The sequence below is a fragment of the Calypte anna genome, chromosome 1 (assembly GCF_003957555.1).
Source record: "Calypte anna isolate BGI_N300 chromosome 1, bCalAnn1_v1.p, whole genome shotgun sequence".
Taxonomy (NCBI): domain Eukaryota; kingdom Metazoa; phylum Chordata; class Aves; order Apodiformes; family Trochilidae; genus Calypte; species Calypte anna.
This window is the reverse complement of record NC_044244.1, coordinates 128,524,128-128,812,485: the sequence shown is the minus strand read 5'-3', so window position 1 is coordinate 128,812,485 and position 288,358 is coordinate 128,524,128.

Genomic DNA, 288,358 nt, shown 5'->3' with positions numbered 1-288,358 from the left:
ATGCAGTAGTAACAAAAAGAGGTCTAAATAAAATCTTCATACATTTGGGTGTGGGTGGAAAGAGCAATGAAGGAAGAAGAAAAGGCTGAGGTACTTAATGCCTTCCTTGTCTCAGTATATAATAGTAAGAGCAGTTTTTCTGTGGATACCCAGCTCCCTGAGCTGGTAAACAGGGAGCAGAATGAAGCCTTCATAATCCAAGAGGAAATATGTGGTGGCCTGCTGCATCACTTAGACCCACGGATTTATAGGATTTGATGGAATCCACACAAGGGTACTGAGGCAGCAGGCAGAAGATGCTTTCCACCAACTGCTGTCAGCAGTCTTGGATAACCAAGGAGGTCCCAGTTCACTGGAGACAGCAAATATGATGCCCAGCTATAAGCAGTTACAGAAAGAGGATCCAGAAATACATCACCATATTTATATAATTAAAAAAAAAAAAAAAAAAAAAAAAGGAAAAAAACACTTTCTGAACTGCATAGCAATTCAATATTAACATGCAACTTTTTTATACCTTTCTCGCCTGGTTTTAGCCAAGAAACCCCAATAACTGAGTAATCAGAACCTCAGCCTATAAATTCTGCAGTGTGTCTGTTACATTTTGAAGTGTCAGATATTGTTGGACCCATGAAATAGAACCAGACATCTGTGATTACACAATTGAATAACATCATGATATGCAGACACTTGTGTTGTAAACTTAAATTTATGTATCTCAGTCTGAAGATAAACACCAATTAAAAAATTGGCAGTGTTAGCAATAATATAAGCCAGATGAGTGCATGCAACCACTATTAAAGAGACCTATTCTATGATTAATTTCTGAAACTGCAGAAAATTTTATTCTGGCTATATCAATCTGTTCTTATACTATAATGTTTAAAACTTCTAAATTTATCTTTTAATCCCTTCTTCTTCAGCAGCAGTTTTCTTAATACCTATTGCCTTCTCTCATTTTATGTCACTAACTCAACTTTACCTATTCTAAAAGTTTTAATGTTTTATCTTGTTATATTTTATAGGTAGAAGATTGTTGTTTTTTTTATTTTGATCCATTAGAATTTAGAAAGTAAGGGTTAAATAATATAGAGCAAAAGTTATTATTAATTCCATTAGCAAAATTAACAGTTAACACTGAAAAATATTGATCTACTAGGTGACCTACACTAGACCTACACTGCCTTTCATGGTATTTAGCATATCAAAAATTTTATCATTTTATAGTATTTTTCCTAGTTCCTCTACTTGTTATCTGCTTTCATATTTGTTGTTTGGAAGGCTGTATTCTTTGTTGAATACTTTCTTAAGGGGATAATATGAACCACATCAAGGAATTAATTCAGATGAAAATAACCAAGTGGATTTGTCAGCCCCTTCCTTGACCCCTCCCGGTTCCCTGATTTAAACCAAAGTACAGCTTAACAAAAAATTGCATCAACACAACTGCTCGATTTGGTAGAGTGGTAGCTTTGGCTGTTGAAGCTTTCAGTAAGCCTGAGAAAATACCTGTGGAAAAACAACTTAAGTGGAGATGACAAAACATTTTTAACCTAAAGGAAAATTAACAGGAAAAATGACCAGCCACCCTCATATCCAGAACACAGTTTGATGGGCAGTCCCCTTTTAACACTGAGCTATGGGGGCAAAATATTTTCTTTTGCTTTGTTTCTTCAAGGTGTCAAGGTTACTATCTGATTACTTTTATCTATACTACCCAAGGAACAAACTGTTAGATGCTATGCTTTAATGGAAACATATAATACTTAAATGACATAGGTAATGTGTGAATGACAATTTTAACCATCATACAGGATAAACAAAAAGGGATAACACAATGTAAACCAAAACGATGTAAGAATAACACACAATAACACAGAATATTTTTTTTACTGAAAGAATGATAGGCTTTCACAGTGGTCTTGCTGAGCAAGAAGATAATTTAAAGTTTCTGAGGTCACTTAGGGAAAGGAAAGACTACCTACTTTGCAGTTTGGCTTTTCTGAAGATCCCATACCAAATCCTGAGTCCTACAGAGTGAAAAATTTGGCAGCTGTCAGACCTTTGATGCTTCATAAAGCATTGATAGGACCTCACACCAACCTGTAAGTGCAGCCATCAGGTTTATGGAGAGGTGGGAAATGAATCAACCAACCTGAAACACAGTTTTCAGTTATAGGTTTGACCATAGGTCAGTGCACAAATACTGTCAGAGCATAATGTTTTCCTAAACAGCACAGAATCTTCTTTAAGGATACTTTTTATTATAGATAATCATTTAAGAGGAGCTAGACTGTAAAGGGCTGCTGTAAATTAAAAGTATAGTTGCAACAATCACTGCATAAACACCAAAATCAACGTCAAAATTCTTATATGAAGATAAAAAAACATTACATGTGCATATAAATAAGATAAAAATATAAATAGGATATAAATAAGATGGAAACCACATCTCATTTTTTAAATATGTGACAGATGCAAACACTACATATAATATGTATTTTGTGCAAATTCTTATGTCTATATTTAAAAAATCATCAAATTCAGTCCTTTGATATCAGCACACTAATATCCCTCTTGAAAGGCCATTCCTTCCAACACTGACTGGTAAATGCAAATAATGAGATTAAATTAAATGTCTTGAGGCAGGCAGAGATCCACATTGGGCCATTCTGGTCGTGCTAAATGTCCCTTATGGCATTCAACTATCTTTGTGTTTGAAATACAGTGTTTCAGTCTGCAAGGTAGAACCAAAAACAGTTCAGACATTTTCTTACAATCATAATGGTGACAAGGGGAGAAAGTAAACGGATATCAGTAAACATTGTACACAACATTTGGTATAGTCTAAACTGAAACACCAAAGTGACTGCTGAAGTTTTGTATAAGCACCCTTGCTGAGAAGGAATCTGGGGCTTAGTAGAAATTGTGGAAGGCTCTTAAGATAGAGAACTGCTGCCTAGAATACAGAATCCTGAGAAAATCCATAGTATCATATTGATTTTGTAGCATCAGGCACACATCAGAAATGCCTTGAGGAATGCCATTCTATAAACTGAACACTTTCTGTAAGAAAAATGGCCATTAAGAAATAAATATTAAATCAGTCAGAATAATGAGGAATAGGAAATAATTATGGGAAAATAATCAATATTAAAATGTATGTAACTAATTTTTTTCTAGTTTAAATATTTGCAATAAATTTTGTGACTACCTGAAGGTAAGAATGATAAATCCTAAGAAATGTAGGAACAACTTCCCCATTGACTCACTGTAATGTTTTCTCAGCGGTATTGAAGTATTTCTTTAGGTTTCTTGGGGCTATACACTACTGTACCTCATTGCCTTTAACATTTTGCTTGCTTGTCAAAAACAATGTTTGAAATGTAGCTCCTTAGACTAGCAGGAGAAACTGGATGTGTGTTTGCCATGAGCTGGTATTTCAGCTATGTTGGACACCTTTTCTTAGCAGAGAAAAGAACATGCAAAATTTGGCACTTGACTTTCCTGACTTCTGGAAGTAATTCTGATTATTGCAATTTGTGGGTTCCTGGGATCAAACTGGATTCCATAACTATTTTTTTTTAATACTGACAGCATATCAGGGTAATATGTTCTGACCTGAATTCTCTCTACAGGAGAAAACTAGGTAAAACAAACAAATAAACACAGTATTTTTTCTCTCCTTTCCCCTTTTAATTATCTGTCCAAATCAGTCATACTGGAAAATAATTTGTATGCAAGGCTATGTGTTTTCAAATTCTTTTAAAAATCCTCTTTAAAGAAAATATCCAAAGCCAAAATAACCACAATCAGCATCCCAACCCCCCCACCTCTCCCCAAAGATGTTCTTTTTAATTTCTTTTAATTAAAGAAAAAAAGAAAAAAAAAACAAAAACAAAAAACCCACTTCTTCAAACCTACATTCTGTCAAGGGTAGCTTTGTTTTTACTGGTAATAAAATAAAATAACTACACTGAAATCTTACCTTGGTTTAGTCAGTAAATAAATAATCAAGGATATTACCCTGAAATTCAGTTGCTTTTATAATTATATTAACTGTATATACAGAAATTGTCTTCAGCTTTCAAGATCTCTAAGTAGAAGACTATAACAGAGGTAATTCTATTATTGATACCAATATGAACTTTCTACATATTCTGCCTGTGGCATCTCTGTTATCACTAATTTAATAACATCTGAGTGTTTGCCTATTCTTACATGAATATGATATACTTTTACTTCCTTATTTTACGTAAGGCTGTTATTATTTTATTTTTATATTTCCTTCTTTCTTTCTTCTCTTTGGGATTTTTGAGAAGCAGCAGTAATGCAACTCACACAGTAGAGTCTGTCTTAACAAGAGAAAAGAACTTGAACTTGCTTACATTTCTAACTCTGTGCTTAAAAAAAATGGTAGGTAAAGGAATCACCAGATAATAGATGATAAATTTAAAATATAACAGTCAGCAATATCAAAGAGGGAACTTGTGCTCTTAGTCCTGGGCATGGCAAAAACGGTGTTCATCAGTGGGGTTCTCAAGCACTGTAACACTCTGGAGGGACATCTTCCCCTTTGTGCAGATACATTTTCTTTTGTAAGTAGCAAATCAGTTGTTTATAAACCTATCTGAAAGACAGCAGTTCAGAGTAGCTGATATCAAAAGACAAGATGCAGGACCTGAATCCCAGAAACCTGTGGATTTAATATCTTTGTAGCAGTATTTTCCTATTAATAATGTGTTCACGAATCCAAATTTGTTAATGATTTAACCACTTCAGCTCACCATGCTTCATACCAACCACAAAAAAGACACATCCCACATATGATAAAGTGGGTTTTGTAATAACTTGAGCCTTTCCGAAGTGTTATGTGAAGATCTTATGGGGTTGTTTCCTTGTGCTTAGTAATGAAACCTTGTCTTGAAGCCTTAAATTGAAACTGAGGAATTTGAATGAGCACGGATTCTTAGGAGAAGTAGGAGTGTAAAGGAAACATTATTATCACCTTTCAGCCTCTCCAGCTGATGTTCAGCCAATCACTTCAGCTTCTGTCATCCAGGAAGCCAGAAGAGAAGTTGGCACAGGGTGAAGGAGGCAGCACTCAGAATTCATGTGCCATTTCAATGGCCATGCAGGAGCACTTTCAAGGCCCTCAGTATTAAACTGTGTTGGTTCAGCTTTGGTCACACAAAAACTGTGGTAAGCACTTGGTTAATCTTTCCTTATATAGATTTTAATCTTACTATATTTTCAAAAATTATATATTTTTTTATACTAAATAATTTTATAAAATATTTTCTTACCAGATACTGATCAAAAGTATGGTTTCTGTTGATTCTAGGCTCTCCTTGAATTCAGCCTGTTTCCACCAGTTAACCTGATTTCCTTTTTTTGTTTGGTTGTTTTTTTTCCTCTGGCATGATCAGAAAACTAATAAAGATGTAGGCTTCCTTCTTTATGAGATTTTTTTAAAAAACAATCATTCTTAATGAGATTTTTTGGGTGGGTTTTTTTTGTGTTGTTCCGATGTATTTTTCTCAGTAACCCCTCAATGTCAATTTATAGGCCTTTCATTAAGCAATTCAGCTGAGTATTGTGAATTTCAGATTTATTATTAGACCAGTTGTTGTCCTAATTTCAAAATGCTTATCTCTGGAAACCATTTTTTTTCTTGTCAAATTTCTTCAGATAACAAGATCTATTTCCTGGTGAAGGAATAATTGTCAAAGAAGGACACTGAAGCCACTTTTTCCCCCTGTAAACAAAGGTTGATAATAACTGACTTCTTTTCCAGGTCTTGTATTTTATTACCCTTCTGGCTCATCACTCTCCCCTGATACTTTCTTTTCTTGGTGCAGTCCTTAGCAATTTTGTATAATAATTATTTTCCTTTGCTGCTACAGGGACTTTCTTTGTGTGAGGCTTATGTGTTCAACAGTACTTTAATCCTTCGAAATGTTGAAAAACTTATTCAAAGGCAAAAGAGGGGAGAGAAAAGCACAGGAATAGAAAAGTATAAATCTATTCTCTCCTGATATTGTTTCTTCTTCTACGGAAGATAATGGAGATGAAGGAGTGATGAGTTCTGTCTCTATTGTTAGTAAATTTTTTATGTCATCTTCAGCTTTTGATGCTTTTTGCTTAGGGTTATGATAAAGGGATGGGAGGGATGAGGTCACATCTGATCTGCTGCTGGAACTGGCAGCAGAACAAAAAGTAGCTGCTCCCTGCTACTTTTATTCTACTTTGTTCTTTAATACCAGGATCAAATTCATCCCTGTTGGAAGAAAGGGTGCACTGGAAGAGGGTGTAATAGCTTCTAATTGAGCCCCTAACTGACCAGGACATGACTGTGCTTAGGATTACACAGAAGTGTAATAGAAGATGGTTGCTATCTCAAAGATATTTATAGTCCCAACTCTAAGACACAACATGCAGGAAATGAGCAAAATCTATGATGTCATTTTCAGGTAATTTGTTTTGTGTATAGTGTCAGGGTGTAACGAAGCATCACTAGTGATCAGTACATGCTGCACTCCAAACTCCAGAAGGAATTCAACATCATCACTGGTGTGTTTAGATAGCATTCTCTTTGGTAGAAAATTGATGATTGTGGTGAACTCACTGTGACAGCAGAATTGCTTCCTTGTATTTTATCAGCCCACTAGCCCCAGCCTAGCTTTGCCCCTGACATCACCCTCCACTACTGGGTAAATGTATATGATCCAGTATTGTGTACCTCAGTAAAGTGGGAAAGACAGGAAGGCAAATGGTCTGTGGAAGAAGCAGATGGACCTGACATCCTTTCTCCTGTGTGGAGTCAGAGTTTATGCTACTTCTGTCAGGCATAGCTATGGACTGGGAAGGGCCAAATGTGGGGAACACAGTTTCCTGTTGTTTGATTGTGTACTAACTTTAATTCTGCAAGCCACATTGTGTCTCAGCTAATTAGCCAGTTAATTAATAATTTTTAATGTTGCAGGGACTGGTGAGACAATTTTGACCCAAAGTTAGCTCATCAGCATGAGGCTATACTTTGGGTATTTAGTCCTACCCTGCTGACAGCTTAGTTATCTTTGTATGACATTTCATCACACAGGGTACACATATGCTCCAGTTCCCTCTTTGCATATAAGGAGTGAATTTTTTTTCTGATTTTCTTTCATGAAAGTGTCACATTTGCTGCTTTCAACTAAGATAGTTCAGATCATTTGGGATTGTTTTATACTGATATATTTTTCTGGCAGTGACAAATTCTCTGTGACAATGAGGTTTGTGTTCTGCATTTTTCACTGACTATTAAATGTTGACATTCACCCTGGATCACAGTATAAATGGAACAACATGAAGCTGCATCTACATTATTATTATTTTAATTTGGGAATGTAGTTTTGTTTTGGCATAAATCCACCTGCGGCTTCCATAGGCTCGAATTGCAGAGGGATTTTTGTGCAAGCTAAGTATATTCTTTTTTAGACGTGTCATTTTTTAACCAGGACAAGAGGAAATTAAATGTGATTCTTTTTCATTTGCATCCCAAGGGTGCTCTAACCCCCAGTAGGGACATACATATTTTCATTCCCTCTGGTCAGGTATTTGTACACATTAATAAGATCCCCTGAGTCTTCTCTTCTCCAGTCTGAGCAGCATCAGCTCTCTCAGCTTCTCCTCCTATGCCAGTTCTTTAATCATCCTTGTAGCCTTTAGCTGGACTCACTTCAGTCAATGTTCTGCTTGTACTGAGGTGCCCAGCTCTGGAGCCAGCAGCACAGAGGTGTCTCCCTGGGACAGAGCAGAGGGGAAGGATCACTTTCCTCCACCTGTTGGGATGCTGCCAACCACAGCCCAGGAGTCTGTTGGCTGACATTGCCAGGAAGGCACCTTGGGGACTCCTGTTCAGATTGTCCACCAGGAGCCCCAGGACCTTCTCTGCAGAGCTACTTTCCAGCCATAAGTATCCAGCCTGTTCTGGAGCAAGAGCTTATTCCTCCCCAGGGGCAGGGCACTACATTTCATTTCACAATCAGTATTAAATCATTACTAGTTTCTGTATAAAATTCCCTGTATCTGGTGATATTTTCAAATAATCTACAAACCAATCATTCTTATATTTCTTCATTTTATTTTCCTCTTTATTTAGATTACAGGCCCTTTCTTTATTCATAATGCTGCAAACACTAAAATTCACTATACCGATAACTCAATATATGTTTTCAGTTCAATGTTTCCTAAAGAGAAATTATCAATACCTATTGGTTTAACTGTACATTTCCTACATGGAAATAGCAAATACTTTTTGTAATGTGGATAAATAAATCCTCTAGATATAAAAAGTAACATTTTTTTTCTCTGTAAACCTTTTGCAGATCATACTATATGTTTTTACACTCATTTTAGAGTACTGCTTCTTAGGATCTATGGTTATCCCTTAAAATATACAGGATGTCTTTCTCATTTTCAACCTTTCTTTCATACTCTCTTTAAAATAATATACACACCTAGCTGTTTCAGTATGCAGTTTACAAGCCTGGCACCCCGAGGAAGTAGATTATCACTTGGTTCAAACACATATTCAGCTTTTCCTTTTCTTCTTAGTTCAAGTGTGGGTGTTCTACAGTCTTCATTCCTCCCAGTTTTTGTCATCCTTCCTGAGAGCTATCTAGGGCTGCTCTTTTATTCCTAAGGGAAAGGTGGAATTGCTGGCAACAGTTTTTCTTTTCTTATCTTGACCTGGTGGCTGAGTGGTTTCTGTGATGTTGCCTGATGCCTTTCATCCCCACTCCTGCTGCGTGAGCAATGCTGAGCCTCAGCAGCAACGTCTCTCCCCAGTCAGTTGCTTCTGTTCTTTCAGCAGACTGAGGATAATTACTTCACTGAGATACTGTCAGCTCTGACTGAAGTCAGGGGAGCTAATAGAATCTCACATAGCTAATAGAAGCACAGCTTTGTTTCATGTGAGGTTAAATAAGATGAAGCTGGTTCAGTTTGATATCCATTTCAAACCACATTCCTACAACCAAATTTCTGATACTGAATTCTCATCTTATTTGGAGTGTGTGTTTGCCTGACATTTTTACAGTTGGATGTACAAAATTATTTAGCCATATCTCTATTGGCTTTTTATATTTTTTGGAGAACACTGCCAGAATTGTTTATAATTGTTTCATTCCTTTTTTGGTTTTCACTTTTTTTGACTGATCATGAAAAACTAGCATATATACCATTACATTCTTCTTCACAGAATAAAATAAATACAGAAGCAGATAAGTAATAATCTCCTATTAAATAACAAAATAAACCCAAGTGAAATAATGTCCTGGTTTGGGCCAGGATAAAGGTGATTTTCTGTCTTGTACTTTTGCTTTTAGCTGAGTCTCTTTAAGTAGTTGCACTTGCTGAAATTAACAGCAAGTTTCTCAGACAGTGTGTGCTTCTAGGACTGATAACACTTGATGTTTATAGTTACTGCTAGAGACTGCTATGCAGAGCCAAGGACACTGCTCAGCTCTGATGAGAACATTTTACCGTCCAGGAGGATAAAGAGGTCTCACCTGAGCCCTCCTTTGGGGAGGAACAGACAAGATAGATGCCAGAATTGACCAAACAGAGTATTCCATCCCATATATGTCACACTCAGTATAAATTTGAGGCATCACGAGGGTCAAGCTATGACTTCCAGATTTCCTGAATTCCTACTTCTCTTCCTTCACCCGGCATCCTGGAAGGATCCTGTCCATTCGTCTGCCTGTGGTCCTGATCCGTGCCAGCCCATATCTGTGTGTTCCTACCTCCAGTTCCCGACTGCTGCCGACTCCAGGAGTCCAGCCTTTACTTTCCCAGGGCTGCCCTGCAGCCTCGGTGGTGACGTGAGAGTTATTGGGGGAGAGGGGGGAGGAATGTGGTATCCATTTTCCTGTATATTTGTATATATTTAGTAATTTCTCCTATTTATCATTGCTGTTTCATTAAAGTTGTCTAGTTTAGTTTCCAACCCATAAGTCTCTCTCCCTTATTCTCTCTCCTTTCTTTATCAAGGAGGAGAGAGACATTAATAGAGAGCGTCTGTTATTCGGTTTAATTGCCGGGCCAGTGTTAAACCGTGACAAATAAAAACTATGTATTTGTTTTTCATAAACCCCATCATGTCATACTCAGACATAAAGATTGACAAGTAAAAAACAACAACAACAATGGAACAATCACAAAAACAAATGCAAAGTTCATTATTCTGGTTTTTTCTGTTTCCAGAATATCTGTTACCCTCTTTGTAGGAAATTATTGGTTTTTTCATAGTATTTTCCATTTGTATTGAAGTAATGGATGCTCTTGATAACTTTTTAATCTAGTCATTAAATTAATTAAAAGTTAAAATATCACTATAGATATATAATATTATTTATATATGTATTAATATGGATATATATGTAAAACAACTATTGTATAAACTGGCATACATAGGAGTATATGTACATATGTTTGCTAATACACACACATACACAGATTAAACAGGAAAATTCATTAAAATCCAGAGTTAAACATCTATCAATGCAAGTAAAAATGGTTAAGGAATTGATCGGTGATCTACGGTATACATTATGTTCTTATTAATCTTTTCTATCTGTAAACAGATTTCAAGGTATGTTGACATATATAGAAGAAAAAAAATCAAAACCAAGAATTATTTGCTAGAAGTAAAGTACTTTGTGCAGATCATAATCCAGAAGCAAATATAATCAGACCTCCTAAAGCATCCTCTCCTGTACCAAAGCATAACTTCTATTTCCTCTTGAAAGCATTAATGTGTGATTCTGCTTTGCTCCTGTCACCAAAAATAATCTCTGGATGTCTGCTCAGATTCATTAACTATGAAATTAGCAAGTGCTTCAGCCTTTCTAACCAACACGTACTGATGGACACAGAAGAACATCACTGTAAAAGATTTGCAAAAGCACAAAATATTTCCTTAGTGTTAATGTCTTAGATAACTCATTTCATTTGTCTTCTTAATTCTTCCTTTTGCTTTTAATTAGAAATAATTACAAGTATTTTTACTTTGCTCTGTGTAGGAATTATTTAAGAAAAATTCTCAGCCAATTGTCTACCAGATACCTCTGGGAACCATCCCTAGCAGTGGATTTTCACAATTAAATAATTTATTTCATTATGTGAAAGAAAAAATTTTCTTTCTCATTTCATTCTGCTTTTCAAACTGCTAAGTTTCATGATGATCTTATATGACAGATTTCTTTTCATAATATGTGTAACCCTGGCAAAATATCTGTCTAACACAGACTAATGGCAAATCATACATTACCACTAAAAGCTCAGATGTTTGATAATGAACCAAATACATATAGCCATAAAGCTGTGAAGGATCAAAATGTACTTAGAATAGGTGATTTTAAAGTTTTTGTTTTGTTTTGCAGCATATATATGACATGACATTACGTTCTCTGCTGCTTTGACTAATTTGTTGTGTAGATATTTATACTCCTGGGCTAGTTTTCACAAGTTGTTTTCAAGCACCACTTTGCTACTGTCTGTTAGTCACTAATTTTATTAAAATGCAAGAGACATTACCACAAAGGTTTCAAGTTTATATCTGTGCCACACTGTTGCATGAGTGTCATCAGTAGTTCGTCAATATCTTTCGAGCCTTTGCTCTTCTAGAAAAGTAACTAGAAAAGTACCTACTGGCCCAATTATTCTTTTTCATGAAAATTAAGGGATGAACAACACAAAATACCCATAATTTCATTTCTTTTTAATACAAGAAGGCATTTATGACATTTATTCACGTTTTCTTCATTTTATTTATTTTCATTTTATTTATTCACAGGATGTGCATGCTTCTTAACTCATACATAGTTTTTGGTTTAGTAGCCATATAAGGAGCAGCTAAAGACACTTGGTCCGTTCAGCCTGGAGAAGGGGAGACAAAGGAAACTTCTTGCAGCTTACTGCTTCCTCACTAGGAAAGGAGGAGGAGTAGGCTCTGACCTCTTCTATCTGGAAACTCATGACTTGAAGGAATGGTAGGAAGATGTCCTGTGGTTAGGTTAGATATTAAGAAAAAGTTTTTCACCCAGAGGGTGGTTGAGCAGTGAAACAGGCTCCCCCAGCTATGGCACCAAGCCTGCCTGAGTTCAAGAAGTGTTTGGATGATGCTCTCAGGCATATGGTATGGTTCTTGGGGTGGTCTACACAGAGACAGGAGTTGGACTTGATGATCCTGATGCATCCCTTATGTCTCAGCAGATTATATGATTCTATGATTATCAAAACCTCCTCATTTAAATAAATCCTGCCAGGGGTTTAGATCACCCGATTATATAGATGTAATTCCCTTTCCTATATTTTTAACTGCTGGTGGCATTTTAGGCACTGTAGTGTCTTCCTGGCTTCTATGTGTTCCTCAAAAAGAAAATGGTTTTCTCCCAGGTTTGTGTAATAACTGCTCCTCTAAAATTATACTATAGCCTTAGACTCTTAGATTTTGGCAGCTGATTCATGCCCAGAAGTCTGAAAAAAATTAGTTTAGGATTTCAGTAGAAGGAACAGAGATAAACAGGGCATATTATGGCATGATTCATGAACTTTTTTTGAAATCTGTTTTATGAGAATCCACAGAAGTTCATTTTTCTCCACTGACTGTAAGTCAGTAACAAGCTAATATGTAGAAATCAGCTATAGACAATAAAAGTTAGGCAAGATTACTTTTTCAAGGGCACTTCATGATCTCTATCTGGCAGTACCTACAAGTATTCTGTACCACATTTTTACACCCCAACAAACACCAAACACTTCAGTAAGTATAAAGGCAATTTTTTTTTTTTTCCCCTTGGTAGTTCTGAAAATTACAGAAGACTCTTACTTCTGTGTTATTTTGACTGTGTACCCCTCTGACTAGTTTAACAAACTGGATATTTTTTCACAAGGTACACATCTTTGGTGGACTCATAATCAAATCAACAGATGATTCTCAAACTTAAAAACGCACAAAGCTTCTGAAGTAAATGGGCTGTCTGTAACATTGACCTGTCTACAATTTGTCAGAGAAAAATAATGATATCAAAACCTGTGGTGAATCTTCTTTAAGAAATCTCATTTATTCCCAGGTTACACAGGGAGCAACCAGAGAGCATCTGTGAATAAAAAGATGTGTTCTGTAATAAACACATCATAGTTAGTTATAGTCTTACAAGAGGCAATGAAGAGCCTGCCCTACATCCATGCCTGGTTTATCTGAAGTCCAGTTTAAAGCAATTGAAAAATACAGGAGCAGAGAAGGTAGCCAATATTTCTTCTTTTCTTTATTTCTTGATATAGTTTTTAAGAAGCATCTGAGTGCTAACTTGTAATTTGCTTTTGCCAGAACCATTCAGCCTATCTTCCTCAATCAAATTTATCTAACTAGTTTCAAACAATTGAACAGACCAATTTCTAAAAAAAGCCAATGACAGCTGTAAATACTGCTACACTAATTTAATACAATACCCTGTTTACCCAGATCTCAGTTCAGTTTTCTTGTCTGAATGAATATAATTAAATTCACACTTCTCATCCCAGGTGACTGACATCCACCTGGGGGATGAAGAAGGAAAGGTAGAGCAACCCTAACATATAATCGGTGTGTGAAAAAAAACATAAATTAATCTTCAGGAGGACTGCCACATAGTCCAGTCAGCAACTCAGTATCACATACCTGAAGAGCTGAGGTCTCCTAACTCTTCTATGTACAAGTACAAGCAATCCCTCAGCACTTGTATTGTAAGAGCAGGGCTGGTACAGTATGCCCAAACGTAAATGCATCTGGGTACATTTTTAAATGTACAAGAGTCTGACCTTCTAACACAATAAAAGGCAGCATCCAGAGCTATTTCCCAGAGCTATTTTACTTAACACCATGGCATGAAATAGCAAGCAGTTCTATGTGATATATGCTGGGAACACCAAGTAGCTGTTGAAGGAATATTAATTTCATTTACTTATTGTTCAAAGATAATTCTGTAATTTAATGCTTTATAATTTGTACTATATTGTCTTCAAGAATATATTCTTTAGAGAAATTATTCCACAGATGTATTTGGGAATCTGAGTCTTCTCCATAAATGAGTTCTTTAAGTACAAAAGTGGAGTGTAATGTTCACACTTTTTTTCTTGAGAACTTAAATTTTTCAATGCTACACAACCTTTTAGTAGCAGAGAGGAAGATACCCTGTTCCACAAGAGATGATAGCATAGCTACAGATTCTTTCTTCCAGTGGTTTCTAGATACTCACAAAGTATTTCCATGGTGTTTATGAAAGGTCAATTAAAAAGAAGGAGTTCAAATATGTAATACATCATTGCATGCACATCATTTTTATTGGGAACTCATAAACCCATTGTGAGATTTCACTCAGCAGAATTTTCTTTGCCTCAAGCAACAACTGGCAAATGAAATGTTGGACATAGACTCCTGACAATCATAGTGACTGAAAAAGTCAGGTGAGGGGTCTTGCAAAGATAAGGCCTGCAGTAAGCTGAAAGCCAGAGTTATGTGGTAGATGACTTGCTGAACATCATTGGGCTTAGATAAGGGCCAGTCCAGACAAAAGCTCAGTGCCTTACAATGGAGGTGAGATAAGAAACATTCCTGGACTTTGAATCAGCCACAAAACTTCTGGGTATGTGAGGAAGGCTGATGTGTTCATTCATCTCTGCTGGCACTGGAATTCTGCCCTGTCTGTTTAACAGCAGATATATAGAGTTTTAGTATTAGTTTAATATATCTGTAGACACAGTGTACTAAATGAAGGAGGATGACTACAGGTAATCATAACTTCATTGATTCTAAATGTACTTGCATATATGTGAAGCTTGGGTGAGCATGCAGAATTGAATGGCTACCTAAACTTTACACGAATAACAGCAAGTACAGATTCTGATGCTATGGAATTCAAGTAACTCAGGATTAATTTGAATACAAAAACTGAAATATAAACCCAGCTTCTTTTAAAGTCTGGATTTAGAGTTGAGGTAGCCACAAGTGTCCTTGACACCTGAGCCATGACAATCAAAGACATAAAATCAAAATCTCTTGCTAATCATGATCAGCATACCAGCAAGGCATTCATTTCTGTTCTGTCATAAACACACATACAGACACACACATCTGTCATGTAGAAACTGTACTGGCACCAATCAAAACCTTTAGGCCAGAAATGACCAACTGCAGGAAGTCTGAGCAGAGGACTTCAAAATGTACAAGTGTCTAAATACTGTTTGACTGTTTGGTCTTTACACAGAGCAGTGTGTGTGGATATTTGTGGGTATGTGTCCCATTAGCACTGTATATAGTAAAGGCAATTTAACATTAATTCATACTAACTAAAGGGTTTTAAAAATATAAATCTTTAAATCTTATAGTAAGAATACATTGAAGTTAGATTTTCATTTAAAATACTGTAAAACCAAAAATATTTCCTTTTTTGCATGTGTTGAAATTTCACACCTAAGAAAAATAATCTACAAACCACACTCAAAGCAACCTCTTTTGCATACATATTGTACACAAGAAAAAATTCCATAACTTAACCTCTCAAGTAAATTATTAGTTCTCAGAACCAAAAAGTACATTAAAGTTTCAAGTACCATAAGACAGAAGTTTCCTATAAGCCTAAAAAATTACTATCAAGTGTTCTGTTGACTCTTCTTGTCAACAGAAAACCTAGTGTTTTTCAGACAGCCTAGGGGATTTATAATAGAAAAGATACCTACTGAGGCAGATGAAAAAAAAATTAAAAAATCCATTTTCATTCAATGTGAATAGTTTAGTTATGAGGTTCTTCCAGAGGATTAATGGGACAACGGATCTCAGGCCCTCTTTGTCAGGTGAGGAGTTCTTCAGCACTACGGAGCAGCAATTTCTTTTTTTGAGCTATACATATACTTTGTAACACCTCTGAAGATGCTACATTCACCCTCCATCTGCATCTTTTACAGCCAAGAGGAAATCCTTTGGATTTTTTTTTCAGGTGTCAAGATGATGAAGTGCCATTCAGCATTCATCTCACACAGATGGAGACTTAATCCAGAACTAAAAAGTTTTTTCATGTCCTGTAAATACTTAGGACTACAAATTCTGAAAACTTGTCTAAAACAGTGAAGGCAATATCTTGTCACATTTTTTGTTACTATGTCTTAAGTGTAGTGTAACTTCTTCACTGTGAAGCCAGCACAAATACTTAAAGGTCAAATTAATTAAATACTCTAGAGGAAGTTCTAATGGACTGCTATTGGTAATAGACATCTAGCCTAAATTGTGTGATAAAAAGCTTTATTTTTCCTAGACAAGTCTATTGTAACACAAATCCTGAGAAAAATACAACATATGACATCTCTTCTTTCATGTATTATCATAGAATAATTCAGTCTGAAAAAACACCAGAAAGTCTTTAGTACACTCAAAATAGAACTATTTTTAGAGCTGGATCAAGTTTCTCAGGTCTTTGTTAAGCTTAGTCTTAAAAACCTCTGGGGATGGAGAAAGCACAATCTTTTGAGGGCTGGGATGTTCCAGTGATATATTATCTTCATAGTGCTGTATTTTCCCCTTTATCTCAAGTGCAATTATCTGGTTTAATGTGTGACTTGTCTCATTCTTTCACTGTAAATAGCAGTAAAGAGACTTATTGACCCCTTCAGAGATGCTAAGAAACTGCTCTTTGATGGTCTGAAAGCCATCTCTTCTTCGGGTTGAATAACCCCAGCTCCCTGATCCTCTCTTCTAAAAGTTTATCAGCACTAATCAGCACAAATCTAAAGTTTATAAGCACTCAGTGTTGCATTGGTGGGCTTGGAATGGGCTATTGCATTTCAGATTCATGTGATATGCAAAAGCAAATAATCACTTGCATTGTTGCACTGTGCTCCTGTTGAAAATATTTAGGATCCTGTTGGTTTTCTTTGGTGCCAAGCCAAGCTGCTGAAACCTTGACCTCAAGTTCCTTTTCAGCAGAGCTGGTCCCTAGTCAGTCAGTCCTCAGCCTGATCCATTACAAGGAGTGAGTTCATCCCCAATAAAGAACTTCACATATTTTCTCATTGAATTTTCTAAAGTGTTTGCTGCCTCATTCCTCTAATTTTCCTCTGTGCCTCTGAAAATCAATCCTGATTTTTAGCATATAGGCAGTTTCTTCCAGTTTGGTGTTGTACACAAGCTTAATTAACATACACTGTGTTTCATCTTTCGGGTCACTGATAAAATAACAGAAATCACATGATAGTCTTCTGAGGAACTCCAGTTCTGAGGAACTAGAGATTTTCAAGTGTTGCTAAAGTCAATTACATCTATGGCTCTCACAGATCCATTCATTTAATCATGGAAGGCAGAATGGTCAGGTGTGATTTAGTCTTGGCACAGCCACACTAGCTCTTCCAAATCACCTTGTGCTTCATGTGATCAAAAATGTTCTCCAATAGGACTCTTTCCAAAACTTTCTCAGGGTCTGAAGCGAGGCTGACCAGCCTGTAGTTGCCCAGACCTTCTTGTCCCTGTTTGAAGATGAGTATGAAATTTGTCTACCTACAGTCATCAGTAATCTGCCCTGGCAGCTGTGACCTTTCAAAGACTTTTAGTGTTAGCAGCCATCTCCCAATGTACTGTCAGATTTTATGTATACATACATGTATACTGTTCTCAAGGAAAATAATTCAGCTATCTTTTTGTAACTGTTCACCACTATGATTTTTCAACATTTCAATCAAGAAGTGAAGATATCTCGCTAGAGATCTTGCTAATGTTTGTAACTGAGAATTACTTTTCAGATCATTTTATGTAAGTATGGCCCTCTGAACTACACCTCACGATCATTTACTGAGAAAAATTTAGGAGAAACTGAAGGTATTGCATGTCGCAAAATAGCAGTCTCTAAAACTATTTCTCTTAAATCTACAACTGACTTTATCCTAATGTCAATATGCAACATCAGACTGAATTTTGTCTGAATCTGATGGTAGGGGACTTTTCCCTTGAATATAGTGTTCCCACAAAAAAAGGTAGGAGCTAATATCTGCTGCAGATATTGCAGATATTGGGGGTTTTTGTTTGTTTGTTTGGGCTTTTGTTTGTTTGGGCTTTGGGTTTTTTTTGTTGGTTTGTTTGTGTTTTGTTTGTTCTGGTTTTTGTTCGTACATTTGTTTCTTTCTTTTTTTGCAGAGGTTCAATCTTTTAATCTATTCTTAACCACACTTTAGGAAGTTAACTGTTTCTAAGAGCTTATGCGAACAAAAAAGCTATGATTGGCTAATGAAGTTAGTGGCAGAACTGTAAGACAGCCACACTTTTCTTCCACCTTTCCTATTTTCTACTGGGAGTCAATACCTCCTCTTATGGAGCTAAATAAAAAAAAGGAAAAACCACTCTGAAGTTCCATGAATACAGAACGTAGTTGTGCATGTACAAGTCAAGTAAAACAGTAATGTAAAATGAAAATTAGGGCAAATGTTGATTATTCGATAATTGTATTGATTACATTAGGGATCAAAGATTCTTATTTTCCATATATTTTAAAATGGAAGTACAGAACTGTCCTGAAAAGGTAAAAATTGTATGTAAGAAGACAGTTGTCTACATGACATGAGAAAAGACTATAAAACATAACATTATATTAATAACAGAACTAATAAACCTGTACTAGATGCCTTAAATATTTATGATAAAAGATAAAACATGTAAAGAAAATCATGCTTTCCTTGTTCTCAGTGTCTCAGTATAAAGAGGTTTGTATCAATAAGTATTGAAATGGTAGACACACAGGGACGGGTGCATTTACTTGAAATCTTAAGAAATGTTGTAGCCATTAACAGTCTGTAGTGCACGAGCCATCTCAGATTAGAAAAAGAATAGAGTTGCCTTTTCAGTTTTTTCTGGTTCAGTGCTTCAAAAACACAGCTATTCCAAGCATATTTGCAAGCCTAGCTCTGTAGATAGCTCATGCCCCTTCTGTCTGTGATACTTTCTGTTCTGTATAAATCTGCTCATATTCTAATGGCTAGAACAAGTCTCTGGTTGTTGGAAACTCCTGAAGAGCAATGCTACCATATGTTTTCAAGTTTCTGTATTAAAGATACACTCCATTGTGGCTAAAATGCATATGGATATACATTAAAAATATAGTTTTTTAAATTTTCTCTTACTACGTTTTGAAAAAGGGTAGGAAAAAATCTCTGCAGAATTCCATTTCTTATGTTGCTAACTTCAGGTATAGACTGACTTAGAAACAATTTTACAGCTTATAAATACCTGAGATACACATTTTAGAATAAATATATTAAACTGGTACCTTTACATGTGCGTATGTGTATAATATATACATATTTATATGTATGCACAAACATATGCATTTTGCCTCTTCCATTTTCTCCTTTTTAGCACTCTAGTCAGATGAAAAAGCATACATGTTCTATATAATTTCTTTATAACTGAATATCATGAATTACTAGTTGTTTACTACTGGTCTGGAAGGATTTACTCTGATCTGAGGAACTGAACAAGGGGTCTGACACCAACTAAACTCTCTGCAAACTCTACTGAGCAAAAGCTAGATTCAATTACAATTTCTTCATGAAGGCAGAGCAAAGCAAGAAAGAAACTTATGTTAAGGTGTTTCTGACTAATGTGGCTAATGTCTTCCTTGTGGTGCCTATCAAGTATGCATGGAGAGAGTAAAATAAAATCATTCCTTGGGCAACTTGAATTGCTTTTTGTTACTCTGGCTAATCAATCCACACTGCTGAAGGGAGTCAAGGAAAATGGGTTTATAATCAAATAACCTTGTTCCTTATAAATAAAAGTGTTAATTACCATTTTAATTGTGGACTTGTGTACTCTGAGAGACATGTTATATTGTTCCTAGTAGCATAACACTGTTTTATTTTGAAGTTACCAATAAGTTAAGATAACATTTAATGACTTACTCTTCTCAATACACTCACTGGTAAATGAAAAAATGAACAAAATATATGGCGTGCTCAGAGCAAAACACATTCTCTCCTCTTATGGAACAGAAAGCTTATATATTTCACACACATTCCATGAGTTCTGAGCAAATGCTCCAGCCTTTAGGTAAAACTCACTGCATTTCTTCTTTACCTGACAGTTCTATATTTTTCCAGAGAGGATCTCATTCATCTCTCAAAGACTTCCTCTCAGACGGCTCATTCCCATAAACACAATCAAAAGACATTCAGTGCAATGCACCTATGTCTTAAGTTTTACATGGCTTTCCAGGTGAGGTTCCCCAGTGAAACTATTACAGTAGGACTCCTTAGCACAAATTAACCCCAAAGGGTGCTTTTGTTTGTTTTGTTTGGGGGTTGTTTGGTTGTTTTTTCCTTTTTATTTTTTTTTTGTTTTGTTTGGGTTTTTTTTCAGCTCCCCCTCCATGGTTTCTGAGATTTTAGAATAGAAATTCAAATGGTATAGACAAAAAAGGCAGAATTGCTTCTCACAGTAACTCAGGTCATAATGCTGAAAGGTTATTGTAGTAATTTACAGTAAAATATCTAATTATATGGAAGTAAAAAAAATGTTATTAACAAAGAAAACATTTCTGGATTCATTTGCCCCAGTAGGCTTTGGTGTATAAGTCAGATTATTTTCTCCATTAACTGGTCTTAGCCTGAGAGCTGGCATATATTTCATGTAATGCAGCAGCTTGCCCTTCATCCACCCAATCCTGCATCCAATCACAAATATATTATACTACCGTTAAATTAATCTATACAACTCATGAATGATGAAGATAAAGAAAGGTAAACCTAACCCTCCTGTGACTGCAGTGAACTTTACTATATTGACTCCATACTAACAACTATGGAATAAATTTGTGAAAGTAAAGTAATTGGAATTTGCAGAGACTCTTAGACCACTAAATGGTTCAGTAACCTTGGCATTAATTTATAAATTGCCTTTGCTTTCAAAATGCTATATGCTGAAGAAAGGCTATTCAAATAGCTTAGGGAATACAGCTGCTTTCACTACCACTCTTTATCTAAAAAGCTCTGACCTTGATGTCTTAAAGAGCTGCCACTAAATGTTAATGTTAATAAAGATTTATTTGAAAAAGGACAACAAGGATAAACGCTGTTATTGAATTGTGAGCCAACAGATGCGTTAATTTATTTTATCAGAAAATAAATTTCCACTAGACCATAACCTTTTCATAAAGCCCTTTTAGACTGTATAATAAGAAATTAATTTTTTTAGAATGTTAAAATAAAAGATATCTTAGTGTTACTTACATGTTACAGACAGAGATTAAAAAAAAAAAAAAAAAAGAAACATGTATGTAAAAGCACTGATTACAATAAAGAAGATTTTGGAAATCATACCAAGGAAGTATTGAGTACATGTGAGGTCAACTGCATATACAGCATCTCTGGAAATCTCTGTCTACCAGTGGAAAAAAAAAAAAAAAAAGAATGCAATTTATGGAATAACAGTAGGATGGAAAGGCTGGAAAAAACCTCTGCAAGACATCTGGAAAGACTCATCTGAAACAGTTAAATTCAGTGTCAGGCTGGGGACAGAATGGCTGAAGAGCAGCCAGGCAGAAAGGGACCTGGGAGTCTGGATTGACAGGAAGCTGAACATGAGCCAGCAGTGTGCCCAGGTGGCCAAGAAGGACAATGGCATCCTGGCCTGTATCTGGAACAGCGTCGCCAGCAGGTCCAAGGAAGTGATTCTGCCCCTGTACTCAGTGCTGGTGAGGCCACACCTCGAGTACTGTGTCCAGTTCTGGGCCCCTCAGTTCAGGAAGGATATTGAGGTCCTGGAGCAGGTCCAAAGGAGGGCAACCAGGCTGGTGAAGGGACTCGAGCACAGACCCTATGAGGAGAGGCTGAGGGAGCTGGGGGTGTTCAGCCTGGAGAAGAGGAGGCTCAGGGGAGACCTCATCGCTGTCTACAACTCCCTGAAAGGAGGGTGTAGCCAGGTGGGGGTTGGTCTCTTTTGCCAGACGACTTTCAACAAGACAAGAGGGCATGGTCTTAAGTTGTGCCAGGGGAAGTTTAGGTTAGATATTAGAAAGAATTTCTTTACGGAGAGGGTGATCCGGCATTGGAATGGGCTGCCCAGGGAAGTAGTGGATTCTCCGTCCCTGGAGCTATTTAAAAAGAGACTGGATGTGGCACTCAGTGCCATGGTCTAGCAACCACAACGGTGGTAAAAGGGTTGGACTCGATCTCTGAGGTCCCTTCCAACCCAGCCAATTCTATGATTCTATGATTCTATAAGGCCTTGTCCATTCAAGATTTATAAGATTTACAAGGTCCTTTTGACCAGGACATCCCTGGACTTTCCTATCTTTCTATGAAAAAATAATTATCTGTATCTTTTCTCTCTGTGTCCCTCATTCTAATGAACTTTGGCTTAATTACCTTAGTTTTCATTTTCTGCCAATGTATTTACGAATGACCTTCCTGCAGTCTCTCACATTCCCTCCTAAGCCTAACTCCATCTCTGCAAGCCTGACTTAAGTCTCTGTGTTCCTTTCAGGTGGAACATCTCAGATTCTACCTTACATACACTTCTTTTTTAACATCTGATCATATACTGGTTGCCAAATACCAACTTCACTCTCTTTTTTTGGAAGGACCTCCAGTATTTCCATGATACTGATTTGTCCTCTAATTTTAATCTGTCCCTAAAAGCAATTTTCTCCTTCTTGGAAGTTACATCTGAAGAAAAATGGTTTTTTAGAGGAGAGGAATAAGCAACTGAGAATAAAAAAAAAAAAATTCCAAACAGTTTCACTTGACAAATTCAAATATAAGAATTTTATTTGATTTTCAAACTGGTTGATTTTGATTGGGATTAAAACAGTACTGTTATACACTGAGGCACGAATTTCTACTTACAAATAATCTCATAACAAAAGAGGTTGGTGAGTACACACTGAAATAATGACAGTCTTCTGATATACATGACTGGAGAATAACTTATATAAACATCCTCATAATGAAAGACTGGAACTCTGATATATCACTCCAGTTTTACTTTTAATTCCCTTTCATTTCTCTCCTCAGGAAAGACGGAGTTTACCAGCAGGAGGACTATGAATGTTTTCTAATCAGCAATTAAGCAATCTCAGTTATGATTCTGTGTTAACATTGCTATAGGTTCCCAAACAGTATGTCATCCTTCTCCAAGTGCAGTATTTTTTTTTCAGTCATGACTGTTGAAACCAGGCAAACCTCACATTTCTAAAAGACAAAAGTGCTTTTTTTTGGTTATAAACATTGCACAGGCTACTGATGCTTTAGGGTGCTTCCTACCCTCAATTAAACTCTATGCTTTGGGGGTACTGCCTTCGTTTGTATTTAAATTACAATTAATTTATAAAGAAGATAAATTATCTTATATATATTTTTAACAGTATCACTGACATGTAAAATACAAATTATCTTCAGTAAAATATAATTTAGGGTAACAAATAAATCTGTTTACAAATATATTTACCATGCAAGTACAAGAACAATACAAAATTAGTTAAAAATGCAAACATCTTTGCAAATCATACTTCAATACAACAGGGAAAGTAGAAAATATTATTTATAATGTGTTTTATGATTTTTACATTCATGTTAATGGATAGATTTTCAGTGTATTTGAAGCAATTGTTTCTACCTTTTAATCTTCAGTTGCAACCCAAAGAATTTGGTGCTAATTTCTAATTAGCTACTAATTAATTATTTTTTTAGGAAATACTCCCATTTTATTTTTCCTACCTTCTCTAAAACATTAAATTATATCATTCAATTAATAAGAATAAAAATGTATGGGAAAAAAAAGAGAAGAGAAAAATTAAATGTTCAGATTTCTCATGTAAATACATAGATAGCAAATATATCTGTGAAAATATTTCTTGGGTTTTTTTTATTTTTTTTCTTAATGAAATATCTTACCAGCTTTATACAACAGTCTTTTTTGAGTCTGCAATAACTTTAAACTCTCCCTTATATATAGGGAAGAAAGGAAAATATTTCCAAAAAAATTAATTAAATTAGCTTTAATTTTAAAAATGTTGTCAAATTATTTGGTAAAAAGATTGATCAAACTGCAATTTTTAAAATGTTAAGTAGCTATTCTTTCATGTTTATTAAACATTTTTTTGTGGACTGGCAGATTCAGTCACATCATCTCATTCCCAAAAGGAGGTAAAAAGAGTTTCGATGTCTTGTAATGACATATATAGAAAACCACAAAGCTTACACTTTTACATCTCTGATTTATTTCTATCATTTTTTATTTTTATTTTACTAATACATGACCACAAACTTCTTTGGAGAGGGGAAAGTGTTTAATCAGCTTAAACAGAGCTCAATCTGATTATTTGTCTTCAGTATTAATGGTGGAATAAAAGAACAGTGCAAGACAGGGTGAGAAATGGGTACAAAGAACTCTGTACAGGTGCAAAGAAATCTGCCTGCTGTATGTCAAGATAACCATATATCCAGAACTGAAACAGAAAATACACAATCCAAGATGGAAAATATAACCAATATATTAACGTATAAATGGAAGTTAGGTTTGCAAAATATACTGAATAATTCTTTTTGCTTGCTCATCCCTGCTTAGCTTGTTTCTGGCACCATAAAAAGGAATAAGTAAAAAAGATAACAGAAGATGCCATAAAACAAAATAATGAAATACATGGGCTTATTTTGTTTGACACAATGCCTGTCTTTGAATATGTAACAAGCTGCTTCAAGCGAAAAGGGAATGGTCTTTTTTCTGTGTAACAAGATGAGCAGGAAAAGAAGTAGTTTAACTGGTATCAAGGAAGATCCCAGTTATACACTAGAAAAACTAATAAATTTAATACTTAAAACCCGAGTACCTCATTAGAGTTTATTCCCTTAAAAAAGATGTCGTATCTCCCAGAGGTCTTGAAGCACAAGTCAACTCAGCTCTAAGTGTGGGGCCCTGAGTGTGTTCTGACTCTGGGACCACACTGGATCTCAGCCATTCCATCACCACTGTTTTCCTGGGTAATTACAGGATTCTGGGCTGGCCCTAGTCATCATCTTCATTCTAGCCCTGCTACTTTGCTGAGTGCTGCAGAACAGAGCTCTCTGCTCCAGACATGGCCTTGATAGCCCCGTGCCCACCTGCTGCTCCTGGCTCCCTCCTGTGCTACAGCCCAAAGTCAGGAGTCAGATTGCAGAACCACAAAAGTTGAGAACTCTTCCTGTGGATTTGCAAATGTTCCATCAGTAAATACAATTTTTTTTTTTTTTTTTTTTTTATGTTACTGATTGTAAAAGAGGACTTGGAATCTCTCAGGTAGATGGAGATTTTTCAAGTGTCAAATAGCTGTCAGTGTTTTAGTTTCTAAAGATCACAGGCTGAGAATTAAATGATCTGGATGTTTACTTCAGCTGTCATCAGAAAAAGCTAAAGTTGTCACTCCTGATTATTCTACTTTGTGAAGAAGCAGAAACAAATATTCACAAAGAACTTACAAAGATATTAATTCTGGTACAGCATCCATTAATAATGTATGCATTTCAACATATATAAAATGTGTATAATACATTGCCCTTCCCTGCTAGCTATTTAGATCAAAATCCCTGTTATTCAGTGTCCAAGCTTTCTGCCTTATAAAGTCTTATACTTATGAACAGTCTTACATGTGCATGCAGCCAGACAGGCTTCATTACCATGTCAGCTATTTGAATCCAAACCAAACCACTGGCTAAGACCTTCTTCATATGTCGTATAATTTATAAGAGATAGATAGTCTGTAAGTTTATATTTGTTCAAAATCTTTGCATGAGTATGAAGCAACACCTTCATAAATAAAGTTTGGCATATGACATTTCACATAGCCTATAAATAAGTTAAAGAGAAAAGGCAAATAAAGTAAATGTAAAATAAATTGATATCATTGATCTGGTCTTTAGCACTAAATTGTTCAAGTTTGCTGGATGCTGGATGCAAAGTAAATTAAAAAGCTTAGATAGAGTGAATAAGCATGACTGCACTATGATTGGTCTTAAGCTGTAAGGCAGCTATGATAAATATCTTGAGTTTCCAGTCTCAGTTCCTTTATTTGCCTGACCATGAAAGATTAAATGTAAGAGGATTTTTTTCCACTTCGATTATCTTTCTGTGGAGATTTTTTCAGGTCTTAAAAAAGAGTACAATGTTCTACCTGCAAGTATTGTCACTTGATAGTGAGAATCATAACCCATTTCTGGGCAAAATTATAGAATAATTTCCTAAGGGGAGGAGAGGAAGACCAAGTTCTTGAGGTGTTTGAAACCAAAACATGCGGGACTAAGTTCTGCAAAATATACTGAATGTTAAGTGAAAACCTCCATTGCCAAGGAGATAAGGTAACTCATAATTTTTTCACTAAAGTATCAAATTTAATTGTAGTATTTAATTGTAGTATTCCTCCCTAATTATACTTTTGCTTTAGTTCTGTGAATAGGACAAAAGTTCCCAGAAGTATCATCTCATCATACTTTTCTGTACATGCTTCATTTGTGAAGATATAGGACATTTTATTTTAAACACTTGTGGAGGAATTTACATTCCTTCTACATCATTATTTTATGTTTTCTGAAATTGAATGGGAAACTATACTTCATTCAGATGAGAACACATGTGTACCTCTACTGCAGTCTTTGAGGAGGAATTTTTTTTTCTAATTCATGATAAAATCTATCTATAACTCAATAACAGGTATGGCATATACAGTTATTTTTTAATTATTTCTGCTCATTTATTCTCTGTGACCTATGAAATGTTCTCCGTTTCAGTGACTTGATGCTGTATTTTTTTTCATCATAAACACTATAAAGGTTGGAATTTTAATATTGTCAGACAAAGTCTCATGACTGAAATTTTTTTTGTATTTTATTTTAAGAGGCACGTCTTCTCTTGAAGCAACAGTCTGAGTTTTTTAAAAAGTACCAAAGCTTTTATTCATCTTAAAACAGGGAAGAGGGTCTTTTTGGTCCTTGTTTATATATTTGCTTTGTATTATTTACAATTATTTCTTACTTCAGTTTTACATGGCTTCTGTATTTTAATAATGCTAAAATATCCATAACTTCACCTCAAAAGAAAACTATAAAGAGTAGGGGTATCACTTATTTCAGACAAGCAACATAAGCAATTTAGGTTTTCAAAGGATTTGATTAGTTGTATCAGGTTACGTAGCATGAAATACAAATGTGCATAAGGAAGTAAAATAAAGACATATTAAGAAGTAACAAACTGGAACTGGTCCAACCCATGGAAAGTTTTCCTTTAAAATTATATTTCTATTTTCTTATTAATAATTTTTCTTTATTTCATTAATGAAAAATGAAAATCCACTTATGTTGATTTTAATTGTGATTGTCCCTCAGTCATCAGGGGGAAAAACATTAAAGGAATGCATGACCTCATGGAATACAAAGTGAGAACCAGGGGTATTTTTGGTAGTAGCTTTCTTGCAAAGCTGTCATTGATTGATTATCTTTTTGTATATCTCGTGGCAAAAATCAATGCTTTCCTTTAAGTAAAACAGCCTTGGAGAAAGAGAATGCATGTTTTGAATATTTTAAAAGTCCATGCAGCTGAAGGACACTACCACAAATGACAATTTATTGCTAATTTCCTGATCTATGATACAAAGTGTTATGGTTGTGAAAGTAAATGTCATTTTAAATTATTATTGCTATTATATGTGTATAGAGCAGTATATGTACACGTTTTTGTGAAGACATTTTTCATTGTTTTGAAAACAATTGGTCTGTGATTGGTCTATGAAGTTATGTTACTGTCTTGTGAAGCTCTGAAATATGTCCTGCTATGAAGAAGACTGATGACCTCCCTGTCTAGCACTGAACTACTTTTTTATTGAATTAGCTGTTCTATAGCTTGATTTCTTTGGATTTTTGCATGGTATAGATTTTAATATAATGATATTTTTATGAAACTTGAAAAAACATCAAAGGAACATTGATACATATTGCAAAATATGGTAGAGTCATAAGCATGTCAGATTTTCAGAAAATAAACAGTAATTAGAACATGCAGATTAATTAAGTGGCATGAAAAATTACTACATGCAATTAAAATTAAAAACAATGGAAGTTAGATGAATTAATAATTTTTAACCTCCTCATTGCATATCGAAAACCATTAACTTGCCGTTATATTTATCCTTGTGTATATATATATATATATATGTATGTATCTGAGAGCCAACTGAAACTAGAAACAAAGTATGATCTTAACAATTTGTTTGTATATCAAGGGTAGAAGATTTCAAGGATGCAGTTCTGGATCCTTAAAGAAACAGAAAACTCTGTTAAAGAAACAGGAAAAAGAATAAAGCTATCACTAGCCCTGCAGTAGCATAATTCACACTTTGTTGACATCAGACCTTACTTTCTGTTACATCATTTGATTTCTGACAGTATGGTATGTTAAACTACTGCATTATATTTTCTTTATATTATATTTTTACACCTTGACATCAGTGTTCCATCATCTTTGCTGGGAAGATTAAGGGGTTTTCTTACCCAGTCTTACATTTTTTTCAGGGTTATTTTTATACATTTCAACTCTTCTTAGTAGATATATCTGACTGGGTCACAGTAATTGTAATGAAAACAAATACAAATTTTATGCCATTGAGTCTAATTTGTAATAGAAGTAAGTATCTAAATAGTTATATTTATATATTTTATTCACATATTTAGCTTAGTTCATTTTAGGTCACTTTACAGTCTTCTTAGGTTCAGATTCCTAAAGTGTTTTAGAATCATTCACAATTTTTCTGAAAATCAACAGAATGGCTCTTACAGCTCTAAATTACAATTATTTTTTTTCTACAAATATTAGCAACCAAACAAGGGATAAGGACAATCTCCATCCTTTGTTGGAAGTCTCAGGAAACAAAGTTACAAGGGAGAAAGGAAAAGGAAAAGGCTGAGATGTTTAATGACTTCTTTTCCTCAGTCTTTAGTAGCAGACCAGTAGTTTGCTGGCTACCCAGTTCCCTGAATTGGAAGACAGAGTTAAGGAGCAGAATGAAGCCCCCAGAGGACCCAAGAGGACCATTTTTTTTAGAATAGAGCCATCTATTGCTAATACTATGTTAGCAATTGCAGTTACAATAACATGTTCAAAATCTTGATGCTATCAGTGTTGATCTTTTATCTTTCAGTCACTACATTGTTCCACAGAACAATTATGATTTATTAGAAAACCTAGATAACAACAGAAAGAGAGCCAAGGAGCATTTCCATGGATGTTGGATGGGGCAGTAACATAACCATCAAGAATGAGGAAAAAGCTGAGGAGCCTTTCTCTGTGCAGTTTTTAATATCCAGACCAGTTATCCTTAGGGTACTCAGCCTCCTGAGCTGCAAGACACCGCCCATAATCCAGGAAGAAGCAGAAAATTACCCTCTAGGGCACCTTGGACACTAACAAGTCTATGAGGTCAGATACACCTGAGTGTATGAATGAGCAGGTGGAGGAGCCTGCCAAGCCACTCTCCATCATTTATCAACAGTCCTGGTAAACAGAGGAGGTCCCAGACAACAGGAGACTTGCCAATGTGATGACCACCTACAAGAAGGGCCAGAAGGAAGATCCATGGAACTACAGCCTATCAGCCTGACCTCAGTGCTGGGGAAGGTTATGGAGTGGTTCACCTTGAGTGTGCATCTATGGAATACAGAGGACAACCAGGGGATCAAGCCCACCCAGGATAGTTCCATGAAAGACTTGGCTAACTTCATCTCCTTCTATGACCAGGTGACCTGCCAAGTGGAAGAGAGAAAGACTATTGATACTATCTACCAGGACTTTAGGAAAGCTTTTGACACTGACTTCCATAGTGCTCTTCAGCAGAAGCTGGCAGCTCATGGCTTGGATGGACATACTCTTTACGGGATTAAAAAACAGAGAGTTGCAGTGAACTGAGTTAAATCCAGTTGACAGCCAGTCACAAGTGGTGTTTGGGCCAGTGGTGTTGGATGAGAGGATCAAGTGCCTCCTCGCAAGTTTACAGAGGACAACAGATTGGGCAGAGGTGTTGATCTGCTTGAGGGTTGGGAAGGCTCTGCAGCAGGATCTGGACAGGATGGGTCAATGGGTTTAGGCCAGTTGTATGAAGTTTAACAAGGTCAAGTTCTGAGTCCTGCTCTTGGGTCACAACAACCCTAAGCAGAGCTATAAGAAAGGGCAACAGTGGCTGTAGAGGTGTCCAGCAGAGAAGGACCTGGGGGTGCTGGTTGACAGCTGTTTGAACATGAGTTAGCAATGTGCCCGGGTGGCCAAGAAGTCCAACAACAACATCCTGGCCTGTATCAGAAATAGCGTGGTCAGCAGAAGGGAAGTGATTGTCCCTCTGTAGCCTGTGCTGGCGAGGTTGGAATTTGAATCCTCTATTCAGTTTTGGGCCCCTCACTACCAAAATGAGTTGCTGGAGTGTTTCCAAAAAAAGGAAAATAAAGCTGGTGAAGGGTCTGGAAAACAAGTCTTATGAAGAGTGGCTGAAGGAATTGGGATTGTTTAGTCTAGAGAAAAGGAGACTGAATAAGAGACCTTATCTCACTAATCACCTGACAGAAGGTTGTAGTGAGGTGGGTGTTGGTCTCCTCTCCCAAGTAAGTGGTAATAGGACCAGAGGAAATGGTCTCAAGTTGTACCAGGGGAGGATTAGATTGATTGTTAGGAAAAATCTTCTCACCAAAAGGTTTGGTGGAGATTTGGATGCACTGGAACAATTTGCCCAAGGAAGTGGTTGAGTCACTATCCCTGGAGGTGCAGACTTGGGACTTCAGGACATGGTTTAGTTGGCCTAGCGGTGCTGGGTTCACAATTGGACTTCATGATCATAGAGGTTTTTCGAACCTTAATGATTCTACGATTTTATAATTTTTTTGATTTAGCCAGATCTCTTTAATATGCATTTTATAACAATCACAAAGTCTTTTCACTTGCATGTCAATATCACAGTTTAATGTTAGGCCAGCAATTAAAAGAATGACATATTTTGAGTGAATTTCCTTGAGCATGTCACCTATACACCAGCAACTGGTATAGAAGACAAAACTACATCAGGCCTCCAGTTCATGGTTTTAACCTAAGCAGATGTCATGGCTCCTACCTCAAATGAAAAGGGACATTTGTAATTATGCAACCAAATTTCACCTATAAATCTGGGCAGTAACCGGTTTTGTTGCTTAGTGCATGTCGTTACAGACAGCAAAAACATTAGAGCTGTCTTAGATTTGAATTAATGATACAGGTTTGCATTAAATTATCGTTAGATTTAATTTTGATGAGTTCTTAAGTCTCTGAATTGTCTGTACACCTGGAAGACCTGAAAGAGAAGCTGAGTGTTAATTTGCCACTGAAACTTAACTAATATGTCTTAACTTTCAAGAGCTTTATCATATTGTACTTACTGACTATTCAGTTCAGAGATTTTAAGTGGCTAATGCACAGCTTGAAGAGCAATCATATATTCCTAGGCTCTATCATGTAGAGATACTTGGAATTCCATTGACAAATACAGATATACACCCTATAACATATGTATAGCTAATCTGGTCATCTAGAATGTGTTTATTTTAAAAAGGAGAGAAATAAATACTTCTAGAACATAATTAATTCCATTCAGATGTCATAACCTGAAACAGATACAGAATGTGCTGTAAAGAAATTTTGTCCCTCCATTAACTCAGGTTACAGGCATCTCTACCTTTTACAGTAGCCTAAGTTACCCAAGCAGTTGAATTGTGCTGGCAGATGCAATCCTACAACTTCATTGCTTTCGATGCATAGCTTACACAACACTGTGAAACTCTAAAACCGTGAAAACAGAGGCCTCTCCTTTAGGTAACTGAATTGTTCCCTTGAATAAGAGTCAAATTCTGATTAAGACAAGTTCAGATATCTGCAATGTAGATACCAATGTGTGAGCTACATATGTTAAGTTCTCATTATAAAATGGAAGATCTCTTCAGTTGCCTGTGCTTAGATCTCTAGTTCTATATGCAATGCCCTGCAATATGCAAGTTATCATCAGGTGCCACTTAGAAGTGGTTTGCATTTCCCATATGTCTCACATTATAGATTATATCCCCTGAGGACATCCTATCTCTCTGAAACATCTCAGATGGCAGCAGCACAGGACTTGCTGCTTGAGAGCACCTTGCTGTTCATCTGCTCTGGGGGTGGTTTTGCCCCATGGAAAACCCCAGGGTTCCTCAAGGAAAACCCTCCCACACCTTCCACATCTGCCTCACCAGAGCCTGAGAGTTTCACCCACCTTGGTGATATCTGTGTGTATGGTAAAATAGAAAATTAATCGAGTCCATGAAAGAGCACACATTTGCTTGAGGTGTTTTCTCCTTTTATAAAAAGAGAGGGTGATGACAGTCTCAACTGGGTGCTAAAGACAGTCTGTGTACCTGTAAAAATTACTTCAGGACAGCACAGAGTACGGTGCAGCACATGATAAACAAAAAGTAAGCACACAAAATAAAATACTGTTCCATATAGAATCACAGAATCATCAAGGCTGGAAAAGACCTACAGGATCATCGAGTCCAACTGTCCACCCTACAACCCTTAGCCACTAAACCACCTTCTGTAGCTTCTTGAAGTTTATACATGGATTTCAATAGGTTTTTTTAATTATCTCAAAAAGAAGTTAGCCATTTGCATATAGTTATTATGGTAGACGATAGACTGAATTGATGAATGATGTGAGTACTCAGGGATGTCTCAATTTGGCAAATAAAATTATTAATTCTAAAAACTGAAAACTTTCCGAAACATCTCTTGATGACCTAAATAAGCAATTCCAGATAATATTCCAGTTGCTACTTAAAACAGCAGTAGCTCCTCATCTCAGCCACAACAGAAGTCCTTGTCTTCAGTATTCAGATGTACTCACGGTGGGTATCTGGAAGGGAGTTTAATTGAATTAATTTTAAAATTCATGTTCTTTCAAAGCATTTGGTTCCCAGTTTCAGTAATAGTTTCCTGTGATCTTCTCCCTCTCAAATGGGAACTTACCAAGACCATTTTATCTGGATATTAAATTAAGTAGCCAAATAAGAATTTAATCTCTAATTAATAAGAAAGTTGCTATGTGCTAATTTAGTTACAATATATTTTTATATAAATACTAGGAGGTTATTTTGCTAAGTAGGCTACTTCTTGCTAATTTTCCAGTGTGGACACCTTTTTTCACATCACCAACTTCACAAATAGCCTTGAGAGAGCTTAATTTCCTGTATCAGATTTGTCAAAAACCAGTTCCTTTCTACTTCATTGTCCTCATGATTGCTTTTAGACAAATACATGTAACTCTCTGAATGAAATAATAAGAGGCTGTTTCATGTTTTTTTCTCTAACCTTATGGGGGTTTTTAAGCATTCATATGGTATTCTATGTTTTAACATCTTTAAAACCTAAGAATAGTGTTCTCAACTCTTTTTGCATTAATATAGCATCAGATTAGAATATGCTCACTAAGAACACTTTGATTCTGTAGTTCAAATAAAATAATTAGAAAAAAATATGAGGAGTTAACAATAGCCAGATAACTGCTGCAACAGAAACTGAAAAATAAGTAACTTACTTAAATATCATTTATTCAGTGTTTGTTTTTCTTTTTTACAACTGGCCTAGCTTAGCTGTTACCAATGTAAATAATTCCTCTAATAAATTTTATTAAGAGCAGAGTTTGTCCTCACTAAGAGCAGAATTAGCAGAAAAAGATGGAAAAATTAAAAATAATGAAAGTAAAATTGTTAGGGCGTATGGGTTAAATCAAAGGACAATTAAAGTATATCTCTTCACATTTTCTTCACCATGTAACTTCAGCTGAATTCCTAAATATTCTCAATTTACTTTGATACCTACATAAGGTCTGATATCTTTAAACTTTAATGATGTAGTTAGGCTAATACAAAATGATATGTTATCATTTAAACCTTTTTGTATTAATTTCTTATTTTCTGAATTAAGGTGGAAGTTTGTTTCTCTGTGCTGCTTAATGAGGTCATCTATCTGAAAATCAGTTGTCTAGCATAATTATGTCCCTTTCTTTGATTTTATGATGTGTGTCTTAGAGTCAAATTAAGCTCCTGGAAAATCTTTCTCTCTCAAAGAAAGATAGTTGATTAGCCGATACTATTTGTCAAAATTAAAAAAAGATCAAAATCAGGTAGCATTCAACACACAGCTGTAGTGATAGAGGGTAAGAAATTAAATATTAATCAATAATTACAGATTGTAAGATTTCTAAAATGAGATAAAGAAAATAATGTATATATATTTCTGGTATGACAGAGTTTTGGGAGATGTGAAAAGGTATGCATAACCCTTCAGCCTATTACATTTCTTCATGCTGATAAAACAAACCCCTTGTTCCGTTTGATAATTTCTTTCAAGGCATTAGGAATAGTTATCAGCAACTGACAAGAAAACAATCATTCTTGACAATTTCCAAGATATATGTATTGCTTTACCAGATCTGAATATTGACATGTTCTGTAATTACCTCCTCCTTCAGAAAAGTCTTGTGGTGGCGTGGTGGGTTTACCCTGTCTGGATACCATGTTCTCACCAAAGCCATTCTGTCACTCCCCCTCTTCTACTGGGCAGAGAGACAATCTAATAAAAGGCTCCTGGGTCAAGATAAGGACAGAGTGAGGTGTCTCACCAATTACTGTCAGACTCCACCTGGGGAAATTAATTTATTACCAGTCATATTGGAGAAGGTTAATGAGAAATAAAATCAAATCTTTAAACACCTTCCCCTCAGCCCTTTCCTTCTTTGGAATCTTAACTTCAGTCATGATTTTCTCTACCCTCTCTCTGGCAGAAGCACAAGTGGATAGGGAATGGTGGTTCTGGTCAGTTCATCACATGCTGTCTCTGCCTCTCCTTCCTCCTCATCAGGAGGACACCTCACACTCTTCCTCTGCTCCAGAATGGGGGGCCTTCCACAGGAGACAGTTCTCCTTTAATTTTTCCACTGCCAGTCTTTCCCACAGGCTAGAGTTTCTCATTAACTGCTCCAGCATGGGTTCCTTCCATGGGATGCAGTCCTTTAGGAGCAGACTGGTCCCTCAGATTCCCCAAGGAGTCACAAGTCCTGCCAGAGAACCTTCTCCATAGTGTGCTTTTCTCCCCACAGGTCCTGCAAAGAGTCTGCTCCAGCACTGTCTTTCTACAGGGTTACAGCCTCCTTCAGGGATTCACCTGATCCAGAGTGGGCTGCAGGTGGATATCTGCTCCACCATGGACTTCCGAGAGCTACAGCAAACATCCTGCCTCACCATGGGCCTCTCCAGGGGCTACAGGAGAATCTCTGTTCTAGCTCCTGAAGCACTTCACTGACTTTGGTGTCTGCAGAGCTGTTCTTCTCACATGTTCTCTCTCTGTCACCTGGCTGATGTTGCACAGGTTTTTTCCCCCCTTTTTAAATAAGTTATCTGAGGTGCTGTTACCATCACTGGTGGACTCAGCCTTAGCCAGCAGTGGGTGCACCTTGTAGCCAGCTGGAATTAGCTCTGTTGGACAGAGGCAGCTTCTCAAAGCCACCTCTGTAGTCCCCTCTGCTACGAAAACCTTGCACACAAACCCAGTACAGATGGACTACAGCCCTAATAATAAACATAATTGTTTGGGAACAAACTAGACAAGATTTCAGAAGGCTACAGACAATCAGGAAAGATGATGTAATTGCCTTGATATTTAAATGGTTAAAGTAATTAATTATCTTCCTTATTAAAGAAATGGATCTTATTCCTATGTTGAAGTTTGCAGGTAAATTAATTCATAAGCTTGGATTTCCCTGGGAAAGTTTGGTAACTCTGCATTCACTGAGGGTGAAAACCATCAGTGATAGTTTCACTGATACCATCAGACATAAAAAAATAAGAAAAGAAGAAAAAAGTGGTTAATGGGAGACTTTTTTTCCTCATGCTGCCTGTAAGAGTATTTTTGGGACACCTACAAATCACTGACCCAGACATAATGCACCTAGAGCAGAATATTATTTAAGGTTTTAGAAATTTCACCTTCAAATTCATCAGCAGGAGAAAGGTGAGCAGGAACATGAAATGAACATTTTAATCTCTTTCCTCACTTTTGGATCTGGACTATTGTAATAGGGAAACTGATAGCTAAAGTTCTTGCACCTGGGAACATATAACCCAGGAATGGAGCTCCTTTTTTATATTAATTTTGCAATATAAAATACTTTTTTTATTTATATTGATATTTATTGTAGCTTTATTGCAGCACTGAACTGAACTTGAAATAAAGGCATTCTGAGCCTGAACACTGATAGTCTGAATATGCAAGTGTAAAAGCAAACTTACAGTTAAGATTTTGAAAGCAATTTTAATACCAATTAAATTCAAAATTAGTACCTTTAATAATGAAAGTTTGTAGCTATTTAGTTGCTGATCATTTTGCCATTTTTAATTTCAGTTTTAAGAGATAAAGATCTGAATACACACGGAAAATTGCAAATAAGGTTTGCCTGATTATGTGGATAAAGGACAAAATCCTCTTCTTTAACTAAAGTCTGAATTTCATCAGACATGGGCAATTACAAGGATCCTCTGTGTTATGGGAAAGACAAGATTAAGATGTTCATACGAATCTCACTGTCTCTCATTTCCTTCAAGGAAAGAGCTTCCATCTCTTTAGGTTGCAAAGATAGCTTTGATAAACATATTCTGAACTTTCTGAGTCTGCAGATTCAGAGTCATCTCCCTCCATGTGAAGGTCCCTTTATTACCAGAATGTCATTTTGAAGTTCAACTCTAACAGTAAATTACTTTCCCATGTTTCAAAACAGGAAACAAATTATTGTAAATGGCATGAGCAGAATTTAAATTAGTGGATGAGAGGATTCAAAATCCTACTTTGTGCCTGGAGAAATGAAACCTCATATCAAATGTTTTATTTTCTATTGCTGTCCTTTTGCATTAATTTTAGTAGTGCATGTTCCATCTCAGAATACCAGATAATTCTTGAACATAAAGTGAGATATGGCTTTGTTTAAGGATTTCAGAAACTAATTTGTATAGATTGAAAATGCATAAAATAATAAATGAGATAAAATAACAAGGCAAAATTATAGAAATTTTTTTTATCGGGAAAATGGATTTTAAATGATGTTTGAAATAGAGATATTTTTTCCTACTCTTTATTCACTTTGGATATCATTAATATTTTCTTGTTTCCTTCAGGGGTTTTACTGCAGTACAGAAAAATATACTCCAAGAAAAAACCCACACTATATGAATCTCAAATATGTTTAATTCTATTGTCCACATTTTATATAGCTGAGTTTTGCTGCCTGTTAAACAGAGTACAGCTGTGTACTTATTTCTAACTCCTGGATGGACACAGTGAATCCTGGAGTTCTTTTCATGTGTGTAGGAAAATACAATGCCTGTCTTCTGAGGAATGCCACCTATTCTCTCCTCTGCAACAAACTGATTGCCCTTCATGACACGTAAATGAACCCTGACTCAACACACTTTCTACCTTCTTTCTACTTATTAGATCCCATATAAATACTTCCCTTTAAAAGCTACACAAAATTAGAAAAGCGCTGAGATATCTTTGTCTTCAGCTTATTCAGAAACAATATTAATTTTGACAGGAGTATGTAGCGGGAGGAGCCATTCTTGCTCCTGAAGCTCGACGAGCTGCTGGTCTCTTCCAGGACTCCAGCCACCACACAGCGCTTCCAGGGTAGAAGTATAGCAGGAAGAGCCTTTCTTGCTCCAGAGGCTCGACGAGCTGCTGGCCTCTCCATGCCTCACACCAGAGTGAGCTGAGGTGTCTTCTGTGGGTGTGTGTCCCACCTTTATTGGCCCCCTGGTCTTGCTCATGCCCAATAGGGGCCTGTCCTAATCAGGCACAGGTGGACTCACACCCACTCTTTGGCAACTTAAGGCACCTGGTTGACAATGTCTCTCTACAGGAGTAAAAATCTTATTTAAAAATGTTGTGGAGTTTTTAGGATGAGGAATAAAGGCCAGATAAATTGAGGTAGTTAGTATAAAAAAATGCCAGCTCTCCTTAAAAATACATATATTTATATATTATTTGAGTCTATGCATTGCATCATAGTCTTTCCTGGATATAAAGTAGTTGGAATGTGGAATGACTGGTACATTTTGAGTACTATTTCCCTTTTTGAGAGTGTATGGCCATATCACTTTGTGGGCTGGAGGAAAAGCATCACTTTAGTATGAAAGAAAATTAATAGAAATGGAGGCTATGAAAATAAGCTTTAAAACTGAAAAAAAACCCAAAACTTACAGCTTTATGAAGTGCTAGACAGTTATTGTATAGCTTCAATATACATAACAATCAAGAAACTATCTAGGAACAATCTTTAAGACATATATGTCAGTCTTGGCAGTTTCCTTCCTCCCTGAATCCTGATAGGCATCTTTGCCTTCAGCCTTGCTGTAATATTCATTTGGCAAAATACCAAAGGCTTAATTCATACACCCATTCATAATATTGTCAAAATGTATTAATTTTTTAAAATGCATCCTACCAAAGCCACAAAAGTAATTAACGTCTGAAAGAAAGAAATGTCCAGAAATCTTAAGCCAAAAAGTTGCTTTTTAATTCTGTGTTAAAGGTTTGTTCACCTGATCTGTTGCTGAGAGAGGCAGACATGAGGTAACTCCACCACACAAAGAATGGAATTTTATTTTAACTGATATGCTAAGCCACTTAGCAGGACATTTATTTTGGAGTTAGCCATATATGTGCAGAATTCTTATTACAGAGCAGGTACTTTGTTTTCTGGTTCATAAAACAGTTCAGTTGTGTCAATCTGAAAAAGACAGACATCTCCAGATTCAGAACTACTGTAAGTAAATATATGTGATTTAAAAATCTGCAATAGCACTGGCCTTACCAGATCTCCCCAAAGAGCTGAGAGTGATTAAAAAAGTTAGCAATAACAGATAGTGACAATGATTTTGCAATTATCTTGCATTATTATATTGGGGAAGGTTACTTAGACATCCCAAATTTGAGTCTAATGAGTATAATCGCAGTCTTTCACTCAAAATTAATATAAAACCAGCTGAACCTTATTAGGAAATAATTAGCTGAAACAGCAGGTCACATGCTGGGCTGGTGTAAGAGCAGAATTATCTCCAAGATACCTAATAACTGATGCATAACAGAAGGCACTGATGGTTCTTTTTGTGTGAAAGACAAGGATGATGAAGAAGATCACAGGTTGGGCACTACAGCTAGAGGGCATGTAACTGACTGGAAAAAGACAGAAGAGATTTGTAGATGAAATGAGGGATAAGTTTATAGTTGAAATAATACACAAAAATTTCAGGTTTTTTCACTCTTTTTAAAATTAGTTAATTCACATACACTGAATAACTATGGTTATGTAAATACTTAATTTGCTAGTTTTGTCTTTCTTCTATTTGTTTCTTTTGTTTTCTTTATGAAGTATATTCATGGAGTTAGAGTTTTTGGCCAGCTGCATCAATAAATCCTTAAAAGCATTGGTTCCTTACATAGTGAAAATAGATGTAGAATATAAATGCTAAATAATTATAGTATTAAGACTAGATTACAAATCACAATATGTTTGAAAGTCTTGTATACTTAAAAGTTAAGGACTGGGAAAAGATATGATTTAATTTTTCTTTGTTTGTTTTACTGGATGCTGGTAATCCCAATTTTAGTATTTAATCTGTTGTTATAAAGGCAGAATTCCATATTGGGATAGTACATCCATATTATGCTTCTGCAGACTGCTCTGACAAAAGATCATACTATTTCCTCCTTTTAAATTTTTAAGAATTGTACCCCCAAAACACAAACACACAAATTATCAGGGAACCATTGTTGTGTTCTTAGGATATTTGCTTTGTATACCAGCGAATATAAAGGCTTTTAATAACATTCAGCTATATTACAAGAGACTTCTGTCTCTCAAAGGAAAATAAGGTCATAAAAATCATAAGAACTTCAATGTTTTGTCCATCTTCTGTGACGAACATTTACTAGAAATTCTTACTAATTTCTTATTCTTTCTATGTTTACTTAGTGAGCTTATGATTATTTGATTCTTTTTATATCAAATGATGTCATGCAAACACAAAATCTGGTCATCACTTCTGTCTTTTTAAAAACCTTTAGAGATAAGCAAAAAGAAATGATTTTACACTCTGGTTACTACACATACTAACGTGGCAGCTGCCTTAGATAACATTCTTCTGGAGAGGCTGTCTGCAGACTTGCTGTGTTCCCTGGAAAGATGATGTACTTCATTCTGGGTTGATTAACAGTTAGAGGATCACTGGGCTTTTAGAGCTAATGGCTTTGGAAGAACAATGAACACTCCTGGCTTTATGCTGCTAGCAAATGTCATTCAGATTGCTGTGACTATCTGCATGTACACTTGCCTGAACAGATACATGGGTTCTTTCAATCACTGTCTTTCAGGCCAGTAAGCTGAGCTGCCATGCAGGCAGGACATAAGCTCCACAGCATAACATTTCTGTTCATGAAAAGGGTTAGATTGCAGCTACATTCAGTAAACTTATTTTCAAAAAAAGTAGTCCCATTTTAGTTGAATTTTAAATAGAACAAACTATTTTCTGGCATGTTGCAAAGTACCTTTATCTAAGATATCATTTTTGAGACATATAAGAATCATTAAAGAAAGTACTTTATTTTTATTATTAACAAATTGTTTTTAATTAATAGCAATGCTTACAGACATCTTTAAAGCAGCTAGGGAAATTGTCATGTTTCAAATGCAATTACGCCTTGGGATATATTAAAACAAATCGTCGTCACTGTCACAGATTTCTCTAAAACACGAGTGGGAAACAGCTGTCTGGGAAAAAACAATCGTAATAATATTTTCCTTTTCATTGAGAGAATCAGATTTCTGTTTGAAAAATAAGACAGGAACGTGTATGCAAGGTGCTTAAAAATTCAAATATGGAAGCTAACTGTTCTCAGAACCTTGTTTAAGTCCAAACAGGAAACACATTTTAAGTATAATGAAATGAACTATTATTTAAATCTTAAAAGTGTAATTAAAAAATCATTACTAGTCTAGATCTGAATACTGCAGAAGAGAGGTGAATAATAATACGTATAATATATCCTTTCAGAGATTTCAATAGTAGCAATCACACAATAAAAACCATAATATATGTATTTATAGTTGTGTTTCCTTTACTTGAATTTCTGCTCACCTTTCCATTGGACTTTTAAGTAGAGGAAAACATGATGCTTTTGTGATTCTTCATCAGAAAATATATCACATCAATTTACATGATTTCTTCTACACTTTAAGATTAACTTGGTGTGATTTTTACATATTTGCTAACAGATTTCTACATCTTTGCTTATCTTCATTGGCCTGAAGCTCCACATTACATATGGTGGGTTTTTTGTATATGTTGTATTCAATTTCTTTACTACTTTTGTTACCTTTAAACAGTTTATTTCGCCTTCATCAGTATTTCTTTGAATGACACTTTATGAATTGTTTTTGTGCCTGGGCTTTTGAGTGGTTATGAGCAGGGATTGCTCATAATTTTCATTTGAATCCTTATAGGAAAATAATAATTTTTTCAGAACTACTTCTATTTGGTGAATTTTACTGTAGGAAACAACAGGGTCTTAGACTTCTCCATATGATTCTGATCAGAAACTCTCAAGAAAACGGGTACTTTTTTTTCCCAGAGGGAGGAAGAACTTATTAAGCAAATAACTCACCATAGATGAAAACTGAAAAATCATTAGGAATTTTGATTATTCCAAAATGGAAAGCTGATAAAATAATACAAAAACATAATTTCTATTTAAGGCACTCAGCTACCTTTACAAATTACATAGATGCAAGTTACTCCACTGCTGAAAAACACAGTTTGACATCTGAGGTATTACTTCTGAGATACGGTAACTTTACACACCTATGCTACTGTCAGGTAAAGAAAAAATTCTAGGGTTATGGAAAGGAGGAGAGTTCTGAATTTAATTTTTTCATCACTGATTTAAGAAGTCCAAAGACAAAGACTATTTGTTCACATGCAGTGTGAACAGCGATTGCTAGTCTGTCACATATGATTAATAAGATAGTAATGCAGCACTAATTAGATTAATTTTTGCAGGGAAATGACAACAGAGCCTGACAATAGTAAAGAAGTATATATAACAAGCTTGTGAGTAAGTGAATATATTTGACAATTTACTAACATTAAATAATCTGTCAGAAGATTTTTTGATAAGTTTTACTCCAGAATTTACCCATCAATGACAGGATGGGTGAGAGCCTGCTCAGGGATTCAAGTTCACAGATATTTTTTTTAAAGCTAAAAACATTGCATACAGCTTTGAGATTTTGTAGTGCACAAGGTAAATAAAAAAGAAGTATCAGTCAATAAATTTCATCTTCACTGATTTCTTTTTATTTCCAGTATGTCCCCATCTCTTGATAAGTCAGTCCATTGTCAACCTTTCTAGAGTACAGTGTCAAAGCATGACCTGGCACAGTACAAGCATCCAGAGTCAAGCTACAGGCTGCCACACAAAACACTGTAAGACTTGTGCCTTGCCTTTTAGGCAGAGAGTGAATGTTTTAAAGCATTAATTTGAGAGAAGAGTATATTCAAAGACAATTACACCTGAATTTGTTCAGATAAATGTAACTGCATAGCAAGGTTTACTTTAAGATTGCCTCTTTGGTATTTGCTGTCCTTTGTATTTTGGATGTTGGAATAAGGGAAATGCAGACTCTTAGATATCTCTCCAGTCATTTTATATGTTTCTATAAAGATAAAAGGAGATAGAATTTATAAAGATAAAAGCACATAAATTTATAATAGAATTTCATTGAAGGTGTGTGTTCAATTTTCCATATTTGAAATTGACAGCAAGCATCTATATAACTCTAGTGATAAACACCTTTGCAATTCATTCACCTACTGCATTTTTTTCCAAAAGAACATTAGATAATAGTGAAATTACTGGATTTGATTTACATAATATGATACTGAGATGAGTACAAATGAAGTTTACCTCAGAGAAGATTATTCAAATTACAGAAGAGGTTACTCTGCAAATCTCTGACAAGAGTTTCAAAGGCTGTGAGTAAGATAGCTGGTGCCTTACTAAAGCTGCCTTATGGCATTTATGGTAACTAATACTAGTGATCTCATTGACGTTTCTCCAACTTAGAATGTTAACAATACAGAAAAAGGAAGACAGTTGGGCAAGTCTATGAAAATACTGAATAAAAGGAGATGAGGTCTACACTGAAAAGAACATCATACAAACAGACAAAAATTAATAGAAAGAAAGAATAAAGGTATCAAAGGAACTAGAAGTCTTTCCAAGTCTCAACAAACCAAACATTCCACTGCAAAATGTAAAAATGCAAAGGTTATGTACTGGCATGAAGTTTGAGTGGATCAGTCACAGAATCACAAAATTACATGGTTGGAAAGAACTTCTAAGATAAACATGTCACACCATCAACATTCTCCCCCCACCCCCAATAAGATAAATAAAATATATTTATCAATATCTGTATAACCATGCCCACTAGAGCATATCCTGAAGTGCCTCATCTACATGTTTTTTAAATACCTCCAAGGATGGTGACTCCACGTCCTCCCTGGGCAATCTGTTCCAACACCTAGCTAGTCTTTCAGTAAATAAATTCTTCTTAATATCGTCTAAATCTCCCCTCCTTTCAGGCAGTTGCAGAAAACAATAAGGTCTCCCCTCAGCCTCCTCCAAATTAAACATTTCTTATTTCCTCAACTTCTTCTTATAGGACTTGTTCTCCAGACCCTTACCAGCTTGGTTGCCCTTCTCTGAACTCACTCCAGCAACTCAATGTCTGTCTTGTAGTGAGGGGCCCAGAACTGAACACAGGACTCAAGGTGTGGCCTCACCAGGGCTGAGTACAGGGGCATAATCACTTCCCTTCTCCTGATGGCCACACAATTCCTGATACAAGCCAGGATGCTCTTGGCCTTCTTGGGCACCTGTGCACACTGCTGGCTCATGTTCAGCTGGATATCAACAAGCACCCCCAGGTCCTTTCCTGCTTGACAGCTTTCCAGCCACTCCTCCTCAAGTCTGTAATGTTGCATGGGGTTGTTGTGACCAAATTGAAGGACCTGGCACTTGGTCTTGTTACACCTCATATTAATGTCCCCTCGATGTATTACAGTACAGCACTAGTAATTTTTCTTTCTTCCTGGAATGTTAATGTAACTCATTCCTAATAGGACTGGCCTCAGTTCACTGAAAGAAAAGCTTTGGGCTAAGTAGTAAATGGTAAAACAGATGAATACAGTGAACTGTAATATGATTTAATAGCCAGTGTTAGTAGTATACAAGTATGTGGAAATATGGTTTCTGAGGCAAAGACAGAAGCCACACATTTCTATTCTGACATTAATTAAAATTATTCATTTTATTGAAATCAATCTTGTATACTTGTTTCTATTTGTCAGAAGAAAATATTGTCATAATTAGTATTTGATCAGTTTCCAAATTTAGATTAGTTGCCTGCAACAGTTTAAAGCTGGACCAGCAATTAAATGAATGACAGGCACGCTCTTTTATTCTTTTCCCTGTCCTGGATAGAGATAGGAAATAGAATAAGGGGGAGAGACTTAGGGCTTGGAAACTAAACTACACAGCTTTAATGTAATGATGAAAAAAATTACTAAGTATATATAAATACACACAAAAGAGATATGTTCTTCCTCTCTTTCTTTCAATAATGTGCACATCACCACTGAGACTGCTTGGTAACTTTCTTTCCCATCCCTTCCCTTCGCTTCCCTCCTTATTTCAGTTCAGCCCTTCTTCACCTGTTCCTGTTTGCTTCAGAATCCTGGGAGGGTTCTCTCTGTTCATCTGTTTATTGTCCTGATCCATGCCATCCTGAATCTGTGTGTTCCTGCCTCCAGGTCTTGACTGCTGTTGACCCCAGGAGCCCAGCCTGGACTTTTCCAGGGCTGCCCTGCAGCCTTGGTGGTGACGTGAGTGTTACTGGAGAAAAGGCAGGAGGAAAGTGGTATCGTTTTTCTGTATATTTGTATATATTCAATGATTTTCCTTTTTATCATTACTGTTTCATTAAAGCTGTGTAGTTTAGTTTCCAACCCATAAGTCTCTCTCCCTTATTCTCTCTTCTTTCTTTGTCAGGGAAGGGAGGGGGATCAATAGAGAGTATCTGTCATTTGGTTAATTGCTGGCCCAGCATTAAACCATGACACATCTTCATAAATTTTTGCAGCGTAGGAACAGCATACTGTCTTTTAAAATAATTATATATTTGCTAGCACAATGGTAAGAGTAAAGCCTCACAAAATTAGCTAAGACACCACAGAAACTTTGCTGGCTATTTTTGTGACTGTGGTGAGAAAACAAATGACACACTTCTTGCAAGAATAGGAGGCAAAACTACCAAACAATAGGCATAAATTCAACAGTGACAGGTGGACTGCCTGAACGAAATGGAACTTAAATATATTGGCTGGAAAGGCTGTTCCTGATAAATTATATATTTCTTGATTGTAATCTAATTCCTGAAGTTAATGATCAAGCTTCAGCAAAATAAATCAAAAGAGAATAAGGCAACAAAGGGGAATGTTATGACAGAAACTGATTTTTAATGTATTTTAATTGTTATATTATTGTAGTTCTTCTAATGAATGCTACCTCTCAAAAATTCAAATACATTTGAGTTCAGGATATTTAAAGAAGGCAGCTCATATCTGAGGAGTTACTACATGGGATACTTTGTTCAAATTGTTTGAAGGGGCAACCTCTTTTGAACAGATCACCCACAAAACAAATTCTCATTTGTAACTCTCTTTGCCTAGTTCTATCACACTTTTTTTCCTTCGTTTTACTTTTAAAGTTGGTATTTCTTTATGTTCTCATCAGAATTTAAAGTCATCTGGCTCTTTGTCGGTACTGCTACAAGATGTACTGCTATGGAGGCACACTGCAGTCTCATTGAATGTCATGAAACTAAAAGTTTCTGCAACATTCCATTAGATTTACAACTCCTGCTCTCATCCTTCTATCACACCACACACCTCTAAGCAGAACAGGCAATTCATAATAATGGACTCTCTGTACTATTATATGAATAATAATATATATTATTATATAATGTAATCTCTTGTGCTATTACATCCACAAATTTCTTAAATATTGTTTAGATTAGGAGCCGGGTGATCCTCTTAGATAAGTATTCCTCTATGATCCAGAAGTGTGTTCTAGTCACATCCCAGCCCCACAGCATGGGAAGACACAAGCGAATTTCAGATCTATTCTTTTTCTCCTATTCTTATCCTCAGCTGCACGTTGTAATCTGTATCAATAGCAAAGCCCCATTTGTGTGTTGAAAGGAGGGATATGGGAATCTGTGTTAGCAGGCTATCTTTTGAAAGGTAGGGCATGTTTTCTACTTCCTCTCTATATATCCAAAAATCTCATGGCAGGTGGGAAACAATTACAGATATTAATAAGAAACACTTTTTGGATGCCCATGAAACCAGGTAGTGACAGCAAACTGAGCTTTCATATCTGCAGACACCTGGAAAGAGCTGGTTTCAAGGGACTATATGTCTTTTATTAAGAAATTATTTAAAAGTTAGGAAGCTGCATTAGTCAATAGTTAAAAAATTAAACAGTGAATTGAAATACCTATGTGGCTATAGATCTCTATTTTAGGTATCCCTAAATTAGTATCGAACAATGTAGTTTAACTTCTTGGCAGTGTTAAATATCACAACAAAGCACTGCACCAAATGCCGCTCCAACCTTCAGGATTAATTTCTAGTTCTTCTAACTGCGTGATTCTCCTGATTAACAAATATACCAAAAGAAAAAATAATATTCACCTGTAGTGTAGATGTCTGTCAAAGATCTGAAAAAAAAAAAAAAATCTTATAATTATCTACAGTCATTGGAAGGATTGGGCAATTTATATTAAAAATGACATATAATTGTTCAGAAAAAGGTGTTGAATATCAAACCAAACAAAAAATGCAAAAAACCCCCAGATTGATGAGTGACTGAAACACTATTTGGCAATACAAATAATGTGCAATGCAATTGTCTTGCGATTACACTTATGGATAATGCAAAGACAGGACTTTGTTCTATTTGAATGAGCCCAGAATAGACTCAAATAGTTCTAAGTAAGATAATAATGTACTCTGTAGAACCATGTTTAAATAAAAGACAGAGAATGTCCAAACTTCCCACTGATTCCCATACAGGAAACAACTTCCTCCCTTGTTTGCGTTTTTTTTCGAGTAAGGAGCTGATAATTGTTATAGGCCTTTGATAACAATCTTACAAGAGGCATCTGATAAATCAAGAAAACTCTAAAAGAATTATATAAATTAATAACTAATAAAATTAATAAAAACTAATAAATTCTAAAGTTTAAATAAGTTTTAAGTATAAATTACATAATTAATAACTAATAATAATATTATTTGTGATAATAATAATTTAATAGTTTAATAATTAATAAAAGAACTTGTTATGGTCCGTCACTACTTCCAGTGTGTCCACAGAACTCTATAAATTTTTCTGTGTGGGAAAAGCTGCGAGCTGTAACTGCAATACTGCATGTAAATGATGTAACTGAGCATAGCAATACTTTGGCTAAATTTGGATTGCTTTTTGGAAGCTGTTTAATATGCAACTAAGGTAATGAATGCAACAGAAACCAAGCTACATCCCTAGGCTTTTTCTTTCAAAGAATTATCAAAAACATCATGACATGGTCTGTAACATTATGGCAGTGTAGATTAGATCATGATTAAGTTTGTTAAAATAGAACATTTTATATTCAAAGTAGAGACAAAAAACCCATGCAACTATTTAGTGACTTCAGGCCCTGAAAATAATTCTGCTATTCAGTAAACTGATTTGTTCATCTGTGTTTAAAAACACAGACCAAATATAATTAGAAATATAAATGGAATTTCCCATTATTAAGTAAATTGTTACAGTATGTAATTATATTACATTCTACAAAGATTCAGTTTGGAGCATCCAAGTTTTCCCATTTTGAACTTCTGCAAAAACAAAACACTTCTCAGTAGATTTCTACTCAATTTTACTATTAAATAAAACTATCACTTATCATAATTTTAGATTTTTCTAAGCTTTTTGCATGAGTTAGAATAAATTTGCAGTAGCAACTCACTGTCTTTTAATGGTCCTTATACATGACAGAGAATTATGAATCCTTGTGAACACAATATGTAGTTAAATGGAGAAGGTTTTTACTATAGTTGATACTCTTTGAAGTAGTACATGATACGTATGTAGCATGAAATATATTCAGTACTTTTTTTTTTTTTTTGTTAAGCTGTAATAGTTCTACAATATGGCACAAATTATGTTTGAATTCTCTGAAACAACATTTTGCTTATATATAAATGTGTTTGTATGCACATAAAGCTCACAAGGAAAGAGCTCTAAGGTAAATTTATAATTCTGCTACCATTAATAGTACCCTTCAGATGGAAACATCTAATTAGTGCTCAGCCAGTTCTCTTTGGGACCTATTTCTTTTGATCTTTTATAAAAACCTCTTTTCATTCCAGTTCCCATTTCTGTATCCTCCCTGGGTTATTTTCCACATCAAAGCAGGTCTTTCTTGCCTCTATGGACTTCTCAGTTTTGATCTTTCTAGAGCCATCATGAGAGAGAGAAAGTAGAAAAAATAATAGTAATTCCACACTTTGTCAACCTCTACTGTGTACAGTATTGTTTACTAAAGCTTCACAGAAAGCAGCATTAATTGAACTTCCAAAATTTTGGCTTATCTCAAGTTGTGCTGCCAAGACAATTGTTATGAGAAGAAATAGTAAATAACTCATTATGAATCTACCAGTTCCCTTCCATATTTAACCAACCATTAGTTGTTCATTAAATGTTGTTCATTTCAGTGCCATGAGAAGGTATTTTCACCTCTAATGCTTTAATAAATAAACTCAGTTCTTACTTAATAGTTGACAAATATTGAATTGCTGTGATTTGTTTAACTGATTGTTTTTTATGTACTGTAATTTTAGAGAAGTGAAACAAATAAAATTTTCTACATATTTAGGAAGACATTTGGAAAGGAACAAAAATAGATGTAATACTCTCATTACCAGTAGTTTATCTGAGATTTAGAGTGAGCCAATTTAATTTATGATGAGTGTGAAATGAGAGAACCCACACTCCAGGTCTAACCTTACAGAAAAAGTTATTCTGTCATGTTTATACTTGTTTTTTGTGACTGTTCAGTTTTTCTCCAAGTCATCAATACTGCCCACTCAGAAGGAAAAATTGTTAGCTCTGATGACTTTCTGGTGTCTTTCATTTCTTATAGCACTTCTTATAGGCTGCAGTTTCCAATATGACCCATAGGTGTCTTTTGTTAATTTTTATTTTTATACAATAAACTCACTTAAAGCAAATGAAGATAGAGGAGAATGTAATGAGAAACAAGATTAGGATGTATAGCATTTGATAAAGAGACAGAATTTAGTAGAAATAAGAAAGAAAATATGAGATGCTACTGTGGTACTCCTGTTTTTCTGAGTTCACACCTCCAATTTAACACACAGTATTCAGAAGAAACTACCTTTATGTGGAAATGACAATAATATGCCTACTCCATCACAATAAACATGTTTTGTGTTCTGTTTATCAGTAATTCAAAAACGTCATGTTTCTATTTTCAATATATATATCTTGACAGAAATTCTCAGTATTCAGCAGATGTCTATCTACTTTTACAGATTTTATTCATTTGTTTTAATTAGAAATATTTGGACAAAATTAAAATCTTCACTATAGAGCAGTCATAACAGATTTGCCTAACTTAGCAAATTGAGAAGGACTAATATATTTTTATGCTTTCTATTTAACTAAGCTGAGAATGACCTGTAGTCACTATCTCTACATCCTTATAAAAAAATTATCTTTGTTTTGATGACATGTTCCCAGATATAAAATCAGAAATAGCATAAAAAAGACAAAGGAATTGAAGTAGAGTAAGAAATTACATAAGCTTGAGAATCTGTTACAGTTACCAACATACAGCCACTGTAGCAAAAACGTAAAGGCAAAACCAAAAATATTTGGATGCCTACAGTAATTGTTTTAAACTTGTAAAAGATCAATGCTTAAGCCACTTAAGAAGTAATCTCAACTTCAGAAGTCGAAAACAAAAGTAATCCTAAATGATAATAAACATCAAGACAAATTTTCTTAGACATATTATTCCCTGTCTTTATACTTTAATCAAAAATTGAAGACAAAACCCTTCCATAAAAATAGTAAACAAATATGTGCACACAGTCCACCCACCCCCAAGGGCTGTCATAAAGAATTAAATAGTATTCTTCTCACAGAATAAAAAGAAAAAAAAAAACAACTTATGGGAAGTTAAGTGGAAACATCTGATTAAGCGCTGCATGAATGTTTCTTTTGAGAAAACAAAATCAAATTCACTCGTTTAGAATCAATTTTATTGCATCAATGTAAATTTAGCCTTTCTCTCTAAATGGATATGCAGACAACATCAGCGTATTCTCTGTAGATATGCTACTTGAAAATATTTTTTTACTGATTTAGAGGCAAAGCTGCATTAAAACATCCCTCTATTAAAGATGACCATTTATCCATTACTGTTTGAATGTGATAACAAAAATAATTATATAGAATCATATTGGTTGGAAAAGACACTTCGGATCATCAAGTCCAACTGTTAAACTGGCACAATGACAAGTCCACCACTAAACCATGTCCCTAAGCACAACATCTACAAGTCTTTTAAATACCTCCAGCAGTGGTGACTTCACCACTTTCTTGGCCATTTGGTTTCAGTGTCTGACAACCCTTTCAGTAAAGAAATTTTTCATGATATCTAATATAAACCTCACCTGACACAACTTGAGGCCATTTTCTCTTGTACTATTGCCAGGTACTTGGGAGAAGCAACCCACCTAGAGACAGATAAGGTCTCCCATAAGCCTCCTTCTCCTCAGATTGAACAACCTCAGTTCTCCCAACTGTTCCTCATAACACTTGCTCTCTAGACCCTTCAACAGTTTTGCTGCTGTTCTCTGAAGATGCTCCAGCACTTCCTTACCCTTCTTGTAGTGAGGGGCCCAAAACTGAGCACAGTATTCAGAGGGCAACCTCACCAGTGCTATGACTACACAGGGACAATCACTTCCCTAGTCCTGTTGGTCACCTTATTTCTGATACAAACCACGATGCTTTTGGTGTTGTTATTGATATCAGCAAGGACTTACTGAAATGATTTAGTAGATAATTTTGTTAGATTAATTTTAATTTCAGCTGCTGTGAAATATTGTACTACAAACACTACGGAATTATTCAAATTGTCTTGTTTGGTTATATTTCAGTCCTGGTGAGAATGTAGTTATGTGTACTCTACTGGATTGTCAGTGTTTAAAATATATTCACTTGATACATTATAAATTAGTATGTGATACTTAAGTGTCTGACACAAGTAAGAGCATGATGGAGTAACCTCTGGTACAAACTACAGTTTTCTGAAGACAGTATTTTACAGAAGTACAGAAAATACAGGTCTTGGTCTTATCAGCAGTACTGCAGAAGTGTTACTTGCTCCCCCTGCTCCACTATATATATTTTTTTAAAAGATGTAAATCAATTAACCATTAGTTAGGGAAAAAAATGTTACCACAATTGAGCATGTCTGTAATTTATGTTACCCATGAGGCAGGGTTAACAGTGTATTCCCCTGTCAATGTAAGCCTTTTAGGAGTGCATATCACACCATTATAAGAAGCACTCTGGAAATTATTTTAAGAACATTGTTGCAAATTAATTTACAATCATGTAAAAATTAATAATGACCTTTACATGAATTTTTTAAATATAGTTATTAATTTTCCTTTTATCAAAAATAATTTCTGGTTCCATAACAGCACATCTTGTCAAAATCATATAATGATAGAAATATTATGATGAAAAGGAAACTCATACTGGACATCAAATAAACTTTTGTTCAAACATCTGCTTTGTCAGAATCAGACCAAGTCTAGACTTCTTGCAGTCATAGTGGAAGGTTTCCCTGGATTTTGACCATAATTCCCATACTGTGATTAAAAAAAATTTCATAATAAGTGGTACAGATATAACAACCCAAAAAATATGTCCTTGGTCCTTCACAACTACATAGAGTACAACTTGAATTGGCCTTTGTGAACACATCCCTGCACAACCAGGCAGTGTCCCCAAACCCTTTCCAGGATTTTTTGTTGGCTTATGATAAATGTTGGAACACATTAAATGTTTTACATTACTCTTAATCCCACATAGGATTCTGGAAGGTTCTGCATGAACCCTACTCTTAAATGAGATAAATGGGAAACACTGTGCTGGGTTAAGTTTTGGTGGCTGCCTGGTGCCCACTGAGTCCCTGTCACTTCACCCTCCTGAGCAGGATAAGGGGGGAAAATAAGATAAAAGAATTTGTGGGTTCACACGGAATAGGGAAATCACTCATCATTTACCATCCAAGAGAAAACAGATATCACAGATATCACCTGGAGAAAGTAATTTAACTTGTAGTCAGTTAATAATGAAGTATAGTGAGAAATATACTAAAAAAAAAGAAAAATACCTGTTCTCTGCCCTCACCTTCTTTCCATGTTTATGTTCTTCTCCACCACCTTGAGCAACACAGGAGGGATTGGAAATGGGTTCTGCTCTCTGATTATAACACTTCACCACTGCTACACCTTCCTTCTCACACTGTTCCCTGCTACAAGGGACACATTCCTTCATTAACTTCTCCAACATACATCCTGTTCATGGGATGCAGCACTAGTCCAGAAAGGATCCTTTCCATAGGGTTCAACCCTTGAAGAACTGACTGCTCCACTTTGGGTCCCCATGGGCCACAGTTCATGCCAGAAAATCTGCTCCTGCATGGGTTTTCCACGGGCTGCAGTGTGGATGTCTGCACCAGTGTGGTCTTCCATGAATTGCAGGCAGACAACCTGCCTCACCATGGGCATCTCCCTGGACTACAGGGGAATTTTTGCTCTGGTATAGGGAGAACCTTGTTTCCCCCATCTTTCTTCACTCACCTGGGTACCTTCAGGACTGTTCTTGGATTTTCTAGCTCCTCTCTCTCACACCTTCTTTCTTAGATATGTTATAAAAAAAGATGCCACTAGAATTGGTGATGGGCACAGCCTTGGCCAGTGGCATGTCCCATTTGGAGATGTATGAAACTGGCTGTGCCCAATGTGAGGGTAGCTTCTGATGTCTTCTCACAGAGGAAGACATCTCTGCTGTCCTCTGCTACCAAAACTTTGCCATATAAGTCTAGTACAAGATTGAAGTAGATGTTCTGGACTGATGAAGATTAATGAGTATTCTGGATAAGAAGAAGATGAGTAACAGAGTATTAAGAAGAAAAGCTGTTTAGAAGTGACTTAACACTATCTGCATTTCTCACAGTTCAGATCCTCATTAAACATAAGGAACTGTAAAAAGATCTGCATAGCTTGGCTTAGTTCTGCATCACTGAGCTAATTTCTATGATTTACTGAGTCATGTGCTGTGCTAAGAAATCTAGGATGGGTCACTTAGAAAGTTTTACTTTGCTTCCCTTGTAAGACTCTCCCAGCTTTGTACACATGATACCTAAGGAGTGGAGTGCTCTTAATTATCCCCATGGTTCATGGTTTGGTATGAATTTACTTGAGAAGTAAATGTTATTCAGAATTATAGTTTCAAAGATATATGATAAAGAGCAAATACTATTAATAACTAGTAAAGCCCAGTTATTCCAGTGTTGTAGAGTATTTCTTAATCAAATACTTACTACACTAAATTTAGTATATACATTTTTAGAAATTGGTTAGTTATCACAGCTTTAATAGAAGAGCAAAAAAGTACTTTTGGAAAATGTGATTAATTAGAGAAAAAAAAGAAAGAGATACTTTGTATAATATTTCACATTAAACTGGGGAGGGGAAAAAGAAGGGAAAAATAAAAGAAAAAACAATAATCAATGAAATACTGGCTACAGAGGTGAAGGATATGAATAGTAGAAAATTATTAATATACATTTTTAATGATTTCCTAAAGCAAAATATTCAGTGATGATTTACAGCTAGGCTTTCAAGAAAGGGAAAAGTTTACAAGGTCACTTAAAACAAGGGACCTGTATTCAGACTGGTATAAGTGCACAAAAGGCTTACAAAATAGTGAAGATAATGGACAGTTTATCTTGTTGGAAGAAATAAAAGCTTTGGTTCATTAAACCTGGAAAATTAAGGTCTAAGTTTAACATGACTGTTCAATCTAAATATATTGGGGTGATAGAAAAGCAGAAATTATAAACACTAGGAAGATATGTGAGATACTTAAACTGCTAGTAATAAGTACAAATTGATATCAACTGGGCACGAATAAACTTAGAATAGAAATTACCTTCTTTACTATTAGAATTGTTATGAACATTTTCTAATGGTTGGGAACATGTTCAACTATTGTTCATAAAGGGCATGGTATGATATGCTTGCCCATGAAAGCAGAGGACTACAGTTAACAATTTAGGAATCCTTTCCCAGTTCTACATCCCAACTACCTGACACAAGAGCAGCTCACAGTACCCTAACACCACTCCTATCCATAGAATATAGGCAAAAGTAGGGACATCACACCCTTGCCAAAATACATCTCTCTGGAGCCAGTAAATACTATCCCAGACACACTAAATAATTAATAATATTTCTCCCTAAATTATTTGTCTTTAAACTGATTAAGACTGATAGTGCATAGAGCTTTTCTGTGCATCTTCGACAGCCAAACTATTGTGTTACACATAAGGTAAGTTTCTTTTAAGTTGGTATAGAAAGTTTTTCTTCCAAAGCTCTGTAAAGTAACTACTTTTCACAAGTTAAAAAATTCAGCCAATACAATAAAACAAAATCATAGTCTATGTGCAAATTTGAAGTAAAGTTAAAATCACATATTGGTCATCTCATAAATGTGTTGTGGATAACCCATAAAATTGCTTCCAAGACTGGAAAAGAGATTTGCAGCTTATGGGTCAAAGATTCATTCTCAAATTGGACATACATTCATAAAAATTATATGAAATTTAAGGGGTCAAATTTATGGGTTCTGTACCTAGGATGGAGTAACACCATGCATAAGTCTAAACTGGGAGAGGAATAGTTGGAGGTCAGCCCTGCAGAAAGGGATCTGGGTGTGCTGGCTGACCAGCACAAGATCTATGTGAGCTGGTGATGTGCCCTGGAAGCCAAAAGGGCCAATCCCATCCTGGTGTGCAGCAAACACAGCATGGCCAGCTGGAAGAAAGAGGTGATTACCCTTGTGTATTCAGCATTGGTGCAGCTTCACCTTGAACACTGGGCCCTACCATTTAAGAAGGATGTGAAGGTCCTTGAATGTGGACAGAGGAGGGCAACTAACTTGGTGAAAGGGCTGGAAGGAAAAAAGGTTTATGAGTAGAAATTAAGGACTCTGGGTTTGTCTAGTTAGGAGAGAAAGAGTCTGAGGGGTAACCTCATTGTTCTCTAGAGCTTCCTGAGGAGGAGAAGTGGAAAGGGAGATGCTGAGCTCCGCTCTGTTATACAGTAATAGAACATGTGGGAATGGTTCAAAGCTGCATCAGGAGATGTTCAGACTGGACATTAAGAATCTTATCTGTAGCAAGACGAACCTCTCTTAGGGAACGGCGCTTCAAGGTCCAACCACGTGTTCAGCAGAGACTCATGAGCAATGCTCTAAGCCTATGGCTCTCAGAGTTGACTAGCCCAGATCAGTGCTGTTGCTGCAAGAGCAACTGACCTCTCTGCTGGCTAGCCCAGGACTGAGCTGAGCCTGTGCCTAATTAGGGTGGGCCCCCACTGCGCATGAGCAGGACCAGGGGGCCAATAAAAGGTGAGGCCTAAGACACAGGCTCGGCTCAGTCCTGGGCTAGCCAGCAGAGAGGTCAGTTGCTCTTGCAGCAACAGCACCGATCCGAGCTAGTCAACTCTGAGAGCCATAGGCTTAGAGCATTGCTCATGAGTCTCTGCTGGAACACCTGGCTGAACCTTGAAGCACCGTTCCCTAAGAGAGGTTCGTCTTGCTACACTTATATTTACTGAGAAGTTGACCAAACACTGCAACAGCTTTCCTAAAGAGGTGGTTGTCAGCATTTAAGAGGCATTTGGACAATGTCCTTAACTACTTGTTTAAATTTTTTATCAGCTCTGAGTTAATCAGACAATTGGAGTAGATGATTGTTGTAAGTGCTTTCCAACTGATATTGTCTAGTCTAGTTTAGTCTCATCTAGACCAAATCAGTTTAGTATTATCTAAATTAAAGGAAATTTATAATGAAAACAACCCCTTCAATTTGTTTATTTTAAAATCATATCAAAGCAAAGTAATGCAGTCATGTTGAAATTGAATGTTGTTTAGTGTTGTTTAGTGTCAGGATCTTATCCATTAAAAATAAACCTCCCAAGTGTGTTCATGTAAATAAATGACTCTGATGCAGCTGGAATATGGAATTTTGCTCTGTTATGTTCCAGCCTACACATCTGGCCAACAGACTGCAGCTCTTGAAAGACTGGTGCAAATTCTTTAATTTTTTCCCTCCCCTACTCTTAGACTAACAAGAAAATTAGAGGGAGTAATTGTCTGTTTATGGTATATGAAGACAAATAATACAGCTTATCCTTAGCCAAAAATATATTTTTCTAATTTTTAGGAGTATGCAAACAACTTTCATAATGCTAACAATAACTAAATTGCTCATAAAATTTTAAATAATTTCATGTTTCTCCTTGATTCCAGTTGAAAATCTGGTTTTCTTAGTTGTCATGTAGCAAACAAAGAAAACAATTCATCAAAGCATAGAGAGTGTAAGACAATATCACAGCAGTAGAAGAAAATACGGATGCCAGGAGGAAAACTGTTTGAACAAATTCAGGCATTTTCAGCTTTTTTTCCAAAGCTCAGAGGACATTGATAGAAATATGATTCTTCTGAAGTATTTCAGTTCATGGAGTTGTATCATACTGACCCATATACAGTTGTTTTTTTCACATATTTCAGCACGTTTAATTTGGTATTAAAATTTCAGTTCCATATTTGCATTTTGCTGACTTTTATAAGACAACTGGAGTTAACAGTGTTAGCTCCATATATATGGTGTATAAGTTACTCACTTTAATGAAAAAAAAAAAAAAATGTACCTATCTAACATGAGTCACAGATATCTCTGCTGAGATGTTTAAGAAATTAAAATCTCCTCACCATCCTGTTAAGAGTGTGACTGTCAGGGCTCATTTAGACTGCAGTACTACAATTAGAGTTTCTGCATATGACTTGCCTTTATAAAAAAAAAGTTAAACTCTTTTTCTTTTCAAGATCTGCTCTTTCCAAGTAGCACATTTTATTGCAGTCAGCCAATGGGCGATCGTAAATCTTTTCAGTAAGTAAAAACACCTCCTTCTGCCTGAGATGACTCATATTCAGGTTCTCCACTTGCCTGGAACATATCCACTTGAATCATGTAATCTACCCAGGAAGTCCAGTGATACTGGACCATTTCTCTCTGACAACCATTTGTGCCTGATATATTGTTAATGGTCAGACATTATGAATGGATAAGTTTCAGACATCAGTTTCCAACTTCATCATCTTATTAGGGCCTTTTTGTGAAATATTTGTCATATCCTAGTGATATTTCTGGAAGTTTGTAATTAATTTTAAATTACATAATTTATCATGCCTGAAAATGCTGGAGTAAAATTTAAAAATAAGCTAATTTTTGTTCTTCAGTAAACTGATTTTGGCTGGGACTGAGTTACTTCATTGCCGCTTCTATGGTGCTATATTTTGGATTTGTGAAAGGGATTATAACACACTGATTATAGCACACTGATATTTAGTTATTTAACTATTTAGTTCTGACACAGTATCAAGGCTTTTCTTTCTTCTCAAGCTGCCTAGTAGGCTGGGGGTGCATAAGAAGCTAGGAGGGGACAAATCTGGGACAGCTGACTTCAACAGACCAAGGAGATATCTCACACTATTATATTTGATGGTGCAAGGTTTTCCTTGGGATGGCTGAACACCTCAGTGCCAATGGGAAATGGTGAATTAATTTCTTGTTTTGCTTTTGTTAATTTATCAAATTGCCTTCATTTCAACCCAAGAGTTTTTTTAGCTTTTAATCTTTGAATTCCCCCCCTCATCCCTCTGTGTGATGAAGGGATAGCTGTGAGAGGCTGAGCTGCCTACTGTGGCTAAAACACATTAGGTAGCTGTGTTTCTTAATGTTCAGTAAAGAGGGTTATTGTACAAAGCCCAGCATGACTTTTCTTTTTTTTTTTTTTTTTTTTTTTGGGGGGGTGGGACAATTATCAAGGGAAGCAAAAAATTGTAACTCTAGAAACACATGGTCACATGATGAGAGGTAGTTACTGAAACCTAATATAATACTGAGTATATTTTAAATGTAAATCTTGATTGTGTTAAATAGTGGTGCCAGCTGTTTCAGACTGCAAACTGCACTTATTGCTGTACCTTGGGTATCAGCAGGTGCTTTTTGCTCTGCTAGTACTGAATTATATTCAAAATAGACATTTCACCTAGGAGTAGCAATATATAAGAAAAAGGAAGAACTTGAAGTACGAAGTACGAAGGGTGCTGATGGAAATTTTTATTTTTTCTGTATGAAAAAAAGAAATTGGAGTTCAATTCCTTTCCAGTTCACCCTTCCCTGACCTGACATCTTCTACTGCACATTTACCTGTTCATATTTTTTCATGTAAATATTAATAAATACCTTTACCTCTAATCAGATGTATAATTCTACATATAATTCATTATTTTTTTCTCAAGGTATAGTGAAAAAATACATAGTAGCTACTCAGAGGCAGAGTGGAATGTGAATAATGATATAGAAGGGGAAAAAAAAAAAGTAAAAAAACCAACACATATGAAAACCCCACTAAATTTTCTCTTTGAAGCAGTTATTTGTCATTCTAAGTTAGCAATTCAGGGAGATTCCAAACAACAGCATTAAGATTTGATTTTTTTTTTTTTTTTCCCTATGAGGTATTACACCTGGTAATAACACTCTTGTATAGCTTACTCTTTTTATTAGGAGTCATGAAGAATTCACTAGAATATAACTAGGGATATCAGAAAAAGAAACTTCTGTCACAATGCGTGTTACTGAACAGTAATGCATTTGTCAGTCAGGGATAAAGTTTCATATATTTTATGTCTTCAAGAAAGAAATAGAAACTTCTTTAATATAATAAATAATTATATATTTATCTCTCAAATGGAATGTTTAAGTTGTTTTTTTTTTCCCAGAGATGGCTTTACTATTTCACAGCTATTTCTCTGGGGATGCATGGGGGAAAGAAATCCCAGAACACAAACACAGCCTCCTTTTACTTCTCAGTTATTGTTTAAACAGCTTGCTTGGTGACCAAATGATGGACCATGGTGCTCAGTATAAAATGACTCCCAAGAGAGCCCTCTGATGGCTTCTCTGGCTGGTGTGCTAGTAGGATTAAGGCCTGTCTCCCACTGCTCTTCCTGCTGCTCCTTGTTTCCTCACTGGAGGGAAACATCATTCACCAGGAGAGGTTGCCTTCTGCCTTCCCAAGTAGGACCAGCTTGGTTGGTCTGAAGCTCTTGCGAACTGTCACCGAGACCCTGGACTTGGGCACCTATATCTGCTGCCCAGTGTGGGACTTTTCTGATTGGGAATTAATTGCCAACTGAGGAGGGCAAACTCCATATTTACATATTTGTATATATATATTTAATTTATTATTACTACCTTATTAAGCTTACTCAAGTTTATTTTGGTTTGGTTTTTTTTTTTTTTTTCCATCCTTACAGTCTCTCTCCATTATTCCTTTCTTCATCTTGCCCTGGGATCTTCCCCTGGGAGGGTAGTGGGGAATACCAGAAAACATCTGTCACTGTCCAGCTACCATCTAAAATGGTGACAGATTTATTAGTGCCCAACATGTCACAGTTTAGACCCAACTGGTATCAAGCAGGCCTCCATTAACTCATCCCCTACCCTCACTGTGGGACAGGGAGCAGAAAATCCACCTTAAGGCTCATTAATTGAAAGAAGGATAGGGAGGTTTTCATTCCCCAGTTAAACTTACAAGCAAAACCAGACAGGTTCAACTTGGAAAGAGAAAAACTAATTTAATCTACAAGGAAAAAGATAAAGCATGCCTAGATCTTAACACCTTCCTCCTCTCCCTTCTTCCTGGGTCCGGATCACTTTACTCCTGCCTCCCTTTTATCAGCACAGGAGGATGCAGAGTAGGGCTTTAGGGTCAGTTCACCACATGTTGGTTCTGCTGCTCCTTCTTCCTCAGAGAAAAGACAGACTTCCCATGCTCCAGTGCAGGGTCCTTCTCATGGGAGTCTTTCACAGCCCCCTCTGACCAGGGGACCCCTCCATTCCTCCCACCAAGCACAGTCCCTCAGGAACAGACTGTTCCAGCACCGGCTATGGTCTGTTTTGGGAAAAGAGTCATCTCCTCTGGAATGAGGTCCTTCATGGCTGCAGATCCGCATCTGCCCCTCCCCTGCAATCCTGCACAGGCTGCTGCTTCATGTCTACCCACCTGTGATACTTCAGGGGCTACAAATCCATGTTTACACTACCATGGTCCTTCAAGGACTGCTCCACCATGCTTATTCAGGGACTGCTTCACCATGCTCCCCCATAGGCTCCAGGGGCACAGCTGCCACCTCACCTCAGGCTGTGGAGAAATCTTTGCTCAGGCACCTTTCCCCCTCCTTCACTGCTTCACAGATCTTGATGTCTTTTCTCTGGCACTGCTCTCTCACCTCCTCCTCTTCTCTGCTCTGCAGGTCATATTTTAATGTGTGTTTTTTTCATTTTTATTTTTCCTTTCTTGAATATATTCTTTGCAGAGACACATCCAGCTTCCCATATGTGCTTAGCACTGGCCAGAGAAGGGGCCAGAACTGGAGCTGAGGGAGCTTCCTGGAACTTCTAGCAGGAGCCACACCTGTATCCCTCCCCACTTCCAAAACACCACTTCACTAATTCAAGATTGATATATATCCACATCTTTGTGAACTAAAATACATCGCCATGAATCATATTAAATACCTTTAAAGTAGATGGAAAAAGGCCTAGGAATTACCATTTTCAACTTGTAACTAAAACAGTATAATATGTAGGAAATAAAAAAAACCCATAATATCAAAACAAAAAACATAATATGTAGGAAAAAAACCCATATTTTTTGCAACTTATTTTCAATGCCACCTTTCAAATATGTGTACTTATTTTGTATTCTTTTTCTTATTCTTTTAAATCTTGGCTGGTTTTATCTCTACTTGTGTTTCATTTTAATAGCTAGATTGCTGAATAACCTTTCTGTCTAACCAGTTTTCCTTTATATTATAGATATGATCTAATGAAATTCTTACTATTGAAGTTTACATGTTTTTTGTTTCCTCCTACATGAACACTTGAAAAAAAATTTCTAATATTTTAATGCATTTTTAAACGATCTTTGTTTTTCATGTTCTTATGGCAGTTTTTTTCTTTTCTTTTTCATCCTACATTGTGAATAAATTTAGTATAAGAACTGAAAATGAACACTTTTATAAAATAATATTACCATAGCAGCAAAAAGTAATTTCAGTTTATAACCTACAGCAAAAATAAAAGGAGTTATGGGGGATTCTTATGAACTACAAAGAAGGTAATCAGACAAAACCAATCTGCATCAGTAATGGAAGACATACATAAATTCAAATCTACGATTGTGAAGAAACCATCCTATAATTTTCCAGAAAGCTAGAAGCTGATTGACATAATAGTGAAGGTGCTGCAGATCTTACAGACACTGGTCATCATTACTTTGCTTTTCAAATACCATCTATGTTCATTTGGAACTTTAAACTTCTGTTAAATTATTAGTTTTCCCTGTGACATGGCACTAAGAAAGGTTGCTGCTTTTAGAATCCCCAAAAGAATATTTATCTCAAAACAGGCACCCTGGCAAAATGGACACTGTGCTAGGTTGGAAGCCTCATTCGACAGCCATCTGGACTCTCTTCTCATAAGGAGAGACCCCCATTTGGGTAACCCTGATAAATGGGGCCCTATTCTTGCAGTAGCAGCCCTTCCTTTAGTGAGTATCTCAATAAGCTGAACACTGTCCTTGCAAGGTGAGCCCTGTTTGATGCCCCCCCTGACAGGCAGGACACTGTCCCTACTCGATAAGGGACAGGGGCAGGCAACCTGCACCCTGCGGAAGCAGAGTGACATCTTGTGTGTGCCCCAGGTAAAGACACTGGAGAGGGCACATGCACAGAAATAAGGGTTATTGCTGTGTCATCCCATCTGCAGGGGCCCAAGTGAACACCTGGCTGTGCGAGATATGCCAAAGCCACCCCTGAAAAGGTGAGGTCAGGCAGCATAAAAGAGGCTTGCTCAAAATGTTAGATGTGTTCACGCCATCCAAGGACCTGAGCTTCCTACCAAGATCGTTACTGGATCCAAGGGTGGTGATATCTTCTCTCTCTCTTCTATATCTTTCTCTCTCTCTCTCTCTCTGTGTCTCTAACCTCTGTATTTCTGACCTTATCTCGGCACATGAGGGTCACATAGTTTCTAACTTTTTTACATTTTACTCCCCGTTGCTTTAAGTTTTGTTAGTTGTAACCTGTTCTTTTGACAGCTTCCTTAAGATTTGTAATTAATTGCTTTGAAAATACCATCATTTTTAATTCTGATAGTTGTAATCTGACATGCTTTATGATCTTACTCACTTTTAAGGAAAGTTATGTCTTTATACAAACCTGCTGGGTAATAATCTTATTCCTGAATACCATGCAGAGAATTCCTGAACTTAATCTCACCAAATGGGTTGTTAAAAGAGATTAATTAGAGGAGGAGAAGGATTGGACCCAGCTGCAAGCAAGGGCAAGGTTTTACCCTTAGAAAGCAAGGGGGTCCAGACTGAATCTCTCTGGGTTGACGCTCACTCTGGGGAATCCTACCCACGCCCATCTCCTGTGGGACATGATATTCGGTTTGGACTTTGTGAGACATGACATTCGGTTTGGACTTTGTGAGACATGACAGTGCCGCACCCACCTTGTGGGGTGTGACACTGCTAAATAAGAGTTGTTAGAATTTAAAGACAGCTTTTAAGGAAGATTTAATGAAAACACTCGATTTCCATTACTTCCATTCTAGTGGGCTGGAGTTGTGTGTGTGTGTTGTCTTTGCTTAGTTTGCTTATTTTCCATCTTCTATTTGATAATAGCAGGTTATCTGAAATAGAGAATCACAATAAATAGTAGTTTAAAAAAATCTCTGGGATCAAACTGGCTGATTACCAACAACGTATTAATATAACCCCACCTAATCATTAACCTCCATTTTCTAATAAGCATCTGAATTAAATGATCTGATCATCTCCTGATTCTTGTCTCCATAATATTTAGTTTACAATCTGTCTCTTTTTCTCAAAATTTAAATAAATAGTCACACGGATTGATTTCTACCAGCAATGTTAATCTTGTTTAATAGTCAAAGTTAGTTAAGACGTGTAATTTTAACTACATAAAAATAAATACACAACAGTCTAATTATAAGATGAAGAGCTGAGATATCTGTCTTAAAGATTCTTTCCTTATGGGAACATGTTTCTGTGATTTTCTAAAAATATAAAAATGGAAAAATATTAAATTTGCATGTAGTGATTAATTATAACAGAAGCTGGACATTCTCTCTTCTCTCTAACTCTTAGGACTCCTTTAAATAATAATAATAAAATTATTCCTCTGACCTTGTTACTTTCTAAGACTTATCTCAGATTTTTCTTTTGCTGCTGCAACATGTTCTCAATTTCCAATATAAGCTTTAAACAAAAACATATCCAAAAATATACTGACCATCCATTCTCTGCCAGTTTTACATCCTTTCTCCCTTTCATCTTCAGAACCACTTATATCTTTACCCTAATTTCTCTGTACTGAAACTCTTTCATATGCTTTCTCATCTGATATCCCTTTTCGGGCTGTCATCCATCTCAGCTTGTCTGACATTGCTTTCTGGATGGTTCACTGTCATCTCAGTGTGAATATGCTAGGGACAGAAGTGCCTATTACCTAATCTGTCTTTTTTCTATTTATCTTATTCCTGGAAATAATAGAATCTCTTTCTATTCTAGCTTCCTTGCATTAGGTCAAACATAGCAACTGCTTAATTTAAGTATGAAAAAAAAATCTCAAGAGAAAAATCAAAATATTTTTCTATATGTTGACATTTTCTAATGCTCAGTATACTCTTTTAGACATGTTCAGGCATTCCAAAATGAAGATGACTAATTTTAATTTTACCTTCATTTCCTGGAATCTCTTACTTGTCTCTCACTTCCATAGGTAGCTTCTTATTCTTATCTTCAAAGTCCTTCAGTTAAATTGAATTTTGATATTAAGATTTTCTTTCCCGTTTTATTATTTTCTATTGTAAACAAAACAAATTATTATTCTTAGCCTGCTTTTCCAGATCGAGTGAATCCAGAGTATTATTCTGGGCTTTCTCGTTAGCAGTTGAAAAGTATATGACTAGTCTTCCAACATACTACCAAGAAATAAAATTTAAACTATTATTTTGTATTGGTCCTTTTTACCTGATATTAATGCAGTCTAATTTTTTTTCTACTTAATTTTTTTTCTTTTTTTAATGAGCACAAAAAGAATGGTATAAATGTAAGAAGACGTTTTCTGTCAGATTCATAGTACTGAAACAGTGATCAGTAATTGGAATGCAGAGTAGTTTCTGCTGTGAGGAAAATAATACGGATTTTCTAGTTTTCTTTTTATTGTCTTATTTCCTTTTTCTTAAAAAAAATAAAATGTTTAGGGACAATTGACTAAATAATGGTTGACTACAGATCTGATTCCCTTCAGATAAACTCACTGTGGATGAATAAAGTGAAAATATTGCTATCAGAATCAAATATATATAGAATCAATACACAGCTGCTGAAACAACCCATACAATAGTATTTTGTTAAATATGAGAAGTGGGTTGATTATAGTATATTGCACCAAAATGTTTTGAGTCCTGAAAGCACTGTGAAGGTTGTACTTCTACATGAAGAGAATAATTTACAAGCCCACTTTGGGCAGCCTTTGAAAGTTAAAAAATTAACATGGTTGACAGTAATTGGATACACGCTGTGAACACAGTAGATGAAGATGGTAGATGTATCCCATGAATAAAAAGCAGATTAACAATATTAATTCAACTAAGTCTTGATGTATTTTAAAATCTGATTTGCGGACACAAGACACCTGTATGAAGCACACATAAAATCTCATACGACACCATCTGTTTCCTTTGAAGAGTTTTTTCTTCATTTGTTAATGATATATTTCACTGTTAAAGTATATCAAATAATATAATCACAGAACCATAATATAATTTTGTTATGGCAAGAGTAATTGTGGTAAGTGGATTGAAATAAGAGTTATGTTTATATCGTGGTGTTCTCATCTTACTTGCTATCAAGTTAACCACATGAAAATAACACATTCTCAGCATTGACAAGTTTGACATATTTCTTATGGTACTCTTAAAATTTAGTAGTATACGTTTATACATTTTTGAAAATTAGTTCTTGACAAGCTAAGCACTTGTTTCATTTTACGGTCAGTTACAATACTTTGTGTGACAGCTTTAAAGCTTTCAGGAGCTAGGGTGTGAGGTAACAGGTTTGTATATTATTAACTTTGCTTTTGTAAACAGTGTGATTTTACCATACTGCCCAACATGGAAGGAAATAAAGAACTACAAGTTTCTAATGAAGAAGAATAAATATTTCCAATATTAGTTACACTTCATAAAAAAGCAACATCTTCCAGCTATGACTTTTAGCAAAATAAAATTACATTATAAAAACTACTTAGACATAATTAAGTTCCCAGAGTTCATTTTAAAACTTGAAATAATTCTGAAATACAATATTATGTTACTCATAGAGGTTATGTTTTTAATAAGCTTAATTTGATATGTTTCTAGAGATGCAATATCCAAGCATATTTTACAAATCAATATTTAAAAAAAAACAAACCAACAAGCCTCACAAACGAAAGAAAATTAATTTCTTGCACTAAAAAAAAAAAATTGCCGAGGTTTTGTCAGAGGAATATGTATGATTATGGTATTCCAGCGGTGAAAATGTCTGTGAAGTCTTGTAAATGTTTTTCTATATGCTTCTTATGAAATCAAAGACTCCCTCTTTAGATCAATGCACAATATAAAGCACAGTCAAATAACAAGAAAAAATTCATTTTTCTTCTAATTGTTGTTGTTATTATTATTTACTGACCACCATAATATTTTATTTTAATATTAAAAGCAAGCAAAAGTTATGTAAAAAAAAAGTGTGTCAAAAATGTTACCAAAATAGTTCTAAAGGATGGTGTTTTTTTCATGAACTATAGAATGTTTCTTATTTTGTCCAAGATCAATATTCTCATGAAGTTATAATTAATTTGTCTCTGAGGGCTTTCACGTACTTCAATGATAGATCTCTTCTAACTGTAGAATATTTCTACTGTTCTGTGTGTTATTGAAAACCAATTACAGGGATTCAGTTGATTTTTTAAAGCTCTGATATGTGAATTATTTTGCTAATAAGAATGTAATAAGATAAAATGTCACAGAAGATTACAGTAGATCACAGAGAATGCCTAGTGAGGTGTTTGTTTTAGGGGACTTTTCAGTTGATTTTCTTTTTTTTCTATAGAGGAAATGAATAGTTTCATTTTTTTCCCCAGGAACTGAAAAGAGTGTAATCTAAGACAAAGGGTGCCTCAACAACAACAACAACAAAAATTAAAAAAAGACACATGAACAATACAGCAGCTCATGCAGACTTCAAGGTGAGTTACTTGCCTCTTAATCAGCAGGTGTTCTGCTATTGACATCCACACAGATAGGAGTCCACTCCTTTACACAGTAAGATTTTGATGTGTGAGACAGTTTACTTCTCAAGAAATATATGGAACTCTCTATATAGAACTTTCTTGTATTCTTTGTTCTCCAACTTCTAAAACAATTCATGATGGGAGCTGCAGAAGTGCTAGCAAGAAGCTATATGTAGGTCTTATTTGAACTGTGAATTCTACTTCCTGGAGATGCTGTTACATTGCTTTGGTTGGGTTTCATTTGTTTGTTTTCAAGGGTATTGCTGGATTTAAGATATTTGTGTGTTGCAGAAATGTTATTTTCTTCTTATATATTTAACTTACAAAAATATTATAATAATTCAGTCAGTTACACATTTCTTCAAAGCAGTATGGATTGTTATACTACTGCAAAATTATCATTAAATGAACTTACTCTTAAACCCTTGGAACTCAACAAAAAATTGATTCTTGATACCTTCATTTTCAGGTTGATTTCAGACTACTGAATGATGAAAAGAGAGAATCAAAGTTATAATTGTAAGTTCTATCAACAAAATTTTTAATGTTACAGAAGACCACTAATTGTAGTTATACCTGACCAGCTGTCAGTATTTGTCTAATCTGACAAAGCTGCAAAACTCAGTTAAAAATAGTTACATTTAATATAAAAATATATTTAGTTAGTAAGCTTCATAAAGAAGACATTGTTTTAAAGACAGATACACAAACAGCTTAAAAGAGCTTACCTTAAAAAAAAGAGCTATTTAGACATCTCTAAAAAAAAAAAAACAAAAAAAACCCCCAAACCAAACCAAACTAACAACAACAAAAAAGAGTTCTTCTAACATGTATCATTTCCTTGAAAAAAGAAAAGTGTACAAAACTACCAAATCCACAATTTTTTTTTTCATTCAATGTCTATTTGCTTGTAGGATCATGAAAAACACCTATATTTAGAGACTGAGTTCAGAGGAAACTTTTAATGGAATTGAAGGTCACAACGGATGATTTAATAGATTTATTGTCAGTGGAAAGAGAGCTCAATGTAACATCAAAACAAAACAGCAGTACAAGTGAAAACAGAAATAATTATAACATACATGATTTAGGATCCTATTCCTGTGCTACATTTCAATTTTGCAGTTAGGCAGCCCTTGGATAGTACTTACTCCCTAAGGCTAGTCTGACAATCCTAAAAAGAAATCAATTCAAAAGTAAATGATAGCTTAAACAAAAAATTTAAAATTGAATAAAAGTGTATAATTGTATTATACTAATTCAAAGCTACATTTGTCACACAAAAAAGTCTTCACAAATTCATCTAAACTATAATCCTGCTAAGTTTAAGATAAATGTATATAATTATTTTCTCACTTTGAAATAATGCTTTAGTTACAAAATTTAAGTATGACAAATTTGAAAAGTTTTGCTTTGAGCAACATTAATTCCCATTGGTTTCTAAGTAATTTCTTTAAAATAGTCATCCAAAACTAATTTAGAAAAAAATGAAGACTCAGGCTGGCCCTTGAACAGGCTATAAATATCTCAATATATTTGGAATCTGGGCAGAGCCAGGTTCCAAAACTTAGCAGATAAGCATACATGTTTTCAGAGCAAACTATCAGGCAACATCTCAACTATGGTCAGACATAAATTCCATCAAAGTGAGTGAGATTAAAACACATACTTAATATGTGTGTTGTAATAATAGATTTTAGTATTAATTAATTTTAGAAAAGACATTCTATATGCTGAAATGCTTCAAAATAAAACTTTAACTTCATAATATAGTTATAATCACTGAACAAAATTATTTTGCTCCTCTTAAATAAATTTTCTTGATTATAGCTCATCTAGTTTAGGAATTATGATTTATTATATTGATTCTGGAATTCCATGACTCCCTTGTTTTTACTATGGAGTAGAATTGTCTGAGACTGATCTTGGCTGCTTCCAGGGTATGAGCAGACTAAAATATTTTGAACAAAAGCTTTGAAGGGACAGCAGGTCCTTTAGGTATTTATTGGAGAGAAAGAAACAGGAGTTCCATGACAGACTTAGGACAGGTAAGAGCCTCAGGTTTTTCACCTTACATATAGCCTGGCAATTCTTCTTATATCACCGTTTCCCTATTGCTTGGTTGGAAGGGATTTCAGGGAAAGCTTCCATGGAGGGTAAAGGAGTGCTGAGAGTTTTTCAAGAAACTCTCCTAGATAAGCAAAATTGGTTTGTCTCCTCTAAAGGCAAGGGAAGTAGACAGAACAAGTGACACCCATGGCTTAACTGAGTTTATCAGTCTGCTCAGAACTAAAAGGAAAAATTACCAGAAGTCAAAAAGTGGAACATGACCAGTTGAAAGTTGTAAGAATATTACCAGGGTATGCAGAGAAAGAGTTAGGAGAGTAAAGGCTCGGCTTGACCTAAATTTGGCCAGGCCTCAGGCCATAGCAACAAAAGTCCAGGTTGTTGAAGACACCAGCCCAGTGTCAGTGAAGGCAGAGCTGGTGTATCAACAGTTATAGGTGCTTGACCTGTACAAATCAATGAGTCCGAATGCCATCCTCCCTAGGATGCTGAAAGAACTGACCCATGTCATTGCAAAGCCACTGTCCATAATATCTGAGAAGTGATTTAGACTGGGAGATGTCCCTGAAGACTGGAGGAAGGCTAACATCATCCCCATCTTTAAGAAATGTTCCAAGGAGGACCCAGGCAATTATAGATCCCATTCCTCAGTCCTTGAGAATTTCATAGATTGAATCCTCCTGGGGACTATCACAAAACAATTGAAACAAGTGATTGGGAGAAGTCAATATAGATTTATCAGGGGCAACTTTTGCTTAACAAACGTAATCGCCTTCTATGACAACATAACCTGCACAGCTGATGCAGGGCAAGTGGTGGACATTATCTACCTGGACTTTTTTAAAGCTTTTGATACAATTCCCAACAGCTTCTTCCTGGACATACTGAGTTGCTATTGCCTTGACAAGTGGTTTATATGATCGATGGTGAACTGTTTGACTAGAGGGTGGCAGTAAATAGTTCCTCCTCAAGCCAGCAACTGGCTACAAGCAGAGGCCCCATGGTATTGATATTGGGCCTGATGCTGTTTAGTGTCTCCACAAGTAACCTGGATGTTGGGATCAGGTGCATCCTGATGAAGTTCACTGACAAAGCCAAGATTAGTGGAGAGGTTGACACTCTAGAAGCCATACTCCATGATGAGCTAGACAGACTGAAGGAGTGAGATAACAGGAACCTTATGAAGTTCAATGTGGAGAAGTGTACAGTCTTACACCTGGGAACATATAATCCATGAGTACAGTTCAGACTGGGATCCACTTGGCTAGAGAGCAGCCTGGTGGAAAGGCACATGGGGGTCTTGGTGGACAACAGGCTCAACATGAGCAAACAGTGTGCTGCAGCAACAAAGAAAGCCATCAGGATCCTGGGCTGCATCAACAAGGGCATCACCATCCATAAAGAAGTCATCATTCCACTCTACTCAGCACTTGTCAGACCACACTGGAGTATAGTGTTCAGTTTGGTCCCTACTCTTCAAAAAGTATGTGTAGAGGCAGAAGAGGGTCACAGAACCACAGAATGTCTTTGGTTGGAAGAGACCTTCAAGATCATCTAGTCCAGCCTTGAGGGTTGTCTAGAGAAGGGCTGCAAGGATGATCAGGAGGCTGGAGAACATGCCATATAAGCAGAGGCTGAGAAAACTGTGTTTGTTCAGCCTTGAGAAGAGAAGGCTTAGAGGAGACCTTATTACCATGTTCCGGTACTTAAAAGATGGGTACAAAGAATATGGGGACTCCCTATTTATTTCTAAGGAGTCACATAGATAACACAAGTTGCTCCTGGAGAGATTCCTGTTGGACACAAGAGGTAAATTTTTCACAATGAACAGTCAAACATTGGAATGATTTCCCAGGTGAAGTGGTAGTTTGGAAATTTTTAAGTCTTAGCTCAACAAGGTGCTGAGAGATCTTGTATAAAAAATAATATTACCAGGAATGGTTGGACCAGATGACCCTTGAGGTCCCTTCCAACCTAACATTTGATAATTCTATGGTTTTAGCTGCAGACCTACTCAGAGTGTGGGCTCATTCCAGGAAAAGGAGGCTGCACTAGTGACAGGACTGTGCCAGGTGACTTTTCAACCTCTTGACAACACATGCAGCACTTGAGGGAGTGAAAAGAGGTGCAAATAGCTTCCCATTAGCATCTAGTCCAAGGATCTTATTTTGTTTTGACAGAAAAATTTTCAACCTGTCATGTATTCCCAGATTAATAAGAGAATGAAATTTGAAGCCTGGAATTTTCTTTTTATCTTAGTTCTTTATGTTCATATGGTACTCAGGGTTTGAGAGGTTTTATAACTTTGCATTCAACAATATTTTTGAAATACTAAGAATCTTCCTTTGGCTAAGTTTTAAATGTTATGTAATATTCTTGTCGCTAGATTTGACTATCTCTATATTTAAACTGCTGCTACTAGTACAGTGTTATTCCATTAGCATTACTTTCTCCAATAATCTTTTTGCAGAATTTGGAAGAAAGGCCTGAAGATGCTTGTAGTAAGAAATTTACATTAAGTCATACTTCACTGTTCTAAAACATGGTAGTGGTCTAAGCTTTGAAAAAAAGATGCAGTGCCAATGAATGGTTCGAGTAACTTTAGTTACCAGTTCAAGGGCCTAGCCTGAATAGGCCAAAAAGATAATTCAAGAGGAACTTCACAGAAGCATGTGTCAAAGATCAAAAAAAAAATCAACCAACCAAAAAAAAAAAAAAGCCCAAACAACCCAACATTAAAGGAAGTAAAAAAAAGAGAAGCACCTTATACACCGAAAAAGAAAAAACTTAAAAGACCAAGTTTAGAGTTCTTCCAGTATCAAAAAAATTAGATCATTGGTCCCACTTCCTGTTGTTTTCCACCCAGTTCATCGCACCCTTCAGATAGGTATTTGTTTGTGTAGGGAAACAAATTTCCAGTCAAATTTTTGGGTTTTACATTATTTTTTGTATATATATATATGTATATGTGTGTGTGTGTGTGTGTTTGTGTATATATGCCTATATTATTAGTCATGTCAAGATCTTTTCAAAGATAGTTTAAAGTCTTAGTAAGAAAAGAAACTCTGAGGAAAAGGTGAAAAAGATAGCTGGAGAGAAACAAAGGAAAGAAAGATCAATTTTAAGAGGAGTTCCATGACTTTCTTGTTTTGAATAGAACCCTTTATTAACACCATAGAACTAAGATGGCAAAGTGTAGCGGGAAGAGCCTTTCTTGCTCCTGAGGCTCGACGAGCTGCTGGCCTCTCCATTGCCTCACGCAGGAGTGAGCTTTCTCTCTGTGGGTGTGTCCCACCTTTATTGGCCCCCTGGTAATAGGGGGCCTGTCCTAACCAGGCACAGGTGGACTCACATCCACTCTTTGGCAACTCAAGGCACCTGGTTTATCTTGTTTTTCTACAGCAAAGTAGTTAAGAATATGAAGTATAAAGATACAGATGATTAAAAAACAAATCCAAGAAGATGTCTTTTAAGATTAAAGGCTTATGTTCTAAAAAACTTCAAAGGGAGTACAAATTACTAAGAGATACAAAAAAAAGACATGCCTGTATTAGGAAGGTGGGGAGAATGTAGATGAACAGGGAGTGAATCTGTGCCTTCACATGACTATTGAAGAAGAAGGTTTTGAGAGAACATTCAATAACTCATTAAAATGCTCAGGCTATAAAAAGGCCACCATTGAAACAAAGGGGTTTTTTTTCAGGGTCTCAGAATTCTGTGGAGAAGATGGGAAGGACAAGAACCCCAAATATTATTTGAGATATAGAATTTCCTGTCCTAATTTCTCACGTCATCCTCATATGTGATTGTTTATGAGGATGGGAAAGAGGAATGTATGTATCCTTTTTTCCTCCATAACACCAAATGGGAGAGACTTTTCCATAATGACATTATTGTCATTGGATGAACTTCCTTATGGTCATCTCCACTGGAACCACTGAAAAATAGTTCTTAAATTGGTAGACAATAGCTATCAGGATATAGACAATCAAGCAAATTATTTTCTGCCAGACCTGAAAATGGGTTAAGAGTAATAAAAAATAAATAAATCTTTAGAGTGATGGAATGAATGGAGAGATTTAATGATAGAGAAACTATGCGAGAAGTTACCTGTATTTTCATTAAGAATATTATAGTCAGGAGAGAGAAGACCTATTTAAAAAAAAATAAATATTCTGCCTAGAATTCAGCATAGTTGGAGCCAGAAGTGACCATCCCCCTATTCATCAAATGATATCAAGGTTTTCATGTCTAAAAAATGTATGTGTGTGAAATTACTGAAGTACAAATGGCCATCCCTGTACATTTTTATCCTGATGCATGTTTTTTTACAAATTTGATTGTTTCTGTTCTAGCTGTTCCCTTTACTTCTTTAGTCTTTGAAGTTTTGCCTGGATTGAGCTAACTTTACACCAGATGCATGATTTTTTTCTTTTTTTTGAGACTCGATGTTGTAAATTTTATTTATTTTTTTTTTTAAACCATAAGTTACCAGGGGAAATGGATATTAGCCACACCAGGGGAGGTTTAGGCTAGATGTTAGGAAACATTTTTTCACTGAGAGGGCTGTCAGGCATTGCAATGGCCTGCCGAGGACAGTGGTGGAGTTACCATCCCTGGAGGCATTTAAAAGGTGTTTGGACCTGGTCCTTAGGTACATGGTTTAGTAGTTAGATTATGGCATTGGTCAGAGTTTGGACTGGATGATCTTGGAGGTCTCTTCCAACCTGAACATTCTGTAAAAAGAGAATTAGAGAATTCTGTAAAAAAATAAGCATATTTTGGCAACATCTATAGTTATGTCTGCTTTGCTACTCTCAGGATTCACTTTATTTATCCACAGATTGACTTTCCAAGCAACAAGGATAAGGCGAGAAAAGGTATATATGGGTTTCTGTTTGTCCTGGTTTGGGCCAGGATAAAGGTGGTTTTCTGTTTCTGTACTTTTGCTTTTAGCTAAGTCCCTTGTAAGTAGTCTCTCTGAAATTAACAGCAAGTTTCTCAGATAGTGTGTGCTTCTATGATTGATAACACTTGATGTTTATAGTTCCAGCCAGAGACTGGTATGCAGAGCCAAGGACACTGCTTTCCTCAGCTCTGAGGAAAACGTTTTACTGTCCAGGAGGATAAAGAGGTCCCACCTGAACCCTCCTTTAGGGAGGAACGGACAAGATAGATGCCAGAATTGACCAAACAGAGTATTCCATCCCATATACGTCACACTCAGTATAAATTTGAGGCATCACGTGGGCCGAGCCAGATCTTTTCCTGCTTCCCTTCCTTCACCCGGCATCCTGGAAGGATCCTGTCCGTTCATCTGCCTGTGGTCCTGGTCCGTGCCAGCCCATATCTGTGTGTTCCTGCCTCCGGTTCCCGACTGCTGCCGACTCCAGGAGTCCAGCCTGGATTTTCCCAGGGCTGCCCTACAGCCTCGGTGGTGACGTGAGAGTTATTGGGGGAAAGGGGGGAGGAATGTGGTTTCCATTTTCCTGTATATTTGTATATATTTAGTAATTTTTCCCTATTTACCATTACTGTTTCATTAAAGTTGTGTAGTTTAGTTTCCAACTCATAAGTCTCTCTCCCTTATTCTCTCTCCTTTCTTCATCGAGGGGAGAGAGAGATTAAAGAGAGCGTCTGTTATTCGGTTTAATTGCCGGGCCAGTGTTAAACCGTGACAGATTTATTGGCGCCCAACGTGGGGCTCGAGCTAATTGGCTCGAGTCCAGTTTAAATTTTGACTAAATTGCCTGAACAGTTTGAATTCCAACTCCAGTGAAAGAATGGCTTTCCTGAGCTGGAATCAGACCTTGTTCTTTGAAAATTTCACAGGGTTGGAGATTAAACCAATCGTGCCATATCTTTGGTATTTAGGGTATGTGATGTGTATTTTCGCAGCTGGAGTTGCTGCTACTATGTGGGTTTTCTTTCGTAAGAGTTGCTTAAGAACCATCATTGCAATATTGTTCTCAATACTGATGTATATCATCGTGCATGGTGTAGTGGTGTTTCATAGAAGGATTAAGAACTTTGTTGGTAATTACATTTTCAGCCTGCTTTTGAGGAAATACACCACCCTTGGGCTGAGTTCAGTGGATTCTTGTCCAAATGGCATTATGATTGTTATAGTTTTGTGTCTCCTGATTCTTGTAGGCATTGTTGTTCAGGTGTCTGTGAATATTTTCATGTGCTATCATATGTTGGTAAGGAATAAGACAATTACAACTAGGGGAACGAGCACACCTCGTAAAGAGAGCACCCCCACTCCTGCCTCTGCAGCCGCTTCTCGCCCCCCCTCACGCAAGGGCACAACTCAGATAAAGCCGGCCAGCATTGCCAGCTTATCGGCTACAGCTCCAGTTGCTGTCTCTACTCCCACAGACAGTGCTGCTGCTCAGAAAGCAAGCCCTGCTGCTGCTACTGCTGCAGATGCCTCAGCCTCTCCCCCTCAGCACACACAGTTACTTGTTAACCCTGTAACTAAGAGAAAAGGAAAACAATGGAAATCAGAAGCGAGCCTTAACCCTTCCAAGTCTGAACGAGATGACCAGGTGATAGAGGAAACAGAGGAAACAGGGGATACTGCCTCTCCTCGTACAGCATTCCCTAGAGCAGAGTCAGATGAGGACTCAGACTCAGAATCTGCTCAGCCCTATTCCATGAGAGACTTGCGTACTCTGAGAAAAGACTACAGCCGTTTTACAGGTGAACCACTCCTCTCTTGGTTATTCCGATGCTGGAATGATGGGGCTGCTACCATAACATTAACTCAGAAGGAAGCTAGGCAGTTGGGCCCTGTAGCCAAAGATGCAGCTATTGATCGGGCATTTGGGGAAAAGGCTGGAACTACTAGCCTGTGGAAACGACTCTTGTCAGCTGTCAGGGAGAGATATCCCTATAAAGAGTCAATAGATTGCCCACAGGTCAAAGCAGCCACACTTGGGAAAGCTATCAGGTATCTGGAAGAATTGGCTGTACGAGAAGTGATCTATAATGATGATGGCATTGAAGACCCTTATCACGTACCATGTCCTAAACCTATGTTGCAAAGGTTTGTGCATGCTGCACCATCACCTTTTAACCATACTCTATCAGTACTGCTATGGGTTCCTGTAGAAGTGGATACAGCTGTGGGTGATGTGATTAAAACTGCACGAGAGTGTGAAGAGGCTGTCACAGCCCCTCATCGGGCCTGGGTCTCAGCTATCAAGAGAGCATCTGAGAAACTGCATTCACCCCTTTTTCCTCAGACAGACGGAGGACGCCCCATTGCCACTATTAAGAGGAGACGCCCTCCTATGAGACAGAATCAAGGGAAACAGAATTTCGCAAGAGGAATTCTATGGGCACTCCTGTGTGAGTGTGGAGAGGACATGAAAAAGTGGGACAAGAAACCTACTGCTGACCTACAGGACCGAGTGATTAAATTGATGAGTAAGCCGAAGGCAAAAGGAGGTCCTTCTAAAAAGATGGCTGCTCAAGTGTCCAGTGTGGAATTACCCAACCCAAAAATGCTGGTGACTCAAGATCCATGCACATCAGGTGTGAGTACTGGGGATGCAAGCTCCAGTAATGCACATACTGACAATGCTGTATGTGCTCAAGCTTAGAGGTGCCCTGCCTCCAGCCAGGTGGAGGAGAGGGACAACCGAATCTATTGGATTGTGTGGATTCGATGGCCTGGCACATTAGAGCCACAAAAGTATAAAGCCTTGGTGGACACTGGTGCACAGTGCACCCTAATGCCATCGAATCAGAAAGGCACAGACTCCGTCACTATTTCTGGAGTGACGGGGGGATCTAAAGAACTGACTATTGTGAAGGCTGATGTGAGCCTCACTGGAATAAAGTGGCATAAACACCCAATAGTGACTGGTCCAGATGCTCCGTGCATCCTTGGCATAGACTACCTCAAGGGAGGTGATTTTGAGGACCCGAAAGGGTACCGCTGGTCCTTTGGTACTGCAGCTATTAAGACTGAGAATGCAGAATGGCTGCATACTTTGTTTGGCCTTTCAGATAAATCCTTTGTAGTGGGATTGCTGAGGACTACAAACCAGCGTCTGCCAACTGCTACTTCAGTAGTGCATCGTAGACAATATCATGTCAACAGAGATGCTGTGGTCCCCATTCACAAGCTGATCCGGCAATTAGAGAGCCAAGGGGTGATCAGCAAGACTCATTCACCCTTCAACAGTCCTGTATGGCCAGTGAAAAAGCCAAATGGAGAGTGGAGGCTGACAGTGGACTATCGTGCCCTGAATGAGGTTACACCACCACTAAGTGCTGCTGTGCCGGACATACTAGAACTTCAGTACGAGCTGGAGTCAAAGGCAGCCAGGTGGTATGCTACTATTGATATTGCTAATGCATTTTTTGCTATTCCTATAGCACCAGAATGCAGAGCACAGTTTGCCTTCACCTGGAGAGGTGTCCAGTACACTTGGAATCGACTGCCCCAGGGGTGGAAACACAGTCCTACCATCTGCCATGGACTGATCCATGATACCTTGGAAAAGGGTGGAGCTCCAGAACATCTACAATACATCGATGACATCATTGTATGGGGTGACTCAGCAAAGGAAGTCTACGAGAAAGGTAAGAAGATAATTGAAATCCTCCTAGAGGCTGGTTTTGCTATTAAAAGGAGCAAGGTTAAGGGACCTGCACAAGAGATACAGTTTCTGGGAGTTAAGTGGCAAGATGGACGTCGCCACATCCCAATGGACGTGATTAACAAAATAACTGCTATGGCCCCACCAACTACCAAAAAGGAAACTCAGTCCTTCTTAGGAACGATTGGTTTCTGGAGAATGCATATTCCTTTTTATAATCAGGTTGTGAAACCTCTCTACGAGGTTACCCGGAAGAAGAAAGACTTTAAATGGGGCTCAGAACAACAAGCTGCTTTTGAGAATATTAAACAGGAGATTGTACAGGCAATGGCCCTTGGACCAATTCGAACAGGGCCAGACATCAAAAATGTGCTTTACACCGGAGATGGAGGTGATGGTCCTACGTGGAGCCTCTGGCAGAAAGCTCCAGGAGAGACTCGAGGCCGACCTCTAGGATTTTGGGGTCGAAACTACAAAGGCTCCGAAGCCAACTACACAGCTGCTGAAAAAAGAGATATTGGCTGCATACGAAGGAGTTAGAGCTGCTTCAGAAGTGATTGGTACTGAAGCACAGCTCCTCCTAGTGCCACGATTACCTGTACTGGGTTTTATGTACACAGGTAGAGAATCTTCCCATCATGCTACCGATGCTACCTGGAGTAAATGGATTGCTTTACTTTCACAGAGAGCTAGGATAGGAAGACTTAATCGTCCAGGAATTGTAGAAGCAATAACACATTGGCCAGAAGGCAAACACTTTGGAATGCCACCAGGAAAAGTGGTAAAACGGGCTGAAGAAGCCCCACCATATGACCAACTACCAGAGAGTGAGAAACAATATGCTCTTTTCACTGATGGATCCTGTCGTCTGGTAGGAGGCCATCGAAGGTGGAAAGCTGCCGTATGGAATCCTACACGACTAGTTGCAAAAACAGATGAAGGAGATGGTGAATCAAGTCAATTTGCAGAAGTAAAAGCCATCCAATTGGCTTTGGACATTGCTGAACAAGAAAAGTGGCCAAGACTTTATCTCTATACTGACTCATGGATGGTAGCAAATGCCTTATGGGGTTGGTTAAAGCAGTGGAAGCAAAACAACTGGCAACGTAGAGATAAACCTATCTGGGCTGCTGAACTTTGGAAAGACATTGCTACTAGGTTAGAGAAACTTGATGTAAAAGTGCGTCACGTAGATGCCCACGTACCTTCATATCGAGCTACTGAGGAACATCGAAACAACCAACGAGCAGATGAGGCTGCTCAAGTGTTCCAAATAGATCTGGACTGGGACCATAAAGGTGAACTGTTTTTGGCCAAATGGGCCCACAATGCTTCAGGTCATCAAGGCAGGGATGGAACATATCGATGTGCTCGTGACCGAGGGGTGGATTTATCTTTGGACTCTATTTCGCAGGTTATCCACGATTGTGACATATGTGCTGCAATTAAGCAAGCTAAAAGGTTGAAACCTCTATGGTATGAAGGGAGATGGTCAAAATATAGGTATGGGGAGGCCTGGCAAGTCGACTACATCACATTGCCTCGAACTCGCCAGGGTAAGCGCTATGTGCTTACAATGGTGGAGGCAAGTACAGGATGGCTGGAAACATATCCTGTGCCTCATGCCACAGCCCGGAACACCATTCTGGGCCTAGAGAAACAAGTCTTGTGGAGACATGGTACACCAGAAAGAATTGAGTCAGATAATGGAACTCATTTCAAAAATAGTCTCATAAATAACTGGGCCAAAGAACATGGTATTGAGTGGATATACCATATTCCCTATCATGCACCAGCCTCAGGTAAAATTGAAAGGTACAATGGTCTGTTAAAAACTACCTTAAAAGCAATGGGTGGTGGAACTTTCAAAAATTGGGACAAGCACTTGGCAAAAGCCACCTGGTTAGTTAATACCAGGGGTTCCATCAATCGAGCTGGTCCTGCTCAGTCAGATCTTCTACACACAGTAGATGGGGACAAAGTGCCTGTGGTGCATGAGAAGAATCTGCTAGGGAAAACAGTTTGGATTTATCCTGCCTCGGGCAAAGGTAAACCCATTTGTGGGGTTGTTTTCGCTCAAGGGCCTGGACACACTTGGTGGGTGATGATGAAAGATGGAGAAGTACAATGTGTACCACAAGGGAATCTAACACTAGGTGAGAATTCCTAATTTCTGCTTGTCTAGTTTAATCAGTAATGCATGGACTCTTTGGGAGTCATGAACTTGTATCCCACCATAACTACTGTTATGTGAACTGTTGCATAAACTAACAGTGTTCTATGAGTGTTTTTCAGGATGATTTTGTGGTGATGAAGCCAGAACTAGGTTCATCGGCTGGCATCCAGTAACTTCCTTGAAATTACCATCAATTACCTTGAATTACCATCTCCCTTATTCTCTCTCCTTTCTTCATCGAGGGGAGAGAGAGATTAAAGAGAGCGTCTGTTATTCGGTTTAATTGCCGGGCCAGTGTTAAACCGTGACACTGTTTGTCCTCAAATCAGCAAAAAAATTTAGCATTTAAAAATTGAATAACGTTAATTAAGAATTATAATAGCTATCTTCTAGTCAGTATTAAAACCCTTTTTCTCTCTCTTTTTTCTTTTTTTTAAATTTTTTCTTTTTTTTCTTTTTTTTCTTTTTTTTTCCTAAAGAATCTAAATTTATAAGCTTTACTGCAACATACTATTAGTTCCTTGTTCCCATATTTGTCATAATGGACAAAGCTCACTCTCTTGTTTATTTTTTATGTCCTGTTTTCTTATGTTGAACAAATAGCTAGATCAAATAACTGTATGATTTGTACATTAGCTTAGGAGTCGGGCTGAAAACAAACAAGTAGCTGATTAGGTGGAATTTCATTCAGATCAAGTGCAAAAGATGCAGATGTTTTTTTGGAGAATGGGATCCTTGGTTTTCTGTACATCAGAGATGAATATTGCCAACTAATGACATTAAGTGGAGATTATTCTGTTGACCCATTTGCTTTTACAAGTGATAAATAATTTTACATGTTCTGTTAGTTGAATCTCAGGTGGAATTATTCTGTTGCTTGCTATATTTAACTGCTTAATAATATTTAATAATAATTAATAGTACACTTAAAGTCCATGTTATAGTCAAATAGACACTTTGTGAACCAAATTTATTTTAGAAAGAAAATTAAAATCTGCGTTCATTTTTAGTATTACATATACATAGGAAGCCTTTTATATGCATAAAGAGAAATAAGTATACAAGGAATTGTCAACAGGTGTAGTCATTTGAAATAAGGCTGAAAAACAAGGCTTGGAAGATAATAAAGAAAAAGCAGTAGAGAAAATTCCTGTCTAAAAGTTCAGACACAATCAAGCAATAAAGCTTGCAACACTGCATGAGCACCTGAAGTTGGGGATCAAAATTGAAGTATTAAATTGCTGAAACCCCAAGAATCTTGTGTCATTTTCTTAAGTGATGGATTTGTAACTATTTAAAAGATAAATCTGCCAGAATCTGTGTGTCATTTGATGCAGGTTTCCCATTGAAGTGCAAGGTTTAAAACTAGCCCAGACATGCAACTTCAAAGAACACATTTCTTAAATGATCATTGGAATTGCTGTGAAACCTTAAAGTGTGCAATATTTGAGATGAGAAGAGCCAGCTGTGCAAAAGATGGAAACTGGAAAAAGTAACAAACAATTTTTTTTCACGCAATGAGTCATAAGCAAATAGCAGAAGCTTGGAGAAAGAATTGAAAGAAATAATGGGGTAATGTCTGTTCACATGTTGTGTTTTGGTAATGAACGTGTTAAAAAGGTAGAAACAAATAAAATGAAGAAAAAAAAGAAAAAAAAAAGAGTTCTCGATGGATAGAATTTCCTTTAGTAAATACTAAACACTTTTTCTTCTGTTATGATATAAATAGGTGCCATTTTGAAGCAATTTCATAGCAATCAAAATGGAATCAGAAACTAACAAAACTGAACTTGTTGCTGTGTTGGCAGCACTGCTGTGTTCTCATTTCACTTAACACTATCAGTAGAGCAAGCTTGTGGGCTCAAATGCTGCACTTTGGGTTCTTATCTACTGTAAAGGGAAAATAGAGAACAATATTTATTGTGAAATACTGTAGTACACATTTTTAAATGGTGATCAGATTGGAGTCTTGAAAAATAGGCAAAAAAAGGAAATTGTCACATCTAACAGTCATCTTAATAGCAGAGTGAGACAAACCTGGAGGGGCATTTGCACATCAGCATTCACACACTGTTTTTTTCAAAGGCAGGTTCATGTTGCATTTTTCAGGATCACTTAAGACATTTATTTGTAAAGAAATCTTTGTGTGTCTGTGTGACTAAGTACAGAATAAAATTTAAACTAAAATTGATCTTTGACTTGCTGCAGTTCTCATGTAGAGTTGTCCAGAACATTTTCCTTTATGATAAATGAAAATGAAATCATTGAATCAGAGACTGATAAAATCATAGAATTTAAGGGATTGGAAAGGACCTCCAAAATCATACAGTCCAACCCTACTTACTGTAGACAAGACACTTGCCTCTGTGGTTCTCACTGAAATAAAAACCAAAACAAAACCATATACATCTAGAGAAAATTGGTGTACTCAACAGAGTCAGAACTTCCCATTTTGGAGATGGATACATAGCCTCCGAAACTGATTAACCACATTTTGAATAAAATAGCTTTATAATCCCATAGATAGCATCTTGGAGGTCCATGATAACTCTGTGCCCAATTTAGAAAGAATCCAGGGGCAAACTGAATGTCTCTCACCTATATTAGTTTTAATTTAAGAGAGAAACCAGTTCCTTTAGATGTGATTATACCAACAAATTCTTATGCAGATCACCTATACTGCATTTGCAAAAGAATAATTTGTTCCAGTGTTATGTTTTTTTCCACTTTTTCCCCATTATGAATGGTTTTAATTCACGTCTGCATATTTCTGGAAGCCACTAGTGTCATCCACAGAAAAAAATTAATTTTAATTAAATGTGTTTTGGAATTATTTTGCTGCACTTTTTAAAATGTGTGTATTGTTTGTTTGTTGTTGTTTTAATTTTTTCTCTACTTTAATCTGCAGACCTTTTAAATATGAGGGAGGAGGAGAAAAGTAGCATTTAGTGGAAAAAGTAATGAAATAGTGTTTTGTCTAGCCTGGACAATTTGATTAGAAAAACCTTTTTTTTTTTTTTTCCTAAAGGAGCAGAAAAGTGGCAGTCTTGTGCTATTTAATTTGTTTTTTTCTCCTACAAAAAGATGTACCGTTTTAACAGAACTTACATTTCAGCTATGTTGTTGATGTTACTGGTGTTTATCTTGCAGTGCAGGAGTAGATTTTACCTTAGGGGTGATCATATATATATAAGGCTTCTCATGACCAAACACTGACATAAGAAAGCTGAATTCAGATGGCTATTTTCTGGCAGTCAAATTAAAGGTGAGTCATCATGAACTTTCAGACCACCTAACACACACTTGAAGTAAAATCTATTTTGTTATTGTCCTTTGGTGTTTTAGAGCTCTTTATCCCAGATAAAGAAATCTCACTGAGGGCTTAGCATTACACAAAAGGAGTCTCTATATTCTGATGTAATAAGAATCAGTTTTGTTGTGACACTTGATAAAAGCTGTTAAAATAGGTAGTTTTCATCAATGTGTTTGATGAAATTTGTTAGTAAACCTGTTCACTTCAGAATTTTTCAAAACTCCTCGCTACCATTTGGATTATAACTGGACTAAAAGAGGAAGAAGAAGTCTAACTAATGCTTTTTTAATTTTTTTTAAGGAGATACAGTAAATCAGAAAGTAAATTACATGTTTTAATTAACATCAAGATGTATTGCAGACAGACAACCAGAGCTGGTGTTCATGAAGGTTCTTTGTAGCATTAACAAACCCTTAATCAGGTCACCATCACATGTGCACCTCTCAGAGTGAAAAAACCCCACAGGAAACAGGCAAAGGACAAAAACAGCCAACAGGCTCAACGTCACAATCTCTACACTCAACATGGTAATCAATATAAAAACTGAAACTTGCCAAACATCTCCTCCTGGTTCCGTAGTCTGTTTAAATGTAAATAAGCAAGTGGAAAATTCATTTAAAGGTAACTGGTGAACCTAAAGTTTAACAGATTTGTCTTGTCTGGTTAAATAGCCTGAGAATAATGATGAATTAACTGATCTTATGTCTGCACAGCTGTCTATATTATTTATTTATTTTTCTCAATAGTAGATGATGATAGTAAAATGACCTAAATAGAGTCAAGAATAACACGTATTTAACTAAATAAATAAATGTAGCTCTTTTTAAGACCTTGAGAAAGAAACTTCAGAAATGTTCTTAAACTATTTTTATGAGTATGAGTTTAATGTGGCCTCTGAATAATACTTTATTCTATGGCAGATGGAAATATTTGCTATATTTCTAAAACAGGTTGCCCTCTACTGTAAGAAACTTGAGGTGCAGGATGGTCTTTGTGTTTGCCAAACATTATGATACATGATGTGAGGCATCAGTGTGGTATCATAATAGAATATTTTTCTCATCTTTAAACTGAGCTTGAAATTTCTTAGTGACTCTGTTAGCCATAAAAATTTGATCATATTCATTGCATATTTACTTTATATTTTCTTAGAAGTGAAAGACTGTGAGGTATTAGAGCTGATAGTGAAACAGTGTTTATGAAGGAGCATTTATTTTCAGGACAATAGCTTTTTTTATACTGAACATTCTTGTCATTTGCCCATGGTATATGGCACTTCACAGTATTCAAGATAAGGTACCAAGAGCTAATGGGTAGAAATTTTATATAAACACAGTTAAACAGCATGATTAGACATAATTACATTGTGCAACTGAGTCCTGTGGCTCAGACTTGTTAGTATAATAGTATTTAATGACACTTCTGAATATGTTCAGATAGATTGCTACTTTACAAAGAGGTAGCATTCCATTAAGCAATAGTATCATTTTCCCAAATGTCACTAGGGAATGTTGCTGCACCCACACAATCTAAAGGCAAATATTTGTTGAGAACAAGAAAAAAACAACATTGAAATATATTTTCACTTAATTGTAGAAAACTATTTACATGAAAAAAACTTATTCTGAAAACTCTTCTTCTGTGTTAGAATAAGAGGTAGGTGATTTTTTTTTTTTTTTTTTTTTGAGTAAGCACTATAACTAGCCCCCAGTATTGTTAAAAGGTGTATTAGGCTGTGAAATTAATGAACTAAGCCCTGGCTACTGTGCAGACACTTCCTGGAAAAAAATAGCTAATTGGACAATTAAATTTGAACTTTTACCTCCAACTGATGGGAATTATTCTGTCCATAAGAACTGATGTCTTAAAGAATTTTTCCTCAACATTAATTGTTTCATGACCCAGTGATATAACTATGATATCAGTCTTGAGTGCCACATTTGTAAAGAATAACCAACATGGTTGGGTAACTCTTTAGTGCTTTAGTGCTTTTTAGCTTAAGGACTGCATTTTTATTAAAATAAGATCACAGAAATTTCACAAAAAAAATAATTACTTGTAACATAAAATGTTATTGTGAATTCAAAATAAAGAAACAGCTTCTTTTTTTTTGGTTCCTCAAAAGCTATGCATGTTATGAACCTGTTATGATTAAGTTGCAAATTTTGGAATATCATATCTCCTGGGTAATGCATAATAATGGAATATTATTTTTATGTCATTTCAGTTTCCAAAGGTGCTTCCTAACCTGGTGACCTTAAGCAAAGGCATGATTTCTTGTGATATATTCATACATAGTGTCATAAAATATAATTAATATTTTCTATGTCATAATATTTTCACATTTAGTATGTTCTTGTAGTAGCACTTCCATATGTTGTTCTTCTACACGTTTGGCTTTTGTCTGTCTATAATCTATAACTTCCTTTATTTTCTTTAGAGAATTAAGCGCTGAGTCTAAGACCACTGTTATTATACAGTTATTCAAAAGCCCTCCTGTCACCAGCATCAGGTGGCACCTGCCCCTTCAGCCTGTGGCTTCCTAACAGATTTATTAAACTAGGGGCCACACTGAAACTGAAGACTATTCAACGTAGCTTGAAATTGGAACTGGGCATAGACAAGGAATTCATTTCACAAGCAAAATGGAAAAGAATTGTCCACTTAATTTGCTGTGATTAGAAGTGACATTTCTGTTTCTTTTCTAAACTTAGATATCTCAGAGAGAGAGTACAGGAAAAAAATGCCTTAGTAACACTACTTGTATCACAGATAATTGATTACTGTGTGTGGTGGGGCTTCAGGGGTTTGTTTGTTTGTTTGTTGTTGGTGTTTTTCTTTCTTTCTTTTTTTTTTTTTTTTTTGAATGACAGGCTTTTAAAATCTCTGTTCCAGCAATAGTAACATAAATTTTGAGAGAGGGCTACTGTCTATTTAAATCTGAACTCCTGATTAATCAAACTTTAAAGTGCCCTGAGGTTATAGTTGTGCACTGTAGGAAGGCAGGGTCTTAACATGTACTGAAATGTGTATGTGCATCCATGATTTCAAATGTAAGCAGACTTGACACATGTGAAGTCTTTTCTCATATTTTAGAATATGCTGGTGTCTTTGGGCAGTCAGTCTGTACTCTGCCCTATTAGAATACACAGAGTGAAAATGCACAGCATACACTGAGGATGTGGGTTTAAACTATAATGTAACTTTTATTTATGTCAGAAGGCAATACCCCTTATTAGATTGGTCACTTTGGATTCCTGGTCTTTGCCAAACATAAATAAGTCTACTCATTAAGTTCCCTTTTAGGTCTGTGAAATGAAAATATCTCTGAGAAAAGGTACATCATACAATTTTGAGATGAATACCTAAAGCAGCTGCTATGAGTAGGTGGTGTAAACAGTGGTTTGGGTTTTTTTTACTAGATCACAAGACTAGACAATTGGATAAAAGTAAATATACATTCACACAAAGCATTAGAATTGAACTTGTTTCTTCCTAAACAATGTGGTTGCACACTAGTACTGCCTCTGTAGGATAGCATATGGCCAGAATTAAGACCGATGGGTTTGGAGATTGGCTTTTGGGTTTTTTTTTGGTAAGAGAGAACACTTGAAACGTAGCAATACTTACCTCAAGGCTAACATAAGTTTTTATTCAATTAATATTTAGAATAGGTTGGAGAAAAAAAAATTATACACGTATTTGTATACATGTGCACATGTACATTCATCTGAAGGAAAAATTAACATATATTTTTCATATGTAAATTAATAAATAACACAATTATCTGTTACAGGATAGAAATTTGAAAAATTAATATTTTTAATTCCACTTGTCATATTTGTGAAGTAAAAGAAAATTGTCTCTAATATATAAATAAAATAATACTTGTGCCAGCTTATCCTGAATGTTGAAAATTTTTAACTCTGAATTTTTATTTAAGGTGTTTAGTGTATTATTTTTATTATAAGGTGTTCACGTAAATATTTTGGCACTATGTTATTTGAATAATTGTATCAAAATGCAATTTCATCTTCTTTCAATTATCTGTCTTAGTGGTCATGTTACTTGGACTACCTATTTGTCTGGGAAGTACATTCTGCTTATTTAGTATAGACTATTGTTTCTATGTAGACAAGCTCTCTCAAAAAACTATGAGTTCACATGATAGCTGCAGTTTTAGGAAAAAGCTTTTGTAAAGATCTGAAGTTCAAGGTCAGCCTTATGTTGTTGCAATAAAGAAATTCTTGGCCTGTGAGAATAAAAAAATAAACAAATGATGGGAAAGAAATATATCAATGTGGAGACAAGGAGGAGATCTTCATTTGGATGTGGAAGTATTTACATATGTGTGAATGTAGGAATGCAGAGAAATTTAGATTACAGATCAGGACAACAGGTATTTTCTGCTTTTACCTTACAATTTTATTTGTCTTTCTCCATTTTGTAATGACTTTCACTGTGCTAGAAACTGAAGAGAAGATCAGAAAAAACACCAACCCAAATTTCTCCAGCATGTGGTCATGTCCAGTGGAATCCTGAAACTAAGTCTTGGACTCAATCTTGTGGCAAAAATAAACAGTAGTCTGACTGCTCTGCATGATCATGGGCTTTTGCAGTTGAAGGGGACTTAATCTTTCTCTGAAGTCCCACAAGGTCAATTCATTTAACAAGGTTCCACTCATTTAACTTTCTATGCTTCTAGTAATTTTAGCATAGACTTTTCTTCTATACATATACATAAGACAACATTGTGATGACAATATTGGTAGATCATTTCCAAAAGTTTTGATATGCAGAAGAATAAATATGAATTATATAGGAAAGAAACAAAGGCCATGGGAAGCTGAAATTGTGTTTGCTACTAGCACTTTTTCTGAGCAACCACTAGGACCACTAGTTATCTGTATATTTTAAGCATGTACCTATGTTAAAAAAAATCAACCTTGTCCGACAACATGGATAAGATTATTATTAAAGGCCTATCGAAATCACTGACCTTAATTTACTGCATATGTGTAAATTGCATTTGAGATGATAATCCATTTTTTCTTTAAACCTCAACCTGAATAGATATTTAGTAGACTAAGATTATGAAAATTCCTGTTTCTCTGTGTTTAGAAAAGTAGGACCCTGAAGTGACTTACATTAACAATGAAGATGGCTTCAACTAAGCCAAACAAAGCTCATCTTCAGTGTCTGTAGTTTCACATTAGTCTCAAATTAGATTTAACCCATTTTTAAATGTCAGCTATATATGTTATATGTTATGCATTCTAATATATGTTGTTTTTACATATGTATGTATATATAAACATATACATAGCTTTAAATTAGGGTTATTAAATATGGTAACAAAACAGAATTTTTCCTTACTTTGTTTTTTCACTCAGAACTTAAGCAGAATGTTCTGCTCTGTGCTCAGAGTGTTTATTGTTTCAGAAGTAATTAAATCACTACTATTTTAAACTGCAAGGCACTGATATACAATGTCAAATTAGATAAGAATTTGCATTACTTTGAGGGCTGTTTCCTGCTGCGATATCTGAAAAATTCAAATCAGTTTAATCTAAAACCTTAAATGTGCTTTTTTCTTTCCAGAGCTTCAGCATGGCTATGAATTAAGGAAAGAAAGTATGTTGAAATCTTTATTGTTAACTTCAAAATTAGTGTTTGTACAATATAACTTTTAGAACCCTCATTATTTTACAACAATAATGTGTGTTTAATCTTTTTTGATAGAACAGAGAGAACAACTCTCTATACAAACTCTTTCACTTTAAACACCTTCTATCCACTTGATAGGCTGTTGACGTATGGAATTTTCTACCAAGATTTTCAGATTTTTTCTGATTTTCTTGAAAACTATACCAGACATTAGCAGGCTTAAACACTTAGCAAGAAGAAGCTGACTATTAAATTTACAGTAAATTTTAAGAAACATTTCCCATGACAATGCAGTTCATTTCCTAGGAACAAAAATATTTATTCTCTGGAAATACAATCATAATTATTTGGACTAAGGTAGCTGGCTATTCATGTTGCTTACTGCTTGAAGCAAAGCATTATTTCAGTCGCAAGCTGACAGAAAAGGAAACTAACTTTACAGACCTGGAGGAAAAAACTGGGTAATTTTTTTAAAGCTCAGGAAGGATGCAAAGAGTAAAATATATTTTTAACTGAAGGTTTCAAGCTGGGGAGATGGGGGGAAGAAAGACAAAATTGTTGGGGTTTTTTTTGTTTGTTTTGTTTTGTTTTGTTTTTTTGTTCCTGTAAACTAGAAAGAAATTACATAAATCTGTTGCAGTAATAGGCTAAAAATTCATAGTGTGTTTCTAAATTTTTGACAGGTTTGGTTGTTTTTCTGTTTTCTTTTTTTTTTTTTTTTTCCTTCCATGCTTTCTAAAGGTCTTTTCATAGTGTATAGAAACTGTGATAAAAATCTGACTCTGTTTTGAATCTTAATATCATAACAGAAATAGTTTATGGATAAATCAACTATGCATGTCTATTCTGCAGTAGACAGGCTAAAACCAAAGCCAAAGTATTACCTAAAATTATTCTAAAGACAAAACCTTTTCAAGATGGAAAATGAAAGAGGGAAAGAAAGAGGACAGTATATTGTTTTTCCAGAACTGTGCAGCAGAGCTGACATAATGCTATAGAAAAACAGCAAAATTGCCTTGTATCTCTAATCATGTAAGCTTGCCATTCAGTGAATTATTTTGAAACAACACCATAAAATAAATAGTAGAATATTTTTGATTGCTTTCAAGTATTTGTTTATATTTTGTCCAAAGCTACTATTATACACCAATTACTGCTACTGAAATGCATATGGGGTTGTTCAAAGATTTCTCTGCAGGCAGAATAAAAAGATTTAGTGCACCTGTGGTTTAAACTGAAATAATCATTCAGGGGTTAGTTTTCACTGTGATTGTTTTCTCGAGAGAACTGAAGGGATAAATTAATCTGAATGAAAACAGTTCTCAAATATCAAGCATAATTTTCTACACTGCCATGATTAGATACCTTTGGAGGTACTGCATTAATGCAGATATACCCACAAAGAGACAATGTGAAGAGTTATATTTCAGTGTAAATTACCCAGGAAAGAGAATGTCTAACATTGATAATAATAAAAAAGGTATGAGGAGAAGCAGCATATTTACTCTGACTGTAAAGGAGTTTGTTCTATTCTTTTTCTTTTTTTTTTTTAAATAATTTTATTTTAAAGACAACACATGAAGATAATGACTTTCTGAAACACATTGCTTGACTGGAGAAGTGAATCATCAGGAATTTTTTCTTAGAAATATATTTTGAATGTTTATTCTTTATTATATCCCTGCAAGTTATATATAGAAACAATTAGACCTGTATGTTACTGATGATATTGCATTGGTCAGAAAAGATATGTGCTGCTGATAGGGCACTGCCAGTCATCACAAAAAGCTCTTGGCTTTTCTGATTTCTACTGCTGTCACTTTAAAGTGAAGCTTAGCAACAAAATCTCATAGCACCTAATTTAATTGTTTACAAAAGTCTTTAAATAATTAAATTGTGCAAAATATTTGCATAGGACATTTATTATAGGGCTTTATGAGTGCTGTGCATTGTCCCATACTGAGAGAGTGCGAGCAAGTACCAGTTTCCTGCAAGGAATACAGAAGCCTTGTCCAGGAATCCAGGGACAAAGATAGGAAAGCTAAAGCCCAGAGGGAACTGGATCTGGTCAGGTATGTCAGAGACAAGAAGGGCTTCTGTTTTATCATCAGACTACAGAAAGGGGCAACTCTACATCACTGACTGTCCAACAGGCACTTCTACAGCGCTCAGTCTCCACTAGGGCAACTCCATGTGGATCTACAGGTAGTGAGTGATTCTTCAGCACTGTGAATAGAACCTTGTTGATTGCCATTGACCAGAACGTCAGCAGGAGGCTCTGCTTATAGAGCTCTGATTTTTTGCAAGGAAACTGTGTGTATGCAAGAGAATTAAATGTATGAGTCACACAGTTTGTAAAATGTGCTAGCTGATAAATCTCATGGTTTCATTGTGCTCAGCTGTCAAGTGTATCCATATTGATTTGCCAGAAGTGATCATCAATGCAGTACAGAAAACTCCTGGATTGCTTATGTCCTGCTGCATTTTCCCTCCAGCAGATAGTAGGGATGTTGAAGTTCTGTCTTTATTCACACACATTATAGTCCATACTACTCACTGCTGCTGCCTATCTCACGATGCTGATTATCTCTCAATAATCACTGATTGTATTGGGTATTTTTAAGATGCCATTCCTTCTATTACTGGAATACTTGAACAGTTTGCAGGATATAAAATATTTACCTTCACATACTTATATTGGAGAGGAACTGAAGCATAGTGAATTTAAACCCACAATAAAGTATATCAGTTTCTTTTCACTAATAATATAGCAAGCTTAGGACATTTCCAGGTCTCTTGTTTGTCTAGTACCTATCCTTAATCACCTTTCAATTTCATCCTATTTGATTAGAATTAATCTAAATTTATCTCAACTGAGCACTGATGCATGTTAGCTTTATGATGGAGTGATTTCAAATATCTCAAAAGTAATTTATCTCTCTGATTATCAGTTCGTTCTTTCTTTAACTTCATAAATAAATATACAACAGCTGATACCAGCTAAGAATCTACAAGAGAAAGTACAAAAAGAAATGTAACAGGATATATCTGGATGATCTGGTAAATTATTTTCATAAGGGTCATATACAGTGACACTTTCAAGGAAAGCACAGCTTTGAGATCAAGATTTTATTATTCTTACACAATTTGAGAATTCACAAAGCTCATCAGGTTTAATAAAAACAAACATTTCCTAAGCAATTTTCCGCACTGTGAAATTATCAGAATAATGTAGATTTTAAATTAGTGGATAATTTATATCATTATACGCTTAGACTTCTTTTATAATCTTGATGGTCCCTGGCTGTGCTCACTGGAGGTATAATTGATGGGTGTATACATGCTAGGCCTGCCATCTGAGTTACTGGTCAGGAAGAAGACTGCTGTAAGTCAATTCCTTTGACAAATCAGAAGGCTGGTACACCATGAGGTGCTTTCTCCACACAGTGCCTGATATCCTTTGCCAAACACCCCTCCGCCAGGTCATTCTGGAAAGAAACATTACTAAAGCCAAACTTAAGATACTGCCATGATCTTTCCCCAGGGAAATTCCCAGTTCTCTGTTTTTCCCTCTTCATTCTGTGCACAGACATATAGCTGCTGGTCTGTTATTTCGCAACTTCCATGTGACTGACCACATTTAATTCTCTACGATCAAATAATGTGAATTTTACTTCCTAGGTTTTCCTCTACTTTAGCTAAAAATAAAATAACATATTGTTGATTGTTTGGCTTTTCATTTAGTTTGGGTTCTTTGTCTGGAGTCTTTGGTTTTGTTTTGTCTTGTTTTTTTTTTTTCATTTTGTCTTCCTCTGCAGTATATTCAACAAAATTTGTACGAAATTCATGCTGTGAAACAAAAGAGCAAGTACTGAAGAGTGTGAGGCAATTCAGAAAGTAAGAAAATCAGGAAAGAAACAGACTGATTTTTTCTTCAGACTGAGACAGGGTGTCCTTGCTGACGCTCACTTTCAATTTGCCGACGCTCACTCAGTTCTGCCAGTTCTACCTATTTCAGAAATAACTAAAGGTTTTAGTGGTGCTTCATCTTACTTTTTTGAGTGAAGATCAACAGCCTTTCTGGCTATATAGAATTTTTGGAGAATAATCACTGTTCATCTGGAGTCCTCTTTTTGTGATATACTGAGCATGTAATGGGAAAATAATTTAAGCAAGCCAAGTAAGTCAAGACTCTGGTATAATACCATGATAGAATACTATTTCTGATTTTGTCAGTATTGACAGCTCATCATGTGCTCATCATGTACTCATCATCTGAACTCAGTATCAATTGTTAAAAAACAAACAAACAAACAAACAACATTTTAGCATGTCAGGAACAGTTGTAACAATTTCTGTAGATAGTGGCCAGTGCTATTAATCACCAAGATCAATGCTGATCCTAAACTGAGGACTCTGCTATTTTTTAGCAGCCATGCAGATACAGCTTTTAGGTGAAAGCCAAAGTTAGTAGTATGAATGAAAACACAACAAATTACCTTTGACTTCCAAGCTGGGTTGTCTGGTTTTTGTTTGGTTTTTTTTTTTTTTTCCTGTGTAATATTGGGTGTTGGGGTGGTGGTGTTCTTTGCACATTTTTAAAAATATATTTGGAACTGTTGGCCAAAAGATTAACTCCTCTGTGCATGCAGTAGTTATTTGAGTAGGAAGATCAGCAGTTTTTAAAGAATCTCTTTCCCTTTGTTACTTTGTTTATAGATTTATAAGCATTCACTAAATTTCTTAGAGTATTACTTGGACATGGACTTATCTTACTTATGCTACATTCTAAGTCCTTCACTTTTGGTGAACATTTCATATTCAGAGAGCACTGATGTGCCTTGACTTCCAGACAAGCAAGGGCACAGTGGAGTTCTCCCTCATCAGACTGCACAGCTGCACTGGTAGTGATTGCCAGATCCCTAGTAACTTCTCTGCAAATAAAGCAGTCTCTGAGCACTTTAAATTTGTTGCTTAACATGGCAGTAGCTCTGTACTTGAAAGTCATTTCTGCAGTTGTCAACCCTGGATGGGACTGCTGTTTTTTCAATATTTGAAACTTTTTCTGTTCTCTGTATTATTTTTAGATATGTGTGAGATGTACAGCTTCTTGGATTAATGGTGCTCTTCTCTATCATTCATACGTACTAACTTGTTGCTTTTTGTAAAACTTCCCCTTTCATATAAAGCAAGATATATATGATTCTGAAAGATGAACTTCTGTTATTTTTAGGTTTACATCAGGACTGGATTATGTGTAGATCTTAAACTAGATCTGCTTCCTTCTTTCTATTTCTGTTATTATTTACTTATTGTGAAGTCTCTTAAACACAGGAGGTTCCCTCTCAACATCAGAACTCTGAGGGTGACTGAGCACTAAGTTTCCCTGAGAAGTGAAATCTCCATCCTTGGATATATTCACAAGCCTTGTGGAAATGGCCCTGGAAAAGTGATTTGTGGTAGCTGTGCTAGAGCAAAGAGGTTGAACAAGATGATCTCCAGAAGTCCCTTCGAATCTCAATACTTCTCTGGTTCCATGAATGACTGGAAAACCTAAACTCATACTCTTAATAAAAAATATATGGTGTTAAAATCTTCTTTCATGATAATGCTTGTACTCTATCAATGTCTAGATTCCTGTTTGGATTAACATACATTGAACAGATGTTGCATGCATACTCAGGAAATTCATCATTTTCAGGCTACTTATCTATTGCACAAACCAACTGTAAAAGTGCTGTAAGTGTGCTCTACAGTTCTTACACCTTTACTCAAATGCTTAACAAAAGGAGCAGACCCATTCCATGTTGGCTTTAGAGTTGATACAAGCTTGTGCTGTTCCTGGTTTTGGGATTGTTGTGATGTCATATGTATGCAATACTAGTCAAATGTGCACATATCCTTAAATTTCTCTCAGATTAAAATTTGAAATAGTTTTACATATCTGGAGAGATCCATGTACTGGTGATTCTACTGAAGAATATCTCTGAGACTACACAATACAAGGGATATATTGACTTCTAAAGAGAGTTGGTGGAGATAAGAATAGAAGCTTACACAAAAGTTTCTCACCATTTTTTAGAAATTCTTTGGGAAAAAAAAAAAGAAACCAGTGAATATTAGAAAATGGGATATTAATGGACAGAAGAACAAGTACTACAATTTATGAGAGACCTAAAAATTAGGTGAAGATGATCAATATAGGAATTTTTTTAAAAAGTGAGATATGCATTCTGTATTACTAATGAGACTGCTCTGTCAAACATACAAAAATCAAGCCTATAGATTAATTTCCTGGTTTTAGCAATTATATTTCAATAAAGGTGCTGCATTTCTGCTTGTAAATCCTATTTAGAATAAACAGAAAATTATGTTGTTATCCTTTATTGATTCTAATCATTGACATAATGGAAACTATATCCATAGAATATATTAATGGTGTTTCTATAGAAACAACAGTACCAAATTGAGTGTCTGTACCCAACAGTTTCTTTAAATCAGCTTAAATATAGTACTTCAGATGACTGCATGTTATTGCATTATTGTCAGAGCTGAAAAAAAGTATTTTTCAAGTTATCTCAGTTGCATCCTGTGAAGGCATTTTTTACAATGCAGTTTTTATTTCTTGAAGGTTACAAAAAAAGTTTCAACATGTAACTAGAAGTTTAAAACAAAAATAAATAAAATAAAATGAAGAAAATACTGGTCATATCTAGGCACATTAGTAAAATAAACTGAGTAAATCAGTATTGATGTTATAAATCTGGTCAGATAGATAATTTAATAAAGAGAAAATATATGTTGGATGGTTTGGCATAATAATTCCTAAACTAATAAGCTTGTTGTTCCACAAGGCTTTTTGGGTTTCTTTTGTTTGTTTGTTTGTTTAATGGGGTCTTCTGTGGGTTTGTTTGTTGGATATTTTTTTTTTTTTTTTTTTTGGGGATTTAAATACAGGACAATGAACATCACTATTGACTACTAATAACTAAAAAATGAAATCCCAAATTAACTTTCTGGAGTTTTGTTGTTGGAATTTCATGTGGCTTAGATGGTGGGTATCAGATAAATTCCTTCTTTGATGTTTACTGGGAGCTGATAAACAAGAAAGGAGAGAAACATTAACTTCTCAGCAACAGTAAATATGTCCCTCAGTATATGGAAACCTGAGACTGAAATTCATTGTTTAAACCACATACACATACTAATCTTCCCTTGGAGTTCAAGCGATGGCCTTTTATTTTGAAATAAGATAGAGGGAGAGATTGAAGTTTATAATCTTCTGATTAGAATATTCTTCCAACAAATGAGAGACCTTGTAAAGCTAAATTTCCGTCAGATCGTGACATGACCTCTTTTCAGTTGTACCTTATTTTTGCTCTGATGCTCAGATCACCTGTGGAGACCATGGAAAAATGTCTTAGACTAAGGAAGGTACATCACTTATCTCTCTTGAGACTGGCATAAATACACAGATCACAGTTGCACACTTGTGTAATTACCATGACAGCGCTATTACTGTACTGTACTGTATCCATTCTGATTTCATCATTGCAGTGTATATCATTGATTAAATCAAAACTCCATGAGGAGACCATGCAAATGTTTCATTTGTGAAGGACTGAGTATCAATAGAAGAAGAACTTGGGCTCCTGAAATAAATATCATCTAATAAAATATAAAAACCTTACATCAGAAATAGGTTTCTAAAACTTTAAAACTGAATGATGATTGTGAAGATTGTTGCTTAGAAAGCACTGGTTAAACTGTATTTAAATGACACTATATATTTTAGTTTTTCTTCAATATATTTACATTTTAGACATATTGTTAGTATCTCTATATATCAATCAGTAAAGATATGTGAAGTTGTCATCTTAATAAAATATTGGCAGAAGACAGCTTTTTAGTTTGTGAATCCTACTTATGGCTACTCTTTCCATCTTACTTTCTCCTTAGTCCTTTATTAATTTTCTGTCCTTCATCATGTAATATAAATGTAGTAACTTTTCAAATTATTTGAGTGTATAGTAGTTGCAAAGGGTGAATGTGTGTGTGTCTATCTAGTTACTTCTCATTTTCAGTAGGGGCAACAAATTGATCATTTTGGGTCAGTTTTGACCCTTGAACTGCCTTTCCAACACCTCCTGTTCATGACTGGAAACATTAGACAGTAAAAATAACAACAGTGATACACTAGCACCTATAACACATTTGTTTTATTATTCTGTTCCAGGAACAGCAGCCTAGAAAACTATTACTGCAAAAAAAAAAAAAGTATTCCCCTTTGACACACATTTGTTTACCAGTTGCGATTTTTAAAATCTGTAGAAATAAAAATCATTAAAATTTGATAATTAACAGGAAGAAAGGAAAAAAAAGTTGCATCCTGGTAATACAATTCAGATTTTTTTTCTAAATAATTTCTAAATTTAGAAGAATTTAAACAATTAAGTTATATCAGAACCTCTTCTACCCTTCATATAACAGCAAACTATATTGTATTAAAAATTTTCGTTTGGTCTTAGAGGGTTTAGAGTAAGAAGGGTTCATCTTATAAGGAAGTATTTTATTTCTTAAGTTCTTTATTTCTTACCTCCTAGGTCTAGAAGAAATACTGTAACTAAAATTATTTTCTAATTTTCATAAATGCATATCTTTATACAATACTTGCTATTAAGAAAACTACTATAATCTCATTTCTGCTAAGAAACACAAATTGTACACACATATAAAAAGGAAAAAAAAAAAAGAAACATTTGACGGCTCTATTCCATTTGGATTAAACTTAAACTTTTTGTTGTCAAAACCTTGCTTCCTGAAACTTACTATTAATTTGAATTGATTTTCTTTTTTAGGCCTTTTGTACAATTCCAATTCAAGGTGAAATTTAATTTAATTTTAATTTCAAGTCTGAGTTTTGCATAAGAATGACTGATTTGACTTTGGTGACTGCATTATTCTTTTCTGGAAGGCGGAATTGGTGGACAAAATAGTGCATAGTTTTGTGATCCCCTATTCTAGTTTCAGGCTTGCTGAGGATTCTGCACAAAATCCTGGGCAATCTTGTCCCTTGCTTCAGAGGTTTTGTTTCAGTAGAATATAAAAATGAAAAAAAACCTGAAACTACATCTCACTTAAAAAATATATCAGGGGATAGTTAGTAAGTAGCAACTTGTCAGCTGCATAGCATATACATATTCTCTCTAAAAGTTATCACCCTATTAAAGCAGAGGTGGAAAGCCAAAGAAGTCATCAATTGAAGCACTTTCTACTGTCAACAATTACCCTTGCAGAGGTAATGCTCCTGTGAATTGTCTTCAACAATTAGCTAAGTAGTGATTCCCTCTAAAATCATGAGGAACTGGATTTTGAAGACTATTTTTCCTAAGACTTCCTCTCCAACAAACTCTGTATTATTTTTGTTTCAGAGTTTGATTTTTGACATGCAGTAGAACAGCTATTTAAGAAAAGAGATTCTGAAATACTCTATACAAGAAATGGTGTTTTTTATGTACTGTATTTTTTGTAGGAAATATATTTTTTAATTTTCTTGTGCTCCAAGCAAAATCCAAAACACGATTAGTTGTTAGCAGTGTGTTCTTTAGAGTTTTAGGTTTTGCCAAATTAAGTTGAGAATCTGAATTCAAACACTCAGGAACCTTTAAAAATTTAAGTAATTGATTTCTTTTATATGCTAATAGTTTTGATGTGGCCAGAGAAACATTTCAAAATGTAGTCAGAATGAAAACAAATAATCCATCTTTGTGGAGAAAGAGTGTCTCAATGAGTGTCCATGTTTCCTGTCCCTATCTCAACATTTATTAATATTCATATCATAAAAAGTAGGAAAAAAGAAGCATCAATTAGAAAGTAAAAAAGCATCAATTTATGAGTGATTTTCATAAGGCTCTAAAGCTGATCAGTAATTGAGAAAGATGGTAAAGATTTTGGTTAAAATATGAAAACAAATAGAGTTCAGAAAGATTGATGAAAAATGTCCTTTGGAGGTTTTCTTGTTATTACTGTTGCTCTCTATTGGGAATGTAAGATTACCATTTCTTGTTTGTTTTTTTAATTTCTTTTCTTTTTTCTACCAAAAAAAAGTCTTCCAGAAAACCTGCTTTCAGACTAGAAAGAGCAATGTTTTCCTCTGTGTTTGTGTGTGTTTCTTTTCTCTTTTTCAGAAAGTGATAAAAACTTTCTCCCTATATCTGAAATAATGTCTTTTGAAGAAGTCAGCAAAATCAATACACCTTTGCAATGTTCCAGGTCTTGGTGAAATGTATATTTTGATGAAAATGTTCCATCCAGTTCTAGCATGAATATCCTTGATCAGTGGTAGTAGTTTCTCAGAAAGCTACCTCTGTAACTTGAGAGTGGTTATTGGTGCTTGGAGTAACTTTACTCAAAATCTAAGTTGGTATTTATTTGTGTGACTCTTCTTGCATTTTTTTTTATGGCTTAAATATGGATAGAGACTAACACTTTTACTAATTTCAATTAATTGCCAAAACAATGATGCACCAACAGCCTCTAAAGAGATTAAATAAATATTCTTTGCTCCTAGTCTATGAGCCTTAATTATCATTATCTCTCTCTCCTGATGCTTTATGCACTAACAGAAATTTTGCTCCATCTCACAACATGGGACTGTGCCTCATTCCAGTCAGCGACTCAGAGACTTCTGATTTTATAGCCATTCTTCTTTATGTCTGGAGGAGTTAGAGCTTTTTCAGAATTTATCCTAATATGTAGCAATTGCTTCCCAAATTTTTTTTTTTTTTTTTTTTTTTAATCTAGTGAAAGTTTCTCTCTTGGGAGAGGCATAAAGATGAAATATCAGATCACAGGTGCCAGGTACATCATGTGGCATGCATAAATATCATGAGGATACAAGGCACAGAACACTGCGTAGATGAGATTCTGATTCCTGAACTGACTTAAATAAAATCTTAAAAATTGCTTTATATTTGCTTATGTTTCAAAGGATATTTTTTCTTCACTAGGAAAAAAGCTAGAAGATATTTTTAGAATCAAAATGAATATCAGTCCTGACATTTCTAGGTCTTCTACAGCACGAGCCCGAAGGCTGTCACTAGTGTAGTTATTTCACCCAAGCAGCTTTGTTCATGGGTATAGTGCTCTAATAGCATCTTCGGTGCACTCTGACAGCTCCCTACAACCCAGTATGCTTTATCCATCCCATATCCTTCTTCCGCTATCTGAAAGTTCACAAGCACATAAAAAAAAAAATTTCTTTCTTCTTTTTCAGATGTAGACGTTAAAAAATGGTGTTAATACCTTTTATACAGTTTTCAGAAATGGATACCTATCCCTCAAAAGCAGACAAAATATTCCTCTGGCGTACTTCTCTTTCTCCAGTTCACTTTCCCACCCTGATCATCACCATTTTGTAAAGATGGATTTTAAGATTGTGGAATATTTCTTCTTTATTAATAAAGTTATATGGAAAGTTACAAAGAAAATGTTATGGAAGCTCAGTAGAGCTTTATGCAAGGCTGTAAATCAGACATATGGATATATCTAGCCATCTCTGCCATCACCATGATGTTTACAAGCAGACACATTCAGAGGGAGTAACATAGGGAAATATACCCCAAGGTTTTATAGACAAAATTGTTTGATTTTTTTATTTATGGACATCAAACACCTGAAGGGTTTTTATGTGAGGGCTTTTTATGGAGGTTTTGTGGTTTGGTTTGGGTTTTTTTTTTTGTGTGGTTTTTTTTGGGTTGTTTTTTATCCTGCTGAAGACATGACAAGTCAAAAATTATTGGGAGGTTGGTTTTGGTTTTCTTTTTTTTACTTTTTTTCCCCAGATTTATCACTAGCTTTAATACAGATAGATATAGCATGAAAGCTAAAGAGTGTCTCCTGAGGAATAACAAGTATGTTAACAGCTAAGTACAAATCAAAGCTTTTTTTGAAGTCCAGAGCATTAAACACATTTAAACAATAACCTTGAGCTTCCTGTTTACACTGAACAAACTTTGTATGTAACACTATTACAAGGCCAGAAAAAGCACTTGAAATACACAATTACTGCTTTCTCATCCATAAACAGTGTATTTCTAGGAAAATTATCAAAGCTGTATGGTCTGTTGGCCACATAAGGGCTTTTGGGCAGCTTGTGGAACCAGCTCAACTGAGGAGACATGGTTCTGTTTCTGGCATGACTAATGCATCTGGGAAATATGCCAAGCATCAGGCTCTTGAGGCAGGAGGGAAGAAGAAGAGAAAGGTAGAAAAAGCCTGGAGGGGGAAGATCTAAGCAAATGAATGCTACTGAGCCAGCAGGCTTCACTGGAACATCATTTGACATTTGCAGGGCTGAAATGTTAGGAAGCCTGCAGCAATACTGAAGCCCTGATGCTCTAAGGGACATCACTACTGGAAAGCAAGCAAGGGACCCAATGGGAGCAAGGTTGAAACATGGACATGAAAATGAGCTGGTGTAACACATCAGTCCTTATGTTGCACAGGGATGTAAAGCAGTACAGAGATGGAAGTGCTTGTGAGGGACATTTATTTTTCTTGTAAAGAAAATACAAGGGGTTTCAGCTTGCATAAAAATAAGTGGGTAGCATTTTGTGATGGGAAACAAAATACAAAAAAACTTAGCCAGCCACCTGCTCTGTGAATTTCGTTTAGAAGCATCAATTAATGCAGAGGAACAGCTGCCAGCAGTTGGCGCTCTAAGATTGGCCCCTTTGAGTTACATTAACCCGGCAAAATAAGGTCACCTGTGTTGCTAGAAAAGATGCGATGCAATTTCTCAGTCTAAATTACCTTTGTGCATATCAGATACTATTCTCCTCTTCAACTGAATGATAATTTATAGCAAGCTGCCAGCCTCAATGTCAAAAGGGTTAGGTTGGTGTTTGCCTGATTTGAACAATCATTTTCTTTATCTCTCTTTTTTCTTCCCTCTTCTGTATCTGCGCCTGAAATGCCACCTACCTTGGGAAAAGAGATCCTTATTTATAGCTCTGCAAAGATATTAAGGCTATGAAACTGAGTGAGTTTAAGGTTCATGGCCAAAAAGGCTGACAAAGCTCTCTCACTGTTTCCTTCCTGTAGAGGAGGGGGTGAAAAAATAAGAAAGGGGAAAATAACAAAGAAACAAAAAAGCAAATGGAATAAAACCAAACCCAAACGTTAATCTTATCTTTTGTTTTAGAAGATGATAAAAAATGCAATACTGAGCATTGACAGTAATTGTCTGTCTCTAGTGTACAGCATGAAAAATGAATTATATGATCTTGTGACAATTGGCTTTCTACATGGCTGGAAGGTAGCATTAAATGCTGTAGGATTTCAGAGAAACTGAACAGTTGCTCAGCTGCAATGCAGGTAATTTGAATGAATTATCCCTCTTTCAATATGCAGCAAGCAGGCATGCTCCTTCGTATGAAGTGGTCAAGGTTATAATGCTGTGTGCAGTGTATCATTTCATAATCCAAATCTGCGTTACAGTACACTGACTGAATTTAATTTGCACTGCGCAGATTTTTAGGAGTTTACACAGACTATGTTTACCAGGATACTCTGTGCCTCCCTTAGAAAAACATTTCCACACTCTATATAGCAGGTTTCTCTCCCTGTTCAGCCAGCCCATGTTGTCTCTTATCTTGAAATGTCTGGCTAAGATATGCATGTTGCTCTGCATACACATAGAACTAAACATGATGAATAAAATTGAGGGTTTGTTTATGCTTGCACAAACGTGCAAGATGATATTTTTCCATAATTTTTTTTACATTTTCATCTTATGGGACAGTAAGCTTCACATCATATAACTTTCCACAAATAATGCTATAAATAAAGGATCTTTAAAGGTCATCTGGTCTAAGCCCCCTGCAGTGATTAGGGACATCTTCAACTGGATCAGGTTGATCAGAATCCTGTCCAGCCTGATCTTGAATATTTCCAGGGATGGGGCATCTACTGCCTCTCTGGGCAACCTTTTCCAGTGCAGATACTTTTGTTGTCTTTAACCTCACAGTTTCATTAGGCTCATAGCTATACCAATGCTGTGTGAAAAAATGAGCTACTAAAGAAAATTTTTTTGCAACTTGTATTCGGTTTTGTATTGCTAACACTTCAAAATCCCTCTGAGAACTGACCTTCAATATAAGCAACTGCTCTGCATTAATTTATTTCATTTTCAAAAAGGGTAGGCTATCCCCTAAAACTTACCTTTTTAGCATAACATACATATAAAGATACCTCATCTAACACTCTCTTTGTTAGGCTAATCAATGAGCTAGTATGAGAACCTTCCTGACTACCTCTGAACACTCTTCTGATTTAAAATATTGCTGCCAATAGGCACTGACCAGAAAGTATTTTAAATAGCTTTTAAATGGGGAAAATACCTTTTTCTTCTTAAATTTATGTCTGTTTGCTTGAAATTCTATATGTCAGTCTGAACTCTCTTAGTCCAGTATTACAGTGAGTAATGTGAAAAGTCAAACCCAGTTCCATCAGTCACATCAAGAGATGAATTTGTCACAGAAATTAATGAAACAGTAGGACAGAACAATTACAGAGAAGAAAATAATGAATGCTGATCTGCCATGAGAAGGCAGGCTATAACAAAAATAGACTTTGTATTGCCACTGGCAACGAATACTGCAATGTTCATTGTGAAGAGAATTTTACTGATGATGGAACCAAACTGAACAGTCATCTCTCTGCAGATCCTTGAAAGTACTTTAGCAACTTTATTGGAAGGGGCTGCACTCCTAAAAAGGGGGATAAAATGTGTCTATGAGCAGAACTCTAAAGAAGCAGAGTCTTTAAATTACTGTTTTCCTCACCACCATTGCTTTAATCTTGACTAATTGTAGCATGGGTGGCAATACCAGAGAGTGGACTCTTTAATATTATTTCTATAATAACTTCTATTCCAGGTCACAGTATATCTGCATAACATGAGATGCTATTTTTGAGTGAGATGTCTTGCTCACATTAGTATACCACATGGAAGCAGTGATAGTAGTCATGTGACCCCTTTTTTGGGTTGTGTTTTTTGTTTTTTTTAATAAGTAATCAGGATGTAGTCCTTGTCTTCAGAGTTTTAATGAAACCATGCTGCATCCCAGATATTTGGGATTGCCCCAACCCCGGTGCAGGACCTTGCTCTTGACCCTACTGAACTTCATCAGGTTGGCTTGTGTCCACCTCTTGAGCCTGTCAAGGTCCTTCTATATGGCACACCTTCTATCCAGCATGACAACAGCACCACACCACTTGGTCTTGCCAGCAAATTTGCTGAGGGTACACTCAGTTCCACTACCCATGTCTCCAACAAAGATATTAAACAGCATCAAGCCATACCAAGCAGATCCCTGAAGAGGTCAAAGTTTTCTCTCCTGAATTCCAGCTTGCTATGCACCCTCTTTGTTGCCCTAAGGATCCTAAATTACATCATTTTGTGGTCATTACACCCAGGGCATTGAACTTCATGCTGTCCACCATCCCATTCTTGTTGGTGAGAACAAGGTCCAGCATAGCACCTTTTCTTATTGGTTCCTCTACCATTTGGAGAAGTAAATTTTCAGGATACTACAGAAACTTCCTGCATTGCTGAATCCTTGCTGTGCTGTCCCTCCAATAGCTATGGGGTGGTTGAAATCCCTCATGAGGACCAGGTTCAGTGACCACAGAGCTGCTCTTCTTTGCCTGTAGAGAGCCTCATCTGTTCAGTCTTCCAGGACATGTGGCCTATAGCAGGACCCCACTATGATATCTATGATATCTATGATATCTGGCTTCCCTTTAACCCTGACCCATTAGGTCTCAGACCAGAACCCAAAGGTCTCCTCATTCATCCCCAGGTAGAACTTCCAGATGGTTATTGGCAGAGGGAGCAACATCCCCTGCTCTTCTACCTCAGCTGCCTTTCCTAAAGTACTTAAAACCATCCATTCCCACACTGTAGTCATACGAGTCATACCACCACTTCTCATTGATTCCAAACAGAAACTGTGGATTCCAGACAGAAAGAGACCTGGGAGTCTGGATTGACAGGAAGCTGAACATGAGCCAGCAGTGTGCCCAGGTGGCCAAGAAGGCCAATGGCATCCTGGCCTGTATCAGGAACAGCGTGACCAGCAGGTCCAGGGAAGGGATTCTGCCCCTGTACTCAGCACTGGTGAGGCCATAGCTTGAGTTCTGTGTCCACGTCTGGGCCCCTCAGTTCAGGAAGGAGATTGAGGTGCTGGAGCAGGTCCAGAGAAGAGCAAGGAGGCTGTGAAGGGATTCAGCACAAGTCCTGTGAGGAAGGGCTGAGGAAGCTGGGGGTGTTCAGTCTGGAGAAGAGGAGGCTCAGGGGAGACCTCATCACTCTCTACGACTCTCTGAAAGGAGGGGGTTGCCAGGGGGGAGTAGGTCTCTTCTCCCAGGCACCCATCAATAAGACAAGAAGGCATGGACTTAAGCTCTGCCAGGGGAGGTTTAGGTTGATATTAGAAAGAATTTCTTTACGGAGAAGGTGATGAGACATTGGAACGGGCTGCCCAGGGAAGTAGTGGATTTTCCGTCCCTGGAGATATTTAAAAAGAGACTGGATATGGCACTCAGTGCCATGGTCTGGGAACCGCAGTGGTAGTGAATCAAGGGTTGGACTTGATCTCAGAGGTCCCTTCCAACCCAGCTGATTCTATGATTCTATGATTCTATGATTCAATAGCATAGTAGCCCTACAGGTGTGCACATCTCTAACTCCTCTTGTTTATTCCCAATGCTACATGCATTTACATTTATCTAAATAAACATTGAGTTCCTTTTAGAAACTCATTGCATTCTTAGCTTCCACATCTTCCTGCAGCAACATGTCATGATATCTAGTCCAGCACATTTTGTACCATCATGTTTTACTTTGGCTTTTAAGTGCTACCTCCCAGGCTTTCAGAGGAAACAAATCACACATATTACAAAGTGGATAAGTATCTTTGATCTGCACGAAAAATCTGCCTGATTTGTGTGTTTTCTTTTTGGTAAGTGTTTACATTGTGATAATTTATACATGCTGCTGTTGGTGTTAGAATATTAAGTGTCACCAAGTAGCGAGATGAGACATGTTACCTGCTTGTCAGTTAAAAGGAGAGTTCAGAACAACTGAGGAAAGTGTGCATATGTACAGCCAGATCTATACTTGTGACCTTGCTGGAGCAGTTAAATATATCCCCAACAGATATTACTGACCTTCAGTTAGAATTTAATGGTACCTAAGTTCTCACACTAAAAGGTGATTTGTTAAAATCAAATTTCTTTTCAAAGAGAGGGGTATCAGTACCAAAATCCTGAAATACTGTTTTGATCATATGCCAGCTCACCAAAGAAATTTGGAGTCTTTTTGGTAGGTAGCATGTCATTAAAGATTATGCGTTTCCTGCTCTGAGGCACTGCATAAGAAAGTAAGGAAGTACAGAATGTTAAAAGGCTTATAAGATAAATTTCAAGGGTTTGGCAGGACAGACAAAAGGTCCCTGTTTCTCACTCTTACGTCTTTTAGAAAATTGCCATAGCAGATTATCTTCAGATATTATTTATAGTGGTATCAAATACAGATATTTGGTTTTCTCCAAAAGATGTCTCAGAAGCAAAATAGCTGTAAATGTCTATGAGAGTGCACTATTTCAGATCAAGAGGGATTTTTTTAAGCATATATTGCCTCTGCTGTCTAAAGAGGGAAAGCGCAACAAACTGACCAGTTGTACAGATTATTATGTTTTATTCTCTCCCTTGAATTTACTAAATAGATTACAGGTGTCAGGTAAAACCTGTATTTCCTAATTTTAATGAGAACTTAATCACATTATATACTTGAGCAATTTTAAATCAGTATATAGAACATAGTGATAGCTGTAAGGACCCTGAGAACACATCCCTAGACCTCCCAGTCTACAGATTCAGCTGTCTGGGTTCACAGACAGCTCTGATGTTGTGCGACTGCATAGCTTTGGATGAGGCAGCTGTTGGAAAATGATAATCTGTGACAAAGAGCTTTTAAAGGAGCCTTGCTGAGGGCCCCTCACTTTTCTTTGTGAGCTGTCCTTAAGCTCAGACTCCTACCTCATGCCTTGCTGAGCTGTGTTACAAGTATGTCTATGTTTGGGAACATATCTTGTTTATAATGATAAGCCTGATACTGATCCCACAGATGGGGTGGTTCATCCACAAACCAGAACATTATAAACACCATTACAATCTTCCCAAGATTTCTCTTGTTTAGTCACACAGCACACATGCTAACATTAAACTCACTGCAACAAGAAGTACCTAAAGGAACTAAACATTGAAGCAGAAAGCGTACTCTGCCTGACTGTACAGATTCCCAGGAGCTATTTGCACTCCCTGCTACATGAACTGTAGATGTCCTTGCACAAACTTTGCAAGCAATGGCATTCCAGGGGACATTATCTTTAAAAACATGTATAAATTGAATACCTGCCTAGTGCCTCTCTTCTGTTATCAAGAAATGTGTTTGTCTTCAATTTCAGCCCATTACATTTGTGTTTTGCTTCAATATTTTATAGTGATAAGAACCAATAAGGATCCTAAAATTGCTTCACTCTCATTGTGAAACTTTAGCAAACTGCAGTGGCGACTACAGTCTATTGTGGTAGGAAGGATACTGCAATACAGAGAGAATTAACTTTTGATGAAACAAGTGTATAGAAATTGTAGTTGCTCACCTTTTAGTTGTGATTCAGGGTTACTTCTACAAAAGTGTTTCAATAATTGAAATGTATTATATATTTTTATTTTTATAATAAAAATTGTTTACATAACAATTTTTTCATAACAAAAATTTATATCTTGAAAATTTAATACTTGCTCAGATTTTTTTTTCTAAATACTTAAGACAAGTCTGAACTAACTTTGAAACATGTATATTTAAAAATTTTTAATCTGAAGACAATATGGAACTTCTGATAGGAGAGTAGAATCAGTTTAATGGCTTCTCAGTAATATTTTTATATACCTCATTTATATAACACTGTGCATTAGATTCAATAAAAACTCAGTAATCCAGTAAATATGCTAGGGCCTCCATTACTATTTGTTAATTTTCCTGTCATTCAAAACATGATGTATTATACAATGGTCATTCAACAAAATCTAAAATTATTATTCATTTCAATCTCCTTAATATTTAGAATGCTTTCAGAGAATCTACAAATGGAACTAATTCCAGACTACTTATTACCAATTCACTTTTGACATTATATCCATGCATTTTTTTCCTCATTTATTTCAGAAGTCAAAACATGGATGTTCGTTAGATTTTTCTCACCTGTAAGGGGAATTGAAAACTGTCAATATTGGAAATTAATATTAATCTGCAAAATACTACATACAATGATTTATCTTCTTTAAGCTTTATTTCCATCCTTGACTATTTCATGTGGAGTTTATGTTTTTAATCTCTATGAACAATTAAAAAAACTATTTGAAGAAAATAAAGAAAAATCAAGTACTGTCATATTTTCTCATTGCGTTATCCATCATATGACTTGATCTATCATACATTCTATCATGTGAAATAAATGTTGTTTACAGGATATTTCTAAGTGTTGAACTGAAGGATTTCTTCTTCTCTCCTCTCCCTCCATTGTTCAGTAGAACTACTACATACCCTTGTGCTTTACACAGGGCTATATAGAAATAAAGCTATGGAATGCTATGGAAGATCAGATTCCATGTTCAAATAATTTTTTAGAATCTACCTCTATCTTAGCATAAGCATAATTAACATCTACCCTACACTTAACAGAGGAGGTAATGTTGGTCCAAAAGGGAACCAGTGTACATCCCAAAATAAGTTTTGGTAAATTGCATTGTTCAAATGTCATGTGTATGATTGGTTGCACCAATAAGTTTCTGAAATTATGCAAAAGAAATTATTTTTAAAGTACTCCTATTGGTCTAATATTTATATTATATGGAATACATAACCTTTCTACTTAGAAAACAGGGAAGTGAAAAACAAATGTAAATTATTAAGAACCCACCACACACACAAAGAAAAAAAAATGAATATTTTTTCTACTCTTCCACATCATGGAATACATACAAATCTTTCATGTTTACAAAAGCCTTTGAATTTTTGTTTCACAAAGTTACTGATCAATATAATGTAAAAATGCTAGTGTATACTTTTTTGCTTTAAATTGGAAGTTGTTGAAATAAGACAGTACTGTCTTCACTGGTCCATGAATTAGACAATGAGCTTACTTTTATGCTTAATGAGTACAAGAAATATTATTTTGAAGTCCTTGATCTGTGACAAAATATTTTACATTTTCCCAATGAAGCATACACCTTGTCATTCATGAAAAATATAGTTAGTGTTTGCAATAACACTAATCACACTACCTTGGAAGATCTTTCTATATGTTTGCTAATAACTTGTTGTATCTTTTTCAAAGCAGCTACTTCCATAACTATTACGGAATACTTGTTTCATCCTTGTATACTTTTTAATCAGCAATACAAAGATACATCAAATTATCAGTATGAAAATGCTTTACTGATACTGCTTATCATGTATCTGTCCTGGTTTTCCTGGGACAGAATTCTAAAATCAATTTTTTGTTTATATAAACTTTAGTTTTGAGAGAGTCCAATTTTGTGAAAAGAGACAAGAGGCTCTGGTTTGCAGTTTTCCATGGTGACCAGGGTCATGGCTAGTTTTAAACAATGCAGCTGTAGTGACCTAGGAGGGGAGAAGTTAACCAAAGCATTCTGTACCAGAAATGTCACCCTCACTATAAATTGGGAAATTTGTGGAGGGAGGTGTTTGGGGTATTCTATCATAATTCACTTCCTGAGAAAAGAATTTTCTTCCTGCCTGTCTCATTGGTTGTCCCAAACCTGAGACCTGCTCCTCCACTTGCTGTGACCATTGTGTTCCCACTGGAGCTGTCATGTCTTTGGTTTGGCCCCCAGGTCTAGGCAGCCATGCTCACTTTGTGAGATGTGACAGTGATGCACCTGCCTTGTGGCTTATGATACTAACCCTCAAAGATGTGATGGGAGACAGTGTCAAGAGCCTTGCTGAAGTCAGGGTAGCCAACATCCACTGCTCTCTCTGCATCTACCCATTCAGTCACACCATCCTAGAAGGTTCTCAGATTAGTCAAACATGATTTCACCTTGCTGAATGCATGCTGGTTACTCCTGATAACCTTCTTTTTTACCATGTATTTAGAGATGGCAATTTATAAATTAACCTGATTATTCAAGTAGGCTCCAATTTATATATCCTCATAATTTTTTCTTACAAAAATATTGTTCTCTGTTTTGCAACAGTCCCATCTAGGAGACTGTTGCACATGGAGGAGTTAGTATTCCATACAGCAAGCTGTCCTGAGTGCAGAGATGTTCTATGTTGTTTCATACTGCATGTTCCACTTGGTCTTCAAGAATGCTGTACTCATTACTTTATGTGGAATGAACTTATCTGGACAATCATATCAAAAGATCTTGGATGCAGCAATTTGCTGCCATCTGCAGTGACACCACTGTTATGTCCTCAGCTTTATCTTAAAGTGAGGTAACATGATTAACTTCTACGCCACAATGTTTTTAAGAAAATCTTTAAAACCCTTCAAAGACCAAAATGCTAGTGACCCACAACAATGAAACTGTGCATAAAATATTCTGTGGCCTGACTGGAGATGTATCCAGTTTTATACTGTCTTGACAAAGAACCAGTGCACCTCTTTATGTGCATCCTGTATGAACTAAAGGTTCATTGTTTGAGAAGTTCTAGTAGCAAAAAATCTAGCCTGAGTGCCAGACCTTTCCCAAAACAGAATGCTATCAGTAGAATAACTTTTTCTTCTGTTAACAAATTCATTTGTGAAGTAAACATATCCATTCACTATTTTGTGGAAGTTCTGGTTTTCTATGGTCTTAAGAAGAAACAAATTCAGATTCTGTATCTCAGCACAAGACACAGACCAATTGGAAGCAGATCCAGAGGAAGGCCACAAAAATGATCAGAGGGATGGAACATCTCTATTATCAGGACAGATTGAGGGAGTTTTGGCTTTTCAGCCTGCAGAAAAGAAGGGTCTAGGGAGACCTTACTGTAGCCTTTCAGTGCTTAATGGTGGCTTACAAGAAAGTCAGGGTCAGACTTTTAATAACACGTGTAGCAACAGTAGAAGGCCAATGGTTTAAACCAAAAAAGTGTAGATTCAGACTAGATATAAGGGAGAATTTTTTTTTTATAATGGGGTTGGTGAGACGCTGGAAGAGGTTGCCCAAGGATGTGGTAATGCCTCATCCCTGGAAACATTCAAGATCAGGCTGGACAGGGCTCTTAGCAACCTTATCTCCTTGAAGACTTTCCTGCTTGTTACAGGGGGAGTTAGACTGACTGACCTTTGAAGGTCCCTTCCAAGCCAAACAATTCTATGATTCTATGATTGAATCTTAATGGAGTTAAAATTATAAAGAAAGAGGATAGTATTGATATATTACATCCTTTCAAATACTGAGAACCCAAACTTCACAGTATTGAAAGGTTGACAGTAAAGGTGTAGTGCACTTGTGGAAAGGTACCTGACATTTTGATTTTTTTTTGAGTTGATATTTCTTTGATATTTCTTACTTATCATTTTGATTGCCAAGTAGAAAGGATGTTTACCTGAGAAATTGTTGCTGCACTGTTAAATGAATGATAGGGACACACAGGTGGCTTAGCAGCCAATAACCTACCTGCAGGCTTATCAAGGAGATGGCTGAGTGTGTTCTGGAGCTAAAGGGTGTGACCAGCAGAGCACAGGCCTGAGCCTGCTCAGATTACCTGTTAGGTGGACCACTATCTCCTCCATGGACACCTGTCAGCCAGTCAGTATTACTACATCCATGCACGTTGAATGAAACTAAAAAAAAAATTCTCACCATTCAACTATCTTTTTCCACTTGGATGCTCATTAAATAGTCTATTCAAAATGGAGATCTTTCAAACTATAACACAAAAATCAATGAGAGATGGGGTATTCCTTCTTTATATTTTGATTTCCCACATTTTCATTTAGATCAATTTTTTTTTCCTGTAGAAACAGAAGTTTTGTGGAAGGGGCATACTATATTTATATCAGCTCTGTTGAGAATGTATTTCATACTGACTTCATACAAAGATGTTTGCTCAGCAAACCTGCTCTTTTGCTTTTTAGAACTAGAAGAGGAATTTAGGAAAATAATTATTGATATGCAAGCTTGAAACATCAAATGTGCATAAAATATTTCAAATTCTTGATTCTTAAAATAATTTCAAATAGCATGTAAACTATTACTGAAGCAAAATTAGATTCAAAGTGGCACAGTGATCTAGCTGTTCAACTGCCACCAACATTAATAAGAATCATACAGCTCAAGTCCCTGTTCACCACTTGGGAAGTTTACTGTTGTGTGTCTCCATTAATCACATCACAGAATAAACATCCCATATCAGCTGTTTTTTATTAAAATTACATAGCTCTATTTAAATATTTTATCCTTATCTATCAATCACTGTACAGATATCCTCCCTCAAGCAATTATTTGCTGTGAAATTTTGTATTTATTCATATTAGCTATGCCCTTATTCTTAGTGGGAAGCCCAAGGTAAAATTATAATGTCACCTGGGACAGTAGAGGTAACTGTAGCTTTTTTATGATTTATTAGTTTTATAGTAATAACCATCTGCAGTCTACTTCTTCAGTTTTGAATATCATATAATCAAGCAAAGTTAGATTTTGCTTTTTTTTTTTTTTTTTTGTGTTTGATAAAGTTTGCAAGAAGGATTTTGAGCATCTCTGTTCCATGGAAAGTCAGGACACTTGAGACAGAAGAATGTGTTCATAATGAAGTGGAGAGAAAGGTCTTCAAGTACCCCTGTGGCACATGAATTTTTCTAACATTTTTACCTCTTATAAAGACAGCAAGAAAACAGGGGATCTGCCTGAGTCTTTTAATGGAAATGTGAAAGACAATGAGATCCCATTATTCCTTCAGTTATTGAAGACACTTGAGATGGGCAGGCAGTAGTAAATATCTTCCGTAAAAGATTTCACAGAAACAAACACGACAGAAACTATCTTTCTTCCCTTTCTTTCTTACATTTCTCACTCTTTCTGATTGTTCTAGTTTAAGTGACGATGGAAACAATCATCTTTCTAGCAATTTTACTTTTCAGTTGAGTCTCTTCTAAGTAACTGTACTTGCTGAAATTAACAGCATGTTTTTTAGTCAGTGTCAGCTTCAAGGACTCATAATGCTGGATGTTTATACTTACTGCTGGAGAATGCTATGTAGAATCAAGGCCACTACTTGGTCATCACGTTCTCTGGAAACAAAAGACAGTAAAAGAGGGCACACATGCTTCCTTCTTTTAGGGAGAAACACAGCACACAGGTGACCAAAACTGACCAAAGTATTCCATCCTATATGCATCATATATGGTATAAATTTTTGGCACCATGCGGGTCAAGATGTCTTCATCCACAGCCACCATCCAGGGAGGACTCCATCAATTCTTCTGCCTTTGATCCTGATCTGTGTGTTCCTGAATGCATATGTTCTGGCATCCAGCTCTTGTGTGACACTGACTCCAGGAGCCCAACTGGGGACTTCTCTAGGGCTGCCCTGCAGCCTTAATGGTGACCTAAGTGTTGGTAGGGGGAGCATGACAGTGGTTTTGTATATATATGTATATATATACATATAAGATGTATATATATACATATAGTTTTGGATTTGTTTGTTTTTGTTTTGGTTTTTTTTTGCATCACTAGTGTTTAATTAAAGCTGTGCAGTTTAGATTACAGCACATAAGCTTCTCTCCCTTATTCTCTTCACTTTCCCTTTCTGAGAAGGGAGAGGAGTTAATAGAGAGCACCTGTCATTTGTTTAATTTCCAGACCAGCATTAAACTGTAATATTGCTGAAAAAGCACAGCAACAAAATCTACCCTAAATCAATAAGCATAAACCATAATTTTTTCTTAGTGAAAACCCTGTTCATCAGTTGAATTTTTCATCACCACTAGTAACCACCATTAATTTAGCGTCTTGCAATGCATTTATCTCTTTCTCAGTTTCTAGCACAAGAAACTGTATTTTCCTTAATCACTAAAAATCATGTCTTGATATACAGCAGTACAGATTAAGTATATCTTTTAGACAATTTTGGAGATTTTTACTATTAACCCCTATATTTTGTTACTCATTTTTGACATCTGTATACAAATTCTTCAAACAAGCTTTGCCAAAATTGGCATTGCAAATGATTGGTCAATGGAGGCCAGGTTACTCCTGGAACTTAAAAATATATAGCACTCTGTTTAGAAAAGGCTTTTAAATACTGTTGAGATGGATATGGCTTCTTATTGAAAAATGTTTCAATCACAGTTCATATATTATTTATTGAATAAAACATATTTCTGTAAATTAAATAAATACAGTGTTTACAGCAATTCAGAAGGGGAAAGGCTCTGTGCTGGAAATAGCTGTACTGATTTGTCTTAGTGTTAGCTCAGATGCCAGTGATACTGATTTTAGGTGTATACCTCTGTGGATGGGATACTTGGATCAATATTGTATTGGTTCTGAGCACTTTTTCAACCAAAAAAAAAAAAAAAAAAAAAAAGCAACATCAACCCACGTATCAAAATGAGTTAAAACATTTATCAGTATCTCCTGTTATTGGCTGTCAAGAACTTGCTCTGGAAGGACTTTTGTACGTTACAGCCATATGCATATTTTGCTGGGCTTAAATATTTTTAAGTAAAATTCAGTTCAATTTCATGAAAAAGTTTATATTCTGGGACCTCTGAATCAATGTTTGCCCTTCAGATAACTTGCACCTGCAACAGACACATCCTAAATTATAATTTTCCCATTTCTTAGGAGACACGTTTCCAGAAACATGTGTAAGTGAATTATTACCTACATGTATACTCACATGGGAAACAGAGTGGAGAGCTAAGACTGTGGAAGAAACTCTTAAACAGCAGAATTTTTTTTTATTCCTGTTTTTTTTTCCTATAACTAACACATCACATCAGTAAAAATACTGCTTTTGTGGTAGCACTACTAATTTCTATATATACCTAATATTTCTCACCATGAAATAAGTATCAAAAATTTTCACGCTCTACTATAATAAAGAGGTTCCTGTAAAGAAATGCTGTAAAGATGTCTTAAGACAAATATTAAATATGCAGCTGAAGCAAAAAAATTGAGTAATTGTCATCGTTAGTCTAGAAAGTCCTAAAGAACATAAAGTTTTGAAAGTAATTTTTTTTTTTTGCGATCTTTACCAAATGAGTCGGTAAAAAAAACAAGCACATAGCATTCATTAGATTTCTGTACAGAAACATTTTATTATTTAAAACAATATTATATTTACATAGGACTTCAATAATATTCAAATTCATAGTATGAGTCATTGCTATAATAAATAAAATTTAGAAAAACCTGGACACCACACAGAGAATCTAGGATGGTTTCAGGTTTACAGCAGACTCCTGGCTTCAGAACTTCATTACAGGTATGTCTTTGTTAACAAGATGCTCTTAGTAAAATGTGTGTGAACGTTCTGAAAAATATTGCTGTTCAGAAGGGATTATAAAGCCAATATGAGATTAATTTTCTTTAAACATTTTCTGGAAAGGAAATACTAATCCTATTTCATAGTTCTCTAGCCGCATTGTTTAAATGTTCAGTAAGAAAACTGAACATCGGTTACTCCAACATGTAGAAAATAGAATCACATGAATCATCTCATAAAGAGTAACCCACCAGTTGCCAGGATTACTTAAAGCTGAAAGACAATATTAAGAAATGATGGTCAGTATAAAATAGAAAAATCATTGGTTACATGTCTAGAGTTAGATTCCATAAAGAAGCTACTTAGCCTCTATGCAAATATGCAGAGAATAATAGGATAATAAGTTGACCTGTCTGGTTCCTTGCATATGTAGGTCAGGTGTTCACTGCCTGGAGAAATTACCTACTAGGTGATTCAGGTTGCACAGAGCATTAGCTCATCTGCAGGCTGGTCATATATCACTGTCATACAGTGAAGAGAAGGAAGTAAAATGTGACAAAAAATGAGTAAAGGAATTACAAAGAAGGACAAAGAGAAGACTTATATTTTAATTAACCATCAGTCTTTCGGTGCAGAAATCTTATCAGTGTTGGTCATAAGACTAGTTTCTAAGCTCAATATTGCTTCCAAAATAAGAGTTCTTTGATGTGATATGTTAAACTACAAACACATGTTAACTAGGCTAATAGTATAATAAGAAAGCAATAAGAATCTTCATAAGAGAGGTGCTCCATCCCTCTCATCATTTTTGTGGCCATCTTCTGGACTCACTTGAACTGGTTCATATCTTTCCTGTGTTGAAGGCTGTACAATTAGAAACAATACTTCAGGTGCTGTCTCACCCAAGAGTACAGGGGCAAATTCACCTTTCTCAACCTTTAGGCAAAACTTCTTTCCATGCAGCCCACTATATGTCTGGCTTTCTGGGCTGTGACCACACATGGCCAATTCATGTCTGGCTTTTCAGGCACCAGCATGCCCAAGTTCTTCATTTCTCAGCCTGTATTGATACCAGGGATTGGCAACAACCTAGGTGCATGTTCTTGTACTTGGACTTGTTAAACGTCATAATTTTCACACAAGAACATTTCTCAAACTTGTCCAGGTCCCTCTGGCTATCATCTCATCCCTCAAGCATGTCAGCCACTTCACTCAACTTGTTGTGGGTGCACTCGATCCCACCATGTATGTCCCTCATGAAGATATGAAATACCATTGGTTCTAGTACAGACCCTTGAGGGACACCAATCATCACTGATCTACATCTGGATATTTTGCTGTCAACACCTATCCTTTGGATGTGATCATCCAAACAATTCCTCATCCACCAAACTGTCAACCTGACAAATCTGTATTTCCCCAATTTAGAGAGAAGGATGTTGTGGGGGGTGAATGTCAAAGGCCTTACAGGAATCCAGATAGATGACATCTGTAGCTCTTCCCTTATCCACTCATATACCCACTCTATCCTTTAAGGTCATGGCATTGACAGGCAGGACTTGCCCTTGGTGAAACCACACTGGCTGTCCCAAATCACATCCTTGTCCTCTATGTGCTTTAGCATAGCATGTAGGAGGGTGTGTTCCATTATCTTCACAGGCAGTCTTGAGGCTGATGGGCCAGTAATTTCCATAGTCCTTCAATTTAATCTTTTTAAAAATGGGTGCAATGTTTCCCTTTTTCCAGTCACCAGGGACTTCATCTGACTGACATGACACAGAGAAATATCTTGTTATTTTTCCAGCAGTTGAAGTCCCCCAGAAGGACAAGAGTTTGTGAGTGTGATGTAGCTGGGGTAAGCTGGAGTAAGAAGGTTTTGTCGCCTTCATTAAGTGGGCTGCAGTAAACACCAACCATGTGATATCAAAGAGGATTTAGAGAATTCAGAGGTGCTTGAGACTGGAAATGGAGAGACATTAGACTAATCTTGGACCATAATCAATCATAATAAGAAAACAAATCTGAAGCATATTCATTTTTTAAGGAAGCTACACCTGAGAAGGAAAGATTTGTACAGAATTTTAATTACAGATGAGTTTCTATAATGCAAAAGCAGGAAAAAAGCCTCTTAAGTACTGATCTCTGTATGTCAAAAAAAAAAACCCAAAAAAAACAGAACCAGAAAAACAGCTTTACATATTGTGTTGCATTGCAGTCAGGCCTGCAGTATTTGATTTAATACTGTTGTAGAGAAACTTTCTATGGCTGAAGATACTGTACTGTGTCCATCACAAGCATCAGTTGCTTTTCCAATCCTCCTCAGTCTTCAAATGAATGCAGCAATAACACTTGTTTCCTGAGTCGCCATTCCATTGCTTTGAAACAAGAAGTAAGTCTAGGTATCACATGAAGCAAAGGGAATGGCTCTTATTTATATGTGCTTCCCTGAAGTGAAAACAAAACAAAGCAAAACAAAAATTGATTGTCTATTTGTTTCCTCACAGATTACATTCTTGTCCCTTCAACAAGGAATTAATTTCATACACAAAACTGCAACACAATTGCTCAGAGCTTTCACTTGCTATTAATGGTCAGTTTCTAGTATGGATTTTTTGCAAATGTATCTTGTCAAACAAGAGCTATTATCTCTTTTTTTTAAAAAAAAAAAAAGTATCTGTATAACATGAATATTAAATACCACTGGGCAGTATTGTCATGCTATTACTTGCCATTAATAGTTTAATATTATAAGCTTAGACAGTAGGAAGGTTTCAAAAAGAATATTTGTTCTTAAATACAATCAAAATGTAAAATTAATATGGAGAAATATAGGGTGAAAAATATCCATACAGGTAACAATAATCTCAGAGTACTATCAGTAACTAACTAAATCTGATTAAGTGTACAATGTTCATACAAAAAAAGAAAATAATAATCCAGGATCTCTGAAATAAAATCCTATATGCGATATGCAGTAGACAATAAACTAGACAGAATTATGCTGAAAGTTATGTCTGATTTTAGACACTATGAAAAATGGAGAAAGTTCATTTGTCAGCACCAAGAATGATAGGAGTTTAGAGGAAAAAAAAAACAACAAACAAAAAACCCACCAGAAGCTCTCAAATAAAAAACAAAAAGAGAAATGCTACAACAAACTTGACAGTTACATAAAAATAAAAATTGACATGAGATCTAACACCTTTCTTTTATTAACAATACATATTTTTTTGTTTTTTTTACTCTTGTATTCTTTTCCTATACCATCAGTTTTGGTCATCACAAAAAATAAGCCAGGTGATACTTAAACCAAGCTCATTATGACGAGCCTTTTACAGAAGAGATGGCTATGCAGACATAATGACCAAATTGACCTGAATTCTAGGGGCAGTTCTATTCAATATATCTGTCAGTATATTCAGGAGTTGAATGCATCATTAGCACATTCCCTGATGATACCAAACTAGGATGTGCTATTGACACTCAAGGAATAGGATTTGAAGGGAGATCAAGACAGACTGGAGCATTGGCATACGATTAATGGGGTGAAATTTAACAACTTCAAATGCCAGATTCTGTACCTAGGATACAGTGATGCCAGACATAAGTATAAACGGAGAAAAGAGTGGCCTGGAGATCAGCCCTGCAGAAAGCAACCTGAGGGAGCTGGTGGGCAGCAAGCTCAGTGTGAGCCAGCTGTGTGCTCGGGCAGCTGAGGGCAAAGCCCATTGCTGGGGGCATCACACACAGCATAACCAGCTAGCCAAAAAAAGGAGAATATCCCTCTGTATTCAGTGTTGGTGGAGCTTCACCTCGAGCACTGTGTGTAGTTCTGGGCATTTAAGTTCCTTGAGGATGGCAACAAAGCTGGTAAAAGTCAGAAAGAATGTCCGATGAGGAATACCTAAAGAATTTAGGCTTGTCTAGTTTGGGCAAAAGGAGTCTGAGGAGCCACCTCATTGCTCTCTACAGCTTCCTGAGGAGGGGAAGTGAAGAGGGAAGTTCTGAGCTCTTCTCCCTGGGATCCAGGAATATGACTTGTGGGAATGGCTCAAAGAGGCATCAGAGGAGACTTGGTCTCAACGTTAAAAAGCATTTCTTTATTAAGAGGCTGAACAAATACTGGAATTGGCTCCCAAAGGAGGTGTTTAATACTCTGTGCCTGTCAGTGTTCAAGAGACACTTGGTAATACACTTAATAAAATGCTTTAACTTTTTAGACACTTATGTTTTATGGTTTTATATAGGACTCAGAAGTTTTTCAGATCAGTAATCATACTAATTATCATGCTAATTCATTTATACAGCTTATGGATTGAACAATCAGATCTGATTTGTAGCAAGCCAGCTTAATGCACAGGCAGAGAATACATTCACTCCCACTTCTTGTGAACTGTTCTTTTGATAGGGTTGCACAGCTCTTAGCATAACTTCTCATTCACTGCAGTATGGCATTAGTACTTTCATTCAAGTATAGTGCTAGTACTTAAAAATTATTCACACATTAAATGAAAATATATTTACACATTAAATATAAATGTTACCCATTAATTTACTATTATTAATAATATACAGAAAGGGAAAGGATGAATGGGCAAGTGTTGATGTTATCTAAATCAAGCAACATCTTTGGCAATGTCTGGCAAAGGGTCTGGAAAAATAGAAGTTGTTATATACAGTAAAGTAGTTGTTGGTGAAGACCTAATGTTTGTACTATATACATTAAAGGATATTATGTTTTTCATTTTAGACATGGTCCAATCTTGTGTATGCACTGAGCAACCGTTTGAAGCTGAAGTATTCCTGAATTGCACCTTCCAGATTATTAAAAGGAGCTCAGTTCATGCCCCCTGGGATGTTTCACAATGTATATCAAAACATACTGAACACACAGTCTTTACGCCAGATAAAATTGTATTTTCTTGTAATTTTGATCTTAATTCCTTGTCTATATTCTTTGTAAAGGAATCCTGGACATGGTTTACATTATAAGCCTCACCATATATATATAATGCAACCAGTTTGAGAGCCTTACTTTACAGTGCTTCCAATGGGATCACTCCTTTTCATTTAACCAGCTTTATGGGTTGAATGAATTACAATGGTTTATTTCAGGGAAAATGACACTGCGCTGAAAGGAGACTTAGGAAGGAGTTAATAGTGGAGAAAAATGCAGGAAAACTGGTCTTTAAACTAATGAATCACCCTGGGAGAAAACTTTTCTTAAAAAGAAAGGGAAGAGATTAGCATTCTTTCCAGCCTCCGTTGGTGCCTCCCCACTGGAGGTCACTGTTCCTTCTCGCTGATCTCACTGCTTTGCTTCTCTTTTTGCTTCTTTTTGCTTCCGCCACAGCTGTTCACTGCTGGCTCATTTCCTTTTTCCTCTGAATTTTTATAGTAAAAAATTCCTTCTTCTCATCAATTGTCAGAGGTTGCAAATTGGTAACTGCGGGTCTTCCCTTTGTATTCTAGTGTTCCCAGAAGTCTTTACTTCTTCTATTTAATACCAAGTTGCACTACATGTCTGGCAGCTCTCTACTAGGAGCCATTCTGATTAGCATTTTGTCTTTTTCTTTCTGTCTGAGGAGGGGGTTTCCTTGATAAGATTAGTCTTGATACATTTTAAAGATTGTGAACAGGGGAAAGGCATTGCTGGTGTGAAGGGAGGGGGTTGCTGATAGGAATAAGTTTGATACATCTTAAATAGTGTAAACAGAGAACAGTGGTGCCACAGTTTTGCTGATTCTAGAGACAATTTTCTAAATTTTCAATGTATTACTGTCTCCACAATATTACATTTCACCCCGTGGCTCTTGAGTCAGCATCCATTTGTGTGGTTATTTTATATTTTGCGTTGTGTTGCGCTTTTCGGACTCTGTCCTTTTTTTGGAAGGTTGGTTCCATCTCTGACGTTTCCACTAAGAGAGTAACTGGTTACCTTCCCCTTTCTTGCAATGTTATCCGCCTGAAGGTGCAGAGAGTTCCATTGGGCCATGCCCTCCCCCAGCTTTCCCACTACATGTCCAAGTTCTTTCCTGGCTCAAAAGTCAATAAATTTAATGTATGTGGGGGGGAAGAGTCCATTTTACCACACATTTACCTCACTAACTATCTCTCTACCTGATACAAATCCAGAGTTTGCTGTCATATCATACATTTCTAGTTGACCTGAAAACAATCCAGATTTCATGTTTCTGTCCTCCTTCTCTACACCTGAGTTCTGTGCTTGGAAAAATAAAGATAGATGTTTCAACATTGAAAATAAACTTTACTCCAGAAGGCTCAGGATACACATGATTTGGAGGTGTACAAGGTTATTGGGATACTTCAGAAATTTTTATAAATATTTGAATTTAAAAGTGAGAAGAATTCTGGACTCATACAGTATAAAATGATTTAAAATTACCAGAGCACTCTTCCTTATTTGGGAGACTGGGTGTTTCTCAAATCAGAATGTAGGTTTTGGTTTTTTGTTTGGGTTTGTTTGGGGTTTTTTTTAATGCATAATGAGCTACGAATGGCAGCTTAAATGTCTGGTTACTCAAGGCTTGAAGCAGTGTAGATCAAATGTCAGGGGTCGGAAAAAACTAACTGAATTAATTCAAGTATCACAATAAACTATTAACCTGCTTTGTCTGCCAACTCTTGCTACTATGATATATATGCGAGGTCTTCGGTCTCACTTAGCTTTTCACTTTTCTGACCCTGTAATGACATAGAAGTGCTAAAGGTTTTAACATCTCAATTTTTTTTCTGGTCTTGCTTTTTTTTTCCATAGTTATCAGAAGCTCTTTTTGCATAAGGACCAATATATTTGTTATTTTGAAACTACCTGCCACAGTATATTGCAAAGAGTGAAAGACAGAAGTCAAAGTTTCATGGTCTCCTGATACTGACACTGTTCCTGCCAAAGGACACTAGAAATCCATTTCTCTTCCAATTCACCTGTCTTTCTCATTCTACCTCCACTAGAAGTGGCAAAATGAAGTAAAAAAAATAAGTAAAAGATAATAATATAAAAAATTTAATATTTCTGGTTTACACATAGACACAGCCATGAGCACTTTCACAGACTATCTAAGGAAGATAGACAAAATATAGGATTGTAGAATATTTTTTTCCTCATTTTTTGTGGGGTTATATTTTTTCTTTTTTTTTCTTCTTTTCTTTTTTTCTTTACTCCTTTTTTTCTCTTTTTCTTTTTTCTTTTTATCTTTTTATCTTTTTCTCTTTTTCGCTTTTTCTCTTTTGCTTTTGTTTCCTTTCTCTTTTATTTGGTCTATGTTTTTCTTAAATCTGGGTTCTATTTGTAGTTTCTGGAGATTCCTAGGACTTCTGCAGCCAATAGTTACTGCTAGTTATTTCATGAATAGATATCCTGATTAAAAAGAGATGTATGCAGAGATGTGGAACAGACAAATGAGCAGGGAATATCATGCTTCTGCTCATCTGCTTTGTGGAGCAGCTGTTTAGCTGATACTCAGGAGTGCATCTAACATAGACATCAGCTGACACAAGGGCAGGAGATGTGAAGGTGGCCTAAAAGTTGTTCTCCAGATGGCTTGGAACTCCAACCAAGGTTGTGATGTGTTGTGGCTATTTCTCCATCTTTTACCAGCTGGAGAAACTATTTATTGCAAATTGGAGTCCTTGACTCAGAAGGAGATGCAGAGGGTGGGCACTGCCACCCAGGACTGGGGCTGCAGGGGTGCTGCCTGCACCTGCTCTGGGGTGACAGTAAGATGTACAGGAGGAAGAAGTGAGAAGCCTATGTAGCACCAGGACACAGAATAGGAGACTGACAGTATTTTTGCAGGCATCTTGAAGAGGCAAAAGCTTTGAGTCACATGATGCAAAGAAGGAGGAACAGCTAAAAGCTATGCTTAATGTTAGACCAAGACTAAAAACATAGGGAACTGGATGCTTGCAACGACAAATAAAAAATTCTCCACCACCCTCAACATCTGTGCAATGATCTGATTACCAAGGAGGGAAACCAGCCCAATTAAGGAAGGGTAGCTTGGCACAGGCTGACCATTAGCACTGAAATAAAGCCATGGGTGATAATGACTTTATGCAAGTGATGGGGGCACCAGTGCTTCACCTAGGCAGAAAATTTTTTTCTTCTTGCAGAGGGGTAAATTCAGGATGCAGCTTGCTGAAACTTATCTGGCCTTTGGAGCCAACCTTGCTGTTCATCCACATAAACAGGAAGACCTGGAAGAAGTCAAAAGTGTCTTCACAGTCCTGGCAGCAAAAGTGATGAGTGGGACATCCCAGGAGATCTTGATCCTATGAGTGAACAAGAAAGGCTTGATTGAAAGACAGTGAATCCTAGAAGTTACCAACTGGCTGTGGCTGATGCTACAGGCAGAACTTTTGACTATTTCACCATGCTCCTCTGTATGAGGAAAAAGAACTGCTAAAAAGATACAGGGCTTGGTTAACAAAGAAGGGCAAGAGCACCTTTCCCAGCAAGTTGCTAACCTTGTGAAGAAAGTTTCAAACTATGTATGTCAGGGGATGGTGATAACAGATTGCAGATAAGTTAGGGAACAGGTGGTAAGTCCTTGGGGCAGTGTGATGGAAATAAAAGTCATAAAACATGCATGTGATCGTAAAACCTGAAACAAAAGTCTTGTACACAATCCACTAGCTGACAGAGCTTCATACACAGATGGAAGAATCCACAATTTTCTACAAAGGAGAAGGTGGAATTTCTTCTTGCATCTAAACCTGCAAAGATGTTTGTGTCTACTTTGTAGAGTATGTGAGAGACTGGCTGAAGTCTTGTGGACCAAGGTCAGGGCCATAAGGATTCTGTCGTGGCAGTCTGTTACAGGCCATCCAACTAGAATATAAGCAAACCAGAGGCCTCTGACATCTATACACTGCAAGTACACTAGGCAGTGTATAATCCTGCCATTTTGCCACTGCTAGACTGAGAAGTGTTTCCATAAAAATGTATGCAATCAAACGTCTTATGGAATGAATTGTCCCTAAGTTACAGAGCTCATACTAGTCTTCGTGTTAACAAGAAGTTCTTCTCTTCTCCATTGATATCATTGTATCAGAGTACCTATGTAAAAAATAAAAGGATTGTGATAATTAAAAAAATTTATAAAAAATATGCAGTATGTTATGTGTCATAGTTACACAACATTGGATACCCTAATGTGTGTGCCATTAAACACATCTTCAGCAATAACACTTGCTGAAATAATTTTACCAAGCAGATTCATTGAGCTTTGAGTAATGGGATGATGAAGAGAATGAAGAGAAAGAAATTTATTTTAGTATTCACATGGAAATAACAGACTTTTCTGTCAATACTGTTCCGCTCAAGGTCAGGTTGTTTTTTTTTTTCATTCTATTGTCCATGTCTCCAAGCTATTATTTTTGATAGTAGTAAAATTTAAGATCAAAAAGGACTAAAGGTCACTTGATCATTTCAAAGGTCAAGGTTATATGTGCATGGAGATACTGCAGTAAAGCAGTTCTCTACTTACCTAGGGAAAGCTGTCATGTGAAGACCTGAGAGATGATAAGTGAATTAATCCACAGATACAAATGTTCAAAAAATTGCATTCTGCAGTTCACTCATCTTAAAAAGATTCCTACCTTGCCTATATAACGATGTGAGAATTATCCCACTGGTGTCAGTTAAATAATGCTATAATGTTTATGGTATAATAAAGGCTAGAGTCCTTGATCATTAGCAAAATAGTGACATTATGCTTAGAGTTATCACTTTTATGGTACAAAACACAATACCAGATGTGTTTTTATGGCTTTTTTTTTTTTTTTTTAATTCAGATTAGATTTTTAAAATGTAAAAATACCACTTTGATCTAGAGTATTGTGATTGAATTATTATTAGAGAAATTGAAAGAAAATAAGAACTACCAGTCAATGAGATTTCTGTTTCATTTCACTGAAAAATTGTTTGCAGGAGTTACATCCTGCATATTAAAATATCGTTAGTTCCACTGAATTTGTTTGTATATTAACTTTTGCATAATATGAAATGTTAATCATTTTATCAGAACTGCAATCTGAGATTTTATTAATGCTTTGAATGTTGTGTTATTATTTTTCTATTTTCGGAGAATATAGTCTTTCTCATAATATCTAGAGTAGTATTTGGCTTTTTTCCCCTCTTCATCCTGTTGGCAGTGTAGCTAAGATGTTCTGTTAGCTCTATATCCTCCACCATTTCAGTTTCACCCTCAGTTTAGAAGAGAATCTTACCTTCCAAGGTTATTTCTTGAGAATTTGGCTGCCAGAATGAAGTTTTTTTTCCCACTAATTCTCTATGTATTTTTTATATGAATATAACAAAATAAAGAAATGGGAGGGTATGATTAACAGAACTACATTTTCATGTAACAGTTATTGCAGATTTATAGCAAGAATTTCCAAATTGGAATTTTTTGCCTCTGATCCAATGGGACAATAGACATTCATTCCCTTTAGTCTTTCTTACCCTGCTCTTGTGCTTGGTATTATTGTCCTTTGAAAACAGAGGTAAAAGTCACTTAGGTTTCAGTCTGTATTTAGGCTATTTTAAATCTTATTATTCTCCTTTCTTATTTTGTTTTGTGTTGCTTACTCTTCCTCTTTGATAATGTCTATGTATGACTATTAGCAACTTTTACCAAGATCTCATTCTTGAATGTTAAAATAGCTTCATTAGCTATTATCATTGCTCACAGAGCATCTACTTAATTATTTCTGAGATTCAAACTATTATTCCAACTTTTATTACATCAATCTATGAAAGTGACAGAAATTTTTCTCTTATTTATGTTTTTTTGGAGGGAATGTAATTTTCTAATTATGGAATTTTGTAATTATGTAATTTTGGAGGGAACCCTCGTTTATGCTTGTGATTTTAAAAAAAACCCAACTTGTTAACATTTCCATTTTTTCTGAGGTCTTCCATTCATCAAAATGAAAGTAAACAAACAGAAAATGCATCACATCTCAATAATCCCATGACAATCTGATGAATTTATCTGTTAATTACCATACACAGAAAAAATATTAAGCCTTTCATTATCAATAGTATTGTTATGTAGAATGTATTTTAAAATTCGAAAAGTCCTCTATTACTTTTTGAAAAAAAATATTTTTATTTCTCTGTGTAAGCAGCAATTTCTAAATTCTCTCATTTGGGAATAAAACGGATTTTCAGCCCTACTTGCAAAAAATATTTTTTAACATCTTACCTTTCCTTAGTATTTCAGCCAAGGAAGTTCTGTTTCATTTTTATTGTATTTTGGTTCTCTAGCATATAACTATTCCCCTTTACTTGAAACCTCCCCAGAATGATGTCAACTTCTGTTTTTACCATTCCAGCACAAAACTTCACAGTTTGTATTCTGTTACAGATATTCTATTTTATTTTTTCTCTTCTAGGAATATGTAGTTTACCATTCTGCAGTAGCTGCTCTAGCTTCCTGATTTATTTTTCCAGTTTCTAGCATCACAGTTATTTTCCTCTGACCTCATTTAATTTTTTGAGGCATCTTTCTTTTGCTAGCAGTATCTTTTAAGCAGTGATATAACTGATATTAAAAGTTGATGAATTAAATTTGTCTGAATTCTTTTGGCTTGACTGATCCAATTAAAAATGATCCGGATCGCAATTTAATATATTTCTCATTTTAAAAGGTGTTATAGCATTAAGTATTCTAAAATTTGAATATATTCTTGAAAATGAAACCATTCTAAGTTGTCACTTTATCTTTAATAATGAACAGGACTATTACTCTTCATTCTCTATGATTAAATGTTAACTTTTTGCATAACTCCCCAAATCACTAAAATAAGACATTTAAAATCCCAAACCATACTAAATATCCTCTTTATTCATAAAAATATACTCGAACCAAATAAATTAATTTTGAATACCTTATCAGATTAAATATCATAGAAAGATGATTCTCTCTGTGTTAATTTTAGTTTGTACATACTGAGCTTTACTGGCAGAAATCCTCAAATGTTCTAGGTAGCAGCCAAGACCTGGTGATGTACTGAGAAGAGGAGGAAGTTGAAGAGCCCTTTTAGCTCCCTCTCTCTCCTTCACTACTAATGAATGAAAGATTTAAGACTCCCTTAAGATTTGCATCACTTGCAGGTGCTAATAAACTCTGACATAACAATGTTATCAGAAGCATCATCTATTTCTGAATTTAAAGGACTGCAGCATAAAGTCCTAAATTGTGGCCTTTATTCAGAAATATATACAAGGGTTCTGACTACCTCTAAACTGTAATAATATTCAGATATTTTGGATTTAAACTGTTGCTTCAGAATACCTTTGTATTTCCATGAGAATAGATAATATGCAATGTGTGCCCACTCCAGGAAGAAATGGGAGAGCTGGTCATCCAAGATATAGAGAATGCTGAGGTACTCAATGACTACCTTGTTTCAGTAACGATGTTAGTCACACCCTCCATGTTACAGAAGCCAAAGCTAGGAACTGGGAAAAGTTCTTACCTGGGTTCGGATAAAATGTCATGGGCCCTGATAGGTTGCACCCAGGAGTGTCAAGAGAGGTGGCTGATGCTATTGCCCTACCACTTTCCATCATTTTTGAAAGATCATGGCTAACAGAAGAGGTGCCTGAGGACTGGAGGAAAGCCAATGTCACCCCAGTCTTCAAAAAGTACAAGAAGGAAGATCCTGGCAATTACAGACCAGTCAGCCTTACCTCCATCCCAGGAAAAATCACTTTCTGTGATTCTGTGAAAATCTTATCACTGTAGATGAAGAGCAGGTTCGAGACCACCTGAAGAACATGAAGATGAACAAGTACATGGGACATGGTGGAAAATTCTGGAAAATTGTCAGATGAAGTTGCAAAGCCACTGTCCATCATACCTGAAAAGCCATAGCAGTCTGGTGAAGTTCCCACTGATGGGAAAAGGGAAAACATAACTCTGATTTTCAAAATTGGGAAGAAAGAAGACCCAGGGAACTGTAAACCAGTCAGTCTCACCTCTGTGCCTGGCAAGATTATGAAGCAGATCCTCCTGAAGGCTCTGCTGAGGCATGTGTGTAACAAAGGGCTGATGGGTGACAGGCAGCATAACTTCATGAAGGGCAAGTCCTGCCTGAGTAATTTGGTGGGCTTTTACGATGGGGTTACAGCAGACAAAATAGAGCAACTGATATCGTCTACCTGAAGTCCAAAGCATTCAACACTGTCCCACATGGCATCCTGATCTCTAAACTAGAACAATATGGATTTTATTGATGGGCCACTTGTAGAATAAGGAACTGGCTGGATGGTCTCATCCGAAGAGTTGTGATCAATGTCTCCGTGTCCAAATGGAGACGTGTGATGAGTGGTGTACCTCAAGGGTCAGTACTTGGACCAGTGCTGTTTAACATCTTTGTTGATGAACAAAGTAGAACTGAGCGCACCCTAAGCAAATTTGCTGATACACCAAACTGTGTGGTGAAGTCAACATGCTAGAGTGGAAGGGATGCCAGCTGGAGGGACCTTGATAGTCTCAAGAAGTGAACTCATGTAAACTGTATGAAGTTCAACAAGGCCAAGTGCAAGTTACTGCTCCTGGGTCAAGGCAATCCCATCCATGAATACAGGTTGGAAGGAGAAAGGATTGCATAAGAGAAGGACTTGGGGGTAGTGGTGGACCAGAAGCTTAACATGAGATGTCAGTGTCATCTTGCAGCCCAGAAACCCAACCATGTCCTGGACTGCATCAAAAGAAACATAGACAGCTGGTCAAGAGAGGTTATGCTCCCACTCTACTCTGCTCTTGTGATATCCCACCTGGAGTACTGTGTACAATTCTGGAAGGCCTCAACATAAGAAGGGCATTGATCTCCTTGAGAATGTCCAGAGGAGAGCAAGGCCTTTGACACCATCTCCCACAGCATACTCCTGAAGAAGCTGTCAGCCCAGAGCTTGGATAGGGGCACTCTGCGCTGGGTTAGGAACTGGCTGGAGGGCCGGGCCCAGAGAGTGGTGCTGAACAGTGCTGCATCCAGTTGGTGGCCGGTCACTAGCGGTGTCCCCCAGGGATCAGTGTTGGGCCCAGTTCTGTTCAATATCTTTATTGATGAGGGGATTGAGTCCATCATCAGCAAATTTGCAGATGACACTAAGATGGGGGGAAGTGTCGATCAGCTGGAAGGCAGGAGGGCTCTGCAGAGGGACCTGGACAGACTGGAGAGTTGGGATGATTCCAACGGGATGAGGTTCAACAAGGCCAATTGCTGGGTCCTGCACTTTGGCCACAACAACCCCATGGGGAGCTCCAGGCTGGGGACAGAGTGGTTGTCAAGCAGCCAGACAGAGAGGGACCTTGGAGTTTGGATTGAACATGAGTCAACAGTGTACCCAGGTAACCAAGAAGGCCAATGGCATCCTGGCCTGTATCAGGAACAGCGTGGCCATCAGGTCCAAGGAAGTGATTCTGCCCCTGTACTAAGTGCTGGTGAGGCCACAGCTTGAGTCCTGTGTCCAGTTCTGGGCCCCTCAGTTTAGGAAGGATATCGAGGTCCTGGAGCAGGTCCAAAGGAGGGCAACTAGGCTGGTGAAGGGACTCGAGCACAGATCCTATGAGGAGGGGCTGAGGGAGCTGGAGCTGTTCAGCCTGGAGAAGAGGAGGCTCAGGGGAGACCTCATCACTCTCTACAACTACCTAAAAGGAGGTTGTAGCCAGGTGGGGGTTGGTCTCTTTTCCCAGGCAACTCTCAGCAAAACAAGAGGGCACGGTCTTAAACTGTACCGGGGGAGGTTTAGGTTGGACATTAGAAAGAATTTCTTTACGGAGAGGGTGATCAGACATCTTTTTGCTCAGGTGTGTTGCGAGAGGACAAAGGGCAATGGTTTCAAACTTGAAGAGAGGAGAGTCAGGATAGACATTAGGGAAAAAAATCTTTCTGTGAAGGTGATGAGACACTGGCACAGGTTGCCCAGGGAAGTTGTGGCTGCCCCCTCCCTGAAAGTGTTCAAGGCCAGGTTGGATGCATCTTGGAACATCCTGATCTAATAGGAGGTGTCTCTGTCCATAGCAGGAGGGTTAGAACTACGTGATCTTTAAGGTCCCTTCCAACCCTAGCCATGATTCTATGATTCTATGAGTTAAGTCATTAAAAGTATTTTAGATACCATTTATACATTGCTGTTGTTAGAAAAAATGATGAAATATAAATAGCAAAATGCATTATCTAAGGATTCGATTCAAATGTGTTTCACTGCGGTTAAGACGTATGGAAAGTGAGAAGTAGGTGAGCATAATATGAAACAATGAGACCCCACCCAGAGTCCTTTGTCCAGTTCTAGATCCCACAACATAAGAAGGACATGGAGCTTTTGGATCAAGTCCAGGGGAGGGACATGAAGATAATCAGAGGGCTAAAACACCTTTTCTATGCTGAAAAAATTTGGAGTTATTATGGAGAAGACTCCAGGGAGACATTTTAGCAGCCTTCTTAAATCTGAAGGGGGCCTATAATAAAGCTGCAGAGGGACTTTTTACAAGGGCATGTACTGATAGGACAAGAAACAGTTTCACAGTGGAAGTTTGGGTTTAGGTTGGAAATTAGGAAGACAATCTTCACTGTGAGTGTGGTAAGATATGGTATCCTGTTGCCCAGAAATATTCAAGACCTGGTTGGATGGGGCTTTGAACAACCTGTTCTAGTGTGAGGTACCCCCCACCCATGCAAGAGGAATGGAACTAGGTGATCTTTAAGGTCCCTTCCAATACAAACCATTCCATGATTCTGTGGAAGCAATAGACAGAATAAAAGTAATAAAAAAAGAAAAAGTGTTAAATTTGTCTGTAGAAAAAAGTTTCATAAAAATACAGTGTTAAAAACTGGACACAGTACTTCCAGCTAGGTTTCATGAGAATGGAGTAGAAGGGGAGAATTACCTCCCTTGACCCGCAGGTCACACTTCTAAGGATGTGGCCCTAAAGTTTATTCTAAGCTGTGAATGTGTGGTTTGTTTGTAGGTATGTATATGCAGGAAATATGACTTTATAAAAAGTTTGTGTCAATATCAGTTCCCCATTTTCTTCAGCAGCTAAGGAGCACAGTCTGCTTAATACTTATCTATAAAACATAGTCCTCTGATACTTCATATCGGAATTTCTTTTCCATCATTGCTCTTTTCAAAAGCCTTCTTCTACCAGAGACTGCTATTGAAAGTTTTATTTCTATAAACTGCAAGCTTCCCAATTAGTGGTGCTGGTCAAATTCCTCTTGAACTCATCTTCATGAAATAGAAGTAGTAAATAAATGAAAAAATCTAGGGTTAGGGTTTATATATCAAAATCTTCATGCAATTGAATTAAGGGTGCTATCCATTTTTCCAGTCTCATGAAATCATAAATGTCTAAATTTTGAGGAAGTACTTTCCTTATTCTCAGGTCATCTAATTATTATTCTACGGTTTAGAAAAGATCTTTTATGTGTAGGGTTTTTTACACTCTAAAAAATACAATTAATTTATCTAGCTTTGAAATGTAGATACCTTTTTTCTTTTTGTTGTTTTATGATTTCTTCCAGAACGCCAAGTTTAGTATATTCAATTGATTCATTGTAGAAAGTACCAGAGAAGATGAGTTTTACATGTGTGTAATGCTTTGCAGAGATCAGTAATATTCAGAGTTGATCTTATTCAACAAAATCAGAATATTGTCTATTTATTCAGACTAAATAATTTATGAGGGAATCAATTTAAAGTATTCATAAAAAATGGTTTCAGTAAGGTAACAGATTTTCTGCAATTGTCCTAATTTTACTGGATTATTGTAGAGCACTTCTCCCTCTCTGCTTCATGACCAATGACTGACTTTCTGACTTCATGTCTTGTAATGCATATGATATCAATTCATTCTTCTAATGATCTGAGCACCTTTTAAAATCCTTATGTTCTTGCATTATTGCCTTGCTGCTCAAAGCAGTGAAACACTTGTTTTGTTCCAGTTGAATGTCTAAAGTGTTTCACATGACATTTACATTTAATGAAATGTAGTATTACTTAAATTACAAGCAAAGAACATTAGAAAATACAAATGCAAATCTAAACTCCCAACAAATGCAGATAACATTCATCTAAGTACTTAGCAACACATACAAAATAGCATTTATGCCCAAAGACTTCAAGTAACATAGAACTGAGGTAATGAAATTGAAGAGAAGTATGAAAAATCTTGCTTCACTGATTTTGGTACTTGAGCTTTACCTAAACCATTCAGTTTATGTACTCTCTGAATGCCAGAATGCTGCATTTTTAAGTTATTTTTCTAGATTAACCTCCTCCTCCCAGAACAGTAATTTGGTTATTCTTTTTCAATTTTTTTAAATTTTAATTCGGTTAATCTGAATTTCAGTTATTTTGGTTTACTTACCATTCTTCATACAGCATAACAGGAGCTATTGCTTGATATCAGTAGTTATGGATGGTTAACCAAGAATCACAAAATAGGTTAAAGAACCATCTACTCAGTTTTCATACATCCAGATACAATTAGACTGGAGAAACAAATATTTAGGACACTACAAAAACTAAAGCACAAGACATACTAATTCTATTACTAATAGTAATCAAGATTTACCTGTTGCAATTTAATGTTTTTTTTGTTTTTTTTTTAACCTGTGACTAATTATGTTCGATAATAACCGAGAAGTTTTTGTTTAGAGTTTTTATTTTAGACTTAAAAAATAGCTAAAAATCAGAATTAAAAAATCAGCTCTACTGATTAGCGATGTAGGATTTGATAAATAACCAGAAATATCCCAATGTTTTTTCTTTATTTTTGGATAATCCTTAATACAAATGTACAAGCCTGTTAGAGATGAGTTCACCATACTTTCACTGGAGAATTTTAGCTCCTGTGCTCAAAGGCATGCATGCCTGCACCAGTTCTGCCCTCACAGGCCTTCCCCTACTGAGTTCTGAGTGCATATCTGACAGATGCTCTTGCCCTCTCAGAAGGAAGGCTACTTCAGTATTGCTGCTGGTTCTTCAACCTGGTCTCAGCACTTTACTCTGCTTTAATGGCAGGGATCAGCCCACTCTATCTCATCTGCCTTTGTGGTCCCTCTCCTGTAATGCTGCAGTCTCTAACCAGTGCTTTATTGACATCATGGAGTACTCTGTGACTCAATGTATAATTTCATTATGGCATACATCACTATGAGATGTTAGGGAAGCCAATAATTTAAATTGGTTTTAAAAGCTTTTAGGCAAATTCATAGGGGAACAGGACACTGAGAGTTCTAAAGTGTAAAGATGCAGACTCTAGAAGGAAATGTCTTAAACCATAGATGACTGAGAGAGTAGGTGGTTTCACCATATATTTCTTGTGCTCTTAATTACCATTTTCCCACAAACATGCTGTAGGTCCTGATTAAAGATAAAGACCTGAACTAGAAAAACACCTGTTCTTATCAAAAAGGCATACTGATATTGAACTTGCAATATCAGATAGGGCTGATCTTTTTCAAAGCAGTGGTGGTTGCAAAGTACTATTTAAATTCCTGCATCTTCTTTTTTCTTCTCGTTTGTATACTTCAAACCAAGCAAAGTTTATGACTCACATTCACTTTATAATACCATAAGCTCCACTGGGGAAAAAAAAAACAAAACCAAAACAACAACAAACAACAAACAAAACCCCAAAACCAAAAATAAACCCCCTAAAAACAAACAAACAAAAAAACCAAAATAAAAGCCAAAAAGCACAAAAAAGCCCAACAACTAAAAGCAGTTTAGGAAGATAATAAGTTGGCCCTTTACTTTTTTTTTTTGAGATGGCTGAATTGTACACTGAATTATATAGTTAATATACAGTAATGAAACACTAAATGATAGAATCAATCCAAACTTTAAAAAAAAAAAAAAAAAAAAGATTGTACACTTACCTGGTCCTACAGTAAATATTGTGCTCTACAATTGAGCAGGTCCCTTCTTCACTGTCTATGTTTCTAAATAAGTGGCCTAAGGCAACTGCTGTCTCTTTTGTGCTGCTCATCATAGCACAGCAACACATCACATCATGCTGACAAGAAGGGAACAGTATCCAAAGAAGAATTAATCCTCATGTGGCATAGAGTGCTCACAGATCTATTTTCTAAGAAGTGAAGATGGAGTACCCGCTTTCTTATCCCTGTCTAACTGCTTAGCTTCTGAAAAGAGTAACTGAAAGTGTAGTGAATAGCTGTCATTTAGGAATAGCCACCTCCTGATGGTATACTGAAACTCAGTTGGGGTATATATGGGATTGTAAGATCCTGAAAGCACTGTCGGGTTCTCTAATTACAGGTATTATGCAGCAGAAATCTTGTGTTCCACACATCCAGTATGTAAGTCACATCAGTAGCAAGACACTGGTTTTCATTCATTTCCATCATAAACCAGGCAAACAATTTCCAAGTATGCGTACATGGCACAAAAAACTTCAGGACTCTCTGAGCATTACATACCAATGAAAAACTGAAAACTGCTATGTATCAAGCAGTGCTGAGCCATTACTCATTTTATAATTTTCTTTTAGGATATAGCTCAATATGAATGAAAATGAGGTCTTAACTACAAAATTGTCACTCATGCTGCCTGAGACATGTTTTGTTGAAACTATTCATGTAAGTGTGTACTGTGTTCCAATAAATCATGTACTAGCAATTGGTGTGAGGATCACATTTTTTTTTACTTAGTGCTCTTATGATGTAACCCTGTTGTGTCATAGCTAAATGACAAAAGTAAGGATGATTATAGACTTGTAAACAGGAGACATATCCCAACAAATTAATTTCAGCTGCACTATTTTTTAACCAGGTACATTAACACTACCACCTTGGCAGGTCAGACTCCTAATAACTGAAATTGTACAGTCAGAATTTCATGGGGCATTATACACACTTTGGGGAAATAAGAAAATAAGAAAAAATCACTTTACATACCTAAAAAGCCTTAGCAACCTCAGTCTCCAAGTAATTACATTAGTTTCCTTTGGGAATGGGTGAAAAATCATCTTGAAACATCGTCAAGTCTGAAGGTAGGAGTAATAATGAAAGAAATTTAGTTTCTAAATGAAGTTTATTGTTTCTAGAACTTGCTTTAATTTAGCACTGTGTACCAAGACGCTTGTTCTGAAATTGAAGTAGAAATATTTGGAATGGTGTTTTGCACTGGGGATGGGTGAGGTGGGAGTGAGCCAGTGCGGGGCTTTTTCTGGATGTCAGTAAGAAAGGCCTAAAACCAAACAGCTTAATAAGACAACTACTATAAGAAGTCAGAATAAGAAAGTGAGTAAATCTTATATATCATCTGGATACCGGGCATCTGTGTTTGTGCACCATCAGACAGATCCTGGTTGGATTTTCCTCCATTCATGTGCAGAGCAGAGCAGATCTTGACCATGGAGAGATTTCCTTTTTGATCCTTTGAGCAACTCTCTATTTTACTCTAAAGAAAACTCTATTCCTAAAGGATGATCTCATGGGAAAGTGTTAAGGCACCGTTAGACAAAGGCAAGGGCATGCAGGTGGGGTAATTGCTGGTGCCAAGTGGAAGCTTTCTGCAGGCTCCTCTGGTACAGTGAGCTGGCTGAGCTTATCACAGCACAGAATTGAAGGCCACTCTGGATGTGCAGCAGGGAGTTTATGCCATCTCAGGTTAGTTATGATGTGGGGCAGTAGCACCTAAACATGCAACAGGCTTCCAGTGAGGACCACTATATTCCAGTCCTTGCTACAATTTACCTTTTCCAAAGGCATTTTAAGTTTCATGTTTAGTTACATATTGATTTCTGAAAACCTAGGTAGACATGGCCTGTCTGCATTGCCACTCAAGTGGCATGTTCAGACTTTTAAAATGGCATGCTAAAATTGTATTTAATTTAATGATCAATTTTTAAATAAATGAACAGAACTTTATTATGAATACATTATGAATTTTATTAAATATTGTCTGGTTTAGGTCATCAGAAAATTTTATGATTTAATTGAAATATACAGGATATCTGGAACCTGGTTATTCATCCTTGTAAAAAGACCCTATACAAAACATCTAGTAATAAAAGCAAACATTTTGGCTAGATGCAGTATATAACAGACAAACTATAAAAACTTGGGTTTTCTTTTAATATTTCAAGCCTGTACAGATTTTTACAATCGGAACTTTTTCCCCTCTAATTTATAGCAAATTTCTTTGCTTTTTTTTCATTTGTTATATGTTGACTGGGGTAAACCAGACAATCCATCAATAAAGAATTAAATTGCCTGCGAAATCCCACAGTTAAATCAGTTCCACTGTTTTATCTTAATTAATTTTCCTCCACCATGAATAACTTCTTAAGGTTCATGTGATTTTGTAACTCAGTCCAGGAGATCGCTGACAATTTTAGTCTAAGTTCAGCTCAGAACTCTCAGTTGCAGTTCTCCTGGATTTATGACTGGAGGTTAGCACCATAACCTAATACTGCACTTCAGGCAATGAAGAATAGTCTGGCATGGATGCTTACAAAACACAGGGTAAATAATACATAAAGAAGCATAATAAAGCATAAAGAAATAGCAGTATCTCAAAAGTTTCTGCAACCTTTTTTCACAAACAGAGCTCTGCAGAGTGGTGCTCCAATGTAAAGGCAGCACAGAGCCAGAACCAGCTGAGCAAACAAAGGAAGATGAGTCAGGTTGTTGAGAGAATGGCAGAATGGAGAGAGTCAGAAAAAGTCAGATCTTGTTTCTTCCTATTAATCTCTATCTATCAGAAAATAATTACAGTTGAAATATTTAATTGTTCTTTAAGAATTTATTACTCTCATTGCTGTTTTAAAATATTGTCATATCTGTCAATTATCTGTCATCAATAGGACCATATGAGAGGCCTGGAATGAACAGAATTTATTTGGATCTAACACTGTCTGGTCTGGTAGAGCAAAGGCAAACTCAACTTAAGTACAAGCCTTTTTAGAGACTACAATAGTAACCTGATTCATGCAATTGATAAACATGACTGTCTACCAGACAGTAAGATGAAGAGATAGAGGCATCATTCAAACATGAGACACAAAAAATTAATGATAACATAAAGTGTTCTCAATCACACATATTTCAAATTGCAGTACTGAACATCACTTTTTAAAACTGTTTTGAAAGTGTGTTTGTTTAACAGTACTTTTAGACAATGGTTTTGGATGTTTTATGTTTGCATTTGTTTAACATCACTTTCAAAAACTGTTTTTTTGTTGCATTTTTTTAATATGACTTTTACAAAATATCTCATCATTGATTAAATTCACTTTATCTCATCATTAACTTTTTGTTTTACAAATGGTAATAAGACATGATAGTTTCCTCGTTATTGGAGAAATGGGAGAATTTTTGGATGACAGCAGAGAAGAATGTCCTACAGGTTAGTAGAATTCACAATGCATGGCACTCTTCCCAAACGCCATCCTCTTCACAATCCTGATTCTGATATTAACCCTGTCTCTGATTTGAATGTTCTTATTTAAAACCTGGGGGACCTACAGACAGGAGCGATCATCAGGTGTGTGCAAAGAACCCTAATGCTAGCCACAACACTGTGGTGCAAAAGAGTAGTTTATTTCCCTGTAATGAATTAATCTCTGTATTATGGGAAGACCAGGCTGGCAGAAAGTATGTAGGCTTTGGGAATGAAATTCAAGAGGTGTGAAAGAGATTAACAGTGAGAGCGAAAAAAATAATCAGAGAGCTGTTCTACTGTTCCTAGTAGTATAAAAGAAAATTTAGGATAGAGTTTCTGTTTTAGTTTCTCTGGAAGAAAATCACGGAACCATCTGTTGACTCTGAGATCAAGGTTTATCTTTGGCTATAAAGTACTTAGCTGCAGAATGTAACAATTCATAATCTGAATTTAAACAACAGAATTAGTTTCTTTAAAGTTTGTTTTATCAAAACCAGAAAGACCTAACCTAGCCTAACCAATCAAATTCAGGGGCTAATTAAAAGTCTTCACTCTACTTTTAAACTAAATCCTGAATGGGATTTCAGGTTTTCTGCTCCTCAAGTAAGGAAGATAAAAGGCAAGTTCCCTTTTCTGTCCAAGAGGCTTCAAAACCATATCTGTCAAGAACATCTGAGCCCATTTTATCCATCCCATCACATTTCTCCACAATGATATTCAAAGCTACAGGCTGTAGACATGTAAATCCAAGTGTCTAACTAACAATTCCTGTTGTACACAGTAGAACAGTAATATTATAGTCAATCCTGTCTCAACAGCTATTAATTTATTCAAACGTAGGCACTTTCTTCAAGATGAGGTTAAGAGTTCTGCTATGCTACGTCTTGCTTTTTGTTGGCTACAACATAATGTACTGGATACCGCTCTCATTTAGATATCTAAACTCAGATCTCCACACTTTGTTGTTGAAATCTGCACTTATTGTGAAAAAAATCTGGTTTTGTAGAAACTAATAAAATATGGTCTGTTCTAGGGAGAGATTTTTAAGTATGAGGATTGAGCACACTACTCTCAAAAAGGGTAAACAGTCTTAATTGCTTTAAGAACAATTTTTTAACACTGAAATTGAAAATAAAATCAGGTGTGTGTACCTTATGTAATCAGACATTGTGAGGACTGGGTTATCATTCTGTTCATTGTCTCTGCTACCTCTTACACTTAATCTGTCTTTAGTCTATTTCTGGAAAACTAACCCAGTTTCTACAAAATGGATGAAGGTTATCTCTGTTTTATTCTGAAATAGCTAAAAGTCCCCATAGGGAAAGGAATGTAGGGCAGAAAAAAATCGTTCTGGTATTTATAAGAAACTACCACTCTGTCACAGTCACATAAAAGCTGGGATTCAGTTGTTCCATCTCCAACTATGCTTTGACAAGAAATTACATAATTTCTTTCTTGGTTGCTCTCTTAAATGTCTAAATAGCTTTTGAAGTACAGAAATTATTCGTAAGAATAGGTAAATATGACATTTCCATGTTAAGGAAATAAATTATGTTTGAAAAGACATTAAAATGTTTTTCTAATTCCATACAGTAACTCCTGGAGAGGTTTCATCTTAGCATAAAGTATGGTAACATTCGTCTACCTCCATTTGCATCTTCTTTAAAAATAAATTATATAATCTTTAATAGATGATAGACAGATGACATGATAAATTTCAGGACCCATTAATGAGTCAGAACAAGCTTAATGAGTTTAATCTTCTGTATTTCCTTTCTGCATGTGGAGACCAGGGATGCAATTTGTTTAATTAGAGAAGACACTTTGCAGGGGAATGTGTCTCTGATGTCATTCTGTTGAGGAGGTGTGTGACTATTCTAGGCTTGTTTGTGTCTCTTTTAGCAATAATAATAATAATAATTAAAAAAACAAAACAAAACAAAAAAACCCCAAAACTTTGCATACTAAAATAGAAATTTTTTTAAGCCTCTAGAAATAATTGGAGAGCCATTTAACCTAACTTGATAAAGAGTTGAAATCAAACAGAAACAAGGACATGGCTTGTATTCTGTAGAATTTCCCTGACATTCTCATGAACCATTTTAATTTCCTTTATAGTGTTATCTCTGTCTTATTATCAAATTTAGTTTCTGCATAAAGTCTGAGAATGAAAACGATAAAACATTAGTTCAGACTGAAATCAAACTGTGTATGTAACAGATTTTTCAGCCTCATTGAGGAACATTCCTACTGGGAGAAAAAAACAGAAATTACCATTCTTTTTTCTCTCTGATGACATTCTTACTCTTTCTCCACTCCCAAGGTTTACTTTGAGCATGTAATTTAGAGAAATTCAGAATAATCTAATGAAAGATATGTGTTTGATAGCATGAGATCTCTTTGGCCTAATCCAGGTAGTGTGTGAATTACTTCACAGAATGATCAAAAACCCCTCCCCCCCAAACCTCCAATACCAACCTTCCCAAGCCTCCACTAAATTCAGAGAATTTTCTTATTAATTCAACTTTATCAAGTTATTCTCTCCATTACAAAGGTTTTTATTACTATTGGTTTTATAGCCTCCTTATTTTCAGAGTATATTTTTGGAATAATAAAAAACTGCAGAAAATGCTTCCTTCTTACAATGTGTATAATTATTTTATTAAATACAACTAGTATACACATGTTATTGACAGTAAAAATATGTATACATTTCAAGTTTAGAGAGGAGTATATATATATGTATATGTATATGATTATATGTATAAATATATATAAATTGTTATATAATTTATTTATATAATTTATATAAATTCATATAATTTTTATATATTTATATAATTTATATAATATTATAAATTATTGTATATAAATTATATATGTATAAATATATACATATACATACAAATATACTCCCCTCTAAACTTGAAATGTATATCACATAAAAAAAGAACATTCACTGAATATTCTACAACACTGAGAGAAAGAGCTGGGAAGGCTCTCATAGTAAATATTAAACAATCTGCTAAGACATTTTCACCTTCCATTTCCTTGAAGAAAACCACTGTGTACATCCATAGTCACAATGGGGATGCACTATCAAAAGCCCTGTCTAAGGAGAGAATTAACTTCTCCATGTGATTTCTTATCCTCAGAAGGAACAGAAAGATTACACAGAAAGGCAAGAGTCCCTTGTTTGTGTATTTTAGTTTGAAGATTCTGTCTACACAGTTTTTTTAAATCAAAGCATGCCAGATAAGACTTTAGTTGACAGGTCCAAAGGACCAAAACTGACAACATAAATGTAAAAACACACTGAATGTGAGTAGTTGTGCCATGCTTTATATTATGATGATTAAAATAACAAAGTCAAGTTCAGTTTCTCAAATCACTTTAATTAAATTACATCTTAAAACATCGAGTGTTTCTCTGAAGCATGGATCATGTTTCATTAGTTGCTTTCTTTTGCAGTTTATTTATAGTACATACAGATTTATTAACACTCTAATAAATACTATTTCTGACTGGTATCTGTTGGGCACACCTGAATTGCACAATGTCTTCTGCCTGCTTCCTATTTTATAACTCAGTTTGTTCAGACATACAGACATCTCCTCATACTACTACTATAGCAATACCTTCTTTTATTTATTAATAAATAAACCAAAATTATTTGTCCTTTAAATTCAGAATCCTTTTTCGTTTAATTTAGGTATTTTTTAATGTTTGGGGTTTCTGTTTTTTTTTAAATCTTAGTCTTTCAATGTTGAATTCTAACATTTATCCTCAGTAGCAAAAGCTATTACTGGATTCCCTTTTTTAAGGCTAAATTTTCCATAACACATACATTTGATTTCAGAGAGCAGTGTAGTCTAACCTCCAGAAAAAAAATCTGTAATTACATTTCATTTCAGTGTTGAAGACATTTTTCTGTTTAATTCTGCTTTGCCTTCAGGCTGATTGACCACAGGTGTAAGATAAATTCTGAGTTACAAAGGTTTCCCATGGTCCAGATGCTGAAAATGCAGAACATCAGTCTAGTACTAAGTATGCTCAGTAAGGAGGAGATATTTTATTACTGTATCATCCCTCAAAGAGAACTAAATCTATCATAATATTCACTGGACTAATCAGACCATTCAAAGAAAATTACTCCACATTTTTTTGTTTTTGCTTTATTTTAACTTTACATCTTCCAATGAGACCTTGTCTAGTCAATGCAGTACCAAACTCTAACATGGTTAGAGTTGTCAATAAATATTTCTCTTTTTTTTCCATTACTCTGGGGCAGTTTATGTGATTTTTTAAAGACTGAACGCACTAAATCATTTATACAGTATGGCACTGTTTATTGTTTTACACATATGACGCACAAAGAAAGGAAACACAGTACTGAAGTACTGAAGAAGTATATACAATATATCACTAAGTATAACACTTTCTTTGTAAAAAGTACCATACTAAAATAGTGGCTTCTTCTTTTCATCTTCTGCAACATCTGCTTTCAGTTAAAACACCTGAGGTGAAAAAAGGCCTACTTTATAATGCAGATCTACATAGCATTTCACTAGAGATTTTTGCTTTTCCTTCTGTGTTATATACACTAATGCACACATGCAAACAAGAAAACCTATCCGACATAATTCTTCAGCATCATATAATGTCATATATAGTGTAATAACAGATAAGCTTTAAGCTCTAGTGAAAGAAGTAGTGATCAATAAAATAGTTTCACTATTATAGAAAATATATTAAAGAACTGTAATGCATATAAAAATATTGTCACATGCAGAGCACAAATAAAAGCACCCATAATAAAACATATTCTCAGTGAAGCAACAACATTGTAAAATTAAACTTGACTCTGTATGACCAAGGTGTATACAGAAAAAATTGAGAATATCCATAAAAAAACAACCTTTCATGGTAGGATAAACTTCATTTCACATAATCTTTAACTTTGTTAGGATGAGAAGTTGAAATGCTGGCCTCATAGGATAATTCAGTTTTTTCAACTACGGTTATTTAAATTTTAAGGTCACTGTAAATTTTGTCTATTGCTTATGCACATTAAAAATGTGTTAAAGTTGAAAGTTCAATCATAGCTTTAAAAGCTTTTTCCATGACTTTCAGACCACTGAAATGAAATTATATGAATGAAAAATGCCTCATCAGTTCACTTCATGGTACCTACTGGTAAGATAACGCTGAAGACAACTGCTAACTATTATTTCGTGAATTTTGCGTCTGTATGTGAATCTTTTAGACTACTAAACTATCAGATGATGCTAGACACAATTTAAAACTAAATATAAAGGGAAATGAACTATATCATCATACTCCTTTCTCAAAATGCCAATTACTTTCAATTAGGCAAGCATTTATGTTTCTCACAGACAAGTGCATTTGCAGGTCTATGAGTCCCTTCAGCCAAGCAAGGATGCTGACCTACAATACAAAAAATGACTGCCTGTTTAATCCACAAAATTCATCTAGCTACCAGGGAAGGTCTTGCCTCCTAATAGAATATAGTATTAAACAGAATCCAGTCCAGAAACAGGGAAGACTAGTGTCTTTATAATTAGATTAAGACAAAATGATGTGCTAATAGGACGGACCCTACTTCATATTCCTAACAATGTGGTTTATAAATAAAATATTAAGCAGGATATGAATAAACACTGTTTCATTCTTTTTATAATTACATAATGTATGTATAAATATTCATACGTGTTATTCTGTCAGGGTCTAAAATTATTTTCAAAGTAACAGAAGCTGAAATGGAAAGAGTGAGAAAACGCTCACCAAGAAGGGTGATGATACAGCAACAACATGAATACCAGGACCATCAGGAATGGAGGGGGGGGCAAAAAATTGGAGCCAAACTGCTACTGTCCAAATGAGTTCGAGACTCAGTCCAAGTAACCATGCTAATACTTTATTGGTTGATATGATGTTTTCTCTCATGAAGGAGGAGGTATGTTTACTACCGTTTTTTTCATTCAGTTGTCTAAAATCATAGAACTGGAGACTTCAACTAAGCAACTGCATGTGTTAAATAGCATAAGCTAAGTAGATAAAAAAGTGCCCATAATGTTGTTATCATCAAGACTGAGTACTTCATGCCAAAGATATAGGGGCGATTTAGGAAGAAAAATGAGCTACTGGGCTTGAAATCAACAGAGCTATCCCACGGCATGACTGAGTAGCTCTATTCCTGGATGAGTATTTCTCACCAAATTATTGTACTACTACAGATACTTATAGGACCTTTTGAGAAAAAGAATGTTGCTTCTGGTATTTTCTTCACATTTCTTTTGATCATTTTCTTTAACTGTGGTCTAGCCATAACAATTTATTCAGCATTTAATCTGAATGAGTACTGAGATTGTAAACAGCTCTAGTAAACAATTGGATTTCTCTTATCAGTTCACATTTTCACTTGTTTTTCAAGCAATCTCTCTTGAGAGACAGGATGGGGCAGAGGCATTGCTATTTTTCCTTTCTTTTAACATCAGCTGTGTTTATGGACTCACATTTTCCAAGAAGTTCTCAACATGAAAATGGTGGAATTGACTTGTTCTTCCACATAGTTTTCCATTTAAAAATATGGTGTTCTTTCAAAACAATATTCCTGCATAACATCAGAGAGGAACCTGGGCATGTTGATTGACAACCAGCTGAATATGAGAGAGCAAGGTGCCCAGATGGCCAGGAGGGCCAATGACATCCTGGCCTGTATCAGGAACAGTGTGGCCAGGAGGACCAAGGAAGTGATCTTAACTCTGTACTCGCACTGATGAGAGCTCATCCTGAGTGCTGAGTTCAGTTTTGGGCTCCTCACTACAGAAAGGACATTGAGCTACTAGAATGTATCAAAAGAAGGGCTACTAAGCTGCTGAAGGGTTTGGAGCACAACTCTTATGAGGAGTTGCTGAGGGAGCTGGGGCTGCTCAGCCTGGAGAAGAGGACACCGAGGGCAGAACTTATTGCTCTCTACAACTACCTTAAAAGAGGTTGTAAAGAGGTGGAGACTGGTCTGTTCAATGAAGTTATAAGTAATAGAACAACAGGTAATGGGCACAAGTTGTTCCAGGGGAAGTTTAAATTGGATATTAGGAAGAATTTCTTCACTGAAAGGTTTAGCAGACATTGGAACGGGCTGCCCAGGGTAGTAACCAACCCTGGAGGTACTGAAGAGTCATACAGATACAGTTCTATAGGGATACAGCTTTGTTACAGTCTTGTCAGTGTTAAGTTATGGAACTGGTGATCTTGAAGGTCTTTTCCAATGAAAATACTTCTGTAATTATGTAATATATATGTTAGCTGTTTTTCAAAATATGTTGAAGACCCTAAACTCCTTTGAACTCCAGGAAAATCTGGATTCTTAAAGCTTCTGAAAATCATAGAATACATCATAAATTTACAACTTTAGCTACAGCAAAATAAATCATATTTTTCTGGCAGTAATTTCCTAACAAGGTAGATTGTTTCTTACAAAAATTGCCCACTCAAAGAAGGATGTTTAAAAAAATTATCCTCTATGTCCTATATAACCCTATTTCTGCACTTTGATTTGAATGTGGAAGAGGGTATGATGATAGAAAGGAGACCGTGTGTTGAACATGTGGTAAAACACCTGCAGAGTTAGCCAACAGAGATGAGGAATATGTTGCAAAGGGCTTCACTGGGTGGTGAATAAATAAAATAATAAATAAAACCTGATAGGGAATGTTTGAGTTTAAAAAGTCAGAACTGACTATGGCATGGTATTAGAGAAAGACAGATTATATGTGTGTGCAATATTATGTAGGTGAATGAATCATACAAATGTATACACAGTATGCTAGGATGTAGAATCTGGCATCAGAGTTTGAGAAATGCTGGCTTAGGTGGTTTCCATTTCTGTTACAAATCTAACTTACTGCCAAACCAATTTGACAATCAGAATGCAATCCATGTGTACAAATCCTCAGAGCAGCAAAAATATGATACAGAATGCTTTAAATATTTCCTAATTTTTGATTTCTTTACTACATATTACAACATTGTTTTGACTTTTAATCTCCTTAAGGTAGGAAAAACTATGAGGGGGAAAAAGTTATGTTGGTAAAAAGAATCTTAAAGATCTTTTGTGCAGCTCGTCTATGTATGCAGTGGCAAAGAAGATTTAAACAACATATTGCTAGTATAAGTCATATTTTAGCTGCAAAAACATATGTGGATCATTCCTCTCATTATTTTAAATTTTTTGAGTGATTTGAGGGTGAAGTTCTCAGTTACATCTGAATTCTAGGAATGAAGGACAAAATCAAGAGTGAGCAGCTTAAAGACAAATCTAAAGGATAACAAGTGTAATACTTCGTGCTTCCTATTCACTTTTTACCTAGACTGACTTCTTAACATAAGAGAAGTAGGTTTTTTTAGCTTCTTTCTTGAGATTTTTTCATGTTTTTCTGATGCAGCACCTAAAAATCTCTTGCCACCTTCTGCATATCAGATCTTATTTCTGTTTCTTCTGTCTCTGATTTTACACCGGTTTTCACTTTATGAAGGAAAAGAAAAAAAATCCATATTTCAATAGAGAGTAAGTTTTTGAGAGTGCATAAATACAATGTATACACATATTTTAGTACATTATCATATTAAACTCCACATGTAATGTTTTTCTTTAGCAATGTTAATTTTAATAACTGTTCCATAAAATTGCACCCATTTTGAACAGGTACTAACAACTTACTATATGTTTATAATATAGCACTCTTAAAATTATTAGCATGGATTTTATTGAAGTGTGAATTATATATAAAAATAGTCCTTTTACATATTATTTAGCAAAAACTAATAAATAAATAAAACCCTTCACAAAGTAATGACTCTCTTGTAGATAACAAGCTTCTAACTTGAGAACACAGGAGTTTAATCTACAGTCTGTAGGAACTACTCTATTCAGGAGGAGAAAAAACCTGAGAGATGAAGAGAGAAAGAAAACTCGTGTTGTATTTCTTTGAAAAATAATATTAAAAACAGTGTACTTTCATCCTATTAAGAAAACAACCCTGCAGAAACATCAGCCATTAAATCATCATAATTTTTTTCCCTGATTTTTTTCCTGATCATAAGGTTTGAATCTTTACAGAAGGAAGAAGAAAAAGAATCTTGTAACTTTGAATCATGAAAATAGTCATGTCACCTGAGAGCCTACTGAGAAACAGATAATGAGCATAATATACTCACAATTCTACCTCTTTTTGTGAACTGATTATTCTGACATCATAAATGCTGTTTAAGCAAGTTTGTTATATGTTTCTCAGTCCCTTCTACTTTCTTAGTGTGTCTAAGGCTGAAGCCACCAAGCTGTCATCTTGTGTTCACTGAGTTCTCACTGTTACCTATTCTCCCCATGCACAGCCCCTCAGGAAGAAAAAATTATGTAATTGAATTGATTTTTCTCTTTGAAGGCCTGTCCAGGTGTTAATTCACAGGAGCTATTAAAAGGAAGTGATCTATAAATAGATTATTTCCCTCATTTGAATACAAGTTTCAATTACATGGAATATGGCTTTTTCCTGTAACCTGATATTTACATTGTTTTATTGTGTTGTGATTAATCTTTAGAACAGAAAATCTCCATAAATTATTGTTATGTTACAGTAAGGGATGTGTTACAATGTCATCTTGTATCAGGTGCAATGAAATAATGGTCAAAACATTCTCATTTATTTCTTTTTTCTATTAGAATAGAAACAAGCACATAGTTTACTGAGATGAGTTACTCTACAAAGCTTTCATTCAAAGTAAATATTATTGCTATTATTTTTAATCTTCTGATTTTTCAGTGATCATAATAATTCAGTTCATAAATGCAGAAAAAAATGAAGGTATTTAACTATATAGATGAAGAAGTATAGCAAAAGTTAGCTGCTTTTTGGAGAAGGCATGGTTCTAATTAGAGAAGTGAAAAAGGCCTAGGACAAGATCAATAAATAAGAACACTTCATTTTTTTGTGACTGGAGAAATTCAAGAGTCTTTATGTGTACATAAATCCTCAGAAGATAATTTATTCCCAGAGGATAAAACTTACAGATGCATGTATGCAATATCTGAATTTTATATGACTGCTTTTCCTTTTAAAATGCTGGAGGGAAGGGGGGAAGGGGAGGTGACCTAAAAAAAAGGGATTGCTCCTTTTGTTTGAATACATTTAGGGCATCTCTGTCATCTGTTTTTCAAAATATTCAGAATATGAGCTGATCTTGTAAAATAAGCAGAGAAAAGAACCCATCTTGATGTATTTCAGCAAGTATATGATGAACTAGATGGTTTTTGTTGCAAGCATTTTACAAATTTCTGAAGAGATGTTTTTCCTCCATATCTCAAATGACACATACATCCTACAAAGCTATCAACTTTGTATAGTTTTTTATTTTTCTATGTTAAAACAGGGAGAAAAGACATGCTTGATTTGCACAGGAGGCTGCAAAATGAATGTGCAAGGACATTTTGCAATATCTAACAAATACTTAGTTTTCCTCAGTATATATTCTGGAAGATATTCAAGCCTTCAATATAATTGATTCAAATCTACAGTCCATTCAAACTGAGTGGGTTTTGATCATATATGAAAGGCTGAATTTCAGAAGAACTCTCAGACCATCCGAGAAAATATCTTTTGTCTTTAGAAGTCTAAATTGGAGATCAAGAGAGAAAATTCTTAACTGCTGTCACAGAGTTTGGTGAAAAAAATAATGTCACACAAATGTTTAGATTACATTTAATTAAATCTGATCTGGCTTTAATTACTGAATTGCCAATTTTCACCTGCAGGGGATATGCTTAAGACACTGTACAGGATTACAATGGAATTACCCTTTACACTAAGGTATGAAATAACCAAATTTTGGGGGTAATATAAAGTTTGAATTTAAAATGAATCTAGAATGTAATCTCCTACAAACACAACTGGGCACAAAATAGAGCAATGGATATATTTAGGAAGTGTAGGCATGTTTGTATATGAAAATAACAACTGCATCCCTACTGACAGATAAGGGTATCACTAAATACATGTTTGCAAAGGTGGAAGTAGATACTAAAATAGGGGACATCACATGTGAAAAATCTAAGTTACACAAACTTAAAGAAAAACTGTACTCAAGAACTGTATTAAAATATATTAAACAAATTGAACTTCTGCATACCAAAATACCATCTCATACTGAACAAAGGAGTTATCCATTTCTCTGGGAAGTGTAGGCTGTTATCTTGAAAGTACTGAAATAAACGAGGTGACAAAAACCAGCATGCATGTTAATACACTCAACACAAAGCTAAACTGTAGCCCAAAGCATTATCAATGGCAAAGATGAAGTAAAGATTAGTAATTCTGACATCACTGGAAGAAATAAGTAATCATCCAACCATTCTCAGTAAATAAATAGATATGCAAATATATTCAGAAGATGATCCCAAATTTTTACATATGAACCTGGAAATTGAGATAGAAATGAAAGGTAAAATGAATTTTGAAAATTAAATACATAAGTCATGGGTAAAGAAAAAATAAACTCATAACCAGGCATTCTGGTTTTCTGTGACACTGCAATCTGATAGTGATGAAAAGATTAAAATATTTAGGAACAGAATTCAGGAGAAAATCCTTCATAAGCTATAATCTCCTGGTTTTAATCTAGTAAAAGGAAATGGACACAAATCCAGTGAAACTCATCAAACGTTTCCACAATACTGCTTGAAGTGTCAGCTAATAGAAGTTCTTAGGTTACATGTAAGAATTTCTATCATAATGTATGAACATTATGTTACTATTGCCTTGCACTTTAAACCTATCCTTGTAGGGGGCACTGATGTTATACACTATAATGCATTCAAGTCGAACAACAAAATAGGTCAGATTTGATGCCAGCTGTCTAATCTATCACAATTATCTAATTTTAAAACCTCTTGGCACAAAGTGAGGGAAAATAACTTTTCTATTTACCATTAATTTTCCCATTGAGCATAGCCTGTTGATAAAGAAAGCAAACAAAGCCCATTGTAAATGGATAATAACCTGGCACCATTGATCTTGTTCTGAAGGTTAATTAATCATACACTTGCCTTCAAGAAGCTGTTATATTACAAAGAATCTTATTTCTTGCTGATTTTATCAGCCAGGTACTTTTCCCCTTACTATTTCAAAAGCTTCTTAGACGCTCAGGTTAAGACTATATAAAAAACTATAGATCAGTTCAAATATTTATCATTGCATATCCTGTATTATTTATAGCACTGAGCAAAGCAGCAGTAATAGGCTAGTACTTATGCACAAATTCCTTCTTATAGTATAATGCTCTGGAAAGGATTTGAAGGTCTGCTATAGCAGAAGAATGACTCTCATTTCACTGCCAATAAATCAGCAGAATGAGAATTAATAAATGCTATCAATAATTATGTGCCAGAACTTTCTTCTGAAGAAAGTTCTTACCTAGAAAACACTCACAGTGTATTGACTCAAGTTACTTGTAATCATGCATTGGATTTTGTTCTTCTTAAAAAAGTACATTTATGGTTGCATTAGATTGATGTGTATATTGTTTCCTCAAAGAGAAACAAGAACTTTGGCCTAATTTAGAACTGTGATACTGGCATATGCAACCAATGCAAACATACTACAGGTTGCAATTCCCAGACATTCAGATCAGTTAAAAACATGTCACTTTTCAATATTCTTACTTTATCAATATTATAAAAATATATTTAATTAGTATCAATTTCCAAACCCATTTCTTCATCCTGTCTTCTTTCTAGATTTTATTTTGCCCCCTGAATATAGCAGGGGGATATGGCTTTAAAAATTCTGTATGACACAAAATCCTTTGAATCATATTCTACTGAAATGACTTGGGAGAATGGTATAAACAAGTCTTCTACAGTCATATGCCTACAGATTCACCCAGTGACTTTCTTGGACTATATATATATCACATATTGTCTTTTGTCACCTCTCTAGAATACTGTAGGTTTCTATTTTTATTTGCAAGAACAACAGAGGCAATCATCTTTTTATTTTTTTTTTTGTAAAAAAATGCTGATAGTTGCCATTTCTGTTAAAGCCATTTACCTCAGTGCCTCTAATCCTTTCAGTATGATTTAGATGTAATAACACGGTGTCAATCTACCTAGAACATTCCTGTCCTTTATATCATATGGTGATAAGGATACCAACCCTTCTAGATGGTGTTTATTCAGCTTGCAGCCTCTTTCAGATTTAAAAGCATCATCAATAGCAAATAGCCCTTAAATGGCCTCAGATACATTTGCAACATGGTTTTTTTTCAGCATTGGTGCATTCAATTTAATTTATGACCTTTTATGTTGAAAAACTGGGTTCATATTCTTCTAAATGTTTAGGCAATAATGGGAGGAGAAACCAGTCTCAAGATCCTGTGCCACTATAAAATGCATTTACTAGTAAGAAATTAGAGGACATTTAATGCTTTTTTTGTCCTGCCAGAATTCATTTTAAAGAAAGAGAGAAAAGTCAGTCAACCTTATTACAAAAGAACCCTTTATATATTAACTATATATATTACGATATGTATTGAACATTAAATTTGATGTAGGTCTGGACAGGCTTCTTTTTCACATTAGAAATACAGAAGTATACTTACATACTCAGGAATAATCTAGGTCCTGTAGTGTCTAAAATGAGAATAACTGAGAAAAAATAGTCGCATATTATTTGCTGCTTAATGAGCAATGCGTAGACTAATTTTCTTATCATCCTTGTAAACCAGATATAGCTGTGATACCTTTCATCTTGCCAATTGGCTGAAATCAGGGTAGACACTTTTTTTATCCCAGTGTCATATTTCTACTGCTTTCACATTTGGAGCTTTTTTTTTATGAAGAGGAATATTTCATAAATTCTTCTCTTGTGTCCTGGTTAATTTTTTTTCCAATATTAGTGAAAATATTCTTGTCTTCTAAAAGAAAAAAAGATATCAATTAAAAAAAATTCATCTCTCTACATTACAGACTGTGTTGGAGATTTTCTCCTGTACATTGCATTACAACACTGCTGCCCAAAATCATTACTGCCCAACTTGACTTTACAGGAAATAGGGCTTTATTGAGGGGGTGGAGACTTAGAAAACAAACTATGCAGAATTTATGAGGAAAAATATTGTTTCAGACATTCATGTGTACCCTTGCAGCATCATAGTCTGGGACAACAACTAAGCAGGTCCTGGGTCCCTCAAGGGGTCCTTGGGCCCAGGCAAGGGGTGGGTGGGAGGGAGGAGGAGCTGGACTGAAGAGCTGGCAGGCAGACCAAGGGCACACACTTGTCTTCTACCATCCTGCAATGCTTCCACAACCACTGTGGCCAATTTTCTAACAAGCTGACTCACTGAGGTTAGAGCATCACATATCTAGCATAAGTAAAAGTTTCAGAATTTTATTCTGCGACCTGTAACTGGCAATGGCAATACTGTTCTTTTGGGGTCACCAAAATGTACCAGTAGATACTAGGTGACCATCTTCCCACTCAATGAAGAAATACACAAAAATGCTATATGAATACCAGTAGGGTCATTCTTGGTTTAGCACAGGACTAATGGTTTCTTAGGTCTTTAAGGTGGCTGAGGCCAGAAGCCCCTGCAGAGCATTTTCTTTTGTAGTAAAGGTATATGTGTAGTAATGTGAAAATAATATCATATGTCCATTTACAGATTCCCAGGTAATTGCCTGCATGGCATCAAACAACTCTGTCTTGTAATAGTGTGACAGAACTATGATTTTTCTTCAGTGAAAAAATGAAACTTGCAGTTCCTGAAGGTAGGTCTGAAGTACAATTACCACACTCTCTGCTGTGGTCGAGCTCATTTTTGGAAGCCAGAAAAGTAATGAGTTCATATAACATCATGCCTCTCTACTTACACATATATCTACTGTGAATGAGTATACCCTGTGTTTCATAAATTTCATGAGGCTAGTAATAATCATGTACATGTTACTCCACAATATAACGTTAAATTTCCTTTGTAATTAAAGGAGACAAGAAAGTGGGTAACTGGAGAAAATTATCATCTGTGGATGATCCCAAAAATTCATCTGAATGTCTTCTTGCAAATGATTATTTTAGACAGTACAGCTCAAGATTATTGCAGACAGTAAAAGGCAAGAGAAACAAAAATATGTTACCTTTCTTTTAAGTTCAGGTACTATTCATACTCACACTGAATCTTGACCAGTAGCCCTCCTCCAGTCTTAGGAAAAACTGAATATAAAAACCAAAAAATCTTTCAGTACCTTTGAGTTATACTTACCTGAAGAAATTTCAGAGTTTAATCACGAAAAATATGCCAGTGCATAAGCTATATATAAAAGCTTTATTCCAAACTGTGTCCAAAGATTTAACATAGCAGAATTTATAAATGAAAATGACAATAATTATTCATTTGAACAAATGTTCTCTTATGCCTCCCTAATATGGTATAAATTATACACTGTGAAATGCCTGTTAATTCACCTTCAAGGTATAATGATAAAATGAGATTTATCAACTTGACAGTAAACTAATTTCAAATTGATTTATGGAAGCTTAGTACATTATGAAATGTTTGTACTATATAACCACTTTATCAAGGAAGGCAATGAAGCTTACTTTCTAGCATTTGCACCAGGACACAGGAACTGTTCATGTGATCAAAAATTAGTACTTACCTTGTATATCTTTATTCTCAGAATGCAATTCTGACCTAGTTACTGGAGAAGATGCAGATATAGTAAGAGATTGTCACAGTTTAACACTGGCCCAGCAATTAAACCGAATAACAGGCGCTCTCTATTAATGTCTCTCTCCTCCTTGATAAAGAAGGGAGAGAGAATAAGGGAGAGAGACTTATGGGTTGGAAACTAAATAACACAACTTTAATGAAACAGTAATAATAAATAGGAAAAATTACTAAATATATACAAATATACAGGAAAATGGATACCACATTTGTCCCCCCTCTCCCCCAGTAACTCTCACATCACCACCGAGGCTGCAGGGCAGCCCTGGGAAAGTCCAGGCTGGACTCCTGGAGTCGGCAGCAGTCGGGAACTGGAGGCAGGAACACACAGATATGGGCTGGCACGGATCAGGACCACAGGCAGATGAACGGACGGAATCCTTCCAGGATGCCGGGTGAAGGAAGGGAAGCAGGAAAGGCAGGAAATCCAGAAATCTGGCTTGGCCCTCGTGATCCCTCAAATTTATACTGAATGTGATGTATATGGGATGGAATACTCTGTTTGGTCAATTCTGGCATCTATCTTGTCTGTTCCTCCCCAAAGGTGGGACCTCTTTATCCTCCTGGACGGTAAAATGTTTTGCTCAGAGCTCAGAGCTGTCCTTGGCTCTGCATACCAGTCTCTAGCAGTAACTATAAACATCGAGTGTTATCAATACTAGAAGCACACACTGTCTGAGAAACTTGCTGTTAATTTCAGCAAGTGCAACTAGTTAAAGAGACTCAGCTAAAAGCAAAAGTACATGACAGAAAATCACCTTTATCCTGGCCCAAACCAGGATCATCCCTTAATTTTAATCTTGCTTTAATATCAGCCACAGTTTATCCACAAAGACCAAGTCCAGTTTAGAACTTATTTTAAATTAAATTAATTTAGGGGGGGGGAAAGGGTCCTTTTGCAGTAGGATATTACTGACAATATCCCTATCTGCTACAGGATTCTTCACTTTCTTTGTCTCCTTAGCAAACCGGATGTAGCTGCCACCAGAGGGACTGAGTTAGTTAGTGATTAAAAAAACTATCTTCACTGTTCAAGCTTTCCACCTGCTTTTCTGTACCTAGCTCATCACTCCAGAGATGGACATCTCTTTCCTCCTAAAACACGGTGAGAAGGTAGTAGTCTGTCAAGTCTAGTAAAGCTATTCAGATGTGATGTGGTGAAAAGTAGTGAAGGGGTAGATCTTTAATATGCTTTCACTCCTGGTGCTAATACTAATTCAACTGAATTCACTTACTGTAAGAGATTTCATGTATAATATAACTTAGTACATATAGTATGCTTCTGTTAAATGTGCTGTCACCATTCATTATGGAACTAGATTAGTGACCAAGTAAGACACCTAGTTAATTTTGAGTACTGCAAAAAATAATTTTTTTCCACTAGTATGATGCCTTTTTCTTTTATTTTTTTCTGTTTGTTTTTTAGGGGGGTTGGTGTTTGTTGGTTTGTTGTTTTTTTTTTGTGGTTTTGTTTTTTTGTTGTTTTATTTTATTATATTTCACCTTGTGTTCCTTTACTCTGAAGGTGAAATTGCAACATTCAGCACACTATTCAATTAAATAGTACCAAGCAGAATGCTGACTAACACCTTGTTTACTTAAAGTAACCGGACTGAAAACAGATAACTGACTTATTTTGCTGAAATAATGGTTTGTGACACAATTCAAGCCTTTTCCATAGAAAGCTGGCACTTTATGAGGAAAAATAGTCATATTTTTCAACGAGTGTTAATTTTCATTAAGGGCTACCTAGCATTTGTCCCAATGGATTTTGCACTCATTAGTTGTGTATCCCATTAGCCACATACTTTTCTTCTTTTTTTGATAAATTGCAGTATCATTTTTCTTCATGTCTTTTCTAAGAGAAATTAAAGAATCATATATGATATAATTTATTTATGTTTCTATAGATACATATATAATATTTTACCTAGGAAAGTACCTGTGAATACTCAGACTTTAGGCTTTTAGTCACAAGTACACTTTAGTTCATTTTAGGGTTTTATCATTTATTACAAGACTGAAAAGACTCAGTCTTTGTTATACTTTTGTTTGTATCCTTTATTCAACTTTATTTTCACAGGGGTCTTGTTATTGTTACTAGCAAGAGTTTCATGTCACTTTACATCTAAATGTGTTTTGTAACAATATTTTAGTTCAATGCACAGATGAATATATACTGTGAATTTTACTGAGATTTTACTGTATTAGTGTGATATAAACATGAAGTCATATAGCAGCATACTGAAGATGAAAAGCAGATTCAAGAAGTAAAGGTACAAAATACGTCCATAAAAAATGTCCAATACACTATGGAAGCAGATAAATACCTTCCAGGACTGCTTTCAAACCTATTTAAACAATCAGCGATAACCCTCCCAACATTTCAACAGGCTGTGTCCCCTTCAGTGATGTTATAGTCATGAAACTATGAGGAGAATTGACTGTGAGTCATCAGCAAAACAGAAAATATTCAAATAAAAGTGTTCATATTAGAGAGAAACTACCTTACAGAATTAAAAATCTCTAAAGAAATTGTTCACTAAATAACTGTCCACTCATAATTAATTATGATGTGACTGGAAAAATAAAATCAATGCTGTATTTGAAAAAGAAGAACAAAAAAAAGAAAATAAAAAAGTTACATACAGACAGATTGGTTTTAAGATTTTTCACTGGTCTTGTCCAGCCTATACATTTGAATTCGTTTTCTGTACAAACCTGGTTACTGTGTGCAACACACACAAAAAATGAGACAAATTATTTTTCACCTGTGATTGAAGCAAAGCACAAGTGGGGAATTCAACTGAACCAAAATACAGTTACATCTTCCGATGTGGCTTGAACAAGATAGGAATCAGACTTGCCAACTGGCTATGCAAATTTAGTATTTTTTAAAAGCACAGTATCTACCAATCTCTATTAAAATGCATTTTTTTTTCATTATTATTATTTATTTTAAGGAAAACTAATAAATTTTGCAAATATACAGCAAATATTTTGAACACCACTTATTTAGATTAGTTGGGCGCCAATTATTCTGTCACAGTTTAGCAGTTTGGGCAGACTACAAACCTAGGACAGAATTCCTTTATATTCCCTGCCCCCCCACAAATGGAAGATAAAAGGGGAGTAAAGATGCGAGATTTTAAGCTGGAAACTGAAAACATTTGCATACAGATTTTACTAACACAAGGGAGAGGTAATGACATAAAGGGTAAAGTAACAAAAAATACAAATATATGCAAATATATATGTTTATGTATATATGCACATATTTGTGCAAAAAAATAAAACCCAAAAGCCCTCCTTCTTTAGTTCCTCATGTTTAAAGGGTGACACCACCTCTTATTTAGATTAGTAATACATGTAAAAAAGTAGAATTAGCCATCATATTGGTAGAGGACACAAGATGTCGGAACTAAAGTGGGATATGGCATATGTAGGATGAGATATATGAAGTGCCCTGAAAAATCTCTGCCAAACTGCATAAAAGATAGCAGGCTACAGGCATTTGCATTTTTTGGCAGCGGAAGACAGGTAAGAACTTGCTGAAAAGGAGAAACCTAGTTTTAAGACTCCTTAATAAGATCTACATGTAGAAGAGATCTCTTATCGCCCATAACCTTCAGCTGGTGGTAAAATTACAAAAGTTCAAAAATATTCACATGACAAAGTAGAGGTGTCTACTTGGTAATAGACTGGATAGCTCTCTAAACCCACTGACTCAATTGACTAGAGCCTTTACTTGTAGACAACTAAATTTTGAAATCCTACAATAGAACTGAAGCCTACCTCAGCTAATAAATAAATCTGTGTTTTAGCAAAGGTTAGACAACCTGCAATAACAAATGTTTTGTAGAGTTCAGTGTCTGTTTCCCACCTCAAAACACTTGAGCATCTCTATGATGAATGTCCTATTTCATCCATTACTAAAGGCTATGCAAGCCCTGGTGCCCTCTAAGGGCACCAACAGCCCTGAATGTTCTTGTTCTGGTTCCTGGGGCTCCCGAACCCTTCTCTTGGCCCCATGTCATCCCCCAGGGCCATCAGCCCCTACCCCAGTGACACCACATCCCTTCCCTTCTGAATATAGATTTCAATTGTTTATAGATTTTGCCCATTAATATGAGGTATAATATTCAGTATTCTTATGTTTAACCAATATATGGTGTCCTACCAGAATGTCTTCACCTCCCAGCATCCAGCAGGTCTCATGAGACAAATGCTACTTTCTTAATATGAAGAAGAAATCTCTGATCTTTACATGGTCTAATGGAAAAGACATGCAAAAGATGCCTTTGGTCAGTGATAGCAGGATGTATTAAATAGGTTCATAAGCAGAACATAAAAATTATGTAGAAGTTTTTTATTACTGTTATATGAAAAAAAGATTTGAGTCCTGGTATTTTTTCTTTATATGGCTGTTTAATAAAAGAATATCTTGTTCTAAAGTAAATTTTAGATCAAGTTAAAGTTGCCTTAAAATATAACATTCATATGTTTTTTAGATTTGGACAATATCATAAAAATTTGCTATTTACTGCATTGGCATAAAATGTGGCTTTTATTATGTTATGCCAAATTCATTAAAATATTTATGATGAAAAAACCCATAAACCTGTGCTTACACTACATGCTATATTTTAATTATTTATAAGAAAAAAAAATCAAATTAAGATATATATATATTCACAAATAAATTATATTGTTAGCTGCAAGAAAAACATTAGCATATTCTTCTAACACAGTTTAACTGAATTTAATGATAGATATTTTTTAGAAGTTTTAAATAAAAATAATGCATAATATAGCAGAAATTATCATAAGAAGGCATTAATCACAAAATTTTGAAAAAAAACTGATATAGATTCAGTATTTTTAATAGAGTTATGTTACCATTTTCCTTCTGTGTTTGCACATATCCAGTAGAGGAAAAAATGTCATTATACATAGTTAGAATGGTAGTTATTAAATTACAGTAGAATTATGTCTTCATTATAAACCTTCTTGTAAAGGAGATTCTTGGCATGAAGTCTACATTATTTATATTAATTCTTTAAATAGATGTATATGTAGTATATATAATTCAAATTTGAACATCTGTCCATGTTTTGCTTAGATAATCCAGTCTACAAATTACACAATTATTTTACTATTCAGAACTGATTTCAGATCACAGTCTGTTATGAAGATGATATAAATGGGGATACAGAACATTAGCTATGAATATGCTATAAGAAGGCAGAGCAGTACCGAAACCAGTGAAAAACACATGAAGGAAAGACCAGCCTTTCATAAAGCAATAGGAGTACTTCTGTAATTATGATGAAATTGAATAAAAAGACAATATTTTTAAAAAATATACTGACATTAAAAATCAGATATAGGAGAGGTAAGACATTCCTGTTACAAAGAAATACAGTGGTAAGAAATATATTCATATATTTAAAGTCATTATAATCATACACAGTAAAATCTACTGTGAGTACAAAGTACAAAGACAGAACTACAAAGCAAAGATAGAAAAAGCCCTGGAAACACATACCATTCTCTTGTTATTTTCAAGAATTCTTTTAAATTAGTGATTTTTTAAATATTTAGTATTACCTTTCTCTATTTTTTTTCATTAGTAATTATTAACAATATTTCTGTTGGTGTAATGCATTGTGATAGGAATCTTCTGAACAAAAATATTTGTATTGGAAATAGGGTTTTGAATAGAAAATCTGTGTTTTCATGACTATGAATTTACAATAGCAATGTATTATACAAAGCTAGAGTACTTAAAAAGCTTAACATCAAGTGAAAGGTTTATACTGTTCAGGGCTTTTTGGTTGGTTGGATTGGTTTTTGGTTTGGTTATGTTTGTGTTTTGGTTTTTGTTTTTTGATTTTTATTTTTATTTTTTTTTTAATTTAATTTAAGTGCCATACCTAAATACTTACAAAGAATATATAAGTATAGAAAATGTAATATCTGGAACATGGTAAAGAGAAATTAGATTAGATGAGATTTCTCTTTTATCTGGATTGAAGTCAACATTCTTGTGAAGATGGCGGATCCTTAAGGCATTGCATATGGTTTTGAGTGCAGTTCATACCTACATGTTTTAAAATTATTTATACTCAAATCCTACTGCTGTAATCACACTACAGTAATATATTCTTATGTTGAGAACTTGCAATTATACCAAGTTTCCTGAAATAGCAAGTTATCCATGACTGGCTCCATGAATTTCTCTATTATAAGCTGCAGCAAACATTTTTTATTTGCTTTTTAACCATATTCCACATTTATTAAATTTTCTTTGCATGCACATTGGATATACACTGTAGCTCTAAAACCACCCAGCAGTGGTACATATTGTATGCATTATGAATGTTTTTTATAGTCTCCATAATTGCACAGTTCAGAAGAACAAAGAGAGGAAACTTACAAGAGTAGTAAAAGAGTAACTTGCTTCTACTTTTGCTTGTGATTATCCATGTTGATTAACTGATTAACGGGGACATATAAAATGAGGAACACAGAGAACTGGATGTGTGGATAAATGCTCTTTAAGACATAACTGAAATCTATTGTACAGTGGCTTTTTTCAGTTAAGCCTCTGACTGTGGAAAGGTCTGTTTCCCTGAGCTCACATGACAATCTTCGAAGTTTCTTGCTTTCTGTGTATTGATTTTTCAATGGACTTGTCATTTCAAGTGATCAGTTCATGAAACATGAAGTAAAGATTCTCTCCCTGTTTACCTACTTTGACTCCTGCCAAAGCACCGATGTCCTCTGCAAAGAACCAAAAGCTGTGCTAGTAAATAATGACATTACAGAAAGAAAACAGAGAAAGAGGCTTCCAAGCTAAATCATCTTGAAGCAATATCTCTAAATGAGAAGAGAAAAAGTAATAGTCCTTCTTTTCAATTTTGTTTTCCATTGTTGCATTTTGGTCATTTTATGTGTCTATTCCTAAGTCTTGCTCTCAGCACTGATGCTAGATTTCTAACAGAAATCCATAACAGACCAGAGAATAAGCAGCTGACTGGTTGGTTAAGCAACACATTCTGAACTGGCAGCAGAGTTAACCCTGATGAAAACGCTAATAGAAAAATTAACTGTGAAAAATGTGTTACCATGTTCTGTTCAATGCCTGCATCATCCAGCTTGGAATTGGTAAACTGCAATGATTTGAAGAGTTGCGTTTTGCTGCTAGGTTGTATAAGGCCTAGTGGATAGAAAGTTGAAACTGAGACAGTTCAACTGAAGTCAAGATGTTGTTAAGTATAATAAATTAAATGGCTCTGGGTTTCATGTTAATATTTTCTGTAGAATTCATCACATTACTGCCCTGGTTTCTGGAGCTTTCCAGTATCCATATTAGGCACCAGACATGGTACAGGTTGAATGTTTGCCTTGGTGATGCCCGTGTTCTCCCACCTTTTCTTTTTAACAGCTCTTAATATTTATTGAACAATAACTACGATTGTATATGATTTTGATAATTTCCACATGTGTATATTTCATTGCCGTTCCTGTTGGAAGAAACATAGTTTCAAAGTCCATCCACCAAGGGTCAGGTGCAAGCACAAGGTTTTATTGGACAAATAACAGACGGAAAGTGATATAACCCCATGAAGATATGGTAAATACATCGTGAGGCAAAAGAGTGAGAAAAGGGAGGGGAGTGTGGTTGAGGGAATTAAAAAGAATGAGATAGGAAGAGAAGGACATCACCACCCATGGAACCAGCGGCATCTGGCAATCTTTCTTCTTCTGGATGGCCATACAATTTCAGACAGGGTAAAGGTCTGATGCAGGGTGGCAGGTCAGTGGTAGGCAACAGCAAATGAACACTTTGGTATTCTTTATACACACTGGGTTTCCCACCACTCTTGAGGGTGATTCAGGATCCAGGAATTTCAGGAGGGGCCTCTCAGGCTGTTGTTGGCCATCCCTTGATTTTTAGAGCTCCTTGGCTCCTTGGCCTGCCAACTCCACCTGGGCAAGAACCTCCACCAACCTTTTCAGTCAGTGTGAACTTATGTCCTAATATTTCATTTGCTACATTGTCATTTGAGGCAAGGAAAATTCAAAATTCCACTAAGTTGAACTTCACAATTGCATACTCAAGGATTCCTGTGTGACCATTTAATGCAGAATATTAAAACAATTTTCAGATTTTCAGAGCAGAGACCAAGATTCATTGCACTTCTCCATTAGTCCTTGTAGAAGGTGCATTTATTGGTGAGATATTGTGACCTCTCTTCCACTGTTTTATCCCAGGCATTTTCTTTTTTTTTTTTTTTTCATTTAATGATTCATGATCAACAGCACAGTTTTAAAAGTTTGGATATAGTCTAAATCTTCTATAAACTTCACTGAGATGTACAAAAACCCCACTCTAACTGAAAGAAAAAATATAGTCTGATTTTTAATCAATGCTCTATATAATTTCACTGAATATAATTGTATCTATTTCCTCCATAAGTCTAACCAAAATTAACCTGATCCTTTTTCTTGTATTGCATTCAGTGATGTTTATACATACCGGATGTAGTTCAATTCAAACACATTTGAAGGATTTAAATAGAAACTGGTTTGGGGATTTAAACATCTGTGAATTATGACAAAGTTTAAAACTTTGATCAAGGAGGATTTGATCAAAGAGGAAGGCAATATCTAAGTGCTAAGCATGCTTTATTGTTCAAAATGAAACTAAGTTGGCTGACTGATTCTGAGCATTTGGTAAAACTTGGTGTACAGAAGCACTCTACGAAATACTCTGAAGGACCGAGATTAGGATTTGTTCTGTCTAACAGTGGACACTGTAGTGCATCCAAATCTCTAAGTAATTTTCATCCTTTTTTTCATAATAAAAGATAATAAATAGGCACTGTCGCAAGGTGGCTGATTTGAGATTGGCACTTTAAGATGAGACCAGCTGAATTCTAGAAATGTCTTCTTCTTTCCTCTAACATTACAGATATCAAATGATTGTCATGCTTAAAATCTGATTAATTTGATACTTAAATGTCCTGTCAGCCTTTATACTTTTAAATTCCCACCATTTTCTAATATTTTCACTAACTAGAACAAGTATTATCTGTTATCTTGCAGGTTTTGAATACACAAATAAGAAAATTCCTGAAATTAATTTTGACTTGGTTTTGTTTCTGAGTTAGAATATGTGGTCTGGCCCTGGAGATTTTAAGAACCCAGACACATAAAACCTTCAGTAGCTTGAGCTGAGCTTTGAAATCAGCCCTGGTTTGAGCAGGAGATTGGAGTCAGTGACCTTCAAAGATCCCTCCAACCAAAGCCTTTCTGTGGTTCAAAGAACATTAACATCAGCTCTAGTAAAACTCTCTCAGGGGTGTTGGATTAATAAAGCAAAAAGGCCGAAATAGAGGATACGACTTTTGCTGCATAATTATGTTTCATAAAGTAGAATATTTATGTAGCTTTTCTTGAGTCTCCTGAACACCCGAAACTGATATAACTGTGATTTTAAATACGGAATGTGGCACAGAATGAAATTATATATATGTTAATTAAGCTAGTTATGTTTAAGAGCTTTCTCCAGTGTGTTGATTGTAATTTGAAATGCAAAAGTCTCATCTTTGTTATTTTCTGCAATCCCTCATGGAAAAAAAGTGAAGATTTTTATGTTTTGTTTTGGGTTTTTTGGGTTGTTTGGTTGTTTTTTTCTTTTTTTAATGGCAGAAGGGGAAGGACTTGGTCGAAGATAGCAGGATTGGTGAAATTTCCTTTTTGATAATGTAGTATTAAAATTTCTAAATATTATATAATAAAGTGGGTTTTTTCTTAATCTTTGGAAAAGTTTCCAATGAATATTTAATGTTCTCTCTTATTTCTGAAATATTAAGATGCCAATCATAATATAAAATTATTTTTATTTTGAAAGAGATTATAAATAATTTAAACCATAAAATAAATAATTTTCATTTGTATTTACAAAATTTTGACACCTTGTTTCTGATTTTTTTTTCATATTTTTTTACAGAAAGTGTTACAATTTTTTTAATGGATAGTGTTGCTTAACATTTTAAACTAGCTTAAGACAGCAGTAAATTGCATTGCAGTGATGAGAGGCTTTTCATCCTGATGAAGTATTATCATCTCTTTAAAGCATAGATATTCTGATCCCTTCAATCACTACTTCCTATCAAATATTAATAAGTAGAAAATAGGACTTGATTCCGTCTATCTAAATATAGGTATTGAATATCATCCAGGGAAAGACAAGAATTGGGAAATGCTGGTAAATTTGCCAATAGCAGTACTGTGCTGGACAGCTTCAGTGAAGCAGAAAGCAAAAGAAATGGTGGAAAGGGTATTTGACAATTGATTGCAGATAAACTTGACTGAAAAATAATTTTAATTTCAATCTGTATAATTTTTTTCATTCCATCTCTGAAAGACAATAGGGGATCAGGAGAAGGGGTAGTGGGAAAAGGACCTAGATACATAAATATCTACATTTGATCATCAAAATCTTTGTCAATCCAAGAACTACGATTTTGACCTTTTTTGTGTAATGTTGCAAGTAAATTCAGCACAACAAAATTTCTCATCAGATAAGAATATTCAATAAGGTTATGCAACTCTAGTTCCTAATGAACAGACACTGGTGATTACCAAATAAACTCTTGGAACTCTTGCCATATGGAAGTTATCTTCAGTGTTTGCAATGACTTCACCCAGCTGTCACTGCAAAGTGGCCAGCAGTAGTATTACCCTCTTTTCAATCTGTCAGAAAACTTCAAAGGCAAGACACCAACAGCATGGATTACTGTTTTTCTGTATTACATCCCATATAGATAACAAACTGTTGCAGACAGTCACATATAAAGCCTTATAAACTCTAAGAAGTCTCATCTATCTATCTGTTCATTTTTATACTTAATCATTAATGTCGAAAGGAATAACACTGAATGAATACATAAAACTTCTTTGCACAAACACCAAAATTATTTGGCTAATCTTTGAATGGCAACACGTTATATCCTGATGTAGCAACTTTGCTACAAAAAGAGAGCTCTCATATCATGAAAGGCTAATGAAATTCATTGAATAAGGGGTATTTCATTGACACAACCAAGAGAATAGATTTTCAGTATCAGCAAACTCTCTCTAGGTTAATACAGTGGACAAACATGTTTTTTAATCCCTGGCTTTAGAAGCAGTTCAAGGCTGTTTGTCTACATTGACAAAATTTAATTTTCTGGCAAGTTCAGGATAGGTTCACATTATAGAGATCAAAGTGAGAGAGTTAAGAAAGGTAAGGATGCAATAATCTAGGAAGAGTAGATAGGGGTGGTCTGGAGGAAAATAAAGTTGTAGCTAGCAAGCAGTCATTGGCTGTCTACACTGTAGTTTGCTGCTATAGTCTGTTGCTTACTTTCCTTCCCACTATGAGCTGCTTTGAGCCTTGATCTGGAAGGCATATCTATAATAAAAGAAGATACTGTTGTAATGGAAAAATCATCAGAAGTCAGAAGAGAAGGTGGTTGGAAAAAGAAAAGAAGCTACAAGAAAATCTCTGGAAATATGGAAAATAACAGGACTATAGAACTGTTAAAATACTTGGTACCTGCCTATTTCAATTTTTTTATGCTCTATCATTAGGCAAGAATATAAGAAATAGGGGCACTGTGGAAGCATATTTTCCAAGAGCTGCCTAATACTGGGACCTCACTGCTTGCTCTGCAAAGGTCTGCAGGTGGACACCTGGGCTCTGGCCTTAGGCTTGGCTACCTGTACAGCCAGGAGTGTTTGGGCAGAACATGCAGAATTTCTGGGCACGAATACTAATAGAGTGGGTAGATAACAAAATTGTAGATAGAGTTGTGAAGAATGAATGAGTTTCACAGATGGTTAAGGGAAATTACATGAAAGACAGCCAGACTTCACAGACATTTGGAGAAGAGGATTAAGGATCTTGGAGAACAGTGTCTTGCAGAGAGAGCAGTGCCTTCGTAAATATATCAGTAATACAATACATGGCTGAGACAATTTAGCTAATGGTATAAGAATTGCCAAATATGGGGACAGACTTGGCAAAACTGGGAATATTAGGAAAAGAAGCAAGAAGCCAGGGGGGTATTTTCTGGGAAGACGCAGAGGTGGAGAAACAAGAGAGGTCAATGGTGAAAAAAAATCCCCCTTCTCCTTCCCCTTTCCCTTCCTTTTCCCTCTCTTTTTCCCTGCCATTTCCCCTTTTCCTTCCTCTTCCCCTTTCCTTTTGTTTTATAGTTTTGTTTTATAGAAAAGCACTTCTTAAGGACAGCTTTCACACATATTAAAGTTGATACACTGAGTCCTTTCCTCACATTTCTGTTTCATTGTTCCTGTTATGGCTGGCTTGTCTCACAGGTCCAAAGTTTAAGAGAAATATTCTTCTTTCAAGGACATCTGATGTTTACTTTGTTCACAACAAGAGTTTAATGATGTAAAATGACAACTGCCCGTGTGGGAAGGGGAAAAGATATATATTGTAAGCTTGAAAGGGAGCATGTTTATACACAATGTTAAAAGTAGTTTAAGCCTAACTCCATGAAGTAAAATGTCAAGCCATACTTCTACTTTGTTTTACACATTCACATTTGTCTGTGGCAGAAAATAAACTGTGACTCTCACTTCAGAGGGCAGTATGTTCCAAGGCAAAGTCTCTACACAAAAATCAAACAGTTTCTTTAACTGAAGCATACATACGCACAAATACAGATATATTCACATAGGTAGTCCTAGAAACTAACACCATGTTTTAAACAGAAATAAAGGAAAAATACATTATAAAATTGTTCATAATCTGCAGATCAAAGTATTCAGCAAAAGTCTAGGAGAGTTCCCTGCTCACTTATATAAAATAGCAAATAAGATTTTCTTATGTGGAGTAGGTTGCAGTGATCAGCAAAGTCAAGTTTGAAGGAGACCAGCTGTGGTATTTTAGGCAAGTAATGTTGTACTGCCATTTCTAATATCAGGCTAGTAACACAATTTTCAGGAACTCAGGAATAGTTTGTCAGGCTTGTTCCACTTGAAATTTCTTGATGCTCATGTAGTTTTATTTCATTTGGTTTACCTGCAACAGATTTTTTGTTTTTTCTTCTCTTAATGACTAGACAGCTATGGCTATGATTTGGTTTACTTTTTTTTATATTTTTATAGAAAAAGTATAATTTTTATACAGAGAGCAGCAACAAGTAGTTGTTCTGTGCAAATAAGCTATTTATTACTGTTAAGACACTGTGCAGAGGGAAACAGGTGTAGCTTGATAGAAGAGAATTCGATAAGCAGAGAAACAGAATGAAGCATAGAAAAGGTCAACAGGGGCAAAGGTCAGTAAGGTCAATAAGGGACACTGGAGGTGGTTGATTAAAGACATGCAAATGTAGAAGCTGGACAAAAAAGTCTGAAAGTAACCAGGTGTGTTGGTGCAGACCCCACCACTCACAGAGCCACATTGCAATGCCACCACCAGCCATGATTGCTATTGCTTTAGTCACAAGACAAGGTTGGTTTTGTTTCAATAGCAAGTGCAGTGGACTGAGACAGTCTGGAGCTTTCTCACCTTTTCTAATGTAGCACTGAGTTCAGACAGTTGGGTACCTTCTAGGTCTAGTATAAATAGAGCAATTCAGGGAAATCAGGCACCTGGAACTCTGTTGTATGGAAAACATATCCAAAACCCTTCTGTTTGAATCACAAGCCCACTCTGAAAGTTCCCAAAGATGACCATATTCAAAGTGTGGCCATCATGGAAATATACTGAGCAAAGTCAAGCAATTTATGACCCTATAAATATTGATTCTGAAATGAGGCTCTTTGGAACTCTCCTAGATTGCAGCAAATTGCTACCCAATGTCTCATGGAGGAAGTTGGTCTACTTGGTGGAAAAGAGAAAGTCGTGTCCTACTTCTCATACATGTGGAGAATAGATCAAATTATATTAATTTACTTTAATCTGACATTTTGGATGAATCAGTAGTATATTTCATTGCAACTTCTTTAGTGCAGTTCAATCCTTATCCAAATCACTCTAGCCCAATCCTGATACATTCTCTCCTATTCCTGTATAAACAATTTCTTCTAAACCCTGTGTAAGTCACTTCAATCCTGTTCCACCCCCTACATGATTCTTCCATGTAGTAATATATTGAAATTCTGTTAAGCCATGCCTGTATAAATCTATATTAAATCACTTTTTCCTGATATCTTAGGAAAGACCATAAGAGCTCCACTCCCATCTGTAACACAAAGACACAAAGAACAAAGTATAAAATGCATCATAGGTATTTTGTTTGTGCATACAGTGAAGTTGCAGACCAATGAGGAGAGAGTAATGTAGGACTTTTTCAGAAAACAGACCACAGCAAATCCAAAAAAAAGGAGAAAGGAACAGAGAGAAAAAAAATACACTCAAGAGGAAATGTATCAACATTGCTGTATTTGCTGTATTTGCAGAAAATGGAGAACCTGGAGTACAGGTGTCCTGCTGTCACTATTATCTATACTGAGACCTGAGCCGCCCAAGGTCCTTGCTTGCTTGAAGAAGATTAATGCTGTCAATGTCATAGTAGAAAGGGGTATTGAAAGAGGTGATCATTGTGTTATCAGTACAATTTTCATTAACGTTTTTGTACTTGTATAATAATATATAATTCTTAATTTTACTTTTTTTTTCTTACAATATGGAAATCTGGAAAAAGAAAGATTTATGGATCAGATCCTTAAAATTTACACGATACTAAAAGTCAGATATTTGGCTTTGCATATAATTTGGGGGGGGCTCATAGCACTAATTTATGCATAATCCAACTGGATTAGCACATACTGTTATTTTGCATTTAACTTGCATGTTACACAAAGTGAGCAGATAGCTAGTATTATCCTGAAGAGAATAATAGTAATGTCCTTTCCACAGATGGATAGACATTTCATAATGCCTTCACCTATGATATGAATCAGGAAGTTTTAGGAAAAAAAGCAATAAACAGTGTTTTTGAAATAGCTATACATGCCTGAATGCTCTCAGTCAAGCATTCCCATTTATTGTGTCAGCTTTAGCCATCATATTTTATATGCAAAATAAATAAAGATTGATAATCACAATACATAAATAAAGCCCACATTATGTAGTCAGAATGCCTTTAAAAATTGTTTAGGTTCCAGGCAGTGTCCCTGAGAATACTTTGTTAAGGACTGAGTTGTATTACTTGTTTCTTTGACTAAGTGTTCTTCAAAACATAATTGATGCAAGAGGAAAGGCTGCCTTTAACTTAAGCAGGTTTAAATTTGAGTCCAAAACTAAAAATTGTTCTAATCATCAACACATAATTATACTTGAGTTTTAGTGGAGTAGCCTAGAAGTCCAGAAACTACCCCCTCCAGAGGCTGCCTATAGGTCATGTGCTGTATCAGTCAGACCCATGCAGATTTCTCTATACCTTTATTAGCAAAAGATAATAATGTTTAGGTGGGTATAGAATTCACAACTATCTGGTTTCCTAGAAGCCATATAGAGACAAGAAAGTGTCCCCTTTTTTTGTTTTCCAAAGTTGCTTACACTTTATCATATTTTAAATTAAATATAGCAACATTTGGATGAGAAGTAGTGATGGACTGGATGTGAGTCAAAAATAATCACACAATTATTTAAAGTGGTACTCCTTCCTATTAAAATAATTGAATCTTTTTATTGATCAAATTCTTAGCGCTGTATCAATGTATTGGATCAAACTCCTAATACTCAGCAACTTATGATTTTGTACTTCAGGCCAGTCAATTCAATTAAAAAGCTTCCACTATGTATGATTAAAAGTCCTCTATAGACATTGACTATACTTATTGGCTGGAGCTAACATTATGTGCACATTGTCAAATATAGAACAGATATTTTTTTGTTTTACTGCTCCATTTATTGATGTGCAATGTGTTTCAGTTGTTGAGTATTTTAAAACTTCTGTACTCACTTAAAAGAGGTAATCCTGTGCTCTCCACCAGGAGTGATGTGTGAAAAACTGTCTGGTGTCCAGCTGACACTGCATGAAAGTGAGATATCCAGCATCTAAAGGAATGTAAAATTTACTCACTCTCTATATTCTTTTTCTTCTGTCTTGTTTAAACAGCTATTTTATTATGCTGTTTGTTGTCAGACTTTTTCTTACTGAGATCCAAAAGGAACCATGCACCATCTCTCTCTTCCCTCACCCTGGTGAAGGACACTTTATTGAATTTTAAGATATTTGTGTTTACTCAACACAATGGAAGATATTGGAAAAGTGATGTTATCACATACTGAGGCATCTCTCATATATTTAAATTTTCTGTTATGTATGTGCTTGTATAGGAGAGAGCTGGATGACATCCATAATAGTGTCACTGAATGCTTTCTTAAGAATAAAAAATGAGACAACTAGGAAGAAGCAACATTTTACACTCATTTAGGTCAGAAATAGGACCATACAGTTTTGAACTGTAATAGGACATTTTTCTGGTAGTACAAGAAAGGTAACTGCATATACATCAAATGAGTGTATTACAACACTTCAGAAGTTAAAGTTCATCTCTGCAATTAAATCAATTCTGGTAAAAAACCAGCAGCTACACAGAAAGGTCATGCATGAGTGCAGAGAGGCTGCAATCCAAAGCATCTAAAATAAACAACAAATGAACTGCCTAAGAGCTTGCAAATCTAGTCCTGCTGAGAAAGTAAAGATATTTCAACAATGAATTTTTAAATAAACTTGAAAAAAGAAGATAAATTACATTTGCAGATTGTTTGCATTAAAGATATCTAGTGGAAATCTTGTTTGTTAGTGACAAAAGTTCTATTATATTTTTCATTCTACTTTTTTTTTAACAGTCTCCAAGCGTTATTGAAGCTAGAAATGGATCTTAATGTATTCAGGAAAACAAAGAACAAGTTTTATGGAAGACAGCACCTTAAATCAGAAAAGATGAGATGAAAGATTACAGTTTAAATAAATGCACAAGGTAAAAATGGGGACGCGATTGAGGTGTTTAACAATGAATATATTAAAGCAAGTCACTGTAAAACATTTTTCCACATTACAGTGTCCAAAATCAAAATGGTTTTTAAATGGACACAATTTTCATCAAATGATAAGTTTTTTTATTCCTTGAAGGACTTGCACCAACCTTTCTGAGGGTAAAAAAAGGAACATATTTTTCCACTTTTTTTGAAAATGAAGAATCCTTAAAAACGTTTATGTGGTCAAGAAAACCAGTAAAAATTTGTATAAGAATTAATAGGAATGGATTCTTGGGAAAATAGTATGAATCAAAAACCATATAGCCTAATTTTCAGCTGACATTTTGCAGAAGATTAACCTTTATGCAGAAGCGTATCTAGAATATAAATAATGCAAGAGCAATTTTGTGCATAAAAACAAAAAAAAAAAAAAAAAAAAAGAAAAAGAAAAAGAAAAAAAGAATAAAGGAAAAAGGAAAAAAAGAAAAAAAGAGAAGGAATCTAGTATCCCATAAAAACAGAATTTGAAATTCCATGTTTAATTTCAGAACAAATCTGCACAAGCATATGGTTAAAAGGGAAAAGTCAGCACTTGAGTTAGATGTTTGAAGATGACCCCCTTTATGTCACCTAAATATTTTTTATGAAAAGCTGAATTTGTTGATGGTGGGGAGTGGGTATGTATTTTCAATATAGGAACCAGCAGAGAAAAGATGTTCTGTGATTTAAGGGAATCTGTCAACTGTGTTGGAACACATTAGTAATCTGGCAACACTCCATTACCTGTCAGCTAATTCAGCACTTTAGAATTTAGAGCTTTTTTTACTGTAGTTTATTTTGTCCTTAAATCATTTCTCTCAATGAAACATACTGAAATGAACTATCTGTATTTTATAGAGATCAATTTTTGTCCCCAGAGTATGATCACAGAATCATAGAATCATAGAATGATTTGGGTTGGAAGAGACCTTAAATGTCATCTAGTTCAAATCCCTCTGCCATGGGCAGGAAAACCTCCCACTAGACCTGATTGGTCAAAGTCCCATCCAACATGGCAACGTGGCCTTGAACACTTCCAGGGAAGGGGTAACCATGACCTTGTCCTATTACTATATTTCCTTATAAAAAGTAAGATTTACGAGTAAAGATTTCCTATAGGACTTTCAGGTATTGGAAGACAGCTACCAGATCTCTCTGGAGTTTTCTCCAGGTTGCCCAACCCCCAGTTGTCTCAGGCCGAGAGGCTCCTAGGAGAGGTGCTCCAGCCCTCTGATCCTCTTTGTGCCCTTTCTCTGGACCTCCAACACCTCCATGCCATTCTTGTGACTCCAGAACTGGAAACAGTACTCCAATTGGAGTCTGACAAGAACAAGTAAAAGGGGGAGAATCACCTCCCTTGACTTGCTGGCAATTCTTTTGACACAGACCAGGATATGGTTTGCATTCTGGGTTGCAAGTGCACATTACAGGCTCATGTTGAGCTTCTCATCAACCAATACCTCCAAGACTTTTATCTTAAGACTTTTCTCAGTTTATTCCCTACCCATGAACCTGCACCAGAATGATGAGAATGACATCCATGAGATTTCAACCATATTTGTTTTACAGCTATCTCTCATATTTTTACGGTAAAGGAATTCTGCTTATGATGATCAGTTATATTTTTTATTATTATTATTATTGATAGCTTTCTGAAATACTTGTCATACTTTCTTGTCCTTCTTAAGATTCATATAACTTGGTTTATTTTCATTGTAGGACTAGAAATGTGATCAGGTGGTCTTAAAGTTCCAGGAAAAATGAACAAGCAAACAACAGTGCAGTCCTCATGACAAGGAAATATAAGTGTATAAATCTCTTCCTTTCTTCAGTCCTTTTACTATTTTAAGAAAAGTAATTAGGAAGAATGTTGGATAATTTAAAATTGCTCCCACTGAGCGTGTTTCAGTTTCTTTACTAGAAAAATGAATGTATCCAATTCAACGTATATTTGAAATGTATTTTTTTCACTCTCTTGAGTGTAATATCCAGCTCAGGATCTAGATCCTGAGGTTTACAAGAAGTTCAGTGATTTTTATGTAATATTTAGCTATGGAAAAATGAACTGGATGAGCATATTCTAGTACAAACACTTTCCAATGAACTAAATGGATGACACATAGGCAAATTGATGCTTCTAGCTCAAAAATTCTTTCAAACATTTACACTGGCTTTAATTCTACATATTTTGTCATGAATCATGCCAAGAAAACAAACCAATCCTCATATCAAAATGTATCCAATATAACACTACTATAATAACATGATTCTCTGCATTATGTGGGCAAAATATGTTTATTGCTCTTTGCGTTAGACTCAGGACTGAGTTTTTAACACAAATTTTATTATTGTTGAATTGCCTTTGAATTAGACTTCTTTAAGGACAACTAGTGCAAAATGGATCTGATTAGAGAGAGGTGAAAAAGGATTGTTGAAAGTGTTTTCAAGGAAATTTTTGTACATAGACTTGAAAGGCATTTTATGGGTAGAGAAAGGAAGAAAAACCTGATGTATAATGCATCAGCAGAGGAGTTTGTGGGTGAAGCAGTTCTAATCTTGCCTACAGATGCACAATAATTTTCACTTTAATGTCTTTTCTGTGTTGTCCCTATTTCATATTTGCTCCCTAATTATTTATTCTGACACATGTAACAGTTGAAACAGAGGAAGCAATGGTCTGTAAAGATACAGAATGTAGTTTTATTAATTTTAAATTATAATGAACATAATTTATCAGAAATACTTGAGTGAAGTCCTCAAATTAAGGTGCCATCTGCAAGATGTTAGCTGAGCCTCATATTAAACAGTATTCATGGTTGACCATCCTATTATGGGCCTCCTGTGTGCTACTGCCTGTAAGACTTCGACTCTCATTGAGTCCTAGTCACAAGCCACAGCAATATGATTTCCTTTACTAATTAAATCTAGTCTATCTATAGTTATCCCAAAACCTAAATTTCAGCCTACAGAATGCTATCAAGAAGGTAATATCTAAATGAAGTGGTTCTCCTGTAAATAGTATTGTAGAGCCAAAAATAATTTCAGTCCTCAAAACCACCAATGGTCTGGGAAAAAATACAGTGAAACAAAGGAATTAGACTTGTAGTTGGTAACTTTACTGCTATGAGAATTCTACAATCTACAAAGTATTTTGTAAGAAAGTGGGTGAGGTTAGCTAGTTCTGATTTCCTTTCACCATTTTTGATGGTGGAAAAGGGATGAACAACCATCATTTGCCATCTTTCCTTATGTTTTTTATTCTCTGCCTTTTTTCCCCCTCACATTTATCTTTACAAAAAGAAAGTATTTCCATGTTCATTTGGGATTTACAGATTAAAAGAGGAAAGGCAAGAAAAGTGATAAAAAACTAAGTTTTGGAAAACTGCTCTCCTTTGAAAATCAAAATAACTTAGACACATTACAGTTTTTTAAAAACATGTGTTCATATTTTCCTGTGATCAAAATCATCCAGAATTAAGTATTCAAATCCTATTTAAAACCTTTCAGATTTCTGACTCCAAACCCCCTATTTGCAAAAACAAAAAAGGTAACATTGTCATTGTAGTGGTATATTCAGCAGCATCATCATGTTAAGAGAAAAATAGGCCAGCATTATAATTATCACTTCCATGAGCACTGAACACTGAAAGACATTTTTAAAAATAGTACACATAGGTCATTTATTAAATCTTTCTTAGCAGAAAAGAAATAAACGTCAAATTAGATGATATGATGATCATTGGTATTACTGGTAGATAACATGAGGAAAAGACCTTGTGAATGTAAAATCATTTGGTACAAGGAAAAAAAAATTCCATCATATTTCCTTAGATTGCATTATCAGCTCATATAGCTAAATACCACTCTTTAGAAGATTTAACTGATAGCTCCTGGTATTCTAGAGACTTATAAAAAACATCCATTAGTGCTAAAAATTGGATATTGGAAAAGACATGGATAATGAGGCTGAAATAATCTGAAAATACTCAGGTAAATTTTATGCATTTGGGTATATTAGTGTCTGCACTGAATCCAGTAACTAAAGTCAGACCTTTACATCTTGAGATTCTTGAGATACTTAAGAATAACTTAAGTTATTAAATTTCAGATTCTTCTGGCTACTATTAAATAACATTTGGTTAAAGACACCTCGGTTAATTAAAAAAATGCATTTATCTTCCTAGCCATATTATTTTATAAGAAATAAAAAGTTTACCCTTTACTTTTATCAGTAAATAAATGGCAGCCACTCAGTCACATGAGTTGTTGGCAAAGATTGTGTTGTGAAACCAGAAATAGCAAATGTTTTTCCTGTTTTCATTCACATCATTACATAGTCAGATTAGTGGTTAAATACTGCTCGTTTTCCTTTCCCTAAGTGGGTTTGGAAAGCCAAGCCTGTAATTTAGTAACAGCTGCAAGGAATTAGCCCAAAACAATCTCCTACAGACGTAGACAATTCATATTATAAAACAAACAAAAACAAGCCATTCACACAATCAAGAGCCCCAGCCCCTGTTTATTGAAACTGCTTATTCCATTTTTTTTTTTTAATGTTCTTCATCTGGGTGATGAAAACTGTGAAGAATGTTGCCATAAAAAATAATCTATAAGTTTTTATAATGCATATAAGCATATTATAACTATATCTTTTGGTGGGGGAGGAGGGAGTGGGGGGAGCTTAATTTAAGACATGATTCTTGCAATGGTATGTGAAAATTGTATTCTTCTTTGATGCCAAAATCTTCTTTGGTCAAATCTTGCTCTAGTCTTACTCTTCATTGATATATTATTAAGAAAAATTGAAATACATAATGTTAAATAAAACAATTTCCAAAGTTAAAGTATTAAAAATCTGATCTTTTATTGGCTTTGCGGATTTTGTAGTTTGTTCAAATTTTCTCAGAAGCATACTTTTAAATTTAATGTTATTTAAAAACAACACACCTGAACATCTCTTTTTAAAAAATTTAACTGAATTGCAGGTCATGGTTTTCCCCAGTGTTCTGTCTAGGAGGAATGAAGCTACAAAATATTTTTTTTTCCTTTTAACAATAAAACCGAAGTAGAGTCTTAATGAAATAAGTTCAGTTTCAAGTCTCTAATAACAATTAACACCAGAAGAAATATGAGAAACTTCAGTTCAGTATGAAGAAATAAAAATTTAAAGATAATTGTATATGTTTCTGATTTCTATACCTCACATAAGCTTCAGCTTATGGTTCATATGGATTTCACAAGAATTGGGTTGTATCTTAATAAGTTCAGTCTGTATCTTAGAAAAATGAAGGAGAAAAAAGAAAAAAAAATGAAGGAACATAGCAAAGCAGAAAACAACAGGAAAAAAAAGAACACAAGGAGCTATGCAGGGATACAAAGTCCCTACATTTTCTATAAAGTCCCTACATTTCCCATAAAATTTTATAAAGTCCCCACATTTCCCATAAAATTTTCTAACAGAGGAATAATGAGGGCCAGGCAGGATGTTTCCAGGAAAAAGGTGGCTAGGCAGGGTATTGTTAGGCAGGATACCTCTGATTTGTTGAAAGTGAAAATAAGAGGTGATGCTGATAAGCTTAGAGAAAAGCCAGACTGGGTGCTTTTGGTTTGCTGCATCAGCATTTCTTGCCTAATTGCAAAAATTCAAGTCCCAGGTTTAAAAGTACACCATGAAGAAGACTTTGAGCCTTCCTCCCAGTCACCCTCACGCACAACCACCAGGAGACAGTGTGCATGCAGAGATGGGTGGAATCTTATGTAGTGCTTCCAGTTGCCAGTAGTCTTTTGAGGCAAAGCCTGAGTGGGACATCCCAACCAGCTTTTGTACTAGGCAGAGCTGACCAAAGTAGTAGCAGTTCAGGGTGCTTAAGTGCTCAGCAGCAACAGTTTCTTGGGGTGCAAGAAGTGCATACTGTGCACTCTTGCTGCATAAAGATCATATTTTTGGGATGAATTAATCAGACATAATTATAGTGATGAGATTCATTAGAACACCTCAGTTAAGATCTGTAAACATAGGTATTTACGTGTGAGATGTAAACTCCCATAATACTCAAAAGGGGTCTAGTAAATAAATATACTCTAGATACTTATGGAGGAAAAAAAAATCTGCTGTCAACACAGCGGATCTTCATGACAGGCTTCTGTTCAACTGGCCATAAACAAGCATTTAATGTCAACTGCAATGTAAGACATAGGACAAAATGGAGAGCAGACAGGATTCCTGGGATCATCCAGATGGGCCCACATATCTGACTGCAACCAAGAAAAACAGGCCCAAGTTTCCCATCTATATGTAGTCATTAAGTATAAATGTTGGAGTTATACTTACTGTTCCTTCTATAGGAATGCCTCAGATAGAGACCAGAGTTTCTTCTCAATTGTCAGCAAAGAAAACAGAGAGTATTGTTTGAATTTTAGTTTTCTTTGTTTCATTGTTGCTTTCACATGCTGCCTTGTTTAACTTGTTTCTTTGTTGTGGTATAGAATTTTAATTTCACTTTCATACAAGAAAATAAAAGCCTCAAGAAAAATGTACATGGCATAATGCTCAGAGTGTGAATATTCTGTTTCTGGAGAGACTTACAAGTATCCAAGAAGGCAGGAAAAAAACTCCAAACAAAAACCAAACAAAAAAACCCCAACCAACAAAAAAAATATTAATTTAATCACAGGTCCTTAAAGAAGAATTTCGCAAACCATGTTGCGTGCCTCCTTTTGTCTACTATCAAGTGAATTTCAAAACTTACACATCCATTTTGCTTAGCATAATTATCAAAATTTTCATATTATGAGTAGAAGCAATAAACCCACTACTTTGTCTGCCGCCCCTGACCATCTGGTAGTTTTTATGCTTTACCCACCCATGACCCACAGTTTTTGGAAACTTGATCATAAAGCCATGTGTTTCTCCTTGATTAGAGTGTGTTTTGGTTTTATTGATGGCAGCTTGTTTATTGACTGCACTGATGAAATCTTATTTTCCAAAAGATGTTTACTGTTGAGGTTGGTATTGCCTGGTCGTATGACCTTCAGATGCAGAAATCCATCTGAACATATTGCTACTAAATTAAGCAGGTTAAATAAGATGTTCATGTAAATGAAGACAATGAAAAATCAAATGGGATATTAGTCTTAATACTGTTCCGTTTTTGTATTTTTCAATAAGCCTTTAAATTAAAAATGCACTGTACAGTCCAGATTTATATATTTATATATATTTATATATTTCTTTTTCTTATCACTGGAACTATTTTCACAAGGACAAGACTATTCTTATTTTAAAAGTCATAATAAACATCACACATCAGACAAAAGTAGAACAACCCTGTTCATAAAACACAGAGATATTTTTAAACAATATTGATTTCCTTAGAGGCAAACTGAAGCACATAGTTTCACTGCCTTTGTCTGGACTAAATTGTGTCACAGTGCATCATGGTGAACCTCAAGAACATGGTGCCCCAGTAATGCTGGATGAAAGACACTCTGGAGTGTCCCAGGGCTCTCTTTGCCTATGTGAGTTGTGTCTATTCACAGAAAATGGGAGGCAGGGAAGGCTGGTGTGCATTCAACTCTGACTAACATAGTATAAGGTTACTGCAAATCTGAGACCTCAAAAAAGCTCCTGTTTCTTATAAAGAATTGATTAATACTGTATTTTGTGGACAATACCAGTGACACAGGTAAAAATTTACAAAAGGGTGATGCTAAGTGCAAAGATGAGTCTTCAGATTTGGGTTTGCACTCTAAAATCAAAATAAGGTTAGTGATGTTACATTCAAAATGAAATTGTCTGCTTCTTTGAAAGCTCTGGGTTTTCCCTTTGTGTCTCTGGGCTGTAAATAGAGTTCAAAATGGAAAGAAATATCTATATCTATTGAGTGGTCTGAAGCTTCAGGTTTCTAATCACACAATTGTCCTGATTGGAAAAGACTTCTAAGATTTCTGCATTCAATCATCAACATCCTCCCCCCACCCCCCAAAAAACAAAACAAAACAAAAAGAAAACCAAAAAAAACAAACCAAATATATATAAATATATACATATACATATATATAAAAAACACCATGCCTACTAGACCCTGGCCTTTAATGCCTCATCTACATGTTTTTTAAGTACCTTCTGGATACGGCCTTCATCACTTCCCTGGACATCCTGACTACTCTTAGTAAAGAACATCTTCCTCTAGTCTAAACTTCCCCTGGCAGAATTTCAGGCCATTACTTCTAGTCCTATCATTATTTACTTGAGAGGAGAGGCCAACATCCACCTTCCTACAACCTCCTTTCAGGTATTTGTAGAGAGCAATAAGGTCTCCCGTAAGCCTACTTTTCTCCAAACATTCCCAGTTCCCTCAACCTCTCCTCATAGGTCTTGTTCTCCAGATCCTTCACCAGCTTTGTTGCCCTTCTCTGAACTAACTCCAGCAACTCAATTACTTTCTTCTGGTGAGGGGACCAAAATTGAACACAGCACTCAAGGTGTGTCCTCATCAGTGCCAAGTACAAGGTCATGACCACTCCCCTACTCCTGATGACCACACTATTCTTGACACAGGCCAGGCTGTTGTTGGCCTTCTTGGCCACCTGGGAACACTGCTGGCTCATACTCAGTCAGGTATCAACCAGCACCCCAGGTCCTTTTCTTCCTGGCAGTTTTCCAGGCACTCTTCCCCAAACCGGTAGCATTGTATAGGTTTTTGTGACCAAAATGCAGGACCTGGCACTTGACCTTATTAAATCTCGTATGATTGACCACTGATCCTGCCTGTCCAGGTCTCTATGCAGAGCCTTCCTATCCTCAAGGAGATCAACATTTCCATTAAACTTAGTGTATTCTTCAAACTTATTGAGGAAAACTGTTTACCATAAAAGGCTTTTAAAATAAAGTTTGACAACCAGTCCCTAATAAAAAACACTCAGATGTGAATTTTATTACACTCTCTAATGGCCTAAGGTACTTATTAACACTGTAAAGAGGCAAGACAATGTCAAACTATTGTGTTGGAAGAAGTTCTTTTCTGTCTCAAAGTACATTATTTGCTGCTGGTTTTTTGCTTGAAAACACAACCCAGGTAAACAAGAACATTTATTTCTTCAGTGCATAGGCAAATATTTTTCCTTTTTCATAAAGATTGACAAGAGAGAATGTACTGAGATCCCCTATTATCACTGCAAGTTCCAAGTGGATAGGAAGAAATGTGTATTGTTTGCCTTTCTTGCTCCCTTCATTTCCCTGATGCAAAAATCTTTTTTGCAAATCATTATAAACTAGGAGAAAGGGAGAATGAGTCTTTCCTATGCACTATCTTCATTTTATCAGTCTCCTTCAGTCCTACAAGCAGATACTAATGCATCCCAAATGACTGTGAATACAGAACTGTGACCAAAAGAAAAAGAGAAAGCATATACAATTTTTAACCCTACTTTGCTGTAATTAATGTCCAGAGAGAGAAAGTATTTTGTGGATTAAATATTATGACCATGAACTCTGGGCCCAATTAGCACCCCTGAGCTTCTAGTTTTAAACTACAATGACTTCCCTAAGCCTTCAGAGAGCACACCACTGAATCCCAATGCACCATTGGCCTAGGACCTGCCCATACTACTTCTCTCCCATAGAGCCATGGGCAACTTTGGGCCTGAACAAAAATGTAATAGGTTCACTGGTTTGAATCTGGTTTTCAAGTATTATTATTATACAGTTTCAAAGGTATTGTAGATAAGATTTATTTTAACACTTTTATGTTTATCTCTTGGCATTACTAAGCATATTTTCATATGCATCCATGTGCAGTGGACCAAACACAAATACATATGTTCAGATGAAACTGAGGATTCTTCCCCTAAGAAAAAGAAAAATCTATCGTGTATAGGTTTAGTGGAGGCTATGCTCCAGTGGATAGATTTCATTCCTCTTCCAGCACCATTCAGTATCAATAATGTTTAATCAGAGTGTAAATTATGTGGGACAAACATAATATTTCAATTTTGATGTAGCAGAAAACTAAACCCTAATTTCAGAGACAATACAAGATACTTTGCCGTATACATAAGGATTGATGAACTCAGTAACTTCTTTCCTCCTTCTTCCGTTACAACAAGCTGTTTTGCACTTCAGATTCTGTATTTTTTATTGGAATCTCTGTATGCCTATTAAATATGCATATGAAATTTAAAAAAAATAAAAATCTTGACTTCTTTTAGGCAGCATATACATTTTTGCCTTAGAAATTAGTCTAAATGTATTCTCAATAAATGTCCCATATATTAAAAACCTTTATGTGTTTTCTTGCAAAACCTACCCATTAAGCTTTGCTACCTGTTACAAACCATAGTTAGTACAACTAGCTATTTGGAAATGTATTTCTTCCTATGAAAATCACAGTGTGACTTCAGTCTTTGAATATAGTCACTAGGTTCTGTTCCTGTAGTTTGTCATATGTCATATCCACTTTCATTTCTAACCCAGATCTCTACAGAATATTTTACTAATTTTACTAATTTACAAAATTTCAATAGATATTGCACGTGTGTAAATGCATAACATACCAGTTCTTTTTGAGTTGTGAGGCAACTTACTATAACATTAACAGAAATAAACATTTTCCAACTTCCATACCAACTATGATTCACACACTAATTTGGAGAAGGACAACGTGGATCCATGGTATTAAGTAGCTAGTATTAACTGGGACCCAATAAAACCTTGTAGTTCAATAATATTCTTTAACAGGTAGACACCAAGATGCCCCACAAAGCAGAGTAGTATTGTTAAATCTTGTTTTACTGATATTGAGATTTATTAAGCCTTTTTATGAAGATATTAGAGAGCTGGTTGTGCTCTAGTGCACATCCATTTACACATATAGATCAGATTTTCTTACATACTCATTTCTTTTGGAAAGTAGTGTTATTTCTTTTCAGTTCAGAATTAGTAATGTTCTACTTTTCTATTTAATTCTGATTTTAATCATATTTTTATCTTTTGCAAATTTTCTATTTTGGTTGCGTATGTTTGTGGTTAGACATACATACTATGCATCTATATAAGTATGAATACTTCAGAATATAATAGATAATTAGGGTAAGCATAATTATTTTATTTCCCCCTCCTTTATTTCTATTTATTTACACTGTCTATGCGACTTCTCACCATAAGATGGTGTGTAATCTTTTAATGTAATGAAGATAATATTAAAAAGCATAGTTTATCTACTAACCTTATTATAAAATATAATTATTATTTCTGTGATCCTCTCACATTTCTTTTTCTTATCTCTCCTTTATTTTCTTACCTCAAGTTATATTCTTCCTTAGATCATTCATCTTCTTCAATATAAGATATTTTTTCTGTCCAAATCATGCATATGCCATGAGACTGAATTAGATAATGAAGCACTTGAGAGTTAATTAAATATCCCACATAGGTGAAAAATATTAAGATTATGGAGGTGATAAATAATAGACTTGTCCTTCAACATCTCATAAGCCAAAACTTTGAATATCATGAATAAAATGAAGTGTTTATAAATTCACATCAATTTTTAGTATTGGCTTCCTTAGATGACCTAAATTTGAGTTCATTTCCACTTTCATAGTATCTCCAAATTCCATTTGCTGCTTCACATAGTAGGCTTTAAATTTTGCTAATAACTCCTTCCATTTATGCTTAATCAAAGCAGGACTATACTAACTGTGGTATTATTCTCAGTAAATATCCAGCTTTCTGTAAGTATTCTCCTGGTAGTGCTAAATCCTCAGTATATAATGCTGAATTTTAAATATATGAATAATCAAACAGCTGGCTCTTGCTGAAATGAAAGACCTGCAGCAACCTAAGTTATAACTCACAATGTGCTGTAAAGTTGCCTGCTGCTACATGCATGTCTCCAGCTTTGTGAGGGGAATGAGAACAGAACAACTGACCTTTTGTTTAAAGCAGGAATCAAAAAGTTACTCATTTGTATTCTACAGATTAATTTTAAACCTGGACACTTTGAATTTCATTTATAATTAATTGCTCTTAAATGCTATTACTGTATATACTGTATAGAAGTAAAAAAAAAAAAAAAAAAAAAAGAAACAAAACAACCAACCAAAACAAAAAACCAAGTAATAGGATTTTTGAAAGTGCTCAGTACTGCACTTACATGCTCACATTGCATAAAACTGTAAAAATGCAAAAATGCTAAGACTGGGGTAAATAGAAAAAATCAGTAGTTCTGTAAACTAGTGCTACTTTCAAGACCTGTGAATGGGAAAAAAAAAAAGAATTTTTAAGTGATTTTTAGGTTTACAAAATTCCATCCTTGTTATGTTGTTTTCTTTACTATTGGATAAATACAAGATGCGACCAATGTTGACACTGAATGGAAGAAAACCAACCAAACAAAAAAACCCAAAACTGCCCCTGTACTCAGCCCTGGTAAGGCCACACCTCGAGTACTGTGTCCAGTTCTGGGCCCCCCAGTTCAGGAAGGATATCGAGGTCCTGGAGCAGGTCCAAAGGAGGGCAACCAGGCTGGTGAAGGGACTCGAGCACAGATCCTATGAGGAGAGGCTGAGAGAGCTGGGGCTGTTCAGCCCGGAGAAGAGGAGGCTCAGGGGAGACCTCATCACTCTCTACAACTCCCTGAAAGGAGGTTGTAACCGGGTGGACGTTGGTCTCTTTTGCCAGACGACTTTCAACAAGACAAGAGGGCACGTTCTTAAGTTGTGCCAGGGGAAATTTAGGTTAGATATTAGAAAGAATTTCTTTACGGAAAGAGTGATCCAGCATTGGAATGGGCTGCCCAGGGAAGTAGTGGATTCTCCATCCCTGGAGATATTTAAAAAGAGACTGGATGTGGCACTCAGTGCCATGGTCTAGCAACCGTAACGGTGGTAAAAGGGTTGGACTCGATGATCTCTGAGGTCCCTTCCAACCCAGCCAATTCTATGATTCTATGATTCTATGAAAAAACCCAAGGCCTATAGGCCTCTATTGTCTTTACTGCTAGAGATCTGATTCTACAGGGGATACAGGGCCATTAAGTCATGTTGCAGTATACATATGTATGTCTATTCAGTACATATATGTCACATTCTATATGTATTCTCACGGCAGAGAGAATCTATTGAAGAATATTTTAAAACATCTTAATGGAGGAATTTTGCAGCTAAGTATATGTAGTAGACAACAAGTAGAAATCCAAGAATTCTAATTAAGAGTAAGTCTGGGATATATATATATATATCTGAAATGCAGTGAAAATAAGCCTAAAGTTTTATCTAAAACAAAACATAACAGGAAAAACAAATCAAAGCTTAGTGGATCACACTTATAAGATAAGATGGTGAAACCAAAGTGACCATGAGATTGCTTATCTTATACATCTTATAGCTAGCTGAGTTGTTATTACAATCAAGACTATGTTAAGCTGACTTGTTATTAAAATCAAGACTATGTTAAACTATGCTAAATTCCAAGATTGTTAATATTCCATTAAATGTCATTCAAGTCAGTCTTTGCTTTCAAAAAAGGCTTAGCTCCAATGAGCTTTCTTTTTTTTTTTTAAATTAAGGTTCTGACTATTTATATTTAACATAGGTTTTTCTCTGATATGCTGGACAAAAGCTCTCTTTACTGAAAACTTGCAAAACTTCTCAAATAAAATCTGTTTATGTTGATTATACACATTTGAAACCCCTAATTATTTCCTTTGAAGTTCCATATTTCTTCTCTTCTGATTTTGTCTAGCAAGTTGTCAAAATTTACAACAAGTAATACATTGTGAAAGGACATTTAGAACCCTAAAGTAGGTTACCTTTGTGTGCAGTATCCCCATACCTGTGTCACGTCTTCAGACTGTCATGGGTCGATACAGCAACAGAAAAATTATATTCTTCAGGATAATTTCTAGGTTATGGCTAACCACTGTTATTGAGATGTTAATTCATTATGGAGATATAAACACACCTGAAATACACAGATTAAATTTTCAAGAACAGGAAGCACTAGTTTACATTAGATTATAAAAAATAATATTTTCTGTGTTTAAATATATTCCATTTTAAGGCTGCTACTTATCTTTTGATTGCATTTTTTTCCCTAATATAATTATTGTACATTTCCAGCCTCAAATATTGGCAGTTAGTCAAATGGCTATTTTGTGTTATGGTGCCTCATTCATTGGCCTTAAATCTACAAAGAAACTATAAACAGAACGGCATTTAAAGCCCTTCACTTACTCAGAGGTGAATTTTCAACATCCCTCTGAGAAGGAACAGTAAATTTGATTCATTAAGTTAATTACATACTTATTTAAAGCATTTTACAAAATGGATTCTAAAATCCACACAAGGTCATAACAAGGCTTTTAGTTTAGTCATTGTTTTTGAGTTACAAAGGCCCCAAAGCTTTGAAAAACAGTTTCTCTGTGTCATGTAAACATCCATACTTTCACAAACAATTTATTCACTATTTCCATTTCATAATAACCCCAAGCTAGTTTTTCACCCATGGTTTTTATATAAAACAATTCCATGTAGTGCATATTTTATTTTTGGAATAAAAAAGCTGTTTATGTCTTCATCACTTCTGAAGCCACGCATGAAAATAGCTCTTAAAAATTTACTCTTTTATGGTGGTTAATCTGCTTCAGTTGCCACTTCAAGAACAGCAGAATTTCAACAGTGATAAAAAGAAGCTCAGCAGTCTTATTATTCCACAGATATTTTTGCAAGCTTGTTTCCTTTGAGTACTTTAGCACTGTAGTAAGTACACATTCAGTGACCAAAAGGCAGAAATTACTAATATGTAAGGACTATTATTTTCCATGTCCTTGCAGCATTTTTTCAGGAATTTTAGTTATTCTGTGATTACATCATGCCTCAGTAGGATAGGGTGCAGATCTACTAGTAACTACAGCTGAAAACCAGGTGAAAAATAAGGACTTAACAAAAGGGAGGTAAAATGCTTTAGCTTCCATAGTCTCAGGAGTCCAGTAAAGGGAGGAAGAGCTGCACACCAGATACTGGAAGTTACTGCACATCAACTGGTGTTGGGTGGCTTAGCCAGAAATTATCCTGGTAATAAGGTAACCTATACTGTATGGTGTCAAAAAAGATGAAACCTCTTGATTGTACTTCTGTCTTTATAGTTTGTGCCTTACAAAATGTCTTTCCACTCATTCAGGAATAGCAGAGAGGGAGGCAGAAACATCCTTTGCATACAGAGAGCAATATCAAGGATAAATTTCAGCCTAGCCTCAGCCTTGGAAGTGTTGCTCAGTCCAGAAGGTCCTTAAATATCCTCTTTACCTGGTCATTTCTAAAATGCCAAGAATTTGGTCTCATATTTCCTCTGGCCTTAATGCACTGATGTTCCCCTAACATTCCTAATCTCCCTCATTTGTACCTGTGCAGAGGGTTGTTACAGATGAAGTATCTGGGATAGGGTCATATTGTGTTGCAGACAACCAGGCTGGGGCTTTCATGAAAGAAAAAATTAAAAATAAGGAAAATATTCTTCACCATGAGGGTAGTAGAAAAATGGAACAGGTTGCCCTAGGGAGGTAGCTGAGGTCTCATACCTGGAGATATTCAAGTCGAAATTGATGAGGCTCTGAGTAACTTGATTTAGTTGAGGGTGTCCCTGCTTACTGCAGGGGGGTTGGGTTAGATGAGCATTAGAGGTCCCTTCCAACCCAGATTATTCTATGATTTTATGATTCTTTGGTATGACAGAGGGCTTTTTCTTTCAGGTTTCAGACAATATACATTCATAATATGGCTTTTTTTCATAAGAAAAGAAAAATGTTTTAAAAGATATAAGAATTCTGTTTAAACTGAGATAACTGACATAATTATTATTAACTCTCTTTTCTTTTTGACTATACCTTGCCACCCTCATTTTTTTTGCCAAAAAATAAACTCAACTTCTGTCATGCAAATTTTCTCCTCTCCACTTCATCTTGAATTTGATTCTAGGCATCTGGACCATTGTAACACTGTATTCAAAATAATTCTGATATGATTTCTGGAAAGCACAATGCTGTTGTTGACTGAATCAAGAAAAGTGACTCACAAGTAACGAAATAAATACATGTGTGACTTTTCTCTTTAGACAGTGTAAAATATCTTGTACTGTCAATAAGCTTACAGTTAACAGTATAGGCCTATAACTAACACCATTTGCTGAGATTTTTTTTTCTTTTTTTTCAGAGGGGAGGCAAGAGGGAAAATAAAGATGTGGAGAAATAAAAACTGTGTTTAAACCAATGCATATAATGTTATATGATCATTTCTACCCCACGTATTAAACCTACAAAGGTAGTGAATATTGTATGAGATTTTGAACAATTGCTTTTGCAATTATGTATCTGCGAGATTCATTTTCTACCTCCAGTTATATAAGTACTGGTTCATGAAAGCTCATGCAATCTGTGACAGGCAACAAGGACAATTTTAGGTTATAGATGAGATTCCTGTATAAGGTGGTGTCAAGCTGACATGGCATGCTGTTCTGCCACACAGCTGGGACAGTGATGATTCTCTACAGCAATCTTTTGTTAGCTACTCTATGATGAAATTATGCTCAAATTGCAAAAATAACAGTATAACCATCAAAAGAAGCTTCTCTCATCTCTATCTTTGAATCCATTATTACTCAAAAAAGTTGCTTGCCACTGCACTTAACCACAAGTCAGGATCTCTCAAGAACTACATGTATCAGTCTTTCATACCTCAGAAATACTTTTCAGCACATAGATTGGCATAAATATGTTTCCAGCTGTAGAACTACTTCATAAGGAAATGTATTTTTAGATTCATCATTACCATCTACAGCTTCATGTCAAGGAGAAGAGGAAAATGCTTCTCTCTGATATGCAGTGATAGGCCAAGTGAAAACGGTTCAAAGCTGTACCAGGGGAGCTTCAGACTGGACATTATAAAGCACTTATTTAGAGATATGCACTTATTAGAGACGTTGTTGATGCTCCAAGCCTGTCAGTGCTTAAAAGACATTTGGGCAATGTTACAACTTTTGTTCAGCCCTGAATTGGTCAGGCAGTTGGACTAGATGAATAGTGTAAGTCCCTTGTAATTGAAAAATACTCTCCTCTCCTCTCCTCTCCTCTCCTCTCCTCTCCTCTCCTCTCCTCTCCTCTCTCCTCTCCTCTCCTCTCCTCTCCTCTCCTCTCCTCTCCTCTCCTCTCCTCTCCTCTCCTCTCCTCTCCTCTCCTCTCCTCTCCTCTCCTCTCCTCTCCTCTCCTCTCCTCTCCTCTCCTCTCCTCTCCTCTCCTCTCCTCTCCTCTCCTCTCCTCTCCTCTCCTCTCCTCTCCTCTCCTCTCCTCTCCTCTCCTCTCCTCTCCTCTCCTCTCCTCTCCTCTCTTTTCTCTTCCATTTTTCTATTATCGAGTCCACCATACAAATTATCAAGTCAAACCAATTGAATGAGCATTTTAAAATCAGATACAAGTGATAATTAGATTATTTAATAAGACTTGCCAATGAAAAATAATATCAAACCATACTATGAGATCAAACTATACTTTCATTCCAGCATGAAAGTAAACAGGTATAACAATACAGTGTGTTAGAAAAGTAGCTAAGCAAACACTGCTAAAGAACAACTCAGTTAAATAAAGGAAGGGGAAATTTTCATATTTAACCACACAAGAATAGACAGATTTTTATGAGGAAAATAATGATGAATAAATATTTAGAAGTAAGAAATGTGTATATTAATCCAGAAGAGATGTATTAAAGTACAGCTCTGCCACTTTATTGCAGATAATGGTTCATACGTAGGAGTAGATTTTGTCCCTGTACCAAATAAGATGAACTATTAATATGAAATTAATGGAAGCCATCTGTGGGAAAATTACAACCAATGCCATTATACCTGGTTTGTTTCTGATGAAAGATGATTCCATTTACAATCTCAAAACAACTGACACCAGTGTGTCTACAAAAATTTGCCTTGTGTATGTACATTACATCTTCTTTCTAAACTTTTTTTTTTTTTTCTGCTGTCCTTTCTTTTTCTGTTCATTACTTTTCTCTAAAACTCCATCACTTTCTTCTGATCTACAGAAACATGGATTCCAGGATAATGACCTCTTTATTTTAATTTTTTAACTTCCTTTGTCCAATTTCTGGCAGCTTTTTTAAGACCATCATCTTGAATAATCGATTTCTGTGACCTCTGTCAGAAGGGTTGAATTTCCATCTGCTCAGAGAAATCTTCACCTTGAGGAAATGAAGAGGTGATTTCTTCCCCCAAAAGTGTGACAGGGGTAAGTGGCAGAAAAAAGGCAGGAGGAAGTAAACCCAAGGAGTGGGAGGGGTTCAGGTTATCTCTAATGAAATTTTTAAAAATCTAGTTTCTATCTTGCTACTGACTGTCCTGCTAGAATTTAGATAACATAGGCTGTTGATTAGCAACTGCAAACCCTGTTAAAAGCAATAAACTTCTCATGATTAAGGTGCTCTGTCTTTTCAAATAATAACATATGTTCAGAAATGGAGAACAATATGGAAATATTTTCCTTTATTATAATACTGATTACAAGTATTATTATAGCTTATTATGACAAATATTAGTGTTGTTGGTCTTTTGTCCAAAACATTAACAAAAAAAATGACAGAAACCCTGTAAGTCTGTTGCAGTTTTTCCACTTAAAATGAGAAACTGCTCAACTCGTCATCTTCATTTAATCCTGAAACCAGATGTCATATACCAGTGAAATAGGCACTTTTGTCATAGAGAGAGTAATTTTATTATTCTTTTTTCTTACTAATTCTCAAATGCAGGCCAAAGGATCTATAGAATAAATTCTGTGCAGATAGTTACAGTCTACAGTGCTCTTAACCATATTGTTACTGTGTATTTAATACCTGAGGACCATTACAAGGCTACAGAATTTGAAGTAATTTAATCTAAGATTTATATTGAGCCAGAATTAGGAGGATTTAAGCCACAGGGCTTACTTTTCCAGCAGTCAGCGAAAAAATTAAGGTGTTTTGTTTTGGTTTTTTTTCCCATCAGTTCTGTAGCATACAGTTTGAATAGAGAAGACTGGGATGAAGAACCGAAAGAGAGGTCACAAAAATTCAGTCTCTGTAAGTGGGTTAAATATTAGCTAATGTTGTGACGTGCCTGCAAAACCTTGCTTTATTAAAGATCTATCTTAGTTTCAAATGCATTGAGTCTAAATTTACAAATCAATGTGCAAAACACATTGTATATGAGAACAAATATCTTAAATTCATCTAACAATAGGTAGAATTTTCTTATACACTCTTCTGTCACCTTTCATCAGATTTTATAAAAAATTTATGTTCCTGTATGTGAGTATGCAATACTGTAAAGATAAAGCCCAATATGCTCCTGTTTCCTTGTCTCTGGTTTTTGTGGTCACTATATTGTTTCTAAGAGCAGTGGTGAAATTTTAATATAAATTGTATTTTCTTGCAAGATATTAATGTAACTTATGTAGCTGAAGAGTCATTATGCTGCTTATTATTATGTGCATGCTAATGTTGTTTTCTATCAAGTTATAGTTGATTTTTATTAAACAACAGAGAAAGGTCACTCTAAAGGTTAGACCAGATTTTCTATGACAGTATTTAAGCTGCAATGAAACTTTCCATAATGTCTTGAGAGACTGCAAAATATATTGCTATATTTTCTTTTATTAAGTGTTCCTTCAAGTGATCTCATTGTAAAGAAAGTATCTTAGCCTTCAATACATATCCAGACAGATATGTTTCTCCACGTACTGAAGAGAGCTATAAAATGGCATGATAAAAAAACAACTAGGACACAGGTTGACTATGGCAACCTTGGGAGTATAAATAGCTCACAAGTAGTTAAAGAAATTCAGACCTGAGACATGGAAAAAACTCCGTTCAGTTTACATGAATATATATAGAGAGAATATATATTTGCCTATCTGTATAAGACATGGGACTTTTTACCCATAACAATAGTTTGAATATAGAATTACAAGAGAAAAGCTTCTAGTCTATTATGCAAACTGGGATTCAGGAAAAGTTGCATGAGTCTGGATATGGAAATCATTAACTGAGATGAAGAACCTAAGCATGTAGCTCTTATGATTACTGCAGATATTTTTAATACATGAAGGAAAGTCGTAATTTTTAATATTGAGCACAAATTATGCTTTAAGGTCCCATACAATTGTTTACAATTGTTTTTGTAACAACCTTAACCAAAGGTTTTTTGCACAAGACCTAACACTATACAAAGGTTATCTGTTACTGTTCTTGTTCTGATTGTCTCTTTATGTAATAATAGCTTTGAAACTGAAAGAAATTCTACACAGCATGATAATCTTTATCCTAAAACAAAAGGAAACAATGGAATCCAATTTAATTGACATAGATTCTACCCTCTGGATAGATTACTAAGTGTGTTTTTGTACAGTACCTAAACCAAAAGACTACCATTTTCATTAGAATTACTGAATGCATACTTTGTATTCAGATTTACTCTACAAGTAAATCACAGTTATTATTCCAAGTACAATCCAAACACATCTATTTCAAATGATAAGATTTACTGTTAATACAGTGCATCTCTATTAAATCAAGAACTTCTTCTAGAGAGAAAGCAAACATTAATTGTAATTTCAACTGCAAGATGTACAGATTTCTACATATCATTTTTGTGGCATCCTTTCATTGACCAGATTCTTTCAAGCAATTAAATTTTTTTTTTTTTGCCAACACTTTATAGGCTTCAGGCTTAAAGTGTTTCTTAGGTGTAGCCCTCAGGATTCCTTATCTCTTGTTTCAAAAAACTTAGTAGAAATTAAAATGATTTTTTATCTTCTTTATGAATGAATGATTCCATTTCTGTTTCAACCTTAAATCCTCGTTAGGATGGAAAGTTTTGTATTGTTTTAGTCATTATTTACTTCTTATTTATCTGATATATTTGATTCATTTTAGACTGTAAACTGCAAAACACAATCTACATTCCTCCACTCCTATTTCTCTGAGTTCTTTTCTCTGACTCTGACCTCTGTTACTTCAAAAACAGGAGTTTTACTAATCAGCTGTGAATGTGTACCCTTTTACAAGAAGGACACCGTCCTTCCTATACCCGCAATTGCAATCAATCAGCTGGTTTTGCTCATTAACTTCAAACACTGACATTGACTTCAAAGACATTTATTCAAAGGGTTTAGTTTTCATACTGGCATAGAGAGAGAACAAGTGCATATATAATTGGTTGAAGTGAAGTACTTTATGTGTAAGTAATATTCTTCCCCCCATTTTTCACTTCTTTTTTTTTTTTTTTTTTTTTTGAAGCACAGACAAGAACTTGCCTTTTTTTGGAAAGTGCTTTCAGGCAATGTCATGTATTTTTTACATTTTCTTGAGTATATATATATATATGTATATTCAGGATTTAGTGGAGTATCAAGATGATTGGTTTAATTATTTATTGTTTCAACAATTTGTACTTAAAAAGTGTCACATTGTAATGAATCTATGACTGTGTAAATTCCTCTTTCACAGTCAATCTCCTGTAGGACTGGACATTGTGACATTGAGACTGCATGTGTATCATATATGCTGCATAGAACAAGCAGAGATTGTACGCTGAAAATACCAATTGCCAGCAACAGCTTTAGGGTCAGAGTCAACTAATCACCTCTTCAGCTCCCAGCTAATAGAAAATCTGATTCAAACTAGCAGAATGAAGAGGATGGAACTTAAGTTGCATGCAAAACAATCTAGTATTACTCGGGGAAAAAAGGCTTTAAAATTGTCTGGTTTTCTCTGTATCATCATTGTCTAGTTCCGGCCAAAATAGTATAGTTCTCAAACTCCAGATGTATGGAAAAGACCTGTTATGCAATTAAACCGTCTTGTTACACATGTGTATCCTGGAAAACAGGAAGTCTGTCTGCCTATAATTAATCTATTTGCATGTGTTCAGATGCCCCCAAACCTGCATCTTCACGGACAGCTAAATCATACAGGTTACTTGCTTCACAAAAGCACCTATAGAAAATATAAGTTCTTTTCAAAGTGTCTTTGTTTGTGCCAGGATAAAGGTGATTTTCTGTCTTGTAATTTTGTTTTCAACTAAGTAAGTAGCTGCACTTGCTAAAATTAACAGCAAGTTTCTCAGTCAGTGTTTGCTTCTAGGACTGGCAACACTCGATGTTTATAGTTACTGCTATAAATAATTTTCTCAGGAATAAATTCAAACATTTAAATAAAATTAACTAATCAGGATATAATAAATAGTCTTTTTCTTATAAATAACAAGCTTCAAGTATGTTGGGATTTTTCAGAGGGGGGGCTGGCAATAAACTCTTCAGCATCTTGAAAAGTTCAAAAAAATGTTGATATTATGTAACTTAATAATGTAATATGCATAAGGTGGTCCTTTCCTTTTTCTGCAAGGCAACTTTCCACAGATTTTGCCTCATCAAAAGACTGAACAAGACTCAGGGAGACATACCTAGACTCTTGTCCTCTTCCCTAAAGTGGGAATATGTCAAGATAGAACAAAGACAATGGAGAGATCATCCAGTGTGTTCCAGCTTGTGTTAGGAGCTTGTAGAACAGCCAAAAAATTAGTGAAGCCAACAGGTGGCATTTTTGGGAAGTGTCCACCTGGGCTTGGCTCCTGCACTGCATTTTCTAACTGGCAAGGCAGACATTCTGGCTCAATGTGATTATCACTCTGAGTATTAATGTATTGGCTCTGATTTGCAGAGCTGGACTAGTCATGGCTGCCAAGACTCCCTGTGAATAGGAAATTGAGCCAGATTCTTCAACATCAAAGTCAATGAAATCGTCATTACTTTTGTCCATTCAAAAAGTGAGTCTCAGTCAGGAGAATTTTTCAGAGAATGTAAAAACAAATTATATGTACAATCTTTTAAAAAAAATTAATTAACAGAGTTTAAAAAATTATCAAAAATAAATACAGACATGTGGGTGTGTATGCCAGATAAAAGAAGATGGGTAGGATCAGGCCGGAAGCTTTTTTAAAAACTATGAAATTGAGAAACTGAAATATACTTGAATCCTGTCTGATAGGACAGCAAAATCCAGAACTTTAAAAACAAGATACACATACAGGGATTTTTAGCAGGGGATCCTTGAAAATATACTACTTATTGCCAGCCAAACTCATCTCATGATCTTTTCAAAGCAAACTAGTTCTAGGCAGCATAAGAAGATCAGTGCTGTAAATCAGAGGTCCCACACTGAAGCTAAGAAATCTGTCAACTCATTCACGCCTGTGTCAGAGTCCAATACTCACTGGACAGAGTCCTTCAGATAGTCTACAAAAGAAGGGCTTGATGCTTTAATACTAAATTTACCCATCTGAAGACATTGGGCATTACATGGGATATTGATTTAGCTGAGCATGCACCAGTGTACTTTAGTCACAATGCAAGGTCAACACAGCAATTGCAATCTGCAGTTGGATCACATTACAAACATGATTCCCATCAGTTCCTGTTCACTCACAGTCATGATGCCGGGCACATTCAGTCATCAGGAAGGAGAACATGTGTTGAGGCCAGCTCATCCCTGTTGATGTTTTCAAAGTTTAGGCTATAGGTTGCTTAGTTTATCTACTCTATATTGGACTGTCACAAATACAGTTCCCCCATGCTGGTCTGTCTGGCTCAGAAAGACACTCGGATCTTTTTGCAGGGAAAGCCATTTACAGTCACTTGATTGTCTCAATTGTTTGTCTAAAACACAGGCCACCCTCTGGTTTCTTCTGTGGTAAGTTCATCTTTCTTTAAACAGCTGTAGTGAATCCCTGTACTCTTCTTCCCTGAGCATCACAAGCACATTGCCTGTGTCTAATGTTTCTGGTCCTTCTTCCATTGTAGGTTTGTTATGACAGGTCACACACAAAATATTGCTTTCAAAATAAATGAAGGAAACTGTTGATAAATCAAATTTTTTTTTTCAAAGAAACAGATGAATAATATCAAAAAGTGTGGTAATTCCACGAGTTACGACACCTTACCAGGTACGTCACTCCCAGCATACTTTTCTTGACCTCACAAACTTTTAAGACAGTGATTGCCCATTTTATCTATTTGAGTCAAGAAGAGAGCTGACACCAGAAGTGATTAGGGGTGGCACAGCATATCAATAGTCTTGTGATGGTGTGCAATTAAGGATATGTTTCAGCATGCAGTGAGATATCAAGGAGTATGCCTGAATCATGACAGCCTTAATGGATCTGCTACATTGCTACTATTGCCCAGAGAAATATTATCATACTAAAAGTCAGTTAAAAAGAAATGGCCTAAAAAATTACTTTAGGCCACATAGTGTCACTAGGAATAACTTTCCGGTTTGATTAAAAAAACCTACTATAGGTACCCTCTTGATTCATATTAAAAGGACATGCAATATTTTTTTAATCTAGAGGAAGCTTCGCATTAACAAAACTGCTTAAACCCTGGTGAGTAAATGGAAAATATTTAAGCCTGTATTTATTTTTTTCATTTTCTTCCTTCATTTTGACTTGCTTTCAGCTTTCAGATCATATTGCTAGTATGATGGGAAATAAAATAGCACAGAGAAGTTTATTTTTATTTGTTTTTCAAATCAAATTTGTCCCTAGAAGGTTTAGTCAAATATAAAATGGACAAATATGGAGATACCTTAAGCTTCCACAGTGTCTCTGACTTAAGCTGAATTATTTTGATTTTAAATTGGAATTATAAATGGAAAGACAGTCAGACCTAGAGATCTTACAGATTACAGGCAGTAGGTGCAGTTCAGTTTTATAATTTTCTCCCTCTTTTTTGTTAATGTATAAAACATGTTTACAAGTTTGCTTACAGTACAAATCTGCACCTAACACATTTATTTTTGACAAAAAATGAAATATTTGATAGAACAACTTTGAGGCTTCTGATATTATCTAATCTCTATTAGTATAAGTGGTGTTAGAGATTCAATAAATTCTTTAATTAAAAAAAAACACAACAGATTTAATGTTTTTCAATCTCTAAAAATTAGAGCTAATCAAATTTCTGTTCAAGTGAAAGGAGGAATAGTCACCTGGGGGTCGATATTCTTGTGGGTTTTTTTAAATTTTTTTTCAGTCACTAATTTATATACAATAATTTAAAAAGTCTATGCTTTGTTTTAGAATTCTTTTCTGTTATCTATCCTGAACAACATGCAGTCAAATGTATAAGCTCAGTATAGAACAGAAACAGAAAAGATTAGTCTGGTATTTTTAAAGAGATGACAGGTTACATAAATTCCATAATTTTCATGATTTGTCTTGAAATTGTAAGTCACTGTTGTTCTTTCATCGTGCATTAACAGTCCCACATGGAAAGGGTAACAGACCTAGTGATGGATCCTATCTGCTTCTTTCTTCCCCATGCTCATTGACTGGATGAGACAGCTCAAGTGGATGCTGTGGAGTAAAACAATGATTTCCATGGATGCAGGGAGACGTGATGGCACAGGCAGGGGTGGCAGTGGACAGGGGGCATCCCTCAGGGCAGCAAGGCTGGGGGCCTCAGGGAACTCCCTGGGACCCAAGAAAAGCTGTGCTACTGGGGCTGTGAGCATCGAAGTGAGAGAAATAACCTGCCCTCAATGGAGACAGCAACATCTGTACATTGAATATTTTTCATTATTACTATTATATCTTTTCTTGCTTGATCTAATTGCTTGGATATTTTTCTATGTAAAGAGTCTTGTGTCTCATTCTTACCCCAGTAAAACCTGTGGGGAGACACCCTGGCACACCCACCTGAAAGCTCTGGCCACCTCAGGTTCCTGTCACAACCCAAAGCTATTGGGTGTAAACCCACATTAAAAAATGACTTCCTGTTACTGTAGCCTGGAAGACTGTGGTATGACTACCTGTAAGCAGTAGCCCTATTGCATTTTATTTCAGCCACAGTGATCTATAATGCCCTTCATGGACTTCCATGGTATATATATTTTTTGGTAACTAGTGTAACTTAGTCTTCTTTGTCACCTATTTGCCACTTCATTTTACTGTTGACAACAGTGGCAAAATGATAAAATCTGTCTTAGCACATCCAAAGTTTTTCTAAGATAAATACACTAGATAAGGTATGTGCTAAATCTTGTATGTTTATGCAATGTCATTATAGATTTGACCTTCTTAAAACACATCAGCATTTTCCTGTCAACTTCTGAAATATAGTTATAGGATGCTCTGGAGATTGCCACAGGCTTTATCTGTAGTCGCAATAGAAATACCCATTTTGGCTAATGAATCCCTATTTTCTAGTTCAAGAATCTTTTTTACATATTTGAACAAGGAAAGTCATGTTTAACTGTTGATTGCTGTGCTTTAACTTTTAATTACAGTATTGCAAAGGATACTTACACCCTGTTCTAATAAAAATTTATGCTCTTTGAAATCCCATAGTCAGGGATTTTGTTCTTAAATCTCACGTGTACCATACAGAGCTTTCTACAACTTGAGTAGTGTAGTTCTTAAATGATGGAGTCATAAAAGGGATATTTTATACACTATAGGGCAATCTTTTTCATGAAGTTCTGATCCAGGACAATCCCAGTTAAATCATACACCAGAAATAATAAAAAATCATATGGAGTAAGTAAAAAGAGATTATTTTCTAAATTATAGTGAAATTTTCCACTGTTGGAACTTCAGGCCAAGGAAAACACACAGGATGGGAAATAAATAAATATTTTGTTTTTCTTACACTAAATATAATCTCGAGAGCTATGTACCTCTTATTCCATACAGTTAAAAAGAAGAATATGACTAAAAGAACCAACAAAAACAAAAAAAAAGGTGTTTGGGGGGTTTTGACTCGAAGAGACTCACACCTCATGCTAGTAAGAGTCTCTCACTTTGCATATAATGAAAAGATTTAATTAGAAAAAACATAGGACATAAGCAAGACTTTAGAAGTTTCTTCTCTTACACCATAGCCAATCTAAGACCTCCAGTTCAGGCAGGATAACAAGTTTAAGGTTTATGTGATATCATTTTGGTCAATCAGCATGTTGTATATAGCCCTGGGGCTGTATACAAATTATAGAAACGTGAAGAGAGGAGACAATACATTTATTTATTATAAGTCATTATAGGGTTGTAGCTATTGATACCCTGAAAATATATTATTATGAGTGTGTCTAAAGGCTAAGTAAAACATGATTTATTGTCCAAGTTGCAAAGCGTACATTGGGAAATAAAAATCCTGAGAACGGAGATTTCTGGGCTTCAGACCAATACATTTACCAGTTTCAATTGACTGGTGAATTTATGTTCCAGTGGTCATCTGTATGTCTAATAAGCCTTTGGTTTTGAGGGCCAGTCCTTAAAGAAGACCAGTTTGGTTTCCCTCTGAAGGATAGGGGGAGAGACTGTAATTCCTCGAACATCAAAGGATTGTGTTCACAAGAAAGATTCGAAGGGCTGCAGGTAGAAAAGAAGAGGCAAAGTCACAGTAAAGTGATGAAAATTCATGCTGATAGATTAAGAAAATGATGAAAGCTGGGCATCTGTGCCTTTGGATACTGTGGTATGAATTCCCTTCCTCAGAACTCCCTAGTAGATGAGTGTGAGGAATTTGCTGCCATTCAGAATATGAAAGCTGAATTAAATGGATCCTGAAAGCACTAACGTGTTCTAAAGGAGAATTCCAATACTGTGAAGAAATTACGCTAGTCTACCTCAAAACACTGAGAAACTTTGATTTCAAAATAAATTAATAGAAAGGCCTCCAATGTCTGTTTTTGAAGATGCAGTAAGCAAAGAAATGTAGATAAGACTTTCACTTACTGAATTTTGAAGTTCTTTTATACTCATATATATTTAAAAATAATTTTCAGTAAAAATTTTCAGTGTGCTTGGACTGTTGACAATTTGTTTACAACAATGAAGAAATCTGTTTCAGATAAGCTCTGTAATTCAGAGAGTTAGTGAATAAATAAGGAAAATGTATTTACTTCATCATGTGCAGAGGCCAAAAGTTCAACATGAAACCAAATGGAAGCATAGCAGATAAAATAACAGTAAAGCACCCATACTCACTTATATTATAGGATTTATAACTGAAACTAAAAATGTATCAATGTATCTATTTAAAAAAGAAAGTAAAAATATTGCATGATGGCTACATCATTAAGAAGGAAGAAGGAACTACCATGAAATCAAAACACCTTAAAATATTATAGTTAAATTAAAGTTAAATAGTTAATAGTTAAATTATAGTTAAACAAACTTCAGGACTGTTTACGCTAGTCAGAAACATGGTTTATTTTTTTATTTAGGAAAAAAATTGCTCAAAAATCAAGTGTAAGTGTATCATCATGTAAGACTATACAGAGAGCATGGAAAAACTTATTAATTAATAGCTTAGAGACATGGCTATTACATTTTGAGAGATTATGTCCAGGTTTTTACCTTGTGCTTTTGATAATGATGTCTTTCAGGGTTGTGAAGTAACCGTTATTAAGATTTAAATCAGACAGCATTTTTTTATGTTTCACTTCACAAAAAAATAAAGCATGTTTCTTTTCAGAGTATTTCAGAGCATTTATTTTTACTATTATTTTATATTTTGCTTCTTATAAAAAAAAACAAATTCATATTATACATAAATAAATGATGTTTGAAACATGGCAGAAATGAATTTGTTTCTTTTTCTTGTAGAAAATAGCTAATTCAGGTAGTTGTTGTGGACCTTGTCTCTCCTTGCTTTTTGACCAACAATAACTTCTTTCTCTCCTCTAACAATAATTTTTAAAAAGAGAACAATATAGAAGTTCAGAAAAGTACTTTATGTATCTAGAGGAAGCCTAACTTACTTCTTTTCATCCTAAAAAATACGTTTTGTCTAATTGTCTAATCTAACTGTTTCTTAAATATGATTTTTCAAAAATTATTTTAATCTTCTAGATGTAAAAGGATAGATGATGTTTTAGATGGTGAGTTAATAAATCCAAGAAATAGAGAGATGTAAAACATTGATACAGATGTTCCACTGGGATGCATGCTACACAATATTCTTTGGATTCCTTGCAGATAGGGTGGAAGTCAAATTACACCGAAGAAACCCATTTCTCTTCTGCAGTTTGCCTTAAAAAACTAGCATATGTTAGATGCCTTTGCATTTGATTAACCCTGCCTCAGTCTCAAGTACTCGTGTTGAACCTTTAGTAGACAGGAATATAGTTTAACAGAAAGAATGTTGGGGTTGTAAAACGCCCTGTTCTTTGGCTTTCTCCTGTCTCATAAACTAATACTAAGATTATTGAAATCTAGATTTTTCCTTTAAAGGAAGAAATATAAGCAAAGATGTAAATGTAGAGGCCTTTGCATTAGACATATGTCTCCTCCTCCCCTTCTAGGTTTGCACTGTAGGAACAGTTGGGTTCTACACTACAGCAGAGAAGGAAGTTTCATTAATTCAGTGTTAATTACACCAAAATAAGAACATTCTTACATCTCATATTGTATGAGCCTGCTGACATTTTTTGAAAGAATACTCTTAAAATTATCTGTAATGTTTCTGTACAAGTTCTGAGGTAATGCTGCCTAGTGCAACCCAAGTATTACCCCTTTTAGGATTAAAAAAGCCAAACAAGAAACTAAAGTTTTAATGCCATCATATTATTTGTGTTACTGATTGAATATTCTTGTTGGCATATGAAGGTCTGTCTGTTTTACTGAGATCTCTGGAGAAAAATATAAAATTAACACTGCACATTGTAGTATTTTACCAGTACATGACATCCAAGCTAGTAGCAAGCTAGGATATTGGCTTCAGAGGACCTGAAAGCATCATACATATCAAAGAAAGGTAAACTCACCAAATAAATGCCCAGAGGTAAGAATTTCATGCCTGTGGCACAATCTAGGTGAATAGTAGGGAAACGGAACTGTCCTCAGAGACAAATACAGCCAACAAATCGGATGATTACTGCATGGTAATTATATCCAAATAGTTAGAATATTTCATCTTTTGTTCATCTTGCTTTTGATTTTCAGTCAGACCCTGAGGTTTATTTATTTCAGCATTAGGTCTTTTGACCTGACAGGATTAGTGTTATGTTTTAGCCCATTTTAAATTTGGCTCCATCAAGAATAATGTTTACCTAGAAAGACAAACATCAGATCTTCCCCCTTTCTTCTCCCACCTTATGTGGAGAGCATGGCATCATGTGATATTAATATCCCTTTGATAAATTTTAGGTCAACTGTCCTGGTTGTATTTTATTTTATGTATATGTATTTTGTATTTTATCCTCACTGGTGTATTTTATTTTATTTTATTTTATTTTATTTTATTTTATTTTATTTTATTTTATTTTATTTTAATAATACATCCTGACATCAGGGAAAATAAAGAGTTCGTACTTTTGAAAAAAAATCCTTGATTTTTTTTTTACTGCAAAGTTCAACAAGAGCAAAATTTATGGTTTAATGACAGATAGTCATCATGCTGTGTAGCTAGCATTATGTAGCTTTACTATTCCTCAGGAAGTCTTCCCTCATTAAGCAAGATATTAAACTCTAAATAAAATCTTAATTTTCAAATCTGCTTGAGAAAACTCATTAAATTTTTGAAGATTTCTTATGTAAAACCAAACTACATCAGCACTGTTCAAGTATAGAGAGTAAATGAGACTTGGCATGATGTTTATCTGTCAGCCAAAGTTCACCAGGATGGTTACCAGACCTGAAATGCAAGATATGCTTTCTGTCTTATTCTCAATATGATTCTGTTGATGCTCAACTAGTGAGAAAGGCAAATGGGTGTAGAGTAAGATATTGCCACTGGAACACTGAATAAGAGTACATGACTGGAAGTAGAAGAAGCTGGAGAAACATCTTAAAGACATTTAAGTGTTGTCATGACACTTCAACATATCTGAAATTAATTGAGCATACTAATGAGGCAACTATATATGGTTTGGTTAGCACACAGAAGAATGCAGAGAGATGATAATTTGTGCTGCCAACTTTATGTCCTTTCTGTCATGCTTTCAGCAGGCTGTAACTTATTTCATCAACTACAAGAACATAAGTTTGATAAGGTATTTCCTAGGTGAATTTAGCCACTGCACGTACTCCAAATGCTGACAATGATTTCTCAGTTTGAACTACCAGGTAACTGCACCATTTCCTAAGTGCTAGAATAAGATGTAAGATTTTCTTAACAATGTAAAGAAGATCTGTGGTTATTCATAATTTTCTCTTCGGTCCACAGAGAAATAGTACATAATCATCACCACAAAGAATCTGAAATTGGAAGGAGACCATGTGAGGACCGTAGAAATGGTGAAAGACAGACTTATAAGAGAAAATGGCATAATTGTGAGTTCTAGATTTAATATTAATGTGAAACATTGATCTATATACAATGCATACAGTAGGATACAGACACAGTAAACGTGTTCATCTTTTACCTTGGTTAAAAATAAGAACCTTGACTGCTATAGCAGAAAAACTGGGCATGTTGTTAAGTTCATGTGGTGCAACGATAGAAAGACTTACTGAATAGCTACTCTAAAACAAGTGTCAGACTCTGGAGATTAACATCACTTTATTATTCAATTATTGAACAGTTATTGTCAAAATATCTAGATGTTGATTTACCTGTTTGTGCTATAGTATTTTGTGTTGCCTTTTGCAGAGTTCACTTAAGTAGCTTGTCTTGTTTAGCAAACACACTCTGAACTTTGGTAACTATATTGAAGTTGTAAAATCACGAAGTAACTCAGGAACTACTGGGAAAAAGAACTATTTTAATGGCAAGATTCTGGTAATATATTTTTTTTCTTCTTTAAAGACTTATAAAAAATTAACAGAATTAATTTGTGTCTAGTTAAAATATAGCAAAAATATTTTCCTTTTCTTACTGAAAAAGAAGAAAGCATTTTTTAAAAATTCTTTAATAATTTATTTATTTAGAAAAGAATAGTTATAAATTTTGTTTAAAAAATAAAGACAGTATTTAACAAACTCTAAAAAAAATAATCTACAAAAAAAATCACCTTGCTTGTATTAAAAAAACAAAAGAAAAACCCCAACAAACAAAAAACACAGAAACTACTGCATTACTCGATTAAGGAAAATTGGTTCAAAAACTAGGTTAATTTTATTGTAAAATGTATTTATGACACAAAGCAAAAGAAGTACCCATCTGATAATTAACTGATTTCTCAGTGACTTAGTATAATTGCTAGTGCAGTGAATTGCAACAGGTGAGAGATAATAACCAGTTCTACATGTTCTTTAGAGCCGTATCATCTAAATTTGATTTTTTCAGGACCTACCATCTGTTCTGAACAGATCACCATGAATATGGACAGAAGTTTGGCTATGAAGTTTCTCAAACCATTGTTCTGCAAAACCAGAGTACAAACTAAAATGAGGTTTAGCAAAGTGTGATAATATTTTCATTCTGTTTATAAGCACAGAAGAAATTGACTCAATTTCTTAATAAATCTGAAAATTTTGCTTCCTGTTTGAAAGTTTTCTGAATGTATTTTTTAATAATACTTTACTTGCTATGATGATCTTAGTATCTAAGAAAGGGTAGGTTAAAAAAAAAAACACAAATTAGACCTGCAAATAACTTAAATTCTAAATTTTTCTCTCCTTATCATATGGAATTTTCCAAAGAATTTAAATACTAGACATATTCCACAGATTTTGTTTGTTTGATTTTTAAAATGATGCAAATGATACTTTTTAACATAAAAAACGAGTGAAACATTATTAACTGTGTATTGATCCAGCTGTGAGATACATGAGAATATAACCTCTAAAAAAAAAAAGGACATTTCGAGTACTGAGATGGGCCTGAGATGGTCAAAGATATCTGAGGAGATGTCTGAAGTGTCCTTCAGAGCTCTTTGGGAAAATTTCTATCTCTTACCTGAAGAGTTCTGTACCTATCTAGAGAGAATATTCAGAGGCTCTGAAGTGCTGGGAATCACAGTCTTTTGACTCTAAAATGTTGAAGGATATTTTCTCCAATACCAAACCCTTTATTCTGGCAATGGCTGATCCTTATTTTCTCTATGACTGACCTCATCCCATGGAAATCAGGGCAATGAGGAGGAAGTACTGCTGTAAAGAAGTGGTTTTAAATTTTCAATGAAGACAGTGTCATCTATCACTGAGAGATGAAAAAATTGTCCCAGGGTCTTAATGGTCTATTTGGGTGTTACCTGGAGCTTTATAGTACACTATAGCCTTTCCTTTAAAGAGAAGAAGAGGACATGCAGTAGGAAGAGCAATGGAGGCTTTCTTGAATCTTACCTCATCATCAAGTAAGAAATGGATGTTTTTTAAGGCCCAGTAAATACTTAAGCAAACCACAGTATTTCTGGTTTAGCATTCAACTGTTGTGAATTGAAAAACTCAGGCCAAAATCCACTGAGCCATTTAAATGATTTTCCATAATTAAGTAGTCACTAACTTTAATTAGATTAGAACTAAGTGAACTTTAAGTAATATAGATTTACAAGTGTTCCACGTTTTGGGGTTTTTTGACATTCCATATATTTTCCATCCTTTAATTCTTAAACTAGTAGCAACAAAATAGGCTCTTTTCCCTTGTTCGTAGCTGATTCTGTTCCAGTTTAAACTATACACAAAAACTGGGATACAATTCTATTCTTTTCATAAGAATATTCAATGTTTTCAATCTAAAAATGCATTTAGAATAAATAAGTGAAATTAATTTCATTGAATAATCTGACATTAAATTAAGTCAATTCTGAGTGTCAGATTCCATAATCTTGCCTGCTTGTTATGGTAACATTATTAATGATTTTGTAACATTTGGCTAAGAACTGTGATTTAGCAATTAATAATTCCTTGGGAGCTCCTCACAATCATATCAGAGCTGCATCACAATACTCCACAGCAATATCACAAAAACTGTAGGCAACACTTAAAAATTGGGAAGATTGATATTTAAAAGTCCAGAAAAACTTCTAAAAGCAGTATTTTAAAACATGCTAACACAGGCATTCACTATCTAATACTGTATTGGCAAACTAATAAAAGGCAAAGGAGTAATCTTTCACTCATGTCCTAGTTTCTGGCTTGAAACCAGTAATTGTTTTACTAGAAGAGAAGGGCAAGAATTGTTTATTTCTGTCTCACAAAACCACAGAACTCTGCTTGAGACGTATATTCAAGATGAACCTCTGGAAAACTGAAACATCAGGAACCTCGAACAAGAATAGTAAAAAACTGTAAAAAGAAGGGATTTATTTTAATATTGTTTATATACCAAGTAAGCAATCAGGTTCAGATGAGACCCTTAAAAACATATTTTAGCTTAATATTTTAAACAGGCAATTTGTACATCTCTTAGAAAGAAGTTGCTCTATTAAAAAAATTAACACTTCCACAATGAAAATCTTCCCATTAAAAAAGATTTTGATCCTCACATTAGCTCCTTGGTAAGGAGAAACAGTCTCTGCTTGCTGTGTTCCCAAACTTTCATTCCTGTCAGAATAACTAATGCAGACTTAGTGCCTTTGTTTATTAGGGTCTTATTTTAATTAATGAGCCAGGTCTCAAAAGGCATATCTACCCCCATTTTTTTAACAAATGTGTAGCTTTTGGATATGATATCTCTGCAATTAACTTGTTATTCATTGCTGTGCTATTTGACAATAGCACTTATATGCAATCTATCATTGACAAAACTGTAGATGGTAACTCTGAGAAAGCAAGACATCATTAGTCTTTTTGCTGCAAGGATGAAAGAAAAGGGGAGAGAAGTAATTAATTATATTGGGCGCTATATTCTCTTCACAGCAGCTATAACAGGTTAACTGGTCTGCTGCCAGATTAATGAACATCTAGGATGAAAGTAGATGGTGTTGATGACAGCAACACAATAATGTAGCTTTAGATTATTTTGCACACAGTATCTACTGAACTCCATTTTTTTTACTGAAAGCATTGGATACCTCATATGGGGAAAAATATGTTATTTTGAGAAGTTACAAAACCTTTTTTTGGGGGAATTTCTTCATTAAATTAGATTATGCGGTTTTCTATCACAGTGATTTTCTTATGACCCACAGACCTCTATCAGCATCAGTGAAGAAGTCAGTCATTAAAAAGTATGTCTTTTGAGTGCTGGAGCCATATAGTAGTTTTATTACTAGTTTCTAGGAAAAACTATGCATCCGTAGAAAGGGTTAGCCATCATGTGTGTCCCAAAATTATTAGGAAAGGAAGAAAAATATTATAATGTAAATTACTATTATTATTATTGTTGTTGTTATTTTTATTCATTTTTAGACAATACGAAACACTGGATTGTGGGGAAAAAAAGATGCATTTTATATATGATGTTATTTCATCTGTACTGATGAAAATTCCCAATTAGTAACATATTTTCAGATCACAAATTCTCTTTGCTCTTATCTTATCCATTCATACACATACACACTCAGACATGTTAAAGTAAATAACCACGAAACATACACTATACTTTCAGCTTAGCTTACGTCAACATGGTAGGTAGACCTGGAATGCTACTTGTCCTCAGTGGCGTACACTGAATCTTTTTAGTATTTTACATCAGTTGGTTGGATGTTAAATGTTATGTATTTGGTCACTCCCAAAGGACAGAATAAAGATAGAAGACAGGAACTGATAGACCTTCTTTCTTTAATGTTTAAAAAAATAATAATATTTCCTAGCAAAAAAAGTACTCTTGGGTGGGGTCAAGGAAATTAAAAGGTCTTGATATTTGCATGCATGTATGCATCAGGTACATGCCATTTTACCCTTCAGAGTACCAATCAGTCAAGAGATGCCTTGAGTATGAAAATCTTCCTGAGGTTAGATTTAAATGTAAACCAGTCATTTATCCTTTCTTTGTAGTTCGAGAGATTTTGCACTAAAAATTACTAATAGAGTATAATAGTCTCAGAGTAACTGCTTTAAATCCACTGCTGCATGTTTTTGATTAGCAGTTTAGTGTACATAATGTTTCTGTTTGTACATTCAGTTTGGCATTGCTGCTTAGCATTTTAGTCATCTTCTGTTTTGATAATATCTCCTACATCTATGCCATCAAGAAAATTAGCATCTTACTGTCAATCTCAAGTCAGTAGCACAAAAATACCAGGAAAGATGTGTCCAAAAATAGATACTTAAAAACTTCCAGTAGATAATTCTGATCTGATATTGTTCCAAACACAAATCAAAGTCATTTCCAGTTCCTTAACTTTGAGAGCATTCTATGCATTTCATGTTCATTTGCCAATCCCCATATTCACAGCCTTCATTTATATTTTCCCATTCAGAACCAAATTATATGTTTGACTAATATTACTTTATTCTTAGATAGAAAATAAACTGAACTAGAAAATAAACTGCACTTATGTGACTCCTTTCAAAATGCACTGATACTTATCTTCTCATACCTTTTTCAAGACCTATGTCAGCTTTTAGATATCACATTTTTTATTATTCTCCAATTATGTCTTCTTGTCATAGTGTCATCTTCAGCTAGACAGACAATACAATTAAATGTTAAGGACCTTTTATGCTATGTGGCACTTCTTTCAGAAGAGATACTATCTGATCATTTCTTCCACAACAGAACTATGCTCTCTCTTTTCATGCCATTATACTTCCATGCAGCTTCCATAAGTATCTTCAATTTACCTTGACAGTCTTTTCTTGTTCAATTAAAACATTTTGCTAGGCCTTAAAGATTTCAAATTTCCCCTATATCTTTCTAAACTATTTAATTAATATTCCTTAATCAATATTTTCCCATTATTTGTAGAAATATCCTTCTTAATATAATTATTAATGTGGTTAGATTTTCATTCCCTTCTTCCATTTCTTCTCTGTATTTTTAGATAGTTTTTAATAGAATCTTAATTGTAATAAATTCTAACCTCTTCTGCTTTAGTCCTCAAGTTCTGTGATTCACTCAGTTTTACAACGAGAGCACACACAAGAGAGATTATAAATACATGACCTTTCAGTTAGTCTGCATTTGAGAAGTCCTTAGAAGAGTAGTTATATACAAAGCTGGCAATAGGATAAAGTAACTTCAACATGTCCTCAGCAGTAGAGTCCATACAGTGTGTAAGTACTTCTGGATTTAGTCAATGGCTGAACATGGATTTGGATGAAAATTTTGTATTTAGATTTTTAATTTATGTATAAGTTCTACTTTAGGTGTTTCTATGCATTACCAAAACTCTCATTCTATAACTCGTTACTCATTGGTCATGACAAAATTTTACAAGGACACAGAATATTTATATCATTGCTGACAAATAAAAAGTCCTCCTGAAACACAAGTCAGTGATACTTTGTTTCTTGTTTTCTTCAATAAAAAGCATACTGATGACATAAAAATAACAGCAACAGAAAAAATTCACTTTGTCTACTGATAGAACAGTCTTACCAACTTAAAATGGTAAATTTCAGGAGGCATGTTTACCTAGGTATGAACTGTTGCATAATGTGTTATCAGATCTTTGCTTTCAAGCAATACTTCATATAAAACTTATCAGCTATGAAGGGATATCTTTTTTTGTTGTGTGAGTGATAATGTTGGAAGAGTTTCACACTGAAAACACCACCTGCTCCTGAAGATATAATTCAGACTTCTTGCACAAGCATAAATCCACTGATGTACTTGTAAGGTGTATCTTGTTGTGACGGTATTATCACTCACATTTTAAATGTCAAAGTTGTCATAAATCTTGATTGAAGTACTCATAGTGCAAGATATCTGGGTTTTTTTCCTGTTATTCAATTGAAACAAGGACATGACAGTGAATATCTAGCTTTTTCAAGCATCACCTAGAGAAAATTGTAAGGGGTATATTTTGTACCATGATCTGCATGTACTGTCTCTTGCTTATATCTCGGATGAGTCACATTTCTACTATGTATTTTAAATTTTCCTAGTTGTTGCGGAAACTAACAGAACACAATGATTTTTCAACTGCCTACAAACAGCCTTGAGCTGAGGATGTTTAGTTTAGATAGAGGAAAGCATAGTTCAAGTGACTTTGCTCTTGAATTCTACTAACATTTTCCAATCATTCACCCGGTACTCAGCCCCTCATTTGCCTTACTTGGTTCACCATAGCTGATTTTTCAGTACATGTACCATTTCCACCCAGAAGCTGAGGCTTGCTTTCCCTCCTATTCCAGATGGTGATCCTGAGATTCCACTGGCTCCAGCTGCTGACACCACCATGCCAGTGCACTTGCATCTCCACCTGCCTGTGATCTGGTGCCAAATCCACTGACACTCCCAGAAACAGGCACCTACTTCTCTCACACTTGCACGAGATAACAAATCAGCTGGCATGGGGACACCCGCCACAGGATTTAAGAACATAGGTGCAGAGGTTAGGATCTCCTAAGGTTTGCATAGGCCCACTGACACTCACCGCAAATATCCACAATATTAAGGTTTTGGTTTCCCTTTATGAGTGACAAAGGCCAGGCTGTTTCTCTTCAAAGCTGTACCCAGAGTTTCTTTATAACCCATCAGCTAGTGACTGAATATGTTTTGTCCTTGGCCTTGGTTTTGTCTCCACTGTCCTGTGCCTACTGTTTTTTTGCCTGCATGTTTTCCTATTACCTACTATGAACAGAAAAGGTCCTTGATGGGCTCATCTCTGTGAAGCAGATGTGCTCACCTTCCACATATGTTTATGGTTTGCCTACTAGGCTTCTTTCATGCCTAATGAAAATTAAAAGATAGTTTTTAAAGTCTTGGTCAGGAAAATTATTATTTAGTAATAGCAACCATAACAATAACAATAATAATAGTAGTAATAGTAATAATAATATCAAAGTGAAGAAAAATCTAATTCAGAACAACTTCTAGAGAAGCCACTAGTAAAACCCTATCTCTCATAAAGTTGCTGACAGCTCTGGCATTGATTGTTTTTAGCGCTATGACTTAAGACGATGTCTTTCAGAGAGGACATTAATTAAATGCTTCTGGCTTGGAGAAAACAGAAGTCATATAAACATATATACCTTGATGGCCTGAAAGGCTTTTTCAGCCCATTTCATGTTTTCACATTTCTTCCCTCTTTATCCTTTTTGATATTCAAAATTAATAGATGTATCGCCCCAATTGATTACACTTTTTATACTTTTGATAATTATCTCAGTTTTATTTCTGGACCATTTAATTAATCCAATCAGAAAATTAACTGGAAGATTACTATGTGAGGGTGAAGTGTTTTTTTTGGTGGGTTTTTGTTTGTTTGTTTGTTTGTTTGTGGGGTTTTTTTTGTTTTTTTTTTCCACTGCATGGAGAAACCTAGAAGGTAAATTAGAGATTGCTGTTCTGCATCCTCTGCAACTCAGGAGCTATATAGTACGGCTACAACATAAGGCTACTGCCTGTCATTGCTCATTTACATTGAAAGAGAGTTGGAAGGGTAGATATTGTCCATCATTTTCACTTAGAAATGAGGTCAGTGATATCACTTTCACACAAGGTTATGATAATATTGTTAGGGCATGTCTTTGGGAAACACATGAGAAAACAGGGTTGGTATCAAAGGGGATTCTTTTAAGTAAGATCACACCCAAAGTATTCCCTGCTGCATTTAGTTTGTTAGAGATAATAAATGGTGCTGCTGTCTTCAGATTTCACCTTGCAAAGACTTCTTTAATCTTTGTTTCCATTTCTCGCTCAGGTTGTAATTTATGGTTTTTTTGTCATTGTTGGACTGGGTCTTACTTTCCCACAGCGTTACATCTTTTTTGTTGAGTTTAAAATGCAATCTACAATATGAAGAAGCTAGAGCAGAAAGCAAACTCAGATCGTGACTCCCACAGTGCAATTTACTTGAGGACATCCTTGTTCAGAAATAGATAAAAGAAGTGTTTCTTTTTCTAAATGTATAATTAATCAGCAGTTCCTATTGCCAGGAGGTACCACTGAGGCAAAGAATAGAAGGATTTAAGGATAATTAAACCCTATTCTATATTTTATATAGGTTTTTAAGAAATACGAAACTTGTTTAAATCACAAGCCAGCCATTCAGCTGGTGGAAGAGGAAATTCCTTAAGAGGGTAAATTATTTCCTAGGTGCCTGTAAAGGCACTTTCTAACCTTGATATGTTTCATATTATAGTGATTACTATTGAAAGAGTACACTCTGCTTTTCAAATATGGCTTTAGACAGACATCTACTCAAATAACATGACATTTCCTAGGTTCTGAGGAAATGCCTTGCAGAAAATTCATTTAAAGTCCAAATCAGTCGAGACTGAATGAAAGACATATTTAAATTAAAAGGATTTTGTAATAAAATATACCATCCTTTTATGCTGTAAAATACTTCCGTTTCAGATACCAGTGGCATTACTAAAGTTCCAGTGATTCCAATTAAATTCTAGCTCAAGCTTTTAAAATTACAACCGTGAAGAGAAATTAAATTGTACAAAGGGATAGTTCTGCCTTTGTTTTTTATGAAAAGGCAAGTCACAGTAGATAACTGGATTCAATACACTTCAGAAGTCCTCAAGTTATGAAGCCCTCAATTACTAAAGATGACTTGAGGAGGAGTGGGGGATACATGTTCTTCCAATGTCAGTTTTGCTATGGACTTAGCAAGGTCTTACCTTGGCTAGCTAGCTCTTGTTATAGGCAGGTATATTTGTGTAAGTCCAGACATACAGTCCAGAGTGATTGAGGATTCTGTGGCTTTTGTCTTATTATTTTACTTTTGGTTGTCGGTTGTTTACAGTGTTATGGTAACTTCCCCCTTGCCATCTGTGGACGGAATATACTCTGCTTGTGTGAGAGAGGAATAAGTGGGAATGAAGTTTGTAAAAGGATGAGATTTAATAAATACTTTTTTTCAATGAACTGCACAATACAGTTAACTCAGCAATGACACTGAGTGGTACTTTGAAATGTTAAAGATTTCATTTCTTCTTCATTGAAAGTAATATTAGCACAGACAAAATGGGCGTTTTCTGAAAAAAAAGAAAACATTTACAATATTATTATTTACAATATCACAAATGACATCGTATATGTCACATTAAAATTATATGGCATATTGAATATTATATATTATATTTTTAGTTATGTTTCATTAGATATGTTACATAATGTTTTGTACTGTGAAATGTAGTTTTTACATATATTTCTGTCATTCATCTGGATTCATAAAGTACATTGGCAGAAGACATTATTCCAACTGCATAAAATGAATACAAACCATCATATCCCCTCTTTGCTTTTGCACTAATAGTTGCAGCAGCCATGTAAAATCATAAAGTAAAGCAGTATTATCACATGGACCCCATTTGTGTCTGGCTTGTGGCACCATGAAAAAGAAGTTGAGCGATCTTGAACTCAGTGCTGCTGAAGAAAAGTTGCTCTCAAGACTGTGTTGTATCACCTCCCAGTTGTATCCTCTCCTAGTAACCCAGCTGCAGTAAGCAGCACCATAGTGAAACTCTTAAGGTACATTAGGGTCAGAAGAAAGTGAACAGCTGGTCCACAGTGTCTGAAAAATCTTTTTTTAGAAAGACAACATTACTGTGACAGTTTAAGAATATAAAAAACCTGTGGCCCAATTTGACTGCATGGATTTTTTGTTTGGTTTGTTATTTTGCTTTTTGTTTTTGTTGTGGTGGTGGTGGGTTTTGTTTTGTTTTGTTTTGTTTTGTTTTGTTTATCCATGGATTTTTCTACTCTTGACATCTCTTCCCCTTAGATGATGTTGCCAGTGGTTGGGGCCTTAGCACAGGGAGGCTGTTGTTTATGATTTTAATATAACATTGTTTTATTCTGCTCAAAGAAGATCTACGTAAGGCCTAATTAAGAATCCATCTGAGGTAACTGATGTCAATAAAGCTGAAAGAACATCAGGAAGGAAGGTAATTTGGGCAACTGGTCTGTCCAACTCCTAAGCCTGGTGTGACACTCTGAACTCTCTGTGTGTATCTTAAATAAGGTTCCACCTCCATTTAGAATATAGAGCTACATCCATTCGCTGTTGCTTGTCTTCTGCATTGAAACCATAGCACAAAACCTGCAGGAATCAGTGAAGACTCCAAAATCTGGTAGCCAAAATTAGCTGCTTCCTTTCAGAGTGAATTGTTGTACAGAAGAACATGCCTTAGCAATCAGGATATCTGTGAAGTTTCACATGGTAGGGATGATCCTTAAAGCACTGAATTAGAAAGTGACAAAATGGCATTTGTTTCTTTGTCACTTTCATTAATTCAGATGAAAAGCTGCTGTCTCTGCCAGAAGCTGCAGGAAGCAAGAAAAGTCTGCTATTTGAAATGTAAATTGATCCCTTTTGACAGGCAAGAAAAGATGAAGTATAGGAAATTTATGTAACGCTTTATTACTGATTATGAGTATTTGCTTGCACTTGCTCTTGAAGGTGTACAGATTATGTAAAGTTTGACTGCTTATTCCCATGTATAACATTACCCTGAAAAAAAATTCTTGTGAAAAAATGACTAGTACCTTAACTGTAAAAGGACATACTTACATTTGTGGAACAACACTTGGAAAACTTGTAAATCATACCTCTTTGAGTTGCTAAACAAATCATATAGATACCTGACTATACAGGGACAGTTTCTGCACTCTGTTCTGAAGCTACAGGCTTCAGCAGGAACCTGCATGGTAAACAGTAAATGAGCTAGTTATTTTCTAGAATGCTGGTGGTTGCCCAGATGTTCAATCTTTTTTAAGATTTCTTCCCATCCACAGAGCTGCACTTGAAAAAAAAAAAAAAATTGACTCTTGGGTAAACACATTTTAATTTCCCTTGAGTTCTAATTCTTGAGTCTTAAATTCTTTATCATATAGAGGAGAATTGAACATAGCACTGCTTTTGAATACAAGGCTTTTTATTGTTGGGAAAACTCTCGTTTAAGAAAGGAAGGTTTGCATATGACATTTTTTATTTTTATTTTAAAAAGCAGATTATTTTAACTTTTTTGAATGACAGCAGGTTATCAAGATTTTATGAGAAAAAATATTATCAAGATTTTATGAGAAAAAATAAATGAGTGGATATGAGTCATTCCTTAGACCCTAGGCTTGAGGTTTTCAGTCAAAAAATTTTCTTTGTTTTCACTTTTAAGAAAAACAAAAAAACCTAACAAAACAAAACAAAAGCAAAGTAAAACCAAACATCAGACACACCTATAATTTTACTTCAGCTCAATTTGTAATGTAAAATATGACTACTTTCCTGAAATTAATAATTTATTTTTTATGTATGTCATAGCAAACCCCATGTGAGAGTACTTTTACTCAGCCGTTACTTAATACCATTTCAGTCAGGTTTTCTTAGCATCTGGCTTTTAAGTTTGCTGTGTTATTTCTGCTTTTTTTTTCTTGTAAGCTAATGTTTCATGTCTTGTTCTGCTATTATTTATGTTACTCTCCTTTGTATCTATCAGTATTCACACAATATTTTTACATGATTTTATATCTCAAAAATTTTATTAGGAAAATAAAATACCATGAACTAGCTAAAACTGGTCCTGACTCTTAGGTATGATTAAACTAAAGTGAGGGTTTAGCTAATATTTCAAATTGTCCTGCAGTCTACAAAGCAATGGTTATAATATTATATGTTAACCCCTTGAATTTAATAGCATAAAGATGACTTAAACTGGGCAGACTGTCATTCAGCAGCACCTCTACAAGCTGGAGGAATGAATAAGTATGAGTCCCTCAAGCCCAACAAAAGCAAATGCCAGGTTTGGCACTGGGGGTGGAAGACCACCATCCACCAGCACAGGCTGGGAAATGACTTCACAAGCTGAAACTTTTCTGAAGAGAAATTCAGGGTTCAGGTGAACTTGTGGTTCAACATGAGTCAACATTCCATTCTTTCTAAGTTGAAGGGTAACTGTATTGGGCTGCATTAATAGATGTGTATCCAGAAGGTCAAGGGAAGTGATTATTTATGTACTTAGCACTTGCTGGATAACTTCGTGAATACTGATTTTATATTTGGGCCCTACATTATAAGAGAGGTTGACAAAATGGAGACACTGGAGAGAGTAGACATGGAGTAAAGGAAACTAGAATACCTAGCAGTTGCACAGAAACTACAACCAAGTGCTGATGAGACAGTAGAATAAAAGCAATAGAGATGTATTCCCTTCTATACAATTTTGACACCGGTGGAATTTCTGGAAACCATAATGATCGGTTCCACATATCTCATCTTTGTGCAGCAGAACCCAGACAGCTACTGGTTTATGCTGCATTTTCATATAAACTACCTAAAGACAATTTGATGTATGCTGTCTATTGTGGGTAACTTCAAAGTATTATAGACTTGACCAGGTTAAGCAACCTCAATACAAGGACTAAGAGATTTTCCCATACTAGTTTCCTTTCTTTATTCTGCACCCTTCAAGGTACAATTTTCTCATGTTATTTCCTTATGTGATTCCATGAATCTAGCATCCATCAAGATATAATTCCTTAATAGCACAACTCACATTTCTCAGATGTTTCTGAACAATTTTTTTGGGATATTTTATTGTAGTGGGTTTTTTCAGCTGTGACTTTCTGGTAGACTCAGTGTATTCTTCTTCAGTGGCCTGATCATGCAAACATTCTTGTTTATGGTCATTGAAAATTCATTCTACAGAGCAATGTTTCACTAAAAGTGTTTGTGTGTGCACATATATCCATATACGTCTATACACAAGAGTGCTACTGTTATGAGATCAAGATTATTTGTATAAATTATTTTGATTCTGTTCAGGATACAGTAGTACTATGAGAGAATGAAGGAAAATACTTTGTTTAGTGTGGGGAAGAGAAGAATTTAAAGGTATTCTTCATTTACTTAATGGTTAGTTCTAAAAAATAGAGTGACAGACTCTACTCAAAGGTGCACAGCAATAAGATAGAGAGCAATGTAGACAGCTTGGCAAAAAGGGAAATTTTGATTGGACATAAAAACATTCTTCAAAGTAGGAGAAGGTAAGCACACAAACAGATTTTCCAGACAGGACAACAGTGGACCTAAAATTTTGCACTGACACCATTATTCAATGAAGTAATAAAATAAAGACTGGATATAGGAGATTCTAGTTTTAGAAGACTGAGAATTTTTATCTAATTTGAAAGCAAAGGAATAGCAATGCATTGAAAATTAGTAAATACAGAAGAAATATATATTTGTCATGTTAAAAAATCAGATTGCAGTATTTATTTCCATGGGAAATGTTAAATAGAAAACTTAGAATAGAAAGATTCTTAATAAGAAACAGTTAAAATTCTGTTAATAGTGAATGGAAAATATCAGACTTTGTAACACAAAGTATTGGGTCAAAGACTGTCAGTGTTGAAATAAAATTTACTAAGGGAAGACTGTCTTTTCTTTTTATTATTCCCCCCACATACCCCACCCCAAACTGATTTCAGTTTAAAGGAAAAGGAGTGAATAATGAATAAATAAAGACAGCGCTTTCATTTCAGGGAAATATCAGCAGTGGGTTGCTGGTACTTCTAAAGAATATTAGAAGGGTTTCTTGTGTTAAATCTTCCATATCTGCTACTGAGCCACACGCTTTGCTGTAAAATGAATGGCTTGCCACATTATCTGATGGCCTTGAATTGTTCTCATAGAAGACAAGAAATATTTAAAGTTCAGTGAATCACAATAGTTCAAGCAATGCTTCAGCACGAGCAGAGAAACACACTGAATTGTATCACTTCAGCCTGAAAAGTATGCATGAGACCTATTGCGTTCTGTTAGCTGCACAATTAAGATTTCCTATATTAAGATACAGTACTGAAAAAAAAGCTCTGAGACTCATGCATAACCAAAGCTGAGAGAGGTTCAGGCTCAAGAAACAGCAGCTGTAATCAAAGAGGTACTTTATGCTATAATTTTCATTGAAATAAATAGGTCAGTTGTATGCAATTGTTCACATGTATTTGGAGCAGATCTGCTACAAACCTTAGAGAAAGAATGTCATGAATACAATCTCCACATCTAAAATGTGTAAAGGATCAGTGATATTAAAATACATCTACTTTTTGCAGATAGAGAAGCTATTATTATGGATTTTCACACAAGAAACTAAGAGATTAAATTCCCTCAGGTCTACATAACTAACTTCCTCAAGCTCAGTGTCAGAAGATGCATAAATCTACTGCTGATTGGATGTGAATCTCAACCAAGAAGATTAAGTGACTTGACTTTGCAACAGAGACAGAGCTAAATATATATTTCTTTTTCAGCCTAAATGTTATGAGATTATTTTATCAGAAAATCTGCTTCAGAAGTTGTAATTTGTGTCACCTCTGTTTCAATGGCAGGTCGAATTTTGAGGTGTAAATCAGTACACCTGAGCCGATTTTAAAAATACAGTGATTTATGCAGCTGAGTTCATCCAATTTTGTCCTATAATTCAAACTTCAACGTATTTATGCTTTCAGGAAGGAGCAGAATATAGCTGCTGATAAACAATACAGTTCTGTTTGAGATGTTATGGACAGAAACAGCACACTGTTAATAAATAGAAGACACAGCCAGCATGAAATATTTTTAGTTCTCCTTTCCTTCCAAGAGAATGACCCTTGTAATCTGACCAGAGACAAAGAAACCCATATATTTTTAACCTTTGTGAAATAAGGACTTATATTTCCCTGCAGTTTCGATACTTCTAAAAGTAACTTTATGTCTTCACTGACATACAAACACCTTTTTTTCCTCGCTTTTTAACTTTCTAATTGCTTTGTAGGGGATTCTCAATAGTGAAATGAATCTGTCTCATGGAAACCATGGTATGAATGACTCCCAAATTGGTGATGTAGCAAAAGAATGCTCAAGGTGTTCTCTAAGTTGTCTGTGTAATGAAAATTTGTTTCAAATTATAAGAATACCCATGCCCCATACACACATTACAAAAAAAAAAAAAAAAAAAAAAAAAATAAAAAAAATCTGTGTTTTAAGATAGTATTTTAATTTTCTGAATGATGGTTTCATTTTGGAATGTTAGAATTTTCCTGATTTCTCAGTTTAGTCATCAGGGTGATCCAAAAACCAGAGGACAGAACTGCTCTTTATTAACCCCCTCCACCCTCCCAAGTGAAGGTAAAGGAGAAAGAAGATCAGAGAATCATAGAATGGTTAGGGTTGGAAGGGATGGTAAAAATTATCAAGGTGCAACCCCCTGCATGGACACGGATACCTCCCAGTAGATCAGGTTGGGCAAGGGTTCATCCAACCTAGCATTAAACACTTCTAGGGATGGAGAATCAACACTCTGCCTAGGCAACCTATTCCAATGAGGAAGAAATATGTAAAGGTTGTAAAGTAAAACTGGAAGAAGCTTACTGGAACTGAGGAAGGACAGCAGCACACGGGGTGAGGAACAAGTACATAAAAACCCAAGTATACAAGAAGTGATCTCAGAGATAGGTGTCTGAGGGTCCCTTGAGGCAGAGCTTACTCAGAACAGGAAGCCATTGTTTTTCCAAGCACCCCATGGATCTGGATTTGGCAGACCAAGAGGCAAGCTGATGGAAAAGCAGAAGCATCTCCCCAAGACCTCCAAGTGCAACAAAGCAGCAAGGAAGAAGGAAACAAGAAGTGGATGTGGCTTCTGGACCTACTGGATTTGAGAGTTTGGCAAGAAATGGGAGGGAATACTGACCTGTCTCTGTTCTTCCCCACATGTATCCCCCAGGGTCTTAGAGACCCTCTCTCTAGGTCCTTGTATTGATGCCATATAATTAGCCTGACCCTTTAAAACCATAGCGCATGAAAAAATACCAAACCCTTTGGAGTCTATAGCAATACATATGCTGTATGTATAACAATATATAAACATATTATGGGAAACTTAATCAATGTTTTAGATATCACTGAGCTACTGACAAGTGCTGACCAACTGCTGCCTACCCCTTTAGCAAATAAATTTTTTTATGTTTCTAAGTTCCCTGTAGTACACTTCCAAAAAAAATAGAAAAGTCCCAGAAATTATCATTATTATTCATTGGATGTTTTTCATCTTTCTCTTTGCTCCAAATCAAAGAGAAGAAAAGGTCTACCTTTGCTACAGAATAAGGAAAATCTCAGTTGAACTTCAGCCCATGAAACTGAATTTATGAAAACCTAAGCATCTCATCCTAGGATGAAAGAAGAGTGAGGAATCTCAGTCATCAGATGTGAGTGTATTTCCTTGGTCAGGTTTCCAAGTTCAGGCAGCTATGGTCCTTTATTTTATTTTGGTTTTTTATCTTCCCAGAGATTCTTACATGCCTTGACCTGTGTAATTCTCAGGGCTTTCCATATGCAAAGCTGTAGTCTGTCTTTCTTTCAAGCTTTATAACTTTTCAAGCAATTTTTTGTGGCTTTCCAAAATCTCTGTAGTTTTCCCATTTTCTCATGCTGTTGGTTTTGTGCTGTTTGCACTCTGCACCTCCAAATCCAGATAGTGTTATGTTAAGTTGCCACTGGTTGAAGTGATTGCCACTGCCTTGAGAATCTGTTTTCGGTTTTGGTGTTTTCTTTTGGGGTGTGGTTTTTTGTTTGTTTGTTTTTGGCAGGTTTTTCCAATAATATGCATTGACAAAACTTACTGACCAGTTAGCATGTAAAAGCCTTACCTTCCCTGCCTCTGTAATAGCGGGCTCCCACCAGCACTAATAAGCAGGATCAGCCAGCAGGGAGTTTAGGCAGGTCCTGATGAAAGCCTTATATTTATGAGAGAAGATGCTTTATTGGCAACCCAATTTCTAGAGAGGACAGTGGTCCAACAATGAAAACTTGCCCAGGAACTCTGTTGTATCTCTTCTTTTCTGGCTGCTGGGGAGAGCTCTCCTCCCCTTGAATTTTGTCTAATTGCTGTTTTTTTCTCTCCCTTATCTCCCTTTTCCCTTTCCCTATGTATTTTTATTTTTTTTCCCCAAAGTCATAATTACCATTGTTGTCAATGAGTGTCATCATCTCTAGACCTAGTGAAGAAGTATTTGTGCACATAAGCCTGTCTCAATGTCTGTGCAAAACCTTGCAAAAGCACTGCCTTTCTGAACTCTTTTTGAGATCTTCTTAGACCTCTAGTTCTCTCACATACTTCAAGGGACATCTTGATCACTTAGTTTAAGACTGAGACCACATCTTGCATAGATCACTTTAATCTCTGTAAGTTTGATGACACCTTGTTTACTGCAGAAAAAAGTAGAGATTGGACTTCAGTCATTATCATGTTTGCAGTATTAATTCATTATTTTTTATTGCAGATAAATTAATCTTTCTATCTCAGGAAAAGAATTCTTTCTGATTTAAAAAAATTGTTTCTATATGATGTCAGACTCAGAGACAATTAGGATGAAAATCATTATAACATAAGACTGTTTCATCATATAAAAAACATTATCATATATAATTTAAATCCTTATATTCAGTCAAAGCCTAGAAATCAAATGTAGGTCTCCTCTACTTTTAACCCAATTATTAATACTACTTTTAAAATATGTTGCCAATAAGCATTGAAAATCACTTTAATTACTGAAATGAAAGCATTCATGGCATAAAATCCAAATAATGTTCCAGCAGTGTTCATAAATTTTATTCATCATGAATGCTATGATGTTTATAATTGCAGTATAAACAGAGAATAAGTGATGAAATCCTGTTCCACAAGTGAAAAAAGAATATGTAATATGAATTCTCTTTTGATTTTATCTCACATTACTGGAATATTGCACTGCACTGGAAATTGCAAGGAAATTCCTAACATCCTCTCAAATTTACATTAAAAAGTATTATATTCCAATATAACCCATTTATCTGTTTTTTTTCCTTATTTGAATTTCCTTGAAATTTATTTCTTCTCTCTCTAAGTGAACTTTAATTGTGAATTTAGGATGCTGCATTGCTCGGATTTTACTGCCAGGGTTTCTCATTTGTTCATGAAGTCTGTTCTCCTTAATCCCATTTCTTACCATTAGCTACCTGAAGGCTTGTTTTCTTTAGGATTTTGTTCCATTCCTTTCCTGCATTGCCGAATTTGGGATTTTCTTTCCTTGCAAGTGTCCATTAGTCATTAACAATGACACACAGATTAAATACAATTATTGCAAAAATATCTCTGGAAATCCAACATGAATAAAATCCGTCAGACTCTGAGTTCTGAGAAAACAAAAAAATCATCTGTTTAACACAGGTACAGGTAGCAGTGTGATTGTCTCTTTAAGCTAAATGGCAGTGATTTCTTATAATGATTTGTATCTTCTCGGATGACTTACAGCCACATTTTCTTCACCGTTTTTCATCTGCTTTTTTGTCTGTAAAAGGAGGTTTTTCATTCAGAAGATATGGCATTTTGCAAGCCCAGAGGGGGAGCAGTTATTGAAACTGTCTGTAATCCTTCAGCAGCATCTCTTTTGTGTCTCGTATCCAGAGCTGTAAATCTATTTACCATTTTTTGTCTATTTATTCTAGTTAATATCACTGTACTGAAGTATTCTGTAACCAAATTACAGGTCTATGAGACTCTAAAATTAAGTGGTTTAAATGGTATATAATATTAATATGCCTTGAAACCAAGTATAAAGGTAAATTGCAGGTCAAACAGATTTTGAGAGTTTCAGCTTAATCAAGGAATCTACTGGCAAATGCTGTTAGGAGATTTTTCTGTCTTTAAACATCATAAAATATAAAACATTGAAAGCAGAGAACACAAATAGATCATAATTTCCCTAAGGTAAGGAGATCAGCCTGACAACAGGTACATCCTCTGACCAAGATTTAGTCACACATAGAAAGAGCAGGATAGTATCCTGTGGTTAATCTTCTGTCCTTATCTTGTTCATTAAACTGTGTTGAGACAGTCTTTGAAGAGCCTCAAGAGTCAGAAAGGCTTGTATGGTACTGTCTTTTTTGAGAAATTCCCAGATTTGGTCCCTTGGTGTCCCCAATACAAGACATTTATGTGAACAAAGAAGCATCTTTACTGTGTAATATACATCATTTGACTATTAATCATGTGGTCAATAATTAGTACAACACAGTGGAATTTCTCTTTGGTGCAACTCTTCCATTCACTGCTTCAAACCTCAAACACAGGCCAATGCCTGTGTAATTATTTCCAGATGTAAACATTTCCAGAGTTTTAGATCATTATTGTTGTAGTTATGGATGTTGAAAGATTGCATGGTTTTAAAGACTGGAAAAACTAATGAACAAGACATTGACTAAGAAGTCAGCTCAGCAAATCTCCAGAACCAAAATATTTGTAACCTAACAACATAAGTGGAATTAGTATACACTTGTCCTAGACTTATATTTCTCCCTAGGCATCTTTTTATGACCTTCCTGGAGTTAAGATTTGGGGTTTCGTAAGCCTGTGAAAATACCCTTATGACTGTTCTTATGCTCGTCTCCCAGCTGCTGCTGTGCTTAGTGTTTGGAGCATTTAGTAGAGAAACATTGCTTTTCTGGCTTTGATACTCTCACAGAAACTGATGGAATATGTTAGTTTCATGTTCTGAACTGTTTCGGTGGTATCATTTACTGCAGCTGCAACTGAAAACTGAAGCAAGTGTCTCTGCTAGAGAACATTCTACGTCATCCTGGAATGGAGTAATTGATGTATCCTGTCTTTACATGCCTCCTTCATAGAATCACAGAATCACAGAATCAGCTGTGTTGGAAAGGACCTCTGAGATCATCAAATCCAACCCTTGAGCCACTACTGCTGTGGTTACCAGACCACAAGTGCCACATCAGTCTCTTCTTAAAAACCCCCAGGGATGGAGAAACCACCATCTCTCTGGGCAGCCCATTCCAATGCCTGATCACTTCCCTGGACCTGCTGGCCACACTGTTCCTGATACAGGCCAGGATGCCATGGCTCTTCTTGGCCACCTGGGCACACTGCTGGCTCATGTTCAGCTTCCTGTCAATCCAGACTCCCAGGTCCCTTTCTGCCTGGCTGATCCACACTCCCCCTCAACTTAGTGTCATCTGCGAATTTGCTAATTGTGGACTCAATCCCCTTATCTAAATCATCAATGAAGATAAGAAAATGAACTGAGCCCAGCACTGATCCCTGGGGGACACCACTGTTGAGCGGCCGCCAAGTGGATCAGCACTGTTCAGCACCACTCTCTGGGGGCCTCCAGCAGTTCCTAACCCAGCACAGAGTGCTCCTGTCTAAGCCCTGGGCTGACAGCTTTTCCAGGAGAATGTTATGGGAGACAGTGTCAAAGGCCTTGCTGAAGTCCAGGTAGACTCCTTCCCCTCATCCACCTGATGATAAAAGGAGATCAGGCTGGTCAGACAGGACCTGCCCTTCCTAACCCCATGTTGGCTGGGTCTGATCCCCTGTCCATCCTGTGGGTGCTGTGTGATTGCCCCCAGGGTGATCTGCTCCATATCATAGAATGGTTTGGGTTTGCAGGGACTTCAAAGATCATCTAGTTCCAACCCCCCTGCATGGGCAGGGACACTTTCCACCAGACCAGGTTGCTCAAGGCCCCATCCAACCTGGCCTTGAACGCTTCCAAGGAGGGGGCACCAAAACTTCCCCTGTCCAGTGTCTTATCACTCTCATAGTAAAGAACTTCCACGTAATACCTAACCTACATCTCTCCTCTTCAAGATTTAAAACATTGCCCCTTGTCCTCTTGCTATACACCTGTGCAAAAGTCCTTCCCCAGCTTTCTTGTAGACCCCCTTCAGGTACTGGAAAGCTGCTACATGGTCACCTTCTCTTCTTCTCCAGGCTGAACACCCCCAATTTCCTCAGCCTACTCTCATAGAGGAGGTGCTCCACTGCTCTGATTTTTGTGGCTCTCTTATGGACATACTCAAAGAGCTCTATGTCCTTCTTATGCTGGGAATGCCAGAACTGGACACTCCATTTTGCTTTTGGAGTTAAGGGCTTGTGTGTGTTTATGAATTTGATTGTTTTTCTTTTCATGATTCATAGACATTTTAGCAAAATAAAAGAAGCAGAATTTAGGATCTCGTGGTTTTGAACTCAGGGGTCTCTGATCTCACTACCACTTCTGGAACATGAAACTAAGTCTAGAAAAAAGAAGCAAAAAGTATCACTAATGTGAAAATTAAAAAAAAAAAAAAAAAAAAAGAGGAAAGGATAAGATATTTTTTGAAATCTCAAGGAAACATTAGTGAAGTGTTTTCTTAGTTCTTCTCTAGAGAATGAATAAAAAATTATCTCTGTGTGTAAATGCATTTAATATTAGTATGTTATTTCTACTATACAACAATGCAAGATCTGCTGGTAGCCTTCGATTTATTTGTGGTATTTGCTTTGCTATTGGAAATTATAATTGCTCTTAATTAATGGAATGAAACATTATATGTATACTGGAGTATTCCTGTTGTTCATTATTATTAAATGCAGTAGCAGAAATAGCTTGGAAATAGTATTTTCACTCACAATATAAAATTACCCTATTTTTTCAGTAATACCACCATGTGGCTTCTATGCCAGTATTTGGCTTTGTCACTGGACTGTCTGGTAGATGCACAGCTTTCAAAAAATCACACAGATGATTGAGGCTAGAAAGCACTTCTGAGATGGGTGAGTTCAACTCCTTTACCAGGGCTACCCAGAGCAGGTTTGCTGCACCATCAAGATCCAGCTGCCTGTGAGGAATTCAGTGGAATTTTGAATTTGATTTGTCTCAAATGAGAATTCTGTAAATGGAATGTTAGGAGTTAGACTTACACTGATAGAAAAGGCAGGATGAAGGTTCTCCCCCAGGTGAAGTTGGCAGTGAGCTGACACCCCCAGCAAACTGCCTAACAACAGCTAATGGCAGAGGGTCTGTCAAGCAATGGCCTTTGCAGTGGGGTGACAATACCCCCTTAAGAGGTGAGATTCCAGGGGCCTGAAACAGCCTCAAGAGTGGTGGGAAACCCAGTGTATATAAGGAACATCATTTCATCCCTTCACAGTTGCCTTCCACTGACCTGACACCTCACATCAGACCTCTGCCTCATCTGGAATTGGATCACCACCCTGAAGAAGAAAGATTGCTGGATGCAGTGAGATCCATATGTGGTGATGTCCCTCTCCCTCTCTCTCTCTCTCTCTCTCATTCTCTCTCTCTCTCATTCTTTTTCTTTCCATCTTCCCCCAGCCCTGCTCTCAGTCTGCCTCAGTCTTTTCCCCTCTTCTCTCTCACTTTCTCTCTTTTGCCTTCTAACATAATTGCCAGATCTTCACTGGGTTATATCACTTAGCTTGTGTTAGTTGTCAAATAAAACTTTAGGCTTACACCTGACCTTCGGTGGTTGGACTGTGGATCCAAAAATTATAAGTTACATCAGATTGTAACACTGCCCATGGTCTTGTCCAGTCAGATTTTGGTTAGGCCCAAGGATGGAGACTCCACAACCTCCATAGGCAGCATGTTCCAGTGCTTGACCATCCTTGCATTAAAAAAAAATAAATTACTGAATTTCAGTTTATCTCAATTGCCTCTCAACCAGTCACTGGGCATAACTAGCTCCCTTTTCATAACTCCCCATCAGGTATTTATACAAATGGATAAGGTCCCCCTGAGCCTTTTCTTCTCTTGGCTTATCAGTCCCAGGATTCCCAGACTCTCTCCTCTAACATTCTGCTTTGTTGAACTATTCGCTGGATAAACTCATCCCAATTACTAAAAGATACAAGTTACTACTGAGCAAAAGGTTTTGATGCTCATGTCATGTCAACTGCATTTTATTTATTTGACATTTCTTAACCTTGTTAAAAATAATTAGCCTTTTTTCAAGTAATGGTTTTAAATACTTCTTTAATGAGGTTTCACACAGAGGAAATGTGACAAAAAATAGATGGTCAATTCAAACAATTATGCCTTAAAAAGACAAATAAATTTTGGTGTGTCATCTTCTCATTCTTTTAAAGTGCTTAAATCTACTAATCTTGAAGTCTACCCTTTGACAGCTATGTGCTTTATACTAAGGAGTGTTGATCCACTTATTAGTCTCTGGATAGGCTGTACTGTAAGCTAAATTGTGAGTGATGAGCTGAGATCATCTTTTCAGCCTGTTACTTCTTAGATGTCCTTTTAAAAGTAAATCCAATATGACAACTAAAACCAAAAGGGGACAATTAACCCTGAAAGTTGATCACTGATGTCTTCCTAACTGATGGACTGGAGATCTCAACTTCTCACAAAGACATTATTGAACTGTCAAGCTTTTGCATTTGAAAATGTCTCAATATTAAGTTCTTCCACTGCTCTGAAATTTTTTATTCTTATTCCTCTCTCTCTCTCCCACCTCTTTTCTGCCTCAACTCCTTCCTCGTTATTGATAAATAAGTATTAAGTTGTTTTTTTTTTAATTGTCTTGTACTCTTATTTTTTCTGTTCCATATTAGCTTTACAGTCTGTATGGAACTTATAGATGAAACTGACTTTAATGGTTAATGATTTAGTGATATAGTGGTCCTTTGGGGGTTTTGGTAATTTTTCAGATGCATTGGAAACTTTTGTTATCATCAGTCATGAGGTTTCACTGTTCGATGTGAAGGGTGTATGGGGTATCACACTGTGCAAAACTTAATATTTTCTTCTCAGTTCCCCACAGAGAAATGTTAGATAGAAAGTGTACACAGAATTTTATCTGTTATTTCACAGGTTTCCAGAATTCTGTTTTCTACCTGATATGTAAAAACAGTCAGGGAGACAGCTGATGCTAGGTTTATATTTTAATGGAATGACCATTTTGCAAATATGCCAGAGCATGGTACTTTGTCTCAGAACACTTGAATGCTTTTCAGTGTCAAGTTAGGGGTTTTTTTTTCAGTTCTGCTTGGCATATTAGTTACATGCTTTTGCTTGTATAAAGGTTTTGTTTCATTTTTTCATCTTTCCAGCTAGATCTTGCCAGCTATAATTTTTTGATCATCAGTCTTCCGATGATCTTGAAATGTGATTCAGATATAACAAGTAATGAAGAACAGCTAGAGCAAAAAATTTGTATTAGTCAATGAAAAACTGAACTTTTATTCAGAACTCCTCAGTATAACATACTGATTGTGGAAACTGTGTGAGTATTCCTCTATTTTATGAAAATCAAAAATCACTGTCAATGGTTTAATAAATGCACCAGATGGCATCAAACACTTTTGAGGTGACTTAGTGTATGAAATTTTCATGTGAAATTCCTGACTGGGGTTTACCAATATATACCCAAGCAGTTAATATACTTTATAACAAGTTGATATGGAAGGAGAATTTGGCCACATGTAGTCGATTCTGAGTCACCATAGGATCCACTTTATTAAACATATGGCCTTGCAACACTCATTTGACATTTCATATACCTTTCAGGAATACAGTGTTCTTTAGGCTGGTTTTGTGTTGCTGTTTCTTTTTTAACTTTTTTTTGACTTCTGGTGGTTGTAACCCCCCTTGTTTTCTAATATTAGACACCTACATTCTGTGATTAGGCCAGCCTAAGGTCACTTCTGTGTCTGTAATTTGGATGGTCTTTCTGTTAAGAGATGTGTAGTTAGCACATTGGATGCCATTAGGAGGTCTGGCAGACTGCTGCAGAAACTTTTCAGCACCAAATACCAATCTGTCTGAAAAGTGGAACTCCATATGCTGTAACACTATGTGATTCTCATCAGGTCTTAGGTTACAGGTAAATTTGGTACAGAGGCTGTACAGTGTTACTATTTCCAATGTATTTTAAAATCAACAGATATATTTTCTCACACTGTTTATACTTTAGATACTTAGATAGGTCAGCATGTGGTATCAAAAAAATGCATGAAGAAAACTGTGGAATGCGTGTCAATAATGCATATGTCTAGTAAATGTGGATTTCACATGCATATGCATGTTTTATGTTTAGTACTTGGGATGACAAGATCTTTATACTTTTAGTTGAAGTATACTATGGCAGCAAAAGTTTATTTCAAGATGAATTTTTGCTAAGTTATTAGAAAGAAATTGATTAATTTTAGGATATAGCCTAATTGCTATCAGAGATCTATTTACTCTTCATTCCTCAGTTCTAATGGAAATTCTAGAAAAAATCTATTAGCCTACAGCCTACTTCTAATATTGAATATACTCTGGTAATAATCTAAAAACTGATTCATCAGATTTTATGATAGAAAGGATTTAGATGTAATGGTATGCACAGTCACAAAGTAAGTAAAAATACAACAGATTGGACATATCAAGGCAAAAACAAAAGAAGAGATGGCAGATAAGAGGCAAGTCTTTATTAAAGTATAACAGTAAAAATTGCCAGAAGATTTTAAAGTGTCTTTGAAGACATTTTCAGATTATTTTTATATTGTAATTTTACTCTTGAAAAAGAAGAGACCTTTTGGGTTTCTGGCAGGTTTTTTTTTTAATTGAAAAATTAACAGTTTTAGATGTGTCTATGTGTACCTAATGATTTTATTTGCCATACCTTCTGAAACCGTTTCATTAAATATTGATTTAAGTAAGCCTCTATAGAGTAATAATATCAGCTATAGAAAGACTCCAAAGTTTTGGGTTCATGTTGTGGTACCTCACTGCCATTAGATAGTCAATGTTGTTTCTGTATCTTAAATCATACATCAGTGGCTCATATGTGTAAGTGAAGAGTGGTTACAGAGTGGCAAGCTATGCCCTTAATTCTAGCCAGCCACAGGTTTTGGCTTGACTAGAAGATTGGGCAGATAATTAACCGTTCATTATGTATAGCAAATTATTTGCTTAGCTGTTGAAAAGCTAGTCCTCTAATTTATTTTCCTTGAGTATGCATTGTTAGTAAACAATGTAAAAACCATGTTTTACATTAGTTAAGACTTCATAATTCTCAGTAGGACTAGTAAAATATGAACAACAATATAAAAAATAAACAATATTCAGTTGCTTATTCTAAGACATTTAAGAGAACCATCTACAAGGGTAAGGGAATAAATTTTAGTTTTCCTGTGCAGTCATTGCATAGCTTCCTGGAGACCAATTTAGGAATGCTTCACCAGCTCCCTGAAAACCTATTTGCTTAAATCACATGTAAATGCAAAGCTGTGATACTATTCAGACACTGTCTAAGAAGAGAGGAACACAAATCTTTTAAAGGCTGCAGTTTGAAAAGTGAGGATAATGGTGGGAAGACAAAATCCATAATTGTTACGAAAGCCGAACAGCCACCTCCAAGTAATTTAGGGCTGGTTGCCTTCATTCAGTAACATGTTTCAGTTTCAAACTTTTCTTCCACAGATTCCTGTTTTTTGAACCCCTCCTGCACCCATCCAGTATGAATTCCCAGAGCTTGCTACGCACATTTGCAAATGTGTCACACAATGTGCAACAAGTGGCTGTTTTCTTGGGACAGAATTGCTGCTCCATTTGATGTAGCTCATCATACTGAACTGAGCTGAACAGGCAGACAATTTAGATGATTCATGGAAAAATGGTGAAGCCATGATATTTCAAATTCTCATTGCAGGCACACATTAAAACCTTTTTACCTGTGTTTTGAATCCCACCACCTGCTTCTGAAGGAGAACCTGATTTAGTTTACACATATAAGCTGAAAAAAAGTCTACATTAGCTGACTTCTTAAACTAAACAAAATAGGGCTTCCTCTTGCACACTTAATATGTTCCTTAGAGTTCCTGTGGTCAAATTAAATTGTTCTTCTCCAAACAATATCCAGGAATCATTTGAAGGGCAGCACAGGTAATCAGCTTTTCTCAGTCAGTGGTATAGATGACAACATGCTATTATGGAGGAAGCACGCTTAGCTTTGCAGACATGATTCATATTATAGCCGTTGGACTTAAGATCAGAGAAAAATCATGGAATGTTTTATTTAAAAGTATGCATGTAGACAAGCTGAGTATAACAGGTAAGGGTTTTGCTCAGCACTCCACTATCTATACTCCTCTTCAGGTCTCTGGTGTACAGCTCCCATGCTAACTCTTCTGAAACATTAAGACAGTTACTTTACCTGCTTAGAATGTCTTCCCCCCCCTTCCTGTACAACTACAAACTTGTTGGTATTGAAGTGTTTTACTCTATCCAGTACTTTATTCATTTGTCTTAGAAATAGAACATTTTAGTCATGTATGTGTAGAAATCAACATTTTTAAATGTTCTTTTTTCAGTGTAGCTACTTGACAGAAAGAACAGAAAAGATTCTGATTTTACCTGTTGAATTCACACTTCTATATAAATATTTTCTCACTGGCAACCCATTCTCTTTAAAAACCTGTAACTAGAAGAAATCTGGTGCCTGATCTGCCTAGTATAAGTGTGATGGGCTTGAAGTGAGCTGGCAATGACTATTAATGGCTCTGGTCCACAGAACTTACTTCAGCTGTCAGACATATTTCTTCAGTTCAGAAGAGGCTGCGGATATATGCGGCCATGTAGATTGATTTTACACTAAAACCAAAATCCCAGCAGTGCAGTAAGACATGCAGCCTGAAAATTCTACAGACTCAGGCTTTTAGTCTCAGGTTACACCAGATGTGTCTAATCTTATTATAGAACCATGTATTTAATTGAGAATGAAACAGAAGTTATTTTCTTTGCTTGCATGAGTGCTAATCTAAATTTTAGAAAATAATGAAGTTCTTGAAGTGTTGTGTTCCAATTCCTTCCTCTCTTCTAAACTACAGGATTAGTAGCAATTTGTTGCCCATAAAATAAATTGCCCACACTGTCAAATAGCTTCTGCATTTCCCGCACAGAATGTTGCACCCTTGCTCAAAAGCTTTCAGCTGTAAATCTTACTCTTAGAGTCTGTTGTTGCCAAAGTCTAATTCCTGAATCATACCCGAAGCCTGAGTTTAACACCATACTTAAACAAAATATAAACAAAATTCTGGCAAGTAACATTTTTCATTCAGTCTAGATGGGCTTCTACAATAGCAGATAACTTTTTAGCATTTTGGTTGCTAATAATCAGTTCAAACAGTGCATCATTTCTAATTGAACAATTATTATTTGCTCCTTGCTGGCAAAAGTTTTTTTCCTTTCTATGGCAGAATTATTAAAATTTCCTTAAAAACAAACAGGAAAAAAACAAACCCAAAATTTCTACTTCTTAGTATCAGTACTTACTATCATTACCAAGAAGTGAAAGGATTCATCCTTGACCAACCTGAAGAAAGAATCAAAACTGATACTAGCTATCATTTCAAAACTGTAGCCACCCCAAATGTGTTGATTACAGATTTATTACCATATGAGGGCAAACTTCCAGTCATGAACCAAAGTTCTTAGAGACTTCTATGGCTTGCTATTTCTGATTTCACATAATATCTAAAAGCTCCTAGCCCACTACAGCAAGTTAATCTCTATGAGGAAGAAACTCCAGATAATGCAGAATTAAGGTGTGTTTCTTCAGCCGTGTGCGGTATCAAAAAAATGTCAATGATCTTTGTCTTTCTGCCACTGATTTTCTGTAGACATTAAATGTAAAGAATATGAACCCTTCTTTTAAGATAAAGAAATCTTTCCTAAAGATAAAAGAAAAATAAAATAGTTGAATTATGTTCTTATGCATAATGCATCTTAAGCCTTGAGCTCTTATTGGCCTTAATTTATCCATCTATAACATATAGATGTTTGTTTACAGGTTGCATGGAATGAAAGGAGTGAAACTATTTTTAGATATTACTTGAAAGATGTATTAAAGAAAACATATATTGCTATTCATTAATTTCTAACAGGAAAAATTCCAATACTGTATTTATATCTTCTCAATATCTCATAGGATTTGCGGAATTGTGCAGCAGTTTCAAAGGAACTAATTCTTTTGCAATATATTTTTCCCCCTTACAGTTTTCTTTTGGCTTCATTCATTGACTCACATTTTGCTTTCAGTTGTTAGTGTTGTTATTCACAGAATCTATTCTCTTGAATATTATTCAATTTTTTATGTGAATAACTTGCTTTGAGGAATGTTCAAGTTTTGACAGACATTTTTCTACCAGTCTTAAGGGAAATCTGACAGACAATTGGAGCATGAAAACAGACACATTGGTGTTGCAGGAAGAAATTGTGTTACACTAATCTTAATACCCACTGGGCATTTTAAAGCCTTAGCTTTAATGTAATAAATGCAACAGATCTTGGTGACATTCTCTGGGAAAAAAGAAGATAGCTCATAAACGTGCATGTTTCTTGCATGAAGTATTTCAGTCAGCTTTGCTCATTAAGCTATTCTCCATTGTACCAAACATAGCCATATCCTAAGGGAGTTTAAGACCAGTGAAGAACACATTAAAATGTTTCATGTAACAATAACTTTGTCACTGGGACAATATAGATTAATCAAAATAATTTTCTTATGTGTCTTATTAGTGACAGAGGTGTTACCATATGAGAAAAATGGTCATTGAACAGACTTTACACCCAGGAAAATAATACAGGACCTTGGCATTTTGCTTTCATTTCACAATAACACAAAAATAATGAAAATATATTTATTTTTTTTTTAATCAACTTGCATCTTAGAACTAATAAAACCCAATAAAGGTGTAATTATAACACTCTATATGAAATTTTTATGCTTGAGCACTCTTAAGCAAAACTTTCACTTAAATAATTATGTTATTTCTTAACAGTATCCAATCAATATGTCACACAACCCTATCTGGAACTCCACCTCTGTTGCTTTAGCTGTGCTTCTTTTCTAGAAATGATCTTGGGCCTGCATGTCAGGTCTATTGGCTCAATGTACTGGTCAGTTTGCAGTAGTCCAGAGGGCAGATGTGTCCACCTGGACAGTCTTATTAAAAAAATCAAAACATGCAAACAATTGTGATGTTTTCACTAGCTATTCTAAGAAATGTTTATGAAAATTTTTTATCAGTTCTGCCACACAAATGACAATCTGCCTAGAGATCATAAAATAACATATTGCTTGCTAGATCCTGACTTTCCTTCCTTAATAAACAAAATACAATTTTTAGTATGAATATGAAAGACCTATCATGCTTTGAAAGGTTGGTTTGTTTTGCTGTTTGTTTTTTTTAATGTTTTATTTTTATGTTTCATGGCCATTTCATCATTGTGATTTAAAGAATGGGAGAGAGAAGTCACTAAGAATTCTCATTTTAACCTGGGAATTTTGATACTGAGTATATTTTAGATCTTGCTTAATATTTTTGTTTTCAAGGTTCTGTTTATAACTGCTTTGCTTGCTGTTTTGGCAACACCTGACACATTTCACAAGTAGATGTTGTATCTCTTGGTTTTCTCTGATGTAACAGGAATAGAAAAGGATCAAAGAGCAGTTTCTCATTACTAATAGATCAAATGAATTCTTCTCCCTTCAGGGATATTTTTATAATGTCTAAATACTTGTCTGTTACCATATTTTCCTGGGGATTTATTTTATGTGGTGAACTATTTGTGTTGTATTTTCATGTAAAAACAACTGAAACAATATGACATGGGGAAAGGGGAAAAACTCCCCACATCAAAGAATTGTTGGCATCTGCCAAATTTGGCAGCATCTGTCCATTTCAGACTGACAGAAGTTCATTGATCTTCATGTGTTGATATCAACAGGAGTCATGGAAAGAGGTGAATGCATAGATTTACATGGTAAAAGTCACTTACCAGAAAGCTCTCCCTAATAAACAATTTTAAAACTACCCTGAATATTGAAATACATGCCTGTAAGGTTTGTGAAGACCTCAGAAAGCTCAAAGCTGTAGTGTAAAATGCATCACCTAATTAAAAAATAAATAAAAAAAAAGCATAAAGCTCAGAATATAAACATGTTCTTACATTTATAGCTGAAAATCATCTGTGTAGTCTCAATCTGAATATCAAATAGGGCTTCACAACTTAAGTTTGTAAACCAGTGGATAATTTTTCACATCAGTGTAGAAAAGGTACACACTAGAACTTATAATGAAATTTAACTGTAAAGGAAATTATATTGTTTAATACACTGATATTCTTTGACATTTATTATATGTTCTGGCTATAAATACCTACTCTGCATTAAATTGTTATAAAAATTTTGGATTTAAAGAGCTGAATCTTTTCTTATGGCAAAATTGTACTCTATTTCTTCACAAAGTGATTTAGCAGAGTATTAATAAAACAAAATCTAATACTTTTAAATTAAGATTACATCTTACACATACCTTAATTTAACTTCTGTAACTCTACTTCTAACTCTAATCCAATCTTATTAATTGAAGACAAATTAAACTTCTAGTGGGTGTACTGATGTTGTTTTTCCAAGAGAAATTTCTCTCCACAAGTAATGCCAGACTTTGTATAGAAAATATTGTAAATATTTTAATTTCATTTGATAAATTGTTATATTATAAGGAAAAATGGGCATAATGTATATAGAATTTATTGTTTAGACTGGAAAATGTACATTTTAAACAAAAAATATTATCTGAAACTTGGACATTCTAACACACATCAGAAAATCTGCTCTAACACTGAATAAAACTGTTTAGTTCCTTTCCTTCTTTTTAGGATCAATTAGCAGCTAAATGTTCTCTTTTCTACTGGAAATTATGAGACCTTAAGGAGACCACAAATCACAGTCAACAAACTAAAATGTCTTCCATGTCTTCTGATGTTACCGTTTTTTTTCCTCAATTTTTTGATAACACATCCATGATATCTGCCTGCAGTAATTGCAGATAGTTCAAAAGATAACTATAGAAATGAATGACCCATGAGCTATCAAGACCTTGTATCTCTTTAGAAAACTGATTTGCTTTTCTCCCAAAGAATATAACGTATATTTATTTTGTTAAATATAATACCCAATTTCATGTGCCTTTAGGTATTCCTCTGGCAGATACCTTAACTGTGACTCTTGAGGATTCCCTGAGGAAGCTTCTTTTCAATCTTGTTTGTAAATCTCCACAGAATCGTACCTAAATTTGATTGCAGTTTTGATTCCTGTATGATATATTTTGTCATCCATGCTACTGAAAAGTCAATCATGGTGGACATTTACCAGTTATTTGAGACATTATCTAACTTCAAGAAATCTCAGTAAACTATTTCTTCGACCTTCATCTCCTGTCCTTGCTATACCTGTTTTCAAACTGACAATTTGATGGACTTGAACAAAACCAAATGTAATAGGGAAGGAAGAAACACTTCTGTGCTATAGCAATGTGTAAAAACACATTTCAGACTAATATGTTTTCCAGTCTACGTAACAATAGGACACCAAATATTATGTCAAAAACCAAATGGGGAAACTCATACAACACATTACTTATTAAATGCAGGTCACACAAGTATTAGCAAAACTATTTGCATTTTCAGTACTAAAGCAAATACATGAAAGGGACAGGGTTGAATCATTTCATTCCAGACGCATTTTCTAGAACTTGAATGGAAAAGTTCTATCTACTTCTCTGAATAATACTTGAGAACATTCACTCTAAATATAAGTAGAATCCTTAGCTAGAGAGACATTGAGGGTATCATTGTTTCATTTTCAAATTAGGTGTATCCCCCTTCTATGCCTAGAATCACTACAAAAGGCAACAGGATGGAGGATAACCTGATCTTCTTGTTTGTTCTGTTGGCAGAACATAGACAACCTCAATGTGGTAGACTTAGTAAAGTCTACCACAGTAGTCTGAAATCACAGATCTAACAACAGGGAATCTTTTGTTGAAGTATCAGCTTCTTCGACTTTGAAAGAAATAAGGAGGTTTAAAATATTTCAAAATTAATTAATATTTCTCATCTTTCAGATCCTTCTCATAAATACTCAAAGCTTTATTGTTGCAAATATGGCAACCATCATATAAAATTGACTTTAGATACTAAATCTTCATATTGCTCTCTCTATCTATCCTATAGATATAACAGAAGTAACAATACACAATAGGACATCTTTGGACATTTCAAATTAGAAAACATTCTGTGGGTGGTAGGGGAAAAGGAGAAAATATTTGGAATACTCTCTAAATTATGAATTCTTTCTTAAACCATTTTTAAATGAAATATTTCAAATTACTTTATATTCCAACCAAATTATTCTTCATGGATAAATTGGAGTGGTCACATTTAAATTTGTAATAATTAATATGAAGATGATATTATTTTTATTTTCCTGGAGATAATTGCTATAAATTAATATTTTGTTCATTTTAGAGTATAGGAAGTAGTAGTCAATAATGCATGAATGCAGGCTGGAAGAAAAATAACTGAGGGTGGTCCTGAGGAGAAGGACTTGGGTGATGGTGGACCAGAAACATGAGCTGTCAACATGCTCTTGCACTTCAGAAAACCAAACATGTCCTGGGCTGCATCAAAAGAAACATAGCCATCCAGTCATGGGAAGTGGTTCTCCCCCTCTGCTCTTCTCTTGTGAGACCCCACCTGGAGTAGTGCATCCAGTTCTGAAGTCCTCAACATAAGAAGGAAGGATTTCCTTGAGCATGTCCAGAGGAGACCCACAAAAATGATCAGAGGGCTGGAGCACCTCCCCCATGAATGTCGGCTGAGGAAGTTGGGGGTGTTCAGCCTGAAGGAGTCTCTGAGGTGACTTTATGGCAGCTTTCCAGTGCCTGAAGGGGGTCCACAAGAAAGCTAGGGAAGGACTTTTTCACAGGTGTATGAAAAGAGGACAAGGGGTAATGTTTTAAAACTTGAAGAGTGGGTATTGTAGATTAGGCATTAGGAGGAAGTTCTTTATTATAAGGGTTCTTTATTATGTGAGACACTGGCACAGGTTGCCCAGGAAAGTTGTGGTGTCTCCTCCTTGGAAGTGTTCAAGGCCAGGTTGGATGGGGCTTGAGCAACCTGATCTAGTGGAAGCTGTCCCTGCCCAGGCAGGAGGGTTGGACCTACCTGATCTTTAGGGTCTCTTCCAACCCAAACCATTCTATGATTCCATGAAATAAATTTACTTTATCTTTTTAAAATTAGAGTATTCATAATATTTTGGTCCAGGCAGAAAATATTTCATTGCTTAAAACATTTTCAGCAATGATTAATTTTGAAATACAAGTTTTGGAGTTTTTGAAGTAGAAGTCTTTGTCTTTACTCAGTACTTAAATATAACTTCATATCAGTTTATTTGAATTTAAATAAATATTATATTAAATGTTTGTTAAACTTATTTCACATTTCATATTTCCACTTTTTCCAAACTGTTTAGATTACTCAAAGTTAAAACTTAAAACTATAGTAAATTGCATTTTATTTCTTTGGGACCTGAGCTAAATCTATTTTTTTTAATGTTCTATATACAACTCAGAATGCTTGTTAAGCATTTGCTAGAAGAAACAATTATTAGGGCTACAGCATAAAGTTAAAAGAAATTATGTGTTAGTAAATGTGCTAAAATGCAGTTTTATGGGGCTTTATTATAACTATTTAATCAGCCTTATATTCTAGTCATTTTAATGCCATTAGCATAAATAGAATATTGAAAACATTCATCAGATAACATCAACTGACCAGCAGGGAAGTTACAATGGAGTGGCTGTATAATTGTTTTAGTTGATTCTTTTGAACACATATTTTGTGTATCATAATATAGAGTTTAGGACTGCAATCTCACATGGAATTACTCATTATTATTACCAGAAATATTTTGGATTAATGCATTATTTTTAACTTCTTCACCAAAATCTCTCATTTGTAGCAATATAATCACTGCAGACATTAATTACTATGCTTCATTTTTATGTTTTGTTTTCTCTTCACGTAGGACCTTCTTCTTTCCAAAAGCAGATAAATATGTTAATAATGCTTTTTTCACCACAAAAAAAAAAAAAAAAAAACCAAACAAAAAAACCCCCCACCAAAACGGAGTTCTACTACTACGTATTAAAAAAGGTAATTATCAACTCACTATATTAGAAAAAAAGAGGGGGGTGGGGGATGGGGGGAAACACATTAAAGGGTGTTAATCAACAAAAAAAAGCTGTTGCTACATCCATGAATAAGGGTTCCCAGAACAAGTGCCCTGAATTCATCTGTCTGTCCCACACCATGAACCATGTCCCACACATCATTTCTCTGAATTTCCCTGAAGTCTCAACAAGTCCTAGTTCTTGCCCCCAGCCAGACCTCAGTCTTCTCCACCTCTGCAGCCTTGCCAAGTCATTGCTGGCCTTTGAGTTGGCCCCAGTCAGCATCCCCAGCCTGACCTTACTCTCACACCCAGTGCTGCAGGTGGACCCCAGTCAGCCAAGGAACAGTGGATGTGTCCCCTCTTTTTATTTTCAGGTTAGCACTTCTGATATTTTGCCAACCATAAAGCTATGATGTTTCCATCACCCTGTTCCCTGACAGCACTCTGACTCTCTATCAGAGTTGTTCCATGATGATGATGTTGTGGGATTGTGTTATGCCTCAGGATCAGTCCTGTAGCCACAGTGCTAACAGTAGTAGTAGAGTAGTAGAGTAAATCCTACTTGGTTATTCCACAAACTCTTTGTTTTACTAAGGAGGTAACTCAGTTAGAATGGAATTACAGGTTCAAGTTACAAGGTGAGGAAATATTTCCTGAAAGTTTCCTCATCTCTTTCAAATTACAGGAAGATTTCAGAAATGGGTACAAAATACCTTGCTTAACCAATGTACGTGCTTGGAATCTAGTAAAGATTTTATGTAGATTAGCAGATAATCCTTAAGTAAAAAGTTAACATGTCTTAATAGTACAGAAAAAATAATTCACAGAAAAAAGGTATATTAAGCAAGTATATAGTAATCATTTTGATGCTAGAATGAGGATATATTAAAGCCACAACTATACTTATGCTTGGCTGAAGGAAACATTTGCATATTAAATACTTGTCTGCAACAATTAGAAATATAAATTTTCTAAAATTACATGAGACTACCTTTCCTTTTGTTAAAATGGGAACAATTTGTTACAAAGATATAATTAGAATGATATTCAGCTTAAAAATGCCTGTCTTGTAACTTAAGGTAGTAACAAAGCAACATTAAAAAGGACATCTGCATCTATTAAAATTAAATTAATTTGTGACAGATAATTCTTAAAATACAAGAATACAAAATGAAATTAAATACTCATTAATGTTTTTACTGTCAAACTATAGAAGTATGTGTAGGTTAAAATGCAGAATAACTTATTTCAAAAATTTGCACAGTGCTAGCCTTGTCTTTTCTACTTTTATGTCACATTAATACATAGGCCTATGATACAATGGAGTTTTGGTTTGAGAATTAAGGTTCATAATGTTGTTGATGTCAATCTTTGCAACACATGAAAGCAGAAATTTGTAACTAGGCAAAACTTTACTTTTTCACATCTGCTGAAGTTGGAACTAAAAGATCTTTTGTAACAGATCTTGTGCCATAAATAAATATAAAACTTGTGATAGACACATGATTTCAAACAGCTGTAGAACAGATATATATAGGAATAATATATATAAAGAAATAAATATATATAATAGAAAGGACAGGACAGGACAGGACAGGAAAGGAAAGGAAAGGAAAGGAAAGGAAAGGAAAGGAAAGGAAAGGAAAGGAAAGGAAAGGAAAGGAAAGGTAAAAAACAAAAATGACAACTTATGAGCACAGATATTTAGACTATAATTCTGTGACCTATCCCAATATAATATAAAACAACCACAAGTCATTAATAATACATTTTTAATTACTCATTAAAAAGATTAAGACAGTGACAGGTCCATTCTTTAGGAAAAAATAATTCCTTTCTTTACTACATTTGTTACGTAATTAAATATACACATTTACCCACGTATGTTTATATACCCTATACATATTTACCCACACATACATTCACATAAACCAGGTTCCAGTGTAGAAGACAGAGAGACAATTCATTATAGCATAAATATTTCATTATTAGCCTAATTTCTCAGAGAATCAGTCATGATTTCAAGATATAATTCCTTATTAAAAATGCCAATAGTTAAGGATACCTGCTATGAATTTGCAAAAGAAAGAATTGAGACACCAATGGTACGAATTCAAATGGAAACTTGGTGATTAATATTCTACATCAAATAAAGGTATCTAAAACATAGCTTCTCTGGTAGTCTGGCTAATTCCAGTAATTCTCAGTTTCAGTCATGATGCAGGAGAGTAAATAATATGACACTGCATAATTTTTTTTTTTCAGGGACAAGAGCATCACTGATGTCATCTATAATGTCTTAGTAGCAGTCATTTGAACAGAATATTATTCCATTCATTGCTTTTCATCAAGTTTAAATCTCTTCATTTCATGCATATACTGTACTACCTCCCAGAAGTTTCTATCCCGGCCCACCGTCTCAGTTGCACCTGACAGCTGTGCCCTTTATCAAGATTACACTTACTTTTTCTCACTTCTTTTTCATATTGTAAATTCTATGTGATATTTTGTAAAGCTGAATCATATTTCTTGCCACAAACATTTTGCTTTTATCCACACATGCATAAATTGTACAGATCACAGATTCAGCGAGTTGTCACATATGAAAAAGACCTCTAAGACCATCATATCCAACCCTCAACACCACCACCACCCAAATAAAATATGTGTATCAATATCTGTACCACCCACTAGAACACTCTCTGAAGTGCTTCATCTACAAGTTTTTAAATACTTCCAGGGATACAGACTCTACCACAACCTTGGGCAGCTCATTGTAATGTCTAACTACATTCTTGGTAAAGAAATTCTTCCTCATATCCAGTCTAAGCCTCCCCTGCTTCAACTTCAGGCCATTTTCTTTAGCCTTATCATCACTCATTTGAGAGAAGAGGCCAGCACGCACCTTGATACAACCTCTTTCAGGTAGTTGTGGAGAGCAATACGGTCTAATCTCAGCTTCCTTTCCTCCAAAATAAACATTCCTAATTCCTTCAGCCTCTACTCATAGGTCTTGTTCTCCAGACCCTTCACCAGCCTGGTTGCCCTTCTATGAACTTGCTCAATGTCTGTCTTGTAGCAAGGGGCACAGAACTGAACACAGTACTTGAGGTGAGGTCTCACCAGTGCTGAGTACAGGGACAAAATATTATAAAATATGATGGAGCTTAGGTCACAGCAAAAGTGCAATATTCTAGTTCAGTCTGTCTCAAAGAGATTACAGTATTAGATGCTCTCTTTTTTTACAAATAGCTGTTTTATATAAGTACAGTCAGCTTTCATAAATCATAGACTGTGTAATATATTAGGCTTCAAGAAACAAACCAGTTACTTTTAAGTATGTTTCTGTCAGTGCATAAGAAACAATAGATAACGAATAAAATTGGAAAAAGCTTAAGCAAACTTCATATTAACCTGTATTTTTAAATAAATGTTTCAGTGCAGGTTTATGAAAACTACATAGATGTGTTTCATTGTGTCTTCAAGTATTTTTAAAAAATGTTCTTTATGTATTTCCAATGCATCTATAAGGTAGTGAATATCTACTTTGTGCCTAATGGGACTTCTGGCAATCTAATGCAGAGACTGAATAGTATTTTAGACTTGCAATAGATCATAGGGCATTTTGTTGACATTTAAAGGAGTTGTTTCAGTGTATTCCCAAAGTCATAAAGTTAAAATGTTGGAGAAATCTTTTTCAACCCCCATCCTGATTGGATCATAACTGAAAGCTACTGAAAGGACAGAAAAGGAGGTCTATCAAGGCATTAGAGGGAGAGCATTTGAGGGAGGTGTTACAAGCATATATATTCTGCTCTCATTTGTCAAGACTGCAGAGACCTCTAAGTCTCATTTTAAAAATTTCTTTGAGAAAAGAGATATGGTATAAGTATGAAACAAAAATCTGTTATGAAACAGTAAGTTTCTTTCTGAGATCTGGTTGTCAGAATTCCAAGAGAAACTTGGAATATGCTAACTTGCTAACTTGATACTATGTAGCCCTTTTAAATGGTGCATAATTAATACAAGTATATGTAACTTGCCTTAAAAACTGCTTGCTGTTTCCTACATAGCTACTTCACTTACTAGGTATAAAAAGGTCTATGAAATCTTTCTCTTTTGAGGATTCCATCATGAGTAATCTCAGGAATCACAGATGTAACAAAAAGTATAAATAATACCATAGTGGTAAAAAACCCCCCAGCAAAACAGTAGTAATCTGAGAGAAACAGGACAAAGGCTATTCAGTGATTACATACCAAGAAATAGAGGGAAAAATGAGATAAAGCGGAAGGTAAGAGATACAAATAACAGTTAGGAGAAAAGATTACGGAAAATAAGATGTTATTGATGGGAATATGAGGAACTAGATGCTAAATCCCCCAAACATAATAGGACAAAACCTCATCAGGGATAAATGTAAAAAAACCAGATTCATTAAAATAAGAAGAGTATTTAGGTTCCTAATCACTGACAGTAGCATACACTGCTCTCAGTTGAGAATGTAGCTGGTAGGAAGATCTTCCTATTTAAATCAGTCAAATTTTTTCCTACTACTCTTGTCCTGTTCACCTTCCAGTCTCTTCTGATCTCCCTAAATTAGAATAAGTAGTCAGCTCACACAGCAGCCACTTCTGTAATAACGCATAAAGAATATGCAAAATACTGTAGACATGCAAATCAAGAAGTTTATATAGAAACAATACTGCCTATAAACTTTAAAAAAACCTATAGCAAGTAGAAGACCTTCTTTTAAGTATGTACACCAACAGAATATCTAAATTTTAGGTGGTAGGGTAATTTTTAATGTTAAATTTATATATTTTGATTTACTGTGGCTCTCATATAGGATAAATAACAGTGTCAGATGTGAGAAAGATGAGATAGAGCTTTCAGTTTATCTCCTGCATTTTCTTCAGCTACCCACTGAATGCATGTTCTACCTCCCAGTACTATACATGTACATTGCTATTGTTTATTCCTCTTTTTCCCTCCAGTCTTACTTTGTCAGCCTGAAAAAAGGATAACAAAATCTGATATATAAAGCAAATTATCCCCTCTTAGGTTAAGAGTATTTTCTTTTGCTTTCTTCCACTCAAAACAAATTGAAGACTCTGAAAAACATTCTAAGATGGGTGTGGAAGAATTTTCCAGCAAAACAATTTTGCAGTAAATTTATTTTTTTAGTTTTTCAAGGATGGTCTATTTCATACCAACTTTTGTTTAAAAAGAGAGTTCTTAAATACTAATTTAAAATCATTGCTGCTCAGCTATTTCTGCTGCTACTGCAGTCCACGTAGCATTATTGTCGCACTTCATACTGAGTTAACCTTTTGGGAAGAAGTAGATATCATGGCAGTTTCACAGTCCTGCTTTGTTCCTGACCTACTTTTTCAAGGTAAAATAGACTGGTCTAGAAAAAAATGTAAAACAATGATACCTTGGCTCTTTTTTGCAGATTATCATTGACTTCATTGCATGTTGTAACACACAGCAGCTACATTAAAGTCCTGAAACTGAAACCAGAATCAATTATTATTATATTGTTTTAAACTACTGTTCCAGACAGTTGGAACAGATTGGAGTTGTGTTTTCAGTTCTCTCTCCCATCTTTCCCCTTATCCCTGGGAACAATGGGGTAGGAATAGAAAACTATCCTACCTCAACTCTCTTAGTGGTCCATGCAGATTCAGAGAAAAATTAAACTTAAGGAGTTTACAGATCACTAAAGCAGAATCTTCCTTCTCTTTCTCAGTCCATGTTAACAAAATGAAAGAAGACTATCATATCACATACTTTGAGATGAAGTAGGAGAGCAATATCTGGTTTCTGGGCCTGGATCCCACTGTCTGACTCAGAAATAAAAGGTAGAGCAAGGCTGTTCTGCCCAGGGAACAGGTGGAGCTTCTGGACAGAACCTGGAAGCTCCTATTACACTTTTTCCCACAGGAAACCATGAAACATAATTAATTGTAGGATTTGAAGTGACCTAAACCACAATTCTCAAAATCATCATTGAGAAGACTTTCCTGTTTGCTTGCTTAGTTTCATGCTATTTGAAAATCAGTTAAAAAAACAATGAGTTTTCAAAACAATTTTTAAAAGTCAGTTCCCTTTGCCGTCTTTGGAACGAGGAAACTTACTCAAACTCATTTCATGAAAATTAGTTCTTTGGCTGAACCTCAGTATATATTTTAGATCATTTAACTGTGGAATGCTTTACTTACAAAATATCTTTGATAATTTAACAGGTTTTTTTACCTTATTCTTTAGTTGTACTTTAGAAATTACAGCTGACTTTTCTTTCAGAAACCAATTGGACACAGTTCAGTAAAAAGCGGACTGATTTTTTTCTGTTGTTTAGAGTATTTGTATACTTTTATTGTGGGGTTTTTTTTTTAGTTTTTAGGTTTTTATTAAGGCATATAATACAAGTAATGATTATGAGCTTTTTTGTGTCCATATACATTTTAAATTTTAAGAAGGAAATCAGGAATATGTACCAACATGCACTAACAATAACTCCGTTATTTCAATTGTCTCTTTAAAAGGTTCAGCTTACAGCAGACTACAATTCATTAATTTCTAAAATCTCTTTTTTTATACAACTTCATTCATACTAGGTAATTATTTTTGTCAAAAAGGTTGGTTGTGATCCCATTTTAATTGCTTCCTCTACTAAAAATAAACACTGATCAAGTATTTTGTACTTTTTATTCTTATTTGCCCATATTAGTCCTCCAAATATATTTAGAGGAAATATGTTCTGTGAGATTCATCTCACTAACAATTGTCTTCCAGATCTTAAAGGTTACAGTTAAAGAAGATTTCTCTTATTAAGATGAACTACAGTTCTTAATGATTAACTGAATAATGAAAATATCTGTTTTATTGAATTCCACTCATGAAGGCTGTATATTCAGAGGGATTATTGCTAGTTGTTATGATTTTACACAGCTCAGTGTTGAAGTCTTAACCTTGGCCCCCCAACTCTTATGTAATAACATTGCTATATTAATCTCCCATTATTTTGCCTGTACATATCTGGTAAGGATATTGTCAGCCACAGCATATAATGCTTTTGCAAACTTAACCCTTATTGGATGAAGTAGGTTGTAGCCGGAACTGAAGGTCTGGGTTAATACAGTGGTATAGACTCGCAAGAGGTGTTCTGAGTCTACTGCTCACAAACATGGAACCAGCAAGATTGGTCTGCTGCTCTGAGAGCAACCAGCCTCTCCCTTGGCTAGCTCAAGAGTGAGCTGCTTGGTGGGTGTGAGCCTCACCTTTTATTGGCCCCCTGGTCTTGCACATGCTCAATAGGGGGCCTGCCCTAACTGGGCACAGGTGGATTTGATACCGGCTCACACCCACTTCTCGGTAATCAGAGGCGTCTGATTGCTTTGTTCCACTACAGTAGGTAACAGTGACAAAGGATGAGGAAAAAGCTGAGGTACTTAATGAATTCTCTGCTTCAGTCTTTAACAATAAGAGAGTTTATAAAGAAGAAACCCAACCCCCTAAGTTAGGAAACAAGGACTAGGAGCAGAATTAACTCCCCGCAAATCCAGGAGGAAATCCAGTGACCTGCTACACTATATAGACTTTCACAAATCTATGGGACCGATGGGATGCACCTGAGAGTGCTGAAAAAACTGGCAGGGGTGCTCACCAGGCCACTTGACATCATTTACCAGCAGTCTTGGCTGACTGCAGAGTTACCAGCAGATTGGAAATCAGCCAACGTAACCTCAATATATAAAAAGGAATGGAAGGACGATCTAGGAAATGACAGACCTGCGAGTTTGACTTCAGTATTGGGGGAGCTGATGAAGTAGATCATCCTGAATACCATTATGGGGTACATGCAGAACAACCAGGTAATGATGCCCAGTCAGCATGGGTTCATGGAGGGCAGATCCTATTTGACCAACCTGTTCTCCTGGGTGACACACTTATTGGATGAGGGAAGGAATGTGGATATTGTCTACTTGGACTTTAGTATGGCCTTTGACACAGTTTCCCACAACATTCTCATGGAGAATCTGACTGCTCATGGCTTGGATGTGCACACCCTTGAGTGGATAAAAAACTGTGTAAGTGTATAAGATAAAAAACTGGCAAAGTCCAAGGAGTTGTGGTCTATGGAGTTAAATCCAGCTGGCTGCCAGTCATGATCAACGTCCCTCAGGGCTCAGTGCTGGGGCTGCTCCTGTTTAAACCTTTATTGATGATTTAGATGAAGAAATAGACTGCACCCTCAGTATGCTTGCAGATGACACTAAACAATTTTTCCTAATATCTAATCTGAGCCCATTACCTCTTCTCCTATCTCTAGTCATTCGGAAAAAGAGGCTGACACACACCTCACTAAAACCTCCTTTCATGGAGTTGTAGAGAGCAATAATTCCTCTCCCCTCAACCTCCTCCTCTCCAGGCTGAACAGCCCCAGCTTCTTCAGCCTCTTCTCATAAGATCTGTTCTCCAGACCCCTAATCATCTTGATCGCCCTTCTCTTTACCCTACTCAGCACCTCAATATCCTTCTTATGATGTGGTAGAGGAAAAACTTCTTCACTTAAATGTGGTGAAGCATTTAAGGTGGAGGAGTTGGTGGAGTTGCCATCCCTGGAGGTATTAAAAAAAATGGGTAATTGTGGCACTTCAGGGGATCCTTTAATGGTTAAGGTGTTGTAGTACACTAGCTGGACTTCATGGTCTTGAAGGCTTTCCAACGATGGTGATTCTGTGATTCCATGGTTCCTTATAATAGCAAGAACACTTATATTATTCCATGACCTATTCTGACTCATATTTTAATTTGAAAAAAATATCTATATAGACCTCTTGTGCATACCATTTTACATTCAGTTGTTCTAAATAAACTGCTCCCGAGTTATCATGTCTTTTTTTTTCCTTTGAGAGTGATTTTTTATCAGTGATCTAGTGCTCTTTACATACTCAATACAAAAATAAAAAGCATAGAACTTTACATGGGGTTCCAGATTCAAGTTCACAGGTGCCAAAGCTTTATGCTTCATAGAGCTTATGCTTTATACAATATTTAACCTTTGAGTCCATTGTCTCTCAAAGAGAAGACTGCTTTATGCAAATTCTAACAAATTTGTTGTAAGACAGGGTACCAAAAGTTCTGCAGATAACACATTCTGAGATCACAATCGTTACTTGTTCCATGTCAAAGTGAGTTATTTTTCTACAAAATTTAAAAACAAAAAAAGTCTAATTTTTCCTTACTTCCAACAATTTATGCAATTCTCTAATTTTCAGCATGCTATCAAAATACCAAACATAAAACCAGAAAGAACCTGTTCTTCTACATTCATTGTCTGGGGAAATAAAGTGTCTTTTGACTGAGTTCTTAGGTTGGTGTTTTATTATTAGTGTGTGCATTTCAGAAGGGGGGTTGTTTCCTTGTTTATTTGTATTTCTTTAAGACATATATTAATTTTAATAAACGCAAATAATAAACACATGAAAATATCACACAAATTATATGTTGGGTAATCATTTGCTTAACTACCATCTATAATATCTTTTAATTTTCATTTATCTAAACTCTAATGCCATCTGTAGCTGTAGTAATTAGATTGAATTTTGAAGTGACACTCCCCTCACAGTCAATTTTCACTATTCTTACTCCATACATCAATTCACAAAGAGCACAGAGGATAGCAGAAGAAAAATGCTAGTTTGCTTCAAAAGAAGCCAATTAGCAAATCTCATTTAGTGTTAATTGCAACAGCAGTCCTCATCATATTTTAATCAACACCTTGCCAAAACAATTTAAAAGAAAGAAAAAAAAAATAGACGTTGATTTCATTCACAGACAGAACTGTATTGACACATTTCAGCCTCTGAGCACCTTACATTCCCAACAGGCTGCAGTAGTTCCTTTCCATACCAACTGTTCTACTAAATTTAGAGGGTTTAGCCTTAAGAATATGGACACATCTGATATATACATTTTTAAGAGATTAAGGAACAAATCTATATGTTGTTGAATTCCTTACAGAGGTACATTTTTAGAACCTAGAAACTTCTATTGTCTAGATATTAGGAAGAATTCCTTTCTTGAGAGAGTGGTTAGGTGCTGAAATGGGTGCTCAAGGAGGTGGCTGAATCACCATCCCTGGAAGTATTTAAAAAGCATGTAGATGAGGCACTTCAGATCATGCTCTAGGGGGCATGGTGATACAGATAAAGATAAGAATATTTTATTTATTTTATTAGGGGAGTGGGAGGGTGTTGATGGTTAGATGTGGTGATCTTAGAGATCTTTTCCAACCATGATAATTCTGTGATTCTGTGATCTATAAAACTTGACTTTGCACAAATTCATTTCATCTCTCAAAAACAAGTCAGGTAATCACATCTTTCTGCATGTTAATATTGGCCTATACAAGTAAAAATGAAATAAACCAAACAAAAAGTTCATAATCTGTAAGTGTATCCTTGTTTAAAAAGTATTGACAGTTTGTAGCTGTGGTTGCCAATCAGATCCAGACTAAAAAAGCTGCGGTTGCCAAGGTATCTGATACGATCTAAGACAGAAGTTCTCACATTTCACAACTGCATTAGTTCCTTCTCTTTGTTTTTCTGAAGCTCTCAATTACTGCTCTATGAATTGTGCTTTTTTTTTCTTTTTTCTTTTTGTGTCCTTAAAAGCCTAGTACTAGACATTGAGTAGTGAAACACATTTATATGTGACATCAGTAACATGTGCTGTAGTAAAATTTTATACCAATTTTTCACCTGTTAAAATGGCGCCCTTCTGAGGAACAAGATGATCTTTAAATAAAACCTTCATAAAAGCATTTATTCTTTTAATAGGATCCATCTAACTGAAATGAATTGCATGTCCCTCCGAAAGTCTGTGAGTCTTTCTGACCATTGAGTAAGTCAGGATAATTGCAGAATACCTGATGGTCTTAGATACATAAATTTCCATTTAAAAAGCTTTCAAGCAGAACAGATGCATTCAGTCCTGTTCTACATTCAGTTCCATCCCATTTTAATCCTGATTAGGCTTTCAACCTGAAAACATAAAATCCACAATTAAAGTTAACTTCATGATAAAAAATTACAAGATGTGCAGTAATTAAAAATCAATATAACATTTATAGTTACAAGACATTTTTATGAGTGAAATCAAGATATAAAATGCGTTCAATTCTAAAATCTACTTTCCCAATACAGTTCACAATTGACTTAGAACATATTCATAACTCTAGAAATTTACTTAATGTTGGTAAAAAGTTAATAAAAACCTGTGGTATCAGATGAGTTAGGTTTTTTTTCTTTCTTCAAAGGAAAAAAAACTTTCCTTCTTTTTCCTTTCTTCAAAATGTATAGTTTTCATTCTAATATCTACACTACAAGATTGATTTTTCCACATTTTAACGGCCACTGTTGAGCACTGTAATTTTGTAAACTGCCTGCCATTTTAGTAATTTTAATTTTATTGAGAGAGTGGAGAGAAGATTCTTTTCATTTGTTGGGATTTTTGTTGTTTTTTTCATTTGGGATATTTTGAATGCTTTTTATTATATCATCTAGTAGAATTCAGAAGATCTTCATATCAATTTCTTTTTCCAGACTTAGCCAAGATTATTGTGTCAGAGAACATGATATGGATCATAATATGTGATAGAATAAACACAAGCCAGTCACAGGAATACATAAATGTCATCCTAGCGTTTGTGCTCAATCTTAAATTAGATGCTACATGCCACTGCTTTTCTGCCTGATTAGGATCCTAAGCTACTCTGCAACTTGCCCTTTTCTGTCCAGTCTGCTCATTCCTGTACCCTTTTATTCCATAGGGAGTCCTTTTTCTCACATGGTGTTCCCACTCTTCTTTTTCTTCTGCTGCTCTAAGAAGAGAGGAGTTACCAGGGCAGTCGACGTGTTTTTTTCTAGGCTAACTCAGTGATGAATTTACTGAAGCTCATTTCACCCTCTGTGTCTGTGTTTTTCCTTGTCACTTCAGTACATATTGAATCCAAGGGCGAGTGCCTGTGAGATATTTACTCTTTCAGCTCTGGCACTCACAGCCACATCCCAAAGACCTCAGCAGCACAAATAGTACAGGGCACAAAGCCAACCTGTCCTCATGACCAGACTATGTCCACTTCTAGGCTTCTAGGTGGGATAGTAGTAGAAGACAACAGTGAAAATCTAGAGTAGACATACATGGAAAAAACTTATTCCCAGAGAATCAATACTATTCTATGTCTTTGTGAATCCATTAAAAAAAAACAACAAAACAAAACAAAAGCATCAAAAAAACAAAACAATCCCAACCAACCAAACAAAATAAACAAACAAAAAACAACCAACCAAAAAAAAACCAAACAAACAACCCACACCAAACCAAAACAACCACAAAAACCAACCAACTAACCAAAAGACTAACACTTTTGTTCAATTTCCATTTTTGTATGGATGAGTGGAGTTTATTCATTCACTCTAGAAAACTTAGGCAAAACCAAGTGTAGGAGACTTAGCAATAGTTTATGCTGCTCAGCAGCATTATTTCCTGATACTGTGGAAAGTAATGTAAGCACTTTTAAAGAAATGCTGAACACCATTGTTGTTTCTTAAACTGCATAATTAGCAATTTGTGTCCATTGGTGCACCATTATAAAGGAAATCTCAAATTGCACAGACATGCCACTGTGAAATTAGCATAAAAAGACTGTGCTGAAGCAATGAGAGAATTTTGAATTCTTGCAATAGAGGCAGTCTATGTCTACATGTATATAAATATATCCACACATATATATGTAGGAGTACATGAAAAAACATATCTATAAATAAATAAAAATATTTGTATTTTTTGGTATTTTACACATACATATTTCTACATATGTGGTTTGGTTTTGGTTAGTTGGTTGGTTGGTTTTTTTTCTTCTGAGCATTCCTTGGTCCAAAGGAGCAAATAGCTAATCACAGGGCTTTTGGATGGCCCTGCCAAGGAATGGCTGTCAGCCAATCACAATGCACTATGAAAACAACACTGTCAAAAGTAATTATATTTGGATTCCTTTTCTGACATGCTTCTGGGTACAATGGGTAGAATCCTGCCAGCCAGTCACCGAGTGATCTGAGAACATATGGTTATGATTATGTCAATAAAGTCTGTCAGCCAATCCCACAGAGTACGGTGACATTTAACAAAATGGCAGCTCCCTGCCTTAAAATGGCCGTGGCCTTTGCTAAAATGATAGTGGAAACAAAATGGTGATCTTTGTGTATGTAGGGGAAGGACTATCCAGACCCAATGTACCTCCAGGTAGACCAGAAGGGGTGGCCTTCAGATAAAAAGTTCTATCAGAAAAAAAGCATGTGAACAGAAAAGGGGTGTGATTTCCAGGGCAATTGATTGCCAAATCTGTTAGAGCCAGGATGGATTTATTCTGGAGGTGGAGGCTATTAGGCTGCTTCTTATCAGTTGTCCCCATATTACAGCAGTGGTTCAGCTTGATCTAGATGTACCAAATATATATGCTTTTGTTCCCAGTAATTAAGCTGGAAAGCTATTTTAGTGGGGTTTTACCACTTTGGAAGAGACAGGTTTGGTGCAATGGTGTGTTGAAAATATTTAACTTTGCTCATGGAAGTGATTTTTACATTTTAAAAATGGAAAAATTCCATCACTAATAAACTTTTTAGTTACTGTATATTTAACTGCAGAAGTAGGAATAATAACTTGAATAACAATAACTTCAATAACATTGCTTGACAAAAGTATGTTTGAAAGAGTGTAAAGTGAAGATACAATAAAAAATTTGTATTCAAATTCAGTCTTTGTATTCAAATGAAAGAATCACTTTGGATGGCATATTAAAAATAAACAAAGATACAAAGAAAACTGAAAAAAAAAGGAAGTGTTAGGCTTATAAGTAATAAAGCTTTCTTTGAAAAAAAATTGAAAAAATTTAGAAAAAGATAACCGCCAATATTTAAAAATTTCTTTATACTAGAATTAGAGGTTTTCGATTTTATATTTAGATAATACTTGTAAGGAACCAAATGACTGAATAACAAAGCACCATTTTACTATTTTAATATCTTTGAAAGAAAAATTAAATATAAAGATTTACACACAGTTTTTATGGACACATACATGAGTCACTGTATCACTGAAAATAAAGATCTAACATTATAACAGTATTAGAATTTCAGGACGAAACTACTCTGTAAGGAAATAAAGAAAAATGATTCTACAACATCAATGCTATATATCTATTCTCTTCTCCCACAGATTTTTAGCATTTCAGCCACTTTTTAAGGTCAATGCTTACCCTACTTTAACTCATTAACAATAAACATACTCCCATTCTTTAACACCAAAGCATCAATCTGCTTTTTAAACACTGAATTTTTGATTCTGTCCACTCCAACTGACTGCTAACTAGAGACAAACTTCAGGTTTTACTAAAGCAATAGAAATAGGTATCAACCTGTAAGTTCTGCATAGCTTAAGTATTAAAATTAAATCTAGAAAGAGCTGTGACATAGGCTGATAACTAGCACACAAAGAGGCATCTCATCAGCTGAGCATGTATTTTTTCTGTGGTTTTATGCAAGCCTTTACTCTTTCGAAGTCACTTAACCATACATATGGATCTCATATGCCAGTAAGAAGAACCAATCTCAGTTCTTTAGTGACCCTGTTTTGTGATTGAGAGCTGAGGCTGAACAGGTGATTTTAGAAAGCTGGTGGAATTTTTTCTTTCTGCAGTGAATTTGTGATGCAGGAGGCACCACAGAACACCCAGCAAATAAGTGTTTTGCTGAGCTGATGGGAGAAATTCAAGAGATGATGTATATAAAACAACATATTTCTTGCACTTGCATAATGGATTTATTTCTGACCATGCATAGGGAAGTAATTTTTACTGCTCACAAAAACTTTTGTACCAGAAATCTGGGTGGTCTGGAGAGAGAACCAGCAGGACCGAGACACCCTTTGGACTTAATACCAATGGTGATGGAAACCTGAGCTCTGCCACTGTTTATTTGTGAATCCAGACTCAGCATACAGGGAAAAGCACTTGGGGCCTACCTCATGCAAATTAAAGAGGTTTCTCCAAAACATCAGTAGTTACCAGTAGCTATATCGTATTTGCCTTATTTTCCAGTGTAGTAATCAGAAGGAACACTATATGTGAGACTTTAGCTTGCAACACAAAAAATAATCACATATTATAAATCCATGTGAATACAGGAGAATCTTCACAGAGAAATGAAGTAATCACATTTGAAACAACTTCCTAAATTCTGTGTAGAGAGAGTCAGAACATAAGGGAAACTTCAAAAAGCTGACCATGATAAAAATGTAAATCTTAGTTTTATTCGTATTTGTCACTGGAAAATACATATTATCAAAAATCACAGTTGATAAAGGAAAGTTTTTAAGTATTTTGAAATAGCAATCTGTACATACTGAAGGAAAATTGCAAGAGGTGTAATCAGCATAAAGATGAAAATTACTTAATTAACTGTGTACCATCCTTTATTGTACCTTAATTCTGGCACTTTTGATGACCTCTGTTCTGCAGGTATGAATGTTTGGTTTTTATGCATTAGAGATTATGATACATGCATTGCCATGGTCACAACAAATAAGATGAAAAAGATGTCTCTCACACTACAGTATAAAATAGTACTATATTAGACAATCTAAAGCCTTTCCACACTTCTGTTCAAAAATCCAGTGTAAAGAATACTACTACTACCAGTACTAAATCATTTCATCCAGTTCTCTTCTGAATTTGAATCATATTTTTTTCTCTTAAAATTACTGTAGGCTTCAAGAACTGAGGTTCAAAAACCCAATTGTCCTTTTTTGAGATAGATTAGCTGTTGTCTTCCACAGTATATGAAGACTGGGAGACATTGTGCATGATTCCTCATACAAATTTAGATTGGCTTCTTAAACTTCCTACTCATTAACTGAAGTTAATAGGTACATCTGAGGTATGAGTCACTTATCCTCAGGTAGATATTTAAATAATTCTGATGAACTTCACAAAATATCTGTTTTATTCACTAACTACCAAAAAGATGAAGATGAAAAGCTTGAGTATAGGCAAAAAGTTCCTGATTTCTAGCATGAAACCAAATAACCTGACCACAAGTATCCTTCTGCTTCAAGACACATTCTGAATACACTGACAGGACTGAGTTCTGGAGACAAAATATTTGTGGGTGCTTTAATTTTGTAAGATAAGGGCAGATAAAGTGGTTTTGTGTCCCACTTTTTTGACACTAGGTCAGTAGGGGCACTCAATTCAGTTAACTTTGAAGCTTATGGTCAAACCCATTTGTTCCTCCTGTTCATTGAGCTGTAGGTTAGTGAATTTATTCAGCACCTAGTCATACTTCAGGCAAAAGACAAAAACAGTTAAAAGAAACATGATGCTGCATCTTAAATGCTAGGGTATCTTTCTAGCAGACATATGCTAAGTCAAATGGTCCAATAAATTTTAGTATTAAGTGGTCAGAATTGTTGTGGCTTGTTTGGACCTCAGATCAGACAGTGTGGTCTACAAAAGTAGATCTAGGCAGACTCAAAAGGCGGGTGCAAGAACTAGATTTTTTTAAATAACTGGCTATTGTAAACATATCCAATATATATTTAAAAAGACATGCTTAAACTTACTGACAAATATTCCTATGGATTTAAAATAATCACATATTACATAAGTTCATCAACATTCAAAACTGGATCAAACCTTTGGTCCCATTTGTGGTTCCTGAGAATAAACCTTATGTAGGTGGACCTCTCAGCAACAGTTTGTAGATACTTTCTGTTGAGTAACCAAAACTTGTATGAGGAAAGTGAAGATTTAAGTTAAAGAACTTTGTTAGAAAACTGATGGTGACTTTCTGGAAAGTTTGTGCACTGACATGTATGATATCCTAGTATACTCTTTCATTTTTTATAAACATAGCCCCAAGACAATCATTCAAAGGTGGACAATTTCATCATGAAAGAAGAAAATAGTGAATATAAGAAACTTTAGTGCCTGGACTCCTTTATTTATTTGTTTAAATAGACAAATGTGAATATATGTGAATTCTGATATAAAATAATGAAAGATATGTGAAATAAGTTATTACTTTTAAAATTAAATTATGCTTATGAGAAGAAAAACACTGATGAAAAACAACCCCATGCAGCGCTACAGGCTGGGGACAGAGTGGTTGGAGACCAGCCAAACAGAAAGGGACCTTGGAGTTTGGATTGACAGGAAGCTGAACACGAGCCAGCAGTGTGCCCAGGAGGCCAAGAAGGCCAATGGCATCCTGGCCTGGATCAGGAACAGTGTGGCCAGCAGGTCCAAGAAGTGATTCTGCCCCTGTACTCAGCCCTGGTGAGGCCACACCTCGAGTACTGTGTCCAGTTCTGGGCCCCTCAGTTTAGGAAGGAAATCGAGGCCCTGGTGCGGGTCCAAAGGAGGGCAACCAGGCTGGTGAAAGGACTCAAGCACAGATCCTTTGAGGAGAGGCTGAGGGAGCTGGGGCTGTTCAGCCTGGAGAAGAGGAGGCTCAGAGGAGACTTCATCACCCTCTACAACTCCCTGACAGGAGGGGGTAGCCAGGTGGGGTTTGGTCTCTTTTCCCAGGCAACTCTCATCAAGACAAGAGGGCATGGTCTTAAGTTGTGCCGCGGGAGGTTTAGGTTGGACATTAGAAAGAATTTCTTTACCGAGAGGGTGATCAAGCATTGGAATGGGCTGCCCCGGGAAGTAGTGGATTCTCCATCCCTGGAGATATTTAAAAAGAGACTGGATGTGGCACTCAGTGCCATGGTCTAGTAACTGCAGCAGTAGTGGATCAAAGGTTGGACTTGATGATCTCTGAGGTCCCTTCCAACCAGACAATTCTATGATTCTATGGTTTGATATGAAATATCTCGGAAACAAGTGGACTGCAAGCCAACCAAATTTAGTTTCACAATGAAAAGATTTTTAACTGTAAATTATTATTAAAATAGGTTTATCTTCTGGGCCTATCAGTAAAATAAGATCGAACAATAGAACTATTCCAAACCCAAAGCAGCCTCTTCCTGAACTGCAGTACACATTATATACCAATTGGCCTGGCTGGGAATAATTCAGTTCAGTTAAAGCTGAACTGCAGAAAGATTTGCCCAAGCCAATAGAACTCACTTTTCCTAGGAAACAGTTCACATGGATATGAGAGTTACTTACTCTCTACCTTCAAACTGCAATACTGGGTTTATCACAGATGAGACAGGGAAGCACATAATATAATGCCTGCTTTTATGACTTCATCACAGACAGATAAGAGTATGACATCACCTAGAATTAATATCTTAGTTACCAAGGAACTCTGCTGGTGAAGGTGTTGTGTCCAATTGGAACATAAAACCCAAGCTTTCAAATCCCAGAGCAAGCGGGTTTTTATTAGACTACTGGATCAAAATTTTCCATAGGACTATAACAGAAAGTAGTTGAGGCTTTTTATTATCAGAATTATTAAATTTTGAAATAGTTCAAGCATGTCTGATGTTGGGATATAATGTGAGAAGCAATACTGTCTATCCACAATATTTTATTGCAAATGAGTATCTATGTGAACATGAAAGTTTGTGATTTGGCACAAATAAAGATGTCAGTGAAGACGAATGAGTGATCAAGACAGTTGTCTGAAAAGGTGGCTTTTTAGGAGCAATCTATGCAGAATGCACCTGAGCTTTTGTTAAAAATAAAAATGAAAATTACATTTTCCAAAAATTTGCAGAGTTGCAACTGCTTTAATTATTTTGGGAACCCAAGTGCAAAAATTATTGCCTGAAAATGCTTGCTGTATTGTAGACGGTTTAATAATTTTTTTCCAATAATATTGACACTGTCATGTAATTATTATTTAAATTTTTTTGTTTTTATTACGGTAGCATCTTCACAAAAGTGTCAGACTTCAGGTCTATTAGATACTTTTTTTTTAACTAATAAGGAACATGCAAAGTCACACACACAAAATACTAACAGAAAATCACTGGCATAAAAAATCTTTATAACAAAATAGTTACTTGATAAAATAAAGATATTCAGAGTTAAAGCCAAAATATGTAGAGAACTGTGAATGACAAAAAGTATTACTTAGTTTGCTAATTTTTATATTTATTGCACCATGTACACTATGGCAGGATTGAGAGGGGGGTCAGGGAAGAAGAGCAGAGCTTTGAAACACAAATGTCATCTCAAATCAATTGCTGCTATGATGATAATCCTTCTACTGCCAAAGTAGCATCTGTCTGTCCCTTATGGTTATGTGTCATGCATCACTCCTACTCGAGTTCTTACATTTTCTCAGATTTTGCTTTGAAATAGAGTTTGGCATTACACAAGCTACATCAGCTTCTTCTTTTTCTTAACTCTTCATTTTATACTGATATTTGAACAATTCTTAGTTTAAGGTTGTGAGGAAAAGGTTTTGAAGCCTTGATGCTGGCAGGATTTAGAAGTAAATAACACAACCCCAAAGGCAGGCAACCAGCATTATGGTAAAGTTTCATGAAAATAATGCCATGAGAATTAAATCCTATTAGTTATCTATGCATCTGATCTGCCTATTACTTCACAGATTTCACAGAAATAAAGTGAGAAATATACTGAAGTGCATTTTGAGAAGGGAAAGGTCCATTTTATGAAACATCACTGTAAACTTTCAGATTAAATCTTGACCTACTGCTGGTTATCTCTATAAAGGAATGACAGCCTAAGGTAAGTACTTGTTGAAGTATGTGTTTCCCATTTCTCTTTTCTATTTCCAATTGTAATTCCCATTTTCACAGATCTTCGAAAATAAGCACAGCATGTCTTCTCTTCACAGATTAGAAGTGACATGGGGCATGGTTACTACTGCTATGCTTTACAAGTGCTAAGTTTTACATCCTTCACTGTTCTTTCCTCAAAAAAAAAAAAAAAAAGAGCAAATAAGAATCCTAAGGACTATTATCAGTGAGGAAGCTAAAGGTTTCAAATACTATTAGGGGCTTTTCAAAGTACTGGTGATTCTGAAGACTTGGCTGCTAACCTCTACTTGGAAGCTGCATAAGGAGATCCTGAATGCGTTCTATCAATAGGAAGTCTTACACTGATTTCAGTAGTGTATTTGCACTGTAACTGCTTTTGAGACAATGTCCAAAAGTAATGTTTTAAGAGGAACTTCTTAAATCTTTTTATACTGGATCTTAGTTTTTTAAAAAAGTTTAAAATCCCTACAAAGACTAGGAAAAAATCTCAATTTAAAAAATGCAAATAAAACCAAAATAAGTTGACTAACACGTGATATTGCTACATTCAAATTATTAATTAAAATAATAAATAATAAATTTATGAAGTAATACATATGTCATCCTAAACAACTATTAGCATAAAATAACTTAACCCTACCACTTCTAAGGTGTATTTTTAAACAGAGTATTTTAAATGTAATTATTATGTAGTATAAGCACAGCAAATACAACTGATGGTAAACCTTAAGTTTCAGATATATTACAGGTTCAATAGAAAACATAAAATTTTAAACATGTATTCCTTAAAAAATTAAAATCTGGACTATATTTCAATTTTATGTGAAGTATCGCGTATTTTCAATTCTTTAAAAGAAGATTCTTTTGCAATATGATAACTTTTACAAGATGGGATTTATAAATTTTGCATATAGAAAAAAGCTTTAATCACTTCCTTTCTTATTTAAATAACAAAGTTGTCCATATTAAAATATCCTCATCATACCTTTCTCTAACTATGAGATTAGAAGGACAGTGGCAGCTATAATAATGTAAGAAAAATAATGAGCACATTTCAGATAGCAAACTGGTTCATAAGGACACGATTAGCAGCAAAAAAGTTTGCTGGAGGGTACAGAGGAACAGTAAGGAAGAAACTAAGGTAAGGGTGGAAATCAGGTGCAAGAAAAAGACATGAGATTCAGAAAAGGGGATTAATAAAATTACACATGAAACATTAAGAGTAGATTAATTTATGAAAAAATGAAAAAAAAGCATTTGTAAGTAGAGGTTATAAGAATCATAAAGTTTAGAAAAATAAAACAGAAATAGAATAGAATATCAGTAGATCAGGAAGAAGCAAAAAGGGAGAGAAGCAGGGCTGTGGTGAGGTGATGTTATGCAAAGGCTGTGATCGCTTTCTGTCCTGCAGGAAATCAAGAAGTAAGAAATGTCATTCCCCAAAATCTATAGGATACTTTGGAATGCACATTTAAAATTCAGTTTTAAATCTGAAATTACAGTTTTTGAAACTGGAAGCATGTAGATCTCATGTGTCTTCAAAGAAAAGTATAAAATTAAAGTAGCATATGGTTTATAAAACAGAATTACATTGTTTTAAACTACATCTCACTCTCCTCTCCCTCTTTAATCACCTTTTTTATTAGTAAGTCAGTAATATTTTTGCTGAAAAAATCTTGAGATTTTCAGGGTTATAATTTTTCCCCAATATGATTTTACAATTCTTTCTTGGGGGAAAAAAAAATTGAAAAAAAAAATAAAATAAATCAGGACTGCAATTAGTAAGACACTTGCAAGGCAAAAATCTCCCTTTTCCTCATCTGGAAAAATATGAGAACTCACAAATCCAGTCTTCTGAGATAGATCCAGAAACACTACCCAAGAGAGGACTCTTAGTATGAATGTTCTCCTAATCACCTTTGAAGCCTGGGTGAGATGCTATGGAAAGACACCACTGACTCTTCTTGAACTGCTTATTCAGGATTGCAAAAATCTGTCAGGCAAGGGTAACAAGTGCTGTAGTGGCTGCCATGACACCTTTGTAGCTGATAGATCCTACTGGATCTAATTCCTGCATAATTTAAATTACTTGATCCAATACCATGACCAAAGACTTAGTTTTAAAGAGTCACTACACCAGTAATCTCAGTAGCTGCTTTTCTTCCTCTGTCTTTTCTGGCAGTATTAAAACAGAACGGAGGAGGGGAGAAGCTTCCTGTATTCTCAGCAGTGAGACAGAGGTTACCATACCACATCTTCTGTATCCCCAGGACATTCACAAGCAGGTAGTCAGACATGGTAGAAGATATCAGAGTATACATGGCAGACTGCAACAGGGTAAACAGTAGATTAGGGCTCATCTAAGGATGTACTGCAAATACATCCAGTGCTTAAATTTCAATTTTTGTACTGGATGGGACATTTTACTACTTCAGCCAGAAGTTCGCTAGTTTCACTTTACACCTTAAAAGAAGCTGACAGACATGAAGAAAGTGTAGAAATTAACTACTTAGAGAAAATCATACAGGAATCCATACAATCACCATAAAAACTGTTAATGTCTATGGAGAAATGGTAGGATTTTATTCAGGTGTTTTTTCTAACATTAAATAAAAATTATATTGTTTTTGTAGAAACATTATGCAATAAATATTAGAATTATACAAGTGGGATTTTTGCTGATCTAGCCAACAAGCTTGACAATAAATACCAACTGTGAAGGTTATGCGTGCAGACACCTGTCTACCCTCACCTGGGATAGACTGCTAGCTTGTTTATCAGAGGTCATCAAATCACCTTCCAGAAGAAATAGCCTTTTGTTTGCAATTGAGTTAAGACTATATTATAGGAGAAGGAAAGAAGAATACCCTTACAGTGAAAACGTATTACTGGTATTTCCAGTTAAAGACAGAAGTTACAAGCATTGTTATTTTAAGGCCCTTATCAAGCAATTTTATGAGAATATTTTACTTATCTCCATTTATATGACCTAGATTACATTTTGCATTTCAACATTAACCCAGTTTTTTTGCATTTCAGCTCTTGCAGTATGAATGTTTCCAGCTGGGCTCTGTCAGCCTCTGTTCCACCATAAATCATATCTCCCTTCTCATCCAAAGGTGCTAACTGATGAAGCAGAAATAACACAATCTCAGCTGGCTTTGTGGCCTACTTACAGCTACAGCAGGAATGCAGATTGCTTCTCAGTTCTTCTGGATAAAGCTATAAAAAAAGTTATATCCCTTTCAACTTACTGTTTTTGGAATCCCTCCAACTCCGGGGACTACTCTTTTCACTGAGTACAGAAAATAAAGCTTAAGCTGCAAATAGTCAACAAGATCTTAGCAATACTGGAAGTTGGTCCAGTGTCATAGCCAGGATAGACTAGAGAACAGATTTAAAGCATTCATTTTTCAACTGCTTGCTCTTTGAGTAACAGTGAAAAAAAAAAAAAAAGATAGCAAGTTCCAGTGTTAAAGTTAATGGCTCAATATTATGCTTGAAATTAAACACCAGGTTTTAAGGTTTAAGTAAATAGCAACTGAAATGAAGCCTGAAGGGGTGAGAACTGAACATTACTGCACAATTCTCTGCTCTAGGACTAATCAGTACAATGTCTGTGTTTCTATTTTTAAAAATATCTTGTCTCTGATAGTGAAGAAAGCAAATTTTAGAGAGAAGATATGTAAAAGATTTCTTTTTTGTGTGTATTTATGTGGAGAGAAAAATGTATTTTTAATGTACAACAAAAGCACAATTAGAAGTAAGGGTGTGAGATAATCATCTGCTTAGTGCTGTCTATCTACGCAGCTGTTATACCAAAGACACACTCTTTCAGATTCTTAAAATACTCTTTTTGGAGGTACCATGGCTTTAGACAGTAACTAGACATTGACAGAATCTCTCTGTTATTCCCCACTACCCTTTCAGAGAAAGATGAAGAAGGGAGTAAGGGAGAGAGACTTTAGGGCTGGAAGAAAAATCATGGGTAGGTTTAATGAGGTATTAATATCACATTACAAATGTATATAAAAATACGGAACTTACCCTCCTCAGTTGGTGATTACTTCCCAACCAGAGAAGTCCCACACTGGACTGGGCAGTAGATGAGGATGCCCATGTCAAGGGTCTCAGCCTGTCTTAGTGCACAATGTTCTTCTCCAGTGAGGAAACAAGAAAGAGCAGCTGCAGAAAGGCCTTAAACCAGCTAGCATGCCAGCCAGAGAAGCTATTAGGAGTCATTTTATACTGAGCACCATGGAAAAAATACTGTGATTTGTCCATTTGGGTTACCTGACCCATCCTCTCCTCCCATAGGCTCAGCTGCTCTTCATTATCACTGCCACAGCATCAGCCTGGCAGTTGCTGGTGATGTCCAGGCAGGCTTTTTCTATCCTGGTCCTCTCAAACCAGGCCAGGAGGATATCTCTGCTGAGGATGTATGGAGCATCTAGGCCAGTCACAATCAAGTGTTTTTTCCCAGTTGTGGCCAGTCAAGCTCATTTCAGTTTACACTACAGACAGGTTTTATGACCCTCCCATAACTCTGCATATGGTAGTGGATTATATCCTTACACTATTCAATAGTATGAGGGTGTACTGTGCACTGATATCTACCATTGTTTGATAATTTTGGGGTTCTGATGTGCCAGGCCATCAAGTCTAATCAACTTCGTATAATAAACTTTGTTATCCATTTCCTACACCTGGCTGAAGGCAGGGCCCCTCTAATCTCTCAAGTATCTTCCATTATTGACAGGTATTGTTATGTAGTTGTAGTTGCATCAATGAGTGACTTAGTACTGGGATTGCAGCACTTTTTGCTAGAGACCATCTTCTGGGAGAACTCTTCTGGTGGTCTGGTGGTTTCACCTTGTAGTTCATGCACTTGAGCTCTTAAGGTAGCAATAGGTCGTTTATCCCACCTTCTGATATCTTCTCCATGGTCACTCTGTTCCGTGGTAGTGTCACATCTCAGCTTGTGACATGTTCCATTTTATTTGGACTGCTCTGCTAGGAGAACATCTTCTCCTGACACTGAAGAGACAGGTCCAGGCAGGGTCAGAGTTCAATTTTTCTGTCATCCTGTCCAGTCTATCCATCATCTTTTTGGGCTTTTTTTGCCCAGCAACAATGATGGGAGGGAGGTCCAGCAGCAATGGAGGGAGAGGCTGTCCTCATACCTTGCCAGCTACTTTATTTATCATTGGTGTGGTGGCATTGGGGCTTCACCAGATCATTGTTGAAAGCATGTGGGAGTAAGGTGACAGTGCACTCCGCATGAACTTCTTTAACAAGGATCAGTGGCAAGGCATCTCACCACTATGAACATCCACTCACCAGTTACCATAGATCAACTCTCTCACACCTAGCCCTCTCCCATATTTGATATATTTTTCCATGGGAGTCCACTTGCTCAGGTAATGTTAGGTATCATCTGTAAGGGCATATCTGCCCTTCACAGCTGCCAGAAACTTTCTCCAGAGAATGAGAGTGTTAAATTTCCTCCTAATTGCCTTGACTATTCCTTCATCTCCAGTCAGGCTTCCCAGCTGCCTGGCTTCTCTAGTGCTCAAATCAATTGTGTCAGCTCCACTATCTCACCACCACAGCAACCAGGTGATAAGTGTCTCACCTTTTTGCCAGCTGAAGTCCTTTCGTTCTGCAAGTCCTTCAGAGAAAAAGATTGAGGGGTTCCCTCTTGTTCTGATTTGTTCTTTTTTTGATAAAGGAAGATGCTTTCAATGGGCTCACTGATCAGGCTTTTGCGGACAGATCTTCTTCCAGATTCTTTTGAAAATTATTCAGTCTCTCATTTTCATCAGAGCTCGCTCTTTCCTATGCTCTTATCTTTCCTGTGTCTTCAGTAACACATGGCTCAGTTTGCCTTCTTCACTTCTTATGGCTGAAACTGTGACACTCAGAGAGGATACGTTCATTATAAATAAAGTCGATATTTGGAATAAATATCACACAAGAAAAAATCTGTTTGAGGTAGGAGACAATGCTGACACAAGACCAAGTGCCATAAATTACCCATTAGTACATTTCCCCACTTGAAATAATTCTTAATTCCTGTTTCATTCCTGATTTACTTGATCCTAACTTTTTATAATGTTGAGTTCCTCGCTAAGAGTTCCAGAGAGGAAGAGGAAGGATTTCTGCATCTCCAGTCACGTGCAATGATCTATGGACTGGAATCCTGCCAAGGCAGAATTTTAAGTAGAAATTATTTGGAAAGGCTTGCCATGCTCTTTTCAGAGAAACAAGTTCTTGTAAGCAGTTAAGTTAGTATGTTGGCAAATTAGTTCTATGAAGTGGGCCACAACTAAAACTCATACTTCTTGTTTCTAGTTTGCAGCATACCCCTTGATACCTCCATAGAGGCAAAATGCAATTCTTTACATGCAGTTGTTTTGCTTTTCTATCTATAAAATTCTAAGCTGGTTAAAAAACTGGAAAACAGGAAGAGGTTAAGTCAGGTGTATTTCATTGAAAATATCTTAGTTGTAGAGTTTCTTCTGATATCTCAGTGTAGCTTAGCAATTGCTTTCTATTCATTTGGAATCCAGAATTCCTAAGAACAATGTCAAAATACCATCTTTTCTATTTTACTGAATGAAAGTATGCTTTAATTTTAATGGAAACACTAAGAAGTTATATATCATATTTAAATGCAAAAGAAATGAGAAAGTTTACAGTGGTGAAGTTTCTGAGTTCAGCTTGTGTTTTCATTTGATTTGGAGGGCTGTACAATTGCAGCTCTGTTTAGTGGGTTTGGTGCTATGTAGCTTTTTGTTTGGTTTTGGTATTTGATGGTTTTGTTTGGTTGGTTGTTGTTTGGTTGTTTGTTGTTTGTTTTTTGTTGTAGGTTTGGTTGGCTGGTTGGTTTTTTTTGGTTTTGTTTTAGTCTAGAGCAGCTCTGCTAACCCCTGGGTCCTGCCTCTTTTTCTCTTTTACTTTTTTTTTTTTTTATCTACATACATTTTTGTTCAGGTATCTGAGGAGTCAGTTTCCATGTAAAATACATGCAGATAATATTAAATATGAAAATGCTTAGTTTACTTATCAGAAATACATAAATATTTTCTAAATTGTGAAATATGCATTGGCAAATTGAATTATTATACAATCTTCATTCAGTTTTACCTATCTTTAAAAAAAATTACTTTAGAGCTCTTCCTTACCTTTCCCTTTACTGTTTAACTACCATCTCACGAAGGAAGACTATTGAGATGAAAAATACAATGCTGTGGGGTTTTTTTGGTCATATCTGGAGCCTGTGTGCACCCAAATTCTGTGTAGTTCTAGCTTTTCTAAATGAAAAAGTTATTGCCCATAACCTTAAAATATTATATGGTGTGTGTATGCAATGGCACTCAGATAATCTATTTCAGTCAAAAAGAAATGGACTGGCTTAAACAATTTAGACAGTAGCTACCCTAGCTGATTATAACTGAAATTAATATTAAAGCAATTGCATTAGTAGACCTACTGATAAATCTAAGTGATAAACTTCAACCTAAATGTGTAGCTATAACAATAGTTTTCTGTCTGTCATGCCTTGAACAAGAAGTAGCCATATTAAGACAACTGATGCCTTCTCTAGTTAGTGAAATGACCTGATTTCTAGGGGGGAAAAAGAAAAAAAAAGCAAGTAAAATAAATTAAATTAAAATAAAATCATGGGCTTAAGCCCATGTCTGATTTGTTTCTGTGATCGGTGTCATTGGTTCAGTTTCCAGCAAACACAGGAAATTGTAATCTTTCAGTAATATGACACTCAGAAAAGTCTATTTCAAGGTGAAAAACTCCTCTGGTGGATTGCTGTCTTTCATGTTCATTTCTGATCTGCAGGTGCTTGACAGGTAATGAGCATGGTTGTGGCAGGAGTACTCTGTGAAAAATGTCACAAAGAGTTACTGATGGAAAATTTAAAAGCTGAGCTCACATTGGAGTTGCAGTATAGTAGTAAGCTTACATTATCTGTTTCTGTCTATCAAGCTTGAAAACAGAACATTATTTTCATTTCTTCTTCTTTATGTTCTTGTGACAGCTCTAAACTTATTTCAACATGAAAGAGAACAAGTACTTCACCAAACCAAACAAAATGATGAACAATTATTAACATTTTGTATGTTAATACTTTACAAAAATTAAATTATCTCAAAAATCTGTCATGTCACCATCTGTTTAGTTATTCTATTAATTAAATATATTAAATGTTTTTTACATTGTTAATGCTTAATGTTGATGCTGATTTCTGGAGATAGAATAGATATATGAGAGGAAATTAATTCTTGGAATCTAAGCAGTAATCCACTATATAGTGTGAAAGTACACATGAAACTAATTGTAACTACACTGAAACTGCATTTGCAATGTAATTTTTGTTGTCCATCAAGGATGATGCTGTTTATTATACTAAACAGAGAACCGTGTGCTCTCTTGAAAATGCTTAAGAATATTGGAATGTTTATTCATGATAACTGCATTTCAGTTGATTTGTTATATATATATAATGTAAGTTGAACAATTCTGAAACTACCAGTAATGATCAGAGTTTAATTTTTTTCTTTTTTTAAAATTAAAACCTTCCTGCACAAACACCACTGATAGTAAATTAATATTGAAAGAGATTCTAGATTGCTGGGAAGCTAGGGAAGATTGTTCCTTCTTTTTATCAGCCCCACTCACTGAAGAGAATTCTCTGAGCCACAAAAAAAAGAAAATGCCATCATTTCTTCCTTTCAGTTTTTGTCATCCAGAGTTCATTAGCACTGCAGTCAAATCCATTTTTAATAAATATTCCAGGCTGAGATACACAGAAAAAGAGGCACGGGTTCTATCAATATGCAGACTGATAAATTAAATGGATCTACAGATATATATGGAAATGTTATATAACTACATTTAGTAAATACATGATTTTTTTTAGGTGAGCACTTTGTCTATTAATTTCTGCTGCAATAATGTATTGCTTTGATGAGTCATTCTTTTGTTCTGACACAACAGAAAGAAGCAGAATTCATAGTTTCATAACAATAAGCTTCAACAAAAAAATCCACAAAAGCAGTTTTTCAAAGTATAAAAATAGCAACCCAAGATCACACAGAGAAGGTTGGTGTTTTAAGTATGGTGATCAAAGCAATCCTTTTTTGGCCAAAATTCATGGCCTTGCACAAATAAATTGAGGGCAACACTGACTTATTTAGGACATTTAGTTTGACCTCCTCTTGTTAAAGATCAATGTCCCTTTTGTTTCTTTTTTTTTTATCATTTTTAGAGACAATATAGGCAGGTTAGTGTAATATGCTCAAAGAGGTAAGAACTTTGTTGTTAAAAACGGATGCTTGAGGTCTTGATGGAAATATAACATAGTTTAGTTCTGCCATTTTGTATCATTGTAATGGTGAATTAAGAAATCAAACAAATAAAGACAAAAATTTTAACAATTTTCATTGAAATTGAAAAGTACAGAAGTCTCAAGTATTTTTTCTTACTTTAAGTATAGCATTTTAAGAATAAAGTGTGTTATTATATTGTATTAAGATAGTTGTAAGATAAAAAATGCTGGCAACACTTACTCCTGATACAAGCCAGAAATGCTACTGACCTTCTCAGCCACCTGGGCACACTGTTGGCTCATATTCATCCATGTGTCAACCAGAACTACTAGGTCTTTTTTCTGCCTGGTAGCCTTCCAGCCATTCTTCTCCCTCTAGCATTGTGTGAGGTTGTTGTGACAAAAATGCAGGACCTGGCACTTGGCCTTATTGAACCTCATACAATTGGCCTTGGCCCATTGATCCAGCCTTTCCAGGTCCCTCTGCAGAGCCTTCCTACCCTCAGGCTGATCAACATTCCCATCCAACGTGGAATTGTCTGAACACTTGCTGAGGAAGCACTCAGTCATCTCACCTAGATCATTGATGAAGATACTGAATAAGACTGTAAGGAGGCAAATGGAGACTTTATAATTCAATAGACATATTATCAGTATAAACAGAGCAAAGTAAAAAAACCAGCAGCTTTTGCTCTAGATTGGTTAGATTTCACTTAAGCATTATATATACTTCCACAAAACTATTCATTTTGCTGCAGCATAAACTAGAGAGTGGTAATTCATAAATAAAGCCTGGTATTAAACTGCTCTTAACAGAAGATTTTCTTACAAGCTAAAAACTCCAAATATATTTCACAGAGTTTGTGCAGGTGTTAATTTTTAGTATGTTAAGTTTTGATTTTGTTACCAGCTCCTTGGAGTGGGGGGATGATTGCTTTGAAACCCCTGGAGAGAACCAGATGACAGTTTCAGAAAAGCTTAAGAACCTTTCTAAACAAACACACTCCCTGTAGAGGGAATCGGAGCTGTTGATCTTCTCAGCAAAAACACTACCTAAATGTAGCCACAGTTAATTACATCCTGTTGACAAGAGACACCTAAAACACCATGCGTTTTATCACTATGCAACAGCATACAAATGACAAGTTTTGACAAGTATCTATTTGTTGTTTCCAGAATTTGCATTGAATATGACAAGTGTGCTTTAAGCTATTATGCCTCAGTGTTATTTAATCAATCATCCTTTACTTTTGAAGTTAATTCTAGTTCAGATAAACATGACCAGATCTTCAGCTTGTGTGTTATCAATAGATGTTTTAGGTCTTAGGCAGAACATTATTGCAGTGGTTGTGCCTGAAGCTATCGCACACTTGATTAATGCTTTTATATCCACGGAAATAATATAATGGAAAATTTTCTCTTCATGCTATAAACTCTCTAATTTGAGGAGAATTATATCATTGCCCTTCTATTTGGCTGTTGTAGCTCTCTCCATTACTGCTGCATGCTGTCATTTCCCATTTGACCTTTATGGTCTTAGGTGCTAGTAAACTCTGGAATGAAGTGCAAAACATGTTTTTTTCTCATTATACAGATATGGTTTCTACCTTAGTAGCCTACTTTTGGAGAAAAACAAAACAAAACAAAAAGGAGATAAAATCCTATTTTACTATATAGCAAGTTCTGTTTTAAAAGTACTGACTATATGTTTATCTGGGTCTGCAGATTGAAATACAAAGAATCAGCGAAGGAGAATAGGGAAGGTGATCCCAGGTCATTTAACTTTTGACCTAAAGAATATAGAATCTTTAGTTTAGAAGCAGAACAGAGAAATTGAACACTGGAAATGAGCACATGCGTTTAGGAAAACAGCTGAAATTATGCACAAGGCAACATTAACCTCCAGAACATTGCAGTCTCGAAGAACAGGATGGAGGTTAAAATGTGAATTGACCTCAAAAATGTAGCATTATTTGTGAAACAGAAGGCAGGGAGAATACAGGGGGTAATGTCTTAATCTAATCTTTGTCAGAAGAGTTCTAAGTGATTTGGAATTTTGCCCCTAAAAGGAGTTTTTTGAATGTTTACTAATAATGATACTGTCAGAGGTATTTCCTAGAATTTTTCTGATAGCATTTCCTTCTCTGCAGGGTCATGATCAAATTACCAGTTTGGGAGGAGAAAACTCAGACTCCCCTGTTTCTTTGTAACACAAATAACTGGAGGCAGGCAGAAGGGGCAGAGATAAAATAAAAATGAAACATACTTATCTTTCAAGATTGTACTTTGCTGTATTGCATGTATAAAAAGATACCAAAAAACCACACAAAGATGAGGAATGTAGTGCACTTTGCTAATTATTTGCACACTTTCTTCAAAGAATGATGTTCAACCACACTTTGGGGGCTGAATTTGCTTGAGCACTAGTGTTAAGTATCACAGTGAGATAGGAAAGGCTCTAAGCCAGATAAGCTTTTAGACTTGCATGTCATGAATGCATTTTTGTTTCAGAGTCTCATAAAGCTATTACACTATAATTTCTTTTAATGCAGGACCTTCTACTGTGTTGCCTGTTCTATCCAGCAGCCCCTCTGAAAGACTGAAGTCCTGCCTCATTTCCTAAGGAACATTGAAATGAATACATTGAACTGACTCACTAAGTACCTAGTGGTTTTTAGCACCGTGAACTCATTTTAAAGCTAGATAAAAATAAACTAAACTAAAAAAATTTGAAAAAATTAGTTCTGATAAATACATCTTTTAAAAAATTCTGACTGGATTCAGCATGATAAGAGTAATTTAGTAACAGCTGAAACATAAGAGCAAAAGTCAGAGCAAAAGAGATCTTCAATTTCTTATTACTGTCAGGCTGAGATATTCTTTTGGTGTGCAAATATCTGGTGTTCATATTTCCATTTTCATTCATATCTTTTGAATTAACCTGCTGTTGTTTCTTTAGACTAGATCTCCAGTATTATCTAAAACCAAACAGGTTATTCTGCCAGGGATCAAAAAAATAGAAAGGAAAACCAGACATTACTGAATTACAGCTTGCAATTAATAGCTAGCTGTCTGTCACTTATAAATCTTGAATACACGATGGATTTTGTTTGGGTTGTGCAGTCATCACAATACTTATGTAGCAGCAACTTGTACTGTTTGGAAACAACAGTACTTACCAGAGTTTGCACTTGCCACTAAGACACCTTAAATGAAAAATTCTGTCCTGCACTGCCAAGCATTGCCCTAGAGATTTCAACCATCCTTGCTACTGAGCACTGTGTGATTCTCTTTTACATCCTTCTAACAAAATTGTAATTAAATTCAATGTCAATAATTTGGATATCTCTCAACTTACAATTGGCACAAGCAAGTCTACACTACCAAAAAAAAAATAATTTTCTCTAAGTAGTAGTCTTCAACTTAATTATGTTTTATTGCAGAAATGTATTCTAAACATTAATATTTAGAATCATAGAATGGTTTGGGGTTGGAAGCAGCCCCCTGCATGGGCAGAGACACCTCCCACTACACCAGGTTGCTCAAGGCCCCATCCAATCTGGACTTCAACACTTGCAGGGAGGGGGCAGCCACAGCTTTCTTGGGCAACCTATTCCATTGACTCACTACCCTCAAATTAATGGATTTCTTTCTAATCCAAATCTCCCCTCTTCAAGTTTTAAATCATTTTCCCTTGTCCTATCACTACACACCCATGTAAAAAGCCCTACCCCAGATTTCTTGTAGGCCCTTGTCATTTAAATTAGATGTACCCTTGTTTTTTGCAGGTTGTGTTGTTAGTCCTAACCAAGACTAAGCGTGTTGTCAAAAAGATCCTGTCCTGGTACTTCTGAAAGGGACTAAAACAAAAAAAAACAGGTGTTAGAAATGTATCGGATTTTTCAATTACTATATTCTAAGGATCTAATTTCTTATATTAGAAAAAAAAAAAAGGGTGGAGGGATTTTTGCATTTTGATGGTTTTTCTGAAAAAGATACAATTAAAATGTTGTTTAATTCAGTGTATGAGAAATTATCATTTCCAGGTGACTGTGGGCAATCCTTCTAAAGAGATAACTATCACTCATACAGCAGCTGAATGTGATAGAGAGGTCTTGCTCTCTGCTATTAGTTTTGGCTGCTTTCCCATCTGCTTTTTTTTTTTTTTTTTTCATCAAACAGTTGTATTTTGGAAAGCTATAAGCAAAGAAGATAAAAGGAGGCACTAAATCTCTCTCTGGTACCCATGCTGCAATAGCAATAGGTGTAACTTATAGTGGTAGTTTGCTAAGTATTTTCATTCTTGTTCCTTAGGACAGGATCCAGCAAAAACAAAGTAAGCAGCCATTTTTAAAGTCAATATTTTAAATCCCTTACCTTGTTTTCACTTGCCCAGTATCTGTTTCCAAGGAAACAGAAGGAGAAGCCGGAACCAGTAGCAAAGCAGTGATTCAAGCAAATGCACTGGCTTTCAGCTGCTGGCTTCTTTCCTGTTTTTCCAGCTCCCGAAGTCACAGTTAATAAGGCCCCTGATAGTTTAGAATAAGATAAAAGATGAATATAGTTTTAGTCAATAACTGCATGCATATAAACAAAAGGGAGTTGGTAACACAGGTTGTTTTCAACGTGAAGGCTTTTAGCTGGCCATGAATGGGGGAATGGAGTTTGAAATAAGATAACATACATGCCCAAGAGAATGATTTGTGTATAAATCAGAGGAAAATACAGCATAACACTATTAAAGACTCTTCCATGAAGTATAGGACAGAGAAATGGAAATAAAATTGTAGACTTATTTATTTATTACTTTTCAGGTGCCATCTTCTCTCCAGATGTCACTCAGCACCCAGCTAGTCAGGAGGATGTGGTCCCATCTCCTCACCTTTGGTGCACTCAATGTCTAAAATATAGAAATTTATGGCAATTTATGGGAATACTCTTTCACTCACACAAAATCCAATGCAAGACAACAACGTAATTGCAACTGCAATATGCAACCAAGCCTGTGTGTGAGTCTCTTTCTAAAAGTACATATCAGAAATAGGTATCCAAACAGCAACAGCACTTGAACATGTTACCTGAATCCCCATGTGGCGACATTTCATAAATCATTATCAGACATCGTATGTAGCACAAAACAAACCTGGAGCTCCATGTTACCCCAGAACTGTTGCTTTTGCAAATACACTTCCTAGGGAGGTATTGATTTGCTGGTAGCTAATCAGTGTTATTCACACAATCAGGTTTCTAAGTTATGGGTCACATCCTCCATTATTTCCATTTATTATTGTGTTCAATAGCTGTGCTTTTCCAAACTATTTTATGCTCTGTTTCAAAACACTTAACAAGCATTTCTTTTAAACTGTTTCCATTCCCTTTTCAATTATCTGAAAATTTTGTGAGGGTATGGCAACATAGTGGCAGGTTTCTAATGGATTTTGCAAAAATTTCAGCAGTTTGTCTGGATCAGAGTTCTTCAGAATTAGGTTTTTTACATATCATATTGCTTCATGGCAAATCCAAAAGGCACTGAATCTTCCCCATAAGCAGATGATAAGATCAGTAACAAGGGCACTAGGGAAAACACACAGGTGAACTTTTTTGTCTTGTTCCTGAGCTGCGAGGATTCTGTAGAGGGTAAAATACAAACTACAACTGAGAATTGTGGTAATTTATGCTTAGGTGGTTAAACACACTAGCAGTATTTTTTTTCTTTTATCAAATAAATTACTGGTTTACATTCTTTTTGACAGTGTTCCAGAAATTTAAAATTTACATGAACTGAAAAGCTAAAAACTATTAAAAATTTTATTTGAAAGATAAGTTTTTAAACTTTTTTCTTTAAGTTGTTTTTTTTTTATTTTTAATTTCTTAAGAAAAGTTTTTTAAAATTGGAATTGACTGGTGTTCATCAGATTACATTATCTTAAGGAAATCTATTTGGTTTATGTGCCCATGTTCCAGCAGTGGGAGACTACAGCATGGCCTCTGTGTGAAGAGGCTGGGGCTGACCCTTGCTGGACACAGACTTCCAGATGGCTCCAACACCCACTGCAAGGCACAGCTGAGCTGTTCAGCCAAGCTGATGGCACTCCTGGAAAAATGTTTTAAACAATTTTGTGTGGGTAGGTAGGTAAAGAAATAAAGAACAAAAAGAGTGAAGAACAACAGAGGAAACACCAAAGTCACAGGAGGAGAACATTCTCTGGGAAGTGGAGAAGATATTCCCTGTAACCCATGGAGAAGATTGCAGTGGAAAATACTGTCTATCTGCATCCCATGGAGGACCATGGTGAAGCACTACACTGACCTACACTGCAGCCCATGGGGGATGCTACAGCACAGCAGGTGCATAGTTCTGAAGAAACTGCAGCCCATGGAAAACCCATGCCAGAGAAGGAGAAAAGAGTGAAGGAAGAAGCAGCAGAAACTGCTGTGTGCTTAACCTAACCCATCCAGTGTCTCCTGCATCTTTGGGGAGGGGCAGTGGAGTCTGCATTAAAAGTGTGAAGTCGAGACAGGTAGGCAGGGAAGAAAAGCTGTTGTATTAATGTTTGTATTGTTTCTCCCTACCCGAATTTATGTCAGTCAGTAATAAATTACATTTATTTCATCCAAATCCTGCAAAAGTATCATTTTTTTTGCCCACAATAAGACTTTGTAAGCAATCTCCCTGTCTTTATCTCAACCCAATGAGTTTTCTCAACTTATTTTCTCCTTCCACTGAGAAGTGGGATTGAGCAGCTGAGTAGGGGTTTGGCTCTTGGCCAAGGCTAACCCACCACAGAGAAAAAAAGCCCAGCATTGATGCTACCAAAAAAAAAGGAAGATAATTTTTGAAAATACCTATTTTAATCTATTTGTAGACTCTACTCATGTTTCAGATTCTACCCATAAAGACAGGGTCTCACAAAGTGCTGATCAATCTACTTTCATTGCCTATAATAGTTCCATGCAAGTTTAGAGCACTCACTCCAGGGGCTTTTGAAAAATTCTGAACAATTGTACTTCAAAAGTGGAAAAGAGAACTGAAAAATAAAATGTCAAAGAATAAAGGCTGTAGTAGTAAACACAAAGTAAACTAAGCTCTGGCTAACACTGAACAGCCTATTTCTGATTCTAGTGGAAATCTACCTTCAGCAAGTGATCATTGACTAGAAAACCTATGAAGACAGTAAATTAACCTCTCTGTAACTTTCTGTTGCTTTTATTAGACTGCAGGTCACACATAATTCACATATTTTACACTCCACTCAACTTTACATACAATTTGTGTGTATGTCTTTATATGCACATATACATGAAATAAAGGTCTTTTTATGTATTTCAAATATTAATCTTCGTGTGAATTTAATATTCTTCCACGTAAATACATTGAGTTCAATGAATTATTTAGTTACAATTATTTTTAGAAGATGTATCTAAACTGTTTAGAAGACATTTCATTTATTAGATTATAACTCTATAACGTATTTGATTAAACAGTCTAAAAGTTATTCTTATGTCTTAAGTTATGGATAACCTGTCCTTCAGATGAAAAGAAGTGTGTCAGAACTTCAGCATTTATACATTTTAAGCAAGGGTGGTTTGACACACTTTCCTGCCATTTTTTCACTTCAGTAAATTAATTTAATTTCCATGTATAACCATGGAAGAAGTATATGCTGTGAAAGGTAAGAGACCTTCAGGCATCCTCAAAGCTAAATCCATTGCAAAGCAGGCAGGTCTGGAAATGTTCAATGATTCATTTTATAGTCCTTGTCTTTCTCCTTATCAAAGTATATACCTCAAAACTTTTTTATAATAAATTGATGTTGCAGTCCTGTGCCTCTCTTGCTTTGTATAATTTTCTTTGGAAGCAACTAGCCATTTTTAAGCACAAGAAAAGTAAAACTAAAAAGTAATCCAGATAACTTCAAATTATTGAAGACCTTCTTAGATGAAGATCTTGCTGATGCACATTTCTTAAACTCCTCTTTCAGTCTCGTTAAAAGGCATTTAAAAAGTGGACATTGTTTCAAAGGCTCTAAAAGAAGTCATACAAATGCCCTCAAAGAGATCAAGCAAGTTAAAAGAAAATACTCCAGACAGATAATATGAATGACTATAGGACAGGAAAGCCTAAAGCCTGTTGTAGTTGTGGTAGCATCTAAAACAGGATCAAGCAACAAGCATGCTATTGTAATCTAGTAGAAATTACCTAAATACACAGTGAACAAGGGTTTAGTGATATCAGACTAAACATATGATTTTTAAAATTATTTTTATGGTTGGAAATTTCTTTATAGTTTGAAAAATGTGCTAAGGACTGTTACATATTTTGTTAGTAGTTCTGTAGCACATTTCTGACTTCAGCTTACAGTATTTTGGTTTTCTACAAAAGATGTTCACCTCATTCAGAAAAAGTATGTAGTTAATTATCACAATTGAAATTTGATGTTAGAAATATTTTTTTTTCTCAAGCTACAAAGCACATTCTTTCCATTGATTAGAATCTAGCAAGAAATTTATTCTCATAGTATTTTTGAATCGTGGAAACTGTAACTTGGGATAATATAGGAACTGAGTGAACTGATAATTGTCTTCTTGGCTCTTCATAGGGAGCATTTGCTGCTGATGGTGTGTTACCTGTTTGCAGAGGAACAGTTTTGTGCACCTAAATACCTGTCCCTGTTGGTATGTTAGAAGTTACTTTAGATATCCATGTTGAACTGTCACCAGACACGTGCACACTGCTCTGGAGCTCTGAAGTGACCCTAGATATCTGCTTACAAGCAACAGAATCAAGGCCATTTGAAAACCACGAGGTAGTGCTCTAAAAACAAGGTTGACATTCTATAGAATTTGATCAGTACTGTACTTATAAGGCTCTCAAGGAGAATTTGCAACAGAAAAAAAAAAATTAGGAAACCCTTTGATCCCTCATCTTCCTCAGAAAGAAGAAGAGCTTTAAATCCTACCTCCTGCCACTGCTTTCAGAGGTTAAATCAGTTTCAGATTCAGACAATTTCAATTGAGTACAATGGAAAATTGTGGTTCAGCTCAGACATAAATGTGGGTGTCTACAAGATAGTGTCTAAACTCATATTACAGTCTCTGCAGAGTAGTTGGAGAAGTTAGAAGGGCTAATCAGAGGATCAAAAAAACCCTAACAACCCAAAACCATGTGAACTGAACAGATCTCTGAATTCCACAGGCTGGGAACAGAGACTGCCATCTCCTTCAGCTGGGAATGGAGGCGACCATCTCAGGTAGCCACATGTGGGGATACTGATGTCAGGGCACTGTGAGAGCCTGTGGCCCTCAAGGTCAGTAATTTAAGGGCAGCCATGGTAGGTCCTCCCTCTGCACAGTGCTGTCCCACAGGACCCAACATGAGAACAGGGATGGACTGGGCTGGGGTGCTGACCAGGGCCAGTTCAGAATCCAAGGACTTCTTGGCAAGACCAGTGTCAAGGTTCAGGCAAGAAGTCATGTCCATGGATTGGAATTAGGATCAATAGGACCCAAGATAAGTTTGCTGCTATAACATAGCTCAGATGGAGATTAAGTACAACAGAATCAAAAGCTGCTCCAAATCAAAAGGAGTGAGAGTCATTGGGACTTCTTTAATATTAGGGTTCTTCAAAGGCAGCTTCTATTAGCATTTTTCTTTCTTTATCCAAAGATGGAAAAAGGTTTTATCCAAAGATGGAAACATTTAATTTTCTTTCCAAGCAGAGAGAGAAAAGGGGGCACTCAGACCAACTTACACTTATAACATTTTCTGTTGCCTAGGATTTGAGCTTCTTTCTCTTTACCACAGACAAGATTAGAGATTTATTGGAGCTGACATGGATTTTCTTGCTGAAAAAAATGATTGTATTTTAAATGATGTTATGCCTTACTTTATCTGTATCTCACCAGAACTATATGCTCAAAGCAAAAAGGGAGAAACAAGTAGTATATTTTCAAGTTTATCTTTAAATATTTGCCTGAAAATCATTAAAATAATATATAATGAGAGAAAACAAGAATTGCTTTGTTTTTTAACTGAACAGTATTTTCCTTTCCATTTTCTACATCTTCATGAACTCTCTTTTATTTAGGAGTAATGCAATGTGACAAGATAGCCACCAGCCATGCCAAGATAAACTAGCAGTTTCAAATGGTAAAGTATTTTACAAAACATGTTTAAAAATGCATGGAAAGCTTAGGCATGACGTGCCACCTCTTTACTGCTTGTAATCAAGCTGAAGTGACCAAAAGTGGCCTTATATCCCCATATGACAGACTGCCATATTCCATTCCTTGTAACATCTCTTCATCCATCTATGTATAAGGTAGAAATGTCTTGGTCCTCAGCCATTAATAAATAGAAGACTGCCATTTCAAGATTTTAATTTTCAATATTCAATCTTTAATATTTTCATAATTGGTGTGGATCCCATATGGTTCTGCAGTCACAAATGCCCTCAACAGCAGCAGGTGCATGGAACAGCAATCTGTGGTAGTTTGTGGAACAAAGGGCTACAGGTGCCCAGCAAAGACATAGGCTCTTCTTTTTCTTCTCAGGATAATATGCTCAGTGATACCTATTGTAGTTGTGAGAGAAGATTGAGTTTGCCTGATGCTTTCTTCTCATGTTCCTTAAATTCATAGAACTTCATGTAGTGTTACAACTACCACACTGCAGCTCTCTATTCTGAATTACTCTAAGAACTTATCAGCACATGACAAAAATGGTTAATAATAATAATTAGTTCTAGCAAATGGATCTTGTATTTAGGTTTGTATCAGGGACTTACCCTGAAACATGTAGTGTAGTCTTAGGTTTAAATATTAATTATGTTCAATATCTACTTAGTATTAAACTTCTGTGAACATGTCCATGAAACAATAAATCCTCTATTTTGTCTATAGCAGGCAGCAATGTACTATAACTACTGCTGATATCTCTGTAAGGAAAGAATAGATTTTTAAAAATACACATAGTTCAACATTTAATGTTGTTGCATATTGCCTTAGTTCAAAACTCATTGAAACTGAGAAGGAAAATTTAATTCTTTCTTGGAAGAATGCCTTTCTGATTAAAAGATTTTAGTTTACCTTACTATGTTAGAAACAAATAAAAAAAATAAAACAAAACAAACAAAAAAACCCACTGAAAATAGAGTAAGACTGTAACTCATTTCTTTATGAGACTATGTAAGTTTAAAACCACTATTGAGAGTGTTCTGATACACACCCCCTTTCATTTAACAAAAAAATAGGTTTTATTTTAAAATAAACATGAATCCCTAAATATATTTGGGTCAGTAAAGGCAACTTTTCTTCACTGCTCTATGACAGCATTTATTTTGTCTTCAGACAGTTAAACATTCATCATGCAAAACCTAGTGCAACCAAATCAGTCACTTATCAACATCAGCATGATTGTAAATGGTTTTATTCTCTGACATAGATTCACATTGCTAATAGCAATGAGTTTAGTCAGCTTTGCAGATGATTCTCCACAGAACATCTCTTACCCAACTAAAATTAGTTGGGTTTGGGTGTTGGAAAAAGTGAAAAAAAAATCAAAACTGAAATAACCTGATTTTTTTTTTTTGCTTTGTGGTATTTCTTGCCTGCAATTTTTTATAGGAAAACAGAAGTGGTTGTTACTATTGACAATTCCTTCTGCAAAAATCCCCTTTTTGTGATATTAGAACAATATATATGGAAAATATATTATTTCAGAAAAACAGAAAATTTCAGAAAAAAATATTATATTTTCACAAACCCATGGCCATGAAGATGTGGGATTCATTGACTTATTCTCCAAATCCATGACTGTATAGGAAATAAAATAAACACATAAACATTAAGAAACACAACTTTTAACAGGCCACTAAGATTGCTGTGTGTCCTTTTAATTCCTTTGAAATACAGTCTGTGTGCATGTTACATTTTTTTTTCTTGATAGCTTCTCTTCTTACATTACTATAATTTAATATCAAATTATTATCAATGCTATAAAAGAGATGTCTGTCTGTGTGTTTGTTGAGGAGTTTAACTTCAGAAGTCAGATTTTGAAAATCTGAGAAGCATGGCTGATGATTTATGTGTCTCTTACATAATCAAGTAGCCCTTCATTGTACTCAGAGAAAATGAGCACATTTTGCTCATTTTGCTGGTGATGTGCTTCTTCAGGTCAGAACAAACAGTGGGAAAAAAAATACAGAAGAGGACTTCACCTTGTTTACCCTCCTCCAAGAAGTAAAATATAAAAGAGCAATATGGAGAAGGCAAATCTGCTTCTAAACAAAACTATTTTCCTTTTTCTATGCAAGCTTAGTATCAATTACCTTACATTCTCAAAAGCTTTCTGTAAAGAGGTGTATTATATATACATGCTGAAACATTAACATTGCATAGCTGCAGGTATCTCCAGATCTGTGTCCTGGGATGCTTTAGTAAGAAAATAACAATATTTTTAATGGAAATTTAGCCTTAGTTTCTAGGCACTTAAAAAAAAAATAATAGTAATTTTAGTATACATCCACATTTTGTAAGAGTCTGAATTTGATTATTCTATTTGTGTATCTTCACTGAAGAAGTCATACTGCATTATAAGAAAGACAGTCTAAGCAGCCAACAAAAATCCACAGGCATGAAAAAAATAATTTGATTTGGAAAATGTTAAAAAAAAAAAAACAACCTAAATTAAACCTTAATGATTGTGAAGAAGCTTCAACCTAAGTGGAAGTAAAGATATTAAATAATTGTGAGTGCAGGAGACTTGAAGAAACAAGTATTAATGATTTTTACTAGAAATGGCACATCAAGAGCACGCTATGCAGATGCCACCTGAAATTTGTAATCAAACATAACCAGCATTTTTGCATTTAATCCTTACTGCAAAATATTGGGACAGTGGCTGATCGAGATGGATTCATTACTTAAACTTTGCATGAATGTACTCTATCTTGAAAGTGGAAGTAATTGACTAATCTGTCAGGAAAATCTATATAAAACCAGACTGTGACATTTAGCTGCTCTTTCAGAGGTAAGTGGAAACACACTCTGCTGATACACGACCATAGCACAATTGTGCACCTGTAAATTCTACATAATTGGGGCCACATTATGTGGGTTGTTTTGAAATAGCGACATCGCTAATCAGAAATAGCAAGTGGTTGGGTCTTGAAAGGTCAAAAAAAATTAGTATGAAATTCCCAATTCTTTTTGTATAGGACAAAGCCAGGACATATCCATAATTCTGCAGGTTTCTTGTTTCATTTTTTAATTTTTAGTCCAATCACTTTTCAAGGGGAGATTTGCATGTTGGAAAATTCCAGTCAAGAAATAATGTAACTGTTTAGCACTACACTCAGAGCTTTCTGCATTTCATGTAGTTTAATGGCTAAGTGAGAATGTCTTGAAGTATCTGTTTGGAATAAGGAATACTAATAAAATAGGCCAGAAAACATGCCAAGACCATATATATAAATCTTTATAGGCATATTTTGTGTTGGATGTATTGTTTTTGGTTGTCAGTTTAACCCTGTAATTCATTTTCTAGAATACATGTCACTATTTCTGAGTAGAGGCAAGCAATACAGATAGGACACAGTGTCTAGGATATAAAGATGGAGACAGATTAGAAGTCATGCCCTGTAAGAAATTTACTGTATAAACTTAAGCAACTACGTAGAACTGAAAAGATACTGGGGTACTAAAACATCCAGATTTGACCCTTTAATATTGAGTGCAGACATACTGAACCACTAATGCATAGGATGTCAGAAGACTGACAAAATAATAATTGTTCCAGGGCCAATGTAGATGATATCAAGTATCCTACTTCCAGTTCTCTTGCATATAGCATCCCCTAAAGTGTAAAAGAAGACTGAGAATCCCCCCAAAAAATTACAGCCAGTAGCAATTTTCATGTCTATGCCTTAGCTGGTTCTGAGGGATGCCTAGGAGGACAAAACTGGGCTGATCAATCAGTCTGTTAGTGACAGTGAAAATCAAGTATTCAGAGAGATTTTCCGCATATGAGCAGTTGTGTCCCTGCATCTTTAAGGTAAATTTTATACTAATTAGGTATGGAGTTCCTACTGCTTATAAGCATGGAGGGTTCAGTCAAGTAGCTTGGGAACAACATCAACATTCACCATTTGAGCCGCATTTGTGCCATGTCTGCCTCCCCATGGAAATAGGGAATTTGTCAGTTCTTAGGAACCTGAGCTGGTAAGGTCAGACATGTGTCTTACTTGAAAATGCACAGACAGTATATATACTTCAGTTGTGATATCTGACAACCTGCTTGGGAAGGTGAGGTCGGTTTATTTATGTTGGTACTAACTTCATGTTTTGATATGTAAGAAAGTGACCTAACTTAGCCTGCATTTTATAGGCTGCTGAATTTAGATGAGTAAAAATTGCATCAGAAAAGTTAAGCTCCTCTCTGAAAGTACAAAAAAGGAGAGATGCATGCATAACTTCACAAACCTACTTTAACTCAAGAGTAGATTTTAGGGCAGAATGCTGCATGACTAAAACCAACAGAAGTGGGAGTGGAGAAACCCAGAGCTAACACTCCAGCATTTTACTTTGAGACTTGCAGAATTAAGAAGGCTGGGGTACAGCCTCAGGCACTGACACCCAATTAGCCCTGCTGCTTAATTGTCAGAAAGCTTGTTGGTGTCTCTCTGATTGTCCTCAGCAGCTCTCCCACACAATGCAGGGAGAGGGACAGCACATCCCAGAGATTCGTCATCCTTGGCAATGTAGATAAACTTCTCTGCTCTCTGAGAGGATGAGGCCAGTCCAAAGGACATGCAGGTTGTGCTTTCACCTGCCACAGAAAGGGGCTTTGGTGACTGAGAACATAGGCACAGCCTAAAAAAAGTATGCATAGTTCAGCACCAGAAATGTATTCTCTTCGGTTTTGGAAGCTGTTTACAGAATCAAAGAAACAAACCACCAAAACCCAAAAACAACAAACCCCACTCCTTAACTGTTGCTCAGTAAATCTAATTCCAAATATATCTTGGGAAGTGATTTGACTTCTGGTTTGGCTTGTGGATAGTTTTTGCTTCAGAATACAAGGCAAGATTCAGGTACCATACACATAGGCAACCATTTTCATTTCAGATTAATTTGGATCTCCCACAGATACTATGTCTTTTCTTCTCATCCCATATGGGCAATTCAGATATTCAGAGTCTCCCAAATGGTACTGGAGGCTGTGTAGAGGCAGTCTATTTATTTCTGCTATTTATGCAGAAGCATTTCTCACAATAATATGATGCATACAACCAACCTGTACAGGTTTTCTCTGTATGTCTGAGTGCAACACAAGTTATGAATCTCATCTTTACCCTTCTTGTTCTCCTTCCAGTATCACTGGGGTGACAGAATGAGTGGCTGTGTGGGGTTGAATTGCCAGTTGAGATTAAACCATGACAGCTGATGATCTTAGTATAATAATGGAAAGGTCAGTTCCTTCTTTTCATTAGGGAAGAGAGAAATAAGCCACATAAGCTTGTTCATACTGTTTTCCTAAAGTTAATGCACTTAGAAATATGTACTAAAACATACAGGTTTGGGAGGTATTTTGTGGTCTTTTTATGGGGAAGTACATCCATTATGTCCACATAAAATATAGGTTAGCATCCTGAATTAATTAATGATATATGTCACTCTTATTTTCTCAGCAGACTGCATTGCTGAGGTTTGCATTCAAATGGCAATAACTGTTCAGATTTTACTTTATTTCTCTTACCAAAGAGAACAGAATATGTATTTATGTCTTGATTTCCTATTGTCTTCTGTAGACAACCCAACTCACATTTTCAGTAATGATACAGACTACTAATAAAAAGTCAGAAGGACTCTCACATATGGAAATAATAAAAAATGAAATTAATATAAAATAAAGTCTTGGTTTTAGTTTATGTTAGTAAAAAATGGATTTGTCCATGGATAGTTAGCAATCAAGGAAAAAAAAGCTCACTGGACATGTTGTTTGTTTACAATGGATTGTATAATTCTTTTCATGGCTTAAAGATGAAAAAAGAAATGTATAAATGTATTATTATACTACAGTTGAAAATCACTTCTGCTAACTGAAGTTTAGATGTTGTTTTCCTGTATTGCATATGGTGAAAGAAAAGCTTCATTGAAAATACACTAGAATTACGGAATAATTTTTGGATTTTTTTAGTCTGTGTTATGTTTTTTCTACCAAAAATAAAAAATGAAAAATGAAAAAAAATAAATAAAAAAAAGCTAACGTTTTTATCTTCTTTACTTGTATAAAGTAAGCCATCACAGCTCCCAGCACTACTGAGATATTATCTAAACAGTTAAATTAGGGTCTAAATCACACTGAGTGATTTTCAGCTCTTAGGCAGTCCCTCTGCAAAGAGAGAGGAAAGGGGGGACAGTTTTATTCAGTCTTACCCTGCTAAATAATTATTTGAAGAGCATCAGACTTTTGCTACTGGCCAGTAATGAACCAGCTGTGCAGCTTGCTCCTATGGCATTTGAATAAATAGTGTTAAATAACCATTTGAAGTGTAGAAATTCATTTCCTACAGTGTGTATACCTTATGTAGATCCTACATATACTTCTGTTGTACTCCAAAATTTTCTATGGGAAACAGAAAATTACTCAATGGACAAGAGATTGATGGGAATGTTCACAAAACATGAACATACAAATAATCTTGTTTAAGAACCTTGTGGGTTTTTAGATTGGTTTATTAACTGTAATTAAAATCTGTTAGGACTGAGTTCTGTAAATTTTTAACATTTATATCTATGATGCCAGTTGTTCAGTATATGAATAAAAAAGCAAAGATCTAGAGATATTTCTTGGGTATAAACCTTTTTGAACCTCCTGCAAGTAAAGTACTTTATTTCAGTACATGGGTGCCTTACAGCTATCTCTGCACTGCATTATTCTGGACACTGCAGAACCACCAAGTATATCGTGGTGCACTCAAAACCAAAATGGACAGATAATTGTCAACTAGGCTGTAGGAGACAGAGCAGAGGAAGAAATATCTTCTTCCTCAGGCCACTAATGGCCATATAGAAATCTTTCCTTTTATCTATACGTAAAATTTTTAAAGACCTTTAAGAACTATATGTTGAAAGGCATTGAGAGAGGTGAGATGAGGAGATAAGAAATAACTTTGTGGCCCTGCTGTGATTATACAGCATGGATGTGGAATTATTTATTTTCAAGCTTCTTCTCTTTAATCCCTCCAGTTTTGAAAAAAATACCTGGATAGCTATCCTGTCAAAAAAAGCTAGGGATCAACCATGACTTCTTCAACACATAATGTCACAATTTCATGCTTCAGATAAGGCCTATCATTAAAGGAGCCACCAACCATCCCACTATTACTGCAATTCTGCTTCCTTGCTCCTGAAACCTACCCACCTTCTGCTGACTCTAACCTAAAACTTACAATTTTCATGCTTCCTAAAAAGCTGCCTTTAAACCTGGCCTCTTAAACTGGCCAGGTTTTAGGTGAAGAGTCAAAGCAAAGAAACTGCAAAGTGTAACTAACTTCATCCATCTCCTTCACAAGGCTGTTGTGGTACTTAAAAAAAAGGATAATAAATATGTACATTGCACATCTCACAGTTGATAAAATATAAATGGTATTTTTTACATTTCATGAGTGAAAGGGGCCTTGGGAATCATGTATTCTTGGATGACTAGTATTTTTTAATGAACTTCTCTCTTCCTCATCAAATGTAGGCAAGCCCTTGGATTTTAAAGGGGTTTGAACAGAGGTCTCTACTCCATTCCCTATTTCTTTTTCTTCTGTCTGCCAGCCTACTAATTCTGTGTAAGGATGGACTAACATTTACTCTTACCTTGTTTCAAGTGAGCTTTTTCTATCTGTTAGCCAATGAAATTTGACAATGCAGGGGTCACATGAGAATACTCAAGTACAGCTCTGAGAGAGGACCCAGTTTCTCAGCCATTTCCTACATGATTGGGTCTTCTTGTTTCAAGACAATGCATGTAATTCCTGGACTTCTAGTTTAAACAAAGATTCTTTGTCAAATTCATGTCAAGTAGTTAAATCGAGCAATTTCTTTCACCTTTTGCTGTGCTTTTATTGAAAATAGAAACAAAAGGAAAAGCACTTGTTTATCTTTCTCATTAGGTAACTAAATGGAGGATTTTTAGATCAAGTGGATTTTTATCACTCTGAAAACATCATTATCCACACAATGCTGATTACAGAAAGAGAGTGCCTCTATTTTATCAGGTCATAATTTAAAATTTAAATATACTGGAGTATTCACTGCAAGAGAAGAATAGGTTTGTTGAACAATTTTCTTGCTTGTTAAGTAATATGGGCTCAGTTCCTGTGTGAAATTACCTAGTCTGGGGCCAGAAGAATTTGCTTGCTGCATTGAAGATCATTCTATTGCTTTAATTCTGTTCTCAGAAACAGTTTTAATCTATGACCATGGCAACACACAATATTGGTCTGCTGCCTTTTGTCAGCTTTCAAAACGAGTTAGAAGCAAAAGATTTAGAGAACAGCAAAATATATTTTAACAATATTCTTCCTTAAAAACAAGCAATAAAAATCTGTGCTTAATTGTTCTGCTGAAATAGGCAGAAAATAATTTTTATTGCAGTGCCCTTCCATTTATTTTCATTATTGCTTTTTTCTCCAAGAGGCAGAGAACCTATCATTACCTTTTAAGGGGAGCCATCTTTTTGACCTGCTAACTAAGGGATCATGTTTTCCTGTAAAAACATAGAAGAATGGTGTAGAAATATCAAAGTACCTTTACTGGGTTTCCTTGCATCTGCTAGAAACAATAGATTTAGTCTAATTTTTATTTTTTTTAATTTTGTTTACTATAATAATCTAATGAGGGAATCAGTTTTGTTAGTAAAAGATGAAAAAAATTAAATCTGCTCTTAAAAGGAAACTGAATTAACAGACAGAGTGCAAAGCAGTGTGGGAAAGGAACTCAGGTATAAAAGGATTGCCTGTTATAGTGAAGGCAAATGGAAAAGAGGACCTTTGCAAGTAGTCAAACAGGCATGATTGGAACAAGATGAATTTATAAAATCACTGCTATTGACTGTTTCTTGCAGTGAAAGAGTCAGTGGTGAAAGACCACAAAGTCCCACTGTTTGTCCTTTCTAGGAGAACATAAAGTAATTTAAGGCCAATCCCTTTAGTATCTTCTGTCATGACAGCTTTACCTTTTTTGGAGTAATTGAGTAGTAGCTAAGAAACACAATTGTTATTCAGCATAATGTGTTGGTTATAAGAGGCACTGCAAGAGGGTTCCTTTGTTCTCTGGTGTCTACTCATAAAATGTGGATAAACTTACAAGGTACTGAAACATGTACATTGCTTTCAGAGTATGGAATTAGTCTTAGTTGTGAGGATGTTGCCCTGCTGTTGTGACAGCTGGCTTTCAGTACCTACTAAAAGACCCCTTGCTCATCTATACAAAGTAGCAAAGTAAAAAAACTAACTTTCAAACAGCCTGAAGTTAGGATATGCTCTTAGATACTGGGAAATACATTATTAAGTCTCCTGATGCTAACTTAGATACCAAACTTGTTCCCCTTGTGTCTGTCCACAGCATGAAAAAGGAGAGCTTTTGCTTTCAAGTTTGTGGATCTAATTTTTCATGCCCTTTAATTTTATTCCAAGAATTTTTATTTCAACATTGTGGCCAGGAATAATGAAATGAACCATGTTAGACAAAATATTTTTAAGAAATAAAATAGACGTAAATAATCATCCTACATGATTTTCTCCTTATGATATTGCAGTAAACTGAAAAACAAATTACTTTATAGTAGCATCCTTTTTCTCTATTACCAGCATGTTTTTTCTGCCACTGCTCAGAAGACAAAAAAGCTGGTGGAGAGGCCAATACCTATTTTATGCCTCCTGAATATCTCATCATAGCAGAGGAATATGCAGCTAAAGGGCCATGATCAGGTTTTGCTTCCTTTTGACTGGTTTGGCACTGCTCTAAGAAAAGAGAACTAGAAAATTGCACTTCCCGATGAATACTGAAATGGTTGTAAACCACTCACCACTATATTTTTTATTGCATTTTGTACTTTTTGTGAGGATGTGTAATACTTCTAAACATTCAGATATGAAATACTGAATATTAAATCAATATTTTATGTGGATCTCTAGTGTATCTAGTTGATTGAACATGAAGACTTTTTTTTTTTAAAAATTGGATTTATTGTAAAATTAAGTCCTTATGTGTGGTATACAGAGGCCATGCTGTCTTTGTCTAGTATCTATCAAATCTGTTGAATAATGAAGGGAATCATCTGTATTCAAGTTCAAAAGATATTTTCCCTAGTGCTTGCCTTGGAATTTCAGACAGATTGAGATAGATGTATACAGTAGGCAGTACAAAGGGCAAAAACATTATTCACCAGCAAAGAAAATAATAACACATATGAGGTTCTGTTTCAATTCAGGATCTATGTTCATAACAAAATCTGAAAGAGCAGACATGGACAGCTGCATAGAAACTCCACTTCTACTTGAAGGTGGAAATACCCAAGTGTCAAAAAGCTTCTACCAACTTATAACTATTAAGCTTATGATACCTTTTTTTTTTAAACTCAATGTCTTTCTATCACTTTATTTAGTGATGGTCAGAGATAAATCTCCTCATTCAGTGTTATTTATGAATTATAGAAGAGAAAGAGCTCAGCAGCATGACTGAGAAACAGCAGATGAATATGATTCTGTTATAGGTTATTGCTGGTCAATGTCTTCGTTCACTTTGATTTTTGTTTTCTAATCAGTGATCTGAAAAAGTGCAAACATTTTCTGGGGGGCTTTATCATGTTTAAAAATAGCACAGGGCACACATAAAAGAACAAAGCAGCCTCACTTTCACAGATACAGTTTAGGATGTAATCAAACAGCAAGCTCTAAAGGAACACCTGCACTGAAATCTTGCCCACCTCCTCCTACTTATTCTTCTCTGGCAGCAAGCCCGATTTGGCCTGCCAGCTCCCCTCCACAAGCAAGGACAGCTGCAAGGGAGAAAGAAAGCTCATCTTCATCAAAACACTCTTTGAAGCTCTTCTGAGGATAAACATTCTTCATTTATAAACAGCTTAATGCTTTGATAAAAGCTCACTTTGTTAAGTAGTTTGGCTTTCAAGAACTGCCCACGTCGATATTTGCATGAAGTTTATTAGGACTTTCAAACCACATGGGATTGCCAGAAATATTGCTGAAAGCATAGAAATAAACACAGAGACCATATTCTTAGTCAGAAAGGAGAGAAAAAACTAAAGGAAACTTATGTTCAGCGGGCTTTACCATTTTCTGAAGTATAGGCCTCTCTGTGTCATTATATATAATTCCAAATACCTTTGACCTTGACTTTGAGTAACTCA